This window comes from Mesoplodon bidens (genome assembly GCF_964165515.1).
Source record: "Mesoplodon bidens genome assembly, chromosome: 12".
NCBI classification, from domain to species: Eukaryota; Metazoa; Chordata; class Mammalia; order Artiodactyla; family Ziphiidae; genus Mesoplodon; species Mesoplodon bidens.
In genome coordinates this window covers 51864231-52126008 of record NC_138168.1, presented here as the reverse complement: position 1 = coordinate 52126008, position 261778 = coordinate 51864231, and the positions used below count along the sequence as shown (strand labels likewise).

The window sequence follows — 261778 nt, the reverse complement described above, 5'->3', positions numbered from 1 at the left end:
GCATGAAACTATTGTAGTAAAGCCAACTGGCAACCCAAGAGCTCTGGAGAAGAAAGAAAATGGTGGGCTTAGGAAGGAAGGAGTAACAAAAGGGATGCATTGTAGGGGGTTAGTAAAAGCATAATAGAAATAGCCAGTCATGGGACCAGGCTGGCTAACAAGGGAAATGAAGCAAGGAGGGAAATGAAACCAGGCAGGGAGGAAGAGAAAGGTTGAGGGACTAAAGTTCCCCTCCACTGAAGTTTCTCTACTGGCTCATTCCCATCACCGTACAAACTTGCCGTTATTTCTCTCATCTTTAAACCAAACAAAACAAAGCCCTACTCTTAATCTCAATTCCCCTGTCGGCTTCCGCCCCATTTCTCTGCTCTACTTTGCAGAGGACATCCTTAAAAGAGTCTCTTATACTCACTGTCTCAAATTTCCCTCCTCCCGTTCTCTACTAAACCCACTCCAATGAGGCTTCGCTTCATGGACCTCCACTGAAACCACGCTGGTCAAGGTCACCAGTGACCTCCATTTTGCTAAATAGAGTGATCAATTCTCAGTTCTCATTTTACCAGAGCTATCAGCAGCATTAGACACAGCTGATCACTTCCTGCTGCCTGACACAATTTCTTCACTTGGCTTCTAGGGCGCCACACCCTTGGCTTTTCTCCTTTGTCTCTGGCTGCTCATTCCTAACTCTTTTTTTATTGGTCCTCCTCTTTCCCATGACCTTTTAACCCTGGAGTATCTTAACGCTGAATCCTTGTTCTTTGTCTCTTCACTGTCTATGCTCACTCCTTGGCATTACTATCTTGTTCTAAGCCTTTAAATGCCATCTGTGCCTTCCAAATCTATATCTCCAGGCTAGAACAGTCTCCTAAAATTCAGACTCATACATCCATCTCCTACTCAACATAATGGATATCTGAAGTTCAGTTTGTCCAGAACTGACCTTCTGATTGTCCCGCCCTTCCCTTCCCCTGCATCTGCTCCACCCAGAGTCTCCTACTTCTCAAGGGATGTCAAATCCATCCTTCCGTTTGTTCAAACCAAAAGTCTTAGTGTCAGCCTTTACTCCTTTCTCTGACACTGCATGTTCAATCAATTGGCACCTCCTGTAGGTGCTTTCAAAATATATCTAGAATCCAGCCATTTCTCACTAAATCTGTTACTGTTACTCTGAGCCATCACATTTCACCTAGGTAAATAGACTACAATATCTAGAATAGTTTTGCCTTGCTTGTACCTTTTCACTTCCCATCAACTTCCCATCAACTTCCCCCAACTTAATCTATTCTCAACATCCCAAAGTGGTCCTTTTAAAAGTACATTAGGGGCTTCCCTGGTGGCGCAGTGGTTGAGAATCCACCTGCCAATGCAGGGGACACGGGTTCGAGCCCTGGTCCAAGAAGATCCCACATGCCGCGGAGCAACTAAGCCCGCACGCTGCAACAAAGACCCAATGCAGCCACAAATAAATAAATTAAATTAATGGAAAAAAAAAAGCACATTAGATCCCACATTCCTCTCTTCTAAAACCTCTAATAGCTTTCCATCACACTCAGAGTAAAAGCCAGAGCCCCCCCAGTGGCCTACAGCATCCTCCACAATCTGCTCTAAAGTTACCTGGCCCGGCGCATTTTTACCACTCTCCTTGTCTCTCACTTTCTCTGCTCTGTCCACTGGACTCTTGCTCTTGCTCTTGCTAGGACACCCCCAGCCTGCTCCTTACTTCGGGCCTTTGCAGTGGCTGTTCCATGGCCTCAAATGCTCTTCTCCTAGATGACATATGGCTGAAGGCTGACTCCCTCACCTCATTCATGTCTTTGTTCAAATGTCAATGTTTGATCTAAAATCACGCCAGCGGTATGCTGGTAAAAGTTTATCAGCTGCCTATTTGAGAAAAAGAAGCTGCACTTTGTAAGATCTGCAAATTTCCACGGTGCGAATATTTTGCCGTTTCAAGTTACCAATGTGATGTCACTGAATTGATGCTGATGAACATGGAGTTGGAGAAGAGATGCCACAATCAGCTCCTGGAAGCCGAATTTCCAGAGCACGCATCACCACCTTGCATAGCACGTTACTTATCCCCAAGTCCATTATGTGTTATCTGCCTCCTCCCCACCATGCCCCCAGGGATTTTTGTCAGTTGTGTTCTTGATGTCCCTGTAAGAACAATGCCTAGCACAGAGTAGGCTGTCAATACCTCGTTAAATGAATGAACGAATTTCCTAATGAGGGTGATATAGTGCAGATATGCTAATATAGATGGACTAGGAGAATGTTCAGGCAGAGATCTGTGGTCAGAGGGCTTTATGAGGTTGAATAGCAGCCCCTTGTTTTGAAGCTCTATATTTAACTTAAAGAACATTATTTCAGACTGTCATTATTATGGGTTTGAATAAAAAGAATAATGTGCACTGAAAACTAACAAAGGAATTTATAGGTGTGCACTCATTGAAAAGAGAGAGACAGAATTCTTGATAGTTTTAGGAATTCTTTGCTGTCACTCTTCTTTAAATAATCTGCCCTAGAGACTTTCTTTTATTCAGTGAATGTGTCAGTGTGACACATTCTTCACATCCTGATCCAGGGCCTTGAACATCTGGATTTTTCTCCTCTTGCAAATGTATGCCCTCTTACAATTTAGAAATTCCATTTACACTGAAGCTTCAAATAAAACTTTTTTCTTAATATACCACAGAAATCTATTTCTTCTCCATACATTCACTGACATAGGACCATGTCAGTGAGTGTGTCGTTTTTATGAGTTCGAAGACCTGTCATTAATTAACTGTCCTGCCTTTCTGAAAGTGTTGTACTGTTCTCACACTTGGATATAATCAGCCTCTGCCTACACTGCCTTCGATTTGAAAGCTACTTAGCCTATTAACAGCAGTCTCAAGCCTTTATAGGCACATTTTCTACAGCAAGTTGTTCTCATTTATCCAGTTTTTTCAAAGGATATCTTTCATGAATGACATAAAGGTTGAGTGCCGTTTAATATTCTCCTCTGACGCGTTGTTGGATTTGCTGTTTAGGTACAGGGTGGCCAGGATGGGAAATATTGATGTTATACTTAGTTTTTCTACTTAAAATAAAAAAAAATTAATGCCCAATGTAAATTTCCAACATCAGAAATGAAAGGAAGACCAGAATACAAATGATAAGTGTAAGTGCTGGTTCTTGGCACTGACAATGAGTGCAGACCTCTATAAGCATCTCCAGAAGGACAGTATAGTCAAGATCTCCTGGAGAATCATTTTCTGCAGCTGTTTATTTTGGCCTTGCGAGAGCTGTGGCACGCCCAGTGTGGGCTGCGGTGGGGTGGCTGCCGTCAGCAATGTGGCTGCTGTGAATTCCTTCCCTAACTTGGAATTTTCATCATCCAGGGCTGGCCCACGGCAAGGCCTCCTCAGTGCATCCAGGATGCAGGTCTTGCCCTCTAATGCGCTATCCTGTGCCCTTCGCCCTGATGGTTGCCAGATGTTTCCCTGTGGCTCACTGTCCATCTCACGTGTCCCTAACCTGCCAGTCCTGCCTATTGGTTCCTGATAAGCTTTCCTTCTCCAAGGAGGGACTCTGCTGATCTGAGCCATGTTGATGAGACCCAGGCCACAACTTCAGTTCTGCCTGATGATTCCATGCTGCCTCTGGCCAGTCCACCACCCCAGAATTCGTCTTAGTCACAATAGGGACCAAGCCACAGATGCCACTGGATCACTCCAAACTGATCCCCCATGCCCTTTCCTAGGAAAAAACCTTAAGGTCCTTGCTTTAGTGATAAATTCATTCAACAGCTATTAATTTGATCACCTCATCCTGGCATCTGCCCTCATGACGTTTATGTGGGAAGTCAGGAGATTAATGGTTAAAAAAAATTTAAATTGTAGAGACTGCTGAAGGCTATAAAGCAAATATGGCAAGGAGAAGGTGTAACTGGAGGGGGGGTGCTCTCAGAGAACATGAGGATGGGAGTCAGGAGTTCAGTGAGAGCACAGGGTTCCCAGATTCAAATGCAGTGTGTGCCTCGAAACCGAGAACGACAGCAATTCCTGGTACAGTGAAATCCTACTGCACGTACGTCAGGCTTCTGTTCATGAAAACAGTCAGATCAGAAGATAGAAAGGGTGAGAGGTAAAGTACAGTGTAAATGTTAAATTAAGGTGAGCAAAGGAACACACTAAATTCTAAGGGGAGACATATATACGAAAAACCACAGCTTCAGGTTGGGGATTCTAATGACTAAAGCCTCGCTGGTTCCCCAGGTGAGGTGGATGTAAGTGTAGACAACCATCAGAGGCGTAACTCTGCCATCACCTGTGTCAGAACAGAATGTGCGTGACGTCGGCTTGCAGCGGGAAGCCGTCCTGCTCCCAGCCCCTAGGTTAGTCTGTAGCGCAAGTGGTCCTGCTGTATGTCACTTGACTCTGTTGCGCTCAGAAACAGGAGCCAGGAGTATGTACCTGATCCTAGGACAACCGATCCAGAGGCTGACCAGTGGCCTGTGAGCCAACTCAAGGCGATAAGCTCTACACCAGCACGGTGCATGCTCTCTCTTTCTGCTACTAGGAAATATGGTAGCAGGAGGAAAAGCAAGGAAGCAGAGACCAAGAGAGAGGCCGAAGCACATTAACGCTGACCACTGGAGAGACCATCCTTCCTCAGCTGTGGTGAGTAGGTATTAGCAGTATCTGCCCACTCCTCCCCTCCCCCGTCTCCCTGCCAGCCCTTCAGCGGCTCTGACTGACGCCGGCCGCCAGTGTCCTTTTCTCCCATCCTAAAGATCTATTTCTAGAACCTGTAGCAGGCTAGAAGTACGAGTGAATTAGCACCTCTTAGGACCAGTCCTCAATCAGTGGCTCACAGGAGTTGCTCTATAAGTACTACCCCAGCTCAGTCACCTCTTGGCTTGCGTAGATCTGGGTTTGTGTTTGGCCCCGTCGTACCACGAGGTGAAGCTTTAGTCACCCTCTGTGATAGTGCTTCATCGCACATCCTTTGTTGCCTGCCTGCAGCTCTATCCTCTTCCCTACTCCCCACACAAGTATTTCCTGCACTTCCCAAATAAAGCAGTTGCACTTCTTGTCTAAGACTTGCTTCCCTCAGGAGGCAAGACGATGATTTAGACCCTGCAGCAACTCAGATCTTGAGCCCCAGTTGCCAAATCACTCCTGAAAAGCTGTGGTGGCGTCTTGGTTTTTGCTTTTTCCTTTTTTCGGGCAGATCCCTATGCAGCAAGTGTGCTTTACTAGTGACCAAAAGGGCCTAAATTCTCAAGGCAGGAAACAGGTGTCTGGGGAAGGAAGAAGTTGGTGGTTTCTTAGAGGTAGAACCATATCCTCCTTTAGGAAGTATTTTTGGTAGCTATTTGTTTCATGCTGGGATGTTCTATTAAAGCAAAGGCAGGTTCCTAGTCAAGATATTTAATTAGGGCTTCAAAATGCCCTGTCTTTGTGAATATCCTATGATTTACTGCCATATGAGCATGACAGGGTTAAAGATAAGAGGTGACTGTCTAGTACAATCGGTTCATGACACTGTTTGGGGGAAAAAAGTTACTATCCTATGATATTGGGGAATTCTTTGGGAATAATACATGGTTGGTTGTGGAATGCTTATCTAGTAGACACTACTACAAGAGGGCCAGAGAACCAGGTGATTCTATTATATTCATTCTGAAGAGAAAACTTTTCTCCACAACTTGAATCTAGACCCATTTGTGTGTGTATGTGTGTGTGTGTGTGCGCGCACACGTGTATAGAGAGTGATTACATTATAATACAGTCATATAATAAAATATTATGTTCAGGATTCCAGGAAAAATGCAGAAGACCTTGAAATGGGTAAAAATGACCTCTGTCTCGTGCAGCCCGCTCTTCCAGCTTATCTCCACCTTTCATGGTCTTTGAGGTATTTTGTATCCTAGGTTGTAGAAAATGATAATAGTGAAAATGACTGGTGTCCACAGAAATGCAAATGAACGGTGTCAGATGTAATTCATTATCACCTGGTGGATCTTGACCAGTTTTGCAGGCAGATTAAATTCATTTCAGCATTTCAGATTGCCTATATATGTATGGTACTTTGAATTCTCCTTTGAACTAGTTGTAATATCTTACTGGTTCCATCTTTGGTTAATTAGTCAAATAAAAGCTTTTACTTGTATTCATTTTTTTTTTTTGAAGATGTTGGGGGTAGGATTTTATTAATTAAGTAATCTATTTTTGCTGTGTTGGGTCTTCGTTTCTGTGTGAGGGCTTTCTCTAATTGTGGCAAGCGGGGGCCACTCTTCATCGCAGTGCGCGGGCCTCTCACTATCGTGGCCTCTCGTTGCGGGGCACAGGCTCCAGACGCGCAGGCTCAGTAGTTGTGGCTCATGGGCCTAGTTGCTCCACAGCATGTGGGATCTTCCCAGACCAGGGCTTGAACCCGTGTCCCCTGCATTGGCAGGCAGATTCTCAACCACTGCGCCACCAGGAAAGCCCTGTATTCATTTTATAATAACATAAGAGTCATGATTTTACCCTTTAAAAAATTGCCCTTTGACAACGACATATAGGTAAGGGAAAAAAACCAAGTTGTGCATTAACATGAATTGTGAGATCAAGCTTCAAAGTGTAGGGGTTTGTCTGGAAATTGTTGGGAAGTAAGTTCAGAACCAGAGGAACATCTTTAGGGTGAAGACTGTGAGACTCCTCACGGGAAGGTGGCCTGATGTGGAGTTAAGCATGTAGGCCTGGGAATCAAGGAGAGATAAGTCCAAGTTCGGATTCTACAATTTACTAGCTTTATGGCTTTGGGCAAAACTCTTAACCCTTCCACACGTCAGTTTTCCTATTTTTAAAACAGCAGTATCTTAGGCTTCTTGAAGGATTAATTGGTGCACCTTACACTTTTCGTTGTGCCCTCACACACAAATACGTGGTAACTAGATATAACTAAATATATTACCATGTGAATGGTTAGAATGTTGCAAGAATAAAAGTGGTTGAGAGTAACATGTGGGAAGGCTCTTCCTGGGCTGGGCCGGTCAGGGCCAGTCATGACCAAGGAGATGCAGGGGAGCTGTGTGCTGGTGGGGTGAGAGGCGGTGGGCTGGAGAGAGGGAAGTCACCACTTACGAGGTGAGCAGTTGGGAGGCTTTGGAGGAAAATGAAGTAGCCAGTGTTCTTCCTTCCTCTAGAGAGGCCAGTACTGGAGCTTCTAACACAGATTGCAAGGTCTATAAAGCCAGACTCCGAATTCAGTCAGAAAAGCCACACAGAGCAGGAAACTGAAAGAGTTCCATGCTTGGGTTTTGCATCAGTCCAGAGTTCTTGCCAGGAGGCCAGGAGAGGCAAAGGTAGGAACCAGAAGCAGAGCCCGAAGGCTAGACCTAAGAGTTCATGGTATCAGAATTAGGGGGCTGGTCCAGTCCCTGTCCTCCAGCCACAAGGTGATGTGGCAAGTCCTCATCCCTTCATTGTAAACTGTGAGTGTTGGACTCTGATTCCCTAAGGCTCCCCAGCCCAAAGATGAGTAAAAGTGGCATGCACCCCATGCATGCATAAATGTGTACACACACACACAGTGCTTCTGAAAGTGCCCGTGAGAGGCAGCCAAGAGGCAAATTACACATGATAGGAACGGCGGTGGCGGCAGCAGCTGACTTTTGAAGCCCAGAGTCAGGGCTCCCTTTGCTCCATTTCTTCTCCTCATAGGGTTTTGGGGAAGCACAGATCACTCACAAAAGAGGAAGGCATGAAAATATAAACAAGAGGCCTCTTACTGAGCAAAATGACACAGAAGTCCCTAGGACACCATTACTGTTTCACTCCTGGGTGCTTTTTCATTAGATATGTTCACCCTTCTCCTTTGTCTTTCTTTCATTTACAGAAAGGTTGAAAAATTAACATGCAACAATCCATACAACCCCCAAAACAGAGTTCTCTGTTTAGCTGGGCAAATCCTCCTCTTAGCCTCCCTTGAAAGTATCTGGGGGAAGGGACATCACCTCACATCTGCTCTGAGCCTGTTCCACACTGCAGTTGCTTCTCTCGTTCTTACTGGGGCTGCTGGTGACCTTGTTGCTGGTCACTGCCTGGAGCCCCTGGATGGCTGTGCTACTTGGCACACAGATGCCGCCTCTGCATTGTTGTCAGCAGAGAGGCGAATGTGGGACCCTGCCCTTTGTATTTCCCCCAACACTGTCACGCGGACTGTAAAGACACCTCAAACTCTGGATGGGTTGGGGAAATGGAGAAGGTTGACATTACAGCAAGAAATCTACTTGGAGCTGAACATGGGGTCCAAGTCCCATGATCTGTAATTCTTAGTGCCAGAAACCTCTGAAAACTGCTTTAAAATATTTGTGCTCACCCATAAAGGCTCTGCTCTGTGATGTCACTCTTTGGTTATGTTTGCTGGAACTGTTTCTGGCTTCAAGAAAAAGCACGCTCTCAGAGCGTGTCAGAGTTAACATCAGTGCTAGGAGCTCACATCGATGGGAACGACTATAGCCCAACTTAGCTACACACCTGTGAATGAAGCAGTAACATGGTAACAACAAAATAGTTTTCTAGAAACAATGACCCTGAGGACATGCTGCCAAGAGATGTAAACGAGCAAGAGCCTTTCTCTAGGTGCCTGAGGATTAAGGGCCTTTTTGCTGTCGTATTTTAACTTAAAGCAAAATTTGTTTTCCCCACCAGATAGCCTTCTGCTGGCAGAGGTAAAGGTGTTTATTTCAACCAGCTGTCTCTTACAATCACAGTGAATCTTTCTTGGCAGCAAAAGTTCACACTGGAGATACGTCAAAGATAAGGCTAAAGAATTCATTTAGGGCATAAAGGTTTGTGCCTTGAATGTCAAGTTTAGGAATATAAACTCTGTAATAATGAAGAGGTTTTAAAGGTTTTTAAGCAAAGTATACAAATACAGTCAACTCTCACTATTTTCAGTAGTTACGTTTTATAAAATTGTGGTAACACTGAATTAGTGAAGACCGACCCATTCCTCCTGGGGAAATACAGGGTTAATGGAAATTCATTTCAAAAATTAATGTGAAAAAATCCAAATGCTTAATATGATTATATAAATGTGGCAGGATAATGGATATTTTTTCCATTTTCAAATAGAAAGTGTATATTAAAGGTGAACTTGATAATAAAAAATATGATTTGGTTAAAAAAATGAAAGAAAAATGTTCATCTATTATAAATGGAAGTTGGTAGCTATAAGGAGAAAAACACCAAGAGTTAGTAAATGTGGTTTGCCCTCAGCTTTAAAATGCTCTTAGTACTTTACTTCTACATGCTGTCACCTTGTCTCTGCATTCTTAGAGCAGGAACATGGATGGCTGGATAGGTTTCCACATCTTGCTGTGATAAACAAAGGGAACAACATGGAAATGGACTTTCCATCGACTACCGCATCTTAAAAGAAAGCGACTACATTTTGCTCAATTTTTTTCCTGTCTGTATTAATTCTAGATAACTTTTTCATTGAACTTGATGGCAAAAATTATTCTATGGTTTTACTTTTTAAAAACTCCATTACTTGCAGTATAATCAATAAAAAGGGCTCCTTTGCTGAGAATACCCACATGGCTGAAAAAAGAAAAAAATATTGTACAGTAACAACAAATGGATTTCAATTGTCTCAGCTTAGATTACTCAAAAGTCCCCTGAAGAGAACTCTAGGGATTTTTTTTTTTTCCCTCTTTTAAGAGGAAAATGAATCAATGAATGAGCAAGTGAGTGAGGGAGGCTTGCCAATCCTGCTCTCTTCAAAGGAAATGCTTGCCATGTGGAAAGTAAAGATGGCAGACAACAGTCGCTCCAGCTGTAGCAAGATAAAAAATGAATATTAATGATTGATTTCAAATTAGCCAGCTCTTTTTCTTTTGCCTGCAGCTGATGCTGAGGGGATACTGAGTCTCAAGAGATTCCTGGAGTTTAGGTGGCTGTAATTCATCCAATCACCATTAAAAAGAAAAGTCCTTGTTCTGTTCACTTTCATAAGACTTCATGTTTTTAGCATTTTAATTGTGTTTGTTCACTCCGGTGATGAAACAGATTTTTTTCCCCAGACTGCTTTCCGTCTGGTTGTTTTGTAATCATAAACTATGTTAGAAGTAATTTTTTTTAAAGCCAAAACTCCCATTTTCTATTCTATTTTATGTAGGTCAGCACTTGAATGAAATAATTTTCTGACTTTCTTAGCGCACATTTATTGTTTAGGGTGTGTATGTGTGTGCTTAAACATATGCATATATCGTATATAGCTGTCTGCATATACTGGTATACACACATATATAAACACACATACATTGATGTGCATATGGATATATAATACTGATATATGCAGATATGTACATACACACACCTCTAGTTTTTTTCTTTTATTTGCCCTTTAAAGATTTTCTGTTATGTTCTTTTAGACTGTGATAGTTTTAGAACTCAGCCTGTGACCTCAGGTGTGTGGCAGGAGGCTGACCTCACCAGCCTGGGGAGACGGGGTTTGTTTTGACTACTGTATCAGGAAGGAAAGAGCTGCGTAGATGTGTCCTGGAGAACTCAAGAAGCATGTCTGACGCACTGAAATCACCTGGGTCAATGGTTAGTTGCTCCCACAGAAGCCAGGCACGGCAGCGTCCTCCACACCGTCACTGTCCCTTGAGCCAAAGCAGAGAGGACCTCGGGATGGCCCCCCTGCTGGGTCTGCCCTCAGTTAGGATGAACTCGCATCAGAGTGGTTCCTTAAAATCCGTCCTGTCTTCGATGCAGTGCGGCTGTGAGGGGGAGCTGTCAGAGGAGCTGGGGTGGAGGATCAGCGTGCAGCCTTCTCTCTGTTCTTTCTAAATCTGCCCACTCAGCCTGAAAGCTCTGCTTTCGGGAAGGATCCTAGGGGCTGGGGACGGTCCTGTGTCTGTCCGTGAGCAGCCCAGGTCAGGGCTCCACACTGCCAGCTGGGGAACCCAGAAAGATGCCTGTCTTTCCGATCTCAGTGGTGGCCAGGTGCTGCCTGGTCCCCGCAGCCACACACTGGGGCCCTGCAGAGCCCCAAGCACTGCTGCTGCCTGGCAAATTTTGCACTTTAGTGCTCCTAGATAAGGAGCTGATTAGGTGGACAGCTGTGGCAACAGGACCCTGAACAGGCTAGGAAGGCCAGTGTGGGTCCTCTTTGTACCTATATGTAGTCACATATAAGTACATGTTGGGGGGTGGGGGAAGACCAGGGTGAGAGTGCAGAAGGGGTGCAGGAGGAGGAAAGAATAGGCATCTCTTGCTCCCTCTTACATAACACTCTCCGTGAGACATATATGCTACCCTATGCCGCTTTTGAATTTGGATGCTATTTTAGTGGTCGCTAAAATAAAAGGATAGTGAAAGAAAAGCTCGCTCCTAAATGCATACCCAAGCTGTCCTTAATTTACAAGACTCTCTGCAGTGACTACAGGAGTCTCCCCTCCTGCCTGCTTCAGAACTGGGCTCCATCACCTATCATCTCTTCAAATCTTCAACTTCCTTACGTTTTCAGGCTCCTTTTCCCAGGTGGCTAGCCTACAAATACTTGCAAGAATGCATGCGAGGATCTATCAGGCAAAGGAAAACATTCATTTGAACTTGTGCTACCTCTATCAAGTGCCCCATGGCTCCTTCCTTTTTATACAACTTCTCAAAAGAATAGTTTACACCCACTATCTCTACTCCTTCGCCTTAGGTTTGCTCTCAGGGCATGGCAATCTGTCTTCTGAGCTTATTGCTGTTGGAAGGCTCTCATTGTTTGCCAAAGCCAATCTAATTTTCAATCCAATGGACTCTATCCTTTATCTATCTGGACCTCTTTGCTGCACTGACATCAGAGTGTAAATCTCATCTGGGCAGGGATTTTTGTTGTTTTGTTCTCTGCTGTATCCAGAGCATCTGGAACGGTGCCTGGTATGGAGTCTGTGCTCAATAAGTATTAGTTGAATGAATAAACTGATGAGTTCTTCCCCAGGACTCACTGAAGGGTCCACTCATGGGCTTCAGTGACTGGGCACCCTCCTGGCTCTCCTTTCTGACCATCCTTTTTGCTTCCTTCACAGACATCCTTTCTGTGAACATCCCTGCGTGTTGCTATTCCCCAGGGTTTCTTGCTGGTCTCCATCTCTTCTCATTCTACATACCCTCTCTGAGTAATTGCATCAACTTTATGTCTTAGTTACCCATGTAAGCTGAGGATTCCCAAATTATATCTTCAGCCATGACATTTCTTTTGAATTTCAGGCTTAAATATCCAAACGTCCATTGGTCATCTTTCCTTTGCATTCTATAAAGTGCCTCAAAAATCAACATTTCTAACACCGAATCCTCAGTCTCATCTCCAGATCCGCTTCTCCTCTTGATCTCTAGTCTGGAAGCATCCGCAGCCACCTTATCACCAAAGCTAGTGTAAGCGAGGACTTTAGTATGAGCCTCTGCTTGGAGTTAGACATGTCTTGTTTGTATTCCTCAGGCTGGAAAGGCGGGTCTGCCTAGGAAACCTGTTTACACAAGGGATTACAACTTCTCTTGGGAAAGGACTCATCCTAAGGGAGGGAGAGATGGACCAATCAGGCTGGCTTGAAATTGCTGAGTATGGGAAATCTGATGGTCATCTGCAACCTCACCACACCAGGAAAAAGAAAGGAATGCTGAGAAGGGTCCAGGGTGAACAACTGTGGTGCTGGGTTGGAGGGTGAAACTTTCCAAGAGAGGCTCAAAAATGTCAGATATTAAAACTTTGTGCTTCCTCCTGAAGGATCTTTCTGGGTCTTCCTCTTAGCTTTGACTCTTCCTTTGGATGGTTGTTGACATTCTTGAGTCACCCGCTCACTCTGGGGCTGGTGGAGTACAAGAAGCCAGATCCTTCCTTCTCTTCCCTCCACGTAAAGCAGGGCTGCAAACTCATAGTCCTGCACAGTTCATCAGCTTCAAATAACAGAGTAGCCTCTGCTACTGGTAAAGTGGGCTTGCCCCGTCTGTGCTCTGTGTCTGTGGTTCTTGCTTGGAGCCTGCAGTGGAAGCCAATGAAAGATGGGATTCAAGGTTTCAGAGGTATCGATCCTGATGATGCAGAGGCACAGCTAAGGCACACCGTGCTGGATCTCAGCTCTGGGCCTTTGCTCATGTGCCCTCTGCCCCACCTCTCTTTTTCTTCCCTCTCCCTGCTGACTCCACTTGTTCTAAAAGATGCATTTCAGATGTTCTTCTGGGCATGCTTTCCTGACCCCTGCCTATAACTCCAGTGTTGGATTTATCACATCTTCTTTTACTGATCTGTTAATATGTCTCTCTCCTTCATTGGACTGTGTGAGTGTCTTAATAGTAGCAACATTATCTTGTTCATCTTAGATTCCACTGCCTGGTCATAGCAGATAAGCAGTTAATATTAAATGAATAAATGGATGGATGGATAAGTATGTGAATGATGGGTGCTTTTCTGAGGTTCCCCCACAGTACCTGACACAATGTGTTATACATATTTTTGGATCATAACTATTACCATCTGATTGACTGAAAACTAGGTTCCAAGATATGCTCATTAAACGAAGCTACAGAACCAAAATAAAAACCAGACTGCTGGTCTTGCTGCCAGTTCTTTTGTATGTCAGGAATATCCCCAGATTTGGATTAAGTTTGGGGCCAGTTTAGAGGTAGACCCAGACAAAGACAGAAGAGGCAGATTGGTAGAGTGAGTAGCTGCCAGGGTTCCAGCAGAGCAAACAGCTCATCAGCCAAGAACTCTCTCTCAGATGTCAATTTATGTATTTCTCAATTAATGATTAAATTCATTACTGTCATTTAAAAAGATTGCTTAGTCTGGGTTTATTTTAAACTTTATAAAATGGGTATTATTATGGTTGAAATCTTCCAAGACTTCTTATTTTCACTGAAAACTGCATTGCTAAAATTCATTCATATAACTTCATATAACTATAATTTGTTATTCCATATCATGGCTATATTACAATTTATTTACCCATTTCTTGATTATGGACATTTGAGGGGTTCTTTTCCTCCAGTTTTTGCTATTAAAAACTACATTGCTTAGACATGCTTGTGAATCTCTCTATGTGCACATGTACAAAAGTTCATCTTGGATATGCCTAGAAAAAGAGTTGCTAGGTTGTAGGGAATATGATGGTCAACTTATAAGGCACTGCCAAACTGTTTTCAAAGGGCGTTGTATAAATTTACTTTCCCATCAGCCATGGATGAAGAATTGTTTGGTCCATTTTCTCCAACATTTAGTGTTTCCATCTCTTTGTTGTCTGTTTTGCATTTCCATGATCACGAATGAGGTTTGAGTCTTTTATGATTTGGGGCCAAATGAAATGCCTTTTCATGTGTTTTGCCCACTTTTCTTTTTCATTACGATCATTTTTATCTTGAATTTAATACTAGTGTACTTGAAGGTATATTGACTCGAGAGTAGGAAACCTGGGTCATGGTTAACGTCTGATGATTACTTGCCACAGTTTCTTGAGCAGGTCATTTACTCTCTCTGAATCTCTTTGTTCATCTGAAAATTGGAAAAGATAATACTCATTCTGCATATTTCACCATCTTGTGGTGAGAATCGAATTAGATTCGGTAGGTCAAGAGCTTTGTAAACTATAAATTGTTATACAAATGTTGAGTATTATAATTGTATCTCATATCATTTATTAAATCCATGGAATTTGGAAGGAAATAGTGGAGTAAGAACATCGCTTGATAGAAACATTTACAAATTCAATTATGTCTCATCTCAGGCTACCTGTCCAAATAGTTCTTTAACCTATATTAACCTTAGATGCCATTTTTATTGAAGTTTTAAAATACTTTAGTTATAAACAAATCTCTTTGTACATAGAACCCAATCTTTCTTTTTGTCATGTTGGCAGTCTCAATTAAATGCCTGACATGTGTTTTAATTCTGTCTTTTTAAAAATAAATAAGACAGTGGTCCATAGTATAGCTGAAGATGGTGTAGGAAATACTTTTGCTAACATACAAACTCATGTATGTGCAGGTACATGCATGCGGGTGTGTATGTGTGTGTGTGTAGAGTGGTCATTACTTTATTGAGAACTTTTTGTTTCCTTCTAGTTCGACATCATCTTTTTCCATAATCAAATTTTAAGAATATTGTTTAAATGATAACTTATAGTAGGCTGAATAGTGGCCCCTAATGACAGCACGTTCTAGTCCCTGGAACCTATAAATGTAGCCTTAAGCAGAAAAAGGATCTTTGCAGATATAATTAAATTAAGGAGTTTGACATGGGGAAATTGTCCTGCATTATCCAGGAGGACCCCAAATGCAAACACAAGTGTCCTTATAAAGGAGAGACAGAGAGAGATTTGACATGCAGAAGAGAAGATCATGTGACCATGGAGGCAGAGACTAAAGTGATGTGGCCACAACCAAGGAGTGCTGGCAGCCACCAGAAGCTGGAAGCAGCAAGGAATGGAGTCTTCCCAGAACCTCCAGGGGAGTGGCTCTGATGACACCTTGACTTTGGCCCAGTGAAACTTATTGTGGATCTCTGGCCTCTAGAACTGTGAGAGAATAAATCTCTGTTGTCTGAAGCCACCAAGTTTGTAGCCAGTTGTTTCAGTGGCATTAAGAAACACTAACCCTTCTTCACGTGTCTCAGGAGGAAGGACACTTAGTTATAAGAACTAGTTATAGATCAGTGACTCCTAACTTCTTCTTCAAGATTGAATTAAAAATGTGTTAATTGAGCCATGTAAAGTGCCTGAATGGCACTAGATGCAGCAAGGAACATAAAAGGAATAAGAAATACTACCTTTCCCCCAGAGATGCTTTTCATCTAGTTGAAGAATCAAAACAAATAGTTGCAAAACATTTAGCACACAATTCAAGACAGTGCCTAAATCAAGGGGTAAATAACTCCGGTGGTGTGAACAAAATGAGCAAAGTTAAGGGCAACGATGACCAAAATGGGTCATAGGCAGGGAGTCTGTCAAACTCCTGGGATGGAAAGGAAAGCTCATGATGGGAATAAGTTTAGCAGTTAAGAAGGGCTCCCTTGCAAAGAGAAAAAAGACAGTAAGATGTCAGCTTAATGGTAGAGCAAGCAGGGAGCCATTAGCTGTTTGGAGGCGGAAGGATCAAATGATGAAAGCCGTGTCTAAGGCAGGCTCATTTGTTTCTCATGGGGCAGGTTGTACACTCTAGTTTGCTTGTCAGTCTCCTTTCTCCTAATAGGCAGTATGACATGATACTTTAGAATAATTCTTTTCTGAGAAATATTTGGGACAGCTGTGATGCTCCTTGGGATAATTAGAAACACTCTGGGATGTCAGAAACAAGAACTATAAATCCTTCTCTCAGTATTCCCAATTAGATGTAATTGATATATCCCCATATCTCACCAGCCAGAAAAACAAGAACATTCTTTCTTTAATATCCAAATTGCAGTGGAGCCCTACTCATGGACTGCAGGAAGCCCATTTTCCTTCTGAAGTTACCTCTCAATTGGGTTCTGGACATCCTAGAGGAAGGTGTGTAACCTGTTGAATCCTGGCTCTCTGGACCTCCACGAATCTTCTAGTCCAGACCGCGTTTGACTTCTCCAGGCTGCTCTGGTTCCCCTGTGCCTGTCGCTCTGAGCAGGAGCTCTGGTTGCTCGCTCTAGTCCTCATGGCCAAGCAAAGTCTGGGCTGTGGTGGGGATAAACAGACAGACAGCAAAAAGAGTAACAGGCACTGCTGCTGCACGGGCACACCTCACGGTTGTGTGCCCAGATCAGTCTCAGAGCATGCAGAGCATGGGGGTATTAAAGGAAACTTCTATCAGGCTTCCACATGGAAGGGCCAGACCAACCCCCACCAAAGAGCATGCCCAGGCATCTTCCTACCTTGGAGTCTAGTCTCAGGAAGAGACGTTCCTTCCCTCCTCCATCCTAGGCCAACTCAGTCCCACACCAAGATGGCTGACGGGGAACGTCCATTTTCTTCAGGAAGGCTTAACCCACACACATGCTTAGGCTTCCTCCACGGGCCAGAGGAGGCACGCAGATGGTTAGTTATATGTTAGGACACCAGTGGTCAAACCTGGCGAGGCCTGGTCCATGCCAGTCCACTCCTCCTCATGGCCTTCCTCAGCTTTCAGCTTAAGGTGAAGGGAAGGTCAGGCTGCTTCTCACTCCCTGTGTGACTCAGGTTCACAACGTCTTGTGGGTACATATTTGGGCCTGAAGACACACAAATAATTTGAAGAAACAATAAGAATCTTCGAGGATGGTCCAATCTCAATGCCAAATCTCCTAATATTCTTCTTTAACTCGACAAAGTCTCATGAAATGTACACTGTTTTTATTACTACGCAGAACATTCAATATCTCAAGTTGCAATATCCTCAGTTTAACAATAGTTCCACATTTTCCCCCAAACAATGTGTGGTGTTTTTGCTCCATGTAATGGTTGATTTTATATGTCAACTTGACTGGGCTAAGGATGCCCAAATAGCTGTCAAACATGATTTCTGGGTGTGTCTGTGAGGGTGTCTCCAGAAGAGATCAGCATGTGGATCAGTAGACTGAGTAAAGGTCACCCTCACCAGTGTGGATGGGCATCATGCAATCTGTTGAGGACCTGAACAGAACAAAAGGTCCGAGGAAAGATGAATTCACTCTCTCTCTACTTGAGCTGAGGCATCCATCTTCTCCTGCCCTTGGAAGTTGGACATCGGTGCTCCTGGTTCTCGGCTTTCAGACGCAGACCAGAAAATACACCATCAGCCTCGGGATTCTCAGGCTTTTGGATTCAGGCTGAATTATACCACCGGTTTTCCTGGTTCTCCAGCTTGCAGATGGCAGAGAGACTGTGGGACTTCTTGTCTTCCATAACCCTGAGAGCCAATTCTGATAATAAATCTCCTCTATATATCTATATATCTATATCCTACTCATTCTGTTTCTCTGGAGAGCTCTGACTAATACATCCCACATTTGTAAAAAAATATAAATGGCCCATTCTACTAATTATTTTCAATGAAAGGAAATGTGAGACATAAAATTGCTAGCAGCTTTAATTAGTGTTCCTTCAGCTTTCAAGAGTAGGTTAAAACACGGTCTCCACTGTACTCTGTTACATATTTATTGAACTATAAATGTGATTCAACAGCTATTCATTTATTCATTCAACAGATATTTTTAAATGGCTACTATGTGCCCAGCGCTGCTCTAGACACTGGAATACAACAGTGAACAAAGCAAAATCCCTGCCCTCAGGGTGTCTGGTGTTTCATTCTGATGAGGGAAAGCATAAACAAATAAAACTGGAATGTATCAACTGCTAATACTTGCTGAAAAAGAATAAAAGGTAGAGTAAAGGGATAAAGAGTGGCTGGGGGAGGATAGTTTCAGAAGGGTAAAAAGGGCAGGTTTCTCTGATAAGGATGTATTTGAGTCCTGAATCAAGGGAAGTGGTATGACAGAGGCTAAGAGCGCTCCAGTCTCCTTTATCCTTGCTGTCTTCAGTGATAGCACCTCAGAGTTTTTGTTAAGCAAATGGATGACATTTGTACTGACTCATTTCCCAGCTTTCCTTGCATCTCTGTGTGCCATGAACTAATTTTGGGCCAATTGGATGTGAGAAAAAGTGATGTGTGCAACTTCTGGGTCATCTTTTTAAGGACATTTGCCTTTTTCCTGCTAACTGGGAAACGGTGACAACTGGAACGACCTGGGAGACCGCATAATGAGACGGCTACCATCCCTACACTTCTACAGAGACAGAAATTGCATTCTCTTCTGAATTAAGTTGCTGTGTTTTGTTAGAGTAGCTTAGCTTGCAGCTTAGCTAATTCAAAGACAGAGCCGTGTGGGTATTAGGGAGGCACCTCTCTAAGCAGAGGGAATAGTGTTGGCAAAGGGCTATAAAGTAAGAACTTACAAGGAATGTTGGAGAACAGCAAGGAGGTCAGTGGGGTTGGAGTGAAGCAGTAGGAGAGGAAATCAGGAAAGAATCAGAGGACAGCTCATTTTATGCCTTGGAACTTTCATTAGGGCTTGGGATTTTACTCTTGGGAACTATAGACGTACCACTGGAGCAAAAGAATGACATTATGGGTTTCCCTGGTGGCGCAGTGGTTGGGAGTCCGCCTGCCGATGCAGGGGACACGGGTTCGCGCCCCGGTCGGGGAGGATCCCACATGCCACGGAGCGGCTGGGCCCGTGAGCCATGGCCGCTGAGCCTGCGCGTCCAGAGCCTGTGCTCCGCAACGGGAGAGGCCACAACAGTGAGAGGCCCGCGTACCACAAAAAAAAAAAAAAAAAAAAAAAGAATGACATTATGGGATTTCTGTTTTGAAAGGGTCATTCTGGCTGTTGGGTTGAGAATAGAGCAGGGGAGCAAGGGTGGAAATCCAGAGAGACTAGTTTAGAGGTTATCGCACTAGTCCCGGCAAGATAGTACTCTGGCTTGGACTAGGGTGCTAGTGCGGAGTGCACTTACAGTGTATTTCTAAAGTAGAGGTGCTTGGATATGCTGACGGATTGTGAATGAGAGAAAGAAGTAAGGGTGATGAGTATAGAAGGAAAAGGGTTGACGTGGGCATGAGAAAATCACATGAGGAGGTCTAGGGTTGGAGCAGGCAGCGGGACTTATATTTCCTTTGCTCATGAGCGTCATATGACCACCTCCTTTTTGCATAATCATAATTAATTTTATCTCGGCCTCCACCAATCCAACTGTGCGGATCGAACTCCACCCTCTCCCTCTCCCCTATTTGACCTTCTGTCACATCTTCCTGTCTTTAGCCTAAGCATTATTTAACCCATTCATCCCTTTGGGGAGATGTTCAGTGTCAGCAGAAGATAGTGGTCTCTGAGTGACACACCTCAGTTATTTTCTCTCTCAAAAGCACTTAGGGAAAGAGAAATGAGAACAGGGATATGGAATCAATGTAGAAGATACGCACTGTCACTGGAGAAACGATGGGAGGTTAAAATAGCGATGAAGGTCAGGAGGGAGGAGAAATCCAAGCCTGGGACTGTGAGAACAAGTGAGAGTTGCGCAGTGGGAGACAAGAGCAGGTATCAATGGTCTCCATGACCATGAGGTGAACCAGAGGCGAGGGGGGAAATAATGACCGTCCATGCTGGGGATGAGCAAACAGAAGGATTGACCTCATCTCTCCTTCATTCATCAGTGGTGCAGTCTTCAGGTGCCCCATAAATTGATGGGATTAAGCAATCTTGAGGAAGTGGCCCCAAGAGAATTGTCACACTTTTCAAGATCTGATTATAAATTGGATTCCAGCTCAGTTGTTCTTATACGAAAGCATGGCAAATGTTATCATAATCCTCTGTCCAAGTCTGTGCAAATGACTTAAGGTGGGAAGCCCTCGTTCATTTCCAGGGGAAAGTTATCCATGGCAATTTCAATACATCTAGGGACACCCAAAGTCAAACTCCAGGGATGGCTTTTTTTTTTTTTTTTTCCATTTGCTAAGAGGATGTTTACAGAATGGGCAGTCATTGAAACTGGAACAGGATACCCTTAAAGCCACTTGGGAGATTGCAAAATATCCAGCGCTATACTAGGCATTATGAAGCAAACATGGAGGGAAATATGTTTTAAACCAGTGAGTGACAGGTTGAAAGCATGTTTATGCAAGAGGTACCTTCTTAATTATGATCTCCCATTTTGATTTATAGCTAACAATCAAATTTAACATGAAAATTAATATGACTAGAATCTCAGCATTGTTTACATATCTTTTTGTGTGACCAGGCTTCTAGGGTGCATAGGAAATATAATCAAAATGTACATATCTTATAAGTTCAAAAACCATGGCAAACTCCAGTCTGTTTTTAACTGGGCTTTTCTTGAAATCAAGAATACAGAGGCCAAAATGGTTGCTTCAAAATATAAGTACACCTGATATTGACTCCCTGTCATCTTCACCACCAACACAATCATCCCCACCGCCCACCATCAGTAATCATTTGTAAAGTGTCTACAGTGTTTAGGGTACTGAACTGGAAAAGGGAAATCAAAAGACTATAAAACATAATTACTTTTTTCAAAGAGCTTACGATCCAGTTACAGAGAGAAGATACAAATTAATAGATAAATACAGGTACAAAGTGTGTACAAGTCAGAAGCAGCTAGGTTATGCTGCAGAAACAAATAGCCTCCACATTTTGGAGGATTATAACAACAGAGATTATTTCTCATTCTTTCAATATGGTCATCACAGGTTGGCATGGGGGTTTTGCTCCTTGCATTCACTCAGGAACCCAGGCTAATGAGGGCTCCACACTGACTTACTTTTATGGTCACTGCAGCAGGAGAAAAGGAAGGTGATGAATCATTCAGTGGTTCTTAATGCTTCCTCCTAGATGCTATACTTGTCACGTCTGCTCATATGTCATTGTCTAAAGCAGGTACATGTCCACATCTAACTTCAAGGTGGGTGGGAGAGTGTGATTCTACCATATGCTAGGAGGGGAACTATACATATTTGGTGGACAACATAAATGATCACTACAAACTGTACATGTTAAGGGTCAAATACCTTATATGGACTGTGTCCACATGCTGTAGACATTTAGAGGCTGAGCGAGCAATAAAATCTAAGATTTTAATTTATGCATTCACTTATTCATTCATCATTTATTCAGGGTACATTCATAGAGCATTTTCTAGCACTAGGTACTCTCCTACGTGATGGTCCTACAGCATTAAACAATCCTGACAAAAATCCCTGCCCTCCTAAAGATTACCTTTTAGTAGGGGAAGACTTGAGCTAGGCCTTGAAGGATGAGTAGAATTTAGACAGGTATACAAGGAAAAGCATTCTAAGCATAGGGAATAGAGTTTGTTTCACATGAAACCAGAACAGTATGAGGCATAAAAGAATGGCAGAATCACTTAATGAATATAACTTATTCCACTTCTGTGTACCTAAGGGCCATTGATAAAAACCATGATCACATAGGTAAAAAAATAGTTTGGAAAACATGGAATTAATATGGATGCTTTTAATTAGTAATTAAAATTAATTAAATAGAATATAATTTTTAATCATTCTATAATCTTAGTATATTTTGTTATATGTAAAGTATAATGATTTAGATATGTTTCACTGGTAATTTGCTTTATTTTATTTTATTTACTTTTGGCTGCACTGGGTCTTCGTTGCTGCACGTGGGCTTTTCTCTAGTTGCAACGAGTGGGAGCTACTCATCGTTGCAGTGCGCGGGCTTCTCATTACGGTGGCTTCTCTTGTTGTGGAGCACGGGCTCTAGGCGCACGGGCTTCAGTAGTTGTGGCACTTGGGCTCAGTAGTTGTAGTTTGCGGGCTCTAGAGCACAGGCTCAGTAGTTGTGGCGCACGGGCTTAGTTGCTCCGCGGCATGTGGGATCTTCCTGGACCAGGGCTCGAACCCGTGTCCCCTGCATTGGCAGGCGGATTCTTAACCACTGCGCCACCAAGGAAGTCCTGGTAATTTGCTTTTTAACATGTCTTTATTCCTTGAAATGTTTGGTAGTGGGATAATTTGAGTAATGATTATTGTGAATAATTATGACCACTCCCACATTTCTAAGGACCTAGTTATTCCTTAGAGACCCTCAGAAGCCTTAAAACTTTTTTTTTTGCATCTCTACAGAATATGTCATCACCTTTGAAAATAAATTTACTAGGATTCTGAAAGAGGGCAACGTAAAAACAAACTTACAGCTACTCTTATATACATAAACTCATAAAAACAAATACTATCAAATACTCGTATTGAGATCTTTAGTTCATTTTTTACCTAAGAGTTGTTGATGAGGCCCTCGCTAAACTCTAAACTTAGGCAGATGAAAAATGTTGTTGAAAATACAACCAGGCAACAGATTAGTGAGAACCAAGAGACGATATCACTTAACTTGAACGATACTTATCTGTGGGGAAGAGGGTGTAAATATTTTCAGAGGTTGAAAACTTACAGATGATTTAGGAAAAAACTTAAAGATACTACCTCAAAATTTTTAGGATGGCTACTATCATAAAGACAGAAAAACAACAAGTATTGGAGAAATTGGAACTCTTATGCTCTGCTGGTGGGAATGTAAAGTGGTGCAGCCACTACAGAAGATGGTGTGACCGTTCATCAAAAAAATTAAAAATAGAATTACCACATGATCCAGCCATTCCATTTTGGGGTATATACCCAAAATAATGGAAAATAGGGGCTCAAAACTATTTGTACACCCATGTTCTTAGCAGCATTATTCATAATAGCCACTTACATGAGGTACCTAGAGTAGTCAAATTCACAGAGGCAGAAAGTAGAAGGGTGGTTTCCAGAGCCTGGAGGGAGGATGGAGGAAGAAGAGTTTATTGTTTAACGTGTTCAGAGTTTCAGTTTTGCAAGATGAAAGCAGTTCTGGAGATGGATGGTTGGACAACAGTGTGAATGTGCTTGATGCCACTGAACTGTACACTTCAAAATGGTTAAGACGGTGGACTTTATGTTATGTGTATTTTACCACAGCTAAACATAATTTTAAAATATATAAAAACAAATGAACAACAAGAAGAAATTTTAAAAGTTCTGGGCCTTGTAAAATCAGCAGCCATGTATTTTCCCTTCAGTCTTAGGCATCTCGTTTGTGTTTTGCTCAGAGAGTAATTCCCTGATGTGATGCTTACACATTCCCACTGTCCAAACCTCGATCGCTCTGCCTGCTGCTACATTCCAAGAGTTCCTGTCCTAATTAACATTTCAGTCTAATAAGATTTTCTGGCTCCTAAAGTGTGATCTATCAATTGTTGACATACCTTGGGATATGGCCAGGCATAACCCAGTTAACTGCAGTGGGATGGGCAGCCTGGGAGGGGCTGGAGAAACAAGCACCATGGAACAGGTGCCAAGAAAAAAATGCAGTCGGCAGAGTAGGTAGCAGGGCAGGAATGAGTATAGGGATGGCCCATCATCACAAGGCTGCAGGGAGTCCCAGCGGCATTCTGGCACGTCGTGACCTTCTGGGATACAACAGGAATTTCGATGGGCAGAAGATACTGGGGAAGGCTGTCAGCAGCTCATGGTTAGGATTGTTCCAAGAAGGGAGATTGATAAGAGCATGGCAGAGCCTCGAGCCTCAAACTCAAACGACTAGAGAATTCTAGCAGGTTGAAATTCTGGCAGGTCGAAAAGGCAACATTCTCAGCACTCAGAATCCTAGTCACCAGATCTTGAACAGAGATGGTCCAGAAAGGGTGACTGGACCTAACATCTAGACTGTGGAGTTAGTTTATGCACCCGCAGCCCCTTGCCTAAAGTCAGGATTGGCAGAGGCTGAGCTGGGCATAGCTTACAGCCAGGAGCACCATGGACTAGCTAACTAGTCAACCATGACTCGTGATAAAATAGAGTTGAATCATCCATTCTAAAGCCACGCAGCTTTGGGAGTTGTTAGCGTTCTAGGCTGCTTCTCTAATGTAAGGCGACTATCAGTGAAAAATCTAGCTTTCTGAAAATCACAATGCATGTCAGAATTTATAAATCTATGGCACAAAAAACATTTTGAGGTAGAAGCAGTCTGAGCTTTGTGTCTTGGCTGGAAGGAAAACAGGAAAAATCTTGGCGAAATATCCATTCCTAATATTTCTCTGGTGTAATCAGCGAATGCCATATGCTCTTCACTGACCTCATAGAGACAAGGATCCTGAGCGGAGAGTAACTGTTGAGCCTAGTGAGCAGACCCACAATCAGAAACAGAATTCTGTATATTTAACATATTATTATAACACACACACACACACACACACACAATCCATTTCAAGTCCAGCTGGAAATGTACACGAAACCTTGGGCTTCACAGCAGAGAGAAAGCTGCTATAAACCAGTGAAGAAATCCTCATGTTGTCCTTCCAGAGCTTTGGTTAAGTGCCTGCTGTGTAGTCAGAGTTTCTGAACGGGGCAGTGCTGGTATTCTATTGAGGAGGAAACTTAAGTCTGGGAGCTTAACTTATTTTCTCAAGACTTCTTGTCCAGGCAACGGCAGCCCTGAGGTAGAATCTAACAGTGAGGAGGGTGAAGGAGAATTAGAAGGTCGGGTCCAGCAGGATAGGAGCTCACAACAGCACTCATCCCTGTGGCGTAAGAAGCCCTCCTCACCACCGTCTGCTCTAGGAAATCTGTGGTTTGGAAGTGCAGTTAGGGGGTCCCCCTGCTTAGCCAGCTTAGACCTTAAGGCACAGTGACTGCCTTTAGCCTTCAAAAAATCCAGGTAGGGAATTCCATGGGGGTCCAGTGGTTAGGACTCTGTGCTTTCACTGCTAAGGGCGTGAGTTCGATCCCTGGTCGGGGAACTGAGATACAGGAAGCCGCGCAGCGCGGCCAAAACAAAACAAAACAATCAGGTAAAAATTACAATTTGCAGGGTGATAGACTTTTGTGATCTTGCTGAGAAGTAGGAGGAAGAACCAGCCCTCCAGGGAACCCCCGCTTCTCAGCATCACAGTTACCCACCCTATCCTCCAGCTACCCTGACCTCAGTGGCTCCGCAGGCCTGCAGGCCAGACCTCTGTTCATTCTTCCTTTCCCAGACTGGGGACAATGCCAAGTGCCAGGGCCAGCCTTGAAATTAGAAAGTGGGTATTTAAAATAAACCCTGGACTCAGAAATGCTTCAACTCACAGTGTGTTGTAATTGACCAAAAATACATCAGTGTTCATTTCTTATTGCTGCTGAAATAGAAAACCACAAAGTTAGTGGCTGAAAATAGCATACATCTATTATCTTATAGTTTTCGAGGTCAGAAGTCTGAAATGGGTCTCACTGAGATAAAATCAAGGTGCTGTAAGGATTCATTTCCTTTCTGGAGCGTCTAGGAGAGAATCTGTTTTCTTGCTTTTTCCAGCTTCTAGAGACTATCTAAATTCTTCGGCTTGTGACTCCTTTCCACCTTCTAAGCCAACAGTGGCTGGTGGAGTCTTTCTTGCTAGTTGTTTTCTTTATCCATTAGAGCATGTTAATCAACGTTGTTTTAAATTTTCAGTCTGATAATGCCAACATCCCAGCCATGTCTGGTTCTGCCAACTGCTGTTTCTTCACATTGTGTCTTTTGTCCTTTAGTATGCCTCGTCATTCTTTCTTGATAGCCGGACATGATGTACCGGGTAGAAGGAGCTGCTGTGAACAGTGGGTGGTGGTGAGGTTGTGGGGAGGGGGCGTCTGCGATTAGGTGTCCAGTCTTTTAGTGAGCCTGTGCCTCTGGTCTGGGAACTCAAAAGTGTTTCTCGGGCTTTTTCCCCTCCCCCCTTAGGCGGAACATGATGGCTAAGTGGGCTGCAGTTGGATATTTCCTTTCCCACTGTCAGTTAGGCTTAGAGAATACCCCAGCAGGTTAGGCTCCGTTAACGAGTTTCTCCAGAGGGCAGGCCTTGCTAAGAGCAGAATGCTCTGACCTTGCTGGAAGTATGAGAGGGTTTTTTTCTCCAGTATTTACTGTGGGAACTTGGTCAAGCTCCTGGAGAGAAATCTCACAATATTGTGGGGACCTCCTATGACTGGGTCCCCCTGGAGTTTTTAACTCTCAGTACTGTCTGCACTGAGCCTCCAGCAACTCATCTGTTACAATTCACTATAACCCTGGCACTGGTCCCTGTGGCGCTTTCCCCTCTCGAGCCTCTGTTAGGGAGGCAGAAACGCCCTGTATTCACCTGTCTGTCTGTCTAGCCTTGTGGGCAGTGGCTTGCCCTGTGTCCTCCTCTCTCTTATGAGTCCGAGAAGACTTGTTGATTTTTCAGGCTGTTTAGCTTTTTACTTCTTGTTAAGATGGAGAGACAACTTCCAAGTTCCTTACAGCAGACCCGGAAACCAGAGTCATGGAATCTTTCTATATGGCATCCAGCTAACTCTGATGCTCCTGCTTCCCTCTTCCACTCATAAGGACCCTTGTGATTACAGTGGTCCCCGCCACACAGCCCAGCCTATTCTTCCCATTACAGATCAGCTGATTAGCAACCTTAATTTCATCTGCAATTTTAATTTCCCCTTGCCACATAACGGAACCAACACATGCACAGGTGCCAGGGATAAGACATGGACTTCTTTGAGGGGCCATTATTCTGCCCATTACTAGATCCTTCCTCAGAACGTTTTTGGGGGAGGAAGCCGGGGGGCAGAAAACACTGGGGCCTCATGAAGAGAAGAGCCAGGGAACCTCAAAGCATCAGAACAATTATCCTCATTTCCTAAACCACGAGATGGCTCCACAATATACCTTAGAAACCTGTTGTCTGGGGCTTCCCTGGTGGCGCAGTGGTTGAGAGTCCGCCTGTCGATGCAGGGGACACGGGTTCGTGCCCCGGTCCGGGAAGATCCCACATGCCGCGGAGCGGCTGGGCCCGTGAGCCATGGCCGCTGAGCCTGCGCATCCGGAGCCTGTGCTCCGCAACGGGAGAGGCCACAGCAGTGAGAGGCCCGCTTACCGCAAGAAAAAAACCTGTTGTCCTTCTGTCCTGTCTCCCAGTTTACTTTAGGAGAATTTTTTAAACTTCATCTGTTTGGGGAGGAATGGATTTCTCATTATATACAAATACTATGTGTTTCAGAAGACGAAGGAGAGGGTCTCTTCTCCAGGGCCAGTGGCCAGGGCTCCTAAGTCTCAATCCAAGAATGACAGTAATGACAGTAGTGAGTCCTGAGATCAGTGTAGGGGGTGAGGAAGAGTGCAGGGGGTAGGGGAGAGCGAGGGAGGGAGCGGGAGAGGAAGGGATGGAGAGAGGGAGTAAAGAAGGCAGGAAGGAAAGGGAAAACGAAGACAAAAATTAAATAGACTGGTATAGAAAATATCGGGGTGCCTCCCGTGTTCTAAGGATAAAAATTATTTCAGTCACATCTGGACGTAGGCACTGGCTTGCTGTGTGAGTGCATTTCACGGTGGGTGCAGCAGTCTGAACCTAGGGGCTCCCAGGCAGCTGCAGGTGTTTGCAGGGAGAGGTTTCTCCCAATCCCTGCTGAGAAAAGTGCATCTGCTTATCTGTGCAGAAGCTTCAAAAGGACATTAGGGGACCAAGGAGGCAAAAAGGATGGGGATGTGAAGAAAGGAGATCAGAACAGAAGAGGTAGAGATGGGAGTTCAAAGGGAGAAAGAGAAAGCGAAATGAAATTAAGAACACTAATCCTGTGGGATTAAGAACAAAAAGAGTAGACTCAGACAAGAAATCAGCCAGGAAGATAAGTGTGGATTCAAAGGCTTTCCCAGGAAAGTGCAAAGGAGAGAAAACCCCCAAATCAAAACCAAAACCCAAACCACCCTGCGCTCAGCATTCCCTCGTTTTGCAGCTGCTCAGCCGAACCTCCAGCAGCCGTCTCTCCATTGCAGGCGCTTGTGGGCGCTGGGGTCCGAGGCTGGCCATCTGGGCTTGCTGGTGTCTGCCTGGCGCTGTGACCTCCAACTGTCCCTGTAGGTGCAAATCCTAGCGGGAGAAAGTGAAAATGACAGGGGACCTGGTCTGAGTGATAGGCAAGGCGGTGGAATGACAGCGCTGCTGCAGTCAGCGTGCAGCCCCAAGGGGCGGTTTCTGTTTAATGCTTGCTGAGGACCCAGTGTCCTTGACTATCGCCGCATCACAGACTCAGGGGCAACAGCTATTGAGCACTACTAAATGCAGACCAGGTACCATGAATCCTGTTACGTAGAGAGGAAACTGGGTCTCAGAGGGATTCAAGAAATTGCACAGGATCAGTAAGTGGGAGAGCTACGACTCCAGCCACCCTCTGACCTCTGCACAGGGCTCTTTGCAACACACCTGCCCCTCAAGGACAAACTTTTCAAGGAGGCTGCCCCCAGCCTATCACACCTGGAACCTGCGCTAGCCATTTTAGTCTCAGGCCTCCAGGCCCTCACCCCCAACCAGGCCCCTACTCAGAATTTTGGACCAGTGGACCTTTGCGGGTGGGGTGGGTAGGGTACTTCTGGTGGGAGAGTGGGAAACCCTAGAGATGTCTTCTTCTCTCATCAGCGCTCCTGAACAGGCATGGTGGACGGATGAAAGTAGCCCTCTCTTCCCAAGTTTAAAATGGAGTTTAGGGTCGCCTAAGAATCAAATCCTTAAAAGGAAAGTAAAATACTGTTGTTAATTCATTCTTATACACAAACTTACAAACGGCTGGTTAAGGATTATATTCACGTCCATTTTATGGTCCCCTGATGTAAGCACAAGGTCAGTCTGCCAGTCACTGTTCTTCCTGGTTATCTTTTCCACTGCTTTTTCTCTTTATGTCTCAAGCACCCAGTCCTGCCTGTGAGCTCAGGCAGCACCCAGAAGATTCTAATTGAGAGTGGCAATGGACCTGACAGGAAAGCTCTGGAAAAGACAGCCATTTCCAGTGAACATCTGGGGAGCTGAAATAGGGACACTGGAGTCCTGCTCACCTACCCCTTTAAGGAAAGAATGTCTGGAGAGTTGGGGGCAGAGATGGGGCCTGCAGACCTCCAGAGGGGTCCAGGTGACACGAGGACTGCTGTGAACTCTCTCACCTGTCATCTCCCTCCCGTGTGGCAGGCTGGTCACTAGGTAAGAGAAGGTGTCATCCTACTCCCACTTGAGGAAACATTAGATCAAGTCAAATTAAGCAGAAGTCTTTCCTTCAGGATTTGGTGAGTTCAATAAACCAACAGGTGTTATGAGTCTCCCAAAGAAGAGTATGGTATGAAGTCAGGAGCGGGGTCCTGAAGCTCTTTCTGGCAGCCTCCTTGCAGAAGAGGAACAACTAGGTGTGGATGAGATATTATTAATCTTGTTACACAGAAAGGGAAGTGGGTCTCAGAGCAGTCCAGGGAATTGTGGTCCATACAACACAAAATCATGAATATAAGTTAGGTGTAGCTACAGCTTTGATGGGACCCACACAAACAAAGCTTATGCTTCCTTAGCTCATGGTCAATCCACATTTTTTTGTGGGGGGGGGCACACCATGTTTCAAAGAAACAGTCTTCCAGAACTCTGAGTCTAAATATAAAGTATCCAAGGTCTTGGGCAGCTAACCTGGCTCTGCAAGGAAGGCATCTGGGCAGATGCTGCCGTCCAGCTTGAGTCCCCCTTTTAGCACTGCTTTTCTAATCCACCGAACAAAGCAGTGGCCTCTGGGCTGGAGCTTCTCTGACACACAATGATAAAGAAAGGAAAGTCACCCGCACCGTGAAGGTGGCTTCAGGGAATTTGTTGTTTTTGTGGCTGTTAGGTTAATCCTGGACACTACGCAAAGGGCCGCGACCTCCCAGAAGGTGGGTAGGAAGCGATAGCTTCTCAGAGAATGAGCCAGCACCAAGGGATGCAGAAACGACTCAGAGGACAGTTCCTTTCATTGTGGGCTTTTAAAATGCTGCGCGCTCTGTGTCATGTCACGCAAGCCCGTGTGTGACAACTGTGGGGGAACGTGGGCTGTGACATTAAGCAAACACTGCTGATGTGTTTCTGATTACATTAATGGTGCCTCACCCTCCAGCATGTTAACTCATCGTAGTTGATTATGCTGACACTGAAAGCTTGTGTTAACATGTGTGTTCGTATTTCTAGCTGTAATTTGGTTCAATACCAACACGAGTATCAATACCATCTGAATTACATGTGAGAGGATCAGCCGAAAACTAGAGCACAGAGGATTTAGACGAGCCCTGAAGATTTACCAAGAGAGACAGTTGCTAAACACTGAAATAGTTATTAAGGGAAGTGGTGGAATCTGTTTCCCTGGAGGTTATTAAAACAATGTCTGTTCTATAGAAGGTTCCACGATCCTGACAGAAGGTAGTTTGGCTGGCAAGGTCTTCTAACTAAAATCATAGGTACTCTACTCAAGGTAACCATTGAGGGCTCTTATACGCAGGTGGCATTTTGGTTCCTTAACACCTTGCTTGCTGATGCTATTCCTGTTAGGAGAGTTAGAAATTCCATTTCAGGTCAGACTAGCAAGGTATGAACTTATTACCAACACGATGCTTTCTTAATTACTCTATAAAGTATGGTGATTATACTCTATAAAGTAAGGCAACTATTATTATTGTTGTTACTACTATAATAATAATAATTATTATTATTACCTACCATTTTTGAGCACTCAGTATGTATTAGGCACTATGGTAGCTCTTTATATACATGACTTCATCTTCCTCTTATAACAAATATTTTAAGATGAGTATTGTTATATCCATTTCATAGATGTTTAAACTGAGTTTTGTTGATCACCCAGCAGGATTCAGACCCAGGTCTGTCTGACTCCAAAGCCTGTGCTTTCATGTATTACAAGGTGTGGCTAATGTATCTAGAAGCACATCAGATCACATACAGTGTTGGCTCTTATGTGCAGTCCCATTGGGCAGCCATGCTCTTCTACTGGTGCTCAACAGAGGCTGGGTTCTCTTTTGGATTTGCCTTCATCTCCACAGACACCTCAAAGGTTCACAGAGAATGACATAGTTCCCATCCATCCCTGAAAGTTTAGATGGGATGAGAAAGACCTTCATGACAATCACCTATTTCATATGTACGGGTTCTCATTAGGATAATAAAAGTTCTTCTGCTAAAAAAGTTTGCAAATATAATACAAATATAATACACTCTTTTGAAAATTCTCAACATTTTTTGAAAATCCATTGAGCACCTGTCTTGGGTGGGGGGAACACCTGAGGATTATTCAAAACCAAACTTGGTGAGTTGGGAGAATAATCAATCCAGTTATAAAAAACAAGGTAGGAATGATAAAATAATGATGTCGATTTTCTTATGTGATATTGTGACATGTATACTGACGGTGTGTGCCCTGTATTTCCATCACAACCAACTGTGGCCCCAGCGCTGACATCCATCTCAGAGTCCACACAGTGACCTAGAAACATCTCACCTATTCATAGACCAATGTCCAAGAGAGGACCAAAATGATGACTTATATGAAATGCATTAATCTAGCAGCTGGTGAACTTTGGAGCAAGACAGATGGTGGAAGTGATGACTTTGTGGGAGATGTTTCCCCTCTCGGCGAGATTGCCAAAAATGTGCTCCTCTGCTATTTTTTCTATCAAGGAGAGGGTGGGAGGAAAGACTCTTTTATTGGTGTCTGCAACAGATCCATTTTCCTTAAACAAGATGTAGGTCAGTGATAGGCATGACCTTTATAAACACTTTTTGTGCATATTATAATAGCGAAAGGGGCTTCCCTGGTGGCGCAGTGGTTGGGAGTCCGCCTGCCGATGCAGGGGGCGCGGGTTCGCGCCCCGGTCCGGGGGGATCCCGCGTGCCGCGGAGCGGCTGGGTCCGTGGGCCATGGCCGCTGGGCCTGCGCGTCCGGAGCCTGTGCTCCGCAGCGGGAGAGGCCACAACAGTGAGAGGCCCGCGTACGTACCGCAAAAAAACAAAAAAAAAAAACCAAATATAATAGCGAAAAAACACTTAGCCTCATGATGAAAAAACAGCACAATATTCTTTTGCTAAGAATTCTGAAATTATTATATTTAGAGTTTTGATATTTTTTATGAGAGAGTTTGGGTCATATGTTGGTTGGTTGTCACCAACAGCTAAATTTAGCCAAACTCAGGCTTATTTCCTTTCCTGTTCTCCTTACGAACCCTTGTCACATCTGAAGTTCCCCGTTGTTGTCAACGGCTCCTTTCTCCTGCCAGCCTCCTATGTTCCTAACTTGGTCAGATCTTTCCCTTCTATAATTTCGTCCAGGAAATCACCAGTTCTAAGGATCCTTGCTCTGTGGGGCCTCTTGAAGTCACATGCTCTCTCCATTCCCATGGGGACAGGCTGCATTGGACCAAAGCATCTAGACATGGGGAATGGTTTTTAATCTCCCACCTTTAGTTCCTTCCTTATACGAACCATCCTATCCAGCAGCAAGCGTTCTTTTCATCATTTGCCTGACAAAATTAGAGTTATTCAGCACGTATTCCACCACCTTACGACTCAACTCATTGTCTTGCAGGCCTTCACTAGGCCCATCAGACCCTTTACTGCCTCTTCCTTCAACCGCCTTCCACCTCTGATGTATCCACAGACCACTCAGCCTGGCACTTCCCACCAAGTGATGCCACTTCATCCCTTTCCAACAGTGTTCAAGATGGTTCTTTGTCATGTTTTCCCAGAGAATACGTGGTTTCCATGTTTTCATCCCCACAACTTTCTTCAATATCCTCTTATCCCTTAGGCACTGATATACAATACAACGAAAGGTTGAAATTAAAAATTTACATGCCATTGTGTTTGTATTCCTACCTGCTCCATAAATTGTTCAAGCTTCTTTTGTGCAAGAGTCAGTTTCCATTTTTGACGTTGCACCTGGGCGTTGGGCAGTCCTTACACACAAGATGGGTCTCCATTAGTCCCATCTCAGTCCAGGATCATCTTTAAAAATTCCACATTTTCCTTACAAACTTTGAAGTCAGGAGGTCCTTCCGTGCTATGTAACCAAACTCCTTGTGCTGGATTTAATCAACCCACTGAAAAATTTATCTCCTTTGTAAAGAATTTTCTGTGTAAGGAAATCAATGAGTCTAAAAGCTGAGTTTAAAAATAATTCTTTCTTTATTCCAAAACTTATTTACTTTAATGTTGTGTGGAAAAGAAAGATTTAAGAATTTTTTAGAAAGCAGTTTCTGTCTGCAGACAAGTTGTTAAACAATCAACCCAGAGTTAAGATGCCTACTAAGCTATTCAAATAGGATATGTTTATTTTTTCAGTACCAGAATTTGTTAGGTAGATTCATATATATCAGCTTATTTTACCCTCACAACAATTCTTTGAGATAGATTTATTATTCTCACATTATCGACAATGAAACCAAAGCTCAGTGCAGTAAAGTTCCAAGTTCAAGCTCACCAAACTACAAGTGGTGGAGTAGAATTGTTACTTCTGTTTCTTACCTTCTAAACCCTGCCCTCTTTCCTAATGCCGAGCTGTTCTGTGCCAAGAGCCTAGGGTTAGCACTGAGCCCCTTAATGAGAAAGAGGCAAAGGACCATGCAGCATGGTTGACAGTGGTAGTGAGGCAAACAGAGCCATGGGGAATGTGCCATATTGATTAGATATTACATTCCCATATGCATTTGGAACTACTTCTGGGCATTATTTCAGTTCCATTGTTTTGTCTGTTTAGTTATGGATTAGTCTGAAGCTTTATATTTCAGTATCTGATAGGGCTACCCCTCATTACATTTTTCCCTGGAGATTTTTCTTCTTGCTTTAGAATCAGCTTATCTAGTTGAGAATATCATTATGAAGATTTTTGGGGTCTTATGTCAGATTTATAGATTAAGTCAGGAGAGTTGATATGTCGATAATATTTTGTGTCTTCCCAACACAAAACATATCAGGTTTTCCCATCTATTCCAGTGTTCCTTTGTGTCTCTTTTTCATTTCCCAGTACTAGAGTCTTTTGTGTTTTCATTAGATCATAAAGGTAAACCCATTATTTTTTTAATAGTCTTCCTCTTGGTATATTCTGTGTTTCAGTGTTGCTTTCTTTTCCTCTTTCTCTCTTTTTTTTCTCTCTATCACACAGCACGCATGGACACACATACTGAGTTTTTCATCCACAGAGTCATCAAGGGCATTTGAAAGATATTGAACTAAAAGTTCCAGAATCTTCCGTGACAGGTACACAGTAAGGTGTTCTTTCTCCCTAGAAGAACATGACAATAAACTGTCATAAGCTTCGTGATGGAGGGACTTTTATCTCTTGTTCATTGCAGTTTTCGAAGTGCCTAGAACAGTATGCATTTACACTCAGTTATCATTTGTTCACTGAAGGAATGAAAAATCCAGTACATGCCTCCCTAAATCCCACTGGAACAAGGCCCTTGGTTTATGTTTTCTGGCAGGTGAAACTCACTCTGGGTATTTTGTTGTAGAAAGTCTGTTGAGAAGAGAAGCAGTGTGTAGAGGAAAATTATCTTCCCGTGTATATGCTCTACTGACCTATTTCTCCATTAGAGTATTAATAATAAATGCCCAAGGCTCTACTGAAAATAAATAACCTTATTCCTTTTTGGTTCTTATTAGCCAAAGCCTTGCAGTTCACATTTGCACAGTGATGGCTCTAAAATGCATCCTGGCAGATGGATATTTCTTGAGCCGTCATAAGGCGATGAAGAAAATCCAGTTAAATGTGTGGGTTAAGTCGGCAGTGAACAGTCATCATTCTCAACCGTGTTATAAACCGAGGCTCCGGGGCTCTTCAGCGTTACAGCATTTCCTGGCAGTGTGGGCTGCAAAGTGTGTACAGGAAACACAGTAACACTGTGGTTTCACACCGGAGCTCAGGTTGCCTCTCATGAATATGCATGACGAGGCTGGATCTCGCTCTGGCCACTTGAGTGTTCTTGAGCTTAACTCCCACAAACCCACATCCTGCCTATCATTTGAAGATGTTCCCTGAGGAGGTGTGAAAAAGTGAGTTGTGACTCCAGTTGTGGAGCATTTTCCTTTCTTTCTCTTCAAGATGACAAACTGCATCCTGATTTATTTTTATTCACTGTGAGGCATTTGCTAGTCTTATTTTATAAATAATATTTTCTACATCTTACTCAGAGGCAGATGGGAAAGTTCAAGGAAACACCCTCTTGGAAAGAGGAAAAGCCCTCCGGTCTGGATTTGCACATTGGTGCCTTTGCTGGAGTCCCCCATTAGCAGCGCTGCCATGAGGAAATAAACAGATGGCGAATGGTCCCAGGGAAGCAGCATTTAGAGTGGGTTTTCTTTGTTTTAGAAGTGTCTGTTATTCTGCTCTCACTGCGAACTCTGTTTACTCCTGAGAATGCAAAAAACAAGCTGGAAACGCTTTCCTAATATTCCTAAAACAGGTCACCAGATCGAAAGATACTTGGGATACTCGCGCGCGCGCACACACACACACACACACACACACACACTTGCTAACGGTTATTGTGTGTTTTCTTTGTGAGAGGAAATGGGGGAAGGGAAGGGGGGCTCCAGAGCCTCTGAAGCCAAGAGGCAGCGCTCCAGGAACCCACGTGATGAACAGCATGTGCTGGGAAATGCCAGCCTGTGGCACTCCTCAACTTGGCATACAGACGCAACTCCTGTTTGCCAAAATTTACGAAGCAGACAGGGAGTAGTAGGGGTCTCTTCTCTGGACAAACAGTAAAGGGTGAGAAATGGGCATATGTATGTTGCTATGCGGTTGTTTTGCTGTTTATATGGGAGCCTTGCCAAGCAGCACTTAGACCCTGGGAACATTTGCATTAGTCCATGGAGGTCCCAGCCTTTTCATTCGAACCCACGCCAATGTCTTTTCCTTGAATGACAATCATTAGGGAGAAAACGTACCTTCTTTCTAGATGTGCTGCTTTTATTTCTCCACAGTCTGATGACCCCTTCCTGAAGTCTGTTACTGATATTATCTTGGTTGTCATAGATGACTATGATTCTAATGAACTGTTTGTTTGTTTTTAATGTTAGACATTCTTTTCCTATGGAATGTTCATCCTTTAAAAATTGCTCAACACCGTTTTGGCACTTAAAGCTCATGTTTTAAGAGCTGATGATTTTGTCTCATGGTTAAATGGTGAAACAACAGGGTCAAAGTGAGGTTAATGGGATTTAGAATTTCAATTTGACTGGGGTCTTTCCTTCTGAAAAATGGTGAAAGAAAAGAATGGAGGGATGGAAGGAAAGAGAAGAGGTAGGGAGAGTGAGAAGGAGGAGAGTCTATTCAAGGAAAAGTCTTGAATAGGTGAGATTATTGACTAAATCCAAGTTTATCTGAGCTAAACATTTTTAATACATATTTTTTTAAATTAAAGAAGGTAAATAATTACATTCACATTTCTAAACACTTATTCTACCACATTTTTTCTTTCAGTATTATTGAGATATCATTGACATACAGCATTGTATAAGTTTAAGGTGTACAACATGATGATTTGACCTACATACATCATGAAATGATTATCACAATAAGTTTAGTGAGCATCCTTCATCTCATATAGATACAATGATATGATGAGAACTCTTAGGATTTACTCCCGTAACTACTTTTGTATATATCATTCAGCAGTGTTCATTATATCTATCATGTGGCACATCACATCCCTAGTACTTATTTATCTTATAACTGGCAGCTTGTACCCTTTGACCACCTTCATCCAATTTCCCATCCCCTCACACCCCCCTCCTCCCCACCTCTGGTAACCACCAATCTGATCTCTTTTTCTGTGAGTCTGGTTGGTTGGTTTTGAAGTATAACTGACCCACAACATAATCTTAGTTTCTGGTACACAACATAGTGATTCGGTATTTCTATACATTCCAAAATGATCACCACAGAGCTAAACCTTTCTACATGCTCTTCCCAATTCTGTCTTTGTTGGTTCAACAAATACGTTTCAAGAGTGTACTCTGTACTAGGCATAGAACAATACAGCATTTTGGGCTATCACTTAATCATAGACTCTTTGGATTTTATTCCCCAAAAGTATAATAAATCCTTTTTCCATCGTGCCCCTCATATTCTGTCACCCCTGCCATTAGAAAAATTAGATTACCTGTGATTTTTGTTTCATGGCCAGTTTAGGGTTATGTTTCCCCATGTCCAGTTATTTTTACTCTGTTTAGCTCTCGTGGACTATACAACTTAATCCAAGGCCTTAGGAACATGCTGTATCTTGCCAAGTCATGTGAGTGTGCTTTTCTGTGAAGTTTTTGCAGCCCTCCATCTAATGCCTGAATTGCTTCCTCTGCATCTCTCTCATGAACTCCAATTGCTTGGGCACTTAACTCTCTCCCCCCAGAGGCTGTGAATACATTGAGGGCAGGGCCTGTGTCTTATTCATTTCTGAAGGGATGGCAACATAGTCAGCACTTAACAAGTATTTGTAGAAAAGCATGAATGTTGCCCAGAGCACCTTTGTTTCTATATTCTGGCCTTTTGGCCATTTTATGGGATTGGATTCTAAGAGTGAGTTTGTTGGTCGAAGTCTATATATATTTTTAGTTTTAATAGATGTTGCTAGATTGCTTTCCAAGAAAAACTAAGGCAATTTTCTCCCATATTTCTACCAGTAATAGGTTTTATTGGTCTTTTAAATATTTGCCAGTTTAATAGCTATAAAGTGATATTCCATTGTTTAATTTTTGTTTTCCTGCTATTAATCAGTTTGAGTATCTTTATATGTGTTTGTTGGTCATTTAGATTTGCTGTTCTGTGAATTAACTTTTTATATACTTTGTCCATCTTGACATGCAAAAGTTTGCATTTATTTCAAGATATATAAAAACAAAAAATATAAAGCCGCTTTTCTTTAAAATTCCAATTCTAAGTGTGTATCCTATGGAAACACTTAGATATGTAAACAAAAATATATGCAAAGCATCCCATTATTGTTTGTAGTAATAAAAAATTAAGTGTAGTGAAAAGAAAGTAGTTTAATGAATTATGGTGTTTCCTTATTATGACAGAGAATGAGGAATTAAAAAAGAATGAGGTAAATCTACGTGTACTGCATAAAAGGAATTCAGCATATTGTTAAATGAAAAAGGCAAATTGTAGAAGATGTATTGCATAGTTCTATCCAAAATTATATATGTACATATGCACATTATGGAAGAAACTATTTGTCCTTAATCTTAGGAGCTATCAAAACTATATATTTGAGTCACGCTGCAGCAAGCAAATAGCAATTGTAAAAGCTAGGTCACATTCCAAAAGATTCATTGAGTTTTTATAGTGTGGGAAATATATGACTAGTCCAATGTGGGAAAAAAAGAAAAAAAAGATGTAAATCAACTATACTCCAATATAAAATAAAAATTGAATTAAAAAAAAAAGAAAAAGAAAAAAAGAAATAAAACCCAGTGAGTCAGTTCCCTGGGGGTTCAATTAGTTCTGAAGTGACTGACAAGAGGTATGATTTCTTATCTATCAATCCTATATTGCCATATATTATGACTTTCTGTATTTTATTTAGAACATGTTTCACAAACCCTGATATTGATAGCTAAAGTTAGCTTACACTTCAGATGGGTAAATGCTGTGTTTGTAGTGAAAACATTTAATAGAGTCCTATCTATCTTTACAGATCTTCTCTTTTGTTTCCTAACTTTATTTGTGACAAAAGTGTATAACAAAGTGTAATTTTACTTAAGATCACGTCTCAACCCGATGAGTCAGCAAGTGGGTTTATTGTTTTGTTCCCTGGATCATTAATATTCTCTATCATTGAGCTTTCATATCAGCTTATAGAAAGCAGCTTAAGTTTAGATCCAAGTGATTTGCAATGAAGTTTATTCCTATTTAAAGGAAGACATGTCTTTCTAATGTTTACATTTTCCCCTCTCAAAAAGATGATTTAACTATGTAGTTTCTACAACTTAGGTGTGTTATACATATGCCTGCAAACATCTTTTTGTATGTAAACCCATTAAAACGAGACCTGTCTGGACATATATCAAGCTCTTAACAGGGCCTATGTGCAGGGACAGGGAATGGGAAATGGGAAGAAGGATGTTGGGAGTGTTCGCTTTTGTTCTGAATACTTCTGTAACGTCTGAATATTTTAAAAATGAGAATATTTTCATTCTTTTGTACTTGTATAATGTTAAAAAATGAAAAGAGAAAATCACTAGGAATTAGCAAAAGATAAGATTTTATATATCTCTTAGAACAATATTCAAGGAGATTACAACTTTTTGGAGTATGAGGATGCCCTTTAATTGTTAATAATTTTCCAGACAATCATATGATAGCAGTTGTACTTTTAGTATCTGTTTAGAAGAGAAATAACTATCAAAAGGCACTTCAAATCCATTAATACTTTTTAATCTAAATTATCTTTTCCATAAGGTTTCTCTCTAGTTTCTCAACTCCCTTGCCTGTCATCAGCATGGTAAAGCCCCAACCTTGGAAGTGTTTATCTTCATGTTTTCCCTGTCTGCGCCCACACTATTGAGTTATTCTGGAGAAATAACACGAGTCGGCCATTGGTACTATTCCAACTCTGTGTCATTAAGCACTGGTCCCTCAAAGCTGCTAGCTCTCCTCCTTTGTTTCCCTAGCCATCTTCTCTCCCACTCACCATAGTAACTATTTCATCCATTCACCATTCTTTTTAGACATTAGCCTCCAAATAATTCAATTCTCTGGAACGGTTTTGGTTTCAGTCTTCCAGGCTCGATTTTAAGCTCTTTGAGGACTGAGACCTTGTCTGTCTCGCTCACAGTTATTTTTCAGGACCCAGCATACTGCTAGAGCGGGTATTCAATAAATATTTAAGGAATAAGTAAATGAATGAATGAATGAATGGATGATGGTTTATAACAGATAGATGATGAGGATTGCTGTGCAGCTTTGAGGGACCAGTGCTTGATGACAGGGGGTTGGAATAGCACCCGTGGCAGAGTTGTGTTATTTCTCCAGGACATCTCAGTAGCGTGGGTGCAGATGGACAGGGAAAACATGAAGATGAACTCATTCAAGGTCGGGGATTTGCTAACGAGGAGCAATGGAGTCGCGATATTAGAGAACATAGTTAAAGTGATGGATCGCGAGATCTCTGCAGGTAGGAAAGGAGTGAAAAAAAGAAACTACTAGGTGAAGAATTGGGCTGGGCTTGTGAAGTGAAAGTTCTGGTGGACTGTGTGAAAAGTAGCTAAATGAGGCTGGAAGAGAAGGAGATTATGGTTGGAGAGAAAAATTTTTACCTAAATGTTTCAGAGGGGAAGCTGTCCCAGGTGATGAGGTTGAGGGCGTGGCCAAGGTTATAGGTGGCTGAATGAATAGAGGAGTCATTAGCTTTGAGAGGTCAGGAAATATGAGAGTCCTCCAGAGCTCTGGATGTATTATTACCACGTCGATGTTCTGGGTGGATGGTAAGATTGTTTACTGGGAAGAGTGCCAGTTTTCAGTCACAGGAGGGACTGTGGGACTATAGGTCACATTGAGGAGGTGGGATGGAAGGGGATAAAGGAATTAGACACATAGAGATGTGAGGAAAAGAAATCAATATGACATAAGCTGTGTTGACCAGTACCTCAAGTTGGAGAAAAGAGAGTTAAAAGAGAAGCAAATATTGAAGGGTAGTAAAAATTTTGTTTAATTTTCAGTTGCTTAAAGTAAGTAGTACATAAATGAAAAATTCCAGCAAGTTCAAATATATGTTTCATTAGTTGAGATTACCCTTAGCTAAAAACTAAAATCATATTAAAATTTTCTGAACCTTTCAGAAGATATAACATCCCAAAGAGGCTCGATTCTAGAAGGAAAATCATAGTAGCTTGCCAATTCCAGTTCTGGTCAGGCATTCTTAGAATACCTTGGAGTGGATTTTAGTCTCAGAGGGATTCTACTTTCAGAAATCAACCAAAGGGCCAAAATACGGCTCTTGAAAATTTTCTCTACTGAAATGCTCAGTCTGCAAACCTGGATAGTGATGGAAGTACATAAGCTTCATTTCTGGCACTTTGAGTGCTGATGAACTTGGTCTTTAATACAAAGAAAACTACTGTTCCTTCTCCTCTCTAGAAAATGAAACTAAAACCAACTCCCTTATCAGAGTACCTGTGTTCTATGCCTAAATTTAAGGCGATTGATCAAGTATACATTACATGCAAGATCTGAGTCCTTCCCTTACAGACAGAAGTACCCGAGGAGCAGGGACACACAGCTAGTGAAAGGCTGTGGTTCCTACAGACAAAGCAGCCCCAGTGCCCCCCAGGTAGCTCAGTGTTGACTGTAGCAAAGAGCTGAGACCAACAATGTGGGGCAGGGTTATCAGGGAAGGCTTCCCAGACATTGCATCAATGCACAAGGAGAGAGAGAGAAAGAATTCACACCAGGGAGGAAAATTATTTATGGCATTGCAAGGGTGAAAAGAAGATTTTTTTCAAGGTCCTGGTATCTCTATTACTCTATCCTAGTGTTTGGACATATGGAGTACCCACTGCCGTTAAAGTATTAAAATGTGCCAGAAGACTTGGAATCTCTTAATAGCATGTTGAGAAGGGCTGATGACACAACTCCAATTATGCTTTTGGTACAATTGTCATGTCAGATTGATATCTGGAAAAGGACCGAGATTTGAAAAACTGCATAATGAGTTCTTGTGTTGTTTTTATCCTTTATTTTGTGCACACCATACTCCACGTGCCATTAGTAGCTTCCTCAAAACTCAACAAGATAAAGGTCTGTAAAAGGGACTTGCTGGCTATCTTGATCCCTAATAGAAAGCTCTTAAAACCTGGATTTGATGAGCCCAGGCCATGCCATGTAACTAAACTTTAAACATTTTCTCTTTTGTTGTTCCTTTAGCAGAAATTATATCCCTTCCTCCCGTCTATAAATTGTCTAAGCTCAAAGGGATGTTTTGTGCTGTTTTAGTGTTATCTGACAGCCTGGGGCAAATTATCAGGTAAAACAAGAAGGCAAAATCTAATAAGAGGCAGGGTGTGGAAGGGTGTGCATCTCCTGGTTATGAGGAGAAGATCGAAGCACCACCCTTCGTGTTCTTTGAGAGCCCGTTTGACCCATGCACTTATAAAAGCAGCAGAAGAAACGTGCAGAGAGTGGAAAAGGGTGTGTGTGTGTGTGATGCTGTTACTTAGCAATAGGGAAACTTGTGGCTGATATTTTGAACTGAACAAAGGAAAGCAGCTGGGACAGCATGGAATAAATGAATGTGGAGAAAATGTAAAGGCGGAAAGCAGATGTGGCCGTGAGGGAGGGCTAAGAGGAGACTGAAAAATAAAACAGTAAAGAAAAAGCATGAAAATTGATGTGGTAGGTACTTAAAAACCAGAAGACTATGAATAAAAATCTTCTGAAAAAAAAGTAACTGAAAGAAAGGTGAAAATAGCCAGAAGGATAAGAAAACATTTCAGTGGAAGCCAGGCAACTGGTGGGAGAAAATTCCCCAATGTAGTGAACTCTCAGCTTAAAACATGGCTCTTTCCTGGTGTTTGAGGTCACATCAGAGTGGACTTGATGCAAGGTTCCTGGAACAGAGTCCAAACCACCTGAGTCTGATTAGGCCACTTGGAAGATGAGCTGGGAGGTAGAGGGGTTCTAAGGATGTTTTTTGTAATATTTTATTATAGGTATGAACCCTTAGAATGATCCGAAAAGAACTTTCAGGTTTTGGGACCACTACGTCAGGCCTGACCTAAAAGGAAAACCCCAAGAGAATTGGATGTACTTTAAATCAGGCTAGAAAACTCCCAATTCCAACTTTGATTCCTCCAGACAGGATATTACAGTGTCAGCACAGAGTAGGTCTTTACTGTGATATTTTCCATGGGTAGATATGCCTTGATGTTTTCCCAAGGCCTTTGTCATGGCAGTTAGATGACATCTTGTATGCATGGGTGTGTTTATTTATATTACATGACAGGTACAGTTCTCACCTACGTTTGTCTCTTAAAAAGGGCAGCCGTGCTTCCTAGCTCATCCTTCACATTTTTTGATCATTTACATGTGTAAGTAAAAATATTGCAAGCATTTCCTCCCAGTATATGTGCATTTTTATTCATAAACTCTATGCATGTATTATCTCATGATACATGGGCCATTAGATTATGAGATCCATATTAAGAAAGATGAGATAAAGATAAAATTAAATATATATTTTAAATTCTATTTAATTAACAGTTTTTTTAATGAATGGAACCTTCTCTTCCCCACCTTGATCTTCATTCCCCCACCCAACCCGAAGCTCATCTACCTACCACAGGGCATAATGCAACGGCACATAGTAGGGGCTCATTAGGTATTGACAGAAGACAGAAGTGGAATGGCATTTTCTCAGTCCCTACTCAGGGTTCTCACACCATGTTTTACAGGGCTGCATGGAATTACCTACATTATTGACAACCGTATTGGTTGATATGTTATTTCTGTTTTTCTACATAAAATAGGACTAAGTTTTTAAGTTATTCCTCTCTAAAAAGACTTTTCTTGGGCTTCCCTGGTGGCGCAGTGGTTGAGAGTCCGCCTGCTGATGCAGGGGACATGGGTTTGTGCCCTGGTCCGGGAAGATCCCACATGCTGCAGAGCGGCTGGGCCTGTGAGCCATGGCCGCTGAGCCTGCGTGTCCGGGGCCTGTGCTCCGCAATGGGAGAGACCGCAACAGTGAGAGGCCCGCGTAAAAAAAAAAACTTTTCTTATCTATAATATATAATTTATTGATTTCTAAGTAAGCATGTTGAATGATAATATACTTTTGGGTCTACTTCTTTCCCACATCTCACTAAAATGACAGTGAAACGATGCAACATGAAGAACCAATGAAAATTAGACAAGGCTTGGTGTATCAGTTATCTATCACTGAATAAAAACTACCTCAAAACTTAGTGGCTTAATATAACACCATTTATTAGTTCACAATTCTTGGGGCAGCAATTTGTTCAGGGTTCAGTTGCAGCAGCTCATCTCTGCTCCACATGGCATTGACTGAGATTACTTGCAATTCCAGTCAGTGGGCAGTTAGCTGGGGTTAACGATCAGGGTGCCTCAGTTCTCCACAGAATCTCTCCAGCAGGCTAGCTCAGGCTTCTTCACATATTACTGAGGTTCCAAAGAAGGCAAGAGGAAGCTGCAAAGGCTTCTTGAGGCCTATGTTAGAAGCCACATATCATCACTTCTGCAGCATTCTATTGTCAAACAAGTTGCAAGGTGTTATGGACTGAATTGCACTTCCCCAAAATTCATATGTTGAAGCCCTAACTCTGAATGTGACAATGTAATTTAAAGGCAGATGGGGCCTTTTAATTAAGATCAAATGATATCATAAGGGTGGGGCCCTTTTAATTAAGGTCAAATGATATCATGAGGGTGGGGCCCATCCAATAGGACCAGTGCCCTTATAAGAGGAGGAAGACACCAGGGACGTGCATATACAGAGAAAAGTTCACAGTGAAAGGGTGGCCAGAAACCAACCCTGCTAACACATTGATCTTGGACTCCCAGCTTCCAGAACTGTGAGAAAATAAAATTCTGTTGGTTAAGCCATCCAGTCTATGGTATTTTGTTATGGAAGCCTTAGCAGACTAATACACAAGGTCAGCTAAGATTTAAGGGGTGGAAAATAGACTACCTCTTGATGAAACGAACTGTAAACAATTCTGTGACCATTTTTAACCCACCACACTTGGAAAATGTCAGCTTGTTTTAGAAAGTGTAGGTGTATCAAGAGGTATACTTAAAGAAATGCACAAAATACTCCCACCTCCTTCGCATATACTTATTTCACTTAAACCACTTTATAACAGAAATTGCATTAACATTTTTTTACTTAGGTAAATAAGAGGTAGTCATTTAGTAGGCATATGTCTAATTAGGAACTAGAAAATGATATTAAAGGCATAAAATTTTCATTAGAAAGTGAAAGTTCTGTTATGCCAAAGCAGAGCTATCTATAGAGTAAATATAAAGAAAAAAACCACATTTATTTCCAAGATTGAACATTAGAATTATATACTCTATTACATTTATTCTTCTCTGACCACCGGGTAAAAGAAAACATTTCTAATTTTCAGTAGCTGTTGAACCATATCAGTAGATGTTACACCATGTGGACCTTTCCCCTTCCTCCTTCCTAATGGAAACTTCAATTTTATTTGGGTATTCAACCTATCCTCATGTACAAGGGTAAACTTATTAGGTTGAGCCATTGTGTTAGTTCCTTTCCCCTTCCTAATGACTGGTTCAAGAACCCAGTCTTGAAAGCTGTTCTGTACATTCCATCTCCATGGTGACTATCATTTATGCAGAGATTGAAAATCACTCTAAATGGGAGAACTTATATTCCATGACTCTGAAATGTCCTCTCCCCTACTGAATATAAACAAGGAAGTATTAGAGTCTGGCGGCTACCTTAATAACCACAAAGGATGCCCACCTAAGGATGATGTAAACACAGAGGCTCCTGAAACTTACCTTTCCTCTAGAAATGTTATTATGTATGTAATAAACATCTGACTCTTTAGGCCAGTTTCACAGGGGTAGCCAAAAGAGTCCTTCCTGTCTGATGATGCTGTTTTTGTCTCGCCTGAGGTGTCCTTGATGATCTCACATAAGAGAGTCTATGGAATGGTTTTACAGGGCAAGTCATTCTCCTCACACGTCACTCCCACTGCTCCTCAACATAACCAGACGTTTAAGCAGATTCAGATCTCCGTATGCCTCGGGAGATTCATTATAAAGCCAAATCCAGGATCAGAAGTACTCGCCAAAAGAATAGAAAGACTGCTAATTTATGTTGGAAAAATATGGAGAATATATGTGGAAATGGATTCTGAGAGTAGTAGACCAAGGAAGGAAGAACAAAATTATAGATCAGATAGAATTTATCAATAGAGATGTATTAGAAATTCTGGATTTAATATGCTAGCTCAAACAGTTGGAAGTTGTCTAAATTATTTGCTAAATTATCTTTTGAGCTGTGCTCAACAGCAGTCCGTTCTAAATTAACCAGAGATACTAGAAATTTCTTATTTTAATATAGAGGAAGAAATCCAAAAGTTTATGGAGATATAAATATTGGGGTAGATCCTCACATGTGAACCACTCACCTATTACCAACTGTTTCCTTCCTCTTAGGAAAAGGAAGAAATGGCCAGAAAATATGTCCTAGATCAGAGGCTTGAGAATTGCATAGGTATAAAAAGCACTTTGTGGTTCTTCTTCATATACTGGGGTAAAAAGAGAATACTCTGTGGTTGAAAAGGGCTCCTGATTTCAATAGGGATGCTAAGATGGAAGAGGGCAAGTTGTGGTACTTAACTGCTAAAGTCAAGGTGGGTATGCTCTGACCATAATAACAGAAGTAGGATTGGCATGGTGTTCAAAATGATACAACTCTCAAAAATCTCTGCAAGTCTTTTGTATTCAGTAGAGTTACAGTCATCCAAATAGATGGCAGCCTACTAGAGTTCTAATTCATTTGTATAATGGAAAATACTCCAGGATTAATGATTGCAGCTCTGGTGTTGTGTTCTTGAACATGGTAGTCCTGGTGGTGGCCTTCTGACACCTACTTTTCCAGCCTTTCCAGTGACTTTTGTAAGCACCTAATTCTCTGTCTTAAAACTCTTTCTACTTAAAGTACCTAGAGTAGTCCTGTGCCCTGAACACTGATGCATCCCAATAGGACCCTGAGCCCTTGCCATGATTATTTCCCCAATTTCTGGGTATATTATTAAGATAGATGACCTCAGAAAGTGGCAGACTTCCTACACTGACATGTTGAATAAAAAATTACTGTAATATTTTTTAAACTTCATCTCTGGGGGAATCACAGAGAATGAGGCCATAGTGTTTCCTATCCATCCCCACTTTTGGGCAGTGCAAAAGATAGATGAGTCTTGAGAATCACAGAGGATTACTATAGGCGAAGTCAAGTGGGAATTCCAAGCATACATGATCTTCCAAAAGTAGTCGCTTTTTTTGCAGCAAATCTACATACACTGTATGACTGCAGCTTGTATCTGGACACTCCTTTTTCTCCATTCCAACAGAGAACACAAGAGGTAGTTTGATTTCACCTCAAATGACAAAAACATATTTTCAACTCCAGGTTATTTTAACTCTCTATTCTCTGTGCCATAAATTAGTCTATAAGAACTAGGTTGTCTCACCATCCCCAGCTAAATCGGCAATAATATACTGATGAGCTCCAAAGAGCAGGAAGTGGCTGGTATTTTAGATTGAAACCATGCATGCCAGAAGGTAGGAAATAAATCCTATGCTAATGCAGTGACGTTTCTTGGGATCTGCGCTATGTGGCATGTGTGTTTATCCTCTTCAACGTCAAGGACAATTTGTTTCCTACCTCTAGAAAAAAGTACTATGATTTCTGGTGCTCTTTGGATTTTAGAAACAATAGATATAACATTTTGTGTGCCCGTCAGCTCTTTCCTGAGTGACCCAAAAGGCTGACAGCTTTGAGTAGGGTCCAGAGGAAGACTCTCTAGCTGGTCCCGGCTGCAACTTTTCCATATGGCCTATTAGGACCCAACAAGATCAGTGGTGCTCAAAAATCAAATGAAGTCTGTGGTGTGGAAAGACTGAATACAAGATTCACAACAGAAACATCAAGGTTTTAGAACAAAGCTATCCCTTCCTCAGCGAGGTCCATTCCTCTTTGGAGGAATAGTACTTAGCTTGCTACTGGGCCCTGACAGAAACCAGGTGACTACGAAATATAAGCTGCCCATCATGAACTGAGTGTTATCTGATCTACCCAGCTATAAAGTCAGACATATCCAAGTGGAAATAGTATATAGGTGAGTGCATCTGAGCAGGTCCTGAAAGCTCAAGTTTCACAGGCTGATGTCTTCCTACTATGCCTACTCATGCCACAGACCACCTCTCCACCCACCAACACTTACAACACCATGAACACTTCTCTAGTATCAGGTAATTGAAGAAAAAGAAAGTGTAGTTTACAGATGGCTTTGCATAATAAGCTGACACCAGCCTCAAATGGATTGCTGAGTACCTCTCAGTCCCACTTAATTGAAGGTGCAAAATTCTCCCAGTAGGTAGAACTTTAAGTGGTATAACATCTTTGTTTTATCCTGGAAAAAGAGATAAGTTGATGGACAGTAACAAATATTTTGGTCAGGTTGTCATAGACATGAAAAGAATAAGACAAGAGAATTGGTGACAAAGAAGCTTGGGAAGAAGCATGTGCACGGGTCTCATAAAATGGGCCATATTGTAAAGACATTACAGTTCCATAGAAATGTCCACCACATTGGTTGTGAACCCAATAGCCATTCTTCTTTCTTGAGAACAAAACTTCAGTTTTGTATAGGTACCCATGCTCCTCCATGTGACTTAAACTCCAAGGAAGGCTGGTTACATCTCCATCCCAACAGGTGAATCAATTCATCTAGCCCATCATGGTTATTCTATTTTCCATATGAGTGGTTGGCTTAAAAAGGGCCATGTGACCCAATTTTGGCCAATGAGACATTGAAGGATGTCTGCTATGCGGTTAGTTCTGTGAGAGTTTCTTTACCTATTAAAAAGAAAAATAAGAGGTGGTCTCTTCTCCTGCCTCACTTTGAATTGGGAGCTAGTCTTACAAATAAGAAGAGAAAGGGGAGCATTTCTGCTTGTAGTGGTTGTAGGAACAACACCTGGTTTCTAAGGCCAGCTGCATCTGTAGTAGCCTCCAGTGTATTGATACAGTGCCAACAGTGTCAACTGTGCAAGCTGTGATTTCTGACACTAAGTGGCAGCGGCAGCTGTGTCCTCACAGGAGTAGTTTTGTGATATGATTTTCATTGTATTCCTGGATGCATGGCTTCTGAACCTGGACAATCTTTGAACTAACCAATATCCTTTAAATAATCCCTTTTCTGCCCGAACCAGGCAAAGTCCATTTCTGTTGTTCGCAAGGAAGCTCCCTGGCTGATATAGGTCTTCTGGATAAAATTGTCTGTGAGATGTTGGTCCAAAAGAAAAAAAATGTAATTTTGCAACACTAATATTGTTTTCAGAATTGAGTGTTTCTTTGTAAGTTTTACTTTTTGATGTTATTAAAAGTTAGGAAAGACAAATGTTCATCCACCTACCAGCAGTATTGCCTGGGTCAATCTCCAGCTGGTAAAAATAATTAAGGAGGAAAACATCTTTCTTTGAAAGAATGGGAATTTTTAAAAAATGTATTAATAATGGACTCAGTGGAAACTATCAGTAAATATGCAGTTTGGAATTGGAAAATAAAGGCAGTGCCTTCCGTATACGCTGTGGTGCTAGCCCTTACTTGTTACTGCTCCAGAGGAGCAAATAGGCAGATGTTTCACTCTCACAGAGACTTTTAAATTTTATCCTGGGACTGTCCTTGGTCATGTACTGAATGTTGTAATTTCAGCTATTTTTTCCCAACTAGCGGGGCTAGAGGTCTCTGTTCTCCGTCTCATCTGAACAGTTGGGGCCACAAGATTCCCCCCTTCACAATCTGTGCATGCCTATTTCTTAGGCCCAATTCCAATCAGAAGTAAGACAAACTAAATAGCCTGAGTCTCACATTTTGGCCTACTATGTGCTGGGCATGCCTCTTGGCACTGAGGTTACCCCAGTGTCCAAAAGAGACAAAGTTCAAGATTTAGTGAAACTTCCTTTCTAATGATTTCTTTCCCTGCCCACCAGCGAAAATCCCAGATGCCCCCATTCTATCAATATATCTGCACGTTGTTTCATTTCCTCTGTACTGGCCTAGCTCACTGCTGTCTGTGCCCCAAATCTGGAAATGAAGCAAAAGTCTTAATAGATCTGATAGATTAAAAGAAGTGGGCATGTTGCTTTATCTACTTAGAAGATTACTATTTTTATTTACTTCAGATGTATAATTTTATGCTTTCATGTGATTGGTGTAGTACATTTATGCCTTCCGTAATGAAATAAAACCCAGATGTTTCGAAGCAGTCAACGAGGGTGAGGCTTTTCTAAGTAGAGGAGGCTGTACTCTACAGTCTCAGCTCTTAGCTCTGAACATTCTTCTCAGGGACTATTTGAATGACTGTTATCACCTGCTGGCCTTGGCAGGCAAAGACTGATACCCTGCTTCCAATGCTTTGTCCCATATATGGGCACATGACTTTTTCTCGTATATCATTTAGCTCAGCTGAGACAGATTTAATGCCCAAATTAAGCTTTACTAAAGGCTAACAAAATGGCAAACTGGATAAGAGTGAAACCATAAAAGTAACCCATCTAACAGACATTGCATAACTTACTCATCTTCAGTTTTTAACCTGTTACAGGGCTCTTTACTTTTTCTCTTGAGTTCTGTTTCTGCAAGTACATATCCCCAAATATCTGGCTTTGTCATCATTAAGACCCAAAGAAGAATGGGAGCTTCCATCTATCTCAGGACCATCCTCTCAGCTCTGAGTTTCTACCTGAGGACCTCGTTCCTCCCCAAATAATCAATCCTGGTAAGAACCACAAGCTTCATAGAAGAAAAAAAGACAACTACAGTGGTGTAGCCTAACCCACCAGTCCTACCCTCTGAGTAAGCTGTACAAAGCATTAGTCAGGCCTCTTCCAACTACAGGTGACAAAAATTTATCTGAAATTTGCTTAAGAAAAATATTTATATCTTTGGCTAAGAAAACTGAAAAGACAGATCTTGCTTGCTTCAGGCATGGCTGGACATGGAGTTTCAAATAATGTCATCTATCTTCTGTCTGACAGAGGCTTTGGCTCTCTTTCTCTTTTTGTTTATCTCAGTCTTTCTCTTTTTAAAACTGTTCTTCCCTCTTTCTGTGTATCTGTCTTTGTTCTCCTTTCTACTGAGTCTACCTTCAAGGAAAATTCCCATTTTGGCAAAAATGGCCACTAGCAGCTTTGGATTTACATTAAACTACAGCAATTCCAATGAAAAGAAAAAGATGTAACCTCTTTCTGAATGGTTCCAGCAAAATTTCAAGAGAGGACTATGATTGGCCCAGTATGGCTCCCTGAACAAATCTTGTGACTGACAGATGGAGTGTTCTGATTGGTCAGCATGGATAACATACCCATTCCTGTGAAAGAAAAGATGGTGTCCTGTGATTGGCAGTCCTACCAGGGAGCAGAGAGGTATTTCCTGGAAAGAAATGCTTTAGGACGTTCACGAAGTAATAGGTCTGGATAAAATATGGTATTCCTAATATTCATTCTAGAGATCTAGGTATACAAGAGCAAATTATTAGAGTTATAGTTACACATGATAAATTTGATATGGTCTATAAGTCAGACACATAGAATTAGGAATAATTAATTATAAAACTGGTTCAGTCATAAGCAATCTGAGACATTGTATCACCAAAGGTGTGGGAAAAGTCTCCACAGTATTAGACAAGCGTAAATCCCATGTAAGATCAAATGCCAGGATGGATTCAGACATACAAGTTACTTTGAAGTGAACTGGGCAAATCAGGAGGGAGGGACCGGGATGCAAAACTTAACCTGAGGCAAGAACCAGAAATAATTGACTTTTTTTTTTTTTGGCCACACCGCACAGTTTGCGGCATCTTAGTTCCCCGACCAGGGATTGAACCCGGGCCACAGGCAGTGAAAGGTGCTGAGTCCTAACACTGGACTGCCAGGGAATTCCCCCAATAATTGACTCTGTTGAAGGTGGAAAGATAAAGGATGTACTCTTACAAGCAAAGCTCGGTGTGCAGAACAAGAAGAATGTAACATTATTGCAATTAATCTTTTTTTATTACTACATGCTTGAATGAATGAGTTGTACTTATGGGGCTTCAAAATCAAAACAAAAAGATAGATTCTTTTGGTAGTCACATGTTACAGTTGTCTTAACCTACAAACAGTAAGTCTGAGTTGCTTTAGTAATGAAGCAATTCTATTCACAAGCACTGATCACTGTCTATTTTGGTACTGTAGCCATTAATTTCTTGATTTCCCATCCCACAGGAAATCTAATGCAGCCAAGAACTCCTTACAATTTTTCTGCCACATTCTATAATAGAAAGAATTCCCTACCTCCTCTCATTCCTAATGGAATCACAGCTCTGAGACCATTTTCCTCATGGAACAGCTGAAATGACCTATTAACAACTGAAAGGTTGAAGATTTGAAAATAAGCTAATGTCCATATGAACTCTAATTTTTTTTACCAAACAAAAACCATAAAAAGCATTGCTTGTGATGTTACATACAGTATACTAAGCTATATGCAGCGTACAAAGTTGAAAACCCAGAATTTAATGTGAGATATTTTGAGCTTTAAATTTGGACAATTTATAATTTAAAAGAAAAAGCTATGTAAGTTATAGGCCAAATTTGGCTGCCACTGAAAGCAGGGGGTGAGACAAAGACTTGGCTGCGGGTCACATGTGAAGGAGGTGATTCCAGGAAACAGGAGTAAAGGAGCAGGGAGAGTGGGACAAGAGAAGTGGTAAAGTCAATACAAGGGTGTGTTATCCAAGTCTTTGCTGAAGGCACAGGGACTCAGTTTGGCTGGGACTTCTGGAAAGTGTGAATATTTTCCAGAATTTTCCATCTGAGGGAAGTGAGGATGAAGCATGGCTCTCACATTTGTTTATGGCTGACGTTTCCCTGGGGAGCACTAACATAGCTCACCTTAGGGCTGTGTTTATACATAAGCCCGGTTGCTCCAGGGCACGGGAGAGACCCAGGGCAGAAGGCGGAACACTTCTGTACCTGCTTGAGGTGGGACCTTGTCAACAGGAGATGAACCTGAACTCTCAGCCGATGAAACAGAGGTGGGCCAAAGAAATGAGAATGGGGCTCCAAGGTATCTGTTGCATAAAACAAACATATGTGAAGGCCAGATAGGGTACATGGTTTGCCAGTATTTGACCTTTGGTCTGTTGGCTTAGAAATTCACAAACTGAATTCACAGCATCGTTTAACTGACTTAGAGATTCTAGGGATAAAGTATAGACTTGTAAAAAAAAAAAAGACGACCAATTCTGCTTTTGATTTATGCATTAATTCAACAAATTTAATGAACATTTACCACATGCTAGGAGCTGGAGATACATCAAAGAACAAGATAAACAAAGTACCTGCTATGTTGAGCTTGCATTCTGTTTGGGAGGCAACCAACAAACAATGAGTAAGGTAATTTCTGATTATTCAGTTATAGGGGCTCATAGAAAATGAACCAGGGTAAGCTAATAGCGAGAGAAGCGTGGCTGCTATTTTAGGTAGCACCCTAAAAAGCCGTGGAAGGCTTCTCTACATGAATGACATCTGAGAAGAGACCTGAATGAGAAGGAATGAGCCAAATGAAGGTCAGGCAAGAACATGCTAGGCAAAAGGAATAGTTTACGTAGGAGCCCTGAGGGCGGCGTCAGCGCTTGTTTGGTGAAATTGAAAGTGAGAGAGAATTGGCAAGTGAAGAAGTGAGACATGTCGGCTGGGGGCAGGTGAGGCAGGGCCCTGTGGGCTACGGCAAGGTCAGGCTTCACTCTTAGTGAGATGGGAAGTCACTGGAAAATGGTAATCAGAGGAGGGATGTGATCTGATTTTCTGTTTTAAAAAGTCTGCTCCAGTTGCTGCGTGGAGACTGTTTCCAGGCAGTGTGTTCCCTGGGACACAACAGACCTGAGAATTTGTATTTTCCATAAACAAGCTAATCTCTCCCTCTCGTTCGCTTAAAACACAATAGGTGTCCACACAAAGACTTGCACACAATATGTTCTAAGCAGCATTATTCATAATAGCCAAAAAGTGGAAACGACTCAAATGTCTGTCAACAGGTGAGTGGAAAACAAGATGTGTTTATACAATGGAAAACTAGTTAACAATAAAAGGAGATCTTGATGCATGCTGCTACATGAACATCAAAATCACCGTGCTAAGTGAAAGAATCCAGACACAGAAGACCACATATTGCATGATTCTATTTATATGAAATGTCCAGAAAAGGCAGCTCTGTATGTAGAGTAAGCAGACAAGTGGTTGCTGGGGCTGGGAGTGGGAACAGAGCTTAACTGTACAGAAACAGGAAGATCTCACTGGAATGGTGGAAGTGTTCTAAACTCTATGGCAGTGGTGGTTGCACAAAATGGTAAACCTGCTGAAGATCATTGAATTGCATACTTGCAACAGGTGAACTTTAAGGCATGTACATTATACCTCAGTAAAGTTGTCTCTAAACACACACAGATATTTCTAAACTGAGGACATATGTCCTCAGATCCCGTGGACCCTCGGTCTGTACAGACCTTGGCCTGACCTCAGGTCTCCCCCACAGACCCCTTGCTCTAGGTATCACCAAGCTGGCCCGGTTTTCCACTCACCAGTGTCCTGCTTCGGAACTGGTTGAGTTAAGCCTTCTTCTCTCCCAACTTTCTTCCCTCTCAGGAGATCACAGATATTCCAAGCTCTCCCCATGCCTCCTATTTTCAGAACTCTCCGGTTGGTTGGTTCCTCCGTGAGAAATTGCTTTATCATCTTTAGCCCACCCACTTTTTTCTCTCACTTTTCTAGCTTTTGTCAACTGTGTTTTGAAAAAAAATTTTTTTTCTTTACTACTTTCTTTTCTCTTTTTTCTTCTCTCTTCCTCCCTTTTCTACCTTTATTTTCTACCCATCACTCTTTCTCTGTATTTGCTCCACTTGTGATCCCACAAAACGACTGTAAAAATCATGGCCCTTACATGGGAGAACGGTACTGGGGACAGACACTTTCTTAGTACCAAGAAAAAGGAGAGACTAAGCAATACTTTGCCAAATCAACCTCTAAACTTGAAAGTATCAAAAAATCCTTCTCAAAAATATCTCAAAATTTCCCTCTACCTCACTATTGCACAATCAAACCTGCTTCTCTCTCTACTATATTCATGGGAAATAAAGTTATTAAATCATATTTTTAAACTTTTGCTTATTTGTATATAGCTGTATTTTAAAATTATTTTTCATTATGAACAAGAATAATAGCAAAAAAAGTATTGTATTGATATCAGTGTAAATACTTTTGTAGGCTAACCCAGTAAAGCACACACTACTTATCATATTATTTCTATAGAAAAAAAAATGATGTCTGAAGCCCAAGCAAGATTTAGAGTTTATTTTTGGTTTATTAATTGGAGACTGCCATTACTTAACTGGTTTTAAGCACCTTTACGTGTTAAGTGCTATACATAATTGTTCCACTGGCCGACCTCTTATCTTGTTTTATTGCAATTTTTTTCCTGATATATTCTTAAAAGCAAAAGGGAAATTGTAGATATAACTAAGCAAAATTAAATTTCCCTGTCAGTAGAACAGATGACGGATTCATCATCATCTTTGGATTTTCCTTTCACGTGAAATATATAATGCTGGGAAAGATTAGCATATTAATAGTCTCTACTGTCAGAATTCATTTCTTGGTTATGAATATGTAAAAGAATGAGTTTCTAAATTCTTTAAAATTCAGCTGAAAGGAAACAATCAGGACTGTAGCTCATAATTACTTATTATGTGAGATTATGAAATCAGAGTTTACTGTTATGTCTTGCCTTCAGGGAGATGGATAAATACAGACATGCCACAGCAGACTGCATTCAAGGCTGTAAAGAAACTCTTCAGCCCTGTTGGGAGAAGGATAGGAAGAAACAATGCTGACCTTTCATTTCCTGTAGGTTGCTCATAATTTATGAGATTTCTTTACAGCTTCAACTGTCTTTAAACCTTACATATACTAGTTAAGCCACAATAATGACAGCTGAGATCATAAACAGCAAAAACTCCATTTAGATGTAGGGTAGATTTTTCTAATGTAACCTAGAGGGAGAGCCTCTCAGCAGAGAGAGTTTTATGTTTCGATTTTTTTAAATTTATTTTTTTATTTTGGGTCTTTGTTGCTGCATGCGGGCTTTCTCCAGTTGCGGCGAGTGGGGGCCACTCCTTGTTGTGGTGCGCGGGCTTCTCACTGCGGTGGCCTCTCCTGTTGCGGAGCACGGGCCCCAGGCACGCGGGCTTCAGTAGTTGTGGCACGTGGGATCTAGAGCGCGGGCTCATTAGTTGTGGCTCGTGGGCTCCAGAGCGCAGGCTCAGTAGCTGTGGCTCACGGGCTTAGTTGCTCCGCAGCATGTGGGATCCTCCAGGACCAGGACTCAACCAGTGTCCCCTGCATTGGCAGGCAGACTCCCAAACACTGCACCACAAGGGAAGCCCTATGTTTTGATTTTTAAGTGCTAATTTTAAAGTTGGCTGCTAGAGAAAAGGGTGTGAGTTTGTTTTAGCTTTGGTCTCCATTTCCTGTGTAAGTCCTTTGGGATGGATGTTAAGCTGAGATATGAAACCATCGGAAAAAAACAGGTAAAGAGAAAATATTATTATGAAAAATTAAACATTAACTTTCCACATAGTTTTTTTTTTTGAAAGAAAAATTAGTTTGACAGGGTGAAAGACTTTGGCAAAACAGGTGGCCCTGAGACCTTTATCTAGGCTCCCTGATAAAAGAGTCCAGTCTGTGGAAAGATCCTCCCCAAAGATGAGCAGGCCATGATCCAACAAATGCCTCTTTACTGCACAGGCTGAAGTTTACAAGAAACAGATGATTAAGTTTAGAGCTTTTACAGAGTTGGTTAAACTTTTGAATCCTGCCCTTTAATTAACAATATGCTTTACAAAACCAGGTAGCTGTAGTAGACAGTTATACCCACGTGTTAATCACTTATTGCAACAAGAAAAGACACTGGAATTTACGAATGGACATTGGTCTGTCACTACATGTTGATGAGAACGTTATGATCTTTGTCAAACCGTGCTGCATATACACACCCAGAGGCAGCACTGATTTTCCGGCATCACGGCTGGAGTTGGGAAAGGAGACAGAGGAGTGATTGCAGGCGGCCCCGAGAGATGTTACTCTCTCTGCCCTGCCTGGGCCAAATGACTCCTTGCAATGCAGTCAATAAAACGTTAAAAAGTTAAGCTTTCATATAAAAATGTTTATAGTTCATATTCTTCCATATAAACATTTCAAGGGAGAAAAAACCCAAAAAACAAAAACCTCCAGCTTGGCACGATAAAGATTAGATTCTGTCCCAAGCATTGATTTGGAAATCTTCCCAAAAGAAAGCTGTCTGATCAAACTGCTGCAACCTTAAGTGGTAAAAACAATGCACTATATTTCAATGTAGCTATCAGATTTTTCTAATCAGAGTATGAGAACCCTCAAAATCATCCTGTCTGGACTCTTCAGAAAAACACATAAGCTTTGTGATGTAGGATGGACCATTCCTAGGAGGCCTCCAGGAACTCCACAACTTCTCTTCATGGAAACTACAGGATTCTAGCTGCCTTAATCTTCATGCCTGTAAAAACGTGTACTTTTTCGAATTTGGGCCACATCTCCCCTGTGGCAGTGCTTTGTGTCCTTTGTCTTCAGTGGATTATTACAACTCTGGAAATTCAAGAAAGGCATAAACTTCTAGATCCAAGCTCTAGAAACATTTCCATATTGGAGCTGAGAACTCTAAAAATAACTTTTTAGCACTAAGTCCTTGATATTCAAGAGCAAAAATTTAGAGCAAGTTGAAAGTGCGTGTGTGTGTGTGTCTTTCAGGAGTAGGAGGACTTACCTTGAGGGCATAATATTATGTGAAGCTTCACTCACCTCTGCCTGAAGCACAAACTTAGGACATGTGAACAACTGAGCAGCGGAGGGGACACGTTCCTTGCGCAGTTTGTCTGCCAAATCACTTCTGTTCCCTTAATACATGGCGAAGGCACCCCTTCTTTAAAACTTCTTTATGGAATTAAACCATGGGGTCCTGCAGGTGAAGACCACATTTCACACCCAGAAGGCCTGTGTTTCTAAATCCCAGCACCTAGTACAATATAACCGTACTACATAAAGTACTAAAAATATGATTGATGAATAAAAGGAATTAATGATTGAGTAAACATGTATTTATAAACTGCTGTGGCTGTGAAATGTAAGGCTTTACTTAATAAAATCAGCTTATGATATTTAGGTTAGGTTGAATGAACAGCTGCTTGGTTTTTGAAAGCTACCCACTTTTTATTTTTCCTTGATTGTTTTTTGTTTTCCTGAGATTAATAATTTTGAAATGAATATTAAGGTAGGTGAAAGCATTGTTAAAACTGTTTGATGATATTTAAGTGCATCCCAGGTTTAATTACAGTAAAAGAATAAATAGATCTGGATTTCAAAAGTACCTCTAATAGATTACATTTTCCTAGTCCCTCATATGAGATATTCTTAATTTATTTATTTATTTTATTTATTTTTGGCTGCATTGGGTCTTTGTTGCTGCGCATGGGCTTTCTCTAGTTGTGGCGAGCGGGGGGTATCTTTGTTGTGGTGCACGGGCTTCTCATTGTGGTGGCTTCTCTTGTTGTGGAGCATGGGCTCTAGGCGCATGGGCTTCAGGTGTGCAGGCTTCAGTAGTTGCAGCATGCGGGCTCAGTAGCTGTGGCTTGCAGGCTCTAGAGCGCAGGCTCAGTAGTTGTGGTGCACGGGCCTAGTTGCTCCGCGGCATGTGGGATCTTCCCAGACCAGGGCTCGAACCCGTGTCCCGTGCATTGGCAGGTGGATTCTTAACCACTGCACCACCAGGGAAGTCCTCATCTGAGATATTCTTAAAACTCTGTCCCCTGATATACCAGTGGCTTTGCAGGAAAATTTCATGGGGTTCACATACTATCAAAACGAAAACTGCAGGGACTTCCCTGGTGGTCCAGTGGTTAAGACTTTGTGCTTCCAAAGCAGGGAGCTGCGGTTCGATCCCTGGTTAGGGAACTAAAATCCCACATGCTGTATGGCCCCAAAATTAAAAATTAAAAACAAAAAAAGACCAAATAAAAGGAAAACTGCAAAGAAATTTTAAGTGGGAAAAAAAATAACAACTTCAGATATTCTGAAATCTTTAAAGTTTCTCTGAAAATATTAACATTCGGTCTCTTTACTGTTAATAATGGACATATTGGGTTTTTTTCACCCCAGATCCCTGATAATTCGTGTTCAGACTTGTCCATTTCCTTGTTTCCAATGTTTCTCCCTCTTATGGTTCTATAGATGAACCCAAGAATACATGGACACAATACACTCTACATAAAAACACATCACAGTTCCTTGTTTAAAAAATATGTTCTGTTTGTTGTAACTGTCTTCTCTCATTTGACTTGTATAATCCACATCTTTAAATTTTCAGACTGCATTCAGTGTTTTAAGGTCAAAAACTGTACTTGTCTATGTTGAATGTACTGGTGAGTACATTTTCTACGTTGAATTACTTGGCAAGCAAGGGAAGGTTCTTTATGGGCAGGACTCAAAAGCTCTTGTTTACTGTTAATCCCGAATTCAGTTCTCAAAGCAAATGTCATATGCACAATAGCTCTGTTGTGGATTCAGAACCAAGTTCCATTTCAACAATAGTAAGCTCCTCATCAGGCCCTGTTCTGCAGACATGTGCTTTCAGTCAGGCACTCCAGCGTCACCTCAGAATGTCTTTAATAGTTCAACTGGATCATAAGTTCTTACAGATAACCAGCTGTTTAGAACTAAAGTATTTTCCTGCTTACCTACTACCTAGCTCTGAGCATGCATGTGAGTTCCACAGTTCTACCTCATATCTGATGCATAAACTAAAATGCTGGTTGGTAGACGTTGATCACTGGTGGACTAATTTTTTTTTTTAATTTGTTTATTTTTGGCTGTGATGGGTCTTTGTTGCTGTACGCAGGCTTTCCCTAGTTGCAGCGAGCAGGGGCTACTCTTCGTTGCGGTGCACGGGCTTCTCATTGCGGTGGCATCTCTTGCTGCGGAGCACCGGCTCTAGGCTCGCGGGCTCAGTAGTTGTGACTTAGCAGGCTCTAGAGCACACACTCAGCAGTTGTGGTGCACAGTTGCTCCCTGGCACGTGGGATCTTCCCGGACCAGGGCTTGAACCCGTGTCCCCTGCATTGGCAGGCGGATTCTTAACCACTGCGCCACCAGGGAAGCCCACTGGTGGACTAATTTGGAGGAATTGTTTTTTAACTTTTTTCCCCCTATTTTCCAAATATTTTTACAAAGAGTTTGTGTTAGTTTTGTAATCAAGAAGCAAATAAACTATGTTTAGAAAAAAGCAAAAGCAGTGCCAACGGTAGACATCAAGATATTTTACATAGAAGGAAAACATTCTGTTTTGGGCTGCCAGTGAAATTTCTGATCTAATATTCTGGCAGACTATGAAACCACTTCAGAAAGAATTTTATTTCTTACCAGAATTATAGAAACAGCCTCTTTTTCTACAATGTTGAAAAGATTGTCCACATCTCTCCCCACTCAGTTCCATTGTAGTTCAGAAGATGTTTTGATTTCAAAATGTGTGGAAGGGAAGGTAAACCAGTGCCTTGCAGACCACATCAGGCCCAAATACTGTTGTGTTAGGTGACCACATGATTTAAAAATTGAAATTGATGCCCCTCGCATGGACATTTAGTTCCTCACAGGCCCATCACACCTTTAGGTAACCTGCCTGGCACCTGAGGTTATTTGAAGTTGACACCTAAAGGCTAGCAGTTAGTAAACAATGGACTGAGAAATGGTGTGACTAAGACATGTTAGGCAAAGCAACAATTGTGCTGATATCACCATTCTGCTCTTCATTTTGCACACGGGAAAAACTAATTTTGGAAGTAAGGAATTACAGTTAATTCAGTACCTACAAACGCATGGCTCTTACATAACCTTCTATAATTTTCTCCCCTGTATCGTCTTCCTTCCTACTTAGTTCATTCTGCACACACTGCCTGCTAATATTCCTAGAGCCTAACTGTACTCATGTATGTATTGTTTATTCAGTCATTCTTTCTTTACTGGGTGAAAGACCCCTTTTAGGTGCTAAGGAAACAAAAATGGGTATGAAGCTCACAGTCTAATATCCCCTGAAGGGGATCAGACGTGAACATTAAAAGGAACAGAATTGGGCTTCCCTGGTGGCGCAGTGGTTGAGAGTCCGCCTGCCAATGCAGGGGACACCGGTTCGTGCCTTGGTCCGGGAAGATCCCACATGCCGCGGAGCGGCTGGGCCCGTGAGCCATGGCCGTTGAGCCTGTGCGTCCGGAGCCTGTGCTCCGCAACGGGAGAGGCCACAACAGTGAGAGGCCCGCGTACCGCAAAAAAAAAAAAAAAAAAAAAAAGGAACAGGATTGTGATAGTTGGTAGGAACTGAGGGCTATGGAAACCCAGGGGATGAAGGCTGTGAAAGTGTTCCAAAGTGACTGCCTGGGAAAGTGACTGCCTGGGAAAGTGTTCCAAAGGCGACAACTGAGCTGATTCTGAGAAGGAAACATTCAGCTGATAATCAAGTCAGATAGAGTTACTCCGAGCCAAAGGAGGGCAAGCCAAAGCCTGGGTTCAAGGGAAGGCTTGGGAGAGTCAAGAAACTGCAGTTAGTTTGGTTTGACTGGATCACCAGGGAGCAAAGAATGGAGAGAAAACAGATTCGCGTTATGCATCCATTTAATGATTCATTTGATAAATTGTTTAATGACATGCTCTGTGCCAAACATTGAAGATACAATGGTGATTTATATAGTCAAATCATTTGTCGCACAAGGATCACAGTCTAATGAGAAATAGAGAAGAGTGTATCAAGAGTAAATAGAGTGTATTAGGTGCTGTGATAAAGTAAATCGGCTTCCCTGGTGTCTTATTTTAAAAAGGGCCGCGGCCACTCCACCCCACCCTGACCAGCAGCCGTCAACATCGAGGCAGGACCCCCACCAGCAAAAAGGTTACAACTCACCGAAGGCTCCGGTGATGGTTAGAATCTTTGAGCAATTAAGTTTTTTTTTTTTAATAAGCTTTATTTATTTATTTGTTTTTGGCTGCATTGTGTCTTCGTTGCTGAGCGCGGGCCTTCTCTAGTTGTGGTGAGCGACGGCTACTCTTCACTGTGGTGCGTGGGCTTCTCATTGCCGTGGCTTCTCTTGTTACGGAGCATGGGCTCTAGGCGTGTGGGCTCAGTAGTTGTGGCTCGCGGGCTCTAGAGCGCAGTCTCAGTAATTGTGGCACACGGGCTTAGCTGCTCCACGGCATGTGAGATCTTCCCAGACCAGGGCTCGAGCCCGTGTCCCCTGCATTGGCAGGCGGATTCTTAACCACTGCGCCACCAGAGAAGCCTGCAATTAAGTATTTTTAAATGAAGGTATGTACATTGTATTTTTAGACATAATGCTATTGCACACTTAATAGACTACAGTATAGTAAAAACATAACTTTCATATGCACTGGAAAACCAAAAAATTCATGTGACTTGCTTTATGGTGGTATTCGCTTTATGGTCGTGGCCTGAAACTGAACCCGCAATATCTCCAAGGTACATATAATTGAAAATATGCATTGAGAGATGGAGACAGGTCAGTGCTAGACATATGGGTTTGGTGACCATTAGCACACGTGTGGTAATTAAAAACATAAATGTACATTAGCTCAGAGTATCACTGTTCAGTTCTAAAATGGTGAGCTCTCCATGTTGCTTACCAAAGCAATTCCTAACTCCTCCAAACGGCATTCAGACAAAACAGTAATGGTTCAGCACTACGGACAGTGGCTGGGCTGCGTGCACTTCCCTGCCCCCTCCTCACCCCACCCCCAATATTTTACTTCTGTAAGATCAGGACTTCATTATCTTTCCCAGCCTAGCTTTCTCTCTTTACTTCCTACCACTGCCCTGGCCCATATTATATGCTTAAGTCATCTTGTTCAAGCTTTTGTTTCTATCAGATGACAACCTGAGGCCCAAAGAGAGGCTAAACAGTTTGCTTAAAACCACATTCCTGGTTGGTGGATATCCTAGATCTGTTCTCAGTACATCATCTCTTCTCTCATTTTATTTGTTCCTATATCTTTTTCCTCTGAATTCTGGAAGGTTTTTTGAGTTCGTCTTCAAATTCATTGATTTGATTTTTGGCATTTTCCTATTTTGCTCTTTGCTGCTTTCACTGCTTTTTAAAAAATTTTTTAAATTTCACTTTTACAGTCCTGTTCTTATTTCTAAAGCAATGGCTCCTAATTTCAAATAGTTCCCATTTTAAATATGTAATATCTTTTAAAGTGACAGCTTTATTGAGATAAAATTCACATATCATAAAATTCACTCTTTTAAAGTGTACAGTCTAGTGGGCTTTAAGATATTCATAGAGTTGTGCAATCTTTCCCACTGTCTAATTTCAGAACATTTTCATCATTCCCCAAAGAAACCCTATTTACTTACTAAAAATCACTTCCTATTTCCCCTACCTGCCACCCAGCCCCTGGCAACCACTGATCTGCTGTTTTTATGGATTTGTCTATACTGGGACATTTTACATAAATAGAAGCATAAAATATGTGGTCTTTTGTGTCTAATTTTTTTCACTTAGCACGTTCTCAAGGCTCATCAATGTTGTGGCATGTATCAGTACTCCATTCTTTTTATTGCTGAATAATATTTCCGTGTGTGTGTATAATTTTATTTATCCATTCATCAGGTGATGGACATTTGTGTCATTTCCATTTTTTTTGGCTATTATGAATAATGCTGGTCTGAACATTTCTGTTTAGGGTATTGTGCAAACATACATTTTTATTTCTCTTGGGTATATTTCATTTCTCTAGGAGTGGAATTTCTGGGTAATATGATAGGTCAATGTTCAACTTTTTGAGGTGCTGGCAAACTGTTTTCCAAGATGGCTGTACCATTTTACACTCCAACCAGCAATGTATGAGGATTCTACTTACTCCACATCCTCACCAATACTTTTTACTGTTTGTCTTTTCTATTACAGCCATCCCAACTGGGTGTGAAGTGGTATCTCATCATGGTTTCATTTTCCTAATAACTAATATTGTTGTGCAACTTTTCAGATACTTATTGACCATTTGTCTATCTTACCTGGAGAAATGTCTATTCAGATGATTTACATATTAATTATTTGTCTTTTTATTGTTGAGTTGTAAGAGTTCTGGATACAAGTTCCTTACCAGTTATATGGTTTGCTAATACTTTCTCACATTCCCTGGGTTGTCCCTTCACTTTCTCCAGGTTTCTTTTGAAGCACAAAGTTTTTACTTTTGATGAAGTCTGATTTATCTGTTTCTGTCTTTTTTTGTGTGCTTTTGGCATCAGATCTAAAAACCATTGCCTAATTCAAGGTCACAAATATTTGTGCCCATGTTTTAAGAATTTTATACTTTTAGCTTTTTTAAAAAAAATTAATTAATTTATTTATCTTTTGGCTGCATTGGGTCTTCTTTGCTGCGCGCAGGCTTTCTCTAGTTGTGGCGAGTGGGGGCTACTTCTAGTGGCGGAGCGCGGGTTCTAGGCACGCAGGCTTTAGTAGTTGTGGCACACGGGCTTAGTTGCTCTGCGGCATGTGGGATCTTCCCAGACCAGGGCTCTCAAACCCGTGTCCCCTGCAATGGCAGGTGGATTCTTAACCACTGTGCCACCAGGGAAGTCCCTATACTTTTAGCTTTTACAATTAGGTCTATGATTAATTTTGTGCTAAATTTTGCATATAATGTGTATATGGTGTGATGTTCTTTTGCATCTTGTTGATAGCCCAGCATCTTTTCCTGGGTTTTAGAGTTTGCTAAAGTTTTTTGTTTGTTTTATTTGTATTATTAACTGTTCATGGATGGGGTCATTTACTTTTACACCTCTGGTTAATTGCCTCTTATAGATTAAAACTGATGCTTTTCATCTAGAAGATGGTTCTTTCTGCTTGTTCATTTTTATGACTGTGTTCATCTCCATGGATGAAGTTCACAAGTTTCAGAATTGTTTGAGGGTCCTATTCAAATATTAGGTGCAGACAATGGGAGAAGGGAAAAATTAAGATTTTTCACAGTTCTACATTAGTAAGTTGGATTCCAGGTATCTGCTGGAGTAGGGAAAGAGTTACAGCAAGAGGGGGCAGGGTCAGAGATTACCACCGTGTCACAGAATTCTTGTTTTCTTATGTCTCACCTCAGTATATGAAGGGTAAGCTGGGATGTCCTGGGATATTGCTCTTCGTGGACTCTAGCATTTAGTGTTCTTCCTATAGATGTTGGTAGGATTGGTATTTGTCCATCCCTAACTGCCCTATATCTCACATTTACCTCTAGACACAGAACACTTTAATAGCGAGCCCTTAAGGTTTATAGCAAGTGCCAATTCATATTTCCCCCCTTTTTATACCCCTTTGGATATTCAACAGTAGTTAAAACATGTAAACTTAGATCAGTGTCTTGCATCAGAGCCCTTCTTTAGGCTTCTGATTTGGCTCTGCTCATTACTGATTATTCTTGGCTTCCATCTACTGACCCACATTAGTTCAGCTTCCTACTCTCATCAACCTGAATGGTTATTTTCTGTTTTTTGCTGGTGTTTCCTATACTTGTCCTGCCCTAGCCACCAGCCCCCTGACCTTGGTGACTGATTTATTTCTTGACGTTTTAGAGCAATAAACTACAATTAGAGATCAGATTGTGCTTCTGCCGGAGGTCCCGAGAATTTCCACATTGCCTCACCTTTCTTCATTCTTAGAGTGAACCCCAGTTACACCTGAGGTAACCAAGTCCTTGTAATGTATGTGTCTAACACACATAGGAGCTTCAGAAAGATTTTGAAGTACCTTATTCATCTTTATATTGCCAATGGCACTTAGCATCACATATGTACACAGTAGGTGCTCAACAAATATTTAAAAATTCACTTGAATAATTAATAGAATAACATGTCAATTTCTTAGTAAATAAAAAACTTCTCTAATTCTAACAGCTTGAAGATAGCTGTTTTTTATTTTATTTTATTTATTTATTTATTTTTGGCTGCGTTGGGTCTTCGTTGCTGCGTGTGGGCTTTCTCTAGTTGCGGTGAGCAGGGGCTACTCTTTGTTGCGGTGCGTGGGCCTCTCATTGCGGTGGCTTCTCTTGTTGCGGAGCATGGGCTCTAGGCACACGGGCTTCAGTAATTGTGGCATGGGCTCAGTAGTTGTGGCTCGTGGGCTCTAGAGTGCAGGCTCAGTAGTTGTGGCGCACGGGCTTAGTTGCTCCATGGCATGTGGGATCTTCATGGACCAGGTCTTGAACCCATACCCCCTGCATTGGCAGGCAGATTCCCAACCACTGCACCACCAGGAAAGCCCCTGAAGATAGTTTTTCATCCTTACATTTATTTTGATGGTGGATTTGAAATGGTACAAATAGATATCAGTACTTTTTAAACAATACCTTCCTAGAGATAGTTTAGAGAAATACCATAGTCTCAGTAAGTTTTAACAGTGAAAGAGTTGACAGATCAGTGGTATAATTATACTTTTATCTCCATTGTACTAATTGAAATTAGTACTTTTATTATTAATAGTAGTTTAAAAAATATATATATTCTCGGGCCTCCCTGGTGGCGCAGTGGTTGAGAGTCCGCCTGCCGATGCAGGGGATACGGGTTCGTGCCCCGGTCTGGGAGGATCCCATATGCCGCGGAGCGGCTGGGCCCGTGAGCCATGGCCGCTGGGCCTGCGCATCCGGAGCCTGTGCTCCGCAGCGGGAGGGGCCACAACAGTGAGAGGCCCGCATACCGCAAAAAGAAAAAAAAAAAAAAAAAAAAAATATATATATATATATATATTCTCAATTCAGTTCCGAAAAGGATTTAAGGTAGTTGACATAAACATATACAATATAACAATACCTAATGTAATAACAATAGTAAGTTATAAGGAAAACAAAGAGAGAGAAAATGGGTGTAGGAAAAAAAGATAAAACCAGGAGAGAGGTTAGTAAACAAAATGTATGCTGCAAGGTCACCTACATGTACTTGCTTGTGGAAAGCTACATATTTGGTTCTGACTTTTGCAAGCAGTATCAAGAGGGCTCACAACCAGTTACAGAACTAGTGTCCATAGATTCAAACAAATTGCTTGGGATAAATACAATTTCTCCAGTTACTGAAACCAGAAAGAAATTTCTCCATAAGGTTGTCACAAAGACGACACTGTAAGTTACAATGATCACCATCCTTACAGTCAACACAGCACCCTTTTGTAGAAGTCATTTCTCAATATAGTCTAGGAACACAGAGTTCCTTACACAGAAAGTTCAGTAGCCTAAATTTAAGTTGTGCAGTGTTTTTAGCGCCGACAGTAACCCTGCTGGTTGTCCTAATGAGGAGAACATTTCCATGGTCAAGTTGAAATGGCACGATGCCTCTAATGCAGCTCAATAGCCTTGAAGAAATTTTCAGATCAGTGGGCATATTGTTGGATAAAATACGCCAAAAAAGTCAAAAGAGCAAGAGGTCTATGGTATTAGTCAGATTTCTGCTGCACTAGTGCTGCATAACAACCAGCCACAAATTTTAGAGGCTTAAAACAGCAGATGCTTGGGGGTTTTTTTTGGGTTTTTTTGTTTTTTTGATATTTCACTTTCACATTTTTCCTTTTTTTTGGAATTTTATTTTATTTATTTTTTTATACAGCAGGTTCTTATTAGTTACCCATTTTATACCTATTAGTGTATATATGTCAATCCCAATCTCCTGTTTTTCTTGCTCAAGGTTTGGTCAGCTCCACATCTCCTTGTTCTTGTGTCAGTGGCTAGCCAGTAGATTACAGAAGCAAAGAAGTGCTAAAGCCAAAGACAGGCATGTGTAAAGCCTCTGCTTGCATCACATCTGCTAACTTCAGTGGGCCAAAGCAAGTCACATGGTCAAGCCCAATATGGTCAGTGGGGAAATATATTCTGCCTACTCTGGTGGGAGGTGCTGCAGAGCGACTTGACAGATGCCATGTAATTCCACAGCAGGGAGGGACAATCCAATTATCATCACCATAATTCTGTTTGCTACACCCCTTCACATTTCACTTCCCATTTCAGACCTCTAAGGATCATACAACATTGGATTAGTAAGGAAATTTAAAGGTTGTCTAGTATTATCCTTTTTGTTTTAAACATGAATTATCTGGGGCACAGAGAGACTATAAGACTTGCCTATAAGTCAGTTCAAAGCTCTGCTATGTGAAACTAAATGTACCGCTGACTTTCCTCTCTACATTCCACTTCCAAACCCCAGCTCTACGTGGAATTAAATGAGTTTAGTTCATGAGATAAATCTAGGATTAAGGACCTAAACTTCAATCTCCAGAGATAAAAGCCTAGATTGGCTGCAGATGTAAAGAGTTTTGATAGTACACTGAAGGGAGACCTTATATTCTAGGTTCTGACTGTAAAAAATTGGTTTCTCATAGGGTTTTTCTAATGAAAATATTTACAGAGTCTGAGTTGTTATTTAAAAATAGGTAATGTTTCCAGAAGGAAATGTTTAGTTTCTTTCCCAGTTGCTTTCCATTGTCTCCATGTTTTATCTGACAAAGAATCAAATGTAAGTAAGGGCAAGGGGGAGGGGAGGTGGACTGAATGGAAGATTGCCAGAGATGTTGGAAAGCTATAAAACAGGTCATGTTCAAGCTGACTTTTGTTTTTAAGTTTCCCTAATGTCCTCCCTAAGGTAAATCACCAGTGGCTATGCGCTTGGCTTACTCCTCAAAAGCAGATCTGAGCTGGTAAGCACACTGAAATGCAGTGGAGTCGGGTTTGTTTTGAGAGAAGGGAACAGCTGTTCCTCCCGAGTCCTCAGCAGACATGGAGCCTATCCATTACCTCAGTGTTCCTACATGCATTGCTTACAGCCCTTTCTGTGTTCTGTTTACTGTGCCAATTTTGTTGGTCAGTGTGACTGGATATTACTTTTTTTTCTTAAAGAGATACTTAATAGTTAGTATAGTATTTGTTATTAATGTCCTGTCCAAGTTTGAAAGTTTCTTTAACATTTCATGGTTGTACTTCTAGTTTGCTTACTTCTGTGAATCGACACTTCTAACAAGAAACTTGACCCCTGTAGATGATATTATCTTGGAGGAATGTAGGGCTAGGCTAGAGAGTAGTTTTTCTGAGAATCAGTGATCTGACCACACATAAGAAACAAAGCCAGATAAGAAACAGCCATTCAACATAAAAAACAGAGTGATAATTTAGCTATACAACATTAAAAAAAGAGGCACAGGTAAAGATACAAAATATGTTTTAAAATAATTATTTCCTATCCTATTATTGTTCTGTTCCCTTTATTTTACCCTCGAACAGATGGTCCCCAAGTTTTCAAGTAGGATCCCATTTTTAAGATAAAAAAATTTCACAGAGCCCCACATAACAGTAAAATTGTTGTTTTAGTAGAATTTGATTGAGACGGTACATTAGGACAAAGCACATTGTTATGAATTCAGTAATGCTTTTAATTAAAATCATGCTTTATTGAACAAAAGAGCATCTACATTCATTTGAAGAATAGGCATACATATCAATGCAAGCCAACTTATTCAGGGTACAGATATAAGCATACTTCATGGAAGTATGTGGGTCTCCCTGTAATAATTATAAAGATTGGCAGATGTCCATGGCTCATAGTTTGGCATCTAAACTTTGTTCTCCATTTTTATGCCTGTCAGTTTTGGAAGCTGTCCTATTTAATGACATCATTGGTCTCCTGTCTACCCAGGCACTGCATATTCTTACTAGTTGGATTAATCAGGACATAAGAAAATGAACTGAGCCTTGTCTTTCTAAAAGAAGACTGGAGTTGAGGACCGTTTTTTGTTTGTTTTTCGATCTACTATATGTTTCCTTGAGGAAATCAGTGTCTTTGAGATATTGATATATCTTTTACCTTTTGTAAAATTAAGGATGGGGGCTGGGGAGATACTTGCTCTGCCCAACTCAACAGATACTGTGAGGTTCAAATTAGATTATGTAGCACCTAATTATATAAACAGTAAATGGTAGCTGGCCAGTCAGTATTTAAGTAGAACCTTCCCATTTAGAACCTAATTCTTAGCTGTTGCAGTACTAGGAATGCATAGTTTATCCAGAGTTACATTGGCCTGGGTGACTGCCATGCTCCCCAGATTCAACAGTGGCTTGTGGACAGAAAGCAGAAGGTCTGAACAGTGGACTGGGCTGAGAGTGGTAACTTAGTTTTAAGATTTACCATGGCCTTTTCAGTGAATCATTTAATCTCTGGGCCTCAGTTCCTTATGAATAGAGAAATGGACCAAAATCTCAAAGGTGTTCACTTTTTGCAGTGGGGCTCTTTTCTTTTCCTAAATGAAATACAATTGCATATTTCCCATGTATAAACCAGACAGAAAACAACACACAATTTTCACATGCAGTTTAAAACTTTCACTGTTTGCCATTGAGGCCCTAGGAGTACATCTTGAAAACCACTGATTTAGTTCACATTTAAGATCCAGCTCTAAATGAAGATGCCCACTTATTAAAGTGAGAGATGTTCCTTCCCAAAGAATTGCTAGTGGTCATCTCCATGAGACCTCTAGCCCTGATGGTCATGTCCATTCAGGAAATCAAACCTTAGATCAGAATTTTGAGCATAAAATAAATCAAATCAAGTTCTCTATTTTTTTTTGGCCGGGCTGTGTGGCATGTGGGATTTTAGTTCCCTGACCAGGGATTGAACCCTGGGCCCTTGGCAGTGAAAGAGCTGAGTCCTAACCACTGGACCACTATGGAATTCGCCACAAGTTCTCTATTCTTGAGGAATAGTTCTGTCAAGCAGTGGTTGACCTAGCTTAATGCCCTTCTTCATGCTAATAATTTTTTTGTTTTCTCTAAAGAACTGGGCAGGGAAATCTAGAATGTCAGCACCATTCCCCATAGATCAGTGTTGGAAGAAACCTTACCCTTTAACTTGCCTTTTTATGTCTCCATGTAGATCTCCATACTCCTGACATGACTGTCCTCCTAACATTCAAAATATGCATCGTAGACTCCAGGATGAGAACTTTTCAGGTCATCGTATGTTTGAACACACATGAGCCAGGCTCTGCCTTGTGCATTTCCTATGTTTGAGGGTTTGCTACCATTGGAGATAGAGTCATTTCTCTTTCCTCCAAGGAGTAATTCTTAGACATTTCGTTTATATATTGATCTGAAATACGACTCTCTATAGATTCAAACATCATCAAATGTGTAACTATTTGATGAATGAGTCATATTACAGCATGCTCTAGACTACAAGTTCCCCATAAGATTCTGAGCTACTGCAGGATATGTTTTTGTTTGCTCAGCGCCTAACAGGACCTGAGGTACTACTAAGGACACTCAATAAATCTTGAATGACTGACTAAATGAATTAAGTGAATTTGTGGCAACTCGTTAAGCAAGAAAAGACTGAATTACTTTATTATTTTCAAAAGCAGCAATTACAAAGTTTATAACTCAGTTTGTCACTGAGCAAATCTAGTTTGTACCTTCAGACCCCAACAATGCCCCTGCATTGTCACAGCTTCAGAAAACTTGAGTTACGTTCTTTCTTTCTTTCTTTTTTCTTTTTTTTTTTTGGCCGCACCCCATGGCTTATGGGATCTTAGTTCGCCAACCAGGGATCGAACCTGCACCCTTGGCAGTGAAAGCATGGAGTCCTAACCACTGGACTGCCAGGGAATTTCCCAGAAAACTTGAGTTTCTAAACCACACTGATGCCATTTTCAGGGTGCAGATGGAACTGTCATCCGGTATCTGCCCCCATTTCCAGCCACTGAAAGAACCACAAGGAGCTAGAGCATGAGGCTGGCAGCTGATGAGGGAACCAAAGAGACTACCTGGGTTCTAATCCTGGCCTTTGTTTGCTATGTGACTTTGGGCAAGTTACTTACTATCTCTGTATCTATGACATGGATATTAGTTAATGTGAGGATTTAATGAGTTGATGCACCTAAAGCTCTTGGAACAGAGCCAGGCATGTTGTAAACATTCAGTAAGTACTGACTTTCATATATTCATCCTGGTTTAGTGGAAGGAGCATAAGCTTTGAGTTAGTCAAGACAGGCTTTTAATTCATACTCTGGCCATTTTTCTTGTGTAATCATTTAATCTCACTAAACTTGTTTCATCTTGTGTAAAATGTGAATAATAACATAGTGGTGGGGGGAAAATGTTATTTAAAACTACAGCAGACAACAGCCTTCGGATTCCTAAGACTCTACATTTAGGAAAACACCTTGATGAGCCTACTTTGTATATGAAGGTGGAAGCCCCAGGCAGAGAACTAAATTGCTTTGCCTGATAAAGTAAGAATTTTGAGCATTCCAGAATTTGAGATGAAAGCACCAACCCCAGGAAGGAGAGAAGTCCAGCAAAAGAGCCAAAAACCTGGGGCTCTATTTGGGGCAAGAGTCTTAAGAGTCAATGTTGACTTGTTTCTTGGCACCGCAGTGGACCATTCCTTACCTTTTCACCAGAATATAAATAGATGTTTGTTGCACAAGCAATCATGTGTGGGTGATACTTTGGGAAGTGAAGAAATTGGGATGATGTGTTTGTGGTATTGGGGAAGGCAGTACAGTAGAAGGGAATGAAAACACAAGAGGGATGTAGAGGTGAGATGAAGAAATTTGGCCTGGGTAGGAAAATAGAATGTGAGGTCAGGAAGAGAAACCTGGAAAAGTGGGGAAACCCAGCAGATTTCTCACCAGTGTGAGACAGCAATCAAGTACTTTTATTTTACACTGATCTTAAAAGATTTAAAAAATGAAAAAAAAAAAAAACAAAAAAACCCAAGAGTCAGTTAAAGAAACTAAGTACCCTGGCATTTGTGCTACACACTCACCAGGATTCTTATGACAATTAGTGTTCATGGATGTAAACTCCTAGCACAAAGTAATCATGCTATAAATGATAACTATCATCCATTCAGCCTGTTAATTCATATATTATTCAGTGACTATTTATCAAACCCAAGGAAGCTGGGCAAAGAGCAGCTGGTATATGTTGAGGGCAGTGGAGCATACAGGTTCATTCATTTTACCTAATATCCCTCCTCCTACCCCCCACTCCTCTACCCCTGGCCTCTGTCTTTCTGCACCAGAAAATACACTCCCTGAGCCTTCAGGAGGGCCAGGGCTGTGCCCCTCCGGGAGCATAGGCAGGCTTGTGTGATTAGAAAAGATTTTTCCTCTGTTATGTTCATGTAAGAGAATGCTTATACAATGAAAGTTTAAAACTTATTTCATTAATCAACTCAGCTGAGGTAAGAGTGACAAGCAGGGTTTTAAAAACATGGAGTTATTTTACCTATGATCCATTTTCCAGTAGATGACTACCAAGATAGTTGGAACACAAGAGTAGGTAACGGCTTTGTTTTCCCAAGATGTAGTCATTGTGACTATTTTTAGATGAAAGATTTGAAGCCAGAAGCACAACTCCTCATTATGTTGCTGTGATTCTATAACCAGTTGTTTTGTGGAATTAATTCAACCATGACAACTTTAAAGTCACCATATTTTCCAAAAAAAAACCCTGCAGATAAAAACTGAAAATAAAATATTCCATGACAAGAAGTGCTGTTTCCTACGATTATCTCACATCTTTCTACTTTTGGAGCTTGCACACCCTCCTCCCTTAGGCCCTTTCCTAGTTCTCAGCTCTTACCCTGCTCTACCATTATTGAACCCCCAGACAGCCCCTCCTTCAGGAAGCATTCCTAAAGACCCCAGCCTCATGAGCGCCCCTTCCTCTGAACTACTGCATTGATTGTGGATGGTCTACAACCTTCCTTAGAACTCCTCATTCTCTCCCTTGAATTTTAGTTCATTTTCAAATATATCTCATTATTTCCAAAGCTAGGTTTTTACTATGTGACAATTTTGCATTACAAAAACAATATGTCAGAGATCAATATTATCAAAAATTTGGAAGAGAGGGGCTTCCCTGGTGGCACAGTGGTTGAGAGTCCACCTGCCAATGCAGGGGACACAGGTTCGTGCCCCGGTCTGGGAAGATCCCACATGCTGCGGAGCACCTAAGCCCGTGCGCCACAACTACAGAGGCTGCGCTGTAGAGCCCACGAGCCACAACTGCTGAGCCCGCATGCTGCAACTACTGAAGCCCACGCACCTGAAGCCCGCGCGCCTAGAGCCCATGCTCCGCAACAAGAGAAGCCACTGCAATGAGAAGCCCGAGCACCGCAACGAAGAGTAACTCCCCCTCACTGCAAAGAGAGAAAGCCCGGGTGCAGCAATGAAGACCCAACGCAGCCCAAAAATTAAAAATTATATATATATATTTATTAAAAGAAAAAAAGAAAGAAAACCAGATTCAGATAACCCAAGAGGGGAGGGAGTTAATGAGGCAGTTACAGGCAACATGACAAAGCCCCCAGGGCATGGTAGACTGAGGGACCCTTAATGGCAACTAGAGGAGCAGAGAGCATCTCAAGACTCAGGAAAAGTGTGAGTTACGGACATGATCACGCAAAGGCTATTTACTGAACTAAATACTAAAGTATTTTGAAAAGATATAGATCCCGCCAACCTAAATACAGTGTTTGATTTGGTTTTATTCCAATATGGGAATAATCTGGCTCTTTTTTCTCCCAGAAACCACAGGGTTCAGGTAAGTGGCTGAAGTATGGGTTACTGGGAGTCTATAAAAACCATCACTTTATAAATGACAGTCTACCCCTCACCTGGCAATCTGACAATTCTCCCAGCTACTCACTGGAGCAATGCTCTGGGTCTGGCCTTTTGCCAGTATGTGAAAAGGGATCAAGGCACATGCGCTTCACTGTGGCTGTCACTGTAGGTCTCCTTCAGCAGAACTTCTCCAGGAGCTGGCCGTCACCTCAGCAGAAAGCCACCCTGCAGCCGAGAAAGTTCACCTCTTACTGGAGACTGTATTAGCAGGAGAATGCCCATACATACCAAAACATTCTAAGGGAATTCATTATAAGCCCCTAGATGAAAATACAACAAAAACTACAGTGCCTGGTATCGGCTTCCCGTGTAGCCGGTAGGTACTTACAGGGTGATAACTACCTCCGCCCTGGAAACACGGAGATATACACACTCATCTGCTAACTGAGTCTCATTTCCTCTAAGAAATGTTAAGCAATCTGTCCTAAGAGATGGTATGGAGGAAGATGAAAATTCCTTTAAAAAAATGATATGGTAAAACCCAAACTCAAACCCAGAGCAAAAGTTGCATTGCTCTTCTATGCTTCGATTTTTTAGAGACAGCTTCGGGCAACAGGCTCAGGAGCTGGGTGAATTCAGGGGCCATTTTAGGGCAAGCTGTGTGGGATTAGATGTTCCAGTCTGCACCATTCTCCTAAGCCTGCCGTGATCTGAAACTTAGCTCTTGGGCCTGGGCCAGAACCAGGCTGGCATTCAAGGGTAAGCAAAGAAGGCAGCAGCCTTCAGGCAACTGCTGTGCAGAATTCTCTGGATAATGCCTTTGGCTCTGTTCTCCCCAACGCTGGTCAAATGCTCCCAGTCCATCCCCTGCCTCCTTAGTGTCAGTACAAGTGCCTCCTGCTGAAATCATACACCTTTTTAAGACAATGAAAATAAATCCTACCACTATCTCTATCTTTTGGTCTCAGTAGAAAACAGTTATCTTTCAGTGATTGTCACAGTGTAGATAACTTGCCCAATTTTACTAAGGCTAAAGTTTGCTCATAACTTCATTAGGAGATTATCTGTAATGGAAGAAAAAAGTACCTAATTATTTAATATAAAGATTTATATAATATCCCAATTAGGAAAATGTCATATAAATTTATGTATATCATATATATATATTTTGTAATTTATTTTGTCATCATTCATAATATATGTATGAGGAGTGTGAATTTAATTTTAGACACTTTATTCATTGTTAATTCATCTCAGACTCTCTGTGAGTACTTATGATAATGAATATTTGATGTTCAGGTGACTTTTCTGTGCTTTCATTTGCAATTTTGCAGTTCAGTAATTGGCGATTAAAGGTGCAGAGAACATTTTTAAAAAGTCGCAATCACTATAATAAAAGTACAAATTGGTTATTCTAGGTTTTTAAAAACTTTTACGTCTCACTGCATTGTAAGAAAAGTCTATAAGAAGTTATTCCTTCTGAATTCACTTTTAGGTAGTATGTTAAAATAGATGCCCCAAATATAACATTATAAGAAATTAGAAATGTTTAAGAAATATCTTGACTATGGCTCAAAGTAGAGAAAAAAGTAGACCAATTTTAATAAATTAATTTTAATTAAGTTAGTCTAGATATGTCCAAATATAAGATGATCCCCATTTTTTTTAAGACACATTTTCAAAAACGTGTCCCAAGTTTGGGACAACTTGACATGTTAAAATTTTGAGATATTAGTGAAATGGTTAAATGTCAACACAATATTGTTGCTTAACAATAACACAAGATATGTTCCTTTTTTCCACTTTCACATTTAATATGTATTTTTAATCACTACAATGTAGTAATTATTGTAGTACATTTTATGTTTTAAATTTATCTTTTTAAAAAAAATACAGATTCCCGATTTTATAGATTGAATTTACATCAAGCTAGATGACTTCTTCAATCAGTATGTTGTTGATCAAAATAAAGTAAGAGAGTGATCCATAATATTAGAGACTTGTAAGGACTGGAGCACAACGTGACTCTATCTTTTCTGAGAGATAATTTGGGTTAAAACCCCCAAACAACCCACACCGTATAGATATCTATGTATGTTTACAAAACAGAAAATTCAAAAGCTATAAAGGGTTAGAGTGAAGTAAGCCAAACTTTCATACCTGTCCCTACTTTTTCCTGCTCTGCTTAGGTACTCAACAAATATTTACTAAATGAGTAAGTAATGAACATTTATATACTATCTTCTTTCGGTTTTTTAGTATGTATTATTTTTATAATCGGAAAAAAATAACAAAGATAAGAAATTAGTTCCCCCATAAATCCGGAATTTATAGCTAGGCTTGTCTTTTATTTCTGAATATATTATAATACTTGTTAAAATTCCATTGAAATTTTAGTTAAAATGTCCACTCTTTAAATCAGCCCAGCTCACTCTAGGGATTGTTTTAGTGATATTAGCTCTATTTACCGTTCCAGAGATCCCTACACATTCTTCCATTGTGTAAGCAATACGGGGAAAGTTCTTTGGAATGAAAACTTACCCAAGTTAACAAAGCTATTGAATTGAATACTACCTACTACCTAGAAGTAATGAAGCTACTGTGAAAACTGTCTTAATGTTTTAAAATTATTTGAGTAGTGAAGTTGTAACAAGTTAATTACTCTTAATTAGCTAATTAAATCCTGTGGACCTCAATGAACTCAACAAGTTGCACAAGTTTGTAGTCTGCTTCTGGAAGCACTTTGGGTAGCGGCAAACTTGTCTAACTGGGGCAGCAGCAGCCAGGACCACCCCAGGCAGGACTATTGAGGACTTTGTCCCGTGAGTTTCGTGTGTGCCCAAGTGGCATTCTGAGTCCACTCAAACCTGGTGTTTCTCTCAATCCTGCCTTCCTCTGCTGTTCAAAATGCAAGGTGCTTATTTATCTATACCATTGTCTGGTGTCAGTCCACGCTGCTCTGTGCTGCCTTTCTGGTAACTCAGCCTCGGCTGACAGTCCTCAGAAACATTTTCAGCATGCTCTAAGAACCCCCATTTTACTATTTACAACAAACAGATACAGAGATGAAAATCTAACTCTTTTATATCTTTATCTTCACGTATTGTTTCAGTTGGGTTCTCTGGGAAGCAGATGCTAAAATGGAGTTAGGAGTGTAAGAGGTTTATTGGAGGGTAACACCTGTGAAAGATAAAAGGGGCAGGAAATAGGATTGGAAAGGAAAGGCTCAGACCACAATGCATAACAGATGAGGTGTCAGTCAATCCAATGGGGAGCTAGAGGACAAAGACTGATGATTAGAAGGGTTCTGCACCGGAAAGACTGGCAGACCCCAGTATCTCTGCCCTGCTCAGCCATTGGCTGGGGCTCTCCAAGAAAAGAGAGGCCTCCAAAGCTAAGGCAGATCCCACAGGTGCTAACAGCTTGTGGACTGAATGTCCTTGTGGATAACATCAAGGTCTTTCTTGAAGGGCAATCAGAGAGAAGCAACTCCAATGCTACCTCATAGATTGAATTCCTCCACTGCCCCACCTCTGAAATCTGAAACTCCAACATGCTAACCATTCACCCTAATGCCCTATCTGTCCACCATTCGCTCCCTTACTCTCATTATATCTGCTGTTTGATTTCATGTGAAACTTCCACTCCCTTATTCCTTGAACCTTCTCTCAACGTTTCACCCTTTCTTGACATCACTGCTTTCTCCAGATAGGCTAGACTCAGTTCCCCATCACTTCATTCATGCTCCAGCCAATATCCTTAAATTCTTTGCCCCTTTTCCCTAAGTGCCCACAATGCAAAATCGTGTTTATCCATCTGCCTTCTTTATTCCTATACTCAAAATGATGGCCGCAGCTAAAGAAAATCATACAATACCACAGATTAATGTCACATGGTTTCCAGTCTTAGCTGAAGCCTAAACACTACACAGAAATAGGTACTATAATTAGGTATTTCCTTCTCACATGGCACCGGAAGAAAAATCTTATAATATTTGTTTTGCAACATGTTAAAGAGCATGATAGGGAAAGCTCCTTAGATTAGATTTGAATTGTAGCTCTTTCCTGCTTATGTGGCCTTATTTAACTTCTAGGTCTTTTTTTCCCCAGTCTTTTTTTTCCTATACATTTAATTTTATTTATTTTTAGCTGTGTTGGGTCTTCGTTGCTGGGCACAGGCTTTCTCTAATTGCGGTGAGCAGGGGCTACTCTTTGTTGTGGTGCGTGGGCTTCTCATCGCGGAGGTTTCTCTTGTTGTGGCGTACGGACTCTAGGTGCGCAGGCTTCAGTAGTTGTGGCGCGTGGGCTCAGTAGTTGTGGCTCGCGGGCTCTAGAGCGCAGGCTCAGTAGTCGTGGTACACGGACTTAGTTGCTCCGCCGCATGTGGGATCTTCCCGGACCAGGGATCGAACCTGTGTCCCCTGCATTGGCAGGTGGATTCTTAGCCACTGCGTCACTGGGGAAGTCCCTCCTCAATCTTTAAAATGGAGCTAATATTAACAGTTGATGGCAGATTGTTTTCAGGATTACATAAAATATTTAATCAGTTTAGTGAAAATTCTCAAACCCTTGAGAGTATATACCCTCAGCTTTTTCCCCAATAACTGCTACCAACTGAACTCTATTGAAAACTCCTCTTTCCACTGAGTACATCCCAATCCAATTTCATAACATTCTGGACATTTTGTTATTAAAACAGTCCTCTTCTCCACTAGTGCAGGTTAGATAGGAAACTCTGTGTGTGTGTCTTTAGTGAAGGCATGATCAGCTTTCTTGAACTCCACACTTCCCTCCTTCCACATATCCATTTGGTGTTTGAAAAGGAAGACAAGTAGGGAAGAATTTGATTCTTTATAGTTTGTCAAGTTTGCTGTGTCCTTTCATTGTAAATGACCTTGAATCTTTTCTGAGGCTCAGTATGACCAGGTGGCGACCATAATAAGTTCCACTGACAAAGATGTCAGTCCTCAGCAGTTCCAGTAAACATTGATAGTCCCTGGAAGACTAAACTTTATCTTTTGGTTTAATTTCATCCTTCACAGCTTCACCGCCCACCCATAGGACTGCTCCATTATTCAGTGATCCATATCTTACCTACTTTCTCATTAGCCATTGCAACCCAGCTCTGGAGCCAAAGCTATAGGTGGGATTCATTTTCTGTATCTCCCAGGAATCAGGGACTTGAGATGAGGTTTCCTCACCCTTTTGGCCTGGCTACACCACCCAGCCACCTCTCCCTAATCTTCCTTCTTCTATTTGGTAGCATTGGGCAGAGACAGGAAACCCAGTAGCTAAGCAGACATCCATATGAGGAGTTCAGGGAATCACAGCCTAGAATGAAGGCTTCTATGAACTTGCCCTGAAAGAATTTGGTAAATATTTCTCATAAGTGTATCATTTCACCATAATCCCTGGACTAATTAGCAACCCCAAAGGGTCAGGAAATGATATCAATCAGTACTTTACACTATTCTGATATACCATTCTGATACAAAGCATCATCTATAACTAACCTAGATGTACCAATCAATGCTATTTTTCCTTGGTGAGTTATAATGGGACTCCATTTCTAGATTGTATGTCTGTGTCACCAATACAGGGTGCACGCTGTTCTAAGCATGCTACAAATATTAACTCATTTAATGCCCACAAAAATCCTATGAAGTAATTACTATTGTAATCCACAAATTACAGATGAGGAAATTGAGGCACAGACAGGTTAAGTAACTTTTATCTCTTCTTTTCACCTTTGTATAGTTGAATGAATCTGATAGGAATCCAATTAAGATTTTCAAACTTGTCGTCTAGAGAAAGAATTTCTTAGTTTTCTTTTTTTATTATTTTAAGTGGTTATTTGAGAGTATGACAACCCATAATAAATTTGGTAACCTGTCGTTTTTGTGATCTGAAAGAGGTTATATACTATAGTCCTTGTTACACCAGAATTATCTGTCCCTTCAAATTTTTCAGACTTCATCCACAAATCTGTTTCTATCAAGTGGCAATTGTTCTTTGGGAACACTGTCAATTGTTACTGGTTGGCTTAATTTTTCTACATTTTGTTGGTTTTGATATTTTATATTTTTGTAAATATTAAACTCTCTTAAGGTTCCCTATATTATGCACAATACATTTTTCTAATTTTATTTTATTTTATTAGTTATTTATTTGAATTTTATTTTATTCATTTTTTATACAGTAGGTTCTTATTATTATCTATTTTATACATATTAGTATATATATGTCAATCCCAATCTCCCAGTTCATCCCAGCCCCACCCCTGCTTCCCCTCCCTGGTGTCCATACGTTTGTTCTCTACATCTGTGTCTCTATTTCTGCCTTGCAAACCAGTTCATCTGTACCATTTTTCTAGATTCCACATATATGCATTAATATATGATATTTGTTTTTCTCTTTCTGACTTACTTCACTCTCTATGACAGTCTCTAGGTGGGATTCATCTTCTGTATCTCCCGGGAATCAGGGACTTGAGATGAGGTATCCTCATCCTCCACCTCTCTACAAATGATCCAATTCTGTTCCTTTTTATGGCTGAGTAATATTCCACTGGGTATATATACCACATCTTCTTTATACATTTGTCTGTCGATGGGCATTTAGGTTGCTTCCATGACCTGGCTATTGTAAATAGTGCTGCAATGAACACTGGTGTCCCTGTGTCTTTTTTTTTTTTTTTTTTGCGGTATGCAGGCCTGTCACTGCTGTGGCTTCTCCCGTTGTGGAGCACAGGCTCCGGACGCGCAGGCTCAGCGGCCATGGCTCATGGGCCTAGCCACTCCGCAGCATGTGGGATCTTTCTGGACCGGGGCACGAACCCGTGTCCCCTGCATTGGCAGGCGGACTCTCAACCACTGTGCCACCAGGGAAGCCCTGTTGGAAGATTTTTTTTTTTTTTTTTTTTATGGTACGCGGGCCTCCCACTGTTGTGGCCCCTCCCGTTGTGGAGCACAGGCTCCGGACGCGCAGGCTCAGCGGCCATGGCTCACGGGCCCAGCCGCTCCGCGGCATGTGGGATCCTCCCAGACCGGGGCACGAACCCGTATCCCCTGCATCGGCAGGCGGACTCTCAACCACTGCACCACCAGGGAAGCCCCCTGTTGGAAGATTTTAAATCACAGTTTCAATTTCATTGCTTGTGATTGGTCTGTTCATATTTTCTATTTCTTCCTGGTTCAGCCTTGAAAGGTTATACCTTTCTAAGAATTTGTCCATTTATTCCAGGTTGTCCATTTTATTGTCATAGAGTTGCTTGTAGACGTCTCTTATAATGTTTTATAGTTCTGTGGTGTTCGTTGTTACTTCTCCTTTTTCATTTCTAATTCTATTGATTTGAGTCCTCTCCCTCTTTTTCTCGATGAGTCTGGCTAATGGTTTATCAATTTTGTTTATCTTTCAAAGAACCAGCTTTTAGTTTTATTGATCTTTGCTATTGTTTTCTTTGTTTCTATTTCATTTATTTATGCTCTGATTTTTATGATTTCTTTCCCTCTGCTAACTTTGGGTTTTGTTTGTTCTTCTTTCTCTAGTTCCTTTAGGTGTATGGTTAGATAGTTTTTTTGAGATTTTTCTTGTTTCTTGAGGTAGGCTTGTATAGCTATAAACTTCCCTCTTAGAACTGCTTTTGCTGCATCCCATAGGTTTTGGATTGTCATATTTTCATTGTCATTTGTCTCTAAGTATTTTTTTATTTCCTCTTCGATTTCTTCAGTGACTTCTTGGCTTGTGGACGCTTCCTGATGGGAAGGACTGGTGGTAGGTAGAGCTGGGTGTTGCTCTGCTGGGCAGAGCTTGGTCAAACTTTAATCTGCTTGTCTGCTGATGGGTGGGTTCCCTCCTTGTTGGTTGTTTGGTCTGAGGCGACCCAGCACTGGAGCGTACAGGCTCTTTGGTGGGGCTAGTGGTGGCATGTGGGAGGGCTCACACCAAGGAGTACTTCCCAGAACTTCTACTGCCAGTGTCCTTGTCCCCGCAGGAGCCACAGCCACCCCCTGCCTCTGCAGGAGACCCTCCAACACTAGAAGGTAAGTCTGGTTCAGTCTCCTATGGGGTCACTGCTTCTTCTCCCTGGGCCCTGATATGCACACTACTTTGCGTGTGCCCTCCAAGAGTGGAGTCTCTGTTTCACCCAGTCCTGTCGAAGTCCTGCAATCAAATCCCGCTAAACTTCAAAGTCTGATTCTCTCGGAATTCCTCCTCCCGTTGCTGGACCCCCAGGTTGGGAAGCCTGACGTGGGGCTCAGAACCTTCACTCTAGTGGGTGGACATCTGTGGTATAGTTGTTCTACAGTTTGTGAGTCACCCACCCAATGGTTATGGGATTTGATTTTATTGTGATTGCACCTCTCCTACCATCTCACTGTGGCTTCTCCTTTGTCTTTGGATGTGGGGTATCTTTTTTTGTTGAGTTCCAGTGTCTTCTAGTCAACGATTGTTCAGCAGTTAGTTGTGATTCCAGTGCTCTCACAAGAGGGAGGGAGCGCACGTCCTTGTACTCCATCATCTTGAACCAATCTCCTCTAATGTTAAAACATCACTTTTATCCATCGTTATATCACTCTTCAGTTCTCTGGTTGTCGTTTGCCCAATATGATAAATTTACATAAGAAAAATATATGTAAGAAGGTTCAACTTAATCAGTTCAGAGATTCATATCCAAAGAATTTAAGATTTATGAATGCAACATTTATTTTTCATTTTCAAATAATGTATATTTTTAATGCAGTATTTCAAATGAAGAATTTAATATGGTTTGATGTTAACTATGGTGTTTTTAGTACTATTTTCCTCTTTTAAAGCCCTCTCCCAAAACATTAAGTATGTAAATTTCACCTAAGCAACTATGTATATATATACATATATATATACACACACACATATTTACACAGACACAAGCATACACAATCACTGTTTTCATTACTTACTTGTATTGTCTCCAGTTATGAAAAATTACTAAAATATTGAAGTTCTGTAATAAATGTCTTAGCTTGTAAGATCCTCCTTATGGTCTTTACCTACTGTTACAATGAAACAAAAACATGCTGGTTTACAAAATTGGGCTTAGTAATGGTTAGGTAGTCCTGTCTCTCAGTCTTGTGCTATGACTGATTTTACTCATTCTGAGGACCATGGATACTGGGTGTGTCATGGATGTGGAGGGAAATCTCAGTTCAGTATACAGTTGACTCTTTTTTTTTTTTTTTTTTTTTTTTTTTTTTTTGCTGTACGCGGGCCTCTCACTGCTGTGGCCTCTCCCGTTGCGGAGCACAGGCTCCGGACACACAGGCTCCGCGGCCATGGCTCGCGGGCCCAGCCGCTGCGCAGCATGTGGGATCTTCCGGGATAGGGGCACGAACCCGTGTCCCCTGCATCGGCAGGCGGACTCTCAACCACTGCGCCACCAGGGAAGCCCTACAGTTGACTCTTGAACAATCGGTTTTGAACTGTGTGGGTTGACTTATATGCAGATTTTTTTCAGTAGTAAATACTGCAGTACTACAGGATCCCTGGTTGTTTGAATCCTCGGATGTCAAACTGTGGATACTGAAGAACCGGGGATTCGGAGTGACTATAAATTATACTCGAAAATGCCTACCACACAGAGGGTCGGCACCCCCTAACCCCTGTGTTGTTCAAGGATCAACTGTATATATATTCAGAATTCATATGATAAAAAAAAGGATGGTTATAGTTTACCTCATATACATAATATTCTTAGTATTTCAGTTATTTTAATTGCATTAGATCTCTATCCTCTCAAGTTTAATTAGTAGGAACACAAAACTTTTTATCTTTGGTGCCAACTTCCAAAATAGCAACATGTTTTTCTCTTTGCTTTTACTCTTATTTCAATAAGTATTGAAATATTTTACATAGTCTCAGCTTCACACATACTTTTTTGGTGTATATAGTGCCATGCCCTTCAGTTTGATAAAAACACGTAGAAAACATGAGTAAATGATTTTTTAAAAACACTGCTTAGAATTGAGTGGAAGTTGGCAGAGTTTTGGAATAACAATAAGTATATATTAAACTCACAAAGGATTGAGATATATCTGTAATAGTTCATACATTTCTTGGAACTGTGTAAAAAAAGTTTGGTATTTAATAAATGCTATACCTAATATGAGAGTATGGTAATGGTAAGTATAAATCATGAAAAAAAAAAGGATACTTTCATCTGGTTCTATAGCTTCTGATAATTCATTTTAGAATTTACTTTTTTAGGTTTCTTTTTGAACCTATACTATGCATGCGTCATATTACATGAACTAATGTACATTTAAATCACAGAAAGGAACCAGTCACATTTTTTTTTCATGTTTCTGTCACTTTCTATCCTTAGAAACAGTTGACACTTGGCCAATTGCTCATGATTTGGAGAAATAAGTGGAACTCTACCCAGGGGACCCTAAATGTAAAACTGCAATCTGATAAATTACAAAACAGCTGTGGTAAGTGATAGGTTATACACCTAGATGTAATTTAACCTCTAAAAGTTTTAAGCAGTATTTCCCAATTACAGGGTGCTTAAATACAAGTATGAGGCCTTTGTTAGCAAACATCCAAAACAGGAAAAAGCATCACTGGACTCAAAGCCTGTTGAGGGTTAGGGACCTGCTTTCTGGTTTACCTTATTCATCGGCCATGCGCAGAGCTCGCCTCCTTCTACAGTGCCCGACCAATATTTATTAAATGCACTATTTTAGAACTAAATATTGGAAGGATTATAAATATTGCCCATGAGAAGTAAGATTTAAAAAGAGATTGCTGCACCCTTTTTTCCTTCTCAGGATACCTGCTCCTGCACTATGGGTTCAGGTGAAGGGTGGGAATTGACCAGGCAGAGGAGGAACGTGAAGGTTTAGGGTGTGAGGCAGTTACACTCCCATTACACACTTTCGTGCCATTTTCACTCCTTTCTGATTGCTTATCTGAAACATTGGGCTACTAGATTAAAATTTACAGCCCCTCCCTGAACCTTCTGGTACTGAGTACCTTGGGGCTTTTCTCCTGCTTTTTTCTGCGCAGGTCTCCGTGTCGTAGATATTTTGGTACCTGTTCTCTCCCCCCACCCAGGCATTGAATCTGCGGGTTGAGGAAAATGACCACTTCTCTATCCTCCACAGTGATCTATAAACGATGCTTATGGAATGCATGATGACAACTTTAATCCCAATCCCAAATGAGACTGGGAGTCCCTCAGCCCCTCCCGAGGAAACCTCTATCATCACAAGCAGTCTTGAAGGGAGGGCAGGTCTTCCACGCCCTTTTCTGAGATATGCCCTGCAGGCCCTGAGGGATTACCCAAGGTTGGGGGGGGGACCAAAAGACGAGGCCCGGGGCCAAGTTTCCTCCCTCTCCTCATCTCGCAGGGCGCGGGGATGGGGAAGGAGGGATGTAGCTGGCGCGTCCGAGCGACTATTCGCCACCTGCGGAGAAAAGAGGAATAAAGGTACCCACTGGGACCCGTCCGCAGCCCCGCCCGGCGCCGCGCACGCCTTTTGTAAGCGCCCGTGGCCCCGCCCCTCCCCGGCTCGGGATCGGGTTCCCCCAGCGGAGGGGGGCGGAGAGAAGCCGCAGCTGCAACTTCGCCTGGAGCCTCTGAGGCTGGGCGCAGCCGGGGACCGAGTCGCCGACATCGCGGAGGCGCCGCTTCCCCGGCCCGGGCCTCAACCGAGCCGGCTCGACCATGGCAGCCGCCGCCGTGGCGAATCCGGCCCCTCCGCTCCCCGCCCGTCGCTGAGCGGCCGTTAACCAGCCCGCCCGCTGGTCCCCCCGCCGTTGCCGCAGCGGCCCAGGCTCCAGACAAGTTTCCGCCGCCGGAGGCGAAGGCAGGGAGGACGGACGTGGGGAGTCGGGCGCCCCCGGCCCACTCGGCGCTCCCGCCCGCGATGTGGGGGCGCTTCCTGGCCCCGGAGGCCGGCGGCCGGGACAGCCCCGGCGGAGCCCGCAGCTTCCCGGCGGGTAAGTAACGGGACAGGCCCCCGGCTGGGGTGGGGGTCGCGGCCGACCGCGGCGCCTCAGGACCCCGCCGCCGCTCCCCTCCCTCCTCAGGCCTGGCTTCCCCCTGGCCGCCCGCCCCCGACGCCGCTCGCCGGCCCGCCAGCCCGGCTTCCTCCCGGCTGCTGACGCCCGGCCCCGCGGGCTGACTTCTGGCGCCCCGCGTCCCCGGCCCTGTCCGCCCTGCATCGCGGCACACCGGCTCGGCGCGGCTCGGTGTCCGGGCCGCTCCTCCTCGGGCCGCAGCCCGGGCGCCCCAACTTACAGTTCGCTTGGGCCTCCTCGGGTTAGGCTTTGTTGTGCATCCTCCTCCCTTTTTCTTGTGGGGTGTGTGGCCGACGTGGGTAACGGGGCTCACGGAGCCCCGGGCGGGAAGGTCGCTGCGACCGTGCTGCAGCGGCGGCGGCGGCGCGGAGCGGCGCGCGCCAGGGGAACCGGGATCTGCTGCAGCCGCGTCCGCACACCCTACTTTAGGGCGCGTTTTGGGGCGGAAGGAGGCTGCTGGTGATGCCTTGGCTGCAAGTGCCCGCCGAGGGGTCCAGCCCCTCACTAAGACCTGGTCACCGCCCAGCAGCCCTCTCTGGAGGACATGTCCTGCCAAAGCCAGTCGATCTTTGAGCAATAGGGGTGTTAATCCGTTTGCCTGTCCCTGGCCCTTTCAAGGAAAATTGGGGGTTTGCCGCGTTGGGTGTGTGAAGAGAGCTGTTTGTAACGCACAGCCATTTCAAGCCTGCATCACTTAAAAGTTGTGTAGGAGCCGCCAAATTAGGATAAATCGTCCCCTAATTTGTGATATAAAAAATAAGGTTTGGGTTGCCTGTGACAAGTTATCTGACGTTGACGGTTCTTTCACGCACTTTAATCTTAATTGAATTTTGAACCCCCCATGAAAAGCTGCAAGTTATATGGACCATTTACCCAGAAAAAACCGCCATATGTACTTCCACAAAAATTTTCCTACAACTTTAGGTGCTTCTAGGACTCCTGTTAAGTAACCTCGTTACACAAAATGAGCTCTACTTGTGTAACTGACATTTTGGTATACATTTTCAAAGCTGTTTGCGAAACGAAATAGCAGAAGCATTTGGAAGTGTTTTTTTGTTGGTAGTATTTTTGCTATTTAAAAAATATCAGGCATAAACTCAGATTTCTATTAAAATTTCAAATAATGCAATTCTGTGATAATTTAGAAATTTGTGATGTGGGGTTTTTTTTAGACATATATAATTTTGTCACCTTTATTTAGGGTGTAATTGACAAATATAAATTGTATTGATAGATACATTTAATATGTGCCACTTGGTTTTGATATACACACACACATACACACACACACACACATTGTGAAATGATCTCCACAATCAAACTAGTTGACATATCCATCACCTCACAGTTACCATTTTTTTGTGTCACGTGTTTGGTGAGAAAACTTTAAGGTCTACCCTCTTAATGCATTTCAAGCATACAATACAGTATTGTTAACTGTAGTAGCATACTGTACGTTAGATCTAGACATAAAAATTTTAAAATCCAGAGTTAGATTTGAAATCATTCTCTTAAATTTGGTCCTGCAACGCTTTTAGAAATAATAGAATTGAACGTAGGCATGAGTTTAGTAAAAAAATCATATAAGTGGGAAATTATTTTCTCTGAAATGTATACCATTTTTCCTGTGAAGTGGAGACAGCACTTGAGAGGTTTTTGATGCTCACTGGGTGCTTACAGACTCTACAATCAAAGTAACTTCAGTGAGTGAGAAGGTACTTCATTATCCCTAGAGGCTGGAGGGAATGGTTTCAGTTTATCTGTACATGTCAGAAGCCATCTGTAATGTCTTTGTAACCTAACCTCTTAAACTTTATTTGTAATAATAACATGTTTGAAGGCTTAATATCCCCCAAGCATTGTATCCATTTTTCCATTGTTTTCTATGAAGAAGAAAACATCATAGTGCTTAGAAATTTTTAATTAACTGAAGAAAGGACTTTGAGGTTATATTGCACCCTCTAAACCTTTGCTGTGACAGAGAATATAGTGGAAGAAAATACTTTATAAATACTACCCAATTTTAATAAATTTGGACAGTATATCTTTACAACAAATATATTTTATCTAACCTTTGACAGTGATAAACCTTTGGTAAGTCAGGACATGCCTTTCCAATAAAATTTTTTTTTCAGCTATATGCTGAGAATAGATTACTTTTACAGAATAGTGATATGATTATGTTTATTCTCTTCTTGAGCCAAGCAAATCTTTAAAATTTTTTTAGTTTAAAAATTTATACCTTAGATGAAAAACTTGTGTGGTGTCTTTAGCAAATGAGCAGACAGTGAAGGTTAAGATAATGACCTCTGAATTGGTTCATGTAGGCATTTTTTTCTTAGAATTTAAAGGAAATTTATATATTTGAAACACTGTCCAGTATTATCTTTTGACTACCTTGAGCGATTTTAGAGCTTTTCTGAAAGCAGAAGGAACCAGTCTTCTGATTGAATTTATCAGCAATCATTTTGGTTTTGATGGCCGGTGTGAAGACAGAGATATGTAAATTATTTCTGGTATTTAAATGAGTTTGTCTCAGTATGTGGGTTAATTCTAGGTGTCCTAAAACTGGTTTGTTTATACAGTTATGTAACTAAAGGGAAAACCAAAGGTAATGTAGAACCAGTGTTCTAAAAAATTGGAGAAAACTTTCTTTTCAAGGTAATAGCAGTTAAAACAAGTGGGACTAATTAGCATGGTTTGGAAAACACTGAACTTTTGACCTTTTCTTTAGGATTTAATTTTGTTTTTGCTTTACCCACAGTTTTTCAGCTTTACAGAGATAATTGTTATAAATGAAAATAAAATGAATATTTTCTTATATGTCCATACAAAGATCAAACAAAAGGCCCCCCTCCCCCTCCTTTTTTTTTCCAATTGGCAAGTGTGGTTAGAAAGCTAATTTTAAATAGAACAAATGTTATGTCTTTTATGCATTTGGTTGAGTGCATTTGAGAAAATCCTGTTATTCAAAATGTATAATAGTTTCAAATTTGGATGAAAGATAGATGTATTTCCCTTAGGTTTTAAAAATCTAGTATGATATGGGGATATTTTGAGTACTTATACTTAGGTATACTGAATTTGTTCCTTTTTATAAATCATACTTTCAAAATATTAATACATTTAACCCTAAAACATTTGGAGGTAGGATATGATAGTTTTCAAGTGTGCTGAAAAGAAAATGTTATAGAAAATACTTACATGATCTGAAGAAGTGTCATTTGTTCAGTGCCTCAAGCTTTAAATATGCCTTTTCCTAGTTGATACCTGGCCATAAGGTGTTGATAGTGATGTCATAATGATGGTGGTAGTAACTGGTATGATTATGTCAAATACAAAGTTTTTCTGTGGTTCTGAATTAAATGGACCCAAAAGTACCCTGATAACAATGAAACATCACTCTTCTGCCTAAACTCATTGGACGTGTTCTTTTATAATAGGCTTTGGGGGATGAGGGGTGAATCTCAACTTTAGTGATGACTTTTGTGAAATGAACCTGATTATTACTGATAGCTTCTTGGCTTGAATGAAGCTGGTAAATTAATCTGAGGCCAGACAGTAAATGGTGAGTTCAGCCTCTGTTGTGAATGTTTCTGTATGTTGAGAATGGAAAGTTTTTACACAGTCTTGAGTTTTCTGACTGGATGAGATGTGTATATTTGTATTCTGAGAAAAAGATGAAGAAATGAAGGCTCTCAGATTTTACTGAGTTATAGCTTAATTAGTTCCTTCAAATTGTACATTAAAAAATGAGCAATGTGATCATTTAGATAACTTCTAAAGCTACGTTAGAAGTACTAAAGTAGTAACAATACTAATTATTGTTACTACTTAAGGATATATATATTTTACACTGGCAAAATAACATTCTACAAAGTGGAATTTATTGTATAAGGTCATTCATTTTAAGAACAGGACTGATCAACATAAAAGAACATCAAATTGCTCTTCATACTAATATTTTACTTGCACTTCTATTTTTCTTTAATTAAAAAGAATTCATTGTTGTTACCTAGCATAGTGCTTGGCACGTACATAAGTACTTGGTAAATATGAGTCATTCTTTCAGTAAATATTGTGTGGGATACATCATTGAACAAGAAAGGTAGGGTCCCAGCTCTAAGGGAACTTATATTCTAGTAGGGAGGAAACAATCTGTAAGTAAACTAACAAGGTAACTCAGCTGATGTTAAGTACTGTGACGAAAAGGGAGCTGGTGAGATGGTGTGGGTAGAGCTGGGTAGAGAAGGCCTCCCTGAGGAGGTAGCATTGCTCTGAGACCTGAATGATGAGAAGGAGCCAGACATGAGGGCAGGAGTGTTCAGGCAGAGCGTATAGAAACAGCTCCAAGGTGGAAATGAATTTGGGGAGCTTGAGGAATATCAGAGGTCAGTGAGTCTGGAGCACAGTGAGTAGGGATATGAGGTGAGGGAGGCCTGATGTAAGGCATCGTAAGAATTAGTAAGAATTTTGGGTTCTTTCCTGTGTGAGGGGAAGGCAGCTGTGGGTGGGTAGGGGAGATGACTGTTCATTCTTTCACTCAACACACTGAGTGCTACTGTGAGGCAAACCTCGTTCTGTGTTCTGTGTCCTGGGGAGATGAAGTAGATATCCCTGTCCTTGGTGTTTATAGATCACTCCTGGCTGTTTTGTGGGGGAAGAAATTGTGGCGCAGTGGGGGAAAGATTGGCAGTAGGGAAGCCGGTTAATAGGTCATTGCGGTGATTGGGTGAGAGATGATGGCGTGGATCAGAGTGGTAAGATTGGATTGGAGAGAACAGAATGGGTCTGGAATATACTCGAGAAATAAAGCTGACAGGATTTACTGATGGTTTGGGGGTGGTAAATGAAGGAAAGAGGAATCAAAGATGATGTCTTAGTTGGGGCTTCAGTAATTATAATGGATGGCGGCGCCATTTTCTGAGGTGTGGAGGAACGTGAGGAAGATAAGTGGAATTGAGAGTCCTGTTTTAGCCGTGTGGCGTTTGAGATGCATTTTAGAGGTTCAGGTGAGAAGTTGGGTATACAAGTCTGCATCTCAGTGGGGAGACGGGAAGGTGGAGGTAGGGATTTTGAGAGTTAGCTGTGTCTAAATGATGTCTAAATGTGATCACATAGAGTATCGAGAAGGCAGCAGAGGTTAGCGTTTTTTTGGTCAGATAGAGGAGGAGGAGCCATCCAAAGAGACTGAGAAAGAGCAGCCAGTGAAGTAGGAGTGCAGCCAGCAGAGTGTGGTGTTCCAGAGGAGAGGAGACTAAGGAAGGAGTCTTCACCACCAGAGCCGCGTGCTTCCAAGAGGCCATGTAAGATGAGACAGAAGAGAATGGACCAGTGCCACTGCATACTGCTTCCAGTGAGAGACTTAAAAAGTTAAAACTAGTAGGGATTAAAGATTCTCTAATCGAGTCTGCACATTTTATTACATAGAATTGGTACGTAAGTTCTCAGTGAGTGTTTGGGTTGCTCTCTTTGCCCTTACCACTTCTCAAGCCAGGGTGACCAACTATCTGGGTTTGCCTGGGACATTCAGTTTTAAAACTAGCAGTACTGTCTCCTGGGATGCCTTACATTGAACAGTCACTGAGTCTTGACTATAGGATTCTGCCTAGGGCATCTGAACTGGTGTAAGGTTTTAAATTACTTTAAAGAGATTTTAAATTACTTTAAAGATAGTGGATTCAAGATCAGGAACTTTGTTTTATGCCCTCTTTACACAGTGATGTCTTCATTGCTTTATTGATGCTGTTTTAATACTAAAAGTTCAGAGTTCTGAAGTGAACTCTAGTTTCTAGTTAACCTTCTGAAAGAGAATGGGATGAAAAATTTGGACTACATTTCATGTAAAGTTTAAAGTTTTCTATGAGGTGCTTACACTGTCTTGTAGAGGCAGATATTGTGTGTTTATTGATCATAATCAATATACATTGCTTTGTCATGACATTACTGAAGCTTTTTCATTAATTCTGAGCATCCCATCTCACTTTAGGAATAATGTACTGAAAAGCTTAACTAGAAGTTAAGTTTTTAAATTTGGGGGGTGTTATTTATAAATTTTCTCAAAACTTTATTTTGGAGTGTTTTAAAACTAAAGTTTTGTTTTCATTTTGGCATTTAAATGTATTATGTAAAGCACTTAGGCTCCTAAGTATCAGAAAACAAAAGGCTAATTGAGAAATAATGAGCTTACTCTGCTTTCTTTGGAGGTCAGTGGCTATGTGAATTTTCATTAGGTCTAGCAGCATTAGGTCTTAACAACTTTATTTAGGAATGTTTATTTTTACTGGGGCTTTTATTTCCTCCTGGGCTGATGATCCTTCTTAAGTTGGGACATAATTTGCTACCATGTAGAATATTTTCTCTATTAATTGATATTGTGAAATAGTTATATTCAAAGACAAAGGTAAACCCCTCTGGAATACGACTTGTTATACTTCCTCACGTTTGTAGTGGTTTTATTAAAAAAACCTCTTATTAGTTTTTATCATACCTCATTTTTCCCAGTTTATAAACAGAAACAAAGGCTTATGAGAGACTAAATTAAATATGTGGCCCTCATTCCAAATAGCTACCAAAATACTCTTTTGAATACAGCATTTCATGTAACCAGAGTATAAGATAGGAATCTTTGGCCTGTCCACATATTGAAATCAACAAGCACATGATTTTTTTCATAGAAGGAGATGGTCTTACCTTTGTTGGTTGCTACCCTGACGCTCTTGAGTTCCTTGTTTTATATCATGAGTGAATATTACTGGTTTGAATTCATACTTTTTATGTGAAAGGTGAACCACTTATTTATCCATCTGATCATTGTTCTTAATTGAGTTAATTTTAACTTCCACCTGAACCAAGCTAGTTTAAAACTCTTCCTTGTTATACTCAAGTTGAAAGTAAGGAAATTTAGAATCAATCTGGAGACTATAGTCTTATACCTATTGTGGTAATGTTTTTTAAAATTATTTTTATTAATTTTAGTAATAATAGTACTAATAAGTAGTTTTAATAGTAATAGTTAATGAACTTCCAGATTTCTTTTTTATATTTAGAAAGCAAAGAATACTAGGTGTTGATTACTTAAAATTCGATTTAAATCCTTAAATGCAAGAAAGCCAATTAACTTAGATTGAGGTAGATTTTTTTCCAGTTTGATTGAGGTGTAATTGATATATAACATTGTATTAGTTTAAGGTGTACAATATAATGACTTGCTGTATGTATATATTGCAAAATGATTACCATAATAAGTTTAGTTAACGTCCATCACCACACATAGTTATGGTTTGTTTTTCTTGTGATGAGAACTTTAAAGATTTACTAATTTTAGTAACTTTTAGATATACAGTATAGTATTGTTAACTATAGTCGCCATGCTGTACATTATATCCCCAAACTTATTTATCTTATACCTGGAAGTTTGTACTTTTGGACCACCTTCACCCATTTCCCCCACCCTCCCACCACCTGCCCCTGGAAGTCACCAGTCAGTTCCCTGTCTCTATGAGTTTGTTTGTTTTTAGATTCTACATATAAATGAGATCATACAGTATTTGTCTTTCTCTGTCTGGCATATTTCATTTATTGTAATGCCCTCAAGGTCCATTCATGTTACAACAGGATTTTCTTCTTTTTATGGCTGAATAATATTCCATTCTGTACAAATGCATTTTCTTTAGTCATCCATCTGTTGATGGACCCTTAGGTTGTTTCTGTGTTTTGGCTATTGTAAATAGTGCAGCAGTGAACATGGGGGATGCAGGTATCCCTTTGGGATAGTGATTTCATTTCTTTTGGGTATATACCCGGAAGTGGGTTTGCTGGATCATATGATAGTTCTATTTTTAGTTTCTTGAGTAACCTCCGTACTGTTTTATGGTGGCTGCACCAATTTACATGCCCACCAATAGTGTACAATTTTTCTCTTTTCTCCCCATTCTTGCAAACACTTGTTATTTCTTGTCTTTTTAATAATAGCCATTCTAACAGGTATGAAGTGCTATCTCAGTGGTTTTGATTTGTGTTTCGCTGCTAATTAGTGATGTGGAGCACCTTTTCATGTACCTGTTGCCATTTGTATGTCTTCTTTGGAGAAATGTTTATTCAGTTCCTCTCCCCATTTTTTAATCAGATTGTTTTTTTTCTATTGAGTTGTATCATTTACTTCTACATTTTGGATATTAACCCCTTATAAGATAGATGACTTGCAGGTATTTTCTCCTATTCAGCAGATTGCCTTTTCATTTTGTTGATGGTTTCCTTTGCTGTGCAGAAGTTTTTTAGTTTGATGTAGTATACTTTTTATTTTTACTTTTTGTTGCCTTTGCTTTTGGTGTCAAATCCAAAAAAATCATTGCCAAGACTGATGTCAAGGAGCTTACCCCCTGTGTTTTCTTCTAGGAGTTTTACGGTTTCAAGTCTTACATTTTTAACCCATTGAATTGATTTTCATGTATGGTGTAGGATAAGGTCCAGTTTCATTCTTTTGCATGTGGTTGTCCAGTTTTCTCAATACCATTTATTGAAGAGACTATTTCTGGACCCTTTATTCTGTTCCATTGATCTATTGTGTCTGTTTTTATGCCTGGCACTTTAAAAAATATCTTTACATATTAATTCATTTAATTATCACAACAGCCCTATAGGATAGATACTATAATTTTTTTTTCTCTTCTTACATATGAAGAAACTGAGGCACAGATTGGCTAAGTGACTTAGTCAAGATCTCACTGCTTGTAAGAGTGGTACAGAACTTGAACCCAGGCAGTCTAGTTTCATAGTCCATATTCTTTTCCACTAAGCTATACTATTCATTCTATAATTAAAGAAAAATTAAAACTATTGGAGTCACTTACCCTAGAGATAAACAGTACTGAAATGAAGTAGAAGAGTAGGGTGAATAACATAAATATCTCTATATTAAGTTTCTTTCACTTTAGCTAGGTATTTTCCAGTGTAGTACAAGATTTTCTGTTTTTGTTTTCCTGATTACTATTAATGTGAATATCTTTCTGTGTTTTAATGTTCTATTTGATTTTTTGGTGACTTTTTTGTGCCTTTTGATGCTATTGAAAATTGTTTTCCCACATTTATTAGGAATTTTGGCCAACAGCCTTTCAAATCACTTATAATTATTAGTGTTTTTTTGTTTTGTTTGTTTTTATCTACATTGGAAAATATTTACTGATCTTTAAATAGATAACTTAAATACAAACTGGCTCAAGGGATAGTTTAAAATCTCCTGGATTTTAAAACAAACAGACAACAACCAAAAACAAAACAAAACAAAAAACACCCTGTTTTAATCCTTCTAAAACAAAGACTATTTTTAAGATCTAATTATAAAGCTTCCAAAATTTTAATTTTATGCCAGGAACATTTATTGGGTACCCAGTAGTTATAATGACTACATTTATTGAGACCCTGTCTTAACTGTGCAGCTCTGTGCTAGAGACTAAAAATGTTGCTTTTGGTGAGGAAGAAGAAAGTCATATACATATGGGTTAATATAATTTAGTAAATGCTGTTATGGTATTTTGAGTGATATATTGGGAGAGCACAAAGTAGTAGTTATTTTAATACCACCTGGAGAAATCAGAGAAAACATTTAGAGCAAGTTAATTCTGAATCAGGACTCTTAAAGAAGAGAGAGAAGAGAAATAGCTTGGAGTCACGAAAGAACCTGATCTGTTTGGAGGCAGTGGTTAGGTATGTGCAGCTACAGAGTGTAGGGGAGCTGAAGTGGGAGAGGTAGGAGTTGTAAAGTCTTGGAAACTGAGGTTGCCAGTTGGTGAAGAACTTTGCCAAAGTTAAGGAATTTGAGTTTTAAGCAAAAGAATGACGTAAATATATTTTCTGATAGTAGGGTAGAGGCTGGCTTGGGCAGAGTTACTCCAGCAGGACATCTGTGCAGCAGTTCAGCCAAAAGACATATGATCTGTGACAGTGGGAAGAAGAGGAGAGAACTAATTCAGTGAATACTTCTGAAATGGATTGAAAGAGTTTCAGAAATGGATTAGGTGTATGAGTTAAGGAAAAGAGATTTTTGTTGTTGTATTCCCTGCATTTATTTCTTTTTAACTTGGTTTCTACTTATAGAATTTGGGCAGCTTGAAGGCTACTGTTCTGAACTTTGAGGAGAAGTACTTGTTAACATTTCAGAGATGTTATATTGTGAGATTTGTGTATCTTATGTCAAATAAGGGTAAATATGATTTGATATTTTCTGTTTTTTTGTTTTATTTTATTAAAAAAGGTTGGTCTCAGTGCACTGAATGGGTGATAACCTGCATTTTAAAAAACACTGTAATTTGTATTCATAGTTTGTATTGTATATTCAGCTTTTTATTTACAACTATAAATCTGCTTTGTCAATGGTGTTGTTTATTTTTCTGGCTTAGCATTGTCATTTTAAAAATTCAATAAGATTAGTTCTTCTAATTGCAGTTACAATTAATGTTAGCATATTGTGGAAGACTTGATGTTGTGTGCATTTTTGCTTCCAATTTAGAAAAAAAGCTTCAGAAATAAAATAAAATATAATAGGTTACTTATTCATTTGATGCTAATCTTCCTGTTTTTCCAATGTGAGAAATATTAGTAATTATTAAATAAGTTATCCCTGGGCATTCAGTATTCTATTTAAAATTATTGAAATTGGTATTAAAAAATGTAACATATTGCCTTCCAAAGAGAAGTCCCAATGTATGGTGTCTTGGGAATCTTTGCTGTTCTTGCAGAAGTGCATCTTTGTTCTAGAGAGAGCTGATTCTACACAGTCATTCAGTTGCTCTAATATGATAGGACCTAGGTAATACTTTATTTCAGAGATCACTGAGCCTTAAAGTTTGTTTTTTTAAGTGCATAGCACATATCTAGAAATTGAGTAATTCCCTTTTAGTAGTGTAGTCTTATAACTATTGTGTGAGAAAATTTTCCTTGTATCACCTGGTAAGCATATTCGTGTCTAATTCTGACTGCTTTGTGATTCTGGATTATGTTGAATAGAGACACGCCATGTCATTCTTCTCAGATTGAATTCATTCAATCTAAATGAAAGATTAGAATGTTATTTCAGTCATGACATTTTGTTAATTATCTTCAGTGTTCTAGGCACATAAAATATTGGATCTTTTTAAGAAAGTAGTAGTTATATTATATGCTTATTATATATTAGAAAGTAGTAGTTATATGCTTATAGACTTATTATATGCTTCCTTCTTCTAGAGTTCTTTTGATGAGGATACCTTCCTAGAAAAAGGACTGCACTGGTCTTTTGTCAAAGTATATGAGTTGCTGTGTTTCCCCGGTAGACTCTCCTACAGCTTTAAAAAGCTTCATAATTTTTTTCTTCTACTGGACTAAATTAATTGTGATATTGAAACAGACTTGTAACTATCAACCAAAACAAAGAACCAGTCTATTCTAAGTTCTTTACTTTGAAGAAATTTTTTTCCTTTTAAGTGTATAAATATAATTCATTTTGTGAACATTAATTTGTAGTTTTGAATTTTTGAACATTTAAAAAAAGTTAAGGTAGTTTGATTTATGTGTTAGAATGTACGTATTTTGTTCCAAACTAGGCCAAGTAAGTTGTATACCCATTTCCCGGAAAACATATCTCCAAAGACTTTCATTAATAGTTACTTAGCACAGGTATAGAATAACTAAGAGGTACTTAATAAGTAAATTATTTGGTTTATTAGTGGTGGGGTTTAAGGATTAAAAAAATAAAGCTTATTTTTCTGATTATTAAAGTCATAATACAAAGCATAAAACTCAAAGAAATTACCAGTAACTTACCATCTAGGGAAAACCACAGGTAGTATTTTGATGTATTTCTTTCCAGTTGCTTTATGCAGTTTTTTTTGTTTGTTTGAATGTTTACTGTATGCTGGCTGCAGCACTGAGTAAGATCTGGAACACAGGATCCTTGCCCTCAATGACTATTACTACAGTCTAGAAGGAGGACAGATACAGGCACAGATAACTTCAGTTTGATATGGTGAGTGCTAAGCTAGAAACAGGCAAAAAAAGAGTTCAGAGAATTCCTAGACAATATGAAATCTGAGGTTATTTGTGAACTTCCCATTTATTAAATTTTATGTCTTACTTAGATTGACAATATAAGCATTTTATACTTTTAGGTCTTCACTATTTTAATGGCCAAAATTGTGTTCCCTTCTCCCTTTTGGTTTATTTGTAACAGTTCCTTATTAGAAATAACGCTTAACAAACATTCTATAGCCCCATTGTCCCAAATGTTGGATTCTTTTTTTTAATTTTAGCTTTATTGAGGTATAATTGATAAATAAAATTGTCATGTATTAAAGTGTAAATGTGATGTTTTGATATATGTATACATTGAGAAAGGATTCTCATTAGAGTTGATTAACACATCCATCACGTCACATAATTCCTTTTTTTCTTAGTTGAGAACACTTAAGTTTTATTCTCTTAGCAAATTTCAAGTATACAAAACTGTTGTTAACTATAGTCATCATATTCCACATTAGATGCTAAGACTTAGCATAATATCCTATTGCGTGTATGTGTTTGTGTGTGTGTGTGTGTGTGTGTGTGTCTTTGAAAAAATGTCTGTTCAGGCCCTTTGGCCATTGTTTATTTGGGTGTTTTTTTGCTGTTGAGTTGTTCTTTATATATTTTGTATATTAATCCCTTATTGGATATATGGTTTGCAAATATTTTCTCCCATTCTATAGGTTGCCTTTTCTTTTCTTTCTTTCTTTCCTTTCTTTCCTCCTTCCTTCCTTCCTCTTTCTTTCTTTCTTTCTTTCTCCTTCCTTCCTTCCTTCCTTCCTTCCTTCCTTCCTTCCTTCCTTCCTTCCTTCCTTTCTTTCTTTCTATGATGATTTTCCTTGCTATTCAAAAGCTTTTTAGTTTGATACAGTACCATTTATTTATTTTTGCTGTTGGTGTCAAAATCCAAAAAAATCATTGCAAGATCAATGTTAAGGAGCATACCTGTATGTTTTCTTCTAGGAGTTTTATGGTTTCAAGTCTTATGTTCAAGTCTAATCTATTTTGAGTTCACTTTTGTGTGTGGTGTAAGATAGGGGAACAGTTTCATTCTTTTGCCTTTGGCTGTCCCGTTTTCCTAATACCATTTAGCCTTTCCCCTTTGTATATTCTTGGATCCCTGATAGTAAATTAACTCACTGTGTATGCATGGGTTTATTTCTGGGCTCTCTATTCCATTCCCTTGATCTGTGAGTCTTTATTTAATGACAATACTGTTTTAATTACTATAGCTTTATAGTATAGTTTGAAATCAGGATGTTTGATGCTTTCAGCTTTGTTCTTTTTCAGAATTGATTTGGCCATTCAAGGTCTTTTGTGGTTCTGTACAAATTTTAGCATTGTTTTTTCTATTTCTGAAAAATACCATTGAAATTTTTATAGGGATTGCATTGAATCTGTGGCTTACTTTGGGTAGTATGGATATTTTAACAATATTTTTCCAATTTGTGAGCATGAAATATCTTTCCATTTATTTGTGTCTTCAGTTTCTTTCACCTCAAGGTATTATAGTTTTTGACGTGTGGATATTTTACTTCCTTGGTTTAATTTACTTCTTAGTGTTCTTTTCAATGCAATTGTAAATGGATTGTTTTCTTAATCTGTCTTTTCAGTAGTTTGTTGTTAGTATATAGAAACATAACTGATTTTTGTGTATTGATTTTTGTATTCTGTAACTTTACTGAATTTGCTGATTAGTTCTAACAGTTTTTTGGTGGTTTTCCATATATAGTATGTCATATGCAAATAGAGACAGTTTTACTGCTTCCTTTACGATTGGATACCTTTTATTTCTTTTTCTTATCTAATTGCTCTGGCTAGGACTTCCAGTACTTCATTAAGTAAAAGTGGTGAGAGTAAGTATCCTTGTCTTGTTCCTGATCTTGTTCCTCAGCTTTTTCAGTGTTGAGTATGATGTTAACTGTGGGCTAGTCATATATGGCCTTTATTGTGTTGAGTTATGTTCCCTCTGTACCCAGTTTGTTGAGAGTTTTATCTTGAAAGGATGTTGAATTTTGTCAAATACTTTTCCTACATCTTTTGAGTTTATATGATTTCTGTGCTTTATGTTGTTAATGTAGTATATCACATTTATTGATTTGCATATGTTGAACCATTCTTGCATCCCTGGAATAAATCCCATTTGATTATGGTGTATGGTCCTTTTGATGTGCTGTTGAATTAGGTTTGCTAATATTTTGTTGAGGATTTTTGTATCTATGTTATTAGGGATATTAGCCTGTGATTTTCTTGTAGTGTCCTTGTCTGGGTAATGTAGTGTCCAGTATAGGGTAATGATGGCTTCTTAAAAAGAGTTTGGAATTATTCTTTCCCTTTCCATTTTTTGGAAGAGTTTGAGAAGGATTGGTATTAATTCTTTAAATGTTTGGTAGGATTCATTCCCTAGTGAAACCATTTGGTCCTGGACCTATCTTTGTTGAAAGGTTTTTGATTATTGATTCAGTATCTGTACTAGTAATTGGTCTGTTCAGACTTTCTTTGTCTTCATGATTTAGTCTTGGTAGGTTGTATGTTTCTAGGAATTTATTTATTTCTTCTAGGTTGGCCAATTTGTTGGCTTATGATTGTTCATAGCAGTTTCTCATGATCCTTTGTATTTCTGTGTGAGCAGTTGTAATGTCACCTTTTTCATTTTTTATTTTATTTGAGACTTTTTTTTCCCATAGTCATTCAGGCTTGTCAGTTTTATTTATCTTTTCAAAATAGCTTTAGTTTCATTGATCTTTTCAGTTGTCTTTTTAGTCTATATTTCATTTATTTCCACTCTGATTCTTATTATTTCCTTCCTTCTTTAAACTTTTTTTTTTTTTAGCATCACCACGCAGCTTGCAGGATCTCAATTCCCTGACCAGAGACTGAACCCAGGCCATGGCAGTGAAAGCCTGGAATCCTAAATTAGTTCCTTCTTTCTACTAACTTTGGGGTTAGTTTGTTCTTTTTCTAGTTCCTTAAGGTGTAAAGTTAGATTGTTCATTTGAGCTTTCTTAATGTTGGCATTTATCACTATAAACTTCCCTCTTACAACTGCTTTTGCATTCCATAAGTTTTGTTATGTTGTGTTTCCATCATTTGTCTCAAGATATTTTTTGATTTCCCTTTTGATTTCTTTTTTGACCCATTGGTGGTTTAGGAGCATGTTGTTTAAGCACCACATATTTGCGAATTTTCTGTTTTCTTCTTTTAATTGATTTATTTCATACCATTTTCATTGGAAAAGATGGCTGGATATGGTGTAAATCTTCTTAAATGTAGTAAGATTTATTTTGTGGCATAAGACATGATCTGTCTTGGAGAATGTTTCATGTGCACTTGAGAAAAAAATGTGTATTTATATTCTTTTTCTATCTATATATCTGTAGGAAGAGATTTATTGTAAAGAATTTGTTCATGTGATTATGGAGGCTGGTAAGACCCAAGATCTGCTGTGTGAGTCAGCAATCTGGAGACCCAGGGGAGTCAATGGTTTAGTTTCAAATTGAATTTGAAGGCCTGAGAACCAGGAGAGCTGATGTTTCACTTCCAGTCCAAAGACAGGGAAAAGCCAATGTTCTCTTTTGAAGGCCTTTAGGCAGGAAGAATTCTCTCTTTATTGGGGGTGGGTCAACCTTTTGTTCCATTCAGACCTTCAGCTGGTTTGATGAGGCCCATCCACATATGGAGGGCAATCTGCTTTACTCAGTCTACCAATTTAAATATTAATCTCACCTAAAAATAGCCTCACAGAAACATGCAGAATAATGTTTGACCCAGTATCTGGCCACCCCATGGTCCAGTTATGTTGACACATAAAATTGATCATCATACATATGAATATATGTTTGATGTTGTCTAAGAGTTTTGAACCATACAAGGGAATTCCCTGGCAATCCATTGGTTAGGACTCTGTGCTCTCACTGCTGAGGGCCTGGGTTCAGTCCCTGGTTGGGGAACTAAGATCTCACAAGCCACACAGCACGGCCAAAAAAATAAATAAATAAACCATACAGGTCAACTTGTTATTGAGTTCAAGCTCGTACTGCTCGCTGCACGACAGGCTGTTAAATCGAGAGATGAGTTGTCAGGTCAAGGAATAGTGACTTTATTTGGAAAGCCAGCAAACTGAGAAGATGGTGGGCTCATGCATCAAAGAACCATCTTGCCTGAGTTAGAATTCAGGCTTCTTTTATACTAAAAGGGGAGGGAATAAAGTCAAACATTTCCTGGTTCCAGTCAGCCTCTGGAGGGGATGTGTTAATTTCTTCCTCCCTGTAGTCATTCACAGGTGGGCCTGGTCAGGATGTTTCCTGTGAGCTAACCAGAGGAATTTCAGCTTAATGCTCACTACCTGGGAGGCAGGTTTCCCAGAGATGGGCCATTATGTATAATTTAAGCTTATAGGAAACATCCCTTTAGTGGTTAACTTGTAATAGAATGCAAAAATTTCTTCCTTATTACAAACTGAGACTGTTTATTCTGGAAAAAGAAATCCAAAAAAGTTGTTGGTGTTGGTAGTCCTCAGATAACTTCAGTAATGCTCCCATGAATTTTCAGATTTAGAGCAGCAGGACTTGCTGGTATGTGCTCTAGGATGAACTAGAATTTCTTCTGAATAAAGGAATGAATTAACATGCTGGCCGGGGTTACTCATTTTGAGTCAGCTGGATTTTAGAGAATATTTGTCTATTAGAATAATTTTTTACTCTCGATCAGGGGTCTGCAAACTAGGGCCCATGGATCAAATCTAGCTTGTCATCCTTTTTATCAATAAAGTTTTATTGCAACACAGTCATACCCATTCTGTTGTCTACTGCTGCCTTTACCACAACGGTAACAGAGTTGGATAGTTTTGATAGAGATCAAATGGCTTGCAAAGGTGAAAATACTTACTGTCTGACCTTCAGAAAACTTCAGAAAAAGTTTTGTTGAGCCATTCTTCCTGGTAATAGTTAATGATTTAAGACTAATTATTGAAAATCTTCCTAGCTTCTGGTAATAACACCATATCATTATCAGTGTTTTTTTCTTTCTTTCTTTTTTTACCCCCATTACTGGTGTGTATGTGTGTGGGGGTGGGGTGGGGGATTATATCCTTTTATCTACAAATGGTGTCCTTGGGCCAAGATTTGTTAACAATAAATGGGGTGGAGGTGTTGTGGCCTAAACATGTAATACTACTTTATACTGCTCAAGATGGCTATATTGTCTAAAAGCAAGAGTTTTTACTTTATTTCAGTGGTCTTATGCAGCTTTTGTAAAATTGTTAACCAGGAATCTGTTGAATTTACATATCTTGCTCTATAGCTGGTTCCTTTCAGAATCAAATGTTGATGTAATCTGCAAATCAGTATAAGTAATTTTCAGCATTTTTCCCCGAAGATGATAGTGTATGATCATCATCATCATCATCATCCCTAGTGATAGAGTAAATGTTCTGTAATGTATTTGTTCCTTTAGTAAAACATTGTAGTCAATGTTGACATTTAGACGTAGAGCTCCCTGAAAGCTCCTTTTTCCATATATGTAAATGTACAATCTCTTCCCTAACCATGGAATCATACTATATATGTAGCGATACAAATGCTTTGCTCCCACACATACTTAATATTTTGGATGTCACTACATGTTAAAAGAAAAAGTTCAGTGAAATTATTTTTAGCACTTGAATATTATCAACTAACTTACATGTTTTGTTTCTAGGCATTTATTTTTATTGTTAAAGAAGTACTGTCCTTGTGCTTATATATTTTTATACTTGTCTATTACTTCTTTATAAAAATTCCTAGTAGGAGGTCTTATGTTGAAATTTAGGTACATGTTGAAATTTAGATACCTGTTTCCAGATGCCCTAATTTAGAAAGGTTCTATCAGTTTATATACCCACGAAAGTATGTGAACTTTCCCTGCACTTTGTTTGACCTTGGTATTTCAAATATTTGCCAGTGGTATTTAATGTTATAGATAATTAAAAAATCTAAAAATAAAAAATTGTTGCCTTTTTCATTTCTCTCATTATTAGTAAGGTTGGACATCTTTTCATATCTTTATTTGCCATTTCCATGTACTACCAGCCTATTTATGTTGTTTTCTGAGTATTCCTAAAAAAATTTCTCCAATTAATAGGTTTGCACTTGGGAGAGAAAGTAGTGGGCTGGTTGCCCTTTTTGATAATGGTTTAGATGGGACTTTGAGTTCATTTAAAAGGAATATTACATGAGGAGCTGTTTAAGGAAAATATTTTTGGTGCAGATTATAGACAAATCAGAGTTAGAGCAGATCTGGTGACAGAATGCCTTCACCTGGTGCTTTAAGGTGTGAGTGCTTAGTCAGATGAATTAAGATAAGTCCCATTCTGAGATAGGTCTAGAATCTACAAAGTTTTAAGTGGTTGTTCTGGACCTCAAAGCTGGTAGAAGTGTTTCTTTGGCCACTATTTTTTAAGCTTGAGTTAATTTAAATGTATATGACTTTTAAGGCTGCTTGTATACTTCATAGATAGATCTATAAAACTCAAACTTAATTTATAAATTATATTATAAATAGAAATGAAAGATAATAATAATTTGGTATAATGTTTTATTAGAACTAGAACTTTAATGTTGGGGTTAATATGGTAGAAAATAGCTTCAGGTCTGGTTTTATTATTTTTTTTAAACAATTTAATATTTATTTATTTATTTGGTTGCACTGGGTCTTAGTTGTGGCAGGTGGGCTCCTTAGTTGTGGCATGCTAACTCTTAGTTGCAGCATGCATGTGGCATCTTGTTCCCTGACCAGGGATCAAACTCCGGCCCCCAGCATTGGGAGCGTGGAATCTTAACCACTGCACCACCAGGAAAGTCCCTGGTTTTATTATTAATCTCTTTATATATTTTGATATTAATAAAGAGAATGACTGTTCCTAAGTGCAGTAAAAATGATGTAATTAATTTTGTGGATGTGTTTGTCATTTTGAGATTCTTATGTTTATTAAACTGCTAGAAAGCTCTCCTTGCATGCCAATTTCAGTAGCATGTAACATGTAATTCTGTAATGATGTTTTGTTTCACATCATGATGATAAGTGCCCAGTCATTTCTGCTTTACTTAGAAGCAACTGCAATACTCCCAAATGGGAGTATTATAATTATGTGATAATGTCTGCTTTAAGGTAGCTATTCACGTCATCTATAATATGCTTATTAATTTTCAAGGGTATAATTGAATTGAAGGCTCAAAATTCTTGTACAGAACGTGTTAACTCCCACAAATAAGTCTACAGGCTTCAATTTTATTATTATTATTTTTTTTTAATTTTTTTTTTTTTTTTTGGATACGCGGGCCTTTCACTGTTGTGGCCTCTCCCGTTGCGGAGCACAGGCTCCGGACACGCAGGCTCAGCGGCCATGGCTCACTGGGCCCAGCTGCTCCGCGGCATATGGAATCTTCCCAGACCGGGGCACGAACCCGTGTCCCCTGCATCGGCAGGCGGACTCTAAACCACTGCGCCACCAGGGAAGCCCAGGCTTCAATTTTAGAGCCACTGTGTTAACCGTTGGTAAAGACATGTGATACTATAACTTTGTATAAAATTCAAGATTTAAAATTGCTCTTTCAAATTACTATAAACATTTTTCAGTGCTTGTCCTTTATTTCTGCACCTAATTTTTATGAACTTGTAATTAATAGTTCACAGAGTGGCATTGGTCCATGGGTATATTTTGAGTGGCATTGTAGACAGTAAAAGAATGAAGTGAGCAAAAACGTAAAATGATGGATAAATCATAAAAAGGCAAATGTAAGTTAAGTAAAAATGGACAACATAAGTGAAAATAAAGATTATAAGAGAACACTGAAAAGTGATACATTAGCTAAACAATGAAGATTTAACGTAACTCAAAAGGGAAAATTAAGCAAAGAGCCAGGAAGATGCTCTGGTGTTAAACTTCTATGAAAAGATAACTAAAGAAATAAAATCAATTAAAATAATGAAAAAGAATTTAAAATTTTAAGTGGTTAGGTTATAGCGGAAAAAAATAGATTTTTTTGACCTTCCATGAGCACATTCTACTTACATTGTCGCGCAATATGATTTTGATTAGATTTTCCCTGAGTCCCAATTCTCAGCTAATGCCTGTGTCTGGGATCACAGATGCCTACCTATCAAATATTACAAAGCAGAGTGCTGACATTTCCAGATGGATTGATGATAGAGTTGATATTTTAAATCAGACAGTAGTTCCATGTATAAAAGTTCAATGTCTATAAACAGAAGTCAGAGCTCTTCAGCCAGAGGAAGCTGCTAAATCAGCATTGAATTTGTGTATGTGTGATAAGTAAGTTTATTTGGTGAATCTTAGATATCACCGATCTATTTAAATTATTTTCGGCAGAAAATAAGCTTATTTTACCTTACTTGCTTTTTTTTTTTTTTTTTTTTTTTGCGGTACACGGGCCTCTCACTGCTGTGGCCTCTCCCGTTGCGGAGCACAGGCTCCGGGCGCGCAGGCCCAGCGGCCATGGCTCACGGGCCTAGCCGCTCCGCAGCATGTGGTATCCTCCCGGACCGGGGCTCCAACCCGCGTCCCCCGCATCGGCAGGCGGACTCCCAACCACTGCGCCACCAGGGAAGCCCCTTACTTGCATTTTTTACAAGGTCAAAAGATGTCTTCTGTCTACTCACAGACATTATAAATGTGTTAACTTCTGCATATTTTCTTTTGTAGGCCCAGATTATTCTTCATCAGCATGGTTACCTGGTAATGAATCATTGTGGCAGGCCACAACTGTTCCGTCCAACCAGCGAAATAACCATATCAGGAGACATAGTATAGCTTCTGACAGTGGTGACACTGGCATTGGAACTTCCTGTTCTGACAGTGTGGAAGGTGAGCTGAATTCTTACTGGTTAGACGTGAATCTTTGTAGAATGGCTGTGATTGAGAAAATTCAAGGGATGTGTTTTATTGTTCTAAACTAAGAAATTATAAAGTAGTGTTTGAATATTTAATAATGTTCAGTGTTGTTATATATCAAATGAAATTGTTCTTCTGATCGTATTAATTTTTCCTTCATTAATTTTTTTTTGTTGTTGTTGTTTTCTGCTGTACGTGGGGCCTCTCACTGTTGTGGCCTCTCCCGTTGCGGAGCACAGGCTCTGGATGCACAGGCTCAGTGGCCATGGCTCACAAGCCTGGCCGCTCCGCGGCATGTGGGATCTTCCCGGACCGGGGCACGAACCCGCTCAACAGATGACCCAAACAACAGATCACAGAATACACAAGCCTACTCTTTCTATTAGATATGTAGATTTCTGTAGCACACATACCAACCTAAGTACTTTTTAAAAACACATGTTTATTTGGAAATTTAATACGTAATATAAAGACAGCATTTCAAAATAGTAAGGAAAGATTAAGCCTGAAAAAAGTGTTAATAGATACTGAACTCAAACTGTAAGAAAATTAAATTCGAAATGGAGCAAAGAACTAATGATTTCTTTTAACAATCATAAAAGTACTAGGAAATAGGAAATTTATTTTATATTTTTACATTAAATATATTCTTAAGCCACACAACACAGATTTTAATAGAAATTCAAAAATTTTGAACACTGATAAAAGATATTAAATAAAAAAGGGGACATACTAGGAATAAATATTTGTAATCAAATTAACAAGAAACTAATATCCATATTATTTAAAGAGTTCCTACAAATAAGGATAATGCCCCCAAATAGGTGTTTATCTATAAAATTTTAAATATTTCATAATTTAAAAATTTCATAGATAAAAGAAATAAACAATTCATGTAAAAAGTACAAATGACCAATAAACATCAAAAAGGTGATCAAACTCAGTCATAGTGAAGTGAAAGTCTAGACAGTGAGATACTGCTTTTCACCAGCAAAATTGCCCCCTTTTCCATAAAAATAGACTGTAATATCCAGGATCTGAGCAAAGATGGGAAAAATAGTACTCTAATAACTAGGATATGTAGTCAGCCTTTATAGGGGGCAATTTGGCAATGCTAACTAACAGCTATATAACTGTTAACCATGTTCTAGGCACTTATACATGTTAACTCTTTTAACCCTCACAACAGCCCTCTGATAGGGAAAGTGAGGTCAACCTTTAAGTAACACTTAGAGGTTAAATTACTTACCTATAAATAATGTATGTAAAGTGTATATATTCTTGATTCAGCACGCACACAGCTGAACAAAGATAATATGTACAAGAATATTCACTGTAACACTGTTTAGTGAAAAATTAGAACTCCAAGTGTCTGTCAGTAGGGAAATGGTTAAATATATCACGGTGTATTCAGTTAATTAGGTAGCTACATATGTACTAACCTAGAAATATATTCAAGCGAATTTCCAACTTAAGATAACAAACTAAACACAGTTCTCTAATTCTGTTCCTTTCTGAATTCCCACTAAAAGTCAGGAAAAAAAATTAAAAAACAAAACAAAACCAAAAACAACCATATGATGACAGGGGGAAAAAGAGAAAACAACAGTAAAATTCTGGGAGCTATAAGTCAGAACAATACAAATTTTCTTAGCAGATCCCAAGAGCTAAATCCGAAACCAGCAGCAGAGAAATTCAGGAACAAACTGTCAATATATATTATTAAAAATCCTCAAAAATGCTCAGGAACTGGTGTACATGATATTCACATGACATCACTGGTGATGTTTACTTTGATTACTTAGTTAAGATGTGTTTGCCAGATTTCTCTGCTATAAGACTGTTATTTTACCCTCTTCATATTCTACTGTTTAGAAGCAAGTCACTAAGTCCAGCCCAAACTCAGAATGAGGGTGGGGGTACAGAGTTTTACATCCTGGAGGGAAAAATATCTATGTACGTTGTTTGGAATTCTTTTATAAGAAAGACTCATCTGTTTTCCCTCATTTATTTATTTATCCAACCACTTATTTATGTTAGTATGGACTGTGTATATTTATCTTTTGGGCTATTATCCAATAATATTTATTTTGTTGCTCAAATTATTCCACCTTTTGCCATTGGGAACTCTTTCAGGTTGACTCCTGTGACACTCTGTGCTCCATCCCCATCCTTTTGTTTTTTGAGCACTTCCTTTTGCGTTGTGTAAGGTGTTCCATGGTCATCTTATATCTTCCCTACTGTAGCCCTAGGATCAGCCATTTCTCCAAAGATCCCTGGTTCTTTTTATTGGAGAATAGTATTTAGAAACCAAGATCTGGGTGCTGGGAGTGCTTGTTACCGCTGGGGTGTTATTGCTTCTACACCGTCATGGAGGCAGAACTAGGTTATATGGTATGTATACTCGCCTGTGTATACATGCATATCTGTAATTATTTCTGTGTCTATTCATAAGTATCCACATTAAGCTAAATGAGTTCATACTGATGTCTCTGACTCTAATCCAGTATAGCAGAGCTCATTTTAACTTTTTCCCCTTACTTGTCTATAATTTCCCTTTCCAACAGTGAGATACCTCCACCATCTACCGTCTATTTACATATTTATTCAGCCCTCAGTATACAAGTAAAGCAGGTTCGGAACTATTAACCCATATTCCCCTCTGTTAGTTTCCTAGGGCTGCCATAACAAATTACCACAAACTGGGTAGCTTAAAACAGCAGAAATATATTTTCTCACAGTTTTGAAGACTGCAGGTTCAAAATCAAGGTATCGACAAGGATATGTTTCCTTCAAAGGCTCTAGGGACAAGTCTTCCTTAATTGCTGCTTCTAGCTTCTGGTGGTTACTGGCAATCCTTGTCATTCTTTGGTTTGTGGCATGACAGTTTTCATGTCTGCCTCCTTTACATGGCCACCTTCTCTAGGTCTCCTCTGTGTCTTCAGATATCTTTCTCTCTTTCCTTATAAGGACACTGGTCATTGGATTTAGGGCCCACCCATATCCAGTATGACCTCATCTTAACTTGATAACATCTGCAAAGACCCTACTTCAAAATAAGATCACCTTCACAGGTATTGGGGGGTTAAGATTTCAGTGTATCTGTGTGGGGCACACAGTTCAATCCACAGCACTCTGTTACATCTATGTGGTTAAATAGAAAGCCATAAAATTTTTGGAGAGTAATTTGATCTAAGTAGAGTTGAAAATAAAGCAGGAAACTACTTTGAAGGCTTAAAAATGTATTATTAGCTATTTGGTCTCATCACTGAACTATAAAAATTAACTTTTTTTGAGGATAGAATGATGTGGGAAGGATACAGATCTGGAGATTTAGAAGTTGTAGAATGGATGCTCTGGGGTTTTTTTTTAGTGCTATTACAAAGCTGTTTGCTTTAAGCAAATCATACTCCCTGTTAACTTTGTTCCTGTGTTATGACTTCTCAAAAATTTACTTGAGGTTCAGAGATAAATTCTTGTGCTTTTTGAAGCTTTGTCTTAGAAACTCAATACTAATAATCTTTTTATAGTCAGTTACTTCAACCTCCATAGAATATTATGATATTAATCTGGGTCCAGCTGGGAATTTTCTTTCCTCAGTTCAGCCAGGGAGAGCTTAAAAAAAATTCCCCTCTCTTCCCCCAGACTAGGCCATGCTGTGTCAGGGCTGGGATGCTGCATTTTCATAATGACTGGCTGAAGAACTGAGAATACCTCATTGAGAATATGACTATAATGGTGTCTTTTTTATAATCTCCAGAAACCCTTTGATTCTGCTGTGTATTATTATATATAATTACTCACCTTTTCTATTGCTGTTTAGAAAACTTCTTTTTATTCTTTGAATTAATTTAAAACTATTTGTGTTAACAGCAGATATCACTGCTTTTCTCACTGAATAATTCATCAGGTGTTAAATGCAAGTCCCTATAATTTTTTAGGGATGAAGAGCATGATTCTCACTTTCTTCTTGAATTGGGCTGATGTGAAGATGTTAGTTTTATTTATTTATTTATTTTTGGCCTTCCATTAGATCTTGCCATTACCTCCAAGTTGAACTCCCAACTCCTTTCCCTGCTAGTTTTTTAATTAATACATAAAACAATGAGTGATTTTACTGGTATGTTACAGAGCACTATACAAAATATTCTAATGGACAAAGAACCCATTGAGCTCAAGGCGTGATCATAGTAGGTAATGTTATTTAGAGGCTATTCTATGTGGATAAAGCAGTGTCAGAATTTGAAGACAAAGGGCAAGTAGGGAAAGAGTTCTAGGAAAGGATGATGAGTATAACAATGGTGCGTGAAAATAAGATGGAGTAATAGGACTCTGGGAGACTGACAATAAATAACAGAAACTTGGGGCTCCTGTGGAAAATGAATCAGAATTATGGTTTGAATGACAGTGCTGGTAACGAATGACTTTTTTTTTTTTTTTTTTTTTTTTTTTTTGCGGTATGTGGGCCTCTCACTGGTGTGGCCTCTCCCGTTGTGGAGCACAGGCTCCGGACGCGCAGGCTCAGCGGCCATGGCTCATGAGCCCAGCTGCTCTGCAGCATGTGGGATCTTCCCGGACCAGGGCACGAACCCGTGTCCCCTGCATCGGCAGGCAGACTCTCAACCACTGTGCCACCAGGGAGGCCCACGAATGACTTTGATTACATTTATTTATTGACTGTCAGGAGAGGTGAAGGGTACTCTCTTTAAAAAAAGAAAAAATCAATTATTTAAGAATGTTATCTAAAAATAGGGAATAATTTTAGCAGGTATATTAAAGGTTATTTATTTAGAACAAAAGCTTAGGGCTTCCCTGGTGACGCAGTGGTTGAGAGTCCACCTGCCGATGCAGGGAACACGGGTTCATGCCCCGGTCTGGGAGGATCCCACGTGCCGCGGAGCGGCTGGGCCCGTGAGCCATGGCCGCTGGGCCTGCGCGTCCGGAGCCTGTGCTCCGCAACGGGAGAGGCCTCAGCAGTGAGAGGCCTGCGTACCACAAAAAAAACCAAAAAAAACAAAAAAACCCCAAAGCTTAGGGTGTTTGCTGATACAACGCTTGATTCCAATTAGTGTAGTTTTCTTTCCTGAATTTATGTCTTTCTGAAGTTCTCATGATTTCTGCTTCGTGGGAGCTATTTACCGTCTCTGTTCTCTGGTAAGTTTCCTGAGTCATCTAATTTGTAATCTTTGTTTTTCCTTGTTGGATTTGCTACATGCCATATCTGTTTAATGTAAAGGGCTCAGGGAAGTAGCCGTTGTGGAGGATTATTGAATATTGAAAATAGCCTTGCATTAGAATATAACTTATAGGTTGATATTTATAACAATGTCAGCATTAAAACATGCTGTGTATTAGATTATTTCATATCAGTGTCATGTGGATACTTTATACATATATCTATATACACACTTATATATGCTTTACATACTTTGGTCTTTGATTACATAAATCTTTTTGTCATCCACTAATCATAGGTCTATAAAGTATTTATTTTTCTCATTTATAAAATTAAATCTATCCTTATTAAATTCCAAACATAATAGAATAACCTAAAAAGTGTTCATCTCCTTTGTACTAAACCCTCAGATGAGAATTATGGTGGTGTAAAATTATATTAATTTTAAATAATATACATGAAATTTGGACCTGTTACCAAATATAATTTGAGTTTGTTTTAGAATGTATTTGCAGAATATTTTAGTTAACTGCCTTTAACTCCGTTACTGTTAATATTTGTCTTGGGAGGAGGGTATATATTCCTACTTGATTTCTGAGGCTGTGGCCTGAAGCACTATATTATTTTGGTTTGCTGTGACAGTTTTTAGCTGAAATGTGTGAATGCATTTGAATTCTTAAAAGACTGATTATTGTAAAAACCTCAATATACGTAGCAAATAACTGCATGATTTACATACTACATGGGTTTATTAACAAAAACTCTTAATGTAACTTATCACAATTTACATACTATACTTGATACAATATATGCACTTACAGCTATTGTAAATTACTGTCATTTCCTTTCTGAAGATATTCAGGGTAGTTTATGGAAAACAATAGTATAGAGCTGTGTGATTCAATATGGTAGCCACTAGTAACATGGGGGTATTGAGTGCTTGAACTATGCCTGGTCCAAATTGAGATGTAAGCTGCACACTGGATTTGAATATTTTGTATTAAGAGAAGAATATAAAATATCTCATTAATACTTTTTAATATTGATTACATAATGATATACTATTTTAGATATAGTGGGTTAAATAAAAGGTACTATTTTTTAAATTTTATTTATTTATTTATTTATTTATGGCTGCGTTGGGTCTTCGTTGCTGTGTGTGGGCTTTCTCTAGTTGCGGTGAGCGGGGGCTACTCTTCGTTGTGGTGCACGGGCTTCTCATTGCGGTGGCTTCTCTTGTTGTGGAGCATAGGCTCTAGGTGCACGGGCTTCAGTAGTGTGGCACTTGGGCTCAGTAGTTGTGGCTCGCAGGCTCTAGCGCGCAGGCTCAGTAGTTGTGGTGCACAGGCTTAGTTGCTCTGCAGCATGTGGGATCTTCCCGGACCAGGGCTCGAACCCGTGTCCCCTGCATTGGCAGGCAGATTCTTAACCACTGTGCCACCAGGGAAGTTCCAATAAAAGATATTATTGAAGTTAGTTTTACCTTTTTTTTTAAATGTAGTCACTATAAAACTTAAAATTACAAATGTAGCTTGCATTATTATTTTAAAAAATAAATTTATTTATTTTTGGCTCTGTTGGGTCTTCATTGCTGCACACAGGCTTTCTCTGGTTGCGGCACGCGTGCTTCTTATTGCAGTGGCTTCTCTTGTTGCGGAGCACGGGTTCTAGGTGCGTGGGCTTCAGTAGTTGTGGCACGAGGGCTCAGTAGTTGTGGCTTGCGGACTCCAGAGCGGCAGGCTCAGTAGTTGTGGTGCACAGGCTTAGTTGCTCCGTGTCTTGTGGGATCTTCCCGGACCACGGACCAAACCTGTGTCCCCTGCATTGGCAGGTGGATTCTTAACCACTGCACCACCAGGGAAGTCCCGCTTGCATTATATTTTTATTGGACATATTGGTATTGACAGTATAATTTGTAAAGGGTTTACTTTCAAAGATTTTATGAGTGTGTATATATGTTTACATATTTCCCAGTAGAAACAGTATTGGCTTCTCAAAATAGCTACTGTCACCCCGCTTAATATTTAATATAATAGAAATTTATATCTGTAGCATTATGTCTATGATAAATTATATTCTCCTGTCAGTCTGGGGCTACTAAGAGCATACTCCTTTCATCATTTTGACAGTGGTAAAAGCTTCACTGCAGTGGGATTGCCCTGGTTCCTTTGGCAAAGAGAAAGTTAAGGTTTCTGTGGTGAGATATAAATGTTTGGGTTAGGGAAGATTTTAGATTGGAGAATCCCTGAAATTCTGAAGAGTTCTGTTGCTCAGTTAAGGAATGGGGAAAAGGAATAATGTCAGTAATCCCTGCTGGGATTCTCCCATCAGGTGTGAGGTATAGGCCCTCAGACTTAATTAGGAGGAAGAGGGAACATTATCCTGGAGTCTCACATAGCTGACTGCTAGACCAGTGGGTACCCACATGAAAGTGAGCAGGTAAGGAGTGTGATTGCTCCAGTTTTTCATATGTAAAGTTTGGATGCAATTTGAGTGTTTAGGAGGAAAAAGCCTATCTTGCCACAAGCCTCTGAAATTTGTTCTTTGCAAATAACATTATGTTCATGTTATATAATTCAAATATTTAACCTGTAATAGTAAATTTTGAGTTCTTATTTATCTTAATGATTATTTATCTTTGTTTAAAAGACAATAGTGGTTAAATGGTATACCTCTATATACTAAATGTAAATTTAATTTTGGGGGTATAGATAAAAGTACACGAATAAATTTTACTTAAATTCCATGATACATTAAGTAAGCAGTACAGCTGTGAAGTAAGTCATCAAACCTTAAACAAACTAAAAGGTACTGTCTAGTTAGTCCTTCACTCTCCCTCCCCCTTCTTTGCCCTATAGTACTGTATGCTTATAACTGATGTTCCAGTTGATGCTCTTTGGCCATTGCTAAATCCTCAAGGTATTCTGTGAATCATCTGGAAAAATAACATTATTTTTAATTTTAATGTTGTGTTTTATTTTAATTATTTAAAAATTTTAAATTCATACATGAGTGTAGAATATATATTTATCACACAGACTCTAAATGCTCTAGAAGTGATAAATATCCAGCTTTGTAAATGATATGACACAAATAAAGGTACCTTTCTATTCTTTGCTTTTAGACGTTTGTTCATTTATTCACTTAATAAATATTTATTGAGTACTTTGTTTCAAAAACTGCAGAACTGCAGAGATCAACATGGAGAGGATTACATCAAAATCTCAGCAGGGAAGGAACTCTAGTACAGAAAAATATTCTAAAATTACCATTGAGTGATTTGCTTTTAGCCATGGTATTTTGAGATTTCAAATAATGCTAAATAAGAGTGTGAGATTTTTATATTTAATAAGATGAAACACTAACATTAGCGGCACCACGTTTTAGCTGTGGTAATTTGTTCATGGGGTGTCAGATTCCAGGGTGGGAGGAAGTAGATCTGTGACATAAGGATAGATGTGCCTGCAGAACTACCAAATTGTAACATAAGCCACATCAGCAGATCACCAATTTCTTTCTTGGTTTTCTTTGCTGAGACCTGGAGGCCATGTATAAATAGCTGCCGCTGGCACAGAAAGGAGAGTTTTTCTTGAAGTATACAGCATTTGTTGTGTAGGGCATAACCTAGATGTGGTCCCAGAGTTGAGTAATTAAGGAAGAAGCAAGAGGACTATAGGACTGGGAGTATAGGACCCTGAGGCTAGAAAAGAACTTAATTTTTGCTTAGACTTGGCTCTGTAACCTTCCACAGGACAGTCTTCCTCTCCCGAATCACATGGTGCCTGAGAGGTGGGCTCACATTGCAGTTCTTTTATTTTTTTAAATCTGAGCTCTTAAGTGTAGCTTCTAATAGTCTATTTGGGGCTAATTTTCAAGTATATTTATAAATTTTACTAAAAAAAGGTACAGATAGAGTTAAATATTTTTTCTTTGATAATTTCCAACTGCTAATTTGTATCAGAGATAATTTTCTTATCTAATTAACCTCATTTATTTCAAGTAGGAGGGACTGATAAAAATGGACTTCAATTTAATCATATCTTCATTAGTTATTTGTTTTTACTAAGAAATAGTAGGACTGTTGAATAGTATAAATTTTGAGGTCATCCTGTGAGTATATGTCAGAAAGGAAGAAAAATAAGAAAAGTTAACATTTGGTGCATTGTCCTTATTTTATGAAGAAATGAAGGCCTTGTAATGTAAGGACTTGTTCAGTCATTTATTCATGTAACCAATATTTATTGTCTACTGTGTGTCAGGTTCTGTGCTAGTGGTTAGAGTTAAAAAGACATTTTCTCTGTTCATTGTATACATAAAGTCTAGTAGAGAAGACAAGACAGGAAATAATTATCATAAAATATGAGCAATATGATAGGCAAAGTACACAGGGTAGGAGGACATTCCTAAATCCACTGGATTTGGGGAAGGACCCCTGGCAGAAGTGATGTTTAAGCTGAGGACCAAAAAGGTGAGTAAGAACTGACAGGGTGAATGAAACAAGGCAGGAGAGTAGTCTAGGCTGAGAAGACAGCATGTTCAAAACTGGGAGGTGAGAGAACATTCTGAGGATGAATCAAGAGGAGAGCAAAACAGGATGCCAGGAGACCACTGGCGTTGCAGGTGGGAGCCAATGATGACTTGTTCATGAAAAGAGACAGTAGGAAAGGAGAAAATTAGATGATTCAGGAGATAATTAGGCAATGGAAATCATACATTCTTTCTTTTATACAGCTTTATTGAGATATAACTTATATACCATGTAATCCACCCATTTAAAATGTACAACTCAGTGGCTTTTTAGTATTATATTCACAGAGTTGTATATATATCACCCGAATGAATTTTAGGACATTTTCATTACCCCAAGGAGAAATCCCACTCCCCTTAGCCATCACCCCCTCCTCCAACAACCCTATGCCCCCTACCTTAGGCAACCACTAATTTTGGAAGACGTCATAAAAATTTCCCAAGACTCTGTTTTCTTTGCTTGTGTATTTTATTACAGTGATTAGGTTTCATTAGTTTACTTTGCTAAATGGTTTCTTTAAAACACCTCATCTTAATGTAAAATATCCTCTTGTTCTCACTCTAGTTTTTTTTTCTTTTTTACAGAAAATTTCAAACATATACTAAAGTAAAAAGAAGGCAAAATGGTAAAACCCACATGTACACAACACCAAACTTATACAATTGTAAATTTGTAACACATCGCAATCTTATTTCAGATATTCTGTGTGCACCCCCATACCTTAGGTGATATTTTCAAGCAAATCAAGAGTTCCCCCTTAACATTTTAATTACAATAGGAATAATATTTATTGAGCATTTACTATGTATAAGGCATCATGATAAGAGGTTTACATGATTGTTTCAGTTAATTCAAAAATAACATGTTGGGTACAATTCTATACCCATTTTATAGGCAAAGTAAATGATATTTATTTAGACTGTTCTCTAACCTGTTTCCTTGCTTTATTAAGGTTCATTTCATAGGTGAATAATCTTATGTTGCTGCAACTTCATAGCTTTGGAACTTTCAGGACTCTGATGATGAGTACTTCCATAACATGACCTCCAGATATTACAGTGGATTAGTTGGTCTGTTGACCTTAACGTTAATAAGAGTATGTACCATAGATTTTTTTCAGTGTGAGGTTTTATACTTCTATACATGATTAAAAATTTTTTTTCATTATAGAATCCTTCTGAGGTCAAATATAATTATTTTCTCTTTACTGATGAAAAATAAAACTTAGAGGACATTAATAACATCTGGGTTTATACAGTGGTTTATGTGGTGGAGCTGAGATTCTTCAAGTCTAACTCTAAAGCCCTGCGCTTAACCGCACTGTTAGATATCTGTTCTTGAAGGGAGGAACTAGAGAGGAAGAAGAACTGAGAGGTGTAGTGTAGGATAGTATTGGTAATACTAGGCTGAGAAACAGGAGACCAGGATTCTCTTTTGAGATCTGTACTTGGTCAAGTAATTTAACCTTTATGGACTTAGTTCTTCATTTGCATATGGAAAGAGGTGAAGGGTTATACACAGAATACTTTTTTGCTTGTGAAATCAAATAATTTCAAGGCAGTATTCAAAACAATTACGATTTATATTCTTTTGCAAACCAAATAACCCTTTTCCTTTGCTCCCCATCTCTACTTAATTTTCTTGTTAATCTACCTTACTGCTTAAAATATTTCAATTAAAAATTTTAAACATGGCATATAAGAACATTACAGCTGTAGCAAATTTGCAGAAATTAAAATTGTTTATTGGAGGTGTATTTTGTATCTTTATGGCCCTCATTTTTACCTTCATTGTTCTTCATCCATCCATTTGTCTATTCATTCACTCATTTTTTTCCTATCATTTTGCTTCTTGGCTTGGTAGAATATGAACCTGATCAAGCTGAGCTGAATTTAGTCCATTTTTGAGAACTGTGATGAACCCACGTACTTCTGACCTGGAAAGGCCCTTCAGTCGTACAGCCATGGGTTTAGGGAAGAGATTAATGACTTCACATTTCCCCAGACATGCAAGTGGTTAGAGGACCAAATGATAATTTCTTGTCAGTTCTGTCATAAAGTAACAGTTTTTTTTCCTGAGAAAATTTGAATTTTTGAAAATCACATCCCATAATTTGAGACCATTACAATTTGATTTATAACCATTTTTATAGGAGAGAAATAACACTTTTAGCTCTTTGCAAGTAAACTGCCTGATGAGACTTAATCTAAATTGAAACTAGTAGGAGATATCTAGAAAATGGTACAGTTGAATGAAATTTTAAAAGCCATTCAAGAAAAAAATAAAATTTTTATGTAAATACAAAAAGGAGCTTTTTTACTGACCAGCTTTTAAAATTAGTTTTTTTAAAAAAATAATAAATTTATTTATTTATATTTTTGGCTGCGTTTGGTCTCTGTTGCTACTTGCAGGCTTTCTCTAGGTGCGGTGAGCGGGGGCCACTCTTTGTTGTGGTTCACGGGCTTCTCATTGAGATGGCTTCTCTTGTTGTGGATCATGGGCTCTAGGCGCGTGAGCTTCAGCAGCTGTGGCATGTGGGCTCAGTAGCTGTGGCTCGTGGGCCTTAGAGTGCAGGTTCAATAGTTGTGGCGCACGGGCTTAGTTGCTCCGTGGCACGTGGGATCTTCCCAGACCAGGGATCGAACCCGTGTCCCCTGCATTGGCAAGCGGATTCTTAACCACTATGCCAGCAGGGAAGTCCCTAAAATTAGTTTTGCTTTGAATTGTTGACCTCTTTAAACTGTACTTCAGATTGTCCTTTAATTAAGTTGCCAGTAGTCTGGTTGGAGATCAGAAATGCCCCCCTTTTTTTAAAAACCAGCTTTTCATCTTGTTTTATATAAACTTAGAGAATGAAGTTTCTTAATTTGCTGTGAATGGTTGCTAAGAGACAGCGTACAAAAAGAGCTTGAGAACTAATTTGTGAACAGTGTAGACTTCTGTAATTATTTTAAACAAGTAATTTTAGAACTTCCCACTCGTTTTCTGCTTCAATAGTATTTGACTTCACAAAATACAATTGAGAAAAAATATAAAATATTCAAGAAAAAAAGGTGATCGGTAATAATGATTAGACAATAACAAAATGAGAACCAAGATTTGCACAGAATTGTGTACTATTGCTATCAAGTACAGTTGCTAAAAGAATAGGTCATAGGTTTGGCAGAAGGGAAACAGAAGCTTCTCTCTATCCTTAAGGTATAATGAATAAAGGCAAGCAGTTCATGGAACTATGCTTTTCATGATCTTGATACCTGACATACAGTTTTCCTAATGTTCTTGATAGTTATTTCTGTGTAATTCTTTTATGTAATCATTCTCAGTCTCTATGCAGATACCATAATGCCAAAATAGGACTTCATATTTTAGGTGTATCTTCTGTAAACATTTAGCTAGATTAAAAAAATTATGTGGACAATTCTTGTCTTTTGAGTGGATATTCATTTACTGTGATTGTTAAATTTTGATGCATTTTAAATCATATTGTATACTTTCTAGTCTGCTTTTCTCAAGTTTTTTCCTTCTTGCCTTCTTTTGTTTCACTTTTTCTTCATGACATTTTCCTTCTAGTTTATTAGAAGTTATACACATATATCTCTTATGAGCTATAATTCATTACTATACAATTCACCCATTTAAAGTACACAATTTAATGCTTTTTAATATATTCTCAGAATTGTCCAACTATTACCACAGTCTAAGTTTAGAACATTTTTTAGCCCACCCCCCTCCTCCCCAAAAGAAGTCTGTTAGCTGTCACTCCCCGTCTTCCCTCCCATCCCTAAGCAGCCACTAATCTGTATAAATTTCTTTTTTCTGGACATTTCATATAAATGGAATCGTCTAATATATCGTCCTTTGTGACTGACTTTCACTTAGCATAATGTTTTCAAGACTCATCATGTTGTAGCATGTATCAGTACTTCATTTCTTTTTATTACCATAATAAAAGATAATATTCCATTGTACCACTTTTCATTTATCCATTGATCACTTGATGGACATTGCATTATTCTGATTTTTTGGCTGTTAAGAATAATGCTTCTGTGAATATGTTTCCATTTCTCTTGGGTGTATACCTAGGAGTGGAATTGCTGGATCATATGGTAACTCTGTTTAACCTTTTGAGGAACTGCCACACTGTTTCCTAAGCAGCGGCGCCATTTTACATTCCCATCAGCATTGTATGAGGGTTCCAGTTTCTCCACATCCTTGCCAGACACTTGACACTTACTATCTGTCATTCGGATGATAGCCATCCTAATGGGTGTGAAGTGGTGTCTCATTGTGGTTTTGATTTGCATTTCCCTAAAAATGACAAACAAAAATGTCCTTTTCCTCTGCTTTAATAGGACCATCTGTATATCTTCTTTGGAGAAATGACTATTCAAATTCCACATCCATTTTTAAATTGGATTATTTGTATTTTTATTATTGAGTTGTGTTTCTTATATAATCTAGATGAAAGTCCCTATCAGTTGCGTAATTGCAAAAATTTTCTCCCTTTCTTTGGGCTGTCCTTTTACTGTCTTGATGGTATCATTTACAGCAAAAAATTTTTAAATTTTATTGAAGTCCAGTTTATTTTCTTTTGTTGCTTGGGCTTTTGGTGTTGTATCTAAGAAATCACTTCCTGACTTAAGATCATGAAGATTTACACCTATGGTTTTCTTCTAAGAGTTTTATAGTTTTAGCTGTTACATGTAGGCCTATGATTCATTTTGAGTTAACACTTGTTGAAGGTATAAGGTAGGGGTAGAGCTTTGTATTCTTTTGCTTGTGGCTATGTAGTTGTGCACCCTACCTATTCTTTTAGTTGTTAATGTAGAAATTATAATATGCATCCCTAACTTGACTGTAATGGTAGTATGCTGCTCTACCCCTGTTTTATTTGTCATAGTTGATATTTTGGTTTTATCTCTCCCCCTCTCTTTTTTTAACCCAGAAGTTAGTGTTATGCAATTATTGGTGTTTTTAGATTTAATCACAACTTTGCTGTTTTTTTTTTTAAAAAACCTCATTCCTTTTTACAACTCATGACTCATTTTTCTTCTTTAGTGAAAGAAACTTAAGGAATGTTAGTAGTACTTTTAATGAGTCGGTTGGTGATAAGCTCTGTTTCTGTTTAGCAGAAAATATATTTTGCCTTCATCTTGAAAGATAGCTTAGCGTTCCAAACAATTCTTGGGTGCCAATTATTTACTCTTAACCCTTTGGAGATATTATTTCACTGTGCTCTGGATTCCATTTCTGCTGTTGAGAAGTTGGCTATCATTCTGAGAGTTCTGTTATGAATAGTCTGCCTTTTCTCTCTGGCTCACTTCTTATTGTCTGGTGTTTTGTAGTTTCCTTGTCCTGCCGCTGTGTGTGTGTAATGGTGAAGTTGTAAACCCTGAGAAGGGCTGTGTTCATATTTTATTGCAAATAATATCTTTGCATTGTCTTTTCTACCTAGCACAGTGCCTTGTACATAATATGTTAGAAGATTATTTGGTTGAACTACTACTGAATTTCTTTATATAGCTCTCTTTTCCTACCAGAGTGTAGTTTAGAATATGTTTAAAATATTTACCTAAAAATGTAGGGAATACTTAGAAACGTTCATTTGTTTAAAAAAGAGTTAAATGTGGTTTAAAAATTTTTTTTCTCATATGATACATGATCATGACATTAGCAGGAAGGGGAAAAAGTCACGGTGTTCTATAAAACTTAATTATTGCCTTTGGGATAGACTTAATATTTTTATTTAAAATATAAAATATTTATATTTTATATTGACTGAAAATATATTAAGCTGTTACATTTTATTTTTTTTATTTTTTTATTTATTTTTTTTTTTGCGGTATGCGGACCTCTCACTGTTGTGGCCTCTCCCGTTGCGGAGCACAGGCTCCGGACGCGCAGGCCCAGTGGCCACGGCTCACGGGCCCAGCCGCTCCGCGGCATATGGGATCCTCCCAGACCGGGGCACGAACCCGTATCCCCTGCATCGGCAGGCGGACTCTCAACCACTGCGCCACCAGGGAGGCCCAAGCTGTTACATTTTAAATCAGATTTTTTTTTTTTTTTTTTTTTTTTTCGGTACGCGGGCCTCTCACTGTTGTGGCCTCTCCCGTTGTGGAGCACAGGCTCCGGACGCGCAGGCTCAGCGGCCATGGCTCATGGGCCTAGCCGCTCCACAGCATGTGGGATCTTCCTGGACCGGGGCACGAACCCGTGTCCCCTGCATCAGCAGGTGGACTCTCAAACACTGCGCCACCAGGGAAGCCCTAAATCAGAATATTTTGATACAGGGTTATAGTTTCCTGATTATTTTTTTCTTTGTAAAGACTCATGATTTATTGTTATAATATGTATCTGGAAGGAGTGGTTTTTTAAAAATTTAATTCCTTTATACTATAAGAAAGAGCAGAGAGAGACTGTCTCTATATACAAGAGAAGATAGAATCAATCTCACATCTATTGCCAGATAGAATAATATGACAGTGAAACAGAAGGCTGGGATTTTGTTCAGAATTCAGGACTTTGTTATCTTAAATATAATTCACTTGCATTATCAGATTACAGCAATGTCCTCTTATATTTTTCCCCTATAAACTGAAATCTGTCTGAAACCATTAGCTCTTCTGTGCTCTATATAAACCCTGTCCTCTGTTGTTTTTTTAATTTTTAAATTTAAAAAATAAATTTATTTATTTAGGCCACATTGGGTCTTCATCGCTGTGCGTGGGCTTTCTCTAGTTGCGGTGAGCGGGGGGCTACAGTTTGTTGCGGTGCACAAGCTTCTCATTGTGGTGGCTTCTCTTGTTGCGGACCACGGGCTGTAGGCGTTCAGGCTTCAGTAGTTGTGGCTCGCGGGCTCTAGAGCGCAGGCGCAGTAGTTGTGGCGCATGGGTTTAGTTGCTCTACGGCATGTGCGATCTTCCCAGACTAGGGCTCAAACCCGTGTCCCCTGCATTGGCAGGCAGATTCTTAACTACTGTGCCACCCAGGAAGTCCCATGTCCTCTGGTTTTTAAAAGGACGGCCTTCTGCCGGTTTTAGATTTCACTTGTTCTAACTTAGATATGGGCTGGATGCCATCATAATAACTTGCATTTGGGATTTGTGGCTACGATTAGGTAGTATAATAAAGCACATTAGGAATCACATTGCATCTACCTCCAATTGATTGTGTTTTGTTAGGCAAAATAAATTATTTTTTGATTCATCTTTTAGATAGAATGGTCCTTTTTTTCAGATACTTAAACTGTCAGTTATTTAATACTTTGTTCATTAATTCATGGTGTATATGTGCATGTATGTGCATATGTATGTGGGTAGACTGAATTTTAATCCTTAGTTTTCACAGTAATGAATTCTGAATGTCACAGTAAATCAGTTTTTACAGTGAAACTCAGATACTGGTGATGGTTGAACTTAAGATATTTAAACTTGAAGGCTTCAGAACTGGAATCAGTCCAGGTGGAATGACATGGTGAATAGAACAGCAGAATCACGTATTAAAAAGTGATGTTTCCTGGACCCTCTCTACTCTAACTGAATGAGAATCTCTCAGAGTAGGGCTCCAGATACCAGGTAAGTTTGTTGTATTTTAAAGTTTGAGAACTTCAGGTATAAGTGACTTTTGGAGTAAATTCTATTCTCAATGTAATGTTCTATGAACAGCATATATTATCAGTAGCTTTCAGATATGTAGGAGTAAATACTAGTCTGATGTGGAATTGGTTTTTATCACCAATTGTTGATTTTCTCTGCAGTTGGGAAGTATTGAGCTACCAAGGTAGACAGGAAGTTAGCATGTTATCAGATAAAAGTAGCACCCAGGACTGGTGATCTCTGGTCTCAGAAGTTTCAGCTGTGACATAGAAAGTGAGACAGTCACCTGATACATAATTCACACTTTAGTAGCAGTGTTCTTTGAGATATTTCAAACTCTCTGAGGTCACAAAATAAAACACCTTTGCAGAAGTTTGGCCAAATGGTAATTAAAATAAGATGTTGTGTAAAGTAAAATGTGAAAGCATCTTTCTCCTTTTCTCCTCTTTCTACCTTTGTTTATTAAATTTGGGGTATATTCCTCTAGATCATTTCTGTGCCCATGAATATATATGTATTTACATACACATATGCACATGTATACATATATTTACTTATATGTTTGCATATTTTAAATATTGATGTATATAGACAGATTGCCCCTTTTCTTCCAAAGGCTATAACAATTTATATTCTTACCATCATAGGATATTAGCAGCCTTTAATAATTTTATGAATATGATAGGGAATGTACTTCTACTATTTAGTGAGTTGAAATATCTTTCTTGAAAAACAAACTTTTTAAAAAATTTATTTTATTGAAGTATAGTTGATTTACAATATTGTATTAATTTCTGCTCTACAGCAAAGTGATTCAGTTATACATTTATGCATTCTTTTTCATATTCTTTTCTATTACAGTTTATCACAGGATATTGAATATAGTTCCCTGTGCTGTACAGTAGGACCTTGTTTATCCATTCTATATATACTAGTTTGCATCTGCTAATCCCCAACTCCCAATCCATCCTTCTCCCACCCCCTACTCCCCACCCCCCTTGGCAACCACAGTCTGCAAGTCTGTTTTGTAGATAAGTTCATTTGTATCATATTTTAGATTCCACATACAAGTGATATCATATGATATTCGTCTTTCTCTTTCTGACTTAGTTCGCTTAATATGATAATCTATAGGTCCATCCATGTTGCTGCAAGTGGCATGATTTCATTATTTCTTATGACTGAGTAGTATTCCATTGTACATATGTACCACATCTTCTTTATCCATTCATCTGTCGATGGACACCTAGGCTGCCTCCATTAAACATGTATTCTTTATTTGCTTTTTTTTTGTTTTCTTTTGTGGTTAGCTTATGGATTTCTTTTGCCTACTTTAAAATTAGGTTGTTAGGTTTTTGTTTTTGGGGTTTTTTTTTGGAGTTCTTTGTACAGTATGCATATTTAGCCTTTTGCCTGTTATATTGAAAATATCACTTACTTTAGCTATTTCTTTTTTTTTAACATCTTTATTGGAGTATAATTGCTTTACAATGGTATGTTAGTTTCTGCTTTATAAAAAAGTGAATCAGCTGTATGTATACATATATCCCCATATCTCCTCCCCCTTGCATCTTCCTCCCACCCTCTCTATCCCACCCCTCTAAGTGGTCACAAAGCACCGAGCTGATCTCCCTGTGCTATGCAGCTGCTTCCCACTAGCTATCTATCTTACGTTTGGTAGTGTATATATGTAAAGGCCACTCTCTCACTTCGTCCCAGCTTACCCTTCCCCCTCCCCGTGTCCTTAAGTCCATTCTGTACATCGGCATCTTCTCTATTCCTGTCCTGCCCCTAGGTTCTTCAGAACCTTTTTTTTTTTTTAGATTCCATATATACGTGTTAGCATACAGTATTTGTTTTTCACTTTCTGGCTTACTTCACTCTGTATGACAGTCTCGATGTCCATCCATCTCACTACAAATAACTCAGTTTAGTTTCTTTTTATGGCTGAGTAATATTCCATTTTATATATGTGCCACATCTTCTTTATCCATTCATCTGTCGATGGACACTTAGGTTACTTCCATGTCCTGGCTATTGTAAATAGAGCTGCAGTGAACATGGTAGTACATGCCTCTTTTGAATTACGGTTTTCTCAGGGTATATGCCCAGTAGTGGGATTGCTGGGTCGTATGGTAGTTCTATTTGTAGTTTTGTAAGGAACCTCCATACTGTTCCCCATAGTGGCTGTATCAATTTACATTCCCACCAACAGTGCAAGAGTGTTTACTTTTCTCCACACCCTCTCCAGCATTTATTGTTTCTAGATATTTTTGATGATGGCCATTCTGACTGGTGTGAGGTGATACCTCATTGTAGTTTTGATTTGCATTTCTCTAGTGATTACTGATGTTGAGCATCCTTTCCTGTGTTTGTTGGCAATCTGTATATCTTCTTTGGAGAAATGTCGATTTAGGCCTTCTGCCCATATTTGGATTGGGTTGTTTGTTTTTTTGATATTGAGCTGCATGAGCTGCTTGTATATTTTGGAGGTTAATCCTTTGTCAGTAGCTTCATTTGCAAATATTTTCTCCCATTCTGAGGGTTGTCTTTTTGTCTTATTTATGTTTTCCTTTGCTGTGCCAAAGCTTTTAAGTTTCATTGGGTCCCATTTGTTTATTTTTGTTTTTATTTCCATTTCTCTAGGAAGTGGGTCAAAAAGGATCTTCCTGTGATTTATGTCATAGAGTGTTCTTCCTTTGTTTTCCTCTAAGAGTTTTATAGTGTCTGGCCTTACATTTAGGTCTTTAATCCATTTGGAGTTTATTTGAGTGTTTGGTGTTAGGAAGTGTTCTAATTTCATTCTTTTACATGTAGCTGTCCAGTTTTCCCAGCACCACTTATTGAAGAGGCTGTCTTTTCCTCATTGTATATTCTTGCCTCCTTTATCAAAGATAAGGTGACCATAGGTGCATGGGTTTATCTCTGGGCTTTCTGTCCTGTTCCGTTGATCTGTGCTTCTCTTTTTGTGCCAGTACCATTCTGTCTTGATGACTGTAGCTTTGTAGTATAGTCTGAAGTCAGGGAGCCTGATTCCTCCAGCTCCATTTTTCTTTCTCAAGACTGCTTTGGCTATTCAGGGTCTTTTGTGTTTCCATGCAGATTGTGAAATTTTTTGTTCTAGTTCTGTGGAAAATGCCATTGGTAGTTTGATAGGGATTCCACTGAATCTGTAGATTGCTTTGGATAGTATAGTCATTTTCACAATATTGATTCTTCTAATCCAAGAACATGGTATATCTCTCCATCTGTTTGTATCATCTTTAATTTCTTTCATCAGTGTCTTATAGTTTTCTGCATACAGGTCTTTTGTCTCCTTAGGTTGGTTTATTCCTAGGTATTTTATTCTTTTTGTTGCAATGGTAAATGAGAGTGTTTCCTTAATTTCTCTTTCAGGTTTTTCAACATTAGTGTATAGAAATACAAGAGATTTCTGTGCATTAATTTTGTATCCTGCTGCTTTACCAAATTCATTGATTAGCTCTAGTAGTTTTCTGATAGCATCTTTGGGATTCTCTATGTATAGTATCATGCCATCTGCAAAGAGTGACAGTTTTACTTCTTTTCCGATTTGGATTCTTTTTATTTCTTTTTCATCTCTGATTGCTGTGGCTAAAACTTCGAAAACTATGTTGAATAATAGTGGTGAGAGTGGACAACCTTGTCTTGTTCCTGATCTTAGTGGAAATGGTTTCAGTTTCTCACCATTGAGAAAGATGCTGGCTGTGGGTTTGTCATATATGGCCTTTATCATGTTGAGGTAAGATCCCTCTGTGACTACTTTCTGGAGGGTTTTTATCATAAGTGGGTATTGAATTTTGTCCAAAGCTTTTTCTGCATCTATTGAGATGATCATATGGTTTTTCTTCTTCAGTTTGTTAATATGGTGTATCACATTGATTGATTTGTGTATATTGAAGAATCCTTGCATTCTTGGGATAAACCCCACTTGATCATGGTGTGTGATCCTTTTAATGTGCTGTTGGATTCTGTTTGCTAGTATTTTGTTGAGGATTTTTGCATCTATGTCATCAGTGATATTGGCCTGTAGTTTTCTTTTTTTGTGACATCTTTATCTGGTTTTGGTATCAGGATGATGGTGGCCTCGTGGAATGAGTTTGGGAGTGTTCCTCCCTCTGCTATATTTTGGAAGAGTTTGAGAAGGATAGGTGTTAACTCTTCTCTAAAAGTTTTATAGAATTCATCTGTCAATCCATCTGCTCCTGGGCTTTTGTTTGTTGGAAGATTTTTAATCACAGTTTCAATTTCAGTGCTTATGATTAGTCGGTTTATATTCTCTATTTCTTCCTGGTTCAGTCTTGGAAGGTTGTGCTTTTCTAAGAATTTGTCCATTTCTTCCAAGTTGTCCATTTTATTGGCATATGGTTGCTTGTAATAATCTTTCATGATCCTGTGTATTTCTCTAGTGTCAGTTGTTACTTCTCCTTTTTCATTTCTAATTCTGTTGACTTGAGTCTTCTCCCTTTTTTTCTTGATGAGTCTGGCTAATGGTTTACGTTTATTTCTGATCTGGTCTTTATGATTTCTTTCCTTCTACTAACTTTGGGGTTTTTTTTGGTTTTTCTTTCTCTAATTGCTTTAGGTGCAAGGTTAGGTTGTTTATTTGAGATTTTTCTTGTTTCTTGAGGTAGGATTGTATTGCTATAAACTTCCCTCTTAGAACTGCTTTTGCTGCATACCATAGGTTTTGGGTCTTCGTGATTTCATTGTCATTTGTTTCTAGGTATTTTTTGATTTCCTCTTTGATTTCTTCAGTGATCTCTTGGTTATTTAGTAGTGTATTTTTTAGCCTCCATGTGTTTGTATTTTTTACAGAGTTTTTCCTGTAATTGATATCTGGTCTCATAGCATTGTGGTCAGAAAAGATACTTGATACGATTTCAATTTTCTTAAATTTACCAAGGCTTGATTTGTGACCGAAGATACGATATGTCCTGGAGAATGTTCCATGATCACTTAAGAAGAAAGTGTATTCTGTTGTTTTTGGATGGAATGTCCTATAAATATCAATTAAGTCCATTTTGTCTAATGTGTCATTTACAGCTTGTGTTTCCTTTTTTATTTTCATTTTGGATGATCTGTCCATTGGTGAAAGTGAGGGTTAAAATCCCTTACTATGATTGTGTTACTGTTGATTTCCCCTTTTATAGCTGTTAGCATTTGCCTTATGTATTGAGGTACTCCCATGTTGGGTGCATAAATATTTACAATTGTTATATCTTCTTCTTGGATTGATCCCTTGATCATTATGTAGTGTCCTTCTTTGTCTCTTGTAATAGTCTTTATTTTGAAGTCTATTTTGTTTAATATGAGAATTGCCACTCCAGCTTTCTTTTGATTTCTATTTGCATGGAATATCTTTTTCCATCCCCTCACTTTCAGTCTGTATGTGTCCCTAGGTCTGAAGTGGGTCTCTTGTAGGCAGCATATATACCGGTCTTGTTTTTGTATCCATTCAGCCAGTCTGTGTCTATTGGTTGGAGCATTTAATCCTTTTACATTTAAGGTAGTTATTGATATGTATGTTCCTATTACCGTTTTCTTAATTGTTTTGGGTTTGTTATCATAGGTCTTTCCTTCTCTTGTGTTTCCTGCCTAGAAAAGTTCCTTTAGCATTTGTTGTAATGCTGGTTTGGTGGTGCTGAATTGTCTTAGCTTTTGCTTGTCTGTAAAGCCTTTAATTTCTCCATTGAATCTGAATGACATCCTTGCTGAGTAGAGTAATCTTGGTTGTAGGTTTTTCCCTTTCATCACTTTAAATATGTCCTGCCACTCCCTTCTAGCTTGCAGAGTTTCTCCTGCAATATCAGCTGTTAACCTTATGGAGATTCCTTTGTATGTCATTTGTTGCTTTTCCCTTGCTGCTTTTAATATTTTTTCTGTGTATTTAATTTTTGATAGTTTGATTAATATGTGTCTTCGTGTGTTTCTTCTTGGATTAATCCTGTATGGGACTCTCTGTGCTTCCTGGACTTGATGGATATTTCCTTACCCATGTTAGGGAAGTTTTCAACTATAATCTCTTCAAATATTATCTCAGTCCTTTTCTTTTTTTCCTCTTCTTCTGGGACCCCTATAATTAGAATGTTGGTGTGTTTAATGTTGTCCCAGAGATCTCTGTGACTGTCCTCAATTCTTTTCATTCTTTTTTCTTTATTCTGCTCTGCGGTAGTTATTTCCAGTATTTTATCTTCCACCTCACTTATCCGTTCTTCTGCCTCAGTTATTCTGCTATTGATCCCATCTAGAGAATTTTTAATTTCACTTATCATGTTGTTCCTCATTGTTTGTTTGCTCTTTAGTTCTTCTAGGTCCTTGTTAAACATTTCTTGTATTTTCTCCATTCTATTTCCAATATTTTGGATCATCTTTACTCTCATTACTCTGAATTCTTTTTCAGGTAGACTGCCTATGTCTTCTTCATTTGTTTGGTCTGGTGGATTTTTGCTTTGCTCCTTCATGTGCTGTGTTTCTCTGTCTTCTCCTTTTGCTTAACTTACTGTGTTTGGGTCTCCTTTTCGCAGGCTGCAGTTTTGTAGTTCCCATTGTTTTTGGTGTCTGCCTCCAGTGGGTGAGTTTGGTTCAGTGGGTTGTGTAGGCTTCCTGGTGGAGTGGACTGGTGCTTCTGTTCTGGTGGATGACGCTGGATCTTGTCTCTTTCTGGTGGGTAGGACCACGTCCAGTGGTGTGTTTTGGGGTGTCGGTGAACTTATGATTTTAGGTAGCGGTCTCTTGCCTCATAGGCAGCTCCACACCTTTTCCCAGATTCCCTCCCAGCTAGCTGTGGTGCACTAGCCCCTTCAGGCTGTGTTCACTCAGCCAACCCCAGTCCTCTCCCTGGGATCTGACCTCCGAAGCCCGAGCCTGAGCTGCCAGCCCCCGCCTGCCCTGGCAGGTGAGCAGACAAGCCTCTCAGGCTGGTGAGTGCTGGTCAGCACTGATCCTCTGTGCGGGAATCTCTCCGCTTTGCCCTTTGTACCCTTGTTGCTGTGCTCTCCTCTGTGGCTTTGAAGCTTCCCTCCCCTCCCCACACCATCCGCCCATCTCCACCAGTGAAGGGGCTTCCTAGTGTGTGGAAACTTTTCCTCCTTCACAGCTCCCTCCCAGAGGTGCAGGTCCTGTCCCTATTCTTTTGTTTCCATTTTTTCTTTTTTCTTTTGCCCTACCCAGGTATGTGGGGAGTTTCTTGCCTTTTGGGAAGTCTGAGGTCTTCTGCCAGCATTCAGTAGGTGTTCTATAGGAGTTGTTCCACTTGTAGATGTATTTTTGATGTATTTGCGGGGAGAAAGGTGATCTCCATGTCTTACTTCTCTGCCATATTGAAGGTCCCCTGTAGCTATTTCAATGGTGTAATAATAACGAACATTTTGCTTTGTGCCTGGAATTCCTGTGAGTCCTTTACATGTATTATTTCATTTAATCTTCACTGTTGTCCTCTTTACTTTATGGATGAGGTAACTGTCATGCAAGAAGGTTAAATAACTTGTTTGAGCATGTGACTACTAAGTGGTAGAGCCAGGATTTGAATCTAAAAATGCTGATTTCAAAAATATTACACTGGGCTTCCCTGGTGGTGTGGTGGTTGGGGGTCCGCCTGCTGATGCAGGGGACACGGGTTCGTGCCCCGGTCTGGGAAGATCCCACATGCTGTGGAGCGGCTGGGTCCATGAGCCATGGCCGCTGAGCCTGCGTGTCCGGAGCCTGTGCCCCACAACGGGAGAGGCCACAACAATGAGAGGCCCGCATACCGCAAAAACAAAAAAAAAAAAAAAAAAAAAAAATTACACTTAGCCTTTACACTATCTTTACTTACAGATTTTTAAAAATGTAAAAGTCTGAAAATTTTAAATTTGATATGACTCATTTTTTGTTTTTTAAAGAATTGAAGATATTTTTGAGAGGCTATGATGATTCTAATACAAATATTCCTTTAGGAATAGTAACACACACATATATAGATGTAGATACAGTGCTGTAATGTATTAATACAAATATTCCATAGAATATTGGGGTCATTTGTCCTATTTCTATTTAGAACTGACTTTCAGTAGCATATTCCTCTCTATTCCCTTCTTCTACTGATTACCATAATAATCCATTAATCTTCCTGCTGCCAATCATTTTGCTTTAATTTGTCCTCAGCAGTTACTGGAATAATCATCTTAAGTACAGTTTTGGTCATGTCACTTGCTCCTTTGTTTGGAAACTTTTGGTATGTCACATTTCTTGCTGAATGAAGGGTAGGCTGTTTCTGTAGCAGGGCATTTGAAAATTTGCACAGCTCTGCTTTACATTTACCTTTCAAGAATTATCTTGAGCAGCTTTTCTTGATACTTACTGCATACTGCAGATAAATGGGATAATTTGTTTTTCTTCTTTTGAGGCCATATTCTCCTGGCTTCATACTTGGATCAGTTAGTGTTCTGAATCAGTAGAAGAAGCTGACTGGATGATTGAGCAGATGAGGCATTTATTTAAGGGCCTTTGTTTAGCTCAGAATTTTTGAGGAGGGCTGGAGAGCCAGGCTTAAGGTTAAGCTTCCAGGTAATATGCCTCAGTCACCTCTGAGAACTGGCACTCTCCGGCCCCACTGGAGGAAACCACCAGTGCTGCCCACCTGCTGCCAGTTCTGGGCCAGAACTCGGTTTGGCCACCTCTGCTGCTGTCATTGTTGGGGGCTAATGCCTCTGCTGTTGCCAAACGTGGTAGCTTCACACGGAGTCTGTTTTCTCATGTGACTCACTTCCAAACTGAAATCTTGTGCAGGTACTTCTGAGTGTCTGTATCATAGTTGCAAGGCATGTTGGGAATTTAAGGTCTAAAATTTATTTTGGGAGGTTGGGCTTATAATGTGGGGATTTTCTTGAGTATGAAAAGGTTCTGCAGAAGCTGATGGGAAACTGTTATATGGTAAATGTCTACTATATTACTTTTTCTTGTACTCTTTCATCTATAATGTTTTTCCCCTTTCATCTCCAGGTGAATAAATTCGGTGCAAAGACCTATTGGAATTCCATTTTGAATTAGTTTGCCTGGGTCTTTCTCATCTGAATTTTCTTATGACTTTCTCAACATTTCTTTTTCCATTACTTTATTTCTTTAAAACAATATCAAAGCTCACAACTAATATTTAAATATATTCTGTTATGAGTCAAACAATATGGAAAGATACAGAAAAAACTGTAAAAGTTGCCTTTCACCACCCACCTCCTCTCCCCCTACATTTCAAATGGCTATCCCCTTTCTAGATATCATGTGATAAAAATGATAATCTTTGATTTTAATTTGGTATATTTGATGATAATTTGGTACTTGATAGTAAGTCCATTGAGTATAGAGGCCCTTATTTATCCTTTGGGCTTCCGTAGAGCCTACTACAGCTGTTCCTATGTGTAGGATAGTATTATGTGAAGGCCTGACCTACAGCAGTAACTATGTAATCATTTTGGAAGTAAAAATGTACAACGTGGGCTTCCCTGGTGGTGCAGTGGTTGGGAATCTGCCTGCCAATGCAGGGGACACGGGTTCGAGCCCTGGTCTGGGAGGATCCCACATGCCACAGAGCAACTAAGCCCTTGATGCACAACTACTGAGCCTGCGTGTCTAGAGCCTGTGCTCTGCAACAAGAGAAGCTGCAACAGTGAGAAGCCCGCGCACCGTGATGAAGAGTAGCCCCTGCTCGCTGCAACTAGAGAAAGCCCGTGCACAGAAACGAAGACCCAACACAGCATCCCCCCAAATTAATTAATTAATTAATTAATTTTAAAAAAATGTACAACATGGGGATTTAGTAAATGTGCAGAGAAAGATAGGAATCAAAGTAGACTCCAAGTGTTCTAGCTTGGGAAATATTTTATTGATGATGCCATTAAGGGAGATTGGGAGTGTAGAAACTACTCTGTATCTGCAAATATGTTGCTAGAACACTTTCTGATTATTTTCTATTATTGCAGGAGCACCTTTACCCATATTCTAATTTGAATTGTAGTTTGAGAGGTGCTAAAATGTTCATATTGGGCCTATATTTCCACAGTTGAGGAAAGACACTAAGAGATACGATTTTTTAATAAAGTTGTGTCTGAGGCTTCAGTGATAGATCATGAATAAGACCTTTCAACAGGGAGATGGATTTTTCTTTTAAGGCACAATACTTAGATTAAATAGCATGAATATAAACCTGTTTTCCAGTCATTTTTCATCTGTAAGTAGATGGCAGATGAGCATACATTTTGTTATGTATCCATTTTTAGAAAATGATATTCGAAAGTATGTTTGTTTCAGATAAACTTAAAGGAATAATAATAATAATAGTAACAATAGTAAGCCCCTCATTTTGATAAAAGTGCCTCTGAAAAACTTGTGCTGGGAAACCATGTTCAGATTTTTGTTTTGGCGTTTTACATTTTGCCTCTTTTTTTTTTTTTCCTGTTAATTACAACTAATTTGGCATTCTTTTTTCTTTCCAGATCATTCAACTTCAAGTGGCACATTATCTTTTAAGCCTAGTCGATCATTGGTTACTCTTCCTACTGCCCATGTCATGCCATCTAACTCCAGTGCTTCAGTTTCCAAACATAGGGAATCATTGACATCAGATGGCTCAAAATGGAGTATAAGCCTTATGCAAACATTGGGAAACCACAGTAGGGGAGAGCAGGACCCTTCACTAGACATGAAGGACTTCCGGCCTCTCCGGAAATGGTCATCTTTATCCAAACTCACTGTCCCAGGTAACTGCAGCCAGGGTGGCATTGTGCACACAGAAGAGTCAAGGAGAGGTTTAGAAAAGACAGGGAGAGACAAGGCTTTAACATCACAACTAAGGACAATTGGACCTAGCTGTTTACATGACAGTATGGAGATGCTTAAGCTAGAGGACAAGGAAATAAATAAAAAACGACCATCAACTCTGGACAACAAATATAAATTTGAGAGCTGCAGCAGAGAGGACTTTAGAGCTTCTTCCTCCATTCCTAGGAGACAGGCCTTAGACATGACATACAGTGCCTTACCTGAAAGCAAGCCCATTATGACAAGCTCAGAGGCTTTTGAACCGCCGAAATATTTAATGCTTGGTCAACAAGCCGTAGGTGGAGTTCCCATTCAGCCTTCTGTGAGGACGCAGATGTGGCTTACTGAGCAGTTGCGGACAAACCCTTTGGAAGGTAGAACTACAGAGGACTCTCACAGTATAGCTCCTTGGCAGCAGCAGCAAATTGAAGGGTTTCGACAAGAAAGTGAAACACCACTGCAGGTAAGGCTCAAAATCTAGTGTGTGCTTCCCTCCAGTGGATGTTATGAGTACAAGCGCACTTGAAGTAAGCATATGACAGTGTCCATAGGCACAGATTGGTTTGCTTTTCCTTTCCCCTGCAGGATAATAAGCACAAATGTTATAAACTCTAAAAGTATTGCATTGGTAAACAAAACTTAAAAAATATTTGAGACTGATTAACACGGAAAACTTGAAACCTTTACCTGCCTTGGTAAAGGTTTCAAGTTTATTTTCCTTTATTTTATTTATTTAAATTATTTTTATTTTATTTATTTATTTTATTATTATTTTATTTATTTAATTAATTTATTTCCTTTATTTTCCTTCTCATTTGTTAAATGGGCATAAACATTAACAAAGCAAAAAATACTCAATTCTGTTTCAGTACTTGAAACAGAAACAAAGGAGCTGGCATGGTATAATAGAAAGAACATTAACTTGGGTGTATGAAGGCTTGGATTTTGTTTTATCAGATTCAGAGTCTGGATGATTCTCTACCTGTCACTTAATACTTAGTATCTCTGGGCCTGAGTTTTTCTTTCTTTCCTTTTTTTTTTTTTTCCTAAATTGAGATATAATTGACATATAACATATTAGCTTCAGGTATATAACATAATGATTCAATATATGTATATATTGTAAAATGATCACCACAGTAACTCTAGTTAACATCCATCACCATACATAGTTACAAAATTTTTTTCCTTGTAATAAGAACTTTTAAGATCTACTCTTATCAACTTTCAGATATACAGTACAGCGTTATTCGCTATAATCACTATGCTGTACATTGTATCCCTGTGACTTTTTTATTTTATAACAAAGTTTGTACCTTTTGATCTCCTTCATCCATTTACCCACCCTCCAGCCCGAGCCTCTGGCAGCCACCAATCTGTTCTCTGTATATATGATTGTGATTTTTTGTTTGCTTGTTTTAAAAACATAATTGTCTTTCTCTGTCTGACTTATTTCACTTAGCATAATGCTTTCAGGGTCCATGCATGTTGTCACAAATGGCAAGATTTCCTTTTTATGGATGAATAACATTCCATTGTTTATTGTAATATTCCATACACACACACACATATGTATGGCACATTTTCTTTATTCATTCATCTACTGATGGATAATTAGGTTGCTTGCATGTCTTGGCTATTGTCAGTAAAGCTGAAATGAACATAGGGGTGCATATATATCTTTTCGAGTTTGTGTTTTCATTTTCTTCAGATGAATACCCAGAAGTGGAATTGCTGGATCATATGGTGGTTCTCTTTTTAATTTTTGAGGAACCTCCATACTGTTTTCCATAGTGGCTGCACCAGTTTACATTCCCACCAACGTGTACAAGTTTCTTTTTTCTCTACATTCTTGTCAACACTTGGTATTTCTTGTCTTTTTGATAATAGCCATTCTGATAGGTGTGAGGTGATATCTCATTGTGATTTTGATTTGAATTTCCCTGATGATTAGTGATGTTGAGCACCTTTTCATGTACCTGTTTGCCATACATATGTTTCTTCTCGGTTTCTACATCTATAAAATGAGAAGGTGTAACTAAAGTCATTTATAAAGCTTTGGTAGTGGTTGGTATATGTTTAGGTTTATAAAATAGATGTGCTTATTTTTTTTAATTAAATTGGATGTCAGGATTTATTAATCATTTTAAGGAAAACACTTTACATGATAATTTACATAAAAGAAAAATGGTGTGTACCCCCTAATGTAACATGTAAGTTTTTAAATTTCTTGATCTGGAAATGTTTTCTATTCCATGGTAATTTTCTACAGCTCATTTTAACTGGGAAACCAATTATCTGTAGAATTTTTCATAAATTCTATCATCCAATTTTTTTTCTATTGCCAGAATTTTCTGAAACAAAGTAATTCCATTGAAAATTGTAAAATTTCCCTAGAGCAAAAACTTAAAATTACTAATCGTTACAATTACTAATAAAAAAATAACAAAGATTAAAGGAATATATTCTATGCAAGGATAAGGAAATCACTTATCTAGGAACCTCACAAGTCTGAGTGCAGCTCCAAAACATACGCATAACCTAATGTGCTACATTCACAGGAGAACCCTTAACACATTGCATGTGCTTTCTTTACTCTTGTTTTGGACATAGTTCTTATCATCTTGATTATATATATTTAAATTGCATAACTAAACAGAAGTATCATTATGATGTGTGAATTACAAATCAGAAAAGAGCAATTTAACCAGATTTATTTGTGATTTATCTATTCAAGCAGTTGAAAGATAGGAGACTTAATTTTATCAAATACTACCATATTTTAGTTCTCAGGTGCTTGTGATTATAGGAGAGCAGGGTTCAAGCAGTTGTTTCTGCAGCTGGTGTCTTTACACAGAAGTGGAGCGGCCTGGGGTGGTGGGGGGAGGGGCTGAATGTTCTGCTCCAACCTGCAGAATGGTAGGTGCGCGATAGGGAGGTAACTGTGAGAGTTGAGGGAATTTAAAGGAATAAGTACTAATTCATTCCTTCTTCCATTCTGGTGGGAGGACCCGCTTCTGTAATCGAAGTTTTCCCCAACCTTGAAGCAGTGCAGAGAGGGTAGGGAGCTTGGAGGTGCTTTGTGGAGGAAACTTATTTTTAAATCTTGGTGCATGGTACAGGAAGAAGGCTATAAGGGACAAAATTTGCTTGTGCTTGGAAAGCCCTACTTTTTGATTAACCTTCTTTGGGATGGTCTCTTTACAGTGCTTTTAAGTTTCATTGTAGAAAGATGAAACCAGGTAAGGAAAACCTAGACACTTTAATTGCAGTGTTTAAACGACCGCTTCTCTTCTAATTCTCTTGGAGTACTACAGAAAAAAAATTCTTAAATACCTTCTCCTTGGAGCCTCTAAATACTGTATTTTTTTTGTGTGTGTGTGATACACGGGCCTCCCACTGTTGTGGCCTCTCGGAGCACAGGCTCTGGACGCGCAGGCTCAGCGGCCATGGCTCACGGGCCCAGCCGCTCCCAGCCGCTCCGCGGCATGTGGGATCCTCCCAGACCGGGGCACGAACCCGTCTCCTCTGCATCGGCAGGCGGACTCTCAACCACTGCGCCACCAGGGAAGCCCTAAATACTGTATTTTAAAAGCTCTCATCTTTGTCTTTTCTTAAGTCTCTTTAAAAACATTGATTTCCTTTTTGTCTAATTTTTGCATAGAGGGTAGAGGCTTAATAATAATTATCCCATCTCATAAATTGTGAGAATGTGTATGATTTTCAAGGACAGCTGTTTGTCACCGTGAAGAAAAACAAAACAAAACTATTTACAACAAAGAAAAGGAATTTGGCTGAGATTCACAATCTAACATCACCATAAATTTATCTAGAACTTTGTAGCTGTCAGAGTGTTTTATCTCAATTGATCCTCAGAACCTCCTTTGTCCCTTTACACCCTCAAAAGTTTGTTATTGTAACATGGAAGTGTCACTCCTCTTAGAACTCAGTTCTAAATAATTACTGAGCCAGCATCACAGTCTTATGTGCATGGTGTTCTTTGATTCCCATGGTTTCCTGTTAAATCAGCTAGAGTGTAGTGGTGTGGAACTCTGAAGTGTTGTCCCTTGTGAATGAAGCCATCACTGCAATGCCCTCAGTTGATTAGAGTATAGGCCTCCATGTGCAATGTCCACCACAATCTTTGGTTCGTTCCTCTGTTCTGCATTTGCTGCTCTCTTTCAACCTTCCCCAAAAGCTGTCTAACCCTACATGGACTATGACATAAGAGAAAAACAAACAGCAAAGTCTTATCATCGTCTCTTTGGAAAGACTGTTTCCCATTCCAGGACCCTTTTGCATTTCCCTTTTGGGGTGGGGTGAGAAGGGATTGGAGGATGCATACTTCTACATGCAACAGTGTCCATTGGATCCGTATAAGCTCACAGTGGAGCCCCCAGACAGAAGTGAAGAAGTGTTCTCTTTATTGACAAAGTAGTTCTTCTTTTCTCTTATATTCTGTAGGATCTTTCTGAGTTCTGGGTTGCAATCATTAGGAGGAAGATAAAATTTTGTGCTTGTTTTAACCAAGGAGAGGCTTGATCAGCTAGGATATTGGCACCTAATGATTTCAACGTATTTTACTGGAAGATTTCTCCTATATAAATAAAATATATAAATATTTGGTAGAATGACTTAAAGCTAAATGACTTGCTTTTTGTCTAACATCACATATGAATGAGAGGTTTTATTTTTAATGTGAGAGCATTTTGTGTATTCTATTACATTCTCTGAAAAGAAAGTTTTCTTGTTTTTATTCTTATTTTTGCACCCTGTTTTGTTTTTAACTTTTTTACTGTTTAACATAATATAGCACAACTGCATTGAAAGATGTGGACACTGTGACACTCTCAATAGATAGGATATGACATTCACTAGGTAACTAAAATGAATATAATTGATTTTTGTATACATGTTTTAATGAATAAACTTATTAATGTGTTTGGCTTTTTTCAATCTGTCATCTTTTCTGTATAGTATTGGCATATAATTTTTAGTCATTTTAAAGTGTGCTGTTACTTAGAAGAATAGCAAATGTTTTTGAAGTTTTACCATTTTCTCACTTTTCCAGAAGACTCAAAAATAATCAAAGGATAAATAATTTCTAGACAGGAGGAAATTCATTGTTTTATGTAGGTCTGCCCTCTTGTGTCTGTACTAGGAAATCTTGATCTTATTTTATTTGGGGAAAGTCACTGAAAACAAGCTACAAAATCAAAACTGCTTATAATTAGATTGTTTTATGGTCATATCAATCATGAGCAGTTTCACTGAGTTCAAGAAGGTTCATTTTAATGTAGGTGATTTGCATTAAGTAAACAGTTTGGACCAGATAAAATTAAAAAAGACAACATTAAACATTTAAGAATTAGTTCAGGGCTTCTCTGGTGACGCAGTGGTTGAGAGTCCGCCTGCCGATACAGGGGACACGGGTTCGTGCCCCGGTCCGGGAGGATCCCACATGCCGCGGAGCGGCTGGGCCCGTGAGCCATGGCCGCTGAGCCTGCGCGTCCGGAGCCTGTGCTCCACAACGGGAGAGGCCACAACAGTGAGAGGCCCGCATACCGCAAAAAAAAAAAAAAAAAAAAAAAAGAATTAGTTCAATTTTGGTACCCTGTAAAGTAAGATTAGAGTTTATTCTACAGTAGAAAGTATTTGAGCATTTGGTATTTAAAAATGTTTAAATACATAGTTCATTATATCTTACTCTTTATACATCATGATAAACAGAATAAATAAGTTGCATTTAAAGAATGGGTTTTTGTTTTACAATATAATCTAAGGTACAGTATTCTGTAATCCTCAAGTATAAGGTTTTAATTTCTGTTAAAGGCAGAATGAAAAACAAAAAAATTCTTTATTTCCGTTTGACTTAGGAAAAACTCCATAACCTCACAGCTTATAGTTTGAAGTTGATGTTGTAATGCGCAACATAATGAAAAGGATAGAATTTATTATTGCAAAATTTCCACTTATTTTTTAAGATCATTGCAGCTAATTACAGAACTTGGTTATTTTTTGCATGTTATTATTGACACCAGTGAAGTGAATGCATTACTTCTTGTTTATAAGCTCTTCTAGTTGATGTTAGGGATATCCAACCCACAGATGAGGTTTCACTCAAGAAATCCCTCTGTTAGTAAGAAACCCCTTTTCCCTCTGTTCTCAGATATCAGTGAACCAAAATTATCCCCCTTCCTATCTCCAGTACCCCTCGGGGATTCAGAAAAAACTTAAAAGCAATAAATATTTCCTTCACTATTTTCTTAGTAGCACTTGTGTTACAAACCAAGGTCAACACTGACTTTTCCAGTTCTTTTAGTAACCATATTTTGGCAAATCGTATAGGAAATTACATATTTTCTACTCCTTTAATAATTACTATATCGGTAGTATGTCTTGAACATAAGTTAAAATTACTGGATTGTGCAATATAGGTGTAAACCATTTTAGGCTTAATTTTAAACTGAGTCAATTTAAATTACCAAATTTTGGTGAATATATTTTCCAAACCAGTTTTTACTTCTATTGTTTAATGAGTTGTTGGAAGATATTTTTAAATGACTAGAGGGGAACTGGAAATGTATTCAGCAAGAAAATCATTGTAGATTAGTATTGCTGGATCTATAATTTAGCGTAGTTGAGTGGCCTACCAAATATGTATTTACCATCTGGGTGATAGATTAAGGAAAATAGCTAAGCCCTATCATAAACAATAGTGGGATAAAAAGTTCATTTCAAAATTTAATCAAAGAATTTGTTAATTTTGGAGAGATAGTTAAAAATTTTATTTTTTAATGCTTGAAATAATATTTTTTCTTTTATTCTGTTCCTTGCCTACATTGAGTGTGAGATTAGAACAGAAGACAACCTGTAAAATCATTCTAATGTCTTAAAATTTCATGATTCCAGAGATACAGTGTGGCAGTTATGTGCTCTAACTCAGATAATTAGCTATAGTGCCTTAAATTAAGGTTGATTCTGTTCTATTAGTGTATTAGTATTTATGGCTAATCACAATGTCAGATGTTAAAGTAACCAACAGTTATTGTCTTGATCATAAAGTCCTAGAGAGAATAGATTTACAGTTTACCTACATGTGCTAAAATTCTGTAATTCTTTGAAAAAATTAGTTAAATTTTACTTATGTAAGGGTATGGTCTTGGTTTTTTAACTTGATTTTCATAAACTTAAAATATTAGAGTAGTATACAAAAAACAATTTCTATTTTAGAATGTAGGTTCTGATAGAGTTACTACAAAGACTTCTGTATGATGATAGTAAAGATAACAGATGTTAGGGCTGTTTCAAATGATGACATTTCATTTGAATGATTATTTTGATATACTTGGTGCAGACCTGAAAAATACTTAATAAACATCAAAGAGGCTTTTACAGTACAGTATAAATTATATTTACCCCCAAAGAGTGAAGCTAATGCTTTATATATGAAGTGAACTTGTTAGCAGTGCAGTTTCAAAACTAAACCCCTAGTTCATCCTTAGGAAAGATTTGGGATAGAAACTTATAAGCTCTTTTGAGAAAATTAGCAGTTACATTATGCACACTTACATTATAGTCATTTTAAAGTTAATTTTTTAAAATAAAGCCCTTTTTATGTTTACAACATCCAGCAGATGAATACATTTGCTAACAATTTGTTTTGTTCCAAATCTTGACCTTTTCACAAAGAAATTCTTCTACTTAGGAAGTGGTCTCTTATATAGTATTGTTTTCCCTTCTTCATGGGATGATAGACTTTAAGCCGATGGTGATAAGTTGCAGCACTGGAGATTGCAGCAGAACTTCAGAGAAGCATCACGATGATGCAAATCAGCAAGAGACATATTAAGATGAGACAGAAATTGACAAATAGGTTCTGGAGATTTTGACGTGCGTGTTGAGGCACGTCAATGGTTGAAGCTCTTCTTATAGCAGAGCGAGTGAGGTATTGGACTTTATCCATGACACCAGGAAGGCAGGAAGCCTGAAGTTTTAAACGGTCAAGAGAAAGATAAAAGCTGCCAGCCAAGTGTGAGATCACTATCTTCTTTTAGGTTGCCTGGAATGTAAAAATAGAAAATGGATTAGCATAATATGTGTAACCTATCCTCTGAACAGGTAAAACACAGTTTTGCGTTAATCCCTCTTCCTCAACATTATTTGTATTTATGACATCAGATATCTCTGTAGTCTGTGTGTGTGTTGCTCTGTCTCTGTCAGTCTGTTTTGGTGATGGTCACCATGATGTCTTGTATTTGGGGTGTAATAACTTTAGTCTTTGCCTCCTCCTCTCAAAATGACTGGAAGTATAGTTTGGTTAGGGTGCAGCTTGTTTTGGGCTATTCCCTTGGGCAAAAGTTCTTACCTATAGTTTATTTTTTTTAATTAATTTATTTATTTTTGGCTCTGTTGGGTCTTTTTTGCTGTGCGCGGGCTTTCTTTAGTTGCGGCGAGTGGGGGCTACTCTTTGTTGTGGTGTGTGGGCTTCTCATTGCGGTGCCTTCTCTTTTTTGCGGAGCACAGGCTCTAGGCGTGCGGACTGCAGTAGTTGTGGCACGTGGGCACAGTAGTTGTGGCTTGCGGGCTCAGTAGTTGTGGCTCGCAGGCTCTAGAGCGCAGGCTCAGTAGTTGTGGTGCACGGGCTTAGTTGCTCCGTGGCATGTGGGATCTTCCCGGACCAGGGCTCGAACCTGTGCCCCCTGCATTGGCAGGCAGGTTCTTAACCTCTGCACCACCGGGGAAGTCCTTACATATAGTTTTATTAAGGCTGTTTCTCTGTGAGCATAATTGTTGTGAACATTAGTATATAAATAGCTCCAGAGCAAGTCATATAATAAGAAATGCATGCACTAAATTATTCTCTGGATGTTGATTTCACTCCAGAATAAAATAGTTCAATGAGCGGTGTTTTACCAGAACTATAGATTCAAATGTTTCTCATTCCTTTTTATGATTTTATAGCTTTGTAGAATATGCTATTTTAAGTAACTTTTTAACAAGATGATATTAAGTACTGAAGGCTGTCAAGACTCAGAAGGCATAGTAATAAAATTATCATTATCTCACTGTCTACCACAGACAGTTGCTATTTGCAAAGGACCTGTACTTAAGAACAGCGTTTCCATTTGTTTTCTTTCAGAGCTTCCACAAGCTATTCTGCCTAATTAATTAATTAGTTGCTGCCTAATCAATTATCTGTGCTAATTAATTAACAAAACAAAACTTAAAACAACAGATCATTGTAGAAAATTAGATATAGATTAAAAATTAGCTGTGAGTTAACTGCCCATAGATAATAGCTATTAACTTTTTGTGATATTTGTTGTCAATCAGGATACGTCTGTGTAAATTTTGAAATAAGAAAAATTAGAAATGGAATTTAAAAAAATAACCGTAATTAACTGCCAAAGATAATAGCTGTTAACATTTGTTGATATATCACTGCTAATCAAGATATTACTACCTTACCCCAGCTGCCTGATTTCATTTTCTCTCTAGTGGCTATAAACCCATCTCAACCTTCAGCTGTATTTCTGAGAGAGACTAGTGCTGAAGACAGCAGAGGGAAGAACTGAAAGAATGAGGAAGGAGAAGATATATATTAGGACTGATCAGTTAGAACTCCTCATTTATTGTTACAAAGAAACCATGTGGTATATGGTGGTTAGATTCTATATAATTTCAGCACTTCAACTTGGCTCTATTAATTTTTTTTAACATCTTTGTTGGAGTATAATTGCTTTACAATGGTGTGTTAGTTTCTGCTGTATAACAAAGTGAATCAGCTATACGTATACATATATCCCCATATGCCCTCCCTCTTGCATCTCCCTCCCTATCCCACCGCCCTAGGTGGTCACAAAGCACTGAGCTGATCTCCCTGTGCTATGCAGCTGCTTCCCACTAGCTATCTATTTTACATTTGATAGTATATATATATGTTTGAATTATGGGCTTTCATTTGGCTGAAGACTCTGGTCTCCTTCATAGTATTGGCCTATAGTGAGGAGATCCAAAAAACCAACTTAGGTCAAACTTCATTCTTTCAAAGAGTTGGTAACAAACTGTGTTTCTCTAGAGCATATATATATATATAAATATATATATATATATATATATATATGTCTTTAGCATATATTCTTCATTCTCCAACACAAGTGGCTGTTAATTAATAGAAAATGACAGCATAAGCTTGGTATAAATTTAATTTAATTACTTTTTTTTAATTCCTCAGGTAAAATACTATAAAAATAAAGGGGTTTACTTTTGTTCCTTAAGAAGAAGCATCCTTTAAGTTGTTTCGGCTTATATTTGTTTATTACAGATATAGCGGATTTATACTGTTGGGTAATTGTGGAGAAGGTTTTCTTTCTTACTTTATTATATAAATCTGACTAATCTCTTTATATAACAGTACAACTAAGAAGGTTGTAAAGAATTAGCATTGGTAATTCCTATTTAAACTTAATTTTTGTGAAGTTTCAGGACTTAAATGGTATAAAAGTTCTAAATTTTAAAATTATTGTGAGATATAACATGGAAAGGGAAGAACAGGCCAGTTATTCATCATGAAGCATATACCAGAGTCACTCCCTACCCTGACACTGGTGAGTGGTACTTGAGTCACATGAAACATGTCACCTTTCCATAAATACTTCATTCCCTTTTATGATTCTGTCCTTTGCACATGTTGTTCTGGCTCTGCCCGGAATGTCTTCCCTCCCCCTGCCTCTACCTTTGATTCTTTGCCAGGCAAACTTCAGTTAATCCTTAAGGCCCAGTTTAAATATCACTTCCTAATGAAACCTTCCATTACTCATTAAGGCAGAATTGGTTATCACCTCTGTTGGGTTTTAGTAGGGCTCTGGTATTACCTGTATCAAGATATGGCTATCGAGCTCTGCTGTAATTTTGATTTACATGCCTGTGCCCCCAAATAGAATTCTAGTTTGTGAGTATAAGAAATCACGTGTTTATTTTGTATTCTAGTACTTAGTGCAAAATTAGTACCATTTGAACAAGTCAGTGAAGTTGAACAAGGGTTTTTATGATTTACTTTAATATTTTTAGAAAATTATTAATGATCAAAGATAGTGCTGTGATTAACAGATTAACCATGTAGAAAATAGAATTTGATAAACACATAATCTCCAATATTCTTCTCAAGTCTCTTTCTTTTTGTTAGCCTGAACTGGGCTTTGTACAAGTGGGTATTTGGTGTTTGTGAAATACAAAGAGGTGTGCCCTAAATAGATGAGCTATCTAATGATGAATATACAATGAATAGATTTTAAAGATGATCTCATAATACTTCAGCCAACTATGGTTGGAAAAGGATAGTTTGTTCCTGGAGACAAATTGATTATAAAGGAGACAACCAAAGATAGTCTTACTTCTTGTCAAACTTAGAAATATGTTATAATTCTAAAGTGATTTGTAGTCACTTTATAACCTTATGCTAAAACCAAAACAGATCTACTTTACATGCTGAAGTGTTAGCTATCTGCATGCAACTTATTGGGCTCAATTTATTTTACAGTGATACAATCTGAAATGTGTTGAGTCCTAATTCTGCTGAACTTCCAAAATCTGTATGATAATAATTAAGCCAAAATTCATCCCTACAAGATGGGGCTTCCAGTCATATGTTGAGAATTGAAAAACCATGTGTGGGAACAGCACAGTCCTATTTTTAGAGTTGTCTGTGACCTTCACTACATCATAATTTATGGCATGGTTGTCAGGTGTTTATCTTTTTTTTTTTTTTTTTCCTCCTCTGTGGTCACAACCATCCTATGAGTTTAGAATTCCTGCAGTCTTTTTTTTTCTTCTCTTTCTTAGAGCAAAGCTGTTAATGCAGTAGTATTTGGTGGAGAGCCTAGAAAAATAGTTTCACTGTATTTTCATTTAATTTAATCTTTTAGAGCATTCTTTTGGGATAGTCAGAAATAGATTGTGTTGGGGTACTCTGAACTTACATCTGGCCTAAACAGCCAAGGAGACTGAAATTAGCTCTACCCCCGCCAACACTCCCCCCAGGGAGGGCTTTTTAAAAGGATGACAGTTATGTAAATTAAGTGTTTAGTACAAGAGGAGTGAGGATACTTTGAAAATTAATTCACCATCCGGGCCCTAGTATCAGAATATTGAAAATATGAAAGATGCTTTGATAGGAATTTGGTTGTAGACGTGCCAGATCCCTGTCTCTTGAGTTACATGTAAGAGGCAGAAAAGTACCCACAGAGTATCTTGTATGTCTGTGGGCACTGTGATTATTCTAATTTTTGGACGGATGGGAAGAATAACCCTTTACTGTTCTTTGTAGGATTTATAAAGCCTTTGCTTGTCCACTTTTCCTCTTTTGCTCAAAAAGATGAAACTGGGAAGTAAATACAGTCAAGTTCAAGATAGTATTCTGTTTTTTTGAAGTGGAAGAAGGAGAGACCAAACTACAGGCAACTCTAATCCTTCAACAGGTATCATGTGCCATGTTAGGCAACATTTTGGGTGCAAGGTACCTTGTCAGCTTCTGCAGTAGTTCTCACTTTGTCTGCACTGATTTCTATTTCTTAAGGTAACATCAGATGCATTCTTGTGCAAAAGGAACCTCAGTAGACTTTTGCAGACTTTTGGTGTCTGCTTTATGACTTGCTAGACAATTGATACCTTAACGATGTTGTATACGCTGAGCAGTAATCCCCACGTGTAATTTAAGCACTTTCAGTGCTTTGCAGAACTTACTGAACTTCAGTTTTTTTTTCAGTACTCCCTCTGCTGAAACCATAAATTCCTTATATTCTTTATTTGTGGTATTCAGAATTTTGCTTCCCTTTAATTTTTATCTGCTTGTTTATGCTTTTAGTAAAGTAAACATGGACATATTTTGCTAGTAAATTCAAGTAATACACATCTAAGACTACAGTCTGACATAATTTTTTGAAAAATTTTTCCCATTAGATTTGTTCAGAAGATTAGAATTCTCTATAGATTTGAGTTACAGGACTTGTCTATATTAGGATTATTGGGGGGGCGTTATTTTTTCCTACTCTTTGCTGTCATTTTCGCAGATAATCCTGAAGCGATTGTGTATGCATCTTTTTTGTTGTGGTTGTTGAATTAAATCAGGACAGTTCATCATTAGATTTGTCATCAATCTGTTGGCATCCAAAAGTTCACTTTGGTAGAATCATTTTCCTTTTGAGATTGCCTAATGCTAATAAACTTGGAAGTTATTTTGTGTCAGCAACTTTCCAGAGCTTTGTTGGTCCACACTGGCTATTTGAAAGAATCTTCAAGCTGCTTCTGCCTGGTTATGAGAAGAATTGTGTAAACATATAAAAATCAACATATTCTCAACCCCTAAATTGACCCCATAATGAATTGTTTCCCTGAGTTCAAAGCTCTGCCTTTAGGAGAATTCATTAAACAGCAGCATACAGATTTTCTCTTTGAAATTGGCACACTGCTGTTGCTAGTCTGTAGACTTGTCTTTATTGTCTGTTTATTATGCTAAGATTAATTTATTTGCAATTAAAATATTCTTTTTAACCTTCAGATTCTTCTTTGGGGGGAAAAGCATGTGAGGAGGAAGTGTAGAGGAAGTTTTAAGGAAAATGAATGCCAGTTAAATATATCCCCACTAATGTGGGTAAGTTGGCCTCCCCTCTCTCCCTGTTTTGGAAAGACCTGAAGGTGAAATACATTTTAGAAAGCACTAGAGGTCCTCAGTTGACTACAAGTTTACTGGGGTGGAGCTGTACCCCCAGGCCTCATTTTCTTGTGTTTCTCTGGTAATACATGCTTCAGAATTATGTAGGGTAAGAACATTGATGTACTGTTTCTGGAAATGTTCAAAGAGACTACATATTATCTGATTTAGGTCACTGTAATTTAGAAACATCACTTCCTTGATTTCTAACCTTTAGGTTTTCTTCTTTGCTGGTGTGATCAGTACTGTGTTAACAGTTTAGATGAAAGTTAGTGATTTTCATAGCATAAATAAAGCAAGATTGCTCTATTCAAGCACTTCAGAACAAATGAGGTTGAATATTTTAAATGGTAGAATGTGAGGAGGTCAGAAATGAAACTGAGGAAAGCCAAGGATTTAATATGGAACTGGAATAAAATACGAAAGTGTGTTTTTTTGTTTATGCAAGTATTCTCCTATCTCCAATTAATTAGTGAGATTAAGAAACAGTACATAACAAAATGTAATTTTTTGGAAAGTTTTGAGGAGAAATTAACCTGAATTTTAGGTATCAAAGCTGAAGATTAAAGACATGAGTATTTTAGCAATGAAACAAACTAAATAAAAAGAAACTTTAATTTGTGCATGTTATTGTTCTTTAAAATCTGTGCAGTTAGAGTTTTGTCTTCCAGGGTATATTGCTTAATAACTGAGGACATCTATAACTTCCTTATATTCCTGGCTTTGAAAGTGATCAGGAGAATATTATAAGGCTATTAAGAACATCATACCTCATGCATAAATTTAACTTTAAATGAAATGTGGAGTGGTTTTAAATTAAGATAGAAGTTTGTATCCTCTAACTTTGCCTTTTAGAGTGCCATTTGAGGACTTGAAATTTATTTTGTTTTGCCAATGTCATGATTTATTTTTAAGCCATGTTGATCAGTGGATGAGATGTGTGTGTGGTTTAGAGTCATAAAATCTTGGCTCTTGTCAAGGTTCCACCATTTCCTAGCTCTGTGACCTTGGGCAGTTCACCTTTTTGCATCTGTTCCTAAACTATAAAATAGAGATGGAGTGTCAAACATATAGGGATTTAAGAGGATCAAATGAAATATTTGTATATGGTGCATTTAGAAAATTGTTCAAGAATAAAGAAGGAAGTTTTAGTTGCCCTCTTTATTTCTAGGATTGGTAATAAATATACAGTCTAATTTAGGTACTCTAATTTTTACATTTAATTTTTACTTAAAACTTTAATACATGACACAGTTAATATTTTACCTAATACATTTAATACATTAAAATTTTAATTCTTCTGGGGAACTATTTTGTTTATGTAAATATTCTATCTCCAATTAATTAGTGAGATTAAGAAATAATATCAGTAAGTAACGAAATGCAGTTTTTTCTGGAATATTATTTTTCTTTATGTCCACTGAAATACTGTTAAAATAATTTTGATACTTGAGTTTTAGGAAATGATAGTGACGTGACTCCTCTTAGTTAGACAGAGTACTCTAGCTCTTTCATGTGTTTTTAAGACTTAATCAATTTTTCATAATTTAAACATCTTTCACATTTCTTCCATTTTATTTCATCAGACACTTTTTTTTTTCTTTTAAACACTTAGTCTTAAACCACATGAAACAAAGACAGTACTTAAATTTCACCTTATGAAAGAGATGAACTAGTTGGGACATTATGTCTGGCACTAGGGCATTATGTTTCAAATTTGAATAACAGTCACTGTAACTGTAATTTCCGTTAACCTGGACACACGAAGGATAACTTTAATAGCAGAATTTCTGCTCTTTCTAGAAATTAACTTCGTGGAGCAGTATGTGATGTGAAATTTTGGTACTATAAAAGAATTCATGAACATCTCATTTGAAGTGTGAGAATGTAATTTGATAGATATTTGAGTAAAAATGCATAAATCTGCATAGAAAACACCTGCACTGAGTGACTCTTGTGTGATATCAAAGGAAAAACATTTTATGAATATGAAGATATACTTAGAGGCAGTTAGGGTGCCTCAGTGGTAGACAAAAATTAGAAATGCTTTTGCATGCCTCAAGGAAAGCTGCTTAAGGAATTATACAAAGTTCTTATCTATAAAAAGCAGTAGAGTTAACATGTCATAAGAACTTAGAATTCTAGAGGTAAATTCTATTTTGACATATATATAAAAATAAAAATAATGAAATAAAATCAATGTAGTATCCGTTATGCCCTGACTGAAAGTTAAGAATGAAAATACATTTCATATATTAAATTGAGGATAAAGAGTAGAGTAGAATTTAAACAGAAGTTATAAAATTTATGGTGGCATCTCCATTCCTGGGCATTTTTTCCTCCTCCTCCCCACCTTCCAAATACAAGAGAGGAAACTGAGGAACACTAGAGGATAGTAACTTGATAAAAGTGTATTCATTAATAGCAGAAGAAACATTCATTTGATCAAATTCACTCAAATGAGATACTTAGGAATATTTGTGCTACCAAAATAACGTCTCTTTATTTTTAAAATAAAGAAATTAATGCTCTGTAACTTTAGAAAGAATTTTACATGTTTTTGACAAGTGTTTTGAAATGTCCAAACTTGTTATTTATGATATAATATTGAATTTAATATAAATAACTTAATTTATTAAAAGCTTAGATTTTTTAATAGAAGTTGACTGGACTTAGTTCGTGCTATATGTTCTTAAACTCCACTTCCTTAATATTCCCTGTAAAGAATCATAATGATAATATTGGAGTAGTCATGCCAGTAACACAACTGTTCTTAGTATTCCGGATGTAAGCACACAGCTCAGTCCTACCCTACTTCTCAGCAGAGTAACACATAACAAAATGAAACCATATTTTTGCATGGAGAAATCAAATCACCACTAGTACCAAACGTGGTAACATGATTGAAAGATATTTTAATTGGCAGAAATTTACTTTTGAAGAGCAAAATAAAAGTGAAGGTTAAATTAAAATGACAAACCAACAACCAGGACCAAAGGTGAATGCTATCTTTATCATTTCTGGGTTAAGTCTTATTCTTACTATCACTGAATGGATAAGCATTTATTTAGAAATTAAGCTTTATGTCAGTCAGACATGTTATTATCTAACTTTGAACTGAAGTTTATAAAATATGATTAACTTTTTAAAAAGTTCAGTGAGTTTGAGTTACAGAAAGTAAGAATTGCCATAATCAGTGAAATCTGTTTCTTACCTTGGCTGCTGTGATGATCACAATATAGAATATTGTAAGTTGTATGAAGTATTATCCGGCGTTTAGCTGGAAAGTTTTCTGACTGTTACCAGAGTTATGGGAACAATTGAAGTAGGTGGAGGAGAAAAAGTGTTCTAGGGAGGTCTTATGATGTCACACAGGAATTCTGAAGTTATGATTGGTTAGCCATAGTCTTATCACAACCAAACTTTTTAGAATGTCATTTATCTTAACCTTAGGTATGGAAAGGTCATTAACACTTTGTGCCTTTTGTTCTTTATTTTAAAAAGTATATGGGAGATAAGTGAAAAAGTAAGTTCAGCATGGTAGAAAGCTCTTTTTTAAAGGTTCATTCATCTTCAGGCTTAGAAGTAATTGTAAACTGAGGGTGATAATGTTGAAGAACTAAAATAAAGTAATAGGAATTTTAATAGAATGAGAATAGTAATACTGGCTTAAGCCAAACAACTTTCACTGAGTTTGTTGTTGCTGTTGCTTTAATACTGCAGCTTCATAATGTTAGCTTCTATCAAGACAATAATTAAACATTGTCACAGACTCAAATTTTATACCTTTTCCTGACTTATTTTCTTCTTTTCTCATACCTACGTGTGTATGGGGGAGAGAGTATGTGTGAGAAAGCCAGGCTGAGAAATCTGATTTTGGTTTAAAAAATTTTGTGTTTTCTCAGTTAGGGCTTTAACAACATTTTTATGGATAGTAATTCTCATTTGAACTGATAGATATCACCCCAAGAAAAGTTGCTGTTTACACATTTAAGTACTTAGGATTTTTTAACAGCTACATTAAATTACCATAAAATCTTACTAAAATTCTAATAAGCTGACAGTATCAAGAGTAACTTTCTAGCAAAAAATAAATAATCACAAATCATTAATCAGTGGCATCCTAGTTAGTGATATTTTATTGATAATAGGTGTGCATGTGTTTGGAAATTTAGTACTTCTGAAAGGGTGTGCCTCATTTAATGCAGTAGTGGTTTTCCTGAAAATTACTGTGTAAATGAAATTTTAGTAAATGGAATGATGTTTTGAACTTCCGAGAACAGAAAAGGATTCCTTTGACAAGCCAGGCATCATTTTCCTGTTTTTTCTAATTTTTTTGTTTATATATTAGATTTACTTAAATCACCACACCTCCAGATTCTAATTCTTAAATCTCGACTGTAATTCTGGAGAAACTACTTGTTATTTTTAATTTTTAAAATACTTATAGCAGAGTGAACTCAGTCTGCTTCACTTTCTTATGGGTAACTAAAATCTTCTGCAGCAGCTGCTTATGTGTCCTTAAATGGAGATGATTTTGGCTTCTTCCAAAGAAAGATAAATCCTTTGCTAGAACAAATCTCTTGTTATTTAAAGAATCAACTAAAACTATCAGAGAAATAACATTCAGCAAAGCCCCTCTGTAAACATTGCTAAGGGAACATTTTACAACTTAAAAGTAAAACCCCAAATTAAATAAATTGCATGAATGTTTGACAGTTTGCTCAGTGCTATTCAAGCATTTTTTCTTTCAATCATTACATAATGAGGATCTCTTATTATTACCAATTGCCAATGATTACTGAAATACAAAACCTAGGGCCTTGAAATATAACCCTAAAGTGGTTTACAGTAATTTGTCAAAGATGACATAGCTGCTAAGGGACAGGCTGAGGGTTCAAATCCAGATCTGTTTAGTTATAATTCTCTGATAGGTTGGCATGTTGTGTGGGGAAAAAGTCATAATCTGGACATGGATTTCAGAGAGTAGTATACGTCAACTAAGGAATTTTAAATGGAGATAGCTGAATTACTGAAAACTCAAACTGTTTTTAGAAAGTCTGCTTTAAGTTCACCTACACATTCATTTGAAAGTGAAACTTAGGGGATAGATCATTGTAGTTGCACCTCTAGTTCTAAGAAAATAGAATTAGTAATACTTGGTTGTATAAGAAACCGCCATAGACCAAATAAACTATGGCCTGGATATTTCACATGTTGGCAGATTTGCTTAAAAGCATATATAGGTGGGCACACACACCCTTAGAAGGATACTAACAAACTGTGTGTTAGAGTTGGAAAATGGAGATAAAAATTTACTTTTCAGATTGGTACAAGGGCGGGGAGCTTCTGTGTTTACCTTTTTCATTTTGGTTAGCTGCTGCTGCTGCTGAGGGTGATGATCATTATTATTACTCCAGCTGGAGCTCTAGGAAGTGTTACACCTTCGTTTTAGGCTGATTGCCTAAACAGAAAGTTGCTTACTAGGAGCATTGGTGAGCTACAGTATAGTCAGTAGATTGTTCCTCAGAAATTCCACAATGAGGGGCTGGAAAGTGTTTTTAGAGGCGCTTTGTCAGAATCTTCATTTAGAGTCAGACTATAGTATGAATCCATTTTTGGTCGCATGACCTCATACAAACTTGTCTAAGCTGCCTTATCTGTGGAATGGGTTTGTTGTGAGGATTTAATGAGAAGAAGTATGTATAATGACTATTAGAGATCTTGCAACACAGTGTCCATTTAGTGTTAGCACTTATTTTCCTTTTGAAGATGATTCTTAATCTACAGTCCATGGGTAGAGTTCAGTGCCCTTTGAACTTGGGTAGGAAAAATGTTAGACATCTTTATTTTTACTAAACTCTAAATGAGATTTAGCATTTCTTCAGTTTTGACTGTAGGCCACAAACTTCAAAAGTATTAGCAGTATGTTTGACTGTCACCGTTAGCAATCTTAGATAATTTCATATAGTATAGTTGTTGCAGATAGCTTGAAATACTGCTTACATTCATACCACTTGAAATTACAAAATTAGACCTGCCTGTAAATATATTGTTATTTAGTGCATTAATAAAGAAGCATAACAGAAATGGAAAATAAAAGAAAAGCAGAAATATTACAACACAAATTTGTTTCTTTTTAAAATATTTATTTCAGTGTAATTTATTTCCTTTGTAATCCTATGTATCTCACTTAATTTTTTTTAAGTTTTATTTTATTTTTTGATATGGACCATTTTTAAAGTCCTTATTGAATTTGTTACGGTACTGCTTCTGCTTTACGTTTTGGTTTTTTGGCTGTGAGGCATGTGGGATCTTAGCTCCCCAACCAGGGATCAAACCCGCACCCACTGCATTGGAAGATGAAATCTTAACCACTGGACCTCCAGGGAAGTCCCTAAAGTTTTATTTTAGAACAGTTCTAAATTTACAGACTTATTGCAAATATAGAGAGCTCCTGTATACCCCATACCCAGTGTCCCCGGTTGTTAATATATCCTACATGAGTATGGTACATTTCTCACAGCGGTTATACCAGTGTTGATACTAAAGCCCATACTTTATTCAGATTTTCTGTTTCCCCTGGTGTTCCTTTTCTTTTCCAGGATTCTTTCCAGGACACCAGATTACATTTAGTAGTCGTGCCTCCTTTGGTCCACTTGGTTGTGACCGTTTCTTACAGGATGTCCACAGTTGGGATTCGTCTGATGTTTCTCTCATGGTTAGGGCTGGTTAATGTGTTTTTGAGAAGAAGATCAGAGAGGTAAAGTGCCATTTTCATCACATATCAAGTGTACATACTATCAGCATGACTTACCGATGTCGTTAACCTTGATCACCTGGCTGAAGTGAAGTATTCGTCAAGTTTCTCCATGGTAAAGTTACTCTTTTCCCTCTCCCTCCTTACTGTACTCTCCAGAAGAAAGTTACTATGCACAGCCCACCACTACGCTTCACTACCTTAAGAGTGGAGTGTCTATAAAAATTACTTGGCATCCTATGTATTTTATGATATAAAAACATTGAGAACAGGTCAGTAGGCTTTAGCTGTCTGCCAAAAAATGTCCATGGCACAAAAAATTAAGAAGTCCTGTGCTGGGGGTTGTTTCTGTCGTAGTATGGGGCAGCCCTTTTTGGAAAGAAGACTGAGTTCTCAAACAGGCTAAATTCCAGACCTCCTAGTTTGCTTTTTTAGGCCCTGCTTTTCTAGCTTTGTCTCGTATCACATTCCCTTATATCCTGTGCTGTGGCCCTGTACAGCTGCCTGTGGCTTTTTGAACAGGCTGTTGTTCTATTTTAAGCCTCCTCACTTTTTGTAGGAATGTCCTCCTTACTAACCTTTATTCCCATTAAAGTGCTAGTTTCAATTTATGTCTTCTGTGCAGCCCTCTCTTTCTTATGATATATACTTTTGCATGTTACCCCTATTTCTCATTTTATTGTGTTTATTAGTGTATCTGCCTAGACTAGATTCCAAGCTACTTGAGAACTATCCAATAACTCATATTTATACCCTCTTTATTCCTTATAGTATAGAACCTGGCTTATAGCAATTCTTAAATATTGGCTGAATGGATGATTGGATGAGTGAGTGAATAAAGGGGGAACTAGGAAAGATTGCAAGGTGGTAGTGAATGAGTGATTCTGCAGAAGTAAGTGTTAGAGACAGTTAAAAACTTCTCACTTTTAAAGCTCATCATGGGGGAGGAGGAGAATAATTGGAAGAGATTGGGGATAAGAGTACAGTAACTGAGAAAATAAACTTTCTTGTCATTTAAAGATGATGTAAATATATTTGTAAAGACTGAAGGAAGGTGGAACCATAAGCCCATGCTTCCTGAATTGAGCCTCTAAATTTTTTTTAAAAATTTTGTTTTCTTTGCTCTTTGGATTCATAATAATTCATGTTACTTTATATACTCTTAATATTGCAAGACCTGTTTTTATTTATGTAATTATTTAGTTTTTATTTTATTTTAATACTGGAAATAAAAAGCACCTCTAAGATTACCACCTGAACATAAGCTGGGATGTTAATAACTTATATCTAACCACATGGTCTTGCCATGTTCCCCCTATCTTCCCCACCCAAGTAAATAATTATTCTGATTCCTGGATTAATTCCTTTACATTTGTTTTTATAGTTTTGTGGCATTTTAAATTATGTATTCCTTAAAAGTTCTTGTAATTTTACTTAACTCTATGTAAAGGAAATTATGATGTATAAAATTCTTTTACGCGGAGTATTTAAACTTCAAGTTGTAGTGGTACGTCAGAAGCAAAAGAAGCTTCAAGATAGACCTTTTTGTTTTTCTGGAAACTTTTGACAAAAAGATGACTTAAGTGGTGACAGAATTAAAGCATTTTAATACTTAAATATATAATACAGTAAAATGCAAGCTGTGAATAAATTTTTGTGATACTTCAAAGATAGGGAGCTTTTTAAGGTTAGACCCCCTAGACTCCCAAGGATTTTACCTAACTCTTAAGGGTTCTGTTCTATTAAAAGTTTGAGAACTACTGCCTTAAAATTTAAAGCTACCTAAAGAAGGATTCGTTGAAAAAAACATCTAAGAGCAAAAATGATGAGACTAGTAGTCTGAGACTTAGGGGATGGGGAAGTGCCTAAGGTAATAGAGAAGAGAGAATAGGAGTTATTCATCAAGTCATGGGTAAAAAAGACCAATGATAAAGTAACTTATAAAACTTGAAATCATTTAGGGGAGGTAGATTCACTTTTAAAATTGACTTGTCAGATACTTGAAGGCTCAAGCATTTTATTTTCTTTCCTTATTAAATATCCCAGTTAGCAATGGGGAAGTTTGACATCAAGAGAAGCCAGTTAGTTTAAGGGAGGGGCTTGTCATGTAGGTTTACACAATTTGGGGGAAATGTACAAAATACACTCGATAAGTGATGGGAAGAAATGCTATAGCATGTTCTGCGGCTTTTTAAGGAATTTGTCTATCGGTAAACAAGTAATATACAGGTGAAACATTTAACATTTGGAAGTTAACCACTATTGCAAGATAACACTAGGAGGTCAAGAAAATTCAGGATCGAGAGTCAAATTAGCACATGTAGTAAGAAGCAATATGATTTCTAAGAGAACTACATATTTTATACAAAAGAAGCTGGCAGAACTGAAGCCAAAATAAGAAATGGAAAATCTCTCTCTCTCTCTCTCTCTCTCTCTCTCACACACACACACACACACACACACACACACATACACAACCAATTTAACAACAAAAAACAACCCTCAGGTCTCCAGATACTTGCTTCAGAACTCTGTAGACCATGATGCTGTTCCTTTGTTAGGAAGATTCTAATCCACTTCAATGATGTGTAGTCCCACCCCGTCCATTATATTCATTATCTTTGTGCTTGGCATCCCAGCAGCTGAGCTCCTTGCATTCCCAATATTTATGGTGGCATCATTATTTATTTTGTCATCCAAAATGGAAATTTGAGACTCATCCTTCTTTCTGTCTTCTCCCAGACTCTGGTCCACTAAGAAATCAAATGCAGATTGCCAGTTAGAAATCTGTGTTCCCATAGCCTCATCAGCTCTCCTCTGATGAACTTTTACATATACCTTCTGTCTTGAGCCTCTCCTGTTCTTTACCCTGATATCCAACTTGCCTTCTCAAGGGTAAATTTGGTTCTCACACGCTGAGAACTTTTCTTTATTATCACCATGTCCCTCAAGATTAAAAACCCAAAATTTCCAGCACTGCATACAGAGGCTTTTCCTAATCTGGTGTTGTCAACTATTCCCACCATATTTGACAACTCTGCCATTTGTGTGTGTTATTTCTTCTATCTGGAATCTATTCCTTACTTTCTTGTTCCTTTGGAATGCCTTTATTATTCAAAAATAGGTAGGGAGAAGGGTGTTTTGTTTATTCTTAATTTTTAATTGCATAAGTAATAAGTGAATATCTCTTAGCAATTCAGGAAACTCAGATAAAGCAGAAGTTAGAGGGGGACTTTATACATTTTGTAGGTATTTATTTTTTCTTTACCATAAATTTCATGAATAGGGTCTGATTTATTTTTTCTTTACTCCTCACACTGCTAATCCCTTGGAAGTTAAGGTTAATGGATATTTTGAATGTTACTTTGCCATTACAAGTGAGCTTGTAAAAGGATAAGTTAAAGGAAGGTATAGAATACAAATGCAACTGACCAACTGACCCTTGAATTTTCAGCATAGATGCATTCTTGAAAAGGTTATGTAAAATGGATTTTGATATGTAAAATTCATGTTTATCTTATAAAGCAAGCGATGTCCCAGTAGAAAAGATTAATAAGCCCAATTTTCTAATATGCAGACATTATAACTTTTTATCAGCAGTTTAATGTACTGCAAGTTGTACATTGTTTTGCTATATCTCAGTAATCTGTACTTCCTCCTTAACCCATCTCCAAATTAAAAGCTTATATAGCTCACCTAAAGGATGTGAACATATCATCATCTGGGGTTTTCATTTGCCCTTGAGTTGGTCAAAGGTGGTGAGTAGGTTCCAGGACCAGCCCTTAGCATTAAGATCAAGAGCATACTTTTGGCAAAGTTTATCAGGCTGCCCTGTTAATGTATTCATTTTTATAGGTTTATTGCTTAGTTAGGGCCATGGATAGCTGAAGAGTTGATTGTTGACTCCAGCATAATATGTTGATTTTTAAAATCTAACTTAAAAACATAAAATATCTAAAATTCAGTATTTGGATCATTATGAATCTGTGTATTGAATGTTTGAGAATCAGAAAATGCTCTTGTGACTTTACACCTACAAAATAGAAACACAGTATGGTCACTGAAGACTTTCTTTCAAATGTATCTCTAAAATGCAAACTAAAATTAAATTAGTTATGTAGATTACTCAGAGATTTCCTGGGTCTGAAAGAAATGAGGCTGAACCTCAAGAGCTGGAAAGCATGATTTTTATTCAAATGTAAGTTTGTGGATTGATCTTTGAACTCTAATCTTTAGAGTGTATACATTTTATTATGTATATCATTGCTATAAAAATGATAGTAGAGATTTTTAAGTAATGGTAATTTCAGGGATGGTAGACTTTTGTAGATTGTAAGTTTTTAGATTGCTTAATATTTAGCAAATATTGTCAGGTTCTGTGCTGAGTACCAGGAGTTATAAAAGAATAAGGCCAAGCTTATCGTGATGCAGACTAAACTGGGAAAGGAACCACTGCCGTAAGTACTGTCCTAAGTACTGTCACTCTAATTACAATACCTGTCTGTGCTGTTCAAAATAATTTTGGATTTCTTTGAAGGCTGAGAAATATACTTCAGGGATTGTTGTTAGTCATTGTCTTTTTGTTAATTGTGTGCTATGGGCTAGGGATGAACTAGACTCTGGGCATTACAAAAAAAAAATCTCTAACATTTCTGGTGCTTATACTTTTTAGTGAAATATGTGAAGGGATGTTTAAATTGAACAGCAATCAAGTTGCCCCTCTAAACTCCTCTCAACAATTTTACCCTGAGAAGATTACGCATTGTTGACTCTTGAAATATTTTTTTAAAAAACAGTAATTTTAACATATTGAAGAATAAAGTATTTAATGGCCCATAATTACACTGTCCGAAAAGAAGTAAGTAGTACATGTATGGTAAGCAAAGTCAGTTAATCCCAACTGATATAAAGTAAAAGCCTCCTCCCTCTCTGCTCACAAAATAACCATCATTAATAATTCCTTTTGTATACTTTGAGAAAAATCCTTTCATACATTTTAAAAATAATGTAGGCAGTGCTTTGGTCCCCAAACACATGTATTATTATATATTTTTCTTTTATCTCTCAATAATACACTATGATAAAAAACTTGATAAAACGTATTTTGGTAATCTGCTTTTAAAAATAAGTGAAATATGTTAGCGCTTATGCTACAGCTCCGTTTTAGTAGAATCTGGTTCTGTAGTCTGGTACATTTGTTATCCTTAAGTAATTATACAAAACCTTTGGAAAATGCTACGTTCTGTTTGTTTATAAGTAAAATCTATGATTAAATTTGAAGACTTAAACACACTCCACCACCCCCAATCTTCTAATTGATTTCTTAGGGAAAATGATTTGTTCCTCAATCTTGGATATATCATTTACCCGCTTCACTTTTGCATTATAACTGTAATGAGATCATGTTTCATGCATAGATCATTCCTTTGTTGGCATTTTTAGAAAACATGCTCATGCTAACACAGATTAGACATAAACCAGATTGATTTTTGAGAGGAAAAATGTCCCTTCCTCCAAAAGAAAATAGTTACATTAATAGTAACTTAGTTGTTTAGCATGGTGGAAATCACTAATATGCTTAGGGTTCTCTTTATTTTCATGTACATGTATTTTTAAGATATAAAATGTAGGTATATATTCCTCTCATCAGTTTCTTTTTATCATTTTTTTAGGGTCTTTTACCCTTGAAGTAACTTGATATATTTGCATTGTTATTTCAATAAAGCATATTAGGATGGCAAAAATAGCATCATAGAGTTAGTTATAAAGACAAATTGAAGAACTAATGAGATCATTAAAAACTCAGTTCCTTCTTTAATTTAAATTTCAAGAGTTAAGATGCATACTTCTGTTTATAATTAGTCACTCTGATGAAGAGATTATGGATAGAATTTTTTATATGATTTGTTTTTATTTTGTTAGAGAAATATGTAGTAATACATTCCATAAATAATTACATGGACTTAGTTTAGATACAGATTATTTTTATTAAATGCACATTCTTTTAGTAATAATATATTGTAAGATACAGATTTTATTTTAATGACAGTTCTTTCAGTAATCATATAGTCCGTGTTTTTCCTTCTCATTGAATAAAAACTCTAAACTCTGTGTAATTTGTAATTTATTTTCATCTTCATTATTGAGATTTGTGAACTTACTTCTGGGTGAGGTGTCCTGATCCTTTTACCAAAAAGCGCTCATAGAGTATCTCTTCAGATAGACTATTCCAGGAAAGAGAGGAAGATCTGCTGTGTTATTTGACATGTTGTGAGTGATGAATGAGCTAAGGAACAAAAGCAAATGAAAGAGAGATAACAAACTTGAAGAACTGCAGAGGCTGTATTCTAGTTAAGTGTGGCAGCACTAGATTATCTAAATTTAACAGTATTTGTCCAGGCTGAAGCCAAAGAATTTGGAACTATTTTCAGATGCAAACAGTGAGCTTATTTTAGAAGCATGTTTGACCATTACATGACATATTTTGGCAACTTTTCATAGCATCTGGGTCTCATCTAAATAGATATATTTGGGATTGTTGTAGATGCTTGTTTTCCCTATTCAGTTATGAGAGTGGAATTTGCTGTTTACAGTAAGAGGTGCCAATATATGTATTATATCTCTGGGTGGTTGGGCTCTAGATGCAGAAGAGTTATGCTAGTCTACTGGCTAGACTATTTGGCTAGTCTACTGTTTTCTCCTCTAAACCACCATTGCAGCAATGTATCGTGCATTTTTAGGTAAAACATCTAAATGAGGAGTTCCCTTCCCTCCCTGAGTTTGGTAACTACCAAATATGTATAAAAAATGTTTACTTGTAAAAGTTGTCCTTGTTTTGCTGTACAGATTTTGAAATATTCATTACTTTGATGATGTCCTTTCTGTTCCGTGCTTGAAGTTGGCTCACAGTTATATGCCTTTATAATTATCTTTTAGATTTCATGTTCATATCTAGTTACAGTTTTATTATTCACAAGCTATAAATATAAATTATATATTCATATGTTTAAATTATATTCTCCTTGATTACTTATATCGGTTACGGTCAAGTAGAAACATGACTGATGACTTGAAATTCTGCCACAAAATGGTATTCCTCTCATGACCAGTTATGATTTTATTGAATAGAAATTCCTAATTGCTTTCTAACTACTTGGGATAAAAATGTGTTACTAATGGTTATAGGGGGGAGAAGTTATTTGAATATGAAATACTTTCTTCTTTTTCATATTTGGAAGCAGCATTGTCCCATCTAAATAGAAGGCTTCTTTGTTCTTCTTAAGTATTGACAACTCTTAAGAACCAGCTTGTAATTGTTATAGGGGAGGACAAATAATTTTCCCTCTACCATTCTTAGTTCTTAGCTGAGACCGCTGTAATAAAAGATAGATTACAAGAAAAAAACAAATAGAAGTTTATTAACCTATGTACCTTGTGTACAAATGGAAGATCCTCAGGGAAAAATGAGGAACTCAGAGAGGTGGCTTTAGAATTCATGATTAAATACCACTCAATTCAGGAAAAGCAGAGGAGGGATGCAGGCCTCTCAGGGGAGAATAGATGATTTTTAGGAGAGTTGAATAGGCCCTTAGAAGAATAGATAGGAGAGTTGATAACCTCCTGTGGGAAGGTTTGTCTGGGTGCAATGTCTGCTTCTTGTCTCCTTTCCTGTGATAAGAGCCAATCCTTCCTGATTGATGAAACTCCCAGGGAAGGGATTTATGACAGTTGAGTTCCTTTGGGAGGATCTGTCTTTAGGCAGAGGGTGGAGTTCAGAAAAAGCCTCTCCCTGCGTTTGCTCGTTTTCAAGTGCCTACAGCTCAAAATAATTAATATGTCATTAATTGTGGTGGCGTGTCCTGAACTCCTACAGTCGTATTTTGGGGTAGCATATTGTGCTACCCTTCATTTCCAACTCTGTTTTTGCATTCTTGGTGTACAGTATTTACTTCATCTGGTCATTTATCTCTCAATTATTTGCCTATGTAGGATAGTACCATAGTGATGAATAGATAGGAAATTATAGCCAAGATAGTGCATTGTATCATCTACAGAGCATCTTTGAGTACTTACATATTCTCCCCCAGCAGGCAAGGCCTTCATTTCCCCTCAGTCCTACTTTGAGGTAGAGAGAAAAATAAAGTCTAGGCCCATGGTTAGTATATATTTTGTTTTTGTTGAGTTAGTATTGCATTTTGTGGATGAAGCACAGTTTGTTTATCCATTTATCAGTTAATGGTTTGTTTCCAGTTTTGGGTGATTAAACATTTGCCTTCAGGTTTTTGTAGACATACATTTTCACTTCTTTTGATTAGATAACAAATTCAATTCCCCATTTAATCAGCTTTGCCCCTTCGGAAGTTAATTGACCAAATGAAATAAGTCAGAGAAAGAAAAATACTGTATGATGTCACTTATATGTGGCATCTAAAAATGCCAAACTCATAGAAACAGAAACTAGAATGGTGGTTACCAGAGGGTAGGGGTTAGGGAAATGGGGAGATGTTGGTCAAAGGATACAAACTTCCAATTTGCTATAAATTATAATAAAAATAAAATTTCATCAATTTCTTTTCTGTATATCTTTAGATATACAGAAACAATGCTGTAGCATTGTTTATATAGTATGCAAAATCATAAAGGTACAGTAGCTGCCTTGCTATTTGAGATGTCACAATATGATTTTAATAACTCTTGCTAGGTAATTCAAATTGTGTTCTATAACTTCATTTAGTATAGCATGCCCTATGGCCTCATTACAAAAGCCTTAAAAGGTAACATGTTTCCATAATTGTCACTTTCAGTGATAGGCAGATATAAACAGGTTTTTAAAATTACGTATAACTCCACTTGCAGCATTAGGTTGTGTGTCAGGATTCATTCTCCTTTTTAAACTACTTCTATGAATCAGGATTGAAGTTTCGTAGGAAGACTGCCATGCTGCTGATTTGGTAATTGTTTATTGCATCTTAATTACAGAGAAAGGCTTCCTTTCCTTTCTTCCTGTTTGCTCAGTTTTATGGGTCAGTTTTTGTTTTCTAAAGGGTTTAGATTAAGGGAGCTACAAATCAGAAGAATAAAGTTTCATGTTTTGTTTTACGTATATTCACTGGATGTATCTGGCAAGTACTTCAGCAGTCCATCCTGTCAGTGACTCAGGTGCTATAAACCAAGTAGTACTGTTGTTTGCTTTTGTCTTACAGACCTACTTTTTTCTTCTCTTTACTCCCTCTTTCTTGATGCCAGGAAGTTTTATAAAACAAGAAATGGCTTTTCCTTAAGTTGTCAGCCATGGGAAAAATTTTAGCAGATGACTGGTGGAAGAATAGAATAGTTAATGTCTTCTTGAAAAGATCATCATCTATTGTCTCGGCACTTGTCTTATTGAAATAGGTACAAAATGTATAAGGTAAAGCATAGCTTAAAATATTATGGTATAGATCATTCCTGATTTGTGGTAATCAGCAGTGGAGGAACCTTTTATAAAGTTTTGGAAGAGGATACCATAGATCCTCAAGCTATCTTAGAAGTTTTTTGTTAGGCATGGTAACAATATACAAAAACCAATATTTAAAATATCTATAACCTGTTACCAGGATATTAATATATAATTCAATATATAAATAAAATATATATTCACTTTTATTCTACAAATAAATTAAATATTTAGTATTATAAATTATAGCACAAATGGTTCACCATATCATTCTGATAATTTCCACATGTTATGTTGAGTTTTGGAATTAGTGATATGGTCTTTTGTCTTGCTTTGTTTTTACCAGTTTTAATGAATTCCTGTTTGAGCTACAGTTTGACAAAATAAATTTCATGAAATGAGTACCTATTAAACTGATAGTCATTAAGTAACATGGAGTTGCAATAAGCATAGACTTTCTCTTAATATCAACAATATTGTTTATAGTGCTTAACCTTCTCTTGGTTTTTAAGAGCAGTTACTTTCAAACATTTTTTCCAGTTCCTGTGATGCTGTGAAATTTGAAATACCTCTTCGTCAACTGGGCCATAGTAGAAAGAGTGAGACAGTGTGGTGCTCTTTTGTTGGGCTGCCTATATTTGAATCCTAGCTCTGCCAACTAAATATAAGCTGGTAGGTAGTGTTGGGGTGGGGGAATTTTGAGGGGCTGACTAGTAGAAACCAACCAATCAGGAAGAATGCCGTAAGTAGTGTCTCAAGGGCCCCTTTTTATGCCAGGAAGTAACTATTTGTTGGATGATGGAAAGTTCTGAGGATTGGGTTTGGGCAGCAGCTAGTGTTCAACCACAGTGAAAGTACTTCAGTACTGCTACAATTAATATATCTGTACTGGTGCATACTGGCCCAGTATCAGCCTGAGCTGTACGTTGGGCAAGAAAAAGAGTGAAATTCAAAGACCAGATCTCTGACTAACCTGTCTCTATAACCCTATGTGTCACTTAGACTCCAAATATGTGACCATCTGACAAAGTTATGTACCCTGTTATCTAGTTTCTACACTTCTTAATCTGATCACCTTGTGCTGTCTTTGTGCTGCCTGATACATCCTGTCCTAGTATTACTTGACAGTCATCTTAATTTAAAGGTTTAATCTAGGACTAGTTGATGTCACCCTGTTAGTGGTTTATTCAGAAGTAGGTCTTGTCAATAGCATCTTTGGAAAACAAAGGATAAAAAATATTGCTGCACATTTGATTCTCCTAAAGTTGCTTTGTGGTGTTTATATAGCATCTCTTAGCTTGCCAAGGAATTTATTTTCCTATTTGATTTACCAGTTGTATTGGAAATTCACCAATTTCCTAGAGCTACCATAACAAAGGACACAAACAAGGTAGCTTAAACAACAGATATTTATTGTCTCACAGTGCTGGAGGTTAGAAGTCCAAAATCAAGGTATCAGCAAAGTTAGTTCCTTCTGAGGGCTGTGAAGAAAAATCTGTTTCAGGCCTGTTTCTAGTGATTTTCTGGCAATCTTGTTGTGTTCCTTTGCTTGTAGATGTATCACTCCAATCTCTGGTTTTCATCTTCACATGGTGTTCTCTCTGTATCTCTTTACATAGTCTTCTGTGTGCATGTCAGCGTTCAGATTTTCCCCTTTTGCATCAGTCTCATGATTTCATCTTGACTGTATCTGTGAAGTCCCTATTTCCAAATGAGGCTACATTCTGAGGTATTGGGGGTTAGGACTTCAACATCTTTTTGAAGGGACACAGTTCAACCAGTACCTCCAGTATTAAAATTTTGATTTTGTTTCAATGATAGAAATTTGAGTATATCTGCTGTATTGGGTTTTGTTATCATTTGTTTTAAATATCTTAAATTTTTCTTAAAGTCTAAATCGGATTTTTTCTAAATGATATAATAAACACTGGAGACCAGTAATCATCTAGATTATCTGCTTAATAGTCATTTTCTATGGATATATTTACTACTTTGTAAAAATATTTTAGCTTTTGAAATTTCAGTGTAATTAAATGTTGATGTGATGAATGACAATTTGAAGTCTGAATGCTACAGATACTATTTTTATTCCCTTGTGGAAACCCTTCTGGTAATGCTTGTACGGTGTAGCCTTGGTATGTTCTTTTATTGTACTCCTTCCTTAGGCAATGATTAATTTCTTATTTCCAGAAAGCTTCCACAAGATAATGAGAACAGGATCTTACATATAGTATTATAATAATGTTCTCTTGTCACCAGTTCTTCATTAGATTTGTACATTTACTTTAGAACTTCCTTGAAATTCTTCACGTTATGTTGTATTCACAGGTGTGATTTAAGATGGTTTTTTTTAAAAATCAAATGGACAGTTCTCTATTTTTTTTTAATGAAAATCAAATACAAGGTGAAAATACAAGGTGACATATAACTATTCCCTTTAGCCACTTTTAGTATACTAATAGTGTAAACATGTTTGTGCAGGTTTTGACTGGATCATCTCGTCAAAGTTATTCACCTCCTGGCTATCAAGATTTCAGTAAGTGGGAATCAGTGCTGAAAATAAAAGAAGGACTACTAAGGCAGAAAGAAATTGTAATTGATCGGTGAGTCTTTTTTTTTAAATTACTAAATATTTCAGGCATGCAGAAATGTAGATTAATAAAACAAATATCTTTGTACCCACTGCTTAGAGTTTAAGAAATAGAACCTTACAAGTACACTGATGTCTCATGTCTGTCCATCCCCAATCCCAGTACTTTTAAGAACCACTATCAGAACTGAGGGTCAGTTGATTTATCTATCTATCTATCTATCTATGTGTGTCTGTTTTCTGCCATCCTCCCATTTACATTAGGGTAACTCATTATTTGGAAACTCCTCTTCATCTTTTTTGTACATGTAACAAGTTAGCTGCAGTGCTGATGAACTATCAAAGCTAGTGTCTTTGTGTTGTATACTTGGGAGCTATCACATTGGAAAGCTACCTTAAAGTGGTGGTTTCCTTTAACTAATGTATGTTAGATCTGATAGCACAGAAAGCATGAAAATCATGAATGTTTAAAATTAAATGACCTACAGATAAGAATTTTGAAAATTTTGGGAGACATTTCCAAAATTTTGCCTATTTCAGTACCAAAGCTCTGAAAATTTTTTTTTAAACTTAATAGTCTCCTGATTATTCTCAGCAAAAAACCTTAATATTACTTAATTATTTATGATCTATATTGGTTCTACATCATTTATGTATACTTTTGGGATAGTTAAACATGTTGCATATCATGGTAATTGAGAAATAGTTTGAGGGGGCATTTTTTCTTAATCAGTGCTAGTTACTACTTATTTTCATGTGCTTATATGAGATAAAGGAGTAGACATTTTAGCCTTAAAATTAAATCCTAATTCAAACCTTTAAATATATTTAATAGTTGAAATTTCAAAAGATTTTGCTTAGAAACTTAGCAGTGTTAAGCAAGATCTGCTGCGAAATAAACTAGAGCATAGACATCTGGGCTTCCTTATTCTCCACTATGTTCTCAACATCTTGAACAGAGCCTGGCACGTAGTACATGTACTTAGTGCTTGATACTTCCATGCTTGATAAATGAATGAAGATTGTAGGAGATAGTTATAATTGATTTTATGAAAAGGCTATTTTAAAATATTAGATACTTCTAGTACAAGTCAATTTTATGTATAAATAATTATAGACTCTGTTGGATACGTATTTTGAACACTTAAATAATTTAACTCATTGTATAGACTTGAAATTAATACCATTTTTAAACACACCAAAATTTAGACTTTCATTAATATGAATAGACTTACCCTCAATCAGAATCACTTGGCTTTTATTATATTTTAAACACCATTATACCATTCTATTGGGTATAAGTTAATAAGTGTCTTAGTTCATTTGGGCTGCTATAATAAAGTACCATAGACTGGGTAGCTTATAGACAACAAATATTTATTCTTCCCACTTCTGGAGGCTGGGAAGTCCCAAGGCACCGGCAGATTCAATGTCTGGTGAGAGCCAACCTCCTGATTCATAGATGGCCGTCTTCTTGCTGTAACCTCCCATGGTGAAAGGGGCAAGGGAGCTCTCTGGAGCTTCTTTTGTAATGGCACTAATTGCATTCATGAGGATTCTGTCCTCATGACCTAGTCACCTCCCAAAGGCCCTCTACCCCCTATACCACACATTGGGAATTAGGATTTAATGTGTGAATTGGTGGGGGGGGGGGTGTATGTCACAACATTCAGTCTATGGCAGTAAGAAATGCAGTTAATTATTGATGTAATCTATTAAAATATATTTAGGGCTTCCCTGGTGGCGCAGTGGTTGAGAGTTCGCCTGCCGATGCAGGGGACACGGGTTCGTGCCCCGGTCCGGGAAGATCCCACATGCCGTGGAGCGGCTGGGCCCGTGAGCCATGGCCGCTGAGCCTGCGCGTCCGGAGCCTGTGCTCCGCAACGGGAGAGGCCACAACAGTGAGAGGCCCGCATAACGCAAAAAAATAAAAAAATAAAAATAAATAAATAAAATAAAATATATTTATATTTGTCAATTTTGTATATATAGAAGGATACTAAGGAAATAATCCAAAATCATTCAAGTTGCTCAGTTGGCCCATTCTGTTATTTAATTAAAATTTTTTTTATTGAAGTATAGTTGATTTACAATGTTGTGCTAGTTTCAGGTATGCAGCAAAGTGATTCAGTTATATATATATATATTGTTCATAGGGTGAAGTTCAAAGAGAAAATGAAGCACACATGTTCTCTTGGAGTTAGGCTCAGAACTGGCACAAAGTCCCTATGGGGAATCTCTGTACCCTTAGTTTAATTTCTCTGTGAACCTAAAACTTCTCTTAAAAAGTATATATATATATACTTTTTCAGGTTCTTTTTCCATATAGGTTATTATAAAATACTGAGTGTAGTTCTCTGTGCTATATAGGTTCTTGTTGTTTATCTATTTTATATATAGTAGTGTGTGTATTTACTCCCAAGTTTCTAATTTATCCCTTTCCCCCATCTTTCCCCTTTGGTAGCCATAAGTTTGTTTTCTATGTCTGTGAGTCTGTTTCTGTTTTGTAAATAAGTTCATTTGTATTATTTTTTTTAGATTCCACATGTAAGTGATATCATATGATATTTGTCTTTGTCTGTCTGACTTACTTCACTTCGTATAATAATCTCTAGGTCCATCCATGTTGCTGCAGATGTCATTATTTCATTCTTTTTTATGGCTAAGTAATATTCCATGGTATATATGTACCACACCTTCTTTATCCATTCATCTGTCGATGGACATTTAGGTTGTTTCCGTGTCTTGGCTGTTGTAAATAGTGCTGCAGTGAACATCGGGGTGCATGTGTCTTTTCAGGTTATGGTTTTCTCTGGATATATACCCAGGATAGGATTGCAGGATCATATGGTAGCTCTCTATTTTTAGTTTTTTAAGGAAACTTCATACTGTTCTCCATGATGGCTGTACCAATTTACATTCTCACCAACAGTGTAGGAGGGTTCCCTTTTCTCCACACCCTTTCCAGCATTTATTATTTGTAGACTTTTTGATAATGGCCATTCTGACTGGTGTGAGGTGGTATCTCATTGTAGTTTTGATTTGCATTTCTCTAATGATTAGCAGTGTTGAGCATCTTTTCATGTATCTGTTGGCCATCTGTATGTCTTCTTTGGAGAATTGTCTATTTAGGTCTTCTGCCCATTTTTGGCTGATTCTTTATCTAGTCTCATTTATGGATCTATGGTAGCCACATTGTCAAGTAGGAGTTGGCTGGCCTAGGCTAGCCTTACCTGGATGGTCTTTATGCTCCATGGGGATCTCTCATCCTCCAGTATCCTAACCAGGGTTTGTTCATAGGGTGAAGTTCAAAGAGAAAATGAAGCACACATGTTCTCTTGGAGTTTAGGCTCAGAACTGGCACAAAGTCCCTATGGGGAATCTCTGTACCCTTAGTTTAATTTCTCTGTGAACCTAAAACTTCTCTAAAAAATAAAGTCTGCTTTTAAAAAAAAATCACTTCCACTATGTTCTTATTGGTCACAAGGCCAGGAGACTTCACCTGTGGACAGTAGGAACAGCAAAATCACATCATAAAGGAGTATAAGTAATACAGGGAAGGGAATACTTGTGGATGTTTTTGTAAACAATGTACCACACCCAGTGTCTTAAATAATCTTTGATATTTTACATGCTTATTATAAAGTTTTTGATGATTAATGCATTTGATATTATATAAAACAGAGGAAGAAAAAGTAGCAACTTCTGTTTCTAAAGCAACATGACCAGAATTTAAAAGTAAAAATGTTCGTATATAAAGATCTTTATAACACACATAGTGATGAAAATTAGAACAAAATTATAGTATATCTTTTTTCCAGGAAGCAGATTAAACTAATGGCCTTTAAAATGGTGATAACACATGCAGAGACTATTTCAGAGACAGAATTGACAGGATTTAGTTTCTTCCTGGATGGAACTGAGAGTAAAGATGCTGAACTTTTCTACTTTGGAATGCAGTGTGGGTGACGATACCTTTTAAGTCACTTAACTAAAAATTGTATGCTGGATATTATTCCTGACAGTATCGAGTTATTCATGATTGCATGAGAAAAACGTTTTTTGTTTTTTTTTTAACAATGCATATAGCTTTCGTAGATTTTGGATAATTAGGTCAAAACAGATCAAATGTTAAGGAAAAATAACTGATATAGAAACTGTTCTCCTTATGGTTACCAGTGGGGAAGGGTCAGGGGGGAGGGATAGATTGGGAGTTTGGGATTGACATGTACACACTGCTATATTTAAAATAGATAACCAACAAGGACCTACTATATAGCACAGGTAACTCTGCTCAGTATTTTGTAATAACCTAAATAGAAAAAGAATTTGAAAATGAATAGGTACATGTATATGTATAACTGAATCACTTTGCTGTACACCTGAAACTAACATAACATTTTTAATCAACTATACTCCAATATAAAGTAAAAGTTTTTTTTAATTAAAAAAAAACTGTTCTTAAATGTTCCCCATCTTGTGAGAAAAAGAAAATAGGTTAATTTCAAAAACAACTCAGGAAAAAAAGGAGGAAACCTGGTTTCTAATGCTTTATATTTGACACTAACCATTTAGGTAATTCTGAATAGAGTACTTGACCTTTTGCATATTGATCTTCTCATCTGCCTGGGTACAAGGAGTTTCACCACTTAAGCAAAAAATGAGGTTTTTGAAGATCACTCTTCTAGGCAACTCTCCTCTCCCACCTAGTTGTACAGCATGAGGATTAAATGAATAAATGTATGTAAAAAGTGCTAATACTGTCTGATGCATAGTAGCCATCAGCAAATAGTAGCCACATTATACATGTTTTGTATATGTAATAGTTATCTTTACGTGCTTGTCTTTCCTCAGTCGACTTTGATCTCTTCACAGAAGAGACAGTTTCATGTACATTTTATTACTCACAGTAGGTACTCACTAAATATTCATGCAGAGGAAATAGCCTCATTTTAATGAAAAAGAGGTTAAGGTTGTTGGTTAACCTATGCTGTTGCTGATACTAGTAGTTCATATGGTGGTTTACACTTAGAAATTGCATAGCTTGTGCCGCTGAATTGAACAGATAAAATAAATATAGGGGTAAGTCAGTGCACTGGAGCCAGATTCAGAAAGGAAACCCTATACCCTCTGTGGTGACAGCTGAGTTAATGCTATTAGTAAATAATACTGGCAGTATAGAGGAGAATTCTCATTTTGTCACTACTTGCAATTTACAATATAGTATCTACATATCTTCTTAAGATCTTGTCCAATAATAGAGAATCTGACTATACATTGTTTCTGGTTCTTGGAAAGGAGACTGTAAATCTTTAGAATGTCTTTTTTTTGTGTGTGTGTGGTACACGGGCCTCTCACTGTTGTGGCCTCTCCCATTGCGGAGCACAGGCTCTGGACGCGCAGGCTCAGCAGCCATGGCTTACGGGCCCAGCCGCTCCGCGGCATGCGGGATCCTCCCGGACCAGGGCACGAACCCGTGTCCCCTGCATCGGCAGGCGGACTCTCAACCACTGCGCCACCAGGGGAGCCCTAGAATGTCTTTTTTATTCATGAGCCCTGGAACACACCTGCATTTATGCTAATGAGATGTTTCTTGGGCCCTGGATAGCAGCTTCAGGATGAGGGCTATTTACCATAGAGACCAACCCTGTGATCAGAGGGTTGGGACTTTTGAGCCAGTCCAACCTCCAGGGAGAGGACGAGGCTGGAGATTGAGTTCAGTGATTTAATCAATCTTGCCCACACAATGAAATTCTATAATAAAAACTCTGGGAACTCCCCAGATTTGTAGCCATTTGGTTAGAAGTGTGGATGGCCTGGGGATCCCACTTGAGTCTGGCATCTGAAGTGAGGCTTTCTTGTTGGGGATCATGCCCTTAAAGCTGTGGAGTCTGATGCTAACTTAAGGTGTTTAGTGTCAGAATCAAATTTCACACAGTGTAGCAGTTGGCCTTGAAACAAAATAGATTTAGAAATTGATTTTATAAAGCTATATACCTCGGTGTAAACAACCAAAATAGATAGAAACAAACTATTGAAACTGTATTTAAATCCTCAGATAAGCTGATAAAAATAACCAAATCTTACTTCAACACTCGTGATGGAGAATAAATATGACTCTTGCATTATGGGGTCCATCTCAAAGTAAAAGATGTTCTGCAAATTGCCATGAGCAAACTATCGTATGTTAATTGATCATATCTGTGAAGTTGGAATTTTAATAACTTTTAATAACCATGATATGTACACTTAGGCCTTGCTTTAGAAATATGATAAGTCCTAGCTTCTAAAGCAGATGAGTTAGAAGGACATTTAATATGAATTCCATTAAAAAAAAATCCACACTATACCAAAGAGTCCACCACTGATTTTAAAAGTTTACCTAGCAAAATTATAATGTGATTTTACTTCCACATGTAATTAAATGAGAGACGTATACATTGCTGAAGGCTCAAATGATAGTCAGCATTTTTTAGTAATAAAATATTTTTAAATTAAGGTATGGACTTTTTTTTTTAGACTTACTATTACACAATAGATTACAGTATAATGTAAATATAACTTTTATATGCACTGGGAAACCAAAAAATTCGTGTGACTGGCTTTCTTGCAATATTCAGTTTATTGCCGCAGTCTGGAACCAAACTTGCAATATCTACAAGGTCTGCCTTTAACTGTAAAAACATCCTTTTAATATACTTTGGGAGTATTTTCAGGCTATACTCCCTTAACTCATTTACCGTCCTTCCTCTGACTACTCTTAGGATTTTCTCTTTATCACTGATTTTAAGTCATTTGATTAGGATGTTCCTTGGTTTAGTTTTCTTTTTGTTATTTGTGCTTTGGGTTCTTTGGTCTTCTTGGATCTGTGGGTGTGTCATTCTCAGCAGATCTGGAAAAAATGTGGCCAGTTTTCTACAAATACTTTTTCTTGCTCATTCCTCCTCCCCTCCCCTCCCCATAGGGATTCTAACTACACATATATTTGGCCTTTTAAAGAAATCCACAACTCATTGATTCTCTGAGTTTTTGTTTTGTTTGTTTTGTTTCATTTATTTGTCTTTTTTTTCTGTTTCTTTTTGGATCATTTCTATTGATATGTCTTCAAATTCCCTAATCTTTTCTTCTGCAAATTCTAATCTGCCCTAATCCCGTTCAGGATAATATTTATGTCTTCCATGTCTCTGCTTAACATATTATGTCTTTCTTCTAGTTTCTTGAACACATGAAAATAGTTACAATAATTGATTTAGTGTCCTTCACTATTAATTCTGTCATTTGTGTCAGTTCTAGCTCACTTTCAGTTGATTGGCTGTTCACCTTATTGTGGGTCATATTTTCCTGCTTCTTTGAGATGCCAGGCATTATGAATTTTAACTTGTTTTGGATGTTACATATTTTTGTCTTCTTTTTTTTTTTAGTTTATTTATTTTGTTTATTTTTGGCTGCGTTGGGTCTTGTTGCTGCATGCGGGTTTTCTCTAGTTGCGGCGAGCGGGGGCTACTCTTTATTGCGGTGCACGGGCTTCTCATTGCGGTGGCTTCTCTTGTTGTGGAGCATGGGCTCTAGGTGTGCGGGCTTCAGTAGTTGTGGCACTCGGGTTCGGTGGTTGTGGTGTGTGGGCTGTAGAGCGCAGGCTCCGTAGTTGTGGCGCATGGGCTTAGTTGTTCCGCGGCATGTGGGATCTTCCCAGACCAGGGCTCGAACCCGTGTCCCCTGCATTGGCAGACGGATTCTTAACCACAGCGCCACCAGGGAAGCTGTTATTTTTGTATTCTTGCGCTTTGTTCTGAGCCCCAAATTGCCCTCAGTTGGAAATTGCTGCTAACTGATACCCTGTAATTTATGAAGTTTTGGCATTTGGGAACAGGCACAATTCCAGGCCCCATGTGAGCCTCAGGCACTGTTTCTTCTAATCTTTTTGGCTAACATATCCCCCACCCCCACCCCACAACGCCCCCTCCCCACTTAAAGGAGTTTCTTCACTCATTCGTTAGTTAACTAACACTCAACTGAATACTCAAGGGTGGCTCTGCACTGTGAACTCTAGCTGCCTTGGTTTCTCCAGATTACCAGCTTTGTTTTTTCAACTCAGAGAGGTCACTTTCCCTGTTCAGAGGTTAAGGCTTAAAACGGTAATCTCTGGCAATCTTAGGACTCACATAATTTGTTGTCCACCTCCCAGAAGTCACGGTGACTAATAATTGCCTGTTGTCCAGTGTCTTGAGAGTCTTTCTTACCTGTATTTTGTTCCATTTTGTAATTATGTCAAGGGAAGAGCAAAACTGGTTCCTGTTACTCCATCTTGGCTGGAAGAGGAAGTTTAGTTTTCTTTGTAAAGTTTTACATTATTTGAAAAGTACCATGTGACTAATCTCTCCTAATTTATCTGTTTCCTGTTTGATGTTTTCTGTGTGGATGTTCTTAAAGGATAGCATATCTGAAAAACAAATAAAAACAGCTCTGAATAGAATAAGCTCTTTGATGCAGTCTGAACTTGCTCCAAAAGTTATTTTGTAAGTAATTTTGGAAAACATCAAGCTATTTGTTTACCCACAGGTATCCTTATTATTCCTTGAAAGCATGTGCTCTTGCTCTCTTTTGCTCTCACTCCCTCTCTCATAACCTTAGTATGAGACTTGTTGTTAAATTTTTGAAGATTAATGATAATACATATAAAGGTCTTAGCATGTTGCCTGGCACATAATGGTTTTCAAATGTTTAAGGATACATATTCACAAAAGTTAAATAATTTGATTAAAATAAGCTATGATCCAATGAGGAAATACTTGAACTTCAGTGTGTCTGCTTCCAGCATGAGGTTATATTAAAATGAAATTTCAGAGCTTTCCAGAGATGCAAATCTGCCACCATGTGCATTCTCCATCATTGGTGATGTTTATGTGTAGACCATGCAACCTGGATGTTGTAGATAAGATGCAGGCATAGTACAGCAGTTGAGCTAGATGATATTTATAAAAAATACCTCTCACCCCGACAATGAAATTTTCAGAAGCTTCAATTGGTATTAAGTGTTGAACAGAATTTGGACGAATGGAAATAATAATATTAAGGTAAAGACATTCCAGACTGAGATTGAAACAGTTTTTATGTTAGGCAACAAGAAGAAAGAGAGCAAAGCATGACTTTGTTAGAATCTAAGAAGAGTATTCTACAAAAGATTATGTTCTTTAAAGTGTCAGAAGTACTCTACAGTATAAACTTTTTCTGTACTTAGCATATCTCATGGTACTGTGGTTTAAAAAGATTTCCTATTATGAATTTTAAGATTGATCTTACTTTTAACTCTTATGCCAAATTAGAATACTGAAAGTTCTGCTTTTAATTATCACTTAGAAAAGTATATTTTTTGTAATGTGGTACCTCAACTTATGTTTTGCAGGCAGAAGCAACAAATTACCCACCTGCATGAAAGAATAAGGGATAATGAATTACGAGCACAACATGCCATGTTAGGACATTACGTAAATTGTGAGGATTCTTATGTGGCTAGTTTGCAGGTAAGATAATAAAGGATTTTGTAGTCGATTTATTAGTAAAACATGTAAATTATATACTAAACTTGAAAGATTAGGACATTTTTTGGAGTTAATAATCTGTTCACATGGTTCATATTTATATGTGTAGTGAAAGATGTCCAAGTGCTGTTTTCCATCTGTCCAGTTCACACCCTTTCCCCACACAAACAGGAGCTACTATTAACAGTTTCTAGTGTAGCCTTCCAGAGTTGACTTATATCACAACAAACACATGTAAATGTATTTTATCCTCCTACCTTCACAAAAAGTATCAAAATAAATACAGTATTCAACACCTTGCTTCTTTCCCTTAATATTATATAAAATTATATAAAATACAGTGATTATTTTCATATCATTACATAGGCAGCATCCCTTTCCTTTGCTTTTACAACTGCTTGATTTCCCATTTTATGGAGACAGCATAATTTATTCAACCTGTCTCTACTTGTCAAAATTTGGGTTGTTTCTAGCTTGGGACTATTATACATAACCTTATAAAAGTGAAACGCTGTACTCACCATTTCACTTCCCGACCCCTGGCAACTACCATTCTACTTCATGTCTCTATAATTTTTATTACTCCAGGTATCTCATGTTAAGTGGAATTATACAGTATTTGTCTTTTTGTGACTAGCATATTTCACTTAGCATAATATCCTCAAGGTTCATCCGTGTTGTAGCATGTGTCAGAATTTCCTTCCTTTTTAAGGCTGAATAATATCCCATTTTATGTATACCACATTTTGCTTTTCCCCTCATCTTTCAATGGACACTTGGGCTGAATCCACATTTTAGCTATAGTGAATAATGCTGCTATGAACATTTTTTATATTATTTATTTGAACATGGGTGTACAAATATCTCTTTGAGACCCTGCTTTCATTTCTTTTGAGTATATACCCAGAAATGGAATTGCTGGATCATATGGTAATTCTGTTTAAATTTTTGAGGAACTGCCCCACCATTTTACCACAGTGGAGGTACCATTTTGCATTCTCACCAACAGTGTACAAGTGTTCTAGTTTCTCCACATTATCACCAACACTTGTTATTTTCTGGTTTTTGATAGTAACCATCCTGATGATATCTCATTGTAATTTTGATTTGCATTTTCCTAATGATTAATGATGTTGAGCATCTTCATGTGCTTATTGGCTACTTCTGTATCTTCTTTGGAGAAAGATCTATTCAAGTCCTTTGCCCATTTTTAAATTGGACTGTTTGGTTTTTTCTTTATTGAGTTTTAGAGATTCTCTATTCTGGATATTAATCCTTTGTCAGATATATGATTTGCACATATTTTTTCTCATTCTGTGGGTTGCCTTCTTATTCTGTTGATAGTCCTTTGTGTCTTCATGCACGAGATTTTTAAATTTTCACGAAGTCCGATTTGTCTACTTTTCTTTTATTGCCTGTGTCTTTGGTGTCGTAGCCAAGAAATCATTACCAAATCCAGTGTCATGAAGCTTTTGCCACATGTTTTCTTCTAAGAGTTTTATAGTTTTAGGTCTTACATTTAGGCCTTAGATCCCTTACAAGTTAATTCTTGTATATGGTGTTAGGTAAGGGTCCAACTTCATTCTTTTTGCATGTGGATATCCAGTTTTCCCAGCATCATTTGTTGAAAAGACAATCTTTTCCCCATTGAATTGTCTTGGTACCTTGTCAAAAGTCACTTGACCATATATGTGAGGGTTTATTTCTGGGTTCTTTATTCTGTTCCATCGGTCTATATATGTCTCTCCTTATACCAGTACAACACTGTTTTGATTACTGTAGCTTTGTAGAAAGTTTTGAAATCACAGAGTGTAAGTCCTCCTCTGTCCCCCTTTTTCAAGATTGTTTTGGTTATTTTGTAGTCCCTTGAGATTCTATATGAATTTTAGGGTGGGTTTTTCTATTTATGCAAAAAATATGTTATTGGGATTTTGATAGGGATTGCATTTGAATCTGTAGATCACTTTGAGTAGTACTGACATCTTAACAATATTAAGTTTTTCAGTCCATGAGCATGGGATATATTTCCATTTATTTGTGTCACCTTCAGTTTCTTTCAGCAGTGTTTTTTAGTTTTCATTGTACAGTTCTTTTACTTCTTCGGCTAAGTTACATCTTAAGTATTTTATTCTTCTTGATACTATTGTAGATGGAATTGTTTTCATGATTTCCTCTTCAGATCATTTATTATTAGTGTGTGTAGAGATGCAATTAAATTTTCTGTATTAACTTTGTATTCTGATACTTTGCTGAATCCATTCCTTTTTTTTTTTAATTTCTCCAGCTCAAACCCAGGAGGGTGGAGATACATTTTTTAAAAAAATATTTATTTAGTTGGTTGCACTGGGTCTTAGTTGTGGCAGGCAGGCCCCTTAGTTGTGGCATGTAAACTCTTAGTTGCAGCATGCACGTGGGAACTAGTTCCCTGACCAGGGATCAAACCCAGGGTGCCTGCGTTGGGAGCATGGAGTCTTATCCACTGCGCCACCAGGGAAGTCCCTGAATCCATTCTTTATTGCTAAAGAATGTGTATGATCATATCATCTGTGAACAGTGATAATTTTACATCTTCCTTTTCAATTTGGATGCCTTTAATTTCTTTTTCTTGCCTAATTGCTCTAGCTAGAAATTCCAGTACTCTGTTCAGTAGAAATGTTGTAAGTGGAAATCCTTTTTCCTGATCTTAGAGGAGATGCTCTCAGTCTTTCACCATTGAGTATGATGTTTACTGTGGGTTTTTCTGTATAGCTTTTATTATGTTGAGTAGTTTTCTTCTTTTCATAACTTTTTGTGTGTTCTTTATCATAAAAGGGTGTCATATTTTGCTACATGCTCTTTTCAGCCTCAGTTGAGATGATTGTTTTTCTTTTTTCACTGTTTTTGTGCTGTATAATAGCATTGATTGATTTTTTTTTTTTTTTTTTGCGGTATGCGGGCCTCTCACTGCCGAGGCCTCTCCCGTTGCAGAGCACAGGCTCCGGATGCACAGGCTCAGCAGCCATGGCCCACGGGCCCAGCTGCTCCGTGGCATTTGGGATCCTCCTGGACCGGGGCACGAACCCGCATCCCCTGCCTGCATCAGCAGGCAGACTCTCAACCACTGCGCCACCAGGGAAGCCCACATTGATTGATTTTTGAATGTTAAACCATCCTTACATTCCAGGAATAAATCCCACTTAGTCATGGAGTATAATCCTTTTTATATACTGCTAAATTCAGTTTGCTAATATTTTGTTGAGGATTTTTATATCAGTGTTCAAAAGGGTTGTTGGTCTGTAGTTTTCATATAGTGTCTTCATCTGGCTTTGATATCAGAATAATGCTGACCTCAGAATGAGTTAGCAAGTGTTCCATCCTCTTCCAGTTTTTAGAAAAGTTTGAGAAAGATAGATATTAATTCTTCTTTAAATGTTTGGTAGAAATTGCCAGTTAAGCCATCAGGTTCAGGGCTAAGGCTTTTGTTTGGAGATTTTAAATTACTGATTCAATCTCCTTACTAGTTGTAGGTCTACTCAGATTTTCTACTTCTTCATGATTTAGTGTTAATAGGTTTTGCTTCTAGGAATTTGCCATTTCATCTAGTTTTTCCAATTTGTTGAACAGTTAATTCTTTATACTACTCTTTTATAATCCTTTTTTTGATAGAATTGATATTGTCTCCATTTAAATTTCTGATTTTAGTAATTTGAGTCTTCTTTTTTTCTTAGGCCATCTAGCAAAAGGTTTGTTAATTTTGTTCTTTTCAAAGAACCAACTTTTGGTTTCATTTATTTTCTCTATTATTTTTCTATTCTTTATTTCATTTATCTCTGCTCTAATCTTTATTTTCTTCCTCTGATAGCTTTGGATTTAGTTTGTTCTTCTTTTTCCAGTTCCTTATGTTGTAAAGTTACGTTGTTGATTTGAGATCTTTTTCTTGTTTTCTCCATATGGATTTAATATGTATTTCTCCTAAGACTGATGTTGAACTTCTTTTTATATATTTAAGACCCATTCATGTTTCTTTTTCTGTGAATTGTTTTTTTGTATTTTTTGCTTATTTTTTCTGTATTGGTTTTTTTGCTTATGGATTTTCTGAACCCTTTAATGGAAAAAAGTTAATTTCTTTTACATATAATTTGATTTGAAAATGCATTTTTCTGAATTGTCATAATATTTTCATTCTATTTATATCATTTTCTCATTTTTTTCCTTTATCTATTTTTTTCTACCATGAAGTCTCTCTAATTCTGATGAGTATTTTTATAAATAAACCATTTTGGAAATGAACCCATTTAACAAACAATTATTAAACATCCACTGTGCTAAATTCTGAGATCACAAAAGTGAAAAATAGTTCCTGCCTTCCTGAATCTCAAACTATAAAGGGAGAGACCATGTAGGTAAACACATTTACCCAATCCTTTAAAATTTATTATGATTCCTATAGATTAGGCATTGTCTAGGTGCTAGGAATAGAAATGTGAACGAGATTCGTTTTGTCCTTGAGAGTACAGTCTAATGGGAACACGGACATAGGGTCTATGATGCCTCATAACAAAATTTATATGGCTGGAAGGACTACTTTCTCAAATTATTACTGTTTTTAAGAATTGTCCTTAATATTTGTTTTTATATATTTCTATGTACACTTTATAACTGGCTTGTTTATTTACAAAAAGAAGAAAAACTATTGGCAAATTACTTAATGGTGGTATGTACTTCTGTTTGGTCACTTTCATTAACATCTTTATTCCTAGAATTTAAAAAAATCGATTTAAGTGGAATTTTTCCCCCATTATATTTTCAAACTTGTAGTTTTATTAAAGGCATTGTTATATTAAAATCGGGACATATTAAAGACCAAATAACTATCAGCTTTATTTGAGGCAGAGGCACTTAACAGAGATTCCAGCTTGTTTATCATACTTCAGTTACTAGTGTATCAAATACCTTGTTATTATGTGGTTTCATCTTCAAGTTCCATCACATGATAGCAAGGCTCTGTCATACTGAGATTAATAGTGTACAGTTATTCGAAAGTGGTATTTCTATACTACTTAAGTAGTATAAGTTGCTTTGATAAGGGTATTTTAATAGAACCATGCAGTTTCTCCGTATAACTTTATTATTCTGAATAAAGGTTTTACTTGAATTATACAATTATTATTATATTACCAAAACCATTTAAAACTAACATTATCTGCAAGCTGAAGAAAATGTTTTTTGACACAGCATCAGGCCAGAAGAGGGCTCTCTATGTCAGTCGCAAGGACAGATAGAAATATCTGGAAAGGTATGGAAAATGGGCTGCTAAAAATATTAGAAGAATTTTAAATTATGTGGGGAATTAAAATATTGTTGAGAAATTCATTTTAAAAGATAAGTGCAATTAATAAAAGGAAATACAGGGAAAACCCTAAGTACTAAATGGATATGATAAATATATAAGATAAACTTTTTTCCAGGAGATTGATACAGAGAGTGGATAAAACAGCAAAAGTTTAGGAGAAAAAACTAATAAGATAATAAAATTTTCTTTACTAAAGGAATTATTTTGGCATGTGAATAGTGTTTTTATTTTTCTTCACTTTTTCATTGAACAGATTTGACATGTAATATGGTGTAAGTTTAAGGTGTGTGGTATGTTACTTTGATACATTTGTATGTAATATGATTGCTATTGTAGTGGTATTTATCACATTACATAACTTATATATAGTACGATATAATTGTCTGTATTCATTACACTGTGCATTAGGTTTTATGGCATATTTACTACTTGTTAAAGTTTTACCCTTAAACACCATCACTCTTATCCCCTGTGGGAGCTCGCCACTGCCCATCCCTGGTAAGGAGGTACTCTTATGTTTTTTGCAGGTTTAACATTTTAGATTCCACATATAAATGGTTTCATACAATACTTACCTTTCTCTGATTTATCTCACTTAGCATAATGTGCTCAAGGTCTACCCATGTTGTCTCAAATGGAAGATATCCTCCTTTCTCATGGCTGAGTAATATTCCATTGTGTGTTACATCTTTTGTTGATTCATCTGTTGATGGGTACTGGGCTGTTTCCATACCTCGGCTGTTGTGAATAATGCTGCGATAACCACGGGGGGGGGTGCATGTATCTTGTAGAAATCCTATTTTCTTTGGGTATATGCCCAGAGATGGAATTGCTGGATCACATGGTAGATTTGTCTTTTATTTTTTTGAGGAGCCTTCATATTGTTTTCTGTAGTGGTCACGCCAATTTACATTCCCACCAACCAAGTTTTTTTTTTTTTTTTAAACATCTTTATTGGAGTATAATTACTTTACAATGGTGTGGTAATTTCTCCTTTACAACAAAGTGAATCAGTTATACATATACATATGTTCCCATATCTCTTCCCTCTTGTGTCTCCCTCCCTCCCACCCTCACTATCCCACCCTTCTAGGTGGTCACAAACCACCTAGGTGATCTCCGTGTGCCATGCGACTGCTTCCCACTAGCTGTCCACCCTACGTTTGGTAGTGTATATATGTCCATGCCACTCTCTCACTTCGTCACAGCTTACCCTTCCCCCTCCCCGTATCCTCAAGTCCATGCTCTAGTAGGTCTGTGTCTTTATTCCCATCTTACCCCTAGGTTCTTAATGACTTTTTTTTTCTTTCATTCCATAATATGTATTAGCATATGGTATTTGTTTTTCTCCTTCTGACTGACTTCACTCTGTATGACAGACTCCAGGTCCATCCACCTCACTACAAATAACATAATTTCGTTTTCTTTATGGCTGAGTAATATTCCACTGTATATATGCACCACATAGTCCTTAACCATTCATCTGTTGATGGACACTTAGGTTGCTTTCATATCCTGGCTATTGTAAATAGAGCTGCAATGAACATATTGGTACATGATTCTTTGTGAATTACGGTTTTCTCAGGGTATGTGCCCAGTAGTGGGATTGCTGGGTCATACGGTAGTTCTATTTGTAGTTTTTTAAGGAACCTCCATACTGTTCTCCATAGTGGCTGTATCAATTTACATTCCCACCAACAGTGCAAGAGTGTTCCCTTTTCTCCACACCCTCTCCAGCATTTATTGTTTCTAGATTTTCTGATGATGGCCACTCTGACCAGTGTGAGATGATACCTCATTGTAGTTTTGATTTGCATTTCTCTAATGATTAATGGTGTTGAGCATTCTTTCATGTGTTTGTTGGCAATCTGTATATCTTCTTTAGAGAAATGTCTATGTAGGTCTTCTGCCCATTTTTGGATTGGGTTGTTTGTTTTTTTGTTATTGAGCTGCATGAGCTGCTTGTAAATTTTGGAGATTAATCCTTTGTCAGTTGCTTCATTTGCAAATATTTTCTCCCATTCTGAGGGTTGTCTTTTGGTCTTGTTTATGGTTTCCTTTGCTGTGCAAAAGCTGTGAAGTTTCATTAGGTCCCATTTGTTTATTTTTATTTTTATTTCCATTTCTCTAGGAGGTGGGTCAAAAAGGATCTTACTGTGATTTATGTCATAGAGTGTTCTGCCTATGTTTTTCTCTAAGAGTTTGATAGTGTCTGGCCTTACATTTAGGTCTTTAATCCATTTTGAGTTTATTTTTGTGTATGGTGTTAGGGAATGTTCTAATTTCATACTTTTACATGTACCTGTCCAGTTTTCCCAGCACCACATATTGAAGAGGCTGTCTTTTCTCCACTGTATCTTCTTGCCTCCTTTATCAAAGATAAGGTGACCATATATGCATGGGTTTCTCTCTGGGCTTTCAATCCTGTTCCGTTGATCTATCTTTATGTTTTTGTGCCAGTACCATACTGTCTTTTTTTTTTTTTTTTTTTTTTTTTTTTTTTTTTTTTTGCGGTACACAGGCCTCTCACTGTTGCGGCCCCTCCCATTGTGGAGCACAGGCTCCGGACGCGCAGGCCCAGCGGCCATGGCCCACGGGCCCAGCCGCTCCGCGGCATGCGGGATCCTCCCGGACCAGGGCACGAACTCGTGTCCCCTGCATCGGCAGGTGGACTCCCAACAACTGCGCCACCAGGGAAGCCCCAACCATACTGTCTTGATTCCTGTAGCTTTGTAGTATAGTCTGAAGTCAGGGAGCCTGATTCCTCCAGCTCCATTTTTCATTCTCAAGATTGCTCTGGCTATTTGGGGTCTTTTGTGTTTCCATACAAATTGTGAAATTTTTTGTTCTAGTTCTGTGAAAAATGCCAGTGGTAGTTTGCTAGGGATTGCATTGAGTCTGTAGATTGCTTTGGGTAGTATAGTCATTTTCACAATATTGATTCTTCTAATCCAAGAACATGGTATATCTCTCCATCTGTTTGTATCATCTTTACTTTCTTTCATCAGTGTCTTATAGTTTTCTGCATACAGGTCTTTTGTCTCCTTAGGTTGGTTTATTCCTAGGTATTTTATTCTTTTTGTTGCAATGGTAAATGAGAGTGTTTCCTTAATTTCTCTTTCAAGTTTTTCAACATTAGTGTATAGAAATACAAGAGATTTCTGTGCATTAGTTTTGTATCCTGCTGCTTTACCAAGTTCATTGATTATCTCTAGTAGTTTTCTGGTAGCGTTTTTAGGATTCTCTATGTATAGTATCATGTCATCTGCAAACAGTGACAGCTTTACTTCTTCTTTTCCTATCTGGTTTCCTTTTATTTCTTTTTCATCTCTGATTGCTGTGGCTAGAACTTCCTAAACTATGTTGAATAAGAGTGGTGAGAGTGGGCAACCTTGTCTTGTTCCTGATCTTAGTGGAAATGCTTTCAGTTTTTCACCATTGAGGACGATGCTGGCTGTGAGTTTGTCATATATGGCCTTTATTATGTTGAGGAAAGTTCCCTCTATGCCTACTTTCTGCAGGGTTTTTATCATAAATGGGTGTTGAATTTTGTCGAAAGCTTTCTCTGCATCTATTGAGATGATCATATGGTTTTTCTCCTTCAGTTTGTTAATATGGTGTATCACGTTGATTGATTTGCATATATTGAAGAATCCTTGCATTCCTGGAATAAACCCCACTTGATCTTGGTGTATGATCCTTTTAATGTGCTGCTGAATTCTGTTTGCTAGTATTTTGTTGAGAATTTTTGCATCTATGTTCATCAGTGATATTGGCCTGTTGTTTTCTTTTTTGGTGACATCTTTGTCTGGTTTTGGTATCAGGGTGATGGTGGCTTTGTAGAATGAGTTTGGGAGTGTTCCTCCCTCTGCTATATTTTGGAAGACTTCGAGAAGGATAGGTGTTAGCTCTTCTCTAAATGTTTGATAGAATTCGCCTGTGAAGCCATCTGGTCCTGGGCTTTTGTTTGTTGGAAGATTTTTTTTTTTTTTTTGCGGTATGCAGGCCTCTCACTGTTGTGGCCTCTCCCGCTGTGGAGCACAGGCTCCGGACGCCCAGGCTCAGCAGCCATGGCTCACGGGCCCAGCCGCTCCGCAGCATGTGGGCTCTTCCCGGACTGGGGCACGAACCTGTGTCCCCTGCATCGGCAGGCAGACTCCCAGCCACTGCGCCACCAGGGAAGCCCTACTGGAAGATTTTTAATCACAGTGTCAATTTCAGTGCTTGTGATTGGTCTGTTCATATTTTCTATTTCTTCCTGGTTTAGTCTCGGCAGGTTGTGCATTTCTAAGAATTTGTCCATTTCTTCCAGGTTGTCCATTTTATTGGCATAGAGTTGCTTGTAATAGTCTCTCATGATCTTTTGTATTTCTGCAGTGTCACTTGTTACTTCTCCTTTTTCATTTCTAATTCTACTGATTTGAGTCTTCCTTTTTTTCTTGATGAGCGGCTAATGGTTTATCAATTTTGTTTATCTTCTCGAAGAACCAGCTTTTAGTTTTATTGATCTTTGCTATCGTTTCCTTCATTTCTTTTTCATTTATTTCTGCTCTGATCTTTATGATTTCTTTCCTTCTGCTAAATTTGGGGGGTTTTTGTCCGTCTTTCTCTAACTGCTTTAGGTGCAAGGTTAGGTTGTTTCTTTGAAATTCTTCCTGTTTCTTAATGTAGGATTGTATTGCTATAAACTTCCCTCTTAGAACTGCTTTTGCTGTATCCCATAGGATTTGGGTCATCGTGTCTCCATTGTCATTTGTTTCTAGGTATTTTTTTATTTCCTCTTTGATTTCTTCAGTGATCACTTGGTTATTAAGTAGTGTATTGTTTAGCCTCCATGTGTTTGTACTTTTTACAGATCTTTTCCTGTAATTGATATCTAGTCTCATAGCATTGTGGTAGGAAAAGATACTTGATACGATTTCAATTTTCTTAAATTTACCAAGGCTTGATTTGTGACCCAAGATATGATCTATCCTGGAGAATGTTCCATGAGCACTTGAGAAAAATGTGTATTCTGTTGTTTTTGGATGGAATGTCCTATAAATATCAATTAAGTCCATCTTGTTTAATGTATCATTTAAAGCTTGTGTTTCCTTATTTATTTTCATTTTGGATGATCTGTCCATTGGTGAAAGGGGGGTGTTAAAGTCCCCTACTATGATTGTGTTACTGTCAATTTCCCCTTTTATGGCTGTTAGCATTTGCCTTATGTATTGAGATGCTCCTGTGTTGGGTGCATAAATATTTAGAATCGTTATATATTCTTCTTGGATTGATCCCTTGATTATTATGTAGGGTCCTTCTTTGTCTCTTGTAATAGTCTTTATTTTAAAGTCTATTTTGTCTGATAAGAGAATTGCTACTCCAGCTTTCTTTTGATTTCCATTTGCATGGAATATCTTTTTCCATCACTTTCAGTCTGTAAGTGTCCCTGGGTGTGAAGTGGGTCTCTTGCAGACAGCATGTATATGGGTCTTGGTTTTGTTTCCATTCAGCCAATCTGTGTCTTTTGGTTGGAGCATTTAATCCATTCACATTTAAGGTCATTATTGATATGTTTGTTCCTGTAACCATTTTCTTAATTTTTTGGGGTTTGTTTTTGTAGGTCCTTTTCTTCTCTTGTGTTTCCCACTTAGAGAAGTTCTTTTAGCATTTGTTGTAGAGCTGGTTTGGTGGTGCTGAATTCTCTTAGCTTTTGCTTGTCTGTAAAGTTTAAAATTTCTCCATCGAGTCTAAATGAGATCCTTGCCAGCTAGAGTAATCTTGGTTGTATGTTCTTCCATTTCATCACTTTAAATATGTCATTCCACTCCCTTCTGGCTTGTAGAGTTTCTGCTGAGAAATCAGGTGTTAACCTTATGGGAGTTCCCTTGTATGCTATTTGTCATTTTCCCTTGCTGCTCTCAATAATTTTTCTTTGTCTTTAATTTTTGCCAGTGTGATTACTATGTGCCTCGGCGTGTTTCTCCTTGAGTTTATCCTGTATGGACTTGCTGTGCTCCCTGGACTTGGGTGGCCATTTCCTTTCCCATGTTAGGGAAGTTTTTGAGTATAATCTCTTCAAATATTTTCTCGGGTCCTTTCTGTCTCTCTTCTCCTTCTGGGACCCCTGTAATGCAAATGTTGTTGTGTGTAATGTTGTCCCAGAGGTCTCTTAGGCTGTCTTCATTTCTTTTCATTCTTTTTTCTTTATTCTGTTCCGCAGCAGTGAATTCCACCATTCTGTCTTCCAGGTCACTTATCTCTTCTTCTGCCTCAGTTATTCTGCTATTGATTCCTTCTAGTGTAGTTTTCATTTCAGTTATTGTATTGTTCACCTCTGTTTGTTTGTGCTTTAATTCTTCTAGGACTTTGTTAAACATTTGTTGCATCTTCTCGATCTTTGCCTCCATTCTTTTTCCAGGGTCCTGGATCATCTTCTCTATCATTATTCTGAATTCTTTTTCTGGAAGGTTGCCTATCTCCACTTCTTTAGTTGTTTTTTGGGGTTTTATCTTGTTCCTTCATCTGGTACATAGCCCTCTGCCTTTTCCTCTTGTCTGTCCTTCTGTGAATGTGATTTTTGTTCCACAGGCTGCAGGATTGTAGTTCTTCTTACTTCTGCTCTCGGCCCTCTGGTGGATGAGGCTATCTAAGAGGCTTGTGCAAGTTTCCTGATGGGAGGGACTGGTGGTGGGTAGGGATGCCTGTTGCTCTGGTGGGCAGAGCTAAGTAAAACTTTAATCCACTTGTCTACTGATGGGTGGGACTGGGTTCCCTCCCTGTTGGTTGTTTGGCCTGAGGCAACCCAACACTGGAGCCTACCTGGGCTCTTTGGTGGGGCTAATGGCCGACTCTGGGAGGGCTCATGCCAAGGAGTACTTCCGAGACCCCCCGCTTCTGCAGGAGATTCTCCAACACTAGCACGTAGGTCTGGGTCAGTCTCCTATGGGGTCACTTCTCCTTCCCCTCGGTCCTGATATGCACACTACTTTGTGTGAGCCCTCTAAGAGTGGAGTCTCTGTTTCCCCCAGTCTGTTGAAGTCCTGTAATCAAATCCTGCTAGCCTTCAAAGTCTGATTCTCTAGTAATTCCTCCTTCCGTTGCCAGACCCCCAGGTTGGGAAGCCTGACGTGGGGCTCAGAACCTTCACTCCAGTGGGCAGACTCCTGTGGTATAATGTTCTCCAGTTTGTGAGTCACCCACCCAGCAGTTACGAGATTTGATTTTATTGTGATTGCGCCCCTCCTACGGTCTCATTGTGGCTTCTCCTTTGTCTTTGAATGTGGGGTATCTTTTTTGGTGAGTTCCAGTGTCCTCCTGTTGATGATTGTTCAGCAGTTACTTGTGATTCCGGTGCTCTCACAAGAGGGAGTGAGAGCACGTCCTTCTCCTCCGCCATCTTGAACGAATCTCTAGTTCATTTTTGTGGAGGGTGTAAGGTCTGTGTCTAGAATCTTTTTTTACATGTGGATGTTCAGTTGTTCCAGTATCATTTGTTGAAAAGACTGTTTTTGCTCCATTGTACTGCCTTTGCTCTCTTGTCAGTAGATTGGTTGACTGTATTTGTGTGGATCTATTTCTGGGCTCTGCATTCTGTTCCATTGACCTGTTTGTTTGTTCTTTCCCCAATACCACACATTCTTGATTACTGTAAGTCTTGAAGTCAGGGTGTCAGTCCTCCATCTTGGTTGGTTCATCTCCTTAAGTATTATGTTGGCCATTCTGGAGCCTTTGTTTTTCCATATAAACTTTAAAATCAGCTTGTCACTATCCACAAAATAACTTGCTGGGATTTTTATTGAAATTGCATCGAGTCTATAGATCAAGTTGGGAAGAACTTGACATCTTGACAATACTGAGTCTGTCCATGAACAGGGAATTTCTCTTCATTTATTTTGTCCTTCTTTGATATCTTTGATCAGAGTTTTGTAGTATTCCTTGTATAGATCTTGTATATACACATTTTGTTAGATTTATACTATTATGTTTTGGGGGGTGCTAATGTAAATGGTAATGTGTTTTTAGTTTCAAATTACACTTGTTCATTGCTGTTATATAGGAAAGAAAGTGCCTGACTTTCATTTATTTCAGTCCACTCTCTTTTTGCTTGCATGGTTTCTGAGAAGTTGTATAAAGCTCTTATCTTTTCCTGTCTATAGGTAAGGTATTTTCTCCTCTCGTTTCTTTCACAATTTTTTTAATCTTTGATTTTCAAAAATTTAAATATGATACGCTTAAGTGTAGTTTTTGGGCATTTATTCTGCTTGGTGTTCTCTGAGCTTCCTGGATCTGAGGTGTGGTATGTGACCATTTGGGGGAAATTCTCAAATCATATTGTTTAAAATATTGCTGTTTTCTTTCTCTCTTTTCCTTGTGGTGTTCCCATAAGATGTATATTACAACTTTTGTAGTTATCTCACAACTCTTGGATATTCTGTTCTATTTTTTCCAATCTTTTTCCTCTTTGCTCTTAAGTTTTAGAAGTTTCTTCTGTCATATCCTCAAGCTCAGATTGGTTCCTGCGCCAGGTTCAGTCTACTGATAACCACATCAAAGACGTTCTTCGTTTCGGTTTCAGTGTTTTTTGTCTCTAGAGTTTCTTTTATAGTCTTTCCAGCTCTGTTCTTATATTATCCGTCTGTTCTTGAATGTTGTCTACTTCAGCAGTAAAGCCCTTAAGCATGTTAGTTATAGTTTTAAAAAATGTCTGTTCTGATAATTCCAACATTTGTGACATATCTGACTCTAGTTCTGATGCTTGTTCGGTCTCTCCAAATGTACTGATATAAGGAAATGTGGTAAATAGGCCTTTAGTAATGTCATGGTAGGGTGTGGGGCAGGGGAAGCATTCTCTGGCCCTCTGACTTAGTCTTTTCGTGAGCCTGTGCTCCTGGACTGTGAACTTCACCAGTGCTTCTTAGTTTTTTCTTTCCCACCCTCAGGTAGGACAGGATGGCTAGAGGCAGCTGAGTTGGATATTAACCCTTCCCCCATGTGAAAGGCTAGAGGGAGCTGGTTTGGGATTTTTTCCTTCTAGGTATGTTAGTTCCCTTCTAGGTAGGTTAGTCTCTGGTAAAGTAGTTTCTCCTGACAGGCCTTGTTAAGAAGAACATAGAGCTTTGGCATTTCAGAATGGTTTCTTTTCTTCTCCCTCTGCTGGAAGCACAAAGGGATTCATTGTGAGGACCTGGTAGAGCTTCTAGTGGTCTAATTCAAGAATATTGGGTGTCCCCTATGACTGGGTGCCCCTGGAGTTTTTGACTCTCAGACCTTCACTCTGAGCCTCCAACAAATTCATCAATTACAGTTCTGGTTTTCCTACTTCAGCACTGGTTCCCATGGATAATTCTGTTCCAGTAGGTGTGATTTTCTTTATTTTCCTGTTTCTCCAATTTTGGGGGTTGCAGTTTGCCCGCTAACCTCACTTCTCTGACAGATCTAAGAAGAGTTGATTTTTCAGTTTGTTCAGCTTTTCACTTGTCGGTAAAACAGGTTGGCAATTTCTGAGCTCATTATATGCCTGACGGGAAATTGTAAATCTTTATTAACTTTTTTACAGTTTCCTAGCCTATCCTGGCCATTTTTCTGGGTTCTAGACACATCTCTTTGCCTGATGTTTGTATATATTTGTATCTTAATATTAAATTGATATTAACTGGCATCTTAATATCAATAGGCTCTAATTGTAATTAAGTACGTTTGCTTAAACCTGTTCTCCCACATGACCTACTTACCTCTGCTCAGAATATGATCTTCCCTGTTACTTAGACTCAGAATTTCGAACCTTTAGTTATCTTTAACATTTCTTGTCCATTCACACCTTAAAAAATAATTTTCTCTAAATCCTCTCATTTCTGCTTCCAGAGTTTCTTCCTTCTGTTCTCAGTATTCTTGTTCAGCTCCTTGGTTTTTTCAGCTAAATAGGTTAGGATAATTTCTTAAAGTGATATATTCATATCCATTCACCATATCCTTTAATTCATCTTGTTCATTACTTCCAATTGTTATAGTTCTCTCTTGTCCTTTTTCCTCTTTTCTTTTCCCTTTAATCTAAAGTTACTAAGAGTTTACACACTATGGTAAGTGCTAGGGAATACAGAGATTTACAAAACAGAGTTCACAGACTTCTTAAACATGTTACTTTCTTGTTCTAGAACCATCACCGGATTCCCATTTCCTATGAATTAAGGTTGAATTCTGAACCTTGTGATTCTAAAAAGTATGGTCTCATGTAGATGTTTTAATTTTCTCTTATATTCCCCCCTCTTATAACCTAAACTTTATGGGTACTCAGTGCATATATTCCATCTTTTACCTTTTTAAAATGTTCTTTCTGGAATGCTTTTCTTCCTTTCTCTGTTCCTGCCAGAATCCTCCTTATTTTCAAAGTCTGTCCCAAAAGCCACCTTTCCAGTAAAGCCTTTCCCTCCTTCTCCCCATGCCCTTTTCATCGATCCTCCCCACTTCCAACACTTTGTACTGAAGATGGCTTTTCTTTGGCTGCCATACTATATTGTATCCTGTATATAATTATCTAAGGGTTTCTCTTATGCTTTTGATTAGAATTTGAGTTTGTAAAGGGCAGTGCCTGAGTCGGTTATCTTTGAAATACCATGCACATGATAAATGCTGTTTATATAATCAAAATTTTTTCCTTCCAGTTTTATGGAGATATAAATTGACATACAGCACTGTATAAATTTAAGGTGTATAACGTAATGATTTAACCTTCATGCATCATGAAATGATTACCACAGTAAGTTTAGTGAGCATCCACCATCTCATACAAATACAGAATAAAAGAAAAAGAAAAAAACATATTTTTCCTTGTGATGAGAATTCTATGATTCACTTTCTTAACAACTTTCGTATATAACATACAGCAATGTTAATTATGTTTATCATGTCATCCATTACATCCCTAGTACTTATTTATCCTCTAACTGGAGGTTTGTACCTTTTGACCCCCTTCATCCACTTCCCCTTCCTCCACCCCTGCCTCTGGTAACCACAGATTTGATCTCTTTTTTTCTATGAGTTTGTTTTTTTGTTTTTGAAGTGTAATTGACCTACAATATTATGTTAGTTCCTAGTGCACAGCATATTGATTCAGTATTTCTATACATGACAGAATGGTCACCACACTAAGTCTAGTTACCTCCTGTCACCATACAAAGATATTCCAGTATTATTGACCATGTTCCTCGCACTGCACATTTCATACCTGTGACTCATTGATTTTGTAACTAGAAGTTTGTACCTCTTCATCTCCCTCACCTGTTTGTTCTATGTATCTATGACTGTTTCTGTTTTGTTATGTTTGTTCATTTGTTTTGTTTTTTAAATTCCGTGTATAAGCAAAATCATATGGTATTTGTCTTTCTCTGTCTGACTTAACTTCACTTAGCATAATACCCTCTAGGTCCATCCATATTGTCACAAATAGCAAGATTTCATCTTATATTATAGCTGAGTAATATTCTGTTGGATGGATAGATAGACAGATAGATATAGATATCACCTCTTCTTTATACATTCATCTATCGATAGGCACTTAGGTTGCTTCCATATCTTGGTTATTGTTCACTGCTGCAGTGAACATAGGGTTGCATATATCTTTTCAAATTAAGTGATTTTGTTTTCTTCAGATAAATACCCAGGAGTGGAATTGCTTGATCATATAATAGCTCTATTTCTAATTTTTTGAGAAACTGACCTACTGTTTTCCATAGTGGCTGCACCAGTTTGCATCCCACTAACAGCGCACGAGGGTTCTTTTTCTCTGCATCCTGGCCAACACTTTATTGTTATTTGTTGTCTTTCTGATGATAGCCATTCTGATAGGTGTGAGGTTGTATCTCACTGTGGTTTTGATTTGCATTTCCCCTATGATTAGTGATGTTGAGCATCTTTTCATGTGCCTGTTGGCAATCTGTATGTCTTCTTTGCAAAAATGTTTTTTCAGGTCCTCTGTCCATTTTTTAATTTTTTTTTGATGTTGAATTGTGAGTCCTTCGTATATTTTGGATATTAACCCCTTATCAGATAAATCATTTGCCATTATCTTCTCTCATTCAGTAGGTGGCCTTTCTGTTGTTGATAGTTTCCTTCGTAGTGCAAAGGCTTTTCAGTTTGATTTAGTCCCATTTGTTTATTTTTGCTTTTGTTGCCCTTGCTGAGGAGACATAATCCCAAAAACATTGCCAAAACTGATATCAAAGAGTGTACTGCCTGTGTTTTCTTCTAGGAGTTTTATGATTTCAGGTCTTACATTTTAAGTCTTTAATCCATTTTGAGTTTATTTTTTATATGGTGTGAGAAAGCATCCAGTTTGATTCTTTTGCATGTAGCTGTCCAGTTTTTCCAACACCATTTATTGAAGAAGCTGTTTTTTCCCCTGTTGTATCGCCTCGTATGTCATAGATTAATTGACCATATAAGTATGGGTTCTTTTCTGGGCTCTCTATTCTGTGCCACTGATTTATGTGTCTGTTTTTGTGCCAGTACCATACCGTGTATATAATTTTTGAATTGCATCTCTGCCTTTTGAAAAAGTATGAGTTCTTCAAGGCCTAGTTCAAGTTCACTTCTATAAAGCCTTTCCATAGCTACTACACATACAACTATCTTAGCACTTAGGCAGTTTTTGTTGTCTTTTTGTGTGTGACACTTTATTAAACTGGTGGGACCTTGTTTTATTAACTGTTGACTCCCCAGTACACAATGCCTAACATATGTGCTTAGTAAATAGAAAAATAATCTGTTTCTTTACTTTCACATTACTTTGTTGGTATCACATTCTTACCACATTCTAATTTGTTTGAGGAAATATTTGTATTTCCTGCCCTCCTCTTCCAGGTTGTAATGCTGCAGGGGGAAGGGGAGGGAAGAGATTTTGTCTAACTCTCCTTCAAAGCCTTGCTCATGAAAAGAATAATACATTTATTCATTAAGCAATTATTTTTTAACATTTATTTTGTGCCAGTCACTGTTCTATGAAATAGGGGTATAAGAGCAACTAAGATGGACAGAAATTCCTGATTTCATGGACCTTAGTTTCTAGTTAGGGGAAACACTCTATTACTACTTACTGAGTTTAATATTAGCTAAAAAATGATCACCTGTGAGGAAATATTTCTTTAGTTCTTATTTATTTCCCCTGAGATTTCACTTCTTTATAATGTACTTTTTATACTCTAATGGTACTTTTTAACCAAATAATAACTGCTTTTTATTAAGCCTCTGCTGTCTGCTAGGAACTTTACATAACTTGTTGATGGTAAGCAATTTGAATTGATCATGGCACATAACTAGGAAGCAGGAGAGCTGGGATTTATGCCAAGGTCTGTCATTAAAGGCTATTTGTACTCTTTGTACTGTATCTCATTTCTAATTTCTTTCCATTTATTCAAGACAGATAAACTTTTAAAGTCTTACCCATGTTTTTTTTTTCTTTCTGAATAGCCACAATATGAGAATACTTCCCTCCAGACTCCATTTTCAGACCAGTCAACATCCCATTCCCAGCAAGAGGAACTTCAGCAAAAGCTTGCATCTACTGAGAAAGAGGTTTTACAGCTCAATCAGTTTCTAAAACAAAGAATAAGTCAATTTAGTGAAGAGAAGAAGAAACTGGAGGAAAAGGTAGGTATTTTTAATAAAGTTGAATTGGGTCAAGGGCATTCCTTCAAAATATGATTTTTTTGTCATCTACTCTATGCCAGGTGTCATACCAGGTTTTATTTACATTGAAGTGATTAGTTTTACAGTAGCTTTGGAGAAACCCTGTGCTATCTAAAAAAATCCAGGCATTTTTTTTGAGAGAGAAAAATACCACTGTGTATTATATTATATCTTTCTAAGTAATAGCAAAGCTTTTTTTAAAGTTAGTTGTCTGCACTGAGATGTGGCACCAATAACTGTTCTCCTTTTCCTTTTTAGGCCCTGTATCTTTGTAATGTGGGATATGAAGGATTGGTAAATGAAATGAAAGTGGTCCTTCTTTTAGAAGCACATGACTTCACGTTATTTAAGCCCTTGATTCAGAATAAGTAGCTGAAAGCCAGATACCTCTATATACACAATACATCTGTCCATTTATTTGACCTTTCTGCCTTTATTAAAGTATTTTCACAGACTTCATCTCATTCCATTATAGTATCATTAAAGATCAAGTAAGATAAGGATACATGCTAGCCCTGATTTATTGAAGAGGCTAGATCCTTAAGCTACTACTTAGTTGCAGAATTGGTTTTAGATTTCTCTTGTTATACCCAGCTTATTATTCTATTAACTAACCTTCCCTTCAAGTGATCTTGAGGCAGTCACCATGATTTCTGTAGGCAGGTTTGGAGCTATTAATTGAGAACTCATTGACATTTTTGAGTCAGTACACACACACACACACACACACACACACACACACACACACAAGCTAAAATTTTTATCTTCCAAAAAACTGACAAATTTTACATGGTTTCTCTTTCTCAGCTATATGATGTATTTTATTGTGGCTAACTTGAAAGTACCTTGAAACAGGTACTATTTCTTGTTTCTTTTGTGTATTTTTGGGGCTTTATCTAATACCACAATCTGGAGGGAGCTATGGAAATATCCATCGGTCATACATAAGTGGGAGGGATTAAAATGTTTTCTCACCTGAAACTTGTTAATTAAAAGATTGTGTGAAAATTGTGAAGATTCAGTGGATGCGGTTTTTAAAATATATTTTTATGTTTTACCTAAATTTTTCTCATCTTTTATTATTTTTCATGTCTATTGCTTAATAAAATCAGTTTATATGTTACCTACCTATGAGACAGCTCCTAATTGGATGTCTTCAAAATACTTCAGACTTCTCATGTCTAAAATCAGTTCTTATTTTGCGTTCTGACTGCCCTGTTCTCAAACGACATAAAACATTTTCTTCAATGTTCATTGCTGTGTATTCAGTTACTCATGCTAGAAACTCTACTAAGTTAATCAAGCCTGTCTTCTAAATATATACAGGACCTGTCCAACACTACCAGCCTAGTCCAGATTCTTATCTCTTGGCAAAGCTTTTGTAATGGCCTCTTCATTGGTGTCTCTGAATTCACCCTTGCCCTGTCTACCTGTTTTCCCGTTCTCTCCAGTCACTTTTGTTGTTGTTGTAATTCTATGTATTTTATTTATTATACTTTTAAAGATTGAAGCATAATTTGCATACAGTCAAGTGTGCTGATCTTGGGTGTTCAGTTTTTATGAATATTGCTAATAGTATACAGTCGACCCTTTAACAACATGGGTTAACTGTGCAGGTCACTTACACATAGATTTTATTCAGTAGTAAATACTACACAATTTGAGGCTCTGAGGATGTGGAGGAAAAAGCAGATACAGAGGGCCGACTGTAAGTTGTATACTGCATGGATGGTCAGCAACCCAACCCCCTTGTTGTTCAAAGGTCAACTGTATACCCATATAACCACTATCTAAAATGAGATCATAAACATTTCAGTTATCCAAGAAGTTCCCTTGTGCTTCTTTCTAGTCAGTCTTCTTCCCTTCCCTGAAACATTTTTTAAAAATAAATTTTATTTATTATTTATTTATTTATTTTTGGCTGCATTGGGTTTTCATTGCTGCACGCGGGCTTTCTCTAGCTGCGGCGAGTGGGGGCTACTCTTCGTTGTGGTGGGCGGGCTTCTCATTGCAGTGGCTTCTCTTGTTGCGGAGCATGGGCTCTAGGCGCATGGGCTTCAGTAGTTGTGGCACGCAGGCTCAGTAGTCGTGGCTTATGGGCTCTAGAGCACGGGCTCAGTAGTTGTGGCACACGGGCTTAGTTGCTCTGCGTCATGTGGGATCTTCCCGGACCAGCGCTCAAACCTGTGTCCCCTGCACTGGCAGACAGATTCCTAACCACTGCGCCACCAGGGAGGTCCTCAAAACACTTTTTTATCACTATAGATTAGTTCTGAGTCTTCTTGGACTTTGTATAAATGGAGTCATACCATATATGTTCTTTTGTCTGTGTTTTCTTTCCCTTAATATCTTTGAGATTTATTTATGTTGTTGCACGTATCAGTAGTCTGTTCCTATCTATCCCTGAGTTGCATTCCATTATATAGATCTCTCACAATGTATCTATTGTCCTGTTAGTGGATATTTGGATTGTTTGCAGTTTGGGAAAATTATGAATAAGGCTGCTGTGAACATTCTTGTACTAGACTTTATTTTGTATACATAGGTTTTTATTTCTCTTGGATAAATTCCTAATAGTGGAATTTCTAGGTCATTTGGTTCATAGTGTAGATGTTTAACTTATAAGAAACTACCCAAGTTCTCCCAAGTGTGTGTACCATTTAACACTTCCACTACCAATGAGTGAGAGTTCCAGGTGCTCCACAGCCTTGCAAATCCATTCTTAATAGTATGGAGGAATGAACCTTTTAAAATGAAGATCCAGTCATTTTTCTTACTTGGTTAAAACCCACTAATGCCATCTCATTGTCTTTAAAATAAGAATTTAATATTTTCTGTGACGTGAAAGAGCCTGCCTAATTTATATAGCCCTGGGCCCTACCAGTCTCCCTCTGGTACGCTGTGTCTTGGTATAGTGTCTTACAGTTGTTAAGCAGGTCAGACCTTGTTTCTGGTATAGGTTCTTTACATAAAGTGTCCTCTTTGCCTGATGAATACTTGGCTCTCTTTTCCTGCTCCCCAGTCACCTATTTATCAATATTTTATCAAGTCTCAACTTAAATATATTTTCCCTCCAACCGCTTCTTATACATGCTTAAAGCATTTTGTTCTCAGCACAAATTTGAATATTGCTATGTTTTTTATATATCTCTGTAAGTTTTGTGAAGGCAGGGATGTATCTGAATGTGTCACTGTAGCATATGTAGCACCAGCCATGGTCCCTGGCATATTGAATGAATGAATGAACAAATGCTTTCAGGTGATTTTTGCCACGAAGAGAGAGAAGGGAATGAGATAACCCCAACAAAGGACTAGGGAAAGAATAATTAGAGATATCGAAGATGTCAGAATGGGTGCACAATGGACCAAATTCCTAAGGAGAAATAGGAGAATGTTGATAACAGATGCCAAGGTGGAAGAGTTCCTGTTGGAAAAGAAGAGAAATAGCCTCTCTGTGAAGTGAGACAATTAAGAATGGACGTGTCTATACCAGTGGACCTTGAGGAGTGGGGTTAATATAGAGGGTAGACTTTGTGTCAGAGGACATGGAGATGACCTGAGTTCTTGAAGGGAGTGTAGAAGCTAGGAAATTAGACTCATTGATAATGCATCAACTAAACAGCACCCTGGGCCCACATGAGATTAGATTGCATTGTTTTCCTTCTGCATTTACTCTCAGTAACCCTGATCAAGACTGATTCTAAGACAGAAAAACATTTAATGTGGTAAGAATAACAAGAGAAGTTACTCTTTGTTGAGCACTTTCTTTTATGTGCCAGATAGTATGTTAATGTACATTAAATGCATTTTCTTATTCAATCCTAGTGTCACAGAAACCCTATGAGATATATACTATACCCCATTTTTTAAAAAATGAGGTTACTGAAATTTTGAGAAAAGTAATTTGTCCAGTTGCATGTAGATAGAAGTTGTTGAAAAGCTGGAAGTAAAATTCAAGACAATTTAACTCTCCAGCTGATGCCTTGGTTCTAATAATAATTTATAAAAATTTTAGTGGAAAACATTTTCTCCCTAGTCTCTTTTGTTCTAATAATTGTATTTAAAATGAAGAAAAATAAATCTGTTTGTAAACCTCTTCTGAAATGGGGAATTGCCTTCTAGGAATGATCTCAGTATTGCATAATACCTCCTTAAAATTTTACTTAACTTTTTATAACTAGAATAGGAAAGATTTATTAATGATGCCTCATTTACCTGTTGGTAATTACTGGAGTTCAGAATTCAGTAACCTCTGTTAATCTGCTAATCTGCAACAACATAAAACGTGGAAGTTAAAAAAACAAAAAATAAAGAGCTTCTCATCAGTGAGCAGGGCTGGAAAAAAAGAAACAAAAAACCAAGTCCAGTAATTATGTGTGATCAGCTTGTGGCCACAAATAACAGAGATGGTATCCAATAGGAGAGTGTTGGCCGAGATTTGTGATCAAGAGCAGCAAGCTTGACATGATAGCAAAGAAGAGAATTGACCAAAGAAAAAGAAGAAACCTAGGACACCTTTGCATAGAAGAAGACAGCATGACTAACTTATTCTAGTGGCTGCTTTTTGAGGACACAATTATGTCACTTAAACAATTTTGTCACATTAAAGACACAAACAATAATGTGTAAATTAGGGAGCATGTAGTAAAAATAGGTTGGTAGTTATGTTTACTTCTGTAATTTACAGGTTCATTTGCTAAGGCAAGAGCAGGATTATATGGTCTTTCAGGTCACGACCAGGGCCAACAGTCTGTGAGTTCTGATAGATCAAAAGTTAAATTGTCACACCAGCACACTTGATTTTAGTCCTAAGAAAGCCCCAATAAAAGGTTTTGTCTGTTTTACCATTGTTGCTCCTTACCCAAGGACCTAAGTGAATCCTAACGTTATTGATGGAATGAATAGATGAAATGCGATGCCATTTGTTTTTCCAATTGAAATTGGGGTTTTTTTTCTTTTTTTTTTAAACACCTTAATTGGAATATAATTGCTTTACAATGGTGTGTTAGTTTCTGCTTTATAACAAAGTGAATCAGCTATACATATATCCCCATATCTCTTCCCTCTTGCATCTCCCTCCCTCCCACCCTCCCTATCCCACCGCTCTAGGTGGTCACAAAGCACCAAGCTGATCTCCCTGTGCTATACGGCTGCTTCCCACTAGCTATCGGTTTTACATTTCGTAGTGTATATTTGTTTTGTGTTTTGTTTTTCCAATTGAAATTGTTTTAATAAAAGTTTTTATACATTGGACCTGAAATAAGTTAGATAAGGCATGAAAGAAACTGGATTGTGGACAAGCATTAGCTTTAATAAAATTTGAAAGAGTAATCCATTATACTATTAATTACTCGTACTTATTTCCCTAGTGAATATGAGAAAAGGCTATAAAGATATTTTAGAACCCTGTAAGCTTCTGAAAGAATGTTAAATGTTTGGAAGACTGGTAAATTAAAGTAAATGTGAGTCTGGAGTTTACTTTTTAGGCAACTATTTGTATATACATTGTTTTTAATTGATCTTGATTATGAAAGAGCTTTAGAGATAGTATATCTACCAAATTTAAAGATCATGTGTTTTAGGTGGAAAGGTGAAAAAAAATAGTACATAAAAGTCTGAGGTTCAACCTACACAAATTGGGATTTATTTACTAAAGATCATGAATTGTATGTATTCCATAGTAGGTGTTCAATTAGCATATTTCATCAGTCCTAAGATGACATTAATGGTAAGGCGCATCTTTATATAGTAAGAGAATATAATGCAAGTTCAGTTTGACACAGTGCTTTAACAATAGTCTTGCTTGAGGTATGAATTAGTCTCACTAGTCCCATTATTTGTTCCTAAGTATTTGGTAATTTTGATAAGTGCCCTGGCTTTGATTGCTTTGCTTTAGTACATGATAAGCGATTCCTTTGTAAGTCTGTAAGTACCAAAACAGCTTTAATTACTTACAGATATCTTCCTTTCTTAATTCACATAAAACATTGCATATAACTTTGCAATAAATAAGAAATTAAAGTCATCCTTCCAGAGATGAATACTTGCTTCACTGATTTCTCAGTTGTTCCCTGAAACTGTCTTTCTGGGTACCCAATAACATTTTTCAATGCCAAATTATAATGTAATATTTCAAAGGTATTTTAAATATGATTTAAACTCAACACACTTTCAACATGTACATAATACCGTTGAAATGACAAAGATATGAATAGCCTTGACCAAATTTGCACATGTGCAGGCAATAAAAACTACATCATTACTGCTGCCTGACTGACTGCATTTTATATCATCAGTTGTAAAATCAAAAATTTCAAAACTCTTGATTTCAATGATACAAGAATTTGAAAAAAATGTGAATCTTAGAATCTATGAAATAAGATAAATCATACTTAAGTTGGAAGTGGTGTTAACTATATCTGGAACAGTTGGTGAATTCAGTGATGCCTAAGATTAGAATGTCCGTTTTTATATTACTGTTTTTTGACAAAACCACTGAAGCTTCATAATCTTTTTCTTTAGCTTAAAACCAGAGATAGATACATCAGTAGCCTGAAAAAGAAGTGCCAGAAGGAATCTGAACAGAATAAAGAAAAGCAGAGAAGAATTGAGACCTTAGAAAAGTATCTGGCTGATCTTCCAACTCTTGATGATGTACAGAGTCAGAGTCTACAGGTAACATGAAATAAAATGCTGATCTTTAAATGAGAGGGAAACATATTCTTTTCTAAGTTGACTCTTTAGACATTTCATTTTTATAATTTTTCATTCATTTTGTAAATTTTTATAATTTAAAATTTTAGTTGTATATTTGGCTAATTGTAAGTTAAATCTGTGTGCTTAATTGCTGTTTTTAGGATTAACTTTAATTAGAAACTTTGTTCATCTGAGCATGAATAGATCTTTCTTGTTCTTAATTAATATGCGGTTTCCTTCCTAATGAATCTGCCTTAACTCTCTCACTTACTGTTCTACTCTAAAAGGTAGTTTCTAAACCAGTGACACCCCACCGCATGCACACACACTCATGCACCTCAGTTCTGACTCTTCCAGTATTCTCTGGGATCCACCAAGTCTTAACAAGACCTTTTTTTGACCATCTTTCCAGATACTTGTTTTGTTTTCATCATTCTTCTTAATCTTTCTGTAATTCTTTCTTATACTTTAATCTATGACCTCCATTCACTCCTCTGACTTCTCTTCTGGCCATTTTCCTTTCTTAGCAGTACCTCATCCAAAGTCTTTCTACTAACTCTGGTAAGACCTATCCTCTTGAAGCCTTATTTGTAAATCCATTAAACCTACTCTTCAGTCTTTTCTCAAAATCTTACTATTCATGGGATTTTCAATCTTAGCACTCTTGACATTTGAGGTTAGGTAATTTTTTGTTGTGAGATTCTGTCCTGTGCATTAAAGGATGCTTAACATTTCTGGCCTCCACCTACTGGATGCCAATAGTGCTGCTTCTTCCCTTCCCCCTAAACCAAAAATGTCAGCAGACTTTTCCAAATGTCTGCTGGGGTGAGTGGAGGGAGATCACTCCCAGTTGAGAATCATTGATCTAATCCATGGAGTATCATTATTCTGTAGACTCTAGACCTATAGTACAATCTCTGTTTACATTAATTTATAAATTGTAAAACTAACAGAGGGTGATATCATGAAGGAACTAAAGAAGGACCCACAGGAGTTTGAGCAGGAACAGAGAGGACTATAGATTTTAAAACATGTGTTCATACCACAGTACACCCATTAGGATGGCTAATATCTAAAAAACAGAAAGTAACAAGCATTGGTGATGATGTGGAAAAGTTATAATCCCTCGGGCACTGTTGGTGGGAATGTAATATGGTGTAGCCACTATTGAAAACCATATGACGGTTCCTCAAAAATATTAAAAATAGAATTACCATATGCTCCACCAATTCCACCTCTGGGTATATGCTAAAAATAATTGAAAGCAGAGTCTCAAACAGGTGTTTATTCACAACGCATGTTCATAACAGCATTATTTACAATAGCCAAATGGTACCTCGTGTCCATCAGTGGATGAATGGATGAACAAACCGTGATGTATACACACAATATAGCCTTAAAAAGGAAGGACTTTCTGACGCATGCTACAACATGGGTGAACCTGTGGACGTTTTGCTAAGTGAAATAATCCAATCACAAAGATAAATATTGGGATTGACATATGTATAAGATGGGTAACTAATAAGAACCTGCTGTATAAAAAATTAAATAAAATAAAAATTTTTTTAAATGATTACAGTAATTATTTTAGGAATTGAAAAGGAGACAACATTTAATTTAAAAAAAACAAATATAAATAGATTAAAGATAAAGAAAAATAGGTATGAGATACCTAAAGTAGTCAAATTCATAGAGACAGAAGGTCAAAGGGTGATTGTCAGGGGTTGAGGGGAGAGGTAGATGGACAGAGAGGTAGATGGGTAGAGAGTTTGTTTTGAAAGATGAAAAGAGTTCTGGTGATTAGTTTACAACAATGTGAATGTACTTAACTCTACTGAACTGTACACTTAAAAATGGTTAGGATGGTGAATTTTACATTAGGTATATTTTGCCACAATTAAAATTTTAAAAATATCCCCAAATTGAGATCATTCACTTTTCTCTGTCTTCTAGAAATTTCTGACCCTATTCTCCTCTTCTCCATAATCTCATTCTCTCAGCTCCCTTTACACAAAGGAAGAGATAAAGTGTTAAGTGCTATCCATGAAATGAAGATAGTGTAATTTTAACCATAAGTCTGTTAATTCTTGAGAACCCAGTATCAATTTCTAGTAGGAACATATTTAATATTCTTTGTGTCATGAACTTTAAAAAATTTCTCTTCAGCTGCAAGTTCTAGAAGAAAAAAACAAGAATTTGCAAGAGACTTTAATGGAAATGGAAAAAAGGCTTGAAGAGTTCAAAAAACAGTGTCAAGAAAATGAGGCACAGCTAATATGCCAGAAAAAGAAAGAAAAGGAGTTGGTAACTACAGTTCAGAGGTAAGGAAACCCTCAGTAATTCTTTTATGTTATTTTTAAGTTATTCCTTATTTGTCATAAAGCATTTCACTTAAAATATGTTAATTTATAATTAGTACTCTATTATTTCTCTTAAAGATGTATTATTGAGAACCAGAAGTATTGTCATCGAAACAGGTTGTCTCAGTTGTGATTTAACAATTCGATGCAACATACTGACATCTTGGTTTTAGATAAGAGTAGGTTTTAGATGAGAATAGTTTTAAAAAAAAAAAAAGTCAATTGAAAACTGGAAGCATTAACACAAACCCTTTATCTAATGGCTTTCTCAAAGAATAAGAAAAATTCTAAGTAACAAAAAGAGGGGCAGCCGGACTGCACTCCTTAATGGGACATGCCAAAGTAAAGTAATTGGCTCCCATTTCACCTGACTGCAGAGTAACAGATGCAGCCGTTTGCCATGCACCTTCCGTGTTTACTCACGTATATCTTCGTATATCTCTTCGAATTTAATACAGTTAGAACTGCAGTGAATATTATTTGTTAGTATATTTTGTTAATGATTTAAGCTGGAAAATTAATGTTGGATTCATGAAAAACCTAGAAAACTATGCTATATATGCATCTACGTGTACACTGTTTTGTAGAACTTAAAAAACCTTAATAAATTATCAACTATAAGTAGATAACACTATCCTGAAGAAGAAGACAACAAAGCAGCAAAAAACTAAATTTAATAAAGGTACTCTTTATGCTTCTATCAATTATATATAGCTCAATGTAACTCACTTTTTTAGTCAAAATCCTCCTGATAATTCCATGTTACTATTGCTTTACTACTATTTTCAAAGTCTTAAATATGCCTGGTCTACTTTTTTTCCCTTAGATTTCAGTGCAGAAAACCTCTGATTTCTGGGACAATTCAGGCTTCTGTGTTTCTAATCTCAGCTCCAAAAAAAAATCCATATACCTTTGACTCTACCTTTATTTTTCTCCTGTTTTCTGCTTTCTTGATCTTTAATTTCTTTTTATTACTCCACATCTTATATCCTATTCTCGAGTCTCAAAACAGCTTCTTGACCTCCATTAACTCAACCACATATCTTTTTCTTTAATCTTATGACGAAAAGAGGTAATGCGTTTGTTCTGCTTTATAGGGCATTACAATCATAAACTCAAGCTGTGTTTTATGAGTAGAACTAGGAACACCTGAAAATAATTTGTTTTGTTCCATTGTGTGCTTTTACATATTTAATATAATTTTATACCTTCTCTTTTATTATGATTTTCTCTTTTATTAGGTTTTTGGAGAGCATTGAGCCTAGTATTCGTGATTTGGAAAGATTTAGTATAGTGCGTTTGAGAATCCATTTTCCATATGCTAAACTTTATCTTGATACTCTCTGAGATGACATCATCCCAGGAAATTTCTCTTGATTTCTAATAGATATAAAGGACCAAAGAAGGCCTTCTAAAATTCTTCAGTACTTGTATGGCTATAGTGTCAGTTGACTTGGGGGTAGGAGTGTTTTTTCAGTTTCCTCAGCTATATGATGTAGTATTCCTTAAGTTCCAGAAGAACTTAAGGTGTATTATGTGACTATAAATTATATCATTACATTGATCTGTTTTTATATAATATTCCAAGTTTCCTGCTTTGTGAATACGTAAGAACTTTTGGGATTTAAAAATGAGATAAGAAAACTTTTCCATTTAGAAATGAAAATCTAAGTAAAATATGTGGACGGGATTCCTAGTAATGTAATAATTGGTACCTTTGCCATTAAAGAGATTTATTACTTTTCTAAATGAGCATGCTTCATAACGTAAACAAAACGAGAATATATACATGAAAGAATACTTGATATTTTTACATGACAGAGTATATTTTTCCCTCCACATCACTGGCTCTTTTGTTTTCTTTTTAATATGAGAGACCTTAATAGTTTTAATATAACTTATTTTTCTTGAAATGTTATAAATACATAGAAGTAGTGTCTTCACACTGAATTGAGACAAAAATTTATTCTGAGATAGAAATAATGTATTTTTTTTACTTTTAGACTGAAAAAGCAAATACTTTTATGACAAGTAACAATATATTACAAATCAGTACAGTACATTCATAATATGTAAAAACTTCTCTGGTGCCGTTATTTATGAACACATCTGAAGCCCTTATTGTACTATTTAGAGCAGTCAATTCTTTGTCCACAGACTAGATATGGCAGTTTTTCTTTTTGGGCGGTGGGCGGGGAGAGAGAAAACACGATAGCCATAATACTTGAAAGAAGAAAACTAATGAAAATATCAAAATCCACATTATAACAAGTCTGTTTCTTTTAGTGGGCTGCAACTCTTGAGTATGATTACAGGCTAAAGTAGACCTATTCCTAGGTGTCTTCACTGTTATGTTTTGGTTTTGGTCGTTGTTTTTAATAGCATAGTTTCTTTTAACCCAAACAATACTGTTCTTCCTTTCTCAAAGCTAACATCCACCCCGCTCCCTGTCTTTTCTTCTTAATATACCAGAGGGGCTTCCTTTTGTTGTTTCCTCTTCTAAAATGCAACTCTGTGCCAAGCATAGCATAAGAAACTGTTAGGTCAAGGAATAAATATATTGGATTGTTGCTTTTCAAAGAGGAAGCCCCACTCAGCATCCAGTACAAACTCTGGTCACCACAACACTAATCACACCCGTTAGGCCAGCACACACTGAGGAAAGACGTGACAGGCATCCATACTAAAAACAGCCCTCGCATCAAAAATGTTAGACACACGCAGGCTACACAGGGATGCTCCCACAAAAACAGCCCTTCAAGACCACTAGGTAACTGTTTCTTCTAAACTCATACAGTCAGAGAAATATAAGTAAAATGAAGAAGCAGAGGAACCACTCCCAATGAAAAGATCAAGAGAATTCCCTGAAAGAATAAAGAATGAAACTGACCTCTCGTCTACTAGATCCCAAGTTCAAAAAGGAGGTAGTAAAAATGCTGAAGGAAATAAGAAAGGTTATTGATAGAAATGCAGATTACTGTAAAAAGGAACTAGATTGTTCCTCATATTAATGAAGGGGAAGTGTACTTCTGCTGATTTAGTCAACAACTATCTTTACAAACAAACTTTTGCTGAACTCAAAATGAAGGGCAAAAGACATGTATCCATATTCTTAGGCTCCCTACCATAATCATCTTAATCAAGGAACTCTCCCTTGGGGGAGAGGGAAAGAACACGGCTTAGATTGCAGAGCTCAGATTAGGGTCATGAAGGACTTCACCAGGGCCCAAGGTTGTCACATATTAGGCAACTCTTGACTCTGGTCTCGTATTTGCTATTTCTGAAAAGATAATCTGCCTGCGTTATATTTCTTACTTGTATGAAATATAGGTACTCAAACTTAGTCATCTGTTGTCTGTAGGTCTTGATTATTGCTTGCTTAAAAAATATTATAGACCCTAAGAAGAGACTTCATTCATCTACCAAAATCAGCACAGAGAGCTTATTTTCTTCATATAATTATGTCTTTCTAAAACAGTTTGCAGCAAAAAGTAGAAAGATGCCTTGAAGATGGAATTCGCCTTCCCATGTTAGATGCAAAACAGCTTCAGAATGAAAATGATAACCTGAGAAAACAAAATGAGAATGCTAGTAAGGTCAGTATATATCTTTAATAATGAACTTTGATAGTGAAATCTATACTATATGGATACGTGCATAGATATATAATTTATCTAGTTTATTTGATTTATATTTTTGCTAGTATTTAATAGCTTATGGAATTTTTAGTTTGAATGTTTTTATTAGGAAAGAAAATAGCAATTTAAGCAACTTAAATTTAAATTTAAATAAAAGCCAAACTGAAGAAGTTGTATTATTTCTTAGCAAAAACAAAAGGATATCTTTTTCCTTCCTAAATTATTCAAAATCTGTCTCAAACTTATTTTTATAAATTGTAAAGATTAAAGTTTTATCAAGAGCTAGAGTAAGACGTTTGCAGTTTTACATATGTGTGATCCAAATCATATGGCTACTTAAAGGATACTTTGTATGAATACTTTTGTTAAAAAAAAAACACACACACTTTGATTTAAAAAAATAAATTCATAATTCCCTGTGCTTTTGTTTTCTTGAAATTTGGTACTTCCAAAAAAGCAATGGAAAAAAATTTTGATTCAGACTGATATATTTCATATGTTGTAGATAATAGACAGCCAACAAGATGAGATTGACAGAATGATTTTAGAAATTCAGGTAAGGAATACTTTGTGCTTATTTTAATTTAGCTGTATGCTGATTTACTCTTAGTAATTGCATATCTAAAAAATATCAAAGCATATATGTTTTTGTATGAACATATTAATAACACTTGAGGTGACATTGCAAATTCTTTAATATTAATCTTTCAGTTCTTTAGAATGAACATGATACTTGGTAAATCAGTTCTTCAAAAACTGTGAAAATTATTCTTCTCTATTCCTTACCTCTCCTCTTTTCAATTGGGTGCAGTCTATCTCTACTACTGAGAACACATTTGGTTAAGGTCATCAGTGATCTAAAATTAAAGACAGTGGACTGTTTTTAGTCCATTGTAACTCGGCAAGAGCACTCTCCCTCCTAATAATACTATATATTATTTTTCTGTATTATCAAAGTATAACACTTTGCATATTTGTGTCTGTATCTAGAGCTTAGGGTATCTGACCCAAAATATCAACCAAAATTTGTAGATTAAGTGGATTTTCATTCTTTTATTGATTTGCCAGATATTTACCGAGCCCTTACATATATGCCAGGCACTGTTCTTAGCACTGGAGATTCATCAGTGAACAAAGCAAGTCCCTGGCCATTCTAGTGGGGTGAGATGGAGAAATTGGAAATATAATGTCAAGTACGGATACATACTATTATTTAAAAAAAAAAAAGTAGGATAGAGGGCAATGCAGATCATGCTGCATTATATGCAGTGGTCATGAAGTTTTCCCTGAAGAAGTAATATTTGAACATAGTTCTGAATGAAGATAAGCAGGGGAAGAACATTCTAGGCAAAGAGAGCAACCAGTGCCCTGAATGTGCCTGGTGTGCTCTAAGACTAGCAAGAAGGCTGCTAGTCTGGAGTACAGTGATTGTGAGATATAGTGAGAGGTGACTGATGGTAGAAAGTAGCCTGGGGCCAGATCACATAGAGGTATATGTCTGTATTTTATTCTTTGTGTGATAGAAAACCATTGGACAAATTTTTCTGAATAAATTATTTTTATATCTCCTAATTTGAGTATTCTCAAAACTGGAAGTAAAAAAGAAAAACGTAATGGTTTGAGTGTCAGAATTTATGGACAATCTGCTTTGTCTTTTGGCCATATTAAGTGATCTATCAGTTTAATCAAACACTAGTCCAATTCAACAAGTGTGTGGGCTTATTGGATTGATTCACAGAGGTTATACTCTTTAGTGTGTATTCCTTCAGTTGTTCTGCAAGCCATTTGAATTACAAGATGGTTAGATTCCCTCAGCCATTATTATCTGACTTCATATCATAGACCACAATGAAAGGAATTTCTATTTCATTTGGTAACAATATCTAGGAGGTAAATCTAATAAAAGTTATCTCGATACAAATTAAGGACAGTCAACTTTGTCCTTTGGCATTGAGATTTTGGTGGATAAAACATGTAGGATTTATTGTTTTTAATTTGTTTATTTGTAGGATTTATTGCATACTCTCTCACATTATAGATGTTTAGTGTATATTTGTATTAATTGAAATGTGCATTTTCCCCATTTGTGGAAGCATCGTAATGCAATTTACTCTTACACATTAACCAAGTCTTTAGTCAGTCACACTTAGATATGAATATGTAGAAGAATATATAATTATGTGCCATTCCATTCTTTGTTCTTAAAATGCTTGAGTTAACATTCTTTTATTTCTTCAAATTAATTACAGAATGGAAGTCAAATTAATGAGGTACATTTATTTCCAAATATTTGGGCCCAGACAGTATACTCATTAATTCTGTTGTCTTACCTTTGGAAGCAAAGCCTATCTTGTTTTGTTTTGTTTTGTTTTTTGTCCTTAGCCATTGTGACCATCTAGGTTTATAGCTCTAGGATATAGTTTGCTCACAGAGAGAGACAGCAAATGTTGGTAACTGGCCAACTAAGCTCCATGTATTTACCAAGATATTATTTGAAAATATCTTGAAAATTACAGATGGAGACAAATATGCCTCAGATAATGAGAAAATTTTTTGCTTAACATTACTTGTTTAAACTTGTTATTTTGGGGCCCTCACAGTTGAGAAAGCTAGGTTTTTTGTTTCATTTGTTATTTGGTGGTTTGTGATGGATATAAAAAAAAACTGTAAAAACCTGAAATTTTCAGAATATTGCCTCTTCTGAAAAAATGAATACTAATTATTTACCTAGCATTGGAAACTGCAGAATCCTAAAGAGAACACTCTGGGTTGAAAAAGTATTCTTGTTGCTTTATACTATAGTCAATGGGCATGCCATCAAGTTGAACCACATAATAGAGCAATTCCTGTCAAACACTGATTATTTAAAGCTCCTAGCTTTTCCTTTTGCTTACATCAAGAATGGCCAACCTTAGTCCTATGTAGATGGTGATGTCCTTCCAACATGCTTTAGCTCTGTTTTATATTACTTCAAATTCCTTGGCATAGCCAAAATAACACAAAATACTTTATAATTAAGAACAACAGAGAACTTCCCAACCATTTTTAACATGAATTATGCGTTTTAGCTATTAGTATAGTATTAAATTTATTATAAAATGTCACTACCATTATAGTTTGCGTGTTTCATTCCTCCATAGTGCTGGGAAGTTTTTCCATTTTCGGGTGTTTAATAGACAAAGCCACCTTAGTATTATTCGAGTTTCATGTTTCACTGCTTCTTTATGTCCCTGCAAACTGTTGAGAAGATCAAATTTGTTAGAAGTTCGTTTGGCTGATTTGGAGTACTGCATTGCCTTGGGTATATGCAGGTTATTCTTATAGCTTAAATTTTATGACACAAGTGAAAAATAAAATCCCTTGCCGTGTTTATTATGTCCAGTTTATAGGCGGTAAAAATAAGGCATTGTTATAGAGTGAAAATGCTATATTTAAAATACAACTATTGGGCTTCCCTGGTGGCGCAGAGGTTGAGAGTCCGCCTGCCGATGCAGGGGACACAGGTTCGTGCCCCGGTCCGGGAAGATCCCACATGCTGTGGAGTGGCTGGGCCCGTAAGCCATGGCCGCTGAGCCTGCGTGTCTGGAGCCTGTGCTCCGCAACGGGAGAGGCCACAACAGTGAGAGGCCCGCGTACCGCAAAAAAATAATAAAAAAATAAAATACAGGGCTTCCCTGGTGGCGCAGTGGTTGAGAGTCCGCCTGCCGATGCAGGGGACACGGGTTCGTGCCCCGGTCTGGGAAGATCCCACATGCCGCAGAGCGGCTGGGCCCGTGAGCCATGGCTGCTGAGCCTGCGCATCCGGAGCCTGTGCTCTGCAAGGGGAGAGGCCACAACAGTGAGAGGCCCGCCTACCGCAAAAAAATAAAAAATAAAAATAAAAATAAAAATAAAATAAAATAAAATACAACTATTGAACTTCCCTGGTGGCGCAGTGGTTAAGAATCCGCCTGCCAATGCAGGGGACACAGGTTCTTCCTGGTCCAGGAAGATCCACATGCCACAGAGCAGCTAAGCCCGTGCACCACAGCTACTGAGCCTGTGTGCTAAAGCCCGCGAGCCACAACTACTGAAGCCTGCGCACCTAGAGCCCATGCTTCGCAACAAGAGAAGCCACTGCAGTGAGAAGCCCATGCACCGCAACAAAGAGTAGCCCCCGGGTTGCTGCAACTAGAGAAAGCCTGCATGCAGCAACGAAGACCCAATGCAGCCAAAACTAAATAAATAAAATAAGTACATTTTAAAAAAGAAAATAAAATACATGTAGTTTACTACCTTGCACCAGAACTCAAATAAATACTTACCTGGTTTAGGTCAGTGGCAAGTTTATTGATTCACAACTTTGGAGGTTTGGGGAGAATCAGTCTTCTACTAGTTATATTCTATTTGTTGTTGAATACAGAAAAAGTTTTACTTCACGTAACAGTATATGCTGATTTTGAAATTGAGTTCAGTGTTATAAATACACAGATTTATCCACTATTTTGTTCAGCCATCAAGATGATATTGTTAACTGGCATGAATACCTTGATTAGTAATTGATCCTTTAGAAATATTGCCTTTCCTTATATCCACGAAACCAGTGTAGCTAAACTGACTTCTCCTCTTACAGATTTTTCTTCTGTCAATATATATACTATAAAAAGACATTTTGCAGTAGAATGTTTCCCATCATTTCCATAAACATGGCTACAGTCAGAATGTGAACGAGTTCTTCACTGGGCATTATTACCTTTCTTCCTATTTATCCCTCAAAAGGACATTTCACCCATATAACCTTGTTTCCAGTGAGCTGCTATCTTTGTATGTTATCATTGTAATCTTTTGGCAGAGGAGATACAAAGTAAAAAAGTTTGTTATGTTTACTTGTTTTCTCTAACATGTTAAAAAGTTTTCTCATTAAAAGAACTTATGCATTTAAATAGCCTTTCTGAATTGACAGCTATCAATGAATGATTATAATATTACAAAGTAAGAATGACACTTTTGGGCTTCCCTGGTGGCGCAGTGGCTGAGAGTTTGCCTGCCAATGCAGGGGACACGGGTTTGAGCCCTGGTCTGGGAGGATCCCACATGCCGCGGAGCAACTAGGCCCGTGAGCCACAACTACTGAGCCTGCGCGTCTGGAGCTTATACTCCACAACAAGAGAGGCCGCAACAGTGAGAGGCCCACGCACCGCGATGAAGAGTGGCCCCCGCTCGCCGCAACTAGAGAAAGCCCACGCACAGAAACAAGGACCCAACACAGCCAAAAATAAATAAATAAATAAAATTTAAAAAAAAAAAAAAAAAAAAAAAGAATGACACTTTTAAAAGTCTTTAAGACTGTTCACTTTTAATGGCATGGTTGGGACCACCAATCTCAAAACTGTGGCAGTCTGTCCTATTTATAGCACTTCAAGAGAAGATGTTTCCACAGCCTAAGAAGATTTTATTCCAATTTTTAGCAATCTCTCTTATTAAAGCTTTCATCAAACAGATTTTTTCAGTAGATATGGTGAGAAAATGGATCATAATCCAATACAATGTCATACAGGCAGAATATAATTTTTCTTTAGCCTAAATAAATATTGATTTAATGTTTTTCATTATTATCGTGTGATTTTATCTCCTATTTTTTATGTTATCCTAGTTTTGTAATGTGTCCTGACATGAAGTTCTTTCTTCCCAAAGTTTTTTAATTTTTAAAAATTTTGCCTATGTGTAAATGCTTTATATAATGCATGAAAAACTGAAAATATTCTCACCAGAAATCAATACTAATTTTTGAAAATCCTAGCAGCCAAAAATATGTATTCTATTAAAGGAAAAGTAGATTTTTAAAAAATAAGCTTTCTCTCTAGTCTTTGTACTTACAAAGAGAAAAAATCTTTAGTGTATAGGCCTTTTGTGTGCACAGTATAGTTGTTAATTAAAATCTTAGAAAAAGATATCTAAAAGGTGGATTTAACTTTTGAAAAGTCAGTTCTTTGTGTCTGAGGTGGGAAGTTGCAGGAAGGGAGTCAGCTCACTTGAATCATGAAAGAGTATTCTTGAGCCTGTGCTATGAGTGGTCACCAAACCTATATGGATATTCAAAGTACTTGGGATGCTTTTTAAAATACAGATTTCTGGGCCCCACTGTGACTCTAATGAGTCAGTATCTCTGGGGTGAAGCTTGAAATAATGTATTATTAACAAGTTCTCTAGGCAGTTCTTCCTTATAGCCTAGTAGTAGTCCTAGTCCTAGAGCCTTTAGGAAGTATTGTACAATCCTCAGCTTGCTCATGGGACCACAAGTGGGACTTGACTGGAAAGACTGAGATTTAAGTTTAAAAAAAAGGGTTTAATTCTGAGACACTAACCTTAGGTTTGTAATGGCACATTTAAACTCTTTTGGTAGCTCTTGCTTTATAAGCCTGAGAAAATCATGACCTGGAAGAAAAGGAACCCAGGCAAGTGGTGTTTTTTTTATATTGTGCTGATTTTTTAATAACAGTTTTATTGTTATATAGTTCACACGCCCTATAGTTCACCCATTTAAAGTATACAATTCAGAGGGACTTCCCTGGTGGTCCAGTGGTTAAGACTCCATGCTTCCAACGCAGGGGGCACAGGTTTGATCCCTGGTTGGGGAGCTAAGATCCCGCAAGCCAAGTGGCCAAGAATAAATATACAATTCAGTAATTTTTAGTATACTCACAGATGTATGGAACCAAGACCACAGTCAATTTTAGAACATTTTTGTCATCTCCAAAAGTAACACCTTTAGCTGTCACTCTCTTAAACCCCATGCCCTCCTCAGCATAAGCAATCACTAATCTACTTCCTGTATTTATAGATTTGCCTGCTCTTAGACATTTTATATAAATGTAATATGTGGTCTTTTGTGACTCCTTCTCTGACCACACCAGTTGTTAAGCTCCATTAATTGCCAGCTCAACACTCTGCTGTTTTCAACAATGCCCTGTGGCATAAATTGCTTCATAGGCTGATCCATTCTGGCTCCTTTGAAGGACTAGCTTCCTGGGTTAATGTTTGAGATTTTTACTGTTCCCAGGAGTGTCCTTCCCAGCTGTCTCTTTTACTGTTTCTCTCTTGCAAGCTAGCCAGCCTACAGTAGAGCCTGTTGCTCCAATGAATCTAACACTGTCCTCCCAACTGCCTTTGCCACAATCTCCCGCTGTTTTGAGAGTGCCCTTAGGATTGAACTTCATACTCTGTTACAAAAGAATTCAGTTCCTTTAGGGAGACCTTCAGAGTTCTCTGTTCTGTGGCCTATTTCTCCCCAGGCAAAATCTCTGAGCCTAGTCATTGTGGGTGGGAACAATGTCAAGATTCTGATTGACTCTAGCTGAGCGCTAGTGGAGGGAGGGTGGGCAGCAGCTCTAGGTCTCTCGGCTTGCCTCTTTCAGTGGATACTCCTGCCCCAGAAGCCAACACAAGGGCAGTCAGGGCCCCAGTATTCTCGTGGCTACACCCCAGGTAAAGCCTTCCTCCCTTGAGGCGGCCTGGGCGGAAGAACGGAGCCCCCACCTTTTGGCTGCACTTGCCTGGAACTTAGCTTCAGCTACAGATGAGAAGTACTGATGCCCTGCCCTTCCTAGGAAGACAGTGGTCCAACTAGGAGTTGGGGGAGAGGGAGCCCTCTGTTCTTGGCTGTTCCAGTCTGGAGTTTCCATTTTGCTTAGCTGTGAGAGGGTAGGAATCAAGTGGATTTTGTTTCAGATACCACAGACTTCAGCTCTTCTGAGTTTTAGTAGCTTTTCTTGAATATGTTTCTTCATTTGCTTGTATGAACCATTTCCAGGAGCTTTAAATGTGTTATTTTATGGTTTTTCACCAGTTTCCTTGGGGAGCAGGTCTGAGGAGCTCCTCATGCCATCATGCTGAAAGCAGAGCCCTCAGGGAGATTATTTTTTAAATTATATCAGGTAACAAGATGATAGTTAAGAAAGGAATTTGAGGTGTACACTATCTTCAATTATTATTAAACAGATACCTAAAAAATTGCAATTCTTATGGTGCTTGCATATTCCTTAGTTTTACAGATATTTTGAAAATTCTTTTATCAGTATGGAAGAATGAGGAAAAGGGGTTTAATATTTTTCCACACTTAGGCCAAAGTGAGAAATAGAACCTCTGTTGCCAAATGCAGAGGTGTCAGTGATGATGCTAGTGATGATATTACATGTTATAGGAGCGGTTCTTTCTGGTTTATGTTTATTATCTCTAAGCCTCAACAGTAATCTTACAAGGTAAGAAAGAACGTATTTTTATACATGAAGTTGCTGAGATTTAAAAGGTGTGCCCAAGGTCTCAGCTGAGATCCTAATTCATGTCTGTCTGACCTCAGAGTTTGTGCCTTGGGCATTAATCCTGGATGTCTCAAAGTGAAAAGTCCCAAGAAAAAGAAAAAAAAAATGTTAGTCTGATTTCTTCCTTGTATAAGCCTTAGGGGAGGGAATTGTTTTAAGGGTGTTTTCCTGGAATGAAAGATATTTAAACTGGAGCACACTGGGAAATTAGTCTTCTGCAGAAAGCATCTTATGCTCAGTTACCTAGAAGCACAATTTGGAAATTTTGTCTCCAAAGTGAAATTTTTTAGTACATTACACTCTACGGTGTGGTGGCATTATTTGCTCCTTGAGATGAATAAAATGCCTTTTTTTTTCTGATACATTTATTTCAGGAGCTTTATAATGGGTACACTAAGGTCTTTGAACATTCCTTATCCAGTTCAGCACTTAGCACAGTGCCTTGTGCATAAAAGAGGCTCAGTAACTGTTTTGAATGAGTAAACACAGCTTCTTACTTAAACAAAACTAGGTGTTAAATAGTTACTTTTTCATATTTTGTCATTTATTCAGCTCATTTAGTAATTGTTAACTGAGTTTCTGCCATGGGCTAGGCACTCTTCTAGGGGATGACTAGTGAAAAAAGACAAAAAAAACCTTTTTCCACAAGAAATTTCACCCATAATGCTGAATTTGGAACAGGCTCTTTTTTGTTGTTGTTTTGTTTTGTGGGGGTTTTTTTTTTTTGTTGTTGTTGTTTTTAATTTTGGGCTACACTGCGCATCATGTGGGATCTTAGTTCCCCAACCAGAGATTGAACCTGCAACTGGTCCACTGGTCTGCCAGGGAAGTCCCTGGAATGGGCTCTTTTTTTCCCCCAGCTTTATTGAAGTATAGCTGACAAATAAAATTGTAAGATATTTAAAGTGTATATCATGGTGATTTGAAATAAGAAATGGGCTTTTAAATATTAGTATAAGAAGAAAGGAATTAGTGTTAGTTGCATAAATATTTTGTACTAGGTAAAAGTAAATTAGGCTTTTTGATTGTAAGCAACAGAACCAATTCAATTTAGCCCTAAGCAAAAACAGTAGAATATACTGTATTACAAGAATGCAGAGATATCTGTGGAATCCATAGGTAGGAATGAAGCCTGGCTTCAGGAAGGAAAAGGCCTTGTTGCTGCTCGCATTTCCGTCTGTTTCAGTCTCTTCTCTCTGCAGACTGACTTCCTTTCCTCCTTTAGCTTATATGGCAGACTATGGCTGTCCCACAGCCCTGAAGTTCTATAGTTCATTTCCCGCCACCTGCAGAGACTAACTCATAGACTTTGGGTCTCAATTCCTCAGGTTTGGTCAGGTGTTCATTCAACCTGACCCGGTGAGCTATAACTCAAGAATATAGAATCCCAGTACAAATATGACTACTTATGTATGATTCATGGGATTTGTGAATAGGCAGGCATCCAAAGGTATTGTCTACATATATACCACATAATTTTCACAGTACTTTACAGTACTTTACAAGGTTAGAAAATCTTTCTGATGAATTTGGAGCCTAGAAAGGTTGAATAACTTACCCATGATTATACAACACATAAGCTGTACACCCAGAACCTAATTTTGTCTGACTCCAAAATCTTATCTTGTTACCATTAACTCTATACTTTCTTTCTTTCAAACTGTTATAACATTAGTTTCAGGTGTACAAAATAGTGATTTGATATTTTTATATGTTGCAAAATGATCACCACAGTAAGTCTAATAATTAACATCCATTTTATTTCTTGTGATGAGAACGTTTAAGATCTACTCTCAGCAACTCAAATGTACAATAGAGTATTGTTAACTATAGCCACCATGCTGTACATTACATCCCCAGGACTTATTTTAAAACTGGAAGTTTATACCTTTTGACCCCCTTTGCTCATTCCCTCCCCACCCCCACTCCCTCCCCTCTGGCAACCACACATCTGTTCTCTGTTATCTCTGAGTTTGGTGGGGGTTTTTTAATATTTCACATATAAGTGAAATCATACAGTATGCCTTTCTCTGTCTGACTTATTTCACTTAGCATTATGTGCTCACGCTCCATCCATGTTGTTGCAAGTGGCAAGATTTCATTCTTTTTATGGCTGAATAATATTCCATTGTGTGTGTGTGTGTGTGTGTGTGTGTGTGTGTGTATTATATAAAATCACATTTTCCTCATCCATTCATCCATTGAGGGACACTTAGGTTGCTTCCATGTCTTGGCTATTATAGATAATGCTGCAGTGAACAGTGGGGTGCACATATCTTTTCAAGTTAGTGTTTCCAGAGTTGCTGGATCACATGGTAGGTCTGTTTTTAGTTGCCTGAGGAACCTCCAAGCTGTTCTCCATAGTGGCTGCACCAATTTACATTTCCACCAACAGTGCACAAGGGTTCCCTTTTTCTCTACATCCTAGCTAACACTTATCTCTTTTTGATAATAACCACCCTGACAGGTGTGAGGTGATCTCATTGTGGTTTTGGTTTTGATGTACATTTCCCTGATGATTAGTGAAGTTGAGCAACTTTTCATGTGCCTGTTGGCCATTTGAATATCTTCTTTGGAAAAATGTCTATTTAAACTTTTACCCATTTTAAATTGGATTTTTTTCAGCTCTTGAGTTGTATAAATTCTTTATATATTTTGGATATTAACCCCTTATCAGATACATTATTTGCAAATATTTTCTACAATTCTGTAGGTTGCCTTTTCATTTTGTTGGTGGTTTCCTTCACTGTGCAGAAGCTTTTTAGTTTGATATAGCACCCTCCCCTTTTTATATTTTTGATGCCACAGTTTATCTTGTCTATCCATTAACAAATTATTGTAGTTATAGTTCTACTACTTTTGCCTTTTAACCTTCATAGTAGCTTTGTAAGTGATTAACCAACCACCTTTACAACATTAGATTATTCTGAATTTTACAATATATTTACCTTTACTAGTGAGATTTATACTTATCCTGTTACTAATTAGTACCCTTTCATTTCAGCTTAAAGAATCCCTTTAACATTTCTTGTGAGGCCCGTCTGGTGGTGATGAACTCTTTCAGCTGTTGTTTGTCTGGAAAACTCTTTATTTCTCCTTCAATTCTGAAGGACAACTTTCCAAGTGGAATGTTATTGGTTGGCAGTTCTTTCCCTCCCCTCCACCCCAGCACTTTGAATATATAGTGCCACATTCTTCTGGCCTGCAAAGTTTCTGCTGAAAAATCTGCTGATAGCATCATGGGCTTTCCCTTGCATGTAATAAGTTGTTTTTCTCTTGCTGCTTCTAAGATTCTCTCTCTTTAACTTTTGACAGTTTCATTATAATGTGCCTTGCAGTGGGTCTCTTTAGATTCATCTTCTTTGGAACTCTTAGTTTCCTGGATCTGGATGTCTGTTTCCTTCCCCGGGTTATGGAAGTTTTCAGCCATTACTCCACTTAAGTTTTCTGTCCATTTCTCTCTCTCGCTCTTCCTTCTAGAACCCCTATAATGTGAATGTTGGTCTGCCTAATGTTGTCCCATAAGTCCCTCAGACTATCTTCATTCTTTTTTTCTTTTTACTGCTCTGATTGGCTGAGTTTCACTGCCCTGTCTTCAAATGTACTGATCCTTTGTTCCGCCTCATCTAGTCTGCTATTAAACACCCCCTATTGTATTTTTCAGTTCAGTTATTGCATTCTTCAGCTCTGTGACTTCCATTTGGTACTATCTTATACTTTTTCTCTCTGTGTTGAAATTGTCACTTTGTTCTTGCTTTGTTCTCCTTACCTTGGTGAGCATCTTTATGACCATTATTTTGAAGTGTTTATCAGGTAAACCACTTTTCTCTTTTATTAAGGTCTTTTTCTGTGGTTTTATCTTATTCTTAAATTTGGAACATATTCATTTTCCTTGACTCTCTGTGTTGGTTTCTATGTATTAGATAAAACAGCTATCTCGCCCAGTCTTGAACGAATGGATGGCCTCATGTAGGAGATGAACTTTTCTTAACTAGTTTTTAAAAAGGTGTTGAGAAAAAAATATTAAATTTTATTAAAAGAATATAGTCTTCTTATTAATGATTTCTAAATGCCATTATCTTAAGTATGCATGCTCTTTATTAATTGCTATTTCTTATGATAGTAGCACTATTATCTTACCTTTTATGTATAGTTACATATGCTATTGCAAAAATAGTGTGCTTGTATTAATAAAATCATAACAGTTACTGTGAAGCCTTTTGACTGTTCTCAGCAATAAACTTAAAGTGACTGACTTATACCTTGTTTCTAGATAATAGAAACATGTACAATAAAATGACAATCAAAAGAATGCAGAGGAACTTGCTTTTTAAGATATTTTTTGGTTGTTTTTGTTGTTTCATTTAACTAGACACAATAAATTTAAGGTCTGTAGCATAAATCCTATTGTAATGTATAGGCAGGTTAGTAGACTAGTATATAAAAATTGGACATATTACCTTATTAGAAACTTATCCAGTTTATAATCTAGGGATAAGTTTAGTTTCATTTGTGATATTTATGTTAAGGTTTATTTTGAAGACATATGAATTACTTTCAAAAATACTGTATCATATTCCAGTGAGCAAGATTAAGAGGTACAAACTTGCAGTTACAAAATAAATGAGTCACAGGAGTGAAATGTACAGTGGGGGGAATATAGTCAATAATATTGTAATAACCTTGTATGGTGGCAGATGGTAACTAGACTTATCATGGTGATCATTTTGTCATGTATAGAAATATCAGATCACTATGTCGTGCACCTCAAATTAACATAGTGTTGTAGGTCAGTTATACTGCTAAAATACACACACACACAGTGTCATATTTCAAAAAAGGGGTTTGTTTCTTTCCTAGGATTCTCTATTTATACTTCTCTTGGTGATCTTACCCAGTCTTATGGCTTTAAATAAAATGTGTGTGCTTACTACTCCCTAATTTTTATCTCCAGGTCAAAGTGCTCCCCTTTTCTTACAATTTGTATATCCAATTGCCTTCTCAACGTCACCACTTGATGTATTGGACATAACATGTTCAAAACTGAATTTCTTATTCCCCTAAGCCAAAAACTAATAAACCTGCTGCACCTTCAATATTTCCCATATCTATTAATGACAGATCTGCCCTACCATTTGCTCTGTCTGGAAACCTTAAGACTTATTCTTGACTTCTCTTCTGCCTTACATTTTGTGAGCAACTCCTGTTTTCTTCAAAATATATCTAGCATCTGTCACCTTCTCCTGACCTCCACTGTTGTGCCATCCTGGTTCAAGTATCCTAATTCTTTTTTTTTTTTTTTTTTACATCTTTATTGGAGTATAATTGCTTTACAGTGCTGTGTTAGTTTCTGCTTTATAACAAAGTGAATCAGTTGTACATATACATATGTTCCATATCTCTTCCCTCTTGCATCTCCCTCCCTCCCTATCCCACCCCGCTAGGTGGTCACAGAGCACCGAGCTGATCTCCCTGTGCTATGCAGCTGCTTCCCACTAGCTATCTGTTTTACGTTTGGTAGTGTACACATGTCCATGGCACTCTCTCACTTTGTCACAGCTTACCCTTCCCCCTCCCCGTATCCTCAAGTCCATTCTCTAGTAGGTCTGTGTCTTTACTCCTGTCTTACCCCTAGGTTCTTCATGACATTTTTTCTCTTAAATTCCATATATTTGTGTTAGCATACGGTATTTGTCTTTCTCCTTCTGACTTACTTCACTCTGTATGACAGACTCTAGGTCCATCCACCTCATTACAAATAGCTCAATTTCATTTCTTTTTATGGCTGAGTAATATTCCATTGTATATATGTGCCACATCTTCTTTATCCATTCATCCGATGATGGACACTTAACGTTGTTTCCATCTCCTGGCTATTGTAAATAGAGCTGCAATGAACATTTTGGTACATGACTGTTTTTGAATTATGGTTTTCTCAGGGTATATGCCCAGTAGTGGGATTGCTGGATCATATGGTAGTTCTATTTGTAGTTTTTTAAGGAACCTCCATACTGTTCTCCATAGTGGCTGTACCAATTCACATTCCCACCAGCAGTGCAAGAGTGTTCCCTTTTCTCCACACCCTCTCCAGCATTTATTGTTTCTAGATTTTCTGATGATGGCCATTCTGCCTGGTGTGAGATGATATCTCACTGTAGTTTTGATTTGCATTTCTCTAATGATTAATGATGTTGAGCATTCTTTCATGTGTTTGTTGGCAGTCTGTATATCTTCTGTGGAGAAATGTCTATTTAGGTCTTCTGCCCATTTTTGGATTGGGTTGTTTGTTTTTTTGTTATTGAGCTGCATGAGCTGCTTGTAAATTTTGGAGATTAATCCTTTGTCAGTTGCTTCATTTGCAAATACGTTCTCCCATTCTGAGGGTTGTCTTTTGGTCTTGTTTATTCTTTCCTTTGCTGTGCAAAAGCTTTGAAATTTCATTAGGTCCCATTTGTTTATTTTGTTTTTATTTCCATTTCTCTAGGAGGTGGGTCCAAAAGGATCTTGCTGTGATTTATGTCATAGAGTGTTCGGCCTATGTTTTCCTCTAAGAGTTTGATAGTTTCTGGCCTTACATTTAGGTCTTTAATCCATTTTGAGCTTATTTTTGTGTACGGTGTTAGGGAGTGATCTAATCTCATACTTTTACATGTACCTGTCCAGTTTTCCCAGCAACACTTACTGAAGAGGCTATCCTTTCTCCACTGTACATTCCTGCCTCCTTTATCAAAGATAAGGTGACCATATGTGTGTGGGTTTATCTCTGGGCTTTCTATCCTGTTCCATTGATCTATATGTCTGTTTTTGTGCCAGTACCATACTCTCTTGATTACTGTCGCTTTGTAGTATAGTCTGAAGACAGGGAGACTGATTCCTCCAGCTCCGTTTTTCATTCTCAAATTGCTTTGGCTATTCGGGGTCTTTTGTATTTCCATACAAATTGTGAAATTTTTTATTCTAGTTCTGTGAAAAATGCCAGTGGTAATTTGCTAGGGATTGCATTGAATCTGTAGATTGCTTTGGGTAGGAGAGTCATTTTCACAATGTTGATTCTTCCAATCCAAGAACATGGTATATCTCTCCATCTGTTTGTATCATCTTTAATTTCTTTCATCAGTGTCTTATCATTTTCTGCATACAGGTCTTTTGTCTCCTTAGGTAGGTTTATTCCTAGATATTTTATTCTTTTTGTAGCAATGGTAAATGGGAGTGTTTTCTTGATTTCACTTTCAGATTTTTCATCATTAGTGTATAGGAATGCCAGAGATTTCTGTGCATTAAAATTTTACCAAATTCATTGATTAGCTCTAGTAGTTTTCTGGTAGCATCTTTAGGATTCTCTATGTATAGTATCATGTCATCTGCAAACAGTGACAGCTTTACTTCTTCTTTTCCGATTTGGATTCCTTTTATTTCCTTTTCTTCTCTGACTGCTGTGGCTAAAACTTCCAAAACTATGTTGAATAAGAGTGGTGAGTGTGGGCAACCTTGTCTTGTTCCTGATCTCAGTGGAAATGCTTTCAGTTTTTCACCATTGAGGACGATGTTGGCTGTGGGTTTGTCATATATGGCCTTTATTATGTTGAGGAAAGTTCCCTCTATGCCTACTTTCTGCAGGGTTTTTATCATAAATGGGTGTTGAATTTTGTCGAAAGCTTTCTCTGCATGTATTGAGATGATCATATGGTTTTTCTCCTTCAATTTGTTAATATGGTGTATCACGTTGATTGATTTGCATATATTGAAGAATCCTTGCATTCCTGGAATAAACCCCACTTGATCATGGTGTATGATCCTTTTAATGTGCTGTTGGATTCTGTTTGCTAGTATTTTGTTGAGGGTTTTTGCATGTATGTTCATCAGTGATATTGGCCTGTAGTTTTCTTTCTTTGTGACATCCTTCTCTGATTTTGGTATCAAGGTGATGGTGGCCTCGTTGAAAGAGTTTGGGAGTGTTCCTCCCTCTGCTATATTTTGGAAGAGTTTGAGAAGGATAGGTGTTAGCTCTTCTCTAAATGTTTGATAGAATTCGCCTGTGAAGCCATCTGGTCCTGGGCTTTTGTTTGTTGGAAGATTTTAAATCACAGTTTCAATTTCAGTGCTTGTAATTGGCCTGTTCATATTTTCTATTTCTTCCTGATTCAGTCTTGGCAGGTTGTGCATTTCTAAGAATTTGTCCATTTCTTCCAGGTTGTCCATTTTATTGGCATAGAGTTGCTTGTAGTAATCTCTCATGATCTTTTGTATTTCTGCAGTGTAGTTGTTACTTCTCCTTTTTCATTTCTAATTCTATTGATTTGAGTCTTCTCCCTTTTTTTCTTGAGGAGTCTGGCTAATGGTTTATCAATTTTGTTTATCTTCTCAAAGAACCAGCTTTTAGTTTTATTGATCTTTACTATCGTTTCCTTCATTTCTTTTTCATTTATTTCTGATCTGATTTTTATGATTTCTTTCCTTCTGCTAACTTTGGGGGTTTTTTGTTCTTCTTTCTCTAATTGCTTTAGGTGCAAGGTTAGGTTGTTTATTCGAGATGTTTCCTGTTTCTTAAGGTGGGATTGTATTGCTATAAACTTCCCTCTTAGAACTGCTTTTGCTGCATCCCATAGGTTTTGGGTCGCTGTGTCTCCATTGTCATTTGTTTCTAGGTATTTTTTGAGTTCCTCTTTGATTTCTTCAGTGATCACTTCGTTATTAAGTAGTGTATTGTTTAGCCTCCATGTGTTTGTATTTTTTACAGATCTTTTCCTGTAATTGATATCTAGTCTCATAGCATTGTGGTCGGAAAAGATACTGGATACAATTTCAATTTTCTTAAATTTACCAAGGCTTGATTTGTGACTGAAGATATGATCTATCTTGGAGAATGTTCCATGAGCACTTGAGAAAAATGTGTATTCTGTTGTTTTTGGATGGAATGTCCTATAAATATCAATTAAGTCCATCTTGTTTAATGTATCATTTAAAGCTTGTGTTTCCTTATTTATTTTCATTTTGGATGATCTGTCCATTGGTGAAAGTGGGTGTTAAAGTCCCCTACTATGAATGTGTTACTGTCGATTTCCCCTTTTATGGCTGTTAGTATTTGCCTTATGTATTGAGGTGCTCCTATGTTGGGTGCATAAATATTTACAATTGTTATATCTTCTTCTTGGATCGATCTCTTGATCATTAGGTAGTGTCCTTCTTTGTCTCTTCTAGTAGTCTTTATTTTAAAGTCTATTTTGTCTGATATGAGAATTGCTACTCCAGCTTTCTTTTGGTTTCCATTTGCATGGAGTATCTTTTTCCATCCCCTTACTTTCAGTCTGTATGTGTCTCTAGGTCTGAAATGGGTCTCTTGTAGACAGTATATATATGCGTCCTGTTTTTGTGTCCATTCCGCCAGTCTGTGTCTTTTGGTGGGAGCATTTAATCCATTTCCATTTAAGGTAATTATCAGTATATATGTTCCTATTCCCATTTTCTTAATTGTTTGGGGTTTGTTATTTTAGGTCTTTTCCTTCTCTTGTGTTTCTTGCCTAGAGAAGTTCCTTTAGCATTTATTGTAAAGCTGGTTTGGTGGTGCTGAACTCTCTCAGCTTTTGCTTGTCTGTAAAGGTTTTCATTTCTCCATCAAATCTGAATGAGATCCTTGCTGGGTAGAGTAATCTTGGTTGTAGGTTTCTCTCCTTCATCACTTTAAATATGTCCTGCCAGTCCCTTCTGGCTTGCAGAGTTTCTGCTGAAAGATCAGCTGTTAACCTTATGGGGATTCCCTTGTGTGTTATTTGTTGTTTTTCCCTTGCTGCTTTTAATATGTTTTCTTTGTATTTAATTTTTGACAGTTTGATTAATATGTGTCTTGGCGTGTTTCTCCTTGGATTTATCCTGTATGGGACTCTCTGTGCTTCCTGGACTTGATTAACTATTTCCTTTCCCATATTAGGGAAGTTTTCAACTATAATCTCTTCAAATATTTTCTCAGTCCCTTTTTCTCTTCTTCCTCTGGAACCCCTATAATTCGAATGTTGGTGCGTTTAATGTTGTCCCAGAGGTTTCTGAGACTGTCCTCAGTTCTTTTCATTCTTTTTTCTTTCTTCTGCTCTGCAGTAGTTATTTCCACTATTTTATCTTCCAGGTCACTTATCCGTTCTTCTGCATCAGTTATTCTGCTATTGATTCCATCTAGAGTATTTTTAATTTCATTTATTGTGTTGTTCATCGTTGCCTGTTTCATCTTTAGTTCTTCTAGGTCCTTGTTAAAATTTGTATATGCGCCAAAAAATGGTTAGCATTTCTGGATATTTACATCAAAATAAGAAATGAATTTAAAACCACTTTCAACTGCAAGAATGATTGTGATCAATACCTGTGGATTAGTAACTGAGACTTTAAAAAATCATTATTAAACAGGAAATTTAAAGGGAAATTGTAGACATTTAAAAATGATTTCGTTTTTAACTTCAGTAATCCCATTCTGATCTCAGTAGAGATTCCCCTCACCTTGCTTTTTTCTTAAACTTTAAACATGTGCTTTTTCATACAATTTGGGATAGAGAAGTAATTAATCTTTTAGGTGAAATGTTATTGTCAGACAGCTATAGCACTCATACCTAGTATTATTCTATAAGTTGTGCGCATTTGGTCTTACTAGAATGTGTCTGTGAACTCTTTCTTCTTTTAAAGGGCTGCTTGATTAGTACCTTTGAACCTAACCCACATAACAAGTTAAGCTTAATGTATTTCCCCAGTTCAATTTTCCTTCTTATGACAGACAGCACTACTGCCAGACATTTCTGGTTTATTCTGATGGAGATTTACCTTTTTCTTCACTGATTTAAATTTAGTCTTACACAGTAACGTATTAGTCAGATTTATTAGCTACGTATTAGTCACATTCAACATGATAAAAATAAAAACCACTATAATCTTCTAAACAATTATATTACAGCATTGTGAAAATACCTCTCTTGGGTTCTGTTTTCACTGTTAAAATATGAGATTTAGAGTAGTTCATTTATTGTGCCTTTCTTCTACAATTCTAATAAAATAAACAGTCACAAATCTTAAGAAAATTTAGGATGAATTCTGGATTCTAGCCGAATAATCTTGTCATGCCAGTAAGTATGAGTTTTTAGCTAGGTAAATAAATCCCAACATATCATTCAATCAAATGGGTTTTGATTCAGTTACAAAGGAATTTCACTATCCAAAAATATATATTTTCAGGTAGCCCATGTGACTTTGTACTGTGGAATTCATCTTTGTGGAATATAAAACAAGTTTTCCCTAAAAGAAAATGTACTTGTTATAGAGCTTGATTCATTTGTATCCAACTTTTGAGTAATTAAATATAATATTTTTACAGAGTTTAGCAGACAAATGAAATTAAAAAGCAACAAGATTGAATACTGTTACTGAGAAAACTGTTTTATATTTAGAGTCTTATCTCAACCCATGGTGACAGCTATCCTCTCTTATTCCATCCAGAGATAATGTGAGGGGAAAAAAAAAACCTTCACAGTAGATTGTATGCTATTTAGGTCATCAGCATTCTGAAGAATTTTCAGAGTTGAGACTAAATATAGACCTGAAGCAAAAAATAATGAAATTTCTTCTTTAGTCATGTTTATTGATCTTGTGGTTCAAAAGGGGAAAAGTTGATAGAAAAAAAAATCACTGATAAGTATAAGGTTTATGGCAAATTCTTCTTTGATGTGTAGCTGAAAATCAGATTTATAAGCTGAAATGACCCAAGCACTCTTAAAATATCCTATATTCTGCTTTGGTATACTCAAGATTATCTCACAATAGTATCATGTCTGAATAATTTATAATTTTATAATGGAATTAAGAGAGATTAGTTTATCTAAGTCCCATAATAGACCTTTGCCCTGAATTGAACATCATATTCACAGCTTGGGATATTATACACTCAGAGAGGGTGTTTCGCTGTTTCAAATGATAGAAAACAGGCATAGTCTTATGATCTTATTATCTTGTACCTTATTAATCATAAGAAAAAGGGTTTTTTTTAAAGTATAGATTTGCTAATACACTCCCAATATATAAACAAAAATCAATAAAATAAGAACTGTTTGTAATACAGTTGTTAAACAGCAACATTAGATTTAACATGTTTTACCCAGATTAAAAACTGTCTTGGTAAAGATGATATTTTCTCCTTCCTCCCTCCTCCCCTGCTTTGGAATTATCCACTCTAGAAGTAATATGAGTTGATTGAAAAGTGAAGGCATCATCTTCCAAGGGGTTAGGGAGGTCAGAACATCTAAAGTATTCAGAGCCAGTATTCCTGGTTACCTACCTGATTGCATTTTGCTTTAAGCATTAACATGCTTTGCTTGCAATTCTCTTTATTCTAGTCTATGCAAGGGAAGCTTTCTAAAGAAAAATTGACTACTCAAAAGATGATGGAAGAGCTTGAAAAGAAAGAAAGAAACCTTCAGAGATTAAGAACATTGCTTGATGTGAGTAAAAGAAATTCAGATAGCTTTCAAGGATGATTCAGTACCTACTTAAGTTAAAGCAAATGCTTATTTTGTACATATTCATAAATCATTTTTTAATTGAAGACTTGATTTTGATGTGCCAGTTAATTAAATCCATTAGGTTTCTTACTAAAATTCTAATCTAAAAGAAAAACTTTTGTTTTTCTAATGTCTTAGAAACAATTGCACAAACTTAACTATAGCAAAGTCAAATGGTATATAGAGATTAGATCCTAAAGTCATCAAATGATGCATAAGTTGAATACAAACAAAATTACCCTTGAAAATCCTTAAGGAAGGTGCAATGTAGACACTTCATCACTGAAACAGGTCACACTTTCTTCATTTAATTATGAGATGAAATACTTGGCTTGCATTTAAGGACATGTTATACAAAAAATGTTTATTTTAGTTTTTGAGTTGTCATCATGACATTTCCCTCTAAATACTTAGGAATGCATCTCCAAAACTTAGGGACAGTTTCCTATATAACCATTTCACCATTGTCTCACCCAATAAGAATAATAATTTTCCTTGACGTTTGATAATACCTAGTCTTATGAAAATTTCCCCCCTTCTTCCCCAAATGTTTTTTTTAACATCTTTATTGGAGTATAATTGCTTTACAATGGTGTGTTAGTTTCTGCTGTATAACAAAGTAAATCAGCTATACATATACATATGTTCCCATATCCCCTCCCTCTTGCTCCCCAAGTGTTTTTTACAGTGGCTATTGAAACCAGCATTCAAACAAGGACCATGTGTTGTGTTTCATTTTGTCTTATAAACCTGAAGTTTCTTTCTTCTCCCTGAAGAAACTGGGCATTTTGTCTTACAGACTGTAAATTTGTCACACCTAGATTTGTCTGATTGCTTCCTCATGGTGTCGTTTATCTTGTTCTCTACCCCCTGTATTTCTTGTAAGCTAGGAGTTAAAGCTAAAGATATTAGATGCAGTGCAAACATTTTTTGGCACGAATACTTTGTAGGTATTGTTCACATCATCAAATTATACGTGTTTGTTTATCCCACTGTAAGTGTCACAAATACCCATCTCACTGGGTTAAGGTGGTGACAGACTGATTCTTTCCATTGTAACATTGTAGCCTCTGCAGTCAGCAGTTAATGGGGTTGTTGATACTTAGGCAAGTGTGTAAATGTGCAGTTTGCCAGCAACCTTTCCCTTGATGGTTTTAGCTTGCACCAGTGATCATTGTCTGAATGATTAGATGATTAAAACAACAGTAATTTTTTCTAATTATATCATTCCCTTTACATTTATTAGCTGGCATTTGTCTGTAAAAATTTGTATTTTCCTCATCAACCCAGGCTATTTGGCTTTTCTGAAATACAGTTCCAACTGGAAAGCTAGTTAAACTTACCTTTAATTAGCAGTTTTCAGGATGAGGAGTAAATGGTGGTCATTTGGGGAAGAGGTGAGCGTAGCTTTTTCTGAGCATAATAAATCATGAGTTTGTACTGATACTTCCAATTCAAATTTAACAATTCAGAGTTGTTTGGCATTTTTTTCCTTTGATTTTATATTTTTATTTCTTTTTCTCTTACACTGAAAAGTATGGTTCCTGTCAACATTAACATAGTAACATATATACTTTTTTCCCAATATACAAAAAATAGTTTCAGAGTAACTAAATCACTGTGGCTACTAACAATAAAACTGTAGGATGAGATTTAAGTTTTCTTTGCAGTTCTTTTTGTTCTTGGGATACATCTCATAGCAAAATATATACACAACCAAGGTACTTTTTATGTGAGACCATGAGAGACCCCCTAGAAACTGAGACTGTTTGAATTCATGTTTCCTCTCTCAGGTTTACTCTAGGCCATCAGATGGCACCCTTTCCACTATTTAAATTCTTTTTCTCTCCCTTTTTATTTTTCCTGCTATATGTATGCAGTTAAATTTGGTTAATGTGCACGTAATATGATTCCACTGTTTTCTTTATAGAATTGGATGGGAGAATGTTAACCTTTATGGCTTTTGAGTACCTTTCCTCTGTTCTAACAGCCAGATTTTTGTTTTCTTTATCCATTGCAGAACCAAAGACAAACAGAAGAGACCTGCTCTTTATTGGATCAGGGCCAGGAAGCAGACCAATCCAGGCAGCAGACCGTTCTTTCCAAAAGGCCACTATTTGATTTGAGTGTGATTGATCAGCTGTTCAAGGAAATGTCCTATTGTTTGTTTGACTTGAAGGCATTGTGTAGTATTCTTAATCAGCGTGCTCAGGGCAAAGAGCCTAATCTTTCATTATTACTGGGAATCAGATGTAAGTGGCTAATGACTTGTTCTTACTGTATTGCTTAACAGTTAGAAACATGTCTTCATGAATCGGGAACTTCTGACTGCCTTTTCCCTATTTGTTTTTATCTCCTTTCCTACTTAGATTTATATATTTCTGAATCAATCTGTGGGTCTGAATACCTGTTCCTACTTCATTGCTAGAACTTGCCTCGTTATGCTTATGGAAATGAGCAGGATCACAGTTGATATGGACTGCCACTCAGAAGCATGCCTGTAAATGTGCCTGCTAGGAGATGTTTCCTATGCTGATTCTGTTACTATGTGACTGGAATGCTAGTTAGGTGTGATTTCCTGATTAGTCTTCTAAAAGTAATGATTCTCTTTGCTTTCATGTGGCAGTTGTATTAAATTAATGACCCAGCCATCAGTCCACTGGTAAAATATTTGAGAGAAGGTACTTGTAAGCTTTCTTATGTATGTTCTATGGCAACTGTTTAATGTAAGTGCCAATGCTGTCACATGAGCCGGTTTTCATGGCCCATAGATCTGTTGCCCTTGTGATGCACACCTGCTGGCTTTGTCCCTTCCAATGTGACACCCACCCATTCTGTCTCAGTTCTGCCTTCCTGAACACATAATGGTGAGAACCGCCCCAAGAATATCCTAGTGTCTCTTCCCGTCTGTGCTAATTTTGCTGGAACACTCAACTTACATGGCTCTAAATTATTATAATATTGACATGTTGGTCTCTTTTTAATATGGAGGAAATGGACTTCAGTAAGGAGATATGAGTGGAGTAAGACCATAGTGTTTATGTACCAACATGTTTGTATTGAGTAACTACCTAATAATATGGTTAATACGTGACTGAGTGGAGACTAGTTTTGTTTCCAGTTTCATCAAAAAGATTCTACCGTCTTGCCTCATAGTAGTTATTTTGGCAAACCAAATAATACTCCTTATTGAAGTATCTCACTTGTTAAATGAAGCTTGTAACTGTACTCAGAGATGTCAGCAGAATTTTCCCCTCTACTTCATAAATGTGAGAACACATATATGAGTGTGGGTATGTAAAAAACACTTTTTTAAAAAAAATTGAAGTATAGTTGATTCACAGTGTTGTGTTTTAGTTTCTGGTGTACAGAAAAGCAATTCAGTTATACATATAAAATGCTTATTCTTTTTCATTATAGCTTATTATAAGACATTGGATATAGTTCCCAGGAAGACCTTGTTGTTTATTTTATATATAGTAGTTTGTATCTGCTAATCCCAGACTCCTAGTTTATCCGCCTCCCCCTTTCCTCTCTGGTAATGAAAGGTCTGTCTTCTATGTCTGTGTGTCCGTTTCTGTTTCATAGATACGTTCATTTGTGTCGTATTTTAGATTCCACATATAAGTGATATCATATGGTATTTGTCTTTCTCGTTCTGACTTACTTTGCATAGTATGATAATCTCTAGATCCATCCATGTTGCCGCAAGTGGCATTATTTCATTCTTTTTATGGCAGCTCTGTTTTTGGTTTTTTAAGGAACCTCCATACTGTTCTCCATGGTGGCTGTATCAATTTACCTTCCCAGCAACAGTGCAAGAGGGTTCCCTTTTCTCCACACCCTCTCCAGCATTTATTGTTTCTAGATTTTTTGATGATGGCCATTCTGACTGGTGTGAGGTGGTACCTCATTGTAGTTTTGACTTGCATTTCTCTGGTAATTAGCGACGTTGAGCATCTTTTCATGTGCCTGTTGGCTATCTGTATGTCTTCTTTGGAGAATTGTCTATTTTAGGTCTTCTGCCCATTTTTTGATTGGGTTGTTTCTTTTTAAAAGACAATTCAATGTTTAAGTATATTCACTCACTCAGTAAACGTTTATCAAATGCCTTCTATGGTCCAAGCACTAAAGTGCCGATAATGCAGATAAGTTGAATACAGCCCTTGCTCACGCATTAACCAAAATATTACAGCATTGTGGTAAGTACTGTAATTGAAATGTGATCAGAGGGCAGTGGGAGCACAAGGGGAAAAACCAACTAAATCTACCTGGGAAGGGCTGTGAAGGCTCCATGGAGTAGCTGGTGTTTGGCTTGAATCTTAAAGGAGGAGAGGTTTGCCAGGTGAACATGGGGTGTTTAGTTAGCAGTGATCTCTTGGAGCAAGAAATAAAAGGTCACACACAAAAGACTGCTTTTCTCCACCATTTTAGAGCTGGTCACCCCTTCAGTTACTTTGTAGCCTTCTACATCTGCACTGCCCTGTGTAGCATTTATTACTTTTTCAGTTCTAGGATAAGAGCAAGCTCCTAATGTGAACAGAAGGGAGACTCAGAACCTCCCCCACACAGTGTACAGCCCTTCCAGTCTTCAAAGTCTAACCCCAGAACCCTTATCTTATAGGCTGGCATTGTGCAAATTTGACCAGCCAGCTAATTTCTCAAAAACAATGGAGGTGTTTTGAACACTCCATCAGTTATCTGTTGATACTGTTCACCCCACCCTTCTGAAATCTGGGCTACCATGGTTTCCATGACATCATTCTCTAGGTTCTGCTTCTACCTTTATGACTGCTCAGCCTCAATCTGTGAAATTCTCCACCACTTAAATACTGGCGGTGGCCCAGGAAACTTTTCTTGTTGGTCTTTTTGTTTCTATTTACTTTCTCTGAGTAATCTTGTACATATCCACTTGTTTGCTGTTTTCTCTACACCTTCGACCCATACAGACATTCATCTCTCACCTGCCTAGAATGTCCCTTTTGGGCTCCTGATTGTACTCACCTGTACATTAGAACCAGCAGTTTCACAGGTATCACAGACTCAATATGTTTGACACAGAACCTACTTTTCTTTCCTCCCTACCCTAAACCTGTTCCTCCTCTCAGTGAGTAGAACCACTGTCCACCTATCACCCCAACCCAGATTTTATCCTCCACCCTACTCGTTCCCCCATCTGTGTCCCGCGTCCAGTCCCTGGCCCCTTTCCAAGCCGATTGATAAGCGAACTTCTTCATGTCTATGAGTCCCTTCCTACTTGTGACGTTTATTCCTGCTGCCACATCTCCACTGCACTGTTGCCTTAATTCAAGCTTTCGTAGACCTTCGTCTGGACTGGTTTCTCTGCCAAGCCTTGTGCCCTCCCCACCCCAGTCCATCTTTACATTGATGCCAGAGCCATCTGTCTAACCTGTGGTTCTGATTTCCTAATACCCTCCCTGAGAATAGAGATAAAGGTGGCTCCCACCTGCCTCTCCAGCCTTGTTTCTTGGACCTCCCCTCTCATAATTTGTGTTCTGCCATTTTAGAGCTGGTTTTCTTGATGTTTCTCAATTTCTGTCAGACTGTTTTGTTTTCTGCTTCTGTATACCTCTGTTCATTCTGCTTCCTTGTCCCATTCAGTGAACCTGTCCCCTCTCCAGTGAGGCCTTTTTTTTCTCTTCTTTGTGCTAATTGTAGCCTTTGTGTAGCCTTTGTAGTCACCTGTGGTACCTGACTGAATTTACTTCTTTATGAAACTGTATGTAAATCATTAAGAATAAGCCACTATATGCATTATTTTGCTGACCTCAGCACTCAGCAAAGTGCCCAGATCATGAATCATGTACAGTAAAACAGTTCAATTAATGTTTGTTAAAATAACAAGTTATCTGACTCTTATGCCTCCAATTAATTAAAAGCTAGCTAACTCAGGGCCTTACCCTCAGTGATTCATCCATTGGGCAGCTAGCTATCAGCCTGATTCAGTTGTTTAGAATCATAGGGTCCCAACACACACACACACACACACACACACACACACACAGACTCGATTGTTAATACTTCACAATCTGTAAAAATATAAGATAATGCCCCTCACCACACAGTGATTTTCAGATTTTTGTCTCTGAGTTTGAAGAGAGCTGTTAGAGCATGTTCCTTTTTACTTTTGGAATATTGTCATCCATTAAACCTGTTGAATTTGTGTGTTATCACTGTATGAATTTAATACATTTTAGTTAGCAAAATTTTAAAAGGACCAAGTAGATAAGATGCATTTACTATTGAGTGATGCATAATTTAAACCTGAGCCTGACTTGTATTCGGTATACAGCATTATGTTTACAATGATAATAAGTTGAAAATCCTAAAATGACTTTGTTCCCAAAAAATGTGAGATTTTCTCCATGTTTTATTTCCACAGCAATGAACTGTTCAGCTGAAGAGACTGAGAATGACCACAGCCCAGAAACACTCACTAAAAAACTGTCAGATGTATGCCAGTTACGGAGGGACATAGATGAATTACGGACCACGATATCAGACCGCTATGCTCAGGACATGGGAGACAACTGTGTAACCCAGTGACCAGTGTTGGTCCCACAGCAATAACGACCCATTGTTACATGCTGCTGTGCTAGGTTCTTCACATTTCTTTTAGGAGCCATGATAGAAACTTGCAAGTGACATACGACTTGCACATAAGTTTTTTTTTCTGTGGATTTGTTCTGTTGGGGAGGAATTGGGATGTGAGGAAGTATCGAAGGGGCTTATCTAATCAGGAAAAAAATTAAATTACCATTTGAAAAATATGATAAAATGTATAAGAAAACATTTTCTGTATTCTCAAACTACTGATTGTAGGACCAAGCTGTGAAGAATGCCCTTCAGATAAAGGGATAGGATTTCTTTTAATCCTGTAGTTTTTTTTTTTGTGTGTGTGTGTGTGTTCACAAAATTATAAAGATTTCTAGGATCAAAGGAAAGCTTCTAAGAAAGGCACACACTGTATTCTTGTGCTGCTTTTTTTTTTCATGGAGAAGCTTGTGTTGTACTTGGGGTTTTCAAGGGCTGGCTGAACAAGAGTTGCCACAGCAGGCAAGTGTTCAAATAGTAGTACAGCAGGCGAAACCATCTGTGTCTGAACAATCCCTGTGCTGAGATGGTGAGGTTGTAGTGTTGGGTTGATTTTAGTACTGTAGATAGGTCAGCTGTTTTTCCAGAGTGCTTGTGAATTGCCGAAGAGATGTGAAATATTGATGTGATGGTTTTCCCGTTAGCATTGTATGTATGTATTACAAGGCAATTCAACATAATCTGAACTAATTTTAACATATCCCTTACTATTTACAACTTTTTGTTTATATATTATATCTATCTATCTATTTATATATATATATATATCAATGTAAACAAAGCCATATATAATTAATGCAAACCTAAGGCCTCAGATCATTATTGTAAAAGAAAGATGAACAAAGTGACTCTGGAACAATAGCTTATTTATCCAAATCTCAAATGTTTACATTTTAACAGTTTTGTATCCGTTTTAAAGTTGAAACTACTTTAAGAAAAAAATCAACCTGTATCCTTTATATCTGAGTTATCACTAGCATAAAACAAAATCTAAACCCAGGTGATATTGCAATTCCTTTTGTTAGGTAAAGTACATTAAAAACAAGGTTCTTCATAGAATACAAATTTGGCCAGGTTAGTTCTTTTTCTGGGGTACAGGATATCACTATGAAATGCAACTGACTTTTTTGTAGACATATAATCATTTAAACTTCCAAATGAGTATTTCCCTGTCTTAACTGGTATTTTGGAAGGACTATATATTTCATTGCCTTCAGAGCATTTAAATGTACATTCTTTTTAATGTACTTAGTTATGGCAGTCATTGTCCTTTAGAAGTTGTTTTGATTTATCTCTTGATGCAACCCCAGGTCTCATTTAGGTCAAGACTAAATAACAGGTAGAAGGAATGAGGGATGTTAATCAAGCAGGAGAATATTGTTTGAGGCAAGAGCAGATCACTTGTCTGTTTTCTTGCTGGGCTTATATACTGGTGTAAAGGCTGCTCCTAGAAAAATACGCTCCTAAATGTTTTCAGCAGTGAAAACGTATTTGGGATAAGGCCTTCAAGGAAGCTACCCAGGAAGACATTCAGTTCAGAAATTGGCTTATATACAGCTCTCAATAGTTATCTTATAGTTATATTTCAACAATCAGTTATAATACATTGTAAGGACATCAGACTTTCCTTCCATTCAGTGCCTGAGTCCTCCCTGCCCTTTTTTTTTTTTTTTTTTGCGGTACGCGGGTCTCTCGCCGTTGTGGCCTCTCCCGTTGCGGAGCACAGGCTCCGGACGCGCAGGCTCAGCGGCCATGGCTCACGGGCCCACCCGCTCTGCGGCATGTGGGATCCTCCCGGACCGGGGCACAAACCCGCGTGCCCTGCATCGGCAGGCGGACTCTCAACCACTGCGCCACCAGGGAAGCCCCCCCCACCTTTTAAGTCTTAGGATCTGGGCGCTAAGAAATCAGTGCATTGTAGTGATTCTGTATCCCAAGGTCCCTAACCTAATAAGGAAGGACCTAGTCACTAGCAAGAATTTGGCTTTTTCATGTGTTCTTTTGTGTTTGAATGTTGGTGGTTTGAAGACAATCAGGGAGTAGTAAATTTGTACCAAAAATCTGATGCAAAGAATTCTGCCTTATAAAAATTAAGATCTGTAAAAATGGCCCTTTACAGTAAAGTAGGTAATAGCATCTGAAATAGATAAGCCACAGGTGTAGCACACAAGACCTTTACATCCTCTTTGAATAGAATCCCCTCCCCCACACCCCCAGCCTCCATAATTTTGAAAGTAAAGGTACTGTAAAATGATAGTGATAATGGGCAAATAATCACTGATTTGGGTCACTAGATTCTTAAATGTATATGTTTGGGGGTTTTATGGTTAGTATTGTTGTTTAAACAAACTTTTGATCGTTTGTTTTGATCACTGTAGATACTTTGTTTTCCAGCTTAGTTGGGATTAAGTAATTTATATTTTAAAAAAAAATAAGTTAGCTTTCTAAAACTTACAGAATTCTTGAGGTTAAAACAAATTTAACCTAGTAGAAACTTAACTAACTACTGCTGATGTATTTCAGTTTCCAAAATGTATTACTCCACATAAAGGGGGATTTAAGATGTGATAGTGTACGTGTAACCTGGAAGGACAGAATGGAATCTCTTGGAGTCTGGGGTTTGTAAAGGGGCCTAGATCATAAGTAGACAGACTTGGAGGGAATCTGGGGGGAAATAAAAATAGTAGTAGTCTAAGTTGTCAGTGTTTAAGGTTGATTTTTATTTTTCAGAAAATTCCCCTTTCCCAGGACAACCTTTTGTGTTAGAATAGTAAGAAGATCAGTATCTCATTAAAAACAAGGATTTTACTGTTAGGCTAGGTAAGATGGGCAAATAGAAACACTATAGTATCTTGTCCTAGTTTGAACTAAGATATTCTTGGAAGTTATTACAGTGATTGTATGTCTGAGGTGAAAATTAACCTAAGTTTTAAAGTAAATCTATTTGAAATTTTGCTTAAGTATTGACTAGGTAAGCCATGCCTGAATTAAAAAAAATAAAATAAGTGTGGCCCCTTTTTGTATTTGAAATAGGATTCAGTATTTAATGTTAACAGTATTTTATTTTAGTGAAATTTGTTTGTTGGTCATGACAATTTATTAAACTGAATTAGACTTCTTCCAGTAGCCTGTTAGAGACAATCTCAAGAGCCAGAAAGTGTTGCTAAAATGGATATTGTACATTTCTGACTCACTAATGAGCTTATAAATTAATTCTGTCATAGTTCAAGACTTATTAATAGGATTCTCTTAGAGGGCATTTTTTTTTTTTTTTTTTCTTTTTGCGGTATGCGGGCCTCTCACTGTCGTGGCCTCTCCCGTTGCGGAGCACAGGCTCCGGACGCGCAGGCCCAGCGGCCATGGCTCACGGGCCCAGCCGCTCCGCGGCATATGGGATCCTCCCAGACCGGGGCACGAACCCGTATCCCCTGCATCCGCAGGCGGACTCTCAACCACTGCGCCACCAGGGAGGCCCCAGAGGGCATTTTTAAAGGAACTACTTTACTGGAAAAATGTTCTTTCAGTATCACTAATAGTTCATTGAATAATACAGTAGCTGAGAACTTGGACTCTATTTTTACATCACACAGTTCAGCTCAGGCACATCTTCAGTTTGGATTATTGGCATTCTCTTATGCAGCTTTCTACCACTGTAGATATGTGATTACAGAAATAAGCAATTCTCATAACCATGCTCACTCAGCCTGTGTCATTTGAAACTGCCAGTAGCTAGAGCTCTCAGAGCCAAAGTTAATTCATTTTGTTTCCTTTTCTGACAGTTTTTTTTTCCAGTGTTCACAAAACATAAAATTTCTAGCTTCACCCCAAAATGTCATGGTGGAAATTGCTGCATGATAATGTTCTACATTTAATCATGAAGAGAGAAAGGTTTTGGATATTTGGATTTTTCTTATTTAAAAGAAATATTGAGTATATGAAGAATGTAGTTTCAAATCAATAAGTCATTAACAACACTATTACAGCTGCATACAGAGAGAACCTTTTGTGCCTTTTTGCCTGCAGTAAGCATTCATTTCTATTTTACATGAGCTGTAAGAATGTTGATGATTATTGCACCTTGTTCTTCTGTAAACAGACTTGATTAGGATTTTTTTTTCCTTTTTTTTTAAAGCAAGAGCAGTTTTTCCTTACTAGGTAGATACCTTAGTAAACATGAGGGGAGGTATCAGATATATGTCTTTGGAGCCCAGCCTTTTCCCTGTTTAGTGAGCAGGAAACTCCTTTGGAGTATAGTCATTTGTGTGTATATGTGTACATATATGTATAAATAGTTATTTAAATATGTAAACATAAAATTCAGCATCACATTGGTGTGATGACAAGAAGTAGTAAGGTGCTAGGTGGTTACATTAAAAGCACAGCAGAGTGTGTAATCAGTCACTATGACTGGTGGTTTTTGTAAACTAGGTTCAGTTTTTGAACCACCCAGAATACCTCATGTGTAAATACAACGGTCATGACTTAATTGAAAAACAGTTATTGTAAAAAGAATGTGAAGCCACTGGTTGGCTTATGCCTTCTGATCTATCATCCTTGCCTCTTTTTTTGTAAAGGGGTTGGTTTTTTTTTTTTTTTTTTTTTTTTGCTTTTTAATAGGGTTTACAGCTAGAATTTTGAATGCCAAAGTTCTATTTATTAAATAAAAAAAGTTTTCAATGTTAATGGCTAAGTATTTTTCCACTGGACTATTGTTTGTTGATGTTGGAATTTGTATTAACAGAGAAATAAATTTTTTATAAAAGATTTATGTCTACCAAGTGCCTAATGTTATTATAAAAATGTATTTGAAATTTCAGACTCTCTGAATTCTCAATAAGCATATGCTGACTTGACTTTGTAAAGTTTTCTTTAAATACGCAAGAGAAAATCTTACTAGATCGGGGACACTTCTGCCTTCTAGGTCTATCTTACAGTTTCTTTTCAGTCATCAAAAAGCTTTTTCTCAGGGCCTTCCCCTGAAGGGCACTGAGATTTTCTGATGGCAGGTGCTGTAAATACAAGGGCATGTCTGTGCATTTCAGCTCATAGCGTAGCTCATAGCACTGTGTCTGTACTTTGAATTTCTAAAATACTTATTTGAACCAAGTCTTCTTTCTACTTTTCCAACAGACAAATCAGATTTCAGTTTTTTATATTGCCGAACGCTTGGGCTGGCAAGTTAAATCTTTTTTATTTTCTCCCTTCTAATCAGAGATTAAAACCTTAACTGAAACATATACAAATAAGACTTTGTTAAAAGGTTACTCTGCAGAGGCCTTGACATCTCAGCTTTGATGGCACCCTGGGTCCTTGTTCTAAGTCATATGTGCCTTAATGTCTCTAGCTGGTTAATATTTGGATTAGCAGCATCTGTTTCTAGTCCAGCTAACTTGGCATTGCTATCAAGAGTTTTAAATGAGGCATCTAATTCAGTTAACAGGAAAAAGAATCACGCATTACAGACCCCTTAGGTTGCAAGCAAATGACTTGGAAATAAAAACAGAATGGATAAAATCCTAGAGTATCTACAAGGTGATTAATGAAGAGGTTTCTCCTTTATAACGAAAGATGATTATTTTGATCTGGTTTAAAAAAAGTGTTTTGATGGAGTCAGCAGAGGACTTACGGGGTACATCCCAGTGGTTTTGCCAGGACTTTGAGCTTCTCTTTGTGCCAGCTTTCCCAACCAACCAGAGTCATCCTATGTAGAAATGCAGAGGACTCAGTTAAAACGAGGGGTAGAATATGCTGTTAGTGATGGTGCAGAATGGCAGCGTGTGGATCCAGTAGAGCAAACCGTTTACAAATGAATAGCACTCTAACATCATGTCAGTTAAGATGGTCTCCTTGATTTAGAGGAGATTCCAGTTTGAGGACTGAAATGGGGATAAAAGATTTCTTCAATGTTTAAATAAAACTGCTGTCCCTGACAAATTCGGTGAGATCACGCACACACACACACAAAACTTTGCGTTTTAGCCAACCCGTTTTTACTTAAACACAGTCTTGCCTCACGATCTCTATTGATTCCTTTATAATAGAAGTTTTAATTAAACATACACCTACCCTGTGACCCGGAAATTCCACTCTAGGTGTTTATTTGAGATAAATATAAACACTCATCTAAAAAGAGACTTGTAAATGAATGTTCACAGCAGTTTTATTCATAATAATCAAAAACTGGAAATAGCACAGGCATCTGTCAGTAAGAGTTCTCGGCCTAGAGTTGGAAAACAGCATTCTTTCACGACCTCGGTTTTTAATTGATTGTCGCTTATATGTCAATCCTTTGGGGAAATGGAGTAAAATTTAATAGATCACAAGACAATGGAGCATCAGAGTTGGAAAACAGACCTCCTTTCTACCAGAGGCACTTTTGTTTACACTTCCCTCTGGAGCATTTTCCTTTGTCATGCTGCCACCTGTGTTCCGTGAGTCTCCACACTTGATGTGAAGCACTTGGTTTTACCCTTCTTGAAACAAATTTTTTATACCATTGTTTGGGTGCTGGTCCCTCACCAGACTTTGAGCTCTTTTAGAGCAGGCACACTGTCTTACTAAACTTGGTCTTTAATGAGCAAGTAGGAAATACTAACCTCCAGAGATGTGCAAATGCCTGCCCTTAGCCCCAGGGAGGAAGAACGATTTCCAAGAAGAAAAGAAGTGATCTTTAAAGCATAATTCATCCTAGGAGGGTGTGGTGCTTTTAATGGGACAGGTAAAGTGATAATAAACCCTACTTAGGCAAGTTCCATTTTTCTCCATCTCTTGGACCTCTTGCTAATCTCTCCTGTGACTGTCCTCTTTCTGCCCTTCTGAGGCAGGAAGCCTGCCCTGCAGGCTACAGGATTGGACACAGTTATTTCCCAACCTCAGTGTTCCTGGAGCATAGCAATCTCATCGGGCTTTAGGCCAGCTATGTAGGTTTTGTAAGGGCAAATCCAAGGTCTTAGAAGAGGGACAAAATGTCAACTTGAACAATGAAGTTTCATCTCTCTCTATGTGTGTGTGTGTGTGTGTGTGTGTGTGTATATATATATATATATATATATATATATATGCACAAATCTGGAGAATAATCATTGAAACAGAAATAGTACAGCTGGCATCCCTTCTAAACAAGGAAGCAAGGTACTTTAATTTACATTTTTTATTCCTACACTGATATTTGGTCATAAACCAAGTGGTTAAAGTTGTGTAGTGGCCTGTGATGACTAAAAACAATACACAGCGTGTTTTCTATATCATCATCATCATTATCATCAACCAACATTTGAGCATAAACCAAGTACAAGAGCCTTGCATAAATTATCCCATTTATTCCTCTGTATAATCGTCTATGAAGTAGGTGCTATTATTATTCCTATTTCAGGTGAAAAGATTGAGGCACAGAGAGGTTTACTATCTTGACCAAGTTGGAATAGCTTGTAAGAACCAGGCCTCTTAGGCTCCAAAGCTTGACTGTACCACTCGTTAGAGTTCCTTCTGTCTCAGTTTTGTGCTCAAAATTAAACAACTCCTCTTTCCCAAACCTGCTTCCTCATTAGGCTTCTCCAATTCTGTGCATTGCACCTTCATTCCAGGAATACTTTCTGTCTCTTTCTTTCCCCTACATCCCCATTTATATTAGTTTATAACAACACAATTTGTTACCTTACAATTCTAGAGATCAGAAGTCCAAAATGGGTCTTACTGAATTCAAAAGGTGTTGACAGGACTGTGTTTTCTTTCTGGAGGCTCTAAGAGAGGATCTGTTTCCTTGCTCTTTCCAGCTTCTGGAGTTTAACACATTCCTTGACTCATGGCCCCATTCTCTCTTCAAAGCCAGCAATGCCGACCCTAATCCCTCTCACATTGCCACCTCTTTGGTTCTTTTCTGCCTCCCTCTTTCCCTTTTAAGAACCCCATGTAATCACATTGGGCCCATCCAGATAATGTGCTATTCTCCCTATTTTAAGGTTGGCTGGTTAGCAATCTCAGTTCCTCTTTGCCATGTAATCTAATCTATTCAGAGGTCCCAAGGGTTATGATGTAGTCATCTTTGGGGGACTGTTCTACTTTCCATACTATCTCATAAATGAATCAGTTGTCAAATCTTGCAGATTCTGTCTTCTTTGATTCTTTCACATTTATCTTGGGTACTTCATTTCCATTTCTTTTGTTCCATCTAATTGAGGCCCAAACTACTGTAAAACAGATGTCAGGTACTTGAGCTTAAAAAAAAAAATTAAATTGGAGCCTCCAAAGTCAGCTTTAAAACTATATCATTAATGATTCAGGTATTTGCTTCACCCAAGAAAAGACATGTAAGACTCCTGATTCAACTTCTCGAAAAAGAAATTTTTTTTTCTGAGAATTTCTGAATATTTATAGCATCATTATTTGTTAATGTCTTATAGAATGTGCCAAAATCTGGACGTCTGATTCTTTCTGATGATTAGATTTAGGGTAAACATTTTTGGCGAAAATGCTACATGAGTAATGTGTGTTTCTCATTCATTGCATTTGGAAGTTTACGATAATGGTTTGTACCATTATTAGTGATGCTGAATTAGATCATGCGGTTGTGCTAAATGATCCCTTTAACATTAATTGTCAAATGAAGGACAGATGACAAAGCCTTGGTCCATATAAGGTAGAGGGTTGGAACTAAGTAAGAGCTTTACATAAAGTCAGGATCTCCAAAAGATCACATATTCAATGAAAGTTAGAAATGGAGGAAAATATGCCCTCTAGTAAAAGGAAATTTAGTTTTCAAGGACTCAGCTGAGGGGGATAAAAAATGTCGCCTTGAGAATTTGCAACCATAACGCTACCTTAATATGGAATGAGGTTTGAATTTATGCTACGCTTGCGAGCCAAAAATTCCTAAGGCTAGAAGTTGACTTAAAGAGTTCTGGGTTAACAGCTCCTTGGAATCCTGGACAAAACAAAACAAAACGTATCTTTCCTGGAGGGAAGCATTTTGAACTGAGTTCTCACGGAAGTCACATGGATTTGTCCCTGTGAACATCAGCTCAAAATCTAAAATTTTAAAACATAAGGAAAAAATAAAGTCCGCAAACCAACAAATAACATAGTTAGGCCCTAAATGTGTCAGATAATGAAATTATCAGATGTATATTATAATATAGAAATTACTATGTAACTAAATTTATATAAAATTTAAAACTATGCAGAAGTTATGTACGAGATGGTGACTAGAAGAGGCACAAAGGAACTTCTGGGGTTCTGGGCATATTCCATTTACATATTGATCTGGGTGATGTTTACACAGATGTTTTCACTTTATGAAAATTCATCAAGCTGTACCCTTATAATTTACGCACTTTTCTATATGTATGTATAATTCAATTAAAAGTTTACACTAAAAAAATAAACAAGGAACCTTGGGAGAAAAATAGAATTTTTAGAAGTGAAAAATATAATTAAATTTAAAATTAAATGGAGCAATTAAGTAGCATATTAGGTACAAACAAAGAATTCATAAAGATAGCCAAGAAGAAGTTACCCAGATAAGAAGGTTTAGAAACACGAAGGATATAATGACACAGTCTAATACAAATTTTTTTTTTACACTTAAGTTTGTGATCCTTTTTTTTTTTTACATCTTTTTTTTGCCTTATTTATTATTGGAAGGTAGAGATTTATTTATTTTTATTTATTTTTTTAAATTAGTTTCTGCTTTATAACAAAGTGAATCAGTCATACATATACATCTGTTCCCACATCCCTTCCCTCTTGCGTCTCCCTCCCTCCCACCCTCCCTATCCCACCCCTCCAGGCGGTCACAAAGCACGAGCTGATCTCCCTGTGCTCTGCGGCTGCTTCCCACTAGCTATCTACCTTACGTTTGGTAGTGTATATATGTCCATGCCTCTCTTTCACTTTGTCACAGCTTACCCTTCCCCCTCCCCATATCCTCAAGTCCATTCTCTAGTAGGTCTGTGTCTTTATTCCTGTCTTACCCCTATGTTCTTCATGACATTTTTTTCCTTAAATTCCATATATATGTGTCAGCATACAGTATTTGTCTTTCTCTTTCTGACTTACTTCACTCTGTATGACAGACTCTAGGTCCATCCAACTCATTACAAATAACTCAATTTCGTTTCTTTTTATGGCTGAGTAATATTCCATTGTATATATGTGCCACATCTTCTTTATCCATTCATCTGATGATGGACACTTAGGTTATTTCCATCTCCGGGCTATTGTAAATAGGGCTGCTATGAACATTTTGGTACATGACTGTTTTTGAATTATGGTTTTCTCAGGGTATATGCCCAGTAGTGGGATTGCTGGGTCATATGGTAGTTCTATTTGTAGTTTTTTAAGGAACCTCCATACCATTCTCCATAGTGGCTGTACCAATTCACATTCCCACCAGCAGTGCAAGAGGGTTCCCTTTTTTCCACACCCTCTCCAGCATTTATTGTTTCTAGATTTTTTGATGATGGCCATTCTGACTGGTGTGAGATGATATCTCATTGTAGTTTTGATTTGCATTTCTCTAATGATTAAAGATGTTGAGCATCCTTTCATGTGTTTGTTGGCAGTCTGTATATCTTCTGTGGAGAAATGTCTATTTAGGTCTTCTGCCCATTTTTGGATTGGGTTGTTTGTTTTTTTGTTATTGAGCTGCATGAGCTGCTTATACATTTTGGAGATTAATCCTTTGTCAGTTGCTTCATTTGCAAATATTTTCTCCCATTCTAAGAGTTGTCTTTTGGTCTTGTTTATGGTTTCCTTTGCTGTGCAAAAGCTTTTAAGTTTCATTAGATCCCATGTGTTTATTTTTGTCTTTATTTCCATTTCTCTAGGAGGTGGGTCAAAAAGGATCTTGCTGTGATTTATGTCATAGAGTGTTCTGCCTATGTTTTCCTCTAAGAGTTTGATTGTGTCTGGCCTTACATTTAGGTCTTTAATCCATTTTGAACTTATTTTTGTGTATGGTGTTAGGGAGTGTTCTAATCTCATACTTTAACATGTCCCTGTCCAGTTTTCTCAGCACCACTTATTGAAGAGACTGTCCTTTCTCCACTGTACATTCCTGCCTCCTTTATCAAAGATAAGATGACCATATGTGCATGGGTTTAACTCTGGGCTTTCCATCCTGTTCCATTGATCTATATGTCTGTTTCTGTGCCAGTACCATACTGTCTTGATGACTGTAGCTTTGAAGTATAGTCTGAAGTCAGGGAGCCTGATTCCTCCAGCTCCATTTTTCGTTCTCAAGATTGCTTTGGCTATTCGGGGTCTTTTGTATTTCCATACAAATTGTGAAATTTTTTGTTCTAGTTCTGTGAAAAATGCCAGTGGTAGTTTGATAGGGATTGCACTGAATCTGTAGATTGCTTTGGGTAGTAGAGTCATTTTCACAATGTTGAGTCTTCCAATCCAAGAACATGGTATATCTCTCCATCTATTTGTATCATCTTTAATTTCTTTCATCAGTGTCTTATCATTTTCTGCATACAGGTCTTTTGTCTCCTTAGGTAGGTTTATTCCTAGATATGTTATTCTTTTTGTAGCAATGGCAAATGGGAGTGTTTTCTTGATTTCACTTTCAGATTTTTCATCATTAGTGTATAGGAATGCCAGAGATTTCTGTGCATTAAAATTTTACCAAATTCATTGATTAGCTCTAGTAGTTTCTGGTAGCATCTTTAGGATTCTCTATGTATAGTATCATGTCATCTGCAAACAGTGACAGCTTTACTTCTTCTTTTCCGATTTGGATTCCTTTTATTTCCTTTTCTTCTCTGACTGCTGTGGCTAAAACTTCCAAAACTATGTTGAATAAGAGTGGTGAGTGTGGGCAACCTTGTCTTGTTCCTGATCTTAGTGGAAATGCTTTCAGTTTTTCACCATTGAGGATGATGTTGGCTGTGGGTTTGTCATATATGGCCTTTATTATGTTGAGGAAAGTTCCCTCTATGCCTACTTTCTGCAGGGTTTTTATCATAAATGGGTGTTGAATTTTGTCGAAAGCTTTCTCTGCATCTATTGAGATGATCATATGGTTTTTCTCCTTCAATTTGTTAATATGGTGTATCACGTTGATTGATTTGCATATATTGAAGAATCCTTGCATTCCTGGAATAAACCCCACTTGATCATGGTGTATGATCCTTTTAATGTGCTGTTGGATTCTGTTTGCTAGTATTTTGTTGAGGGTTTTTGCATGTATGTTCATCAGTGATATTGGCCTGTAGTTTTCTTTCTTTGTGACATCCTTCTCTGATTTTGGTATCAAGGTGATGGTGGCCTCGTTGAAAGAGTTTGGGAGTGTTCCTCCCTCTGCTATATTTTGGAAGAGTTTGAGAAGGATAGGTGTTAGCTCTTCTCTAAATGTTTGATAGAATTCGCCTGTGAAGCCATCTGGTCCTGGGCTTTTGTTTGTTGGAAGATTTTTAATCACAGTTTCAATTTCAGTGCTTGTGATTGGCCTGTTCATATTTTCTATTTCTTCCTGATTCAGTCTTGGCAGGTTGTGCATTTCTAAGAATTTGTCCATTTCTTCCAGGTTGTCCATTTTATTGGCATAGAGTTGCTTGTAGTAATCTCTCATGATCTTTTGTATTTCTGCAGTGTAGTTGTTACTTCTCCTTTTTCATTTCTAATTCTATTGATTTGAGTCTTCTCCCTTTTTTTCTTGAGGAGTCTGGCTAATGGTTTATCAATTTTGTTTATCTTCTCAAAGAACCAGCTTTTAGTTTTATTGATCTTTGCTATCATTTCCTTCATTTCTTTTTCATTTATTTCTGATCTGATTTTTATGATTTCTTTCCTTCTGCTAACTTTGGGATGTTTTTGTTCTTCTTTCTCTAATTGCTTTAGGTGCAAGGTTAGGTTGTTTATTCGAGATGTTTCCTGTTTCTTAAGGTGGGATTGTATTGCTATAAACTTCCCTCTTAGAACTGCTTTTGCTGCATCCCATAGGTTTTGGGTCGCTGTGTCTCCATTGTCATTTGTTCCTAGGTATTTTTTGAGTTCCTCTTTGATCTCTTCAGTGATCACTTCGTTATTAAGTAGTGTATTGTTTAGCCTCCATGTGTTTGTATTTTTTACAGATCTTTTCCTGTAATTGATATCTAGTCTCATAGCATTGTGGTCGGAAAAGATACTGGATACAATTTCAATTTTCTTAAATTTACTAAGGCTTGATTTGTGACCCAAAATATGATCTATCCTAGAGGATGTTCCATGAGCACTTGAGAAAAATGTGTATTCTGTTGTTTTTGGATGGAATGTCCTATAAATATCAATTAAGTCCATCTTTTTTAATGTATCATTTAAAGCTTGTGTTTCCTTATTTATTTTCATTTTGGATGATCTGTCCATTGGTGAAAGTGGGGTGCTAAAGTCCCCTACTATGAATGTGTTACTGTCGATTTCCCCTTTTATGGCTGTTAGTATTTGCCTTATGTATTGAGGTGCTCCTATGTTGGGTGCATAAATATTTACAATTGTTATATCTTCTTCTTGCATCGATCCCTTGATCATTATGTAATGTCCTTCTTTGTCTCCTCTAGTAGTCTTTATTTTAAAGTCTATTTTGTCTGATATGAGAATTGCTACTCCAGCTTTCTTTTGGTTTCCATTTGCATGGAGTATCTTTTTCCATCCCCTTACTTTCAGTCTGTATGTGTCTCTAGGTCTGAAGTGGGTCTCTTGTAGACAGCATATATATGGGTCTTGGTTTTGTATCCATTCAGCCAATCTGTGTCTTTTGGTGGGAGCATTTAATCCATTTACATTTAAGGTAATTATTGATATGTATGTTCCTATTTCCATTTTCTTAATTGTTTTGGATTCGTTACTGTAGGTCTTTTCCTTCTGTTTTGTTTCTTGCCTAGAGAAGTTCCTTTAGCATTTGTGGTAAAGGTGGTTTGGTGGTGCTGAACTCTCTCAGCTTTTGCTTGTCTGTAAAGGTTTTCATTTCTCCATCAAATCTGAATGAGATCCTTGCTGGGTAGAGGAATCTTGGTTGCAGGTTTTTCTCCTTCATCACTTTAAATATGTCCTGCCAGTCCCTTCTGGTTTGCAGAGTTTCTGCTGAAAGATCAGCTGTTAACCTTATGGGGATTCCCTTGTGTGTTATTTGTTGTTTTTCCCTTGCTGCTTTTAATATGTTTTCTTTGTATTTAATTTTTGACAGTTTGATTAATATGTGTTTTGGTGTATTTCTCCTTGGATTTATCCTGTATGGGACTCTCTGTGCCTCCTGGACTTGACTGACTATTTCCTTTCCCATATTAGGGAAGTTTTCAACTATAATCTCTTCAAATATTTTCTCAGTCACTTTCTTTTTCTCTTCTTCTTCTGGAACCCCTATAATTCGAATGTTGGTGCATTTAATGTTGTCCCAGAGGTCTCTGAGACTGTCCTCATTTCTTTTCATTGTTTTTTCTTTCTTCTGCTCTGCAGTAGTTATTTCCACTATTTTATCTTCCAGGTCACTTATCCGTTCTTCTGCATCAGTTATTCTGCTATTGATCCCATCTAGAGTATTTTTCATTTCATTTATTGTGTTTTTAATCGTTGCTTGATTCATCTTTAGTTTTTCTAGGTCCTTGTTAACTGTTTCTTGCATTTTGTCTATTCTATTTACAAGATTTTGGATCATCTTTACTGTCATTATTCTGAATTCTTTTTCAGGTAGACTGCCTATTTCCTCTTCATTTTTTAGGTCTGGTGGGTTTTTATCTTGCTCCTTCTGCTGTGTGTTTTTCTGTCTTCTCATTTTGCTTATGTTACTGTGTTTGGGGTCTCCTTTTTGCAGGCTGCAGGTTCGTAGTTCCCGTTGTTTTTGGTGTCTGTCCCCAGTGGCTAAGGTTGGTTCAGTGGGTTGTGTAGGCCTCCTGGTGGAGGGGACTAGTGCCTGTGTTCTGGTGGATGAGGCTGGATCTTGTCTTTCTGGTGGGCAGGTCCATGTCTGGTGGTGTGTTTTGGGGTGTCTGCGGACTTTTTATGATTTTAGGCCACCTCTCTGCTAATGGTGGCGTTGTGTTCCTGTCTTGCTAGTTGTTTGGCATAGGGTGTCCAGCACTGTAGCTTGCTGGTCGTTGAGTGAAGCTGGGTGCTGGTGTTGAGATGGAGATCTCTGGAAGATTTTCGCCGTTTGATATTATGTGGAGCTGGGAGGTCTCTTGTGGACCAGTGTCCTGAAGTTGGCTCTCCCACCTCAGAGGCACAGCACTGACTCCTGGCTCCTCAATTTGGAATGATTCGTTGTCTATTCATGTATTCCGCAGATGCAGGGTACATCAAGTTGATTGTGGAGCTTTAATCCGCTGCTTCTGAGGCTTCTGGGAGAGATTTCCCTTTCTCTTCTTTGTTCTCACAGCTCCCGGGTCTCAGCTTTGGATTTGGCCCCGCCTCCCCGTGTAGGTCGCTGGAGGGCATCTGTTCTTCGCTCAGACAGGACAGGGTTAAAGCAGCAGCCGCTTCCGGGCCTCTGGCTCACTGAGGCCCGGGGGAGGGGGGGAGGGGCACGGAGTGCGGGGCGAGCCTGCAGCGTCAGAGGCCGGCGTGACGTTGCCCAAGGCACGCCGTGCGTTCTCCCAGGGAAGCCGTCCCTGGATCTCGGGACCGCGGCAGTGGCCGGGTGCACAGGTTCCCCGGAAGCGGGGTGTGGACAGTGACCTGCGCTCGCACACAGGCCTCGTGGCGGCGGCAGCAGCCCCAGCGTCCCACGCCCGTCTCTGGAGCTCCTTTAAGCAGCGCTCTTAATCCCCTCCCCTCGCGCACCAGGAAACAAAGAGGGAAGAAAAAGTCTCTTGCCTCTTCGGCAGGTCCAGACTTTTTCCCGGACTCCCTCCCGGATAGCTGTGGCGCATTAGCCCCTTCAGGCTGTGTTCACGCCGCCAGCCCCAGTCCTCTCCCTGTGCTCCGACTGAAGCCCGAGCCTCAGCTCCCAGCGCCGCTCGCCCCGGCGGGCGAGCAGACAAGCCTCTCGGGCTGGTGAGTGCCGGTCGGCACCGATCCTCTGTGCGGGAATCTCTCCGCTTTGCCCTACCCAGGTACGTGGGGAGTTTCTTGCCTTTTGGGAGGTCTGGGGTCTTCTGCCAGCGTTCAGTAGGTGTTCTGTAGGAGTTGTTCCACGTGTAGCTATATTTCTGGTGTATCTGTGGGGAGGAAGGTGATCTCCACGTCTTACTCTTCCGTCGTCTTCCCTGGAAGTCTCTAATACAAATTTTAATTGGAGTTTTCAAAAGGAGAGATTTGAGAAAAGGGGGAATAGGAAATATTTAAAGAGATCATATTTATTTAACAGGATTGGTGAATTTTTAAGGACAGAGAAAAACATGCATTTAGAGAGTCATGAAATTCAATTAAACTGAAACCAGAAAAATGAAAAAGAAATTCTACCTGGACAGATTGTAGAAAAACTCAGAATCTTAAATTTAAAAGGAAGGTTTTTAAAAGAGGTAGAGAATAAAAGGTAGAATAACTTCAAAGAAGCAATTAGACCAGCAGAATTCTCATAAGCAATAACAAAACACAGAAGACAGTAGAATATCTTCCAAAGACTGAAACAAAATAGCTGTCATCATAGAATCATATAAATTATTCACAAGTAAGACCAAAGCAAAGACATTTTTCATAAAAACAAAACTTGGAAAGAGTTTCAAATCAACAGACATTAATAAAAGGATTCCCAGAGGGTAAATTTCAGGAAGAAACATTAAATTCAGAAAGGAGGATAGAAAAGTAAGAAGCAACAGTGAACAAAAAGCTGGTATACACAAAACACTGTATAAAACACTAAAGAAATCCTTAACTTGACATTCATGTTGTGGTTTGGTTTTTGTTTTGTTTTGTTTTGTTTTTCTCGTCCTATTTTTCAAGTTTTTCCCTTTCACTAATCTGGTCAAAATATATTGGTCACATACACTGATCAAAGTGGACACTCAGCTCTGCTAAAAAAATACCAAATTACTTAGTCAACTTAATGCTTTTTTCTCCTTTAGAATGAACGTCTTCCCATTTCTACTTTTCAAAATTCAATTCAGATGGCATTATGTCTAACCATATCTTCCTTATCCTTTTATGCCTCATTGTGGCTTGCACCTGGTGCTTATTGAATAAACATGTTTTTCACTGGAAATAAGAGTCAGGTTCTGAAATATTTGCTTTGAGTAATTTCTCAATCAATATTTCTGTTATAGAAACAAAGATAAGCTATTTTTCGTTGGAGTATTGTCAGTCTTTTATTAGTTCTTCCATAAGTGTTTGAATCATTAATAAAGTAATTGCTAAAATTAATGAAGTTGTATCTAGCATTGGAGTGGCTAGATAATAATAATTAAATGAAGGCTGTTAGATATGGTATTGACAGGTTTCTTATAACTGTTTTAAACTGTTGATAACAGTTGAATAATTTTAATGCACTAATTTCCTTTTTAATTCAAGTAGCAAGGTAAACCATGTGACTAGTATCTAAGAATTCTAATATTTTAAAAATTTAGACCCCTTATTAGTTCTCCTAATCTTGAATCTATGGGTAATTTTATGAGAGCATTTTCAAGAATAGACTCAAGTTAGTTAATTTAGGAATCCAGAGGAAGATGTACGGAAGGTTGGCTTGAAAGGATATGGGTTTTAAAATTTTTGAGCTAGATTAAAATGTCCAATTTCCTAATGTATGTAAAGTGGGGTAATCTTGTTAATCCTTTTCATAAATTACCTTTGTGTAGTATTTGAATCTGTGATAAAAAAAATACTTGTATTTGTATCTTTCAACAATTGCCCTCAATAGCTCTAAGTCGTGTTGGAAAGTGGCAAGTAGTAAACAGAGCAATAACCATAAGGTCAGAGCTAGAGGAGGTGCCTAGAGTAAACACTGTAGTGGAGAATGAAGGGTGGTGGAACAGAACACCGATGCTGATGAGGGCACCAAGGATTGTAAGCTTGGTGTGATAGCAAGTGTTTTTATCTGGCTTTTGAGTTCAGAATGAAAGTGATAGTAACTCTTATGTACAAAAAGTGTGGCCAAATGTGTAAGGATTTATGATTCGATGCTAATATTTTCCCATCAATGAATCTGGGGCAGAAGCAGAAAAAAAGAATGAATCTGACTAAGAAAGAACGAAGTAAAATCCCTCTCTGGTACTCAGGAAGGCCACATTATTGATAGATAAGAGGAATGCTTGCCTCTATTTTACGTGAATGAAGCGACGTAGGGGGGATTGCTTATTCCAAAACATCTGCCAATATTTCACAACTAGTGATTCACACTTTTGTGTTAAACATTTTACTCAGCTTGAATTTCTCTTTTAATAGATTTTGTTTTTAGAGAAACTTTAGGTTTACAGAAAAATTGCACTGAAAATATACCCACTCTCATTCCACTGCCGCACACAATTTTTCCTATTGTTAACGTCTTCCATTAGTGTGATACATTTCTTATAAGTGACCAACCAATACTGATACATTATTTTTACTAAAGCCTATAGTTTAAATAAGGTTCACTGTTGTTTGAACAGTGCTATGCATTTTGGCGAATACGCAGTGTCAGGTATACACCATTGCAGTACAGTATTAAACAGAATAGTCTAACCACCTTAAAAATACTCTGTGCTCCGCTTATTCCTCCCTCCCCCCAAACTCCTGGCAACCACTGATCTTTTTTGCTGTCTCTATAGTATTACCTTTTCCAAAATATCATATAGTTGTGATTATATAGCATTGTAACCTTTTTAGATTGGCTTCAGCCACTTAGCAGTATGCATGTAAGATTCTTTCATATGGCTTGATAGCTTATTTCCATGGCTTGAAGGCTTAGTTCTTATCACTGAATATTCCATTGTATAGATATACCACAGTTTATACATTCACTTACTGAAGGACAGTTGGTTGTTTCCAGATTTTGGCAATTATGAATAAGGCTTCTGTAAACTTCCACTGCTGGTTTTTCGTGTGGACATGTTTTCAACGTTTTGGAATAAATACCTAGGAGTGCAATTGCTGGGTTATATGGTATATTTAGCTTTATAAAACACTGCCAAGCAGTCTTCCAAAATGACTTACCATTTTGCATTCTCACCAGCAATGAATGAGACTTCTTACTGCATTTGGTGTTGTCACTGTTTTGGACTTTATTCTAACAGGTGTGGAGTGGCGTCTCATTAGTGTGTTAATTTGCATTTCCCTGATGATATACAATGTTGAGCATCTTTTCATATTATTATTCTCCATTTATATGTCTTCTTTGGTGAAGTGTCTGTTCAGATCTTTTGCCCACTTTTTAAATTGAGTTGTTTGGTTTCTTATTGTTGAATTTTAAGAGTTCTTTGTACATTTTGGACAGAAGTCCTTTATCAGGTATGCGCTGGCTATGGTTTATATTTTCCAGTCTATGGCTCATAGTTCATTCTCTTAAAAGTGTCTTTCTCAAAACAGAAATTTTAACTTTTAACGAAGTCCAACTTTTAAATTTTTTCTTTGATGGGGTATCTAAAAAGCCATGACCAAACCCCAAGGTCACATAGATTTTTTTTCCTATGTTATTCTAGGTGTTTTGTAGTTTTCATCTTATATTTAGGTCTTGACCCATTTTGAGTTAATTTTTGTGAAAGCTCTAAGCTCTGTGTCTAGATTCACTTTTTTTGCATATGTATGTCATGTCTTTCCAGTACCATTTGCTGAAAAGACTATCCTTTCTCCATTAAATTGCCTTTGCTCATTGTCAAAGATCAGCTAACTGTATATATGAGAGTTGCAATTCTCTTTTAAAATAAAGCTCCTCCTGGGAAAGGAAAGATGTTGAAAGTTATTAATATTTTAGTGTGAAAGAGTTATTCAAAATCTTCTCTCGACAGCAGAGACTGGGTTAGAGAATACTGGCTGTTGAGGTAGTCATAGTATGTTGGCAGAAATTGGCAACTAAAATGTACCAAAGACATCCTCTAATCTCTTCTCAACTTGGTCTAGGGCCTGAGTGTGTGGGGATGAGGGGTTACCTGAAGTCAGAACGTCAGTCTTGTGGGTCCTCATCCTCTAGGTAAAGGATGGGCAGCTCACTTACCTGTTCTTTTTTCACTTACTCTGTAACATTTAGATTGTCAAGTTGTTTGAATGTAGTAGCTGTTGCATTGTTATCAAGCAATTAATTATTTTTAGAATTACATTGCTGTCAATCTCAGCTTTAATGGATGTGATAATTCACAAAGCAAGGCAAGTGAATTCACATTTTCTATGGCTGTATCCCAGTTTTTCCTTAGCTCTGGAGCAGAGCTGGTCTAGAAAACTTTCCAGGCAGAAGTGACAAAAAATGAGGACACTATGGAAAAACAGTACATTTAATAACCTTGAACTGTCAGTCCATCTATGCAGGGATTAATGCTTTCATACAAGAGTGCTATTCCAGGAATATGTAACAGGAATATATAAATTCACTTAAATTTAATCTAATGGATAGATTGAATTTTCAGTAAAAATTGAAGACTTCTTTTCAGTCTGAAAGTGGTGGCATGTTTTGTTCCATAAATCTGTAAAAGGATAACCTTTGTAAGTAATATGACTCATATGAATATAAAGTGAACATGCATCAAAGATTTTATTTAACTCATTAATTAATTGCAGGAACTGGAAAAGCTATCACAAGTAATTCAAAAGAGAATCCAAAGAACAAACACATTTATAAATTAGGAATACTGAAATGAATTTGCAAGTGGTTGCAAAACGCTTTTCCTTTGTGGGGAAGGGAAGTCATCGGAACCTCCGCTAGTCAGAATTTATCGCATATTGATAAACAAGAATTGTCAGTAGACAGTTATTTTACCTTATTATCAGTTATCTACAACTTATAAGAGTTGTAAAAATAGCTTCAAGGCAATGACAGGCTTAAATCAGATAACCTGGAAGACCGTGCTCTAAATAATGCCTAGCTTTCTGCTGAAGATACTCAGTAACCAGTTTTTCTTATTGCAAATTTCCTTATGAATTTTTCTGTGCTTCTGTTTTTCTTTAGATTATGGGACATTTGTATTACTTCAAAGATTGTTGAGGCTTGTGGGTATAGATGATGTTTATAAATTCTTCCTGAACCCAATCCAGATGTGCAATGTTTCCTTACCAGGCTACCTTGGGCAAAGCAACACAGCACTGAAACAGACAGCCATAAGTATATTCTGTTAAAATATGTTTATTTAGAAAATAAATCTTCACTTGGCTTTCATTTTCTATTTTTTGGAAGCATACCTTTATTTTTCTCTCATTATTGACTGGATAGTTTTGTAGCTTACGACCATTTGTTTCAGCTTGTATATCTGATACTTAGGCAATGGGTGTGTGTGTGATTACCTGATCTCTACACTTTGAGGAGATAACATTAATGTATTAATGAGTATTTGTTATTTCCTCTGGATTCTTTCTTCATACAGGTCTAGATATTTAGGAAGCAGTAATTTTGTGTGAATTTTCTCCTTTCAATGTCCCAGAGTCCCAGAGACTATTGTCAACAAGAAGGAGATAGCGGTTGGGGACAGGAGATGGATGTAAATCATGGTATTCTAGAGGGAACTTGCTGAAAGGAACATCCAAAGGCGGATTTGGGGGAGAGCTCTGTTTATAATTATTTTTCTACCTATATTAGGAATGTTGGCAACAGCTGGTTTGAAGATCATGCAAGATATTATCAGTGGGTTCCAACCCCACGCAAGGTAATCTTTGACCTTGAATGACCCCATCTAGTGAAAAAGCTTATTTTTAAAATAAGTAAAAAATCTCCTGTCAGCTGTGTACTAATCCAAATCATAAGAAATCCTCTTTTCACCTTGATAATTCTTCATATTTAGAATATTAGAAGAAGCAAATAGAGCCAAAAGGAGGTATAGCTGCTGTACTATATACTATACTATATACAGGTTGAATAGGGTTCCCCCAAAATTGAGGTCCACCTGGAACCTCAGACCTTATTTGGAAGTAGGGCCTTTGCAGATGTAATTAGTTAAAATGAGATCATATTAGATTAGGGTGCGCCCTAATCCAATGACTGGTGTCCTTATAAAGAGAGAAAACAGAAACACAGACAGAGAGGGAAGAATACCATGTAAAACAGCGACAGATATTGGAGTGGTGCATCTCCAGGCCAAGGAGTACCAAGCACTGCCGATGACCACCAGAGGCGAGGAAGAGGCAAGGAAGGATTTTTCCGTAAAATTCTCAGAGAGGCCTTGTCAACACCTTGGCTTTGGACTTCTAGCCACAGTGTCACCAAACCAGGTTCCTTTGCCCAACATGCAGCAAGCCAAACGCTGAGACGCCAAGGTTTGCAGCAGAGAAAAAGTTTATTCACGAGGCAGCCAACTGAGGAGACAGGAAAACAAATCTCAGATCTGCCTCCCTGAAGGTGGGGAACTTGGGATAGCGACAGGTGAAGAGTATAGGGTGGTCGGGGGTGCAAGGGAAAGTGATGGAGGCAGGAAAAGGTGATGTAATCATCTTCCTGTGCAGGTGCTGCTGAGCTACATGCTTCTTCTTGGGATGCATGTGCAAATCCGGGGGGAATTAGTGTGAAACGTGGGGAAGTTTGGGGCTGTGACATCAAAAGGTCATCTATTAAACAAGCAGGTCTATTCTCTGCAGACTCGGCTCAGCCATGTTGGTTCCATCTGGTTTCAGCCAGATTTGTTGTGTTACAGGCAGAGGGTTTTTTTTTTTTTTAACAAGCTGTTCCCTTATCTGATGTTCTGTAAGATAAGCCCAAGAGCTTCTGTTAGTCACCAGTTTTTATTAACCCTATGGGGCATGGTTTCAGCCAGAAGTCCAAGATTAGAGTGCCAGCATGGTCTGGCTCTTTTTTTTTTTTTTTTGCGGTACGCGGGCCTCTCACTGTTGTGGCCTCTCCCGTTGCGGAGCACAGGCTCCAGACGCGCAGGCTCAGCGGCCATGGCTCACGGGCCCAGCCGCTCCGCGGCATGTGGGATCTTCCCGGACCGGGGCACGAACCCGTGTCCCCTGCATCGGCAGGCGGACTCTCAACCACTGCGCCACCAGGGAAGCCCTCTTTTTTTAAAAAAAAAAAAAAAAAAAAAAACATCTTTATTGGAGTATAATTGCTTTACAGTTGTGTGTTAATTTCCACTCTATTGCAAAGTGAATCAGCTAAACGTATACATATATCCCCATATCCCCTCCCTCTTGCGTCTCCCTCCCATGGGGCACAGTTTCGTGAGACCCGGGAGAGAATATATTTTGCTGTTTTCAGCTACCCAGTTTGTGGTACTTTGTTATGGTTGCCCTAGGAAAATAACACAGTGCCCTTAAGCAAAATGGCGAGGAGGCATGAGTGGCTTCTTTGTCCCTGGCAACCCTCCTTCTCACTCTTGCTTACATATTCTTTAATGGGTTTTCATTCCAATGTTTTAAATGGCACCTTGAAAGGCATGTTTCAAAGGAATGAAAGACTCTGAGGTCGTGTCAAGTGCTACAGCACCTGGGCTAGGAAGGCTTTCAGGGCAAGTGGAAACTTCCCAGAAGCTTTGGCAGAACTATCTCGCCTTCTCTCCAGGGTAAGGACTTTCAAACAAACAGGAGCCACAGTTCCCCTCCTGCCTCCAAATAACTGGGGGTGTTAGGAAGGGCGTTTGGAGTGGGGCTTTCCCTTCCAGGAGTATACAAATTATCATGACGCTTCCCAGAGCTCTGAGGGGAGAGGCGACCTTTACTAAGTCACATAAAGTAAAAAGGTCCAGTTGTACAGTTTTCCCAGGGTAATGGGTACTAACTCAGTTTTCTGAAATAAAAAAGATGATTGACTGTCTCCTCCTTTAACTAAAAAAGAAGCAGTTTAAAAAATTTCACCTCACTTCATTTCATAAACAGTGACTATACTAAATCAGTTGTCATCAACAAATCATTTATTTTATTTTAAAAGTACTGTTAAATATATGAAAACAGTATGTGCCTATTGTAGAACATTTGAAAAAGATCATGTATTTCAAAGTGAAAAAAGCTGGGTGACACTGGTCAGTCTGACTTCCAAACTACTTACCAGGACAACATCACTCACTTTTCTATTTGGACTGAGCCTGTGTAGGGGAAGCATCCGACATCTTAAAATGTCCAAACTTAGAAAGAAACCCTGCTCGCATCTGCAAGGAGAAAATCAAGTCCTTAATAGCCCCCGTGATGGTAAGAGAGAGAACAGAGAAGCAGAAACTAAGGAAGCACACGGCTAATGCAATCATCAACCTAATAGAAAAGTCATGACTCTTGCATGCAACAATCATTGTAAAACTCCAGGTGGTAGAAATCTTTGATTATGGCAGGCATTCTTATAAATTTCAACCTCCACATGATTCTCCCTGATAAGGATTCAGTGAACATGAAGAATTATGGCCCATCTACCCTATCCATTTCTTCCTTCTGTGAAAAAAAGACTTGGTGATCACAGTTAAATGTCACCAGCCAAGCAGAATTTGATAAGAGATTCAGTAAATCTACTTTAGGATTGTTGCTGATGATGCTCATGGAAATATATGATTTGCTCCAAGTTTTTATGTACAATTTTTCTTTGATCCAGTTGAGGGAGGGACAAGTCTATCATCTGTGACTTTTCATCACATTGCTGCTGGTCACCA

General features: G+C 38.1%; 2 protein-coding genes across 3 annotated transcripts; one reads left to right on the top strand and one right to left on the bottom strand.

The window, feature by feature from the left end:
* Positions 1 to 86505: 86505 nt before the first annotated feature.
* CEP85L (centrosomal protein 85L) lies at positions 86506 to 240443 on the top strand. 2 transcript variants are annotated; one of them, XM_081251008.1, is made up of 13 exons: positions 86506 to 86898; positions 107717 to 107878; positions 135695 to 136482; positions 168408 to 168529; positions 177920 to 178037; positions 196834 to 197013; positions 203575 to 203727; positions 205915 to 206069; positions 209587 to 209704; positions 210252 to 210302; positions 230406 to 230510; positions 232591 to 232822; positions 236974 to 240443. In XM_081251008.1, exons 1-13 carry the CDS (start codon positions 86826 to 86828, stop codon positions 237135 to 237137), a joined length of 2421 nt encoding a protein of 806 aa, XP_081107134.1. In that variant the 5' UTR covers positions 86506 to 86825; the 3' UTR covers positions 237138 to 240443. The 2 variants fall into 2 exon arrangements, with proteins under 2 accessions (XP_081107134.1, XP_081107133.1); XM_081251007.1 differs by lacking the exon at positions 230406 to 230510 and having other exon boundaries at positions 86707 to 86898.
* Positions 141765 to 153029, bottom strand: PLN (phospholamban). The gene is made up of 2 exons (XM_081251009.1): positions 152945 to 153029; positions 141765 to 144081 (listed from the first exon to the last, which is right to left on the bottom strand). The coding sequence occupies exon 2, from the start codon at positions 143983 to 143985 to the stop codon at positions 143827 to 143829; it is 159 nt and encodes a 52-aa protein (XP_081107135.1). The 5' UTR covers positions 143986 to 144081; positions 152945 to 153029; the 3' UTR covers positions 141765 to 143826.
* Positions 240444 to 261778: the final 21335 nt, after the last annotated feature.

What these genes read in the sequence shown, in the direction of transcription:
- CEP85L (XM_081251008.1), top strand. Translation starts at nt 86,826, where the DNA reads ATGTGGGGGCGCTTCCTGGCCCCGGAGGCCGGCGGCCGGGACAGCCCC. An exon ending in AAAGAAATTGTAATTGATCG is followed by an intron (nt 168,530 to 177,919) that starts GTGAGTCTTTTT and finishes TATGTTTTGCAG; the next exon opens with GCAGAAGCAACAAATTACCC. An exon ending in CTTATGTGGCTAGTTTGCAG is followed by an intron (nt 178,038 to 196,833) that starts GTAAGATAATAA and finishes CTTTCTGAATAG; the next exon opens with CCACAATATGAGAATACTTC.
- PLN (XM_081251009.1), bottom strand. Translation starts at nt 143,985, where the DNA reads ATGGATAAAGTCCAATACCTCACTCGCTCTGCTATAAGAAGAGCTTCA.